Source organism: Rana temporaria, chromosome 8 (genome assembly GCF_905171775.1).
Source record: "Rana temporaria chromosome 8, aRanTem1.1, whole genome shotgun sequence".
In the NCBI taxonomy this organism is placed as follows: domain Eukaryota; kingdom Metazoa; phylum Chordata; class Amphibia; order Anura; family Ranidae; genus Rana; species Rana temporaria.
The window spans coordinates 144,422,028-144,710,385 of record NC_053496.1 but is presented as its reverse complement, the minus strand read 5'-3'; the positions used below and the strand labels follow the sequence as shown (position 1 = coordinate 144,710,385).

Here is a 288,358-nt window from a genome sequence, read left to right as displayed (position 1 = left end):
TACGTCCCGTGGGGGGGGGAGAAAAACGTGTAGTTATGTTCTTTTGGATGGTTAATCCGCCAAACATCCACTAGTTGACATTCCTGAAGCTTATGTTTAATTCTCTGCAGATGCACACTCTCTGTCTCCCTCCCACGGGACGTACTATCATCTGTTGGGTTCAAAACAAAATTTAAATCACCCATCAGGATTATAAAGCCCTCGGCAAAATTGTTCAGTTTTCCCAGGATTTTGTTTAAATATTGAGTTGGACGTACGTTTGGGGCATATATGTTAGCTAATGTGTACATAATATTATCGATCCTTATTTTAAGAAACAGGAATCTCCCTTCTGGATCCGACATCCTTGCCTCCAAGGTATACCCAAACCCTCTTATGAACCCAATCGCTACTCCCCTTGCACGTTTCGAGATGGAGTCAGCGTAGAACCAAATAGGGTATGCCGGGGAGTAGAGCTTGATGTTTGTATCCAAAGTCAAGTGGGATTCCTGGATAAAAACTACATCCGCTCTAAGTTGTTCGATCTCTGCTAAGACCTTTAATCTTTTTCCTACTGAGTTTAGTCCCTTTACATTATAGGATAAAAATTTTACCTCTGTCATTTCTAATAACTAAATCACCTCCTTTGACACAAAGGACTTTACAGGTAGATCCTGGGAGCCATGATCCCCTTCCCACCCCCCTTTCCATCCCTCCCCCCCTTCCCACGTCCCCCCCCCACCTAGGCCTATCCATCGCCTCTGAACCGTAGGGATCCTCGATCTCCCCTACCCGTCGGTTTCTCGTGGATGAGGTGGAGCCTCCAAAACGTCCCGCCCTCCCATTTCCCCCCCCCGAGATATTCTTCTGGGGGTTGATCTTACATGGGTAGGGTACGGACCTGGCCTCCTTACTCCCCTTCTCAATCCCCCCCCTCCCTCCCTCCCCCTTAACCCCCCTTCCCCCTTGATCATCCTAGCTCAACCTTCGTTACACCGCTTGAGGAGGCGGTCTGTATCAAATGAACTATTCATCCCAACCTGGGATCTCCAACACCGGCATGTCCAGTTTGCGACAGAACCCTACCAAGTCCTCAGGAAATATCAACTTTGCCGAAATCCCTTCTTTGCGGCCAATCAGACATGCCGGGAAACCCCATTGATACTTAATATTAAGCTGGCGCATCTGTTCCAGGAGAGGTTTGAGAGACCTTCTCCTGGCCAGAGTCTCCCAGGCCAAGTCCGTGAAAATCTGAATTTCAGTCCCGTCATAGCGTAAGGGGGTCTTTCTCCTGAGTTTTGTCCAGATCTTATCTTTGTCTTCGAAATGTCTGAACCTCACAATAATATCCCTGGGCCATCTACCTTCTCCCTCTCTCATCTTTCCTACACGATGTACACGTTCCATTTTGAGGGAGCCCTCCGTGCCATTATCGAGGAGGGGGAGGAATAGGTCGTTAAGAATTTTTCTCAGGTCTTCCCCTTTCTCCTCCTTAATAGATTGCACCCTTAAGTTTTGTCTTCTGTTACGGTTCTCTTGGTCCTCTAGTCGGTATTGTAACCACCTCTGGTTTTGTTTCATCGTCTGATGTTGAATTTTTAGGTCCATTAATTCTAAATCCTGTTTTTCCATTTTTTTTCCACTTCCTCCACCCGTTCCAACATATGAAATAAATCCTTTCTTAATGCGCTAATTTCTTCTCTTATCGCTGTTTCCACTCTTCTTAACATCCCATCCAGTTCCCCCCTTGTGGGGATATGAGTGTCCAGTCTGGGGTCGTCCATTTGACTAACCTCATGTTCACTTTCTATTGAAGTGTCCGTGATTGGGGTGGCTGCCACCCCTACACTCTTTTTAGTTGTACTAGTTTTTTCTGTTTTTTTTTACAGTCCTGGGCTCTTAGAGCTCCCCTCAGATGTCATGTAGTGCCTGATCGTACTGGTGGGGGGATTATCTTTGGGGATTTTAGGGGCGGCCCCCCTTGTAGATTTATTCATATTGTATTTCTTTGTCCCTCTGATACGTTTCCCCAGTTTGAACAGCAGGTGGTCGCCTCCCCACCCCCCTTTTTTTTTTTTTTAGGCAGTGGTTTTATATTTATTTGGGAAGGGAGGGTAATACCAAGCAGCTTTAACCTCACCTTCTGGAGATTTTACACTGATGCTCTAGAGGGCCACGGGGTCATCTCCCATTGCTCGAGCTATGGGCAAGGGAGATCTCCCACGCACATGCGTGCTTCAGTGGGGATGTTTTACCCCCCACTGAACCAATATCACAAACCAGACAATGCTCAAAACGTGGACACACAGTCAAAATGGTGGGGGTGGGAGACAAAAAGCTGGAAAGATTAAATAATTAAGTAGATAAATGGCTCCAGTATCTCCACCCGTGCTTCAGGTCCTACCCGTTGTATTTTGACGGTATTTGGCGCCAAGGGGGATATAATGTCTCTAGGCAGCCGGAACCCTTACAGCCGCGCCCCCTTACTGATATCCTCAGTATTTATGGAATATTTTTGATATACGAATTAACCGTCCGTGGATATTTACTTCTTATGATGCATTCAGAAACGGACTGTTTGATGGTTATAAGTTGTATCTTAATGGGTACTAGGCGGCTAAATCTCACAAAGTGCCCAGAACAGTATTGTAGAGGTTAGTTCAAACTAGTTCAAACTATTACCATAACCAATTGCTCTGGCTAAATTGCGTGAATTACATATGGGATGAGCCTTACATTGCAGTGGTATGCTTGATTACCACCTCATCCTGCTGTCAGGGCACAATCCCAAGTTGATCGCACAGATTTACCTCCCTAGTCCCATGTCATTTTAATAGGAGAGGGATAAGCAGAGGGTTGGTATTACCTGGAAGGTGATTTTTCTTCTTTTTTTCCTGTTACACAGCTGGATGTTAGAAGTAACAAATATCACGGCAGGCAGAGGGTGTAACGGTCGGCTGCTATGTGAATGGAGGCGCCCGTGCCTTCCTCTGCACTATACCGTGCCTACCTTCTCCTCGGGGGGGCTGTGGTTTAGGGGGAGGCTGGGTTCCTGGAGAGCAGCGTGGAGCAGCGTGTCGGGTGTCCGGCGTGCTCAGCCCCTAACAGCTCCGCAGACTCCCGCTCTGCATCGTATCTGCTGCCGCTGAGACGCCGTCGGATCTTCCTCCTTCCGTCTCCTGCTCACAGCTCAGGCCCGTAGCATGGGGAAGCCCTCCCTCAGACGTGCGTGCTTCACGTGCACCACGTCATCCCGATTTATTTGTGTGCATACATATTATATGAAGCAGGGTGAACTGAAAGTATGCTACACAGTTACTGGATATAACATGGAAGCCACACATATTATATGCAGCAGAGTGACATGCTGTGGAAGAGAAGCTCTATAATATTACATTACTGTGAACATGCTGCATGGTAACTGGGAAGGTGAATGCACACAGAATGAGAACTATTCAGCAGGAAATAGACAAATACAACTTAACTCATGCACCAAACTGTCACAATTCTAATATTATTTGATAGAAGACATACCTTTAATCAGGAGAATCCATCCAGGAGAATACAGAGTATCTCCACCATGCCATGCTTTCCTTTTCAGACTAGGCCTTACAGGAAGTGAGAGGTGAAAGTTCACTCCTCTGGTTCCCACCCAGCTCACTTCCTGTCTTCCTGTATTATGATAGAAATCACAGACCCACATCCCAATAAAAGGAATGAGAAAAAAGAAATGAGAAAAATATTTATACATGTAAGTAAGTGATGGGAGAGGCATTCTAGATATATATATATATATATATATATATATATATATATATATATATATATATATATACACACACTGTATCTTCATTCTGCTATATGTGTGTATATGTATATATATATAATATATATATATATATATATATATATATATATATATATATATATATATCAGATATACTCTATGTGTGTGTGTATGTATGTATGTATATATATATATATATATATATATATATATATATATATATATATATATATATATATATATATATATATATATATATATATATATATATATATATATATATATATATATATATATTATATACACACACATATATACTGGGGGTTATTTACAAAAGGCAAATCCACTTTGCACTACAAGTGCAAACTACAAGTGCAAATCTGAGGGGTAAATCTGAAATGAGGGGAAGCTCTGCTGATTTTATTATCCAATAATGTGCAAGCTACAATGCTGTTTTTTTATTTTCCTTGCATGTCCCCCTCGGATCTACAGCGACTGCACTTCCAAGTGCACTTTCAGCGCAATTTCAAATGCACTTTGCACTTGTAGTTTGCACTTGTAGTACAAAGTGAATTTGCCTTTTGTAAATAAACCCCAGTATATATGTGTGTGTATATAATATTTTGTAAATAACCCCCACTGTGTATATACACACACAAGAATGCAGCTCTCATCACTTACATATTTATTTTCCAGCCCAGCCTTGTATTGGCACATGACAACAGTGCAGCTTGGGCAGGGATATGACATTTAAAGCGAAGTTCCACCCAAAAGTGGAAGCTCCACTTATTGCCCCCCCCCCCATCACTTTGCCACATTTGCCACCTTTCGGGGGAGGGGAGCAGGTTCCTGTTTTTGACAGGTACCTGTCCCCACTTCCGAGAGATCTCGCTGCGGCAGATGCGTTTCCGATGCTTTTCTGCATGCGTGTTTTTGATACATTCCAGGGCATGTTTGGTGTGTTTTTAAAGCATTCCAGTGCATTTACCCCTCTTTTTTTCTTAACCTTAGATAAGGACATTTGTGTTCCAGTGCATTCAGGTGCATTCTAGTGCGTTTTTGATGTGCTTTACAGTGTTCCATTACAGTACAGTGCAGGAAAAATGCAGCATGCTCTACTTTTTTCTGGAACTGCAAGCACTGGTGTGAATTATGCCATTGAAAACCATATAACCTACTTTCCATGCAGACAAAAAAAAAACCGCACTGGACTGCATGTGGTGTGAATTGGCCCCTATAGGGAATGGCAGCAGCAGCAGCACCCCGAGAGCCAATGGAAGCATTGGCTGGGGTACCAACATCGCTGGATTCCAGGACAGGTAAGTGTCCTAATATTAAGTCAGCAGCTGCAGTATGTGTACAGTATGGGGGTTATTTACTAAAGGAAAATCCACTTTGCACTACAAGTGCACTTCCCTTGCAATTTCAAGTGCACTTTGCATTTGTAGTTTGCACTTGTAGTGCAAAGTGGATTTGCCTTTAGTAAATAACCCCCTTTGTGTAGCTGCTGAGTTTTAATTTTGTGCTGGGGAGAACTTTAATATCCCAATTCCTTTTATTTGGCTGCTGGAATTACCCTTCGGCAGGTACTAAGTCCAAACAATGGACTGGACTTAGTATAAAAAGAATATACAGTATATATACTATATATACTATATTGCCAAAAGTATTAGGACACCTGCCTGTACACGCACATGAACTTTAATGGCATCCCAGTTTATAACAGATTCAATTCCTCTGGGAAGGCTGTCCTATGGGAATGTTTGACCATTCTTCCAGAAGCACATTCATCCCAAAGGTGTTCTATCAGGTTGAGGTCAGGACTCTGTGCAGGCCAGTAAAGTTCCTCCACCCCAAACTCGCTCATCCATGTCTTTATGGACCTTGCTTTGTGCACTGGTCCAAATCATTTGGTGGAGGGGGGATTATGGTGTGGGGTTGTTTTTCAGGGGTTGGGCTTGGCTCCTTAGTTCCAGTGAAGGGAACACTTAAAGCGTCAGCATACCAAGACATTTTGGACAATTTCATGCCCCCAACTTTGTGCGAACAGTTTGAGGACAGCCCCTTCCTGTTCCAACATGACTGCACACCAGTGCACAAAGTAAGGTCCATTAAGACACTGATGAGGGAGTTTGGTAATAATAGTGTAACTTCTGATTCATGGATTAAACAGAACATTGATGATTTATATCCGGAGTTTCTCTCGGTACCCTGTAAGCAGACAAGATCCTTGGACTGTAGAGGTGGATGTCTGTGAAGGTTCTCATTCATTCAGGTCAATCAATAAATCAAACTAACTGGACTTGCTGTATTTTAAGACGTTTTGCTGGTCCGCCGACAAGCGTTCTCAATTCAGAATGACATTCTTTGGGAATAGAAATTGGATGCGAGAGGTTTATCTGCTTTGTATTAAATGGATTATGTGCTTAAAATCGTATAAAAAAATATATATATATTTTATTTGAATCTTTTGGTTTTTATTTTATTTTTTTATTTTAAAAGCAGTAAAACAAACCATTTTAAAACTGGAGTGGCTCTCTTATAAATGTATTCAGAATGTTATCTATGTCATAGTTACAAATATGTCAGAAAAATATATATTGAAATGTCTTTATTAGACATTAAGGGGCAGATCCACAAAGATCTGCCCCGGCGCATCGTATCTGAGATACGCTACGCCGCCGTACCTTACCTGGCTTTGGTTGGAATCATTAAAGATTTTGCGCCGTAAGTTACGGCGGCGTAGTGTAGATACGCCGGCGTACTCGCTTTGTGAATCTGCCCCTAAATATTTTCAGAAAAACATATTTTAAAAATATATTTTCTAATATATATCTTTGGAAAATACATTTAAATTATATTTTTGGAATGCATTTACAAGTATATTTAAAGATATATGTTCAAAGGCATTTTTTTTAAATGTTCAAAAATATCTGAAACATATATTTACAAACATATATTTTCACATATATGCCTTTGGAAAATATATTAAAATTATATTTTTGGAACACATTTACAAATATATGTAAAAATATATGTTGAAACTACTTTTTTTATGTGTTAAAAAAAATCTGAAGAATATATTTAAAAATATATTTTCCAATATATGTCTTTGGAAAATGCATTTAAATTATATTTTGGAATGCCTTTACAAGTATATTTAAAAATATATGTTTAAATGCATTTTTTTAGATGCTCAAAAATATCTGGCAAATATATTAAAAAAAATATATTTTCAAATATATGCCTTTGGAAAATATATTTTAATTTACATTTTTGGAATAGATGTAAAAATATATTTGCGTAGGCCAATATATTGTAAATATATTTAAAATATATAATTTTTTTAAATAAATATATTGTAAATATATTTTTCTTCCATATGGGTAGATGCACTGTCCAGGATGCTTCCAGCATAAACCCACAGGAAGGGTAAGTAGCTACTACCTTGCTTTAGCAAGAAGACAGAGCTGGGCATCCTTGGAGAGGTGAGTAAAGGGCCTTGTCCCCCTTCTCTCCCCCCCCCCCTCCTCCTCCTAGGCGCTCTGAGCTAGCTGCTGGGCAGGGGTTCTTCTGGACACCTGAGCTGGCAATTGATGCCCCTGCACCCGATTTATCGGTGGACGCTATGCGACAATCCTAGATGCCTTCGTAGCCTAGGTGGAAGCAGCGCAAGGGAGAATGGGGGCTAGAAAGCGCCCCCTCCCCCCGTCATCTGCTGGGGACAACTCAGATGCATTGCCAGGTCCAGCTAGCGCTCATGACCCTGGCCCTGAGGTATCTGAAGATGCGGACCAAGAACCCTCTTGAAGAGAGTTTCTTGAAAAGATGGACCTCGCCCCCGATAGTGGACCCTCCTGTGTCCAGATTAAACAAGCTCCACCATACCAGTGGAGGGGGCTCCCGCCTTTAAAGACCCTGCGGACGAGAAGGCTGAGGCGATCTCCCGCAACCTGTACACTGTAGTGTGTTTGACGGTATGACCAACCATAGTTGGGGCCCTGGTGTCTCAGACACTCACGGAAGGGGCAAAGATGCTGCTCAATGGGTTACAAGTGTCAGGCTTCCTCGAATGAGGTAGCCCTAGCTGACCTACTAGTACAAGGCCTAAAATTCATTTGTGAATCAGCCTTGGACACTATTCCTCTGCTGGCCAGAGCTTCAGGTCAGGCGGTGGCGTTACGCCGTCTACTTTGGTTAAGATTTGGTCCACCAACCAATCTTCCAAGAAAGCCCTGATGGACTTGCCCTTTAAGTGCGACAAACTTTTTGGAACTCCCCTGGATGACATATTAAAGATGCTTCAGGAGGTAAGGGCACACTGCTCCCACAGTCCAAAAAGGGGAAGGAGCCACGCCGTAGGCAAGGGCCCTTCTTTACCGCACACAAGCGTTTTTTCTGTCCGCCCAGTACGGCGGGTAAAAGACCACAGGCCGAAACCCAACAAACCTGCAGACAAAACTTTGTCCGCATGAAGGTTTGCTCCCACCCATCTCTCGGGTGGGGGGACGTCTTTGCGAATTCGCGACCTGGTGGACATCTCAGGTCCCCTGACCGGTGGGTTTGCAAAGTAGTGTCTTCAGGGTACAAGATAGAACTTCTAGCTTGCCCACCAAGCAGATTTTTTCCCTCCAACCGCCAGCTACAACCGACTCGTCTGGAAGCCCTATTCGGGGCAGTTCAAGACCTGCTCAAACGTGGGGTGGTTATTCAGGAGTAATACAATCCTGGATGTAGCCAGTGTGAGTCCAGGATTGGCATGTCTGCAGAGTTCTCACTACACACAACAAACTGCCTGCGGCTAATTTGCCAGTTTGTATATGGCCTTAGCATAGAGTGTTGCTGGGACCAAATGTGGTGTTTAGCTACCTCTCAATGCACAACATATCCTCACTCCTTCGCCCATGTGAATGAAAGAGCAAACCACTGAGAGATGATTGGTAATGTATGAACCTAGGCCTTGGTTCAACAAGGCAGACTGTTAATCAAGGAAAAGCTTTTATTCTACCTTCTGCACCAAGCAAACTATGAATAGCTAGATTTCTTGTGCGAGACTGTGGTCTTGTAGAACAGCCAGTGTGTGATAGGATTATCAGAGCAAGGACACCGTGACCTGGCAAGTCTGAATCTGTGCCTTGAACTCATTCTGAATACATAGTGTAAAGGCCACTCGAGCAGAGAGTCTATCATATCTGAAATGCCTGTCAGTGAAGTGCATGATAACCCCACTTACAAGATTCAAGATTGTTACTTCTAATGACAATTAATCTGAAGTAAAGATATGCATGACATAAGCAAAACAGAGATCATTATAAGACAGAACAACATTCGTGCAAGTGCAACACATAATGGTTCAACCTGCAGTTTCTTGCATGTGGAATTATTACTTCCTTGCTTCAGTGGTTCCGCTAGACCTCTGATTTTATTCACATGTGCTTTTTGGCTTCTGTGCTCACCTATGGGCATTGCCTGCTATTCTGTGGGTTTATATTCCTTTCCCTTTAATTCCCCCATCAATTCCTGGCCTGCCCCCCCAGTTTGCTTCCCTGCATAAGACATGCTCAGCGCAGCCCGTGTTACCTGAGCAACTTCCCAGTTTCTCTGAGCTCCTGGTTTGCCTTGCCTTACTTGTATTTTGAGTAGGACTTTCTGTGTACCAACCCTGGCTATGTCTACCATTTTTGTTTGCCTGCCGCCTGCCCTAACCTTGGCTTGTCTCCCTGATCCTCTTCTGTCTTCTGCCATCTGTACTCGGCATCAGTGTTGCCAACTGCCCGTGTTTTTACGGGCAAATGCCGTAAGGAGAAAAGCCTGGCAGTAAAAAGATATGCTCTCAGCCAGTGACGCTATTGACTCTACTGCGCATTCGGCTGGGGCCGGCCGAGAGTCTCCGATGATTTATCTGACTCTGAGTGCTGCTACTTGCACCCTCCAACTTTCCCAGTGTGCCTTATTTGACTTCAGCACAGCAGATACCGGGAGGGGGAAGAGTGGAGACAGCCTGTGGTGGTGGAAGGACTTCAGCCTAGCATAAGGTAATCTGGCTGGTCTGTGTAACATGTAATCCTGTCAGTGGATTGTATTAGTGGGCAGGAGGAAGTGGGAGAGGATGGGCTCTCTGTAGTAGACTCCTGTCAGTTTCTCATGCTGTTTTTTTTTGTGTGGGAACTGCTCTACAGTGCCTTGCAAAAGTATTCACCCCCTTGGCATTTTTCGTGTTTTGTTGCCTCACAACCTGGATTTAACATGGATTGTTTGCGGATTTGCATTATTTAATTTACAGAAAAAAGGCAAAAAAACTGCGCTGATTATAAAACTCAAATAAAGTAAAATAAAATGACATTCAAAATAAAAGGCAGCAACTAGCGTGCGATACACAGACAAAAATATAAAGGAAAAAAAGCTGCGCAGAACATGCCCACAACTTTAAAGATGTTTTTTATTTTTTTGTGAAGCAAACAACAAATAGGACAAAATAACCGAAAAAGGCAATGTGCATAACTATTCACCTTCCCCCCCCCCCCCCCCCATAGTCAATACTTTGTAGAGCGAACTTTTGCACAAATCACATCTCCAAGTCGCTTTGGATAAGTCTCTATGAGCTTCACACATCATACCACTTGAATTTTTGCCCATTCCTCCTTGCAAAATGGCTCCAGCTCCTTTAAGTTGGATGGTTTGCGCTTGTAAACAGCAATCTTTAAGTCTGACCACATATTTTCTATTGGATTGAGGTTTGGGCTTTGACTAGGCATTCCAACACATTTACATGTTTCCCCTTAAACCACTAAGGCAGGGCCAGCCCTATGATGGGACCGGGTGGTACCATAAGTACCAGGCGGCACTTTTAGGGAGGCGGCATACTGACGCCCGCCAGCCAGCCCGCTCCGCTGCCTGTGAGGAGCTGCTGCTGTTAATGGTGACACAGGAGTAACTAGTATCGGTATCGGGACCGATACCGAGTATTTGCGCTAGTACTTGTACTCGCGCAAATACTCCCGATGCCAGATAGAATCCTTATTTTTTTTTTTTCCTGAGTGCGGGTGGAGAGGGGGTGGAGTGCGGGTGGAGAGGGGGTGGAGTGCGGGTGGAGAGGGGGCGGAGAGCGGAGCAGAGCAGTCCTCGTATGGGGGAGAGGAGAGCTGCTGCCGCTGCCGCCTTAGACAAAGCAAAGTCAATCCCCCTCCTCCCCCCGCCGCTGCCGACATCTAGGTTCTTTTTGCTGGGGGAATTCAACAGCTGTCATTTGCATTTGAATAGCTGTGTGTTTCCCCGCCGCGCCGTCATGTATAGCCCCTCCCCCTTGCCCGGGCACTTTGATACGACGGGTGACCTGTCTATCAAAGTTTCTGGGCAAGGGGGAGGGGCTATACACGACGGCGCGGCGGGGAAACACACAGCTATTCAAATGCAAATGACAGCTGTTGTGTAACCCCAGCGCATAGTAACTAGATGTCGGCAGCGGCGGGGGGAGGGGGGGTTGACTTGGCTTTGTCTTAGGGGACACAAGGCTGCATTAGGGACATGGCTGAATTTAGGGACACAAGGCTGCATTAGGGACATGGCTGAATTTAGGGACACAAGGCTACATTAGGGACATGGCTGAATTTAGGGACACAAGGCTGCATTAGGGACATGGCTGAATTTAGGGACACAAGGCTGCATTAGGGACATGGCTGAATTTAGGGACATGTCTGAATTAAGGGACATGGCTGAATTTAGGGACATGATTGAATTAAGGGACATGGCTGAATTTAGGGACATGGCTGAATTTAGGGACATGGCTGAATTAAGGGACATGGCTGAATTTAGGGACATGGCTGAATTAAGGGACATGGCTGAATTAAGGGACATGGCTGAATTTAGGGACATGGCTGAATTAAGGGACATGGCTGAATTTAGGTACATGGCTGAATTAAGGGACATGGCTGAATTAAGGGACATGGCTGAATTTAGGGACATGGCTGAATTAAGGGACATGGCTGAATTTAGGTACATGGCTGAATTAAGGGACATGGCTGAATTAAGGGACATGGCTGAATTTAGGGACATGGCTGAATTAAGGGACATGGCTGAATTTAGGGACATGGCTGAATTTAGGGACATGGCTGAATTAAGGGACATGGCTGAGTTAAGGGACATGGCTGAATTAAGGGACATGGCAGAATTACGGGACATGGCTGAATTTAGGGACATGGCTGAATTTAGGTACATGGCTGAATTAAGGGACATGGCTGAATTAAGGGACATGGCTGAATTTAGGGACATGGCTGAATTAAGGGACAAGGCTGCATTTGGGGACACAAGGCTGCATTTGGGGACACGTGGCTGCATTTAAAAAAAAGTATCGGTATTCGGTATCGGCGAGTACACGAAAAAAAGTATCGGTACTTGTACCCGGTCCTAAAAAAGTGGTATCGGGACAACCCTATTTTGAACAATGGTGTTTGAACAATGGTGTACTAGGGATCAGGGCACTAGAGGGGGCATCTCTACAATGTATAGGTTGCTGCTGCACAGCCAGACTACACACCACTGAGAGGCGATCCACTGCAGGTTATAACCCCAAGGGTTTTTGTCGGCATAACGTCCAATCCTCGTGGACTCCATCGCTTTGTGGCACTCATCAGCCTTTAGGAGGCCTCCTGGTTATTTTTGCCAGGTGCCACTTTTGATTGATGCAATTCCTTCCAACCAGCTGTATTTCTAAATACCTGCCATCATCGAATTCTGGCTGACACGATTGGTGGATACGGAGAGGAACGTCGCACCTGGTCTGAGAGTAATCTTTACATGTGCATGTGCATTCATACACTGCATAGTCATTCCATTAGGGTATCATTGACCTACCTGAGTCTTCAACTCAATTGGGAATACTCCGTAGACAGCGTGCTGTGGCATATCTCTCTGGATCATTCTGTTACCGACACTTCCTGGGACAGGACCTGGGCTGGGTTATAGCCGCAAGCCTTAAATAGCTTGCTTCTGGTAAGCTTAAGGTATATGGTGGTGCACAAGTTTACCTTGGTGGATATCTTATCATTTTGAATACCATCCGGTGCTTTGGGGACAGTTAATTATTCATCTCCTTCATCATCCACGGACTTTATATATATTTTATCTGTTTACTATATTTATTTATTTAAGGACTTTTTTATTTATAATATGACTTATTTCCTGTATCAATTTACACTTCAGAATTTTTGGTGATTGGTCAATTGGTTTTGGTTTTGTTTCACTATCCAAATTGCCTATCAATATATTTCTAGATGTTGGTTCAATATAACACTAGTCACTTTTTCCCATTTATCTAGTGGGATCTTTCTAAGGCAGCTTTCAATTTTTGCATTTGTGTTTTGGTGTATTTCTCACTGTTTAGTTGCAGATTTTGCTTACCATTAGTGCGGTATCCTGTTTTGTCCATATAGGACGCTGCTTGTCTCACTTCAGAAACAGCTGTACATGCTGGCCTGGGAGAGGGACCTCAATTGTGATGAGGACCTGGAGACCTGGTCTGCAAGACCTTTCTCCTTCTTTTGTATCATTTCCTCCTTTCCCTCTCTTTTTACAACGCAGAGAAATTCTCTCCCAAGGGTCAGTTATGAGACTTTTGGCTTCATTATAGAGGGTAGTAGGTAGCGTTAAGTGTTACGTAAGAATAATGAGAGTTCACCTTCTTGGTTCTGTTCTTCGCTACACTTGTTAGACTCTTTAAAGTGTTAGTGATTTGTGTCACAGTGACCAGATATTCACCCCTTCGTTAGTTTAATTTTCACTGGTTTAGGCACTTGTGTAATTGGACCATTGCCCTGAAGCCCTCATTAATGATCACCAGGACCGGATCTATAATGTCAAACAATTTAACCTGAGGCTGGGTGTTGTTATCCCCCGTCACAGTTTGCTCCCATATGGGGTGACAGGGAGAGTGGGATGACAACCTTAGCTTAAAGGGTCACTAAAGGATTTTTTTTTTAGCTAAATAACTTCCTTTACCTTACTGCAGTCCTGGTTTCATGTCCTTATTGTTAGTTTTTGCTATGGTGTTGCTGTAATTCTTTCTCTGTTCTGAACACTTCCTGGTTGTCTGTTTCCTGATAACCACAGTACTGGGAGATTTCTCACTGTGGTCACTAATCAATGAGGTGTGATTACTGTGTGTCTAAAACCCCTCAGCACCAATCCAGTTTCGTTTTACAAAGCATCACTGCCCTCTATTGGCCCTCTGGCTCTGTACATCAGAGAACCAGGAAACAACAAAAAACTAAACTAAACTGCAGGTACATTATATGATTGGTTTTTATCTATTTTTAATCATTTTTAAAAGGAATCAGTTAACTATTATGTCTCTATACCCTGTAAACAGTCATTTCAGCTAAAAATTTTTTTTCCTTTAGTGACCTTTTAATGCCTAGCATTTCATAGTGCTAAATTGGTTCTTTTATGATCATTATATAGTTGTTACATGAGAATTTAGCTATGTAATTTTCTTGACATATATATATATGATAGACGTCCTTTTTTTTCTTTTTTTATTATCTCCTGCTTGTACTTCACGATAAAAGTCAATAAAAATATTGAAAACAAAAAAAAGAAAAAAAAGTGAGAGGTCTCCCCTAAAATCTATACCAGACACTTATCCCAGTATACCACTGGCCAGGAAAGAAAGGGGATAAGCACAAGGCCCCTCCTCCATTAACCATACAAGGCCAATTGCCATTAACATGGGGGGGTAGCTTGCCGGGGTAGCCCCTGGCAAAGGACTTTGTCCCCATGTTGAGGGACAAGGGCAGGATTGCAAAGTAAAGAGCTTGGTAGGCAGGTAGGTATTTCAGCGCGTGGGTTTCACTGAGAAGAGTTCACCTAAAGTAAAAATTCACGTGGAGGGAATAATCCTTTAAATATAGTTTTAATAACAGCAAATATATCTGTCTGGAGTACAGCTTTGCGCAATCAGAAAATGTTTTACTCCTCAAAGTTAATAAGCAATAAGCATATAGGTCACAGAGCCAAGGGTTGGCTGTGTAAAACAAAATATACAGGCTGCAGATACCAGTTATGCAGGTTCTTATAAATGTATAAATGACCTTCGGGCAAGCTATATTATCTGCCTGCTTTGCTGATCGAGGGCAAGCCGACACGGGAACAGGAACTAACCAACCACGGGCGGGATGAACAGTAGACAAAATTAAAAGTGTCTTACCGTTCTCAGAGGTGATCAGTCTCTGTGCCCTGTCCGCGTTGGTCTCCGTCTCGGTCCCCTCTCGATCGACTTGGCCCGAATCAGGAAGCCCAAAGCCCCACGTTGGACGCCAGTTGTTTTGGATCGGAGCCAAGTGTCCGGTCTTTGGTATCTGTTTCCTGGGCCAAATCTGATAAGAAACGTTTGCGCAAACTAAAAGTAAATTATCCACACACAGAGCTCTGCTGTGAAGACAGTTACTTCTCCTTTTTTATTTCAAGCTGTTCATTATATATGGTTCTGCAAGCGTATTCAAAACACATGATCAAACACATGATCATGATCATAAATATTCAACATTCTCATTAATATGTAATATTATTCTTGTGACGTTCTGATGTCTGGTATCTGTCTGGTTCTGTGGTTTCCAGGGACTTTTCACTGATCTAATTGTTTTTGCAGACTGACTTCCTGTTTCTTTGAAACCATGTGATGCATGTCTGAAATACAACATCATATTAGCAAGGGGTACAAGGGTAAATTATGAATTATGATTATGTGTGATAGCAATCAATAACCTATATGCATATGCGATATATAGGATACATATGTGATATAAAGCATGTGTTTGTGCATTGAAATAGGCATTTCATTATCTTACTTTGACTATTTTTATCACATCCACTACAGAACAAAGGGTATATAGCAGGTAGGTGGTGGTACATATAACATCTGGGAAAATGCTCCTTGATTTTAAATACTTTTAAAATGAGGTAGACTGTCCATATGTAATTCATTTTACACTGGTTACAAAGGCATTGTGCTGGGAAAGCTAAATTTTATAACATTTTTTTTGCTTAGGTGAGATTAAGGCAACATTATGCCTGATAATGGACCAGCTGTTCACCCTTTGAAAAAAAAATGTAAAGATATTGATGCCCTCCCTAGGTAATCCTTTTCAAATATATACTGCTCTTCTAGTAAGTAAGCATACAATATAGTTAAACAGTAATGGCTGATATTTTCCATGTTCAAACACATTAGCAGCACATACCCAGAATACTTTTATAGGCATTTCTGTAAATTGTCTGGGCCTATTGTGATCAGTAATGGACTGTCTATTTTATTGGAATCTTTATGTACTGGTAGTGTGGAGAAGTTGTCAGGAAGTCAGAACGTACTAGAAAATAGCACAGACAACCACACACGTCACTGCTTGGTGAACTTGACTATTATGTTATGGTCACATCACAATACCGAATTTGTCCAGCAGTTGGCACTACAGGTGAACTATGCAAAGGGTTTGCTCTTGGAAGAAAACAAATGAAGATTGTCAGTAAGTATTTATTTTCAGTTAAGTGTACATTTGTTTTTACATCTGATGTAGTTTTTCCATATTTCTCCTAATTTTCTGTGTCAGATTTCATATTACATTTTAAATGTGCTTGCTTTAGTGTATATCTGTATGCGATTGCAGTTCTAATCCACTTTTTTTGTGACTTATTTATACCTGTAGTTTTTCCTCTTTGTGGTTGCCATCCTTGCAGGTGTGTTGACTCGCACCCACCCGAATTTCTAATTGGGAGTAGCAGCTGCTGCATCCCAACTGACAAAAAAAACACCTTCCATCATATTTGATTGCTAAAAACATACATTTTTGTTAGTGTGTTTTGAGACTCATGTCCATTTTCCCCAGGCGCTTGATGAAGAAATGGCACACAAAATACATTAAAAAATGCACATGTTGCGTTGATATTTATCGCAATCCATTGAAAGTGACTGCTTTTTTTTTTTAGAAACTTGTACCAACGCACAGGTGAAAACAGGCCCTAACTGTCTACAGTACCTAAGATGGCATTTAGGATGGCATTTAAATCCATTGTGTAGACCAGCCTTTCTTAATCAGGGTTTGGAATCCTAGAGTTCCCCCAGAGGTTGCTAATGTTCCTTGAGCAATAAGAATTTTCTGCCTCTCAGATAAATAACCATGGATAGAATTGATCTTTTTTTTTTTTTTTTTTAGCTATCTGTAAGGGATGGATTGTTTCCACCGACTACAATGGGGGCATCCTACCCATTGACCATCATGCTAATGTATGGTGAGCTGTAGATATATTAATTATTAGCAGGGGTTCCCTGAGACCAGGAAGTTATTTCAAAGGGTTTCTCTGTGCTGCAAAAGTTGAGAAAAGCTGGTGTGGGTGGACAATATGAATATTTTCTCAGCTGCTCCTTAGAGCTCTTTCACACTGGTAGCAGTGAGGTGGTACAAATAGGAGGCTGTCACAGTTCTACCAATCCCTGGCAACTGACCCCAATTCTAACATTACAGCTTGCCAGGGCTGTACACATGCCATGGCTATAATGCTAAGCTTCACAGCCACAGCATTTTTATCTCAGGCAGCATAACCTGTCAAACCTGCGTATTAAAGTGGAGTTCAAGAGTTTTTTTTTAATCTCCCCCGTGATGGTCACCAATTTATGAATTAAAAATGGGCATATGCTACATCTGAGAACCTTTTCTTTGTTATTAAAAGTATTGGTACTCCTCCTGATCCAGCAAGTGTCAATCCTGAGTGTGGGCATCTTAAGCCCACTAGGAGTCTCTTCCGGAAAAGGGGGGTTTTGGCTACCCAGCAAGCACCCTTCCGATCTCGTGCATGTGCAGTATGACTTCATCACGGCCGTAGCAATGGAGCCTAGCATTGCGTTATTTCCGGTTTAGAAATAACACCATGCTAGCCACGGAGGATGCCCATTGACTCCTGGGATTAATTACACTGGTATCCCAGGAGCCAATACCTTTTTGTTTATTTTTTGCTAAAAAAGCTCCACTTTGAGGTATGTCATATGCTTTTTTGAATTTTGCATAAAAAAATAATAATATGACACTATCCAAAAAGGAATATCGGAGAGATCAGCAACACATACATGCACATTAGGGTGGAACGCCGCTTTAAGATCAATGGGGCCTCACTAACTTTATGAGCCAAATACTTGGCTTGCAGTTGTGACGTGATCCCTAATATAAAATTGCCATTTGCAATTTAGAAAGAAAAAAAGTACGGATGTCAGGAGGAGGCAGTAGTCACCAGTTGGACCATGCTTTGCTGGGGTTTTCACCTTCCTCTGGATCAACTGTGGGTAAAGGATTGTGTATATGAGATTGATGTTTTCTTTGTTTTCTATTGGTTGAACCAAATGGACTTGTGGTTTTTTTTTCAACCTGACTAACTATATGACTATGTACAGGAGCTGTTGCCACCAGACAAGCTAGAAGTTCCAACTACCTATCTATGCAGAGAGGCGGCAGGCGGAGGACAGTTGAGATCACTCTGCAGCCAGAACTAAAGGAGCAGGATCGGTAAATGTGGCCGCATGCACCTTCCGCCACCAGCTCCAGCCTGCTTCTATTTAGAAATTAATTCAACTGGCTCCAAACTCTAAAAAAGATTATCAGTGAAACGTGAACTAGTGTTCAGAAAGATAAAAACAGCGCTATGAGTTGGATATAAACCAGCTCAGAAATAGTGGTCCTAAAGGTCAATGATGATGTGGCAGGTGATTAACTGTGGTATATGTGCACCAAATACCTAAAAAAATCACCTTAATGTGGATTACTCCCCCAATTGGGGTGCAGGCTTACCACAACAAAATAAAGGTATCTTGTACTCAGATCATCAGACCATCAGGTATTATGCAGGGTTAACTTCTCAGGCGGTGGTACATAGAAGGCAAAAATACAAAACTTGCATAGTGTGATATTGCACAGTAAGACCCCGGCTAAGATAAGTGTGAAGCACCAATGGTTAATGCCCGTACAATAAGGTTAACGTAAATGAACATAAACAACAAAGGTTTCACCGCTGTCACCGCCGTCTTTCCGTCCATAGGGGCCGCGCGAGCGCTGCGGGAGTGTTTTTGAATCTTCCTCTCTGTGGTTGGTGACAGGTGGAGCGCGGTGGAACGCAGAGATGTCTTCCTGTGTAGCGCTGTCTGTAGCCACGCCCTGACGCGTTTCGTCACTTCCGACGTTAACTGAGGGCGTGGCTACACAGCGCCATTCACTATCTCTTTATACCCATACAACGCACGGCTATTGGGTCAGTCCTCTCCGCCCACCGGACCTGATTGGTGCTAATTATCCCGGACGTCTGGATGGACATCAGCCGGGTTGTAAATGAGTTTAAGAGGGAGATATGTGAAAAGGGAACAAACTGCACTTTAATACGGTCCGAAACGACCAGAATAAAAAACTACTATATATTGCTCGTCCTGTCTGGGGAAATGATTCATTAGGCAACGAGTCATACGAGACATATAGTAAATTATAAGAGCTATATACTTAAAGTATAAAGTATAGTTATGTGTTGATAAGGTATTATGCAAGGAGACTTTTTTATAATAATAAAAAGAATGAATGAAGACTGATGTTACTTATTATCTATAGAGCAATAGAACGGCTAAATGTTTTATCCAATCACATATGTTGTGGGTGTGTCTAACTGGTCTCATTTCATTCATAAGACAGTGTAAAGAAAAGAGCCAAATAATGATACAACGATCCCTCATATGGTGCTGATAATGACAAAATTGCATGCAGCCATTATGTGACATCGGGATTGGTCAACACAGAAAAAATAATAATAGTAGTAGCGGGGAAGATATTCATATCATGAGAGTTTTGTGTGACCCGGCCACAGAAACAAATGCTTGGTATAGCCGCGCAATCATCATAATAAAACGAAACAGGGATGCACAGTGATGTGCATCCTCCTCTCACACACCTTGTGTGTGAAAAGCAAATATGAATATTAAAAAAGTGTATATAGAGGCTGATATAGGTCTTTCTGAAACATTAATGATACTGTTGGTTATCATAATTGTATAACCAGATGTAGGACAGACAATGCGCAAGATATATATAAAAAGAACATAGAATCTGTCACCTATATAGTGTACATTAGGGGAAATAGTACTCTGCAGGGTAATGATTCTTAGAGGAAGATTTATATTAATATACACAAAAAATATATAAAATCTAAAAAAGGGGTTCATATCATATATAAAAAATATATATAATAAAATATTAAAATATATATAAAATATAAAAAAAAATATAAAAAATATATAAAAATATAATAATATATAAAAATATATAAATATATATATAAGAGAGACAAGGGGACAAGGAGACAGGTATGTTGTAATGTGCCACAAGGAATAAGAGACACGGTTCTGTATTAGCGGGCAAAGGCCATCGTACTGTCATATCTAGGAACTGGGGCAAGATGGTTCCCAGGTCAGTCGGTGGTGGTCATATAACCAAATGATGGGACACTGCAGACCTATTTCAGGTCAGCGGTAGGGGCTGGATAGGTCAGCTTTCGAACTTTTGAAGATATGAATATATGGATCATATAGTAGAAACCGAGGGAGCTGGGTCAGTAGTCACTAATAAAGCAGTTGATATCCAAGTCAACGTTTAACCCTTTTGGTGCCAATGTACCGGCCAAGAATATCCACTCGGTTTCACGTTTTGATAGTTCTCTTACATGGTTACATCCCCTCCATGTTGGTTCGACATGGTCAATGCCCGAAAATTTAAGACCAGCTGGGTTACAGTCATGGTGTAATTTGAAATGTAATGACACACTGTGGTCCTTGTAACCCAATTTGATATTAGCGACATGTTCAGCTATTCTGATTTTGAGTTTCCTCTTGGTTCTGCCGATATACATTAGGTGACAGGGGCACTCAAGCATGTATACCACATGTGTGGTGTTACATGTGATGAAAGATTTGACCTGGAACTGGGTGTCGTTTGCCGTAGAGGTGAAAGAGTCAATACAACTTCTTGGTCTATCCGCTTCTTTACATGGGAGGCATTTTTTGCAAGGAAAGAAGCCATCCTTGTCCCAAAAGGAAGGAGGCTTCTTTGGAGGGTCTAGAACCTTTTTTACCACTTTGTCCCCAAAACTTACAGCTTTCCTGTATATAAAACCAGGTTTCTTTGGGAGGACTGAATTGAGAGTTTTGTCTAGGAATAGGATATGCCAATGGTTTTTAAAAATCATTTCTACTTCTTTATATTGGCTATGGTATCCAGATATAAAGCTCCACTCGTGCATATTTTTCTTAGTCTGTGATTGTGTTGTCTCGAGGCAGTTGGCCCGTGGTAGTTGTGACAGTTCTTCAATGATTTTATCCAGATGGTTGTTTTTATATCCTTTTTCTATGAATTTGTCTTTGAGTAGAAGGTCCTGTGACTTAAAGTCAGTGTCATCAGTGCAATTGCGTTTAACACGCATCAGTTGACCCTTCGGGATATTTCTCAACCACATCGGATGATGACCACTTTGAATAGGTAAAAAACTGTTAGAGTCCTTAGTGCCCAATTTATTAGTGTTTCTAAAAATATTAAGGTCCAAGAAATGAATGCTTTGCTGATTATATTCACTGGTTAGATGAATATTGCATTTGTTTCTATTAAGATCCTCTAAAAACACTTCCAATGTTAAAAGGGAACCTGCCCAGATAAAAAATAAATCATCAATATAGCGACGGTAAAATAATAGTTCCTTCTGCTGATTATTAAAAATAGTTTTGTCCTCCCACTCTGCCATAAAAAGATTTGCAATGCTAGAGGCAAACTTAGCCCCCATTGCGACGCCGTTTTCCTGTGTGTAAAAACAGTCATTGTACCAGAAGTAATTATGACCTAGGCAGAAGTCTAAGCAATTGCGTAAAAATATTTTAAGGGAATGTGTGATATCTTCTCTTTTCGAGAGAGCCCAATTTAATGCCAGAAGGGCATCGTCATGCTGTATTATTGTATAAAGTGATGAAACATCTGCCGTCACTAAGTATACTTCATCCAGGCCAGACAAATCAATCTCCTGTAGTTGGATGAGGAGTTCCTTCGTATCCCTTAGGTAGGCTTTGGTGGTAGTAACGCTTTTTTGGAGGTAATGGTCCAAAAATTGTCCCAACCGTGATGTCACGGACCCAATTTCGTTGACTATTGGTCTAGCTGGTGGAAAGCGTACATTTTTATGGATTTTGGACAATGTATAAATTGTCGGAATTCGGCAACTGCTAGGCACTAAGTACTTCCTCTCCTTACTGGATATTGCATAGGACCAGTATCCTTCTTGTACCAGAGTTTGTAAGGTTATTTCAAACTGTGGTGTAGGGTCCTTTTTCAATTTCAGGTAAGTTGCTGTGTCTGAGAGCATGTCGATCAGTTGTGTGTGGTAGAATTCTTTACTTAGAATAACTACACCTCCTCCTTTGTCTGCTGGTCTGATCACGATTTCTTTCCTTTTTTCCAATAGCTCGATCCCATCCCTTATGTGTCTTGGATTGATGTCTTTTTTAGGTTTTACTAATTCTAAGTCACGTAGAAGAAGTCCCTTAAAGACGTCCAAGGGCTGGTTTGATCCTACAAGTGGGTTAAACAATGATTTATTCCACAGTCCGCTATCAGTCATTGGTATGGGGGCACGTCCCATAACATTTGGATATTTATTCAAAAAATATTTTTTCATACTCAATCTCCTAGTGTATTTGTGGATGTCGATGAAGACGTTAAATGTATTTATTGGGCGGTTAAGGCCGCATTTCAGACCCAGATTTAAGATGTTTGTCTCTTTGTCTGTTAAAATGGTGTCCGTTAAGTTAAAAATTCCTCCTACTCGTAATCTCTTAATCTTCTTTTCTTGTTGTTCCTTTGTGTGTCTCCCTGCTCTGCATCCTCTGGGTCTCTTCTCCAAGGACCTGGTTGAGGACCTCTTTCTCGATCTGAGAGCGGTTGATCTCTCCCCTGTGGGTCCCTGTATGATGGTCCCTGATTGGTTTCCCTGTATTGTGTGTATTGTTGGGGGTGCGTTGTGGGTCTCCCCCTGTGGCTTGATGCCCCTCTCCCCCTTTTCTGCCACCCCCGGCCTCTCCCTAAAAAAGGATGGGGTGATTGGTATCTTGGTTCATATTCCTCGTCCTGTAAGGGTTCATACATGTTATATACAGGGACATGGTGATATGTGTCCGTATGGGGTGGTCTCTGATTATGGTTAGAAGAACCTGCATTCCTACCCCTGCCTCTTGCTTGGTTAGAGACATTTCTTGTGGGTGTGGAGCGGTGAATAGGTTCTGTATTTCTGTTAGTACCTGGTTGTGTTAGAGTACTGGATGAAGGCTGTGTTCCCCCAGTGGCCTGTTCCTGCTGAGTTTCCATAGTATTGGTTTCATCTTCCCCTGTTTCTGTGATGTTGTTTTGTTGCCAAAGGTAAATGCAGTTGCTTCTAAAGTCACCTACATCTCGGTGAAACTTTTTTGTCTTAGTTTTTTGCGTTTCTTTGTCAACTTTTTCTAGACGCTTTTTTATCCGGTTATTGAAATCAATGACCTGTTGTGAGTCTTTGATTGGGTCTAGTAGTGACTCTAGCTCATTTATCTTTGCTTCTAATTTGATAATTTTCCTCTTTTTTCTCCTTAGAATAAGATCCTGTAATTTGTGACCAACCCCATTAAAAAAATCTAGCCACTCCACCATGGAGTCTCTGTCATCGAGTCCATCTTGAGGTGTGACTTCCCATCTGAGGCTTCTTATGATGATTTTTTCTTTAAGGTACTGCTCCAGTGTGCATATGTCCCACCATGTTCTAAATTGTTTCTCAAGTGTGTTGCCCAGGGTGGTTAATGTGGTGTTGTAATTAGTTTGTGCAGTCGTTTGTTCATTCACGGTAAAAATAGTGTTAATGTCCAAATTTCTGTCACTAAGGAAGCGTACTGCATCCATGGCAGCCACGGAAAAGTTATATAGACTATAAAATAGTTATATAGAAGATATGAAAGAAGGTGCAGTAGAAATGGCCTAATGTAGCACTTCTGGCGCCAAGTGACAGTTTAATCCCTCAACCAGGGCGTGGCTACAGACAGCGTTGTATGGGTATAAAGATAGCAATAGCCGTGCGTTGTATGGGTATAAAGAGATAGTGAATGGCGCTGTGTAGCCACGCCCTCAGTTAACGTCGGAAGTGACGAAACACGTCAGGGCGTGGCTACAGACAGCGCTACACAGGAAGACATCTCTGCGTTCCACCGCGCTCCACCTGTCACCAACCACAGAGAGGAAGATTCAAAAACACTCCCGCAGCGCTCGCGCGGCCCCTATGGACGGAAAGACGGCGGTGACAGCGGTGAAACCTTTGTTGTTTATGTTCATTTACGTTAACCTTATTGTACAGGCATTAACCATTGGTGCTTCACACTTATCTTAGCCGGGGTCTTACTGTGCAATATCACACTATGCAAGTTTTGTATTTTTGCCTTCTATGTACCACCGCCTGAGAAGTTAACCCTGCATAATACCTAATGGTCTGATGATCTGAGTACAAGATACCTTTATTTTGTTGTGGTAAGCCTGCACCCCAATTGGGGGAGTAATCCACATTAAGGTGATTTTTTAGGTATTTGGTGCACATATACCACAGTTAATCACCTGCCACATCATCATTGAGAAGAAAAAGAGCGGAGGGCGCACCGACCTCGTGTGATACTGATAAAATGTATTTATTCCAAAATTAAAATCAATGGTTATACTCACAAAATTGGAGTTAAAATCAGGCTTTAAAAATTAGTACAGCAGATGTCCAGCATCGTCAGTGGAACACGAATAATCGTTTGAACCAATCAGTCGATGTAATAGCTGACGCGTTTCGGGGGCGTACCCCTTTCCTCAGAGCTAACGTGGTCTGCAGTGCTCCCTCGCCGTGGTGATTGTGGGAATATATATATACACACACATGCACATACACACACGCCCACACATGTGGACAGACAGACCTGTGCTGATAGGTCAGTGTCAAGGTGTACACCTCCCGGGTAAGGGGGGCGTTTTTTCAGGGGCCCCTCCTCCAAATCCTCAAAGCACCTATCCCTTTCATGAGGGTGGTCTCAAACCAGCAATGCAGCCTAAATTGTTTGCTTCTTAAGCTGTCATTCCATATAGACTCTGTCTCCTATCACTGGCTTACAGTATATAGGAGACAGAGTCTATATGGAATGACAGCTTAAGAAGCAAACAATTTAGGCTGCACTTACCCGGGAGGTGTACACCTTGACACTGACCTATCAGCACAGGTCTGTCTGTCCACATGTGTGGGCGTGTGTGTATGTGCATGTGTGTGTATATATATTCCCACAATCACCACGGCGAGGGAGCACTGCAGACCACGTTAGCTCTGAGGAAAGGGGTACGCCCCCGAAACGCGTCAGCTATTACATCGACTGATTGGTTCAAACGATTATTCGTGTTCCACTGACGATGCTGGACATCTGCTGTACTCATTTTTAAAGCCTGATTTTAACTCCAATTTTGTGAGTATAACCATTGATTTTAATTTTGGAATAAATACATTTTATCAGTATCACACGAGGTCGGTGCGCCCTCCGCTCTTTTTCTTCTCTTTTATAGTTTCATGAATTCCCACGATTCTGAGGAGGGCTGCAAGACTCTAGATGATAACTTTTAATTGAACTGCACCACTTCATAGTACTTCCTAAAAATATCAGAGCGCAGGAGACTTGTTCTTGTACATCATCATTGACCTTTAGGACCACTATTTCTGAGCTGGTTTATATCCAACTCATAGCGCTGTTTTTATCTTTCTGAACACTAGTTCACGTTTCACTGATAATCTTTTTTATACTTTTAGATGGTTTTACCATTTAATTTAAACAGCTGCTTTTAAAGAGCAATACTATTATCCTTTTCATTGGTATTTTCTCTTCACTTTACTATAGTGTTCAACATTTCTTCACCACTTTGGTTGAGGGATTAAACTGTCACTTGGCGCCAGAAGTGCTACATTAGGCCATTTCTACTGCACCTTCTTTCATATCTTCTATATAACTATTTTATAGTCTATATAACTTTTCCGTGGCTGCCATGGATGCAGTACGCTTCCTTAGTGACAGAAATTTGGACATTTACCTTAACTGCATTTACCTTTGGCAACAAAACAACATCACAGAAACAGGGGACGATGAAACCAATACTATGGAAACTCAGCAGGAACAGGCCACTGGGGGAACACAGCCTTCATCCAGTACTCTAACACAACCAGGTACTAACAGAAATACAGAACCTATTCACCGCTCCACACCCACAAGAAATGTCTCTAACCAAGCAAGAGGCAGGGGTAGGAATGCAGGTTCTTCTAACCATAATCAGAGACCACCCCCCTACGGACACATATCACCATGTCCCTGTATATAACAGGTATGAACCCTTACAGGACGAGGAATATGAACCAAGATACCAATCACCCCGTCCTTTTTTAGGGAGAGGCCGGGGGTGGCAGAAAAGGGGGAGAGGGGCATCAAGCCACAGGGGGAGACCCACAACGCACCCCCAACAATACACACAATACAGGGAAACCAATCAGGGAAAATCATACAGGGACCCACAGGGGAGAGATCAACCGCACTCAGATCGAGAAAGAGGTCCTCAACCAGGTCCTTGGAGAAGAGACCCAGAGGATGCAGAGCAGGGAGACACACAAAGGAACAACAAGAAAAGAAGATTAAGAGATTACGAGTAGGAGGAATTTTTAACTTAACGGACACCATTTTAACAGACAAAGAGACTAACATCTTAAATCTGGGTCTGAAATGCGGCCTTAACCGCCCAATAAATACATTTAACGTCTTCATCGACATCCACAAATACACTAGGAGATTGAGTATGAAAAAATATTTTTTGAATAAATATCCAAATGTTATGGGACGTGCCCCCATACCAATGACTGATAGCGGACTGCGGAATAAATCATTGTTTAACCCACTTGTAGGATCAAACCAGCCCTTGGACGTCTTTAAGGGACTTCTTCTACGTGACTTAGAATTAGTAAAACCTAAAAAAGACATCAATCCAAGACACATAAGGGATGGGATCGAGCTATTGGAAAAAAGGAAAGAAATCGTGATCAGACCAGCAGACAAAGAAGGAGGTGTAGTTATTCTAAGTAAAGAATTCTACCACACACAACTGATCGACATGCTCTCAGACACAGCAACTTACCTGAAATTGAAAAAGGACCCTACACCACAGTTTGAAATAACCTTACAAAGTCTGGTACAAGAAGGATACCTGTCCTATGCAATATCCAGTAAGGAGAGGAAGTACTTAGTGCCTAGCAGTTGCCGAATTCCGACAATTTATACATTGCCCAAAATCCATAAAGATGTACTCTTTCCACCAGCTAGACCAATAGTCAACGGAATTGGGTCCGTGACATCACGGTTGGGACAATTTTTGGACCATTACCTCCAAAAAAGCGTTACTACCACCAAAGCCTACCTAAGGGATACGAAGGAACTCCTCATCCAACTACAGGAGATTGATTTGTCTGGCCTGGATGAAGTATACTTAGTGACGGCAAATGTTTCATCACTTTATACAATAATACAGCACGACGATGCCCTTCTGGCATTAAATTGGGCCCTCTCGAAAAGAGAAGATATCACATACCCTTAAAATATTTTTACGCAATTGCTTAGACTTCTGCCTAGGTCATAATTACTTCTGGTACAATGACTGTTTTTACACACAGAAAAACGGTGTCGCAATGGGGGCTAAGTTTGCCCCTAGCATTGCAAATCTTTTTATGGCAGAGTGGGAGGACAAAACAATTTTTAATAATCAGCAGAAGAAACTATTATTTTACCGTCGCTATATTGATGATTTATTTTTTATCTGGGCAGGTTCCCTTTTAACATTGGAAGTGTTTTTAGAGGATCTTAATAGAAACAAATGCAATATTCATCTAACCAGTGAATATAATCAGCAAAGCATTCATTTCTTGGACTTTAATATTTTTAGAAACACTAATAAATTGGGCACTAAGGTATATTTTAAACCAACTGACTCTAACAGTTTTTTACCTATTCAAAGTGGTCATCATCCGATGTGGTTGAGAAATATCCCGAAGGGTCAACTGATGCGTGTTAAACGCAAATGCACTGATGACACTGACTTTAAGTCACAGGCCCTTCTACTCAAAGACAAATTCATAGAAAAAGGATATAAAAACAACCATCTGGATAAAATCATTGAAGAACTGTCACAACTACCACGGGTCAACTGCCTCAAGACAACACAATCACAGACTAAGAAAAATATGCACGAGTGGAGCTTTATATCTGGATACCATAGCCAATATAAAGAAGTAGAAATGATTTTTAAAAACCATTGGCATATCCTATTCCTAGACAAAACTCTCAATTCAGTCCTCCCAAAGAAACCTGGTTTTATATACAGGAAAGCTGTAAGTTTTGGGGACAAAGTGATAAAAAAGGTTCTAGACCCTCCAAAGAAGCCTCCTTCCTTTTGGGACAAGGATGGCTTCTTTCCTTGCAAAAAATGCCTCCCATGTAAAGAAGCGGATAGACCAAGAAGTTGTATTGACTCTTTCACCTCTACGGCAAACGACACCCAGTTCCAGGTCAAATCTTTCATCACATGTAACACCACACATGTGGTATACATGCTTGAGTGCCCCTGTCACCTAATGTATATCGGCAGAACCAAGAGGAAACTCAAAATCAGAATAGCTGAACATGTCGCTAATATCAAATTGGGTTACAAGGACCACAGTGTGTCATTACATTTCAAATTACACCATGACTGTAACCCAGCTGGTCTTAAATTTTCGGGCATTGACCATGTCGAACCAACATGGAGGGGATGTAACCATGTAAGAGAACTATCAAAACGTGAAACCGAGTGGATATTTTTGGCCGGTACATTGGCACCAAAAGGGTTAAACGTTGACTTGGATATCAACTGCTTTATTAGTGACTACTGACCCAGCTCCCTCGGTTTCTACTATATGATCCATATATTCATATCTTCAAAAGTTCGAAAGCTGACCTATCCAGCCCCTACCGCTGACCTGAAATAGGTCTGCAGTGTCCCATCATTTGGTTATATGACCACCACCGACTGACCTGGGAACCATCTTGCCCCAGTTCCTAGATATGACAGTACGATGGCCTTTGCCCGCTAATACAGAACCGTGTCTCTTATTCCTTGTGGCACATTACAACATACCTGTCTCCTTGTCCCCTTGTCTCTCTTATATATATATTTATATATTTTTATATATTATTATATTTTTATATATTTTTTATATATTTTTTATATTTTATATATATTTTAATATTTTATTATATATATTTTTTATATATGATATTAACCCCTTTTTTAGATTTTATATATTTTTTGTGTATATTTATATAAATCTTCCTCTAAGAATCATTACCCTGCAGAGTAATATTTCCCCTAATGTACACTATATAGGTGACAGATTCTATGTTCTTTTTATATATATCTTGCGCATTGTCTGTCCTACATCTGGTTATACAATTATGATAACCACCGGTATCATTAATGTTTCAGAAGGTCCTATATCAGCCTCTATATACACTTTTTTAATATTCATATTTGCTTTTCACACACAAGGTGTGTGAGAGGAGGATGCACATCACTGTGCATCCCTGTTTCGTTTTATTATGATGATTGCGCGGCTATACCAAGCATTTGTTTCTGTGGCCGGGTCACACAAAACTCTCATGATATGAATATCTTCCCCGCTACTACTATTATTATTTTTTCTGTGTTGACCAATCCCGATGTCACATAATGGCTGCATGCAATTTTGTCATTATCAGCACCATATGAGGGATCGTTGTCTCATTATTTGGCTCTTTTCTTTACACTGTCTTATGAATGAAATGAGACCAGTTAGACACACCCACAACATATGTGATTGGATAAAACATTTAGCCGTTCTATTGCTCTATAGATAATAAGTAACATCAGTCTTCATTCATTCTTTTTATTATTATTAAAAAGTCTCCTTGCATAATACCTTATCAACACATAACTATACTTTATACTTTAAGTATATAGCTCTTATAATTTACTATATGTCTCGTATGACTCGTTGCCTAATGAATCATTTTCCCAGACAGGATGAGCAATATATAGTAGTTTTTTATTCTGGTCGTTTCGGACCGTATTAAAGTGCAGTTTGTTCCCTTTTCACATATCCCCCCCTAAACTCATTTACAACCCGGCTGATGTCCATCCAGACGTCCGGGATGAATAGCACCAATCAGGTCCGGTGGGCGGAGAGGACTGACCCAATAGCCGTGCGTTGTATGGGTATAAAGAGATAGTGAATGGCGCTGTGTAGCCACGCCCTCAGTTGAAGTCGGAAGTGACGAAACGCATCAGGGCGTGGCTACAGACAGCGCTACACAGGAAGACATCTCTGCGTTCCACCGCGCTCCACCTGTCACCAACCACAGAGAGGAAGATTCAAAAACACTCCCGCAGCGCTCGCGCGGCCCCTATGGACGGAAAGACGGCGGTGACAGCGGTGAAACCTTTGTTGTTTATGTTCATTTACGTTAACCTTATTGTACGGGCATTAACCATTGGTGCTTCACACTTATCTTAGCCGGGGTCTTACTGTGCAATATCACACTATGCAAGTTTTGTATTGTTGCCTTCTATGTACCACCGCCTGAGAAGTTAACCCTGCATAATACCTGATGGTCTGATGATCTGAGTACAAGATACCTTTATTTTGTTGTGGTAAGCCTGCACCCCAATTGGGGGAGTAATCCACATTAAGGTGATTTTTTAGGTATTTGGTGCACATATACCACAGTTAATCACCTGCCACATCATCATTGACCTTTAGGACCACTATTTCTGAGCTGGTTTATATCCAACTCATAGCGCTGTTTTTATCTTTCTGAACACTAGTTCACGTTTCACTGATAATCTTTTTTATACTTTTAGATGGTTTTACCATTTAATTTAAACAGCTGCTTTAAAGAGCAATACCATTATCCTTTTTATTGGTATTTTCTCTTCACTTTACTATAGTGTTCACCATTTCTTCACCACTTTGGTTGAGGGATTAAACTGTCACTTGGCGCCGGAAGTGCTACATTAGGCCATTTCTACTGCACCTTCTTTCATGGCTCCAAACTCTGCCTGGATAAGTGGCTGTCAAGGGGTTCTTTCGTATACTTGATGAGCCAGCACTAACCTGCCTGAAAAAAAAGACAGATTTTTACCAACATGAAATAAATAAAAAAATGGACATTTAATGACAGCTGTAAAAATCACTGTTTTTTCAAACTGTCAGTAAATTTACTGACAGTTGTCAACCCTGTATGACAGGCAGACATATTAGCATAAAGCAAGACATAGGTAGAATTTATAATCGGCAAATTTAGTGAATAATAGAATGTCTTGTCTTCTTATATCAGCTATTTGAAAAAAAGCCGTACAACAATATAAAAAAAAATCAGAATGTCAACTCCATTCATTTAAATCAAACCTATCCCTTGTGGCCTAAAATTCAATATTAAACCTTTATTGATGTCATTGTCACCATAGTGCCCCCCACATATTCTCTTTCCCCACATAGGGCATCTTTTACCTTCCCCCAAGTACTCCCAGAGCTGAAGTGGTTAATCTAAACATACAGCCTGGCTGGCCATGAAAGAACAGGCCCATACAAAAAATAAAAACAGTGAAAAAAAAAGCATAAGTCCTTTAATAAAAGAATAAAAAAAAACATAAAAAACAACATTATCTAGCAAATTGGCTGAGATACTTCTAGACAATTTGCTAGAAGCATCTCACCAAATCGAATGACAGGGCGAGTAGATGACAGCTGTTATAAACAAGGGGTTGGGGTCTCCTAGATGACATCATTGAGATATATATATATATATATATATATATATATATATATATATATATATATATATATTTAAGATTCTGATAAGCCCCCTGCCTGCAGACCCCTACAACCACCAGGCCAAGGTTTGTAGGTAAGAGACCCTTGTCCTCATCCACATGGGAATCCCCTCCATACCCATATCATGAGGAGGGCCTTAGCCGGGGGTGAAATCCTCTGGCAAAGCACCTTTAGCCCATATTACAAGGGTCCATCCCCCACAATCCTAGCCTTGTGGTTGTGAGGGTCTGCAGATGGGGGGGCTTATCGGGAACTTATCGGGAACTGTAAGCCCCCTTTAACAATAAAGGGGCACCCAGATACTGCCCCTCCATGTGAATGTTATTGCATAAAGGAAATGAGTGCAGATGGGGATCTCTGGAATGGTTTTGAGATATTTATGGAGTGAAAATGTACACAGAATTTTAAAGAAACATGATGAAACAATTGAGAATTTCAACCTAAAGCATATACTGTATGTTATTTTAGTTTTTTTAACTTTAGTAAAATGTTTCATTTTTAATATACAGTATAAAGAAAGCGAATGTACTTAAAAAAAAAAAAAAAAAACATATCCTGAATCCAAGATTTGAATCCATTTCAAAATCTGGCTTTGTGTATAGTTGATTAGGGGAAATCATAACCCTAACTAATAAATAAAAAAATGCATGGTTCCATGACCCAGTTTACCATAGCTTCTACCCAAAATGGTCATGGTAGGAAATGCCACATATAATTGGTATTAACCTGCATTTTAGGGGCTCTGATTGATAAGAACGGTGTATTCTTCTGTTTATGTAACAATTTCTTCATAAGAGATTGCAGCCCGTGTATTAAGTTGCAGGTCTCTCTTTCTTCCTTTCCCAGTGTGTTCGCTTGGTCAGTACAAATGTAGCTGTCTTACCAATGCAATTAGCAGCCCACAAATAAGGGCTTAATGACATCTCCTATTATTCCAGAAGTATGCCATACTTCCCTCCTCGATCTCATTGTACAATTATAGAATGGTTTAGCAACAAATTAACAGGCATTCAGGGTATGTTAATAAATAACTCTTACATTTCTTAAGTAAAGGTTTTATAGAATAACTCTGTTCCAAAATGAAAAAAAAAAATATCTTCTGAAAACACTAAATACAACCAGTTAACTTATTGATCTTTTTTCCTGCAACAGAAAAACTGAAAATGTATTACCAAATACTTACCGTAATTTTGCTTTCCTGATAGACTCCATGGCAGACTACGTGTGGGTTAACACCGCCTCCTCTCCACTGCTATAGGACCCTCTACCCATAAATTTGAGCTCACCTCCATGGACTGTGTTCCCTAACTAGCCGACTCTTAGTCCAATTCTCATATTCTCATTCATGGGTGGGAACTCCATCTGCCATGGAGTCTATCAGGAAAGGAAAATTACGGTAAGTATTTGGTAATACATTTTCTGTTTTCCTGACAGCATCCATGGCAGACTACGTGTGGGAAATAACTAGCCAATCCACACGGGAGGGTATGCTGAACAAAAAATATTTAATCTTTCCCGTCAACTGACAAGGAGCCACACGTCAAGCCGCTGCCCATGAGGCTGCCATGCCTCTGGTGGAATGAGCTGTCACCACCTCTGGAGGAGCCAAGCCCTTCGCCCTGTAAGTCTGTTGAATGGATTGAACGATCCAGGCCGCTATTGTTCTAGAAGAAGCACGTTTTCCCCTGTTGCTGCCAGAGAAGAGATGATTGGAGCGTCTGAACGATGAAGTGACTCGTAAGTATTCTTTCAGAGTTTTACCTACATCCAAGGGATGGACTTCTGTGGATTAAGAAGATTTGAATGTAGGAAGCACAATCTCCTGGTTTTCATGGAATACAGAAGTAACTTTCGGCTTAGAACCAAGCATGGGAATAAGGACCACCCGGTCTGGAAAGAAAGTCAGAAAGGGTTCCTGACATCCCAAAAAGCCTATCTCTGACACTCTTTTAGCCTAAGTGATGGCCACCAGAAAGGCCAGTTTTAATGACAAGCCCTAATTGAAAGATCTTTGTTGTTGAGAGCTGATAATGCATCAAGGACGAGTGGAAGATCCCATTCGGGGAATCTAGGTTTCCTCTGAGGCCTGAGTCTCGATGCCCCATGAAAGAACTGCCGTATCAGTGGGTGAGTTGCCCATGATGTTCCCGAGAATGCTGACAGAGCTGAGACTTGTACCCTAAGGGAACTAACAGACAAAGGAAGGTCCAGGCCAGACTGGAGAAAACTGAGGATGTCTTGGTCTCCAGGGTCTCTACATGATTTTCCTGCAGAAGTAGAGAAGTTAACAAACTTAGCCCATATTCTACTGTAGACTCTGTTTGTATTAGGCTTTCTGGAACTCATGAGGGTAGAAAAAACTCTCGAAGCACACCCGAGAGACTCTAGCCTCTCCCTCTTAAGACCCAGACCATTAGTCTCAGTATCGCTGGACAGGGTTGCAGGGTCACCCCCTGAGAAAGAAGGTCCGGCCTGAGAGGGAGAGGCAACGGGTCCCGGAAGCTCATCTGGTTCAGGGGGGGAAACCACGGTCTGCTCGGCCAGTAGGGTGCAATTGTCACCACCTCGACTGCCTCTGTCTGAAGCCTCTGTAGGAATTTGAGAATGATCTGAGGTGGAGGGAAGGCATACGCCTTGTTGAAATTCCACCAACTTGTTAATGCATCCACCCGAAAGCTTGACTGCAACGAACTCGAGTGTAGTACTTGTTGATTTTGTAGTTGCAGGGGGATGCAAACAGATCCACCTCAAGTTTGATTCCCAACGATAGGATCCACTTGAAGGTCTGTGGGTGCAGATTGTCTAGATTGCTGCAAGACAGGAAATCTGCTTGAATGTTCTGCTCCCCTGGAATGAAGACTGCCGTCAGATTGAGCAGGTTCCTCTGAGCCCAGGTCATGATGGGCTTGACCTCTTGGAGGAGGGCGGAGCTCCAAGTGCCCCCTAGTCTCTTCACATATGCCACAGCTGTGGTGTTGTCCATCTTGAGTAGGACTGATTTCCCTTTCAGGAAATAGGGAACACCATGCTGCACAAAGTTCCAGAATGTTTGAACCTGGAATGTGAAGACGGGCATCCCACTTGCCTTGTGCAAGTTCTGACCCACAGTGGGCCCCCCAGCCCGCATTGCTGTCATCGGATGTAATAGTCACCCAATGGATGGGGGCAAGAGAGTGGCATGTCAATAGGTTTTTGCGTTGAAGCCACCAAAAGAGACTGTTTCTCATTAACTGAGTGATCCGGATCAACTGACTGATGTCTTCTGACCTCCATTGCTGAAGGAAGCCCTCTTGAAAGGGGCGAAGCCTCCACATTGCCCATTTCACCATAGGGGATGTGTCCACCATTATGCCAATTATCTTTAGGCACTGCGAAGCACTCAGATGTGAGGAGTCTAAGGCTAAGGAGATTCTTTCCCGAATGACTGGGATTTTTTCTTCTGGAAGAGAGATGGTGTTCTCTATGGTGTTGAACTGGGCTCCTATGGAGATTAGGCACTGGGTCGGTTCTAGCTGACTTTTCTCCCGGTTTAGGAACCATCCGAACTCCATTAGTGTGGAAATTACTTGTTCCTTGTGAACTAGAAGTTGTTGTCTGTCTTGAGATAGTACTAACAGGTCGTCCAGGTAGTGGTACAGTCGTACCCCTTTTGTTCTGATAAGAGACACTACTGCCAACAGAACCTTTGAAAAAATTCTTGCAGAAGTCGTCAATCTGAACGGAAGACATATAAACTACAAGTGCTCTTGTCCACCTTGGAACCGAAGATATTTGTGGAATACTTCTGCCACTGGAACATGAAAGTACGCGTCCTTTAGATCTATTGAAATTAACCAGTCGCCTGGTTAAACTATTTTCTGCATGGTCGAAAGTAGACATGTGCACTGCCAAAAAATTCGTTTTTTTTCGTTGATGTTATTTTCGTTTTTTTTATTTTTTCGTAAATTTGTAAATTCGTAAATTCGGGAAATTCGAAAAACTAGTTTTTTCCGTTTTTGTTTCATTCGTTTTTTAAAAAAATCGGAAATTCGGAAATTTACGAATTTTCTAAATTTTGAATTTTCGAATTTCGATTTTTTAAATTTTCGACATTTCGATTTTTTGAAATTTCGAATTTTTCAGTTTTCGAATTTTTAATTTTCGAAATTTCGTATTTTCGAAGTTTCGTATTTCGAATTTTGGAAATGTTTTCATTTTCGAAATTTCGAGTTTTTTATTTTTCAATTTTCGAAATTTCGAAATACGAAAATTCGGAAATACGAAAATATTCGGAAATACGAAAATTCGGAAATACCAAATTTCGAAAAATTCGGAAATACCAAATTTCGAAAAATTCGAAAATACGAAAATTCAGAAATACGAAAATTCGAAGATTCGGAAATTGAAAAATTCGAAATTTGAAACATTTTTTTCAATTTTCGATTTTTTCAATTTTCGAATTTTGAATTTTCGAAATTTCGATTTTCGAATTTTTCAAATTTCGAACTTCGATTTTTTCAATTTTCAAATTTCGAACTTCGATTTTTTTAATTTTCAAATTTCGAATTTTTCAAATTTCGAATTTTTCAAATTTCGAATTTTTCAAATTTCGAATTTTTCAAATTTCGATTTTTTCAATTTTCAAATTTCGAACTTCGATTTTTTTAATTTTCAAATTTCAAATTTTTCAAATTTCGAATTTTTCAAATTTCAAATTTTTCAAATTTCGATTTTTTCAATTTTCAAATTTCGAACTTCGATTTTTTTAATTTTCAAATTTCGAATTTTTCAAATTTCGAATTTTTCAAATTTCGAATTTTTCAAATTTCGAATTTTTCAAATTTCGAAATTTCGAACTCTATTTTTTCAATTTTCAAATTTCGAATTTTTCTTATTTCGCATTTTCGTATTTCCGAATTTCGGAAATTCGAAATGACGAAAATTGAAAAAATTGAAGTTCGAAAATTGAAAAATGTTTCAAATTTCGAATTTTTCAATTTTCGAATTTCGAATTTTCGAAATTCGGAAATACGAAAATTCGGAAATACGAAAATTCGAAATTCGGAAATTGAAAAATTCGTAATTTGAAAAATTCGAAATTTGAAAAATTCCAAATCTGAAAAATTCCAAATTTGAAAAATTCCAAATCTGAAAAATTCCAAATTGAAAAATTCCCAATCGAAAATTGAAAAATTCGAAATTTGAAAAATTCGAAAATTCGAAACTTGAAAAATTCTAAAATAGTAAAATTCGAAAATTGAAAAATTCGAAAATTCGGAATTTCGAAAATTGAAAAATTCGAAAATTCGGAATTTCGAAAATTGAAAAATCCGAATTTGTTTCGTATTTCCGAATTTCTGAAAATCCGAATTTCCGAAATTCGTAAATACGAAAATTCGAAAATTCGAAACTTGAAAAATTCGAAAATATGAAACTTGAAAAATTCGAAAATGGAAAAATTCGAAAATTGAAAAATTCAAAAATATTCGGAATTTCGAAAATTGAAAAATCCAAAATGTTTTTGTATTTCCGAAAATCCGAATTTCCGAAATACGTAAATACGAAAATTCGGGGAAAAACGGAAATACGAATATTCGGGGAAAAACTGAATTTTCGAAAAAACGAAAATTCGTAAATTCGAATTTTCGGAAATACGAAAATTCGTAAATTCGTGAATTCCAATTTTCGGAAATACGAAAATTCGTAATTAACGAATTTCCGAATTTTCATAAAAAAACGAATTAGAAACAAAACGAATTGCACGTCTAGTCGAAAGTGATTCCATCTTGAATTTCTCGTGCCTTATGAATTTGTTGAGAAAAGTAAGGTCTATCACCGGGCGCCAGGAGCCATTATTTTTCTGTACTAGAAAGAGGGGGGAGTATACTCCCTGGAATTCCTTGTTCTTCGGCACTGGCACCACTGCCCCTTGATCTTTCAGCATTTACATATGACAGCAGGACTTGTCATTTTTCTTCTGATCGTGGTAGTGACATGGACATTGGTCTGTGGGGAGGAATCTTGTGTGGCCTGTGGAGACTGTTTTGATGGTCCAGTAATCTGAGATCGAGGCCACCCAGACGTGCCGGAAGAGACGTAAGCGACCCCCTACCCGACCCGTGGGCCCAATCTCAAAAGGATTTTGTTGGCTCGCACCCACTGGGTGTCTGTTTCTTGGAGGACTTTTGAAAGGATGACTGTCCTTTGTTCCAATTCCAACTTCTACTGAAATCCCGCCCAAGTTTATAGGAGCGCACTTCCCTCAAGCATTCTGTACTGCGTCTACGCTGAGGTCTTCTCTGGTTAAACAGGCACCTGTCCTTGGAAAGGAACTCCGACTTCCCGCCTGTGGCTTTTGAAATAGCGCTATCCAGTTTGTTACCAAACAAGGATGACCCCTCAAAGGGGATTTTACACCATGCCTGCTTAGAGGCTGAGTCAGTAAGGCAGGGGCGTAGCCATAGTGCCCGTAGCCATAGTGCCCGTTTGGCCGTGACTGAAGACAACATCGATCTAGCCAGCAGGCGAATGAGGTCAATCGATGCCTCCCCCAGAAAGGCAACTGCCAGTTTAAGTTCTTGCACTGCCGAATCTTGTGCTAGATCTTCTGAAACTCCTTTCAGAACGGAATCCACATTTTGAACCCAGGCCTCCATAGCTTTGGAAGTAACTTCAAGGGCCAGGGCTGGTTTGCAGGCCAGTCCGGCTAAGCTGTAGATCCTTTTGAGGTCTTGGTCAATTTTGTGTTCCAGGCCATCTTTAAAAGATACCGTATCCTCTAGTGCAAGGGTGACATGCTTTGCTAGGCGCATCACTGCTGCATCAACGAGGGGAGCATTTTCCAAATGCCTTACATCCAGCTTTAAAGGGATAGAGTATTGAGGTTTTGTTTAGCATAGAAACCTTCTTATCCCCTTTGCTCCATTCTTCCTCAAAAACGTCTTTCAGCTCAGAGGGAAGTGGAAAGTTGGAGCGTTCTTTCCCCAATTGTTTGAAGAATTTTCTTTGTTTTTCGGGGGGGGGGGGCAGTATCCTCCAATTTTAGGATCTCCTTGACCGCCTTGATTAGTGGAGAGACTAAGGCATAGTTGAAGCCCAACGTGAACTCATCTCCCTCCATCTCGCTATGCGAGGAATCATGGGAGGCATCATGAGGCTGGGCCTCGTCAGCCAGACAAGGTGGTGGACTGGCTTCTTGTGCGGAAGGTCTCTATTTCCTTCATAGGCTGTTGCACCACAGGTCTAACGAGACTCAAGGTTTTGTTTTTCCATCTCTTTCTCACCGACCGCTCGGGCATAACATGGGTCGCATAGCGATTTTCCCTCTGGGACTCTGGTCTTACATCCCCAGCATGCTCTATGGTCAGAGCGACTGTCGCAGTGGTGTTAGCGGTGACTAGAGGAGGAATGGGAACCTCTACTATACTTAGAGGGGGAATGTGAACGTCCCCTGTGACGATGGGTCCCAGGCGGAGTGTCGCGTCTGGACCTGGAGGATGAGTGATGATGATGATGCAGCCTGGCAAGGTCCCTATCTTGTGACTGATGAACAGATCTAGCCGGGCTGTAATGAGAACAGTACAGACAGAGGGAGGGGAAGGAAGGTGACCAATAAAACCGTTAGCAACCACCAATTGTAAACACATTATCACACCATCCCCCTACCCCCTCCGCACATACCTTGTGCAGAAGGGCTGGCCACACAGTGGTGAAGATGAGTTCATGACAAGGGAGAAAAAACTGTGACAGAATCCGAGGACACCACAGACACTAATGCCCCGTACACACCATCACTTTATGTGATGAAAAAAAACGACATTTTCTGTGAAGTAAAAAATGACGTTTTTGAAACTTCAATTTTCAAAGACGAAGTTGCCTACACACCATCGTTTTTCTCACAATGCTCTAGCAAAGCGAGGTTACGTTCCACCACGTTTTTCCATTGAAGCTTGCTTCATAAGTAGCTTCTGGGCATGCGCGGATGTAAAAACGTCTTTTTAAACGACGTTTTTTGCTACACACGGTCAATTTCTGTGAAGTAAAAAACTACGTTTTGAAAATCAACACATAAAATTGAAGCATGCTTCAATTTTTTTGGTCGTTTTTTAGAAGACATAAAACGACGTTTTCCCCCACACACAGTCAATTAAAGTGACGTTTTTAAAAACGTCATTTTTTTTCATCACATAAAGTGATGGTGTGTACGGGGCATTAGGCTAAGGATAAGTATTTACCCAAAAAAATAAAAGAATTAAAATACACAGTCCCTCTATTTTTTAACTTCCCCTTTAAGAAAACCAAGGTACACATTCCCCCAAATGACAGGGCTTACCTTGCCCAAGTAATGCAGAGGTTCCGGGATGCTGCCGTTATTGCCCACATGTTATCCCACCTGTATAGGATTTTTCAGCGGTTTAAATCCCCCGCCGGAATGACGTCATGGCCGGTCTCCGTCGCGCGCATGCGCTGAGAAGACCAGCCAAACTGCACCTGTGCGGACTCTGACCCATCCGCGGACGTATGAAGAACCAGGGACCAAGAAGAGAAGGGGCATCCTGGAACGCAGAAGCATTCCACACACACCAGGAACAAAACAAACAATATGGGGCATACGGAATATATATATATATATACAGACGGACACAGACAAAAACACTCTGCCATGGTAGAAAAGATGAGATCTTCAGACCTTACCAGCCAGTCCTACGTCCATTCCAGTACACTGGGCCACATCTAGGGTGACCACATTTCCAAACTACTATTCAGGGACACCCTGTCTTCCCAAAAATCAGCTTACGCTGTAACGAATCACAGCACAGTGATTGGACACAAGAGGCGGGGATTTATGATTTCTCCAATCACAATCAGGGGGTGGTATTGTGCTCCTCCAGGCATTCCCGGCCAGGACAAGTACTGTTAGTGAGTAAAGTGGTGATGTGGTGACCTTTTTTGGGGGCATCAGATTGGCCCTGGGGGGTGGCTGTGTCAGTTTTATTCTGGGACACTGTATTGTCATGAAATGAATGTGCCCGGGACAGACCTGCAAAATGCGGGACTGTTCCGGGCAATCCGGGACACGTGGTCACCCTAGCCCCATCCCTTCCACCATAGGGGTAACAACTGCCCGAAATCACTTGCCCGCTGTTAGCTGGGCCCTGGGCGCTGATAGAAATCACGGGGCCCCGTACAGCCTACCTGACGGGGCCCCCTTTAGCTCCACCCCTGGTCCCTCCTTCAGCTCCACCCCTGGCCCCTCTCCAGATGCCATATTGTGCTGCAGACAGTGCCACTCATGCCATGCCGCCCGCCAATGCCATATTATGCTGCAGACAGTGCGTCCCATGCCATCAATGGCATAATGCCATTGGTAGCATGGGTAGCACTGTCTGCAGGTAGCACATGCGTTGGGCCATGACGCATGTGCTACCTGCAGACACTGCCACCCATGCGGCCAATGCCATATTGTGCTGCAGACAGTGCCACCCATAACGCTAATGCCATAACGCAATATGGCATTGGCCGCATGGGTGGCACTGTCAGCAGGTAGCACATGCGTTATGGCATTAGCGTCATGGGTGGCACTGTCAGCAGATAGCACATGGCATTAGCATCATGGGTGGCACTTTCTGCAGGTAGCACATGGCATTAGCGTCATGGGTGGCACTATCTGCAGCACAATATGGCATTGGTCGCATGGGTGGCACTGTCTGCAGGTAACACATGCCATAACGCATGTGCTACTTGCAGACAATGCCACCCATGCCGCCAATACCATAATGTTTAGATGCTGCTGCAGACAGTAGATATTGAACCCCCCCCCAAGAAAGTACACACCTTATTCTGGCCCCAGGAGTCACTTCCTCCTTGATCCTGTACCTGTAGTGCTGTTGCTGGCTGCTGGACTCGCTGGAGTGTCAGTCTGACAGTGTCACAAAAAAAACAGTCAGATGCCAGGTCAGGTCACAGGCTTCTTTTTTTTTTTCTGCCACTTCTGTTCTGCCACTGCTTCTTCTCTCTGAGGACAGAGCGCCAAGAGCGGAGGGAGAAGAATCACTCTGCGGCGCCAGGGAAAGACACGCTGGCCGGGACTTGAGCCAGCAGAGGAGCGGGCGCGGGCACTAACTCCTGCAGTGCCACCTACACGAACGAAAAAATCAGAAATCAACTCGCGGGCGGGGGGAGCGGCTTGATGTGGGGGTAACGAGGGTGGACGGAAGACTAATGATGTTCGGTCAGGGCTGATTTTTTATACCTACATTAATTACTTCTCTGTGGAGGTTACCCGGGCCCCCCTGCCGGCCGGGCCCGGTACATCAGGGCCAGTTGTACTGGCCTATCAGCGGCCCTGGCAATCGGTACCGACTGGACAGAAATCCTGAATTGCACAGAATCACATGATGATGTTCCATGTGAGGAGGACAAAAAAGGAACAGGGAGGTGAGCTCAAATTTATGGGTAGGGAGTCCTATAGCAGTGGAGAGGAGGCGGGGTTAACCCACACGTAGTCTGCCATGGAGGTTGTCAGGAAAACTGTTATTTAGTAGCTCAATGCCCTACACACCCTAATATGTGTGTATGTCCCACTTTTATACTACATTATGCTTACCAACAAAGCATACCCAAACCAGTAGTGTAAAGTGCAATCATTTTCTAAAACAATAACAGAGATAGTTAGATGGATGTTTACATACAAATTGAGCATTAAAGCGGGGGTATGCCGTACATACCGTATTTTCACCGCCGCTTCCGGCGTTCCTAATTGATTGACATTCTTCCGACCGGCGCATACAGCTCGTCACGAGTTGCCGAAAGAACCCGAACGCCAGTCCCGCAGATTACATATCCGGAAGCGACGGTGAAAATACGGTATGTACGGCAATGAAATAAAAAAGAACAGCCGATTGTCATTCTGACAACTCGGCTGAATGTAATGTTAAAAAAACATTTTTGGATGAACCCCCGCTTTAACCACTTGCTTATTGGGCACATATACCCCCTTCCTGCCCAGGTGACACTTTTTGCGATCCGGCACTGCGTCGCTTTAACTGACAATTGCGCGGTCGTGCGACGTGGCTCCCAAACAAAATTGACGTCCTTTTTTTCCCACAAATAGATCTTTCTTTTGGTGGTATTTGATAACCTCTGCGGTTTTTATTTTTTGCGCTATAAACAAAAAATGAGCGATAATTTTGAAAAAAATAAAAACATTTTTTAACTTGTTGCTATAATCCTAAGCCCAATTTTTTTTTATTTTTATTTTTTTTCTCAGTCTAGGCCGATACGTATTCTACATATTTTTGGGGGGGGGAAAAATCGCAATAAGCGACTGGTTTGCGCAAAAGTTATAGCCCCTACAAAATAGGGGATAGAATTATTATTTTTTTATTTTTATTTTTTTACTAGTAATGGCAGCGATCTGCGATTTATTTTTTTGGGGACTGCGACATTATGGCGGACACATCGGACACTTTTGACACATTTTTAGCACCATTCACATTTATACTGCGATCAGTGCTATAAATATGCACTAATTACTGTATCAATGTGACTGGCATTGAAGGGGTTAACACTAGGGGGTGAGGGAGGGGTTAAATGTATTCCCTGGGTGTGTTCTAACTGTGGGGGAAGGGGACTGACTGGGGGAGGTGACCGATGCTGTGTCCCTATGTACAAGGGACACAGATCGGTCTCTTCTCTCCCAGACAGGACTTGGATCTGTGTGTTTACACACACAGATTCACGTCCTTGTCTCTGTAACCGCCGATCGCGGGTGCCTGGCGGACATCGCGGCCGCCAGGCACGCGAATCGCATCTCAGTGATGCGGCGGGCGTGCGCGCCCCCCAGTGGTGCAGAGGCCGTAAAAATACGGCGGGTCAGAGATTTAGAGCCACCCTGCGGCCGTACAAAGTCGTACGGCCGTCAGGAAGTGGTTAAAAATGTTACTGTGCAGGACCTGGATGGCAGGTACACTATATTACCAAAAGTATTGGGACAACTGCCTGTACCATGTATGTTTCCCCATTATTGGGCTGTGTTCTCTTTAGGGGAACTATAAGAAACATTTATTTTTATTTTTATTTTTTTTAGCACTCTGGGATTCTCACCTATGCAGGCTGAGAGGTTCCAGGTAGTCCAGTCGGAGAGGACGGATTTACAGTATAATCTGGATTGGTTAATTCTCATTTGAGGCCCAGAATTTGGAGGCTCAGAGAGACTTTGGGGGGAAAAGAGCCCCCAAACTCTGATTACAGTGACTCTGGTCCCTAAATAGGTTAATCAAAGAGAGCTCTGAAAAGAAGCAGGAAGAAGTCAGCACTTTGTGAGGTAAAGTAGTGTGGTTTACAGCTGTGAGCAAGTGTGAATGGTCTGGTAACTGACACAATGGGAGTTATTTACTATAGGCAAATCCACTTCACTGTAGATCCGAAGAGGACAGGCAAGGAAAATAAAGAAAACAGCATTTTAGCTTGCACATGATTGTATTATAAAATCGGCAGCGTTTCCCCTCATTTCAGATCTACCCCTCAGATTTACAGCGACTGCACTTCCAAGTGCAAATTCAGGGCAAAGTGGAGTTGCCTTTGGTAAATAACCCCCATTGCTTTGCTGAACCCTAAACCCAAGTGTGGGACTGGTATACTGGCAGTGAGCTGTTATGTTGCTTTGTTTGCACCAGGATTATGGAGTTTTTGCTTACACCTATGCATTTTTTTTACTGCGTTTTCCGTTTTGCAGAAGCACACTACATGGTTTCCAATGGATGCAGTTCACATCTGTGCATTTTATGGAAAGGGCCAGGGACTTTTTTCTGGCTTTTGGTTCCATAGACTTTAATGGATCAAAAATGTGTATTGAAAAAGGCAAAATGCACCTGGAATATGCAAACTGCAACCTGCATAGGTGTTAGAGTAATTAATTTGTTGCAGGTCAAGGGGTATTTTTTGCAATTTTTTTTTTTTATACTTACAGGATCTTGAAATAGATAAAACATGGGGAGTGTACATGCATTCTGTAGATGTACTTTATGGGGTAGATCCACGTACAACGGCGCATTAGTGCGCCGGGCGTAGCGTAACTAAGATACACTACGCCGCTGTAACTTACTTTTTTTGTTTTGAATCCTCAACGAATTCGCGCCGTAAGTTATGGCGGCATAGTGTATCTCTTGCGGCGTAAGGGCGTGGAATTCAAATGGATGTAATGGGGGCGTGTTTTATGTAAATACGTCGTGACCCGACGTAAACAACATTTTTTTTTAACTGCGCATGCGCCGTCCCTGGGGGTATCCGAGTGCGCATGCTCGAAATTTGACTGGAAGAAGCCAATGCTTAGGACAGTGACGTCATTCTACGCAAATTCCTATTCGCGAACGACTTAAGCAAATGACGTAAAAAATTCAAAATTGTACGCAGGAACGACGGCCATACTTAACATTGAGTACGCCACCATATAGCACCTTTAACTATACGCCGGAAAAAGCCAAACGAAAACGAGGTAAAAAAATGCGCCGGGCCGACGTACGTTCGTGGATCGCCGTAACTAGCTAATTTGCATACTCGACCCGGATTTCGACGGGAACGTCACCTAGCGCCCGCCAAAAAATTGCAGCTTAGATCCGACGGCGTACTAAGACGTATGCCTGTCGGATCGATCCCAGATGCCGTCGTATCTTGTTTTGTGGATACAAAACAAAGATACGACGCAGGAAATTGAAAATTACGACGGCGTATCAGTAGATACGCCGGCGTAATCCTTTTCTGGATCTGCCCCTATATGTTTTTTTGTTGCCTTGACATGCACCTTTACAGAACCAAATCCTAAATCAAATATAATAATAATGTTCTTTCAGTATGTACATCATGCTGTCTTGCTTTTTCATCATACCATTGTTTCAGCACCTTTCTAGTACCTTGTCTTACCATCCGACTAGAGAACGACATGTGACACCATAAGAGTTAAAGCTTAAACACATGGGGAGCACATACCTATCCCAAATTTCTGACATAAAAAGAAGGGACAGTTATTACCACAAACTATAGAGGTAAAAGAGACATGCTGGGATTTCTCTAATCATGCAATAAATGAAAAATGAATATGTAAATAATGATTATATTATAGTATATATGATAATGATTGTTTAAAAGCTGATTGGTTTAACATTTTTTCACCAGTACGTTTTCTTTATATTGACTTGTCAAAATGACAAATGCAATCGTTGGGTGAAAAGTGTACTATAACAATTTTGGTATTTATTTTGTGTTTTTTAAATTTTAGTCTGCTAAGTACAAAGTAATGATTTGGTTTCCAAGGAGGGACAGTTGGACTGTATGGGAAGTGTGGTTCACTGAGACACAGTAGGTCAGCCTTATCCCTAAGTTTCCGCATCAGCAGCATGTCGTGCTCCACATCTGATTTATTTTATTCATTGTTCACAATATAGCGTTACTCTAAGGCCGAGTACACACGATCGGTCAAAACCGATGAAAACGGACTGAAGGACAGTTTCATCGGTCCAAACCGATCGTGTGTGGGCCCCATCAGTCAGTTAAACTTCGGTCCAAAAAATTAGAACTTGCTTTGAAATTGAACCGATGGACGCCTAACCGATAGGTCAAAACCGATCGTTAGTATGCGAAAGCATCGGTTAAAAACCCGCGCATGCTCAGAATCAAGTCAATGCATGCTTGGAAGCATTGAACTTCGTTTTTTTCAGCACGTCGTTGTGTTTGTCGTGTTTTACGTCACCGCGTTCTGACACGATCGGTTATTTAACCTATGGTGTGTAGGCACATCAGTCAGCTTCATCGGTTAACCGATGACAACGCTCCTTCGGACCGTTCTCATCAGATGGACTGATCAAGTGTACGCGGGCTAACACGGTTCCCCAACAATAGCTGAGACACTGAAGGCTACAGCATATGGGTAGGTGCACTGTTGAATCAATTAATATGTTTGACACTGAATGCTCTTGCCAGTACATACAGTTTGAGCAACATGCAAGTCTTTGGGTTATGAATACAAACATAAGTTACCTTTTTGGAAAGTAAAATTCTATTTAACTAATATTGGTTTATTTTACCAAAACAAAAGTTGAAAGTCCATGTGTTCACCAGCAGGTGGTGCTATCAGACAATTTTATCACTGCATTCACTTATTTTTGTATACTATATATATATATATATATATATATATATATATATATATATATATATATATATATATATATAACTATATACACATATATATATATATATAACTATATATATATATATATATATATATATATATATATATATATATATTTATATATATATATATATATATATATATATATATATATATATGTAAGCCAACACGTCATGTTTTCCGTCACTTATATATATATATTTGAATTGAAAAAAATGAATTACCTCTAGGGATAAGCTAACTGATTTTAACAAATTGATATTGGACCCAAATATGCACTTGGCAGCTTACAGCAATTTTTGTTAACTTCTTGGTGACATTCATTAGGCTCCCCCATGCTGCTCTGTATGCCCTCAAATCCTCATTTGTGCCTTTCTGTATTTTCTTACAGCCAGTCAGAAGGTATTGTTGTGTCTGAAAGATTTTAGGATGACAGTGGTTGCTGTTTTTCAAATGAATGTCACTTTTTGTTCATCCTTTTTTTCCATCAGTTCTGTTGATCTTTTTCATCCTTTTGCTCCTTCCTGTTTACATGTACTTGCTACAACATTGGCTGCTCATGGTTGGTTTTGACCAACTTCGTGGTGGAAAAAGTGGCATGTCTTCTTGTCATCAAAACCAGGGACCTCACCTGGGTGAAATGATGATTGCCAGTTAATACTGAATTTCAGATATCAACTTTGGACTGAATTTCCCAGATTTGTAATATAAAAGTATTTTTGTGTGTGTGTGTGTGTGTGTGTGTGTCATTATGCACAATGAAAAATATTAATAAATTCCAAATTTTGAAGGTTCATGAATTTTTAACAAGTTTGGCCAAACAACAGCTTATCAAACTGTTCAGAGGTGTGTTAATCTCTAGTGAAAACGCAGGAGCAAAAAGGAGTGACAGTTGTCTACCAATAATATTCAAAAAGGTATGCAATCCTATGTGTAAATGAGGGTGAGAAACAAAGTGAATTACTAAAACTTTATACAATCCTTATACACATTATCCATACACATCATAAACCATAATTAAAATTTTATATCTAATCAAGAATATGAATAAAAATGAGAATATAATTATAGCCAACACCTGGTGTCCAAATATGAAGCCCAAATGGCAGTCCAAATTCAGTATAAAATTTGTGAGTTAAAGTTTGAACGTGCAGTGCTCCTGAAAAACCCAAAACACCATAAATGCCAGCTCTTTACCAGAAATGCCTGATCTCTATAATATTAACAGATCAAGTCTATTTTAACTAGTGGAAAAAAATCACTCCGGATCCAAACACCTCTCCTCTAATGGTATATTGACCAAACAAAATATACAGATGTCCTTGGAGTTAATGGAAAGGAACAAGCATAACACCATAGAGTAATATCACTTAAGGTTAGTTAAAAATCCTTGTTTAATAAATGTAAAAAGGTGCTCGAAAAACTTCTCAGAGTAAAAACGTGAGCGCCGTTGTACACGGGCAGGCGTGATAACATCACAGGCCACAAGCCCTGTCCTATGCATCTAATAGACAATAAGACATCTTCAGGGGACTGGTCCCTGTCCCCAAAAGGAAGGTTGGCTTTTTGGTGGAGACATTACTGTATGCAATCAATTCATTGATTATAAAAAAATACTGCAGTAGGAGCTTGGTAGAGTGCAATTGAGATTCTTTCATATTTTCTATGACAAGTGGAGAAAGACTATGATGACCAGAACCCGGGTTGTCCATGTACAGTATAAGAGAGGCCAGACTTCAGCAGAGCTATGGGTAATGGTATGTCTATGTGTTTTCTTTTTTTTGGCAGGGTCACAAAATGTTCTTTTCAACAAAGCTGCATTTTTAAAGAGGTTAAAAAACACTTATGAGATTTTAGCGTTTCGATTTAGATTTGCTTACTATTTTTCTTTGATTGGCCAAACTTGTTAAAAATTCATGTCATTTAACAATCCTTTTTGGGATGGGCGGATGTGAATGTGATTCCGAACGAGAATCCCATTCATGGTTAGAATTTGTTTGCTCAAATAAGCAACGAGAGCAATGTTCATCTTCTTCTTCAATTTTCCTTGTCGCTGCGGTCAAAAAAATTATCATCAATTTTACCAAACTAGCCATTAGCCATTAGGGAATCAAATGAGCCAAATTCTACCAGCGTATGGCTAAGTTAAATCTTACCTTGTCAGTTATAGTACCTTGCAATCACAGTGTATATATGTGACAGTTTCACTTAAAGCTGCACCTCGGAGACAAAAACTTTTATTTAAATATAATCATCATTGGCCACAAAGGATATAAATCCACGTTGTGTGCATAAAATGCCTTTGCAGACTAAGATATTACCTTGTATAAGTAGCAATGACATTACTGAGCTGTACATAGCCTGTGCGAAGAGCAGAGTTGTGGGAGAGGCCCAACAGGTCAACCCACTACAGGTTGTCTGAACGAAAGTATAGGAGGGGATGGAGACAAGTCACCCTGCACAAGAAGAGAGAGCAGAAGTAACTATTACAGGAAGCTCCTGTCTAGAGGCAACATGTTACACTGGATTATGGGATAGATCTGGGAAAATTAACATACAGCACACTAAGATTCCAATAAGAATACTTATGTCTCTTGTATTTAGACACTATTCACTTATCCTCAAGTTCAGCTTGAACAAGGATGTTTACTGATATCACCATCTTTTGATGATGCTCTTTATTATTAAGGTGGGCTTCCTTATTGTAATGATGAAAACAATCAGATCATATCAATTTAAATGTAAAAGCTGAGGTTACATAGTTACATAGTCGGGTTGAAATAAGACACAAGTCCATCTAGGTCAACCCAAAAAATAAAATAAAAAAATACAATCCCATATACACAATCCTTCACCCACAGTTGATGCAGAGGAAGGCAAAAAAAAAAAAAACCCAGCAAAACATGATCCAATTTGCTCCAATTTGCTACAGCAGGGGGAAAAATTCCTTCCTGATCCCCTGAGAGGCAATCAGATTTTTTCCCTGGATCAACCTTACCTATAAATGTTAGTACCCAGTTATATTATGAAAGAATTAGAAAGAATCTATGCCTTTTTTAAAGCAATCTACTGAGCTCTGGAGGGAGTCTATTCCAGATTTTCACAGCTCTTACTGCAAAGAAACCTTTCAGTTTTTTGGAGATGATGTAAAGAGTACCCCCTTGTCCTCTGTGATCACCTTAAAGTGAATAACTCAACACCAAGTTCACCATATGGACCACTTATGTGTTTGTACATATTGGTCATATCCCCCCTTAATCTACTCTTCTCAAGAGAGAATAAATTCAGTTCCTCTAATCTTCCCTCATAGCTGAGCTCTGCCAATGCCTCTTATCAGTTTGGTTGCCCTTCTCTGCACTTTCTCCAGTTCCCCCATATTCTTTTTGATAACTGGTGAAACTGAACTGCTTATTCGAGATGAGGTCTTACTAAGGATTTGTACAGGTGCAAAATGATATCGCTCTCTCTCTCTCTCTCTCTCTCTCTCTCTGGATTCCATACCTCTTTTAATACAAGAAAGGACTTTGCTCGCTTTGGAAACCGCAGCTTGGCATTGCATGCTATTATTGAGCTTATGATCTACCAAAACCCCAAGATCCTTCTCCACCATTGATTCCTGCAGTTGTACTCCCCCTAGTATAAAGCATGCATATTCTTAGCCCCCAAGTGCTTAACTTTACATTTATCAACATTAAACCTAATTTGCCACTTGTTTGCCCAATTAGACAGAGCATTGAGGTCGGCTTGTAAATTGGAGACATTCTGTAAGGACATTATTCCACTGCATAGCTTGGTGTCATCTGCAAAGACAGGAATGGTACTTTTAATCACAGACCCAATATCATTTATAAGGCTATTAAAAAGTAAGGGTCCCAACACTGAACCTTGGGGTACACCACTGATAACCTTAGACCATTCAGAGTAAGAATCATTAACCACTACTCTCTGAATTCTGTCTTTTAGCCAGTTTTCTATCCATTTACAAACTGATCTTTCCAAGCCTGTAGACTTTACCTTACAAATAAGCTGTGTGTGGGGAACTGTGTCAAACCCTTTTGCAAAATCCAAGTATACTACGTCCACCGCCACCCCTCTGTCCAAGGTTTTACTTACCTCCTAATAAAAAGAAATTGATTTGACTTCTGTCTATCATGAATACATGCTGTATGTTGCTTAAAATATTTTTTCCAGCAAGAACTCATCTATGTGGTCTTTTATTAAACTCTCCAGTATCTTCCTGACTATATAAGTTAAATTAACAGGTCTATAGTTACTTGGTAAAGACTTTAATTCCTTTTTAAATATGGGCACCACATTGGCCCTGCGCCAATACAATGGTACCATTCCAGTCATTAACGAGTCCCTAATTTTTTGTCCTGCTATCTGACGTTCATTTTTAATTTTTGTGTCTTTGATTTCATTTTTACATATTCTGTTATATTCTTTGTAACATTTACGTTTCAATAGTTTTTATAACATTTTTGCAATACAAGGTACAAAGATCTCATCTTTTCATTGCGCAGTATACAACATATTTAGGGTCATACATGGAATATTCTAAAAGACTTGAGGAATCCACCTCGTATAGCATACATGTACCATTATCACTTCCTAATGTGGACTGTAACGCAGCTGCTCAATTAAGTATGGTACATGTACCTGTCTCAACCAAGTATCTTAAACTGGACACAGTACCACTGGTGTCTATAGCCTAAGGCAGGTTCTCAATCAATGGCGCTGACGTATGTTCCACCCGCTGGGGAGAACCAGCTCCCCATCCAACTATCGGGGCAGTCTGGTTCCTCCTGTCACACAGGTGTTTTCCTCCATATCCCAAGCAGGCAATAACATAACATCATAACAAATGAAACAAAAATTGAAACCCAATAATTAGACATTTTTAAAAGATGAGGGGGGTGAATCAAAGTGGAGAAAAAGTGTAGAGGAAAGGGCAGAGGAGGGAGAGTTGGGGAACTATGGCACCGTGCCCAGAGACCCGTCTCTTGGAAAAAGGTCTAGTTTGTCAGTGTCCTGGGGTCGTTTGTCAGGTATCTAATCCATGGATCCCATACTTTGTGAAACAATTTCATCTTGTCTTGGGCTGTCAATCTTTCATTTAACATAAGCCACGACATTTTGTGTTTAAGCTGATTAAAAGGCAGGGCAGCGGACCTCTAATTCCTGGCTATAGTTATTTTCGCTGAAATGAATATAAATGTAAGAAACCGTCTTTGGGACTTGGAGGCCTCCGCTACCCCGTTATCCAAAAGTGCATGTTTTGCTGATTTTGCTAGGTTAATCTGGGTAAGGGTATATATAAAGTTGTAGACCCTGATCCAAAATCTTCTGACCTGGGGGCATGTCCACCATATGTGATAGGTGGATCCGACTTGGCCACATCCTCTGAAGCACCTAGAGGTGGCTCCGAGTACAAAGGTGGCCAGTCTGGACGGTACTATATACTATCTCAATAAGACCTTATAGTTAGCCTCTATAATAGAGGTATTGATAAGTGATCGAGATGCTGTCTATGATATCACGTGCCATTTTTCAAGGTCAAGGGTTTCCTATAAATCTCGTTTCCATTGAATCACGTAATTCAGTTTCGTTGAGACATGCATCAAAATAGTGTATATATAGCAGATATGTGACCTCTGATTTTGTCATATTGACTACATAAATGTTCCATGGGCTTCAATGTCACTAAACCACCCTTACGAGCTACAGTTTGTACATAATAGTGTTCACCGGGTGGCATTTGATATTTGTCTATTAGAGATCGTTTGGATAGCATACCTTTGTGGTCGAAAAGATCAGCTATTCGTATTAGGCCCTTATTGGTCCACCATTCGAACGCAAGGGGAGTGAGGCCCGGGGTGAACTCTCTATTTTTCAATAGCGATGCTAGTGGATTGTGGGGTGACTTGAATTTCGGAGTCCTTGAGAGTCTGTCCCATATTTCTAGCGAGAAGGAAAGAGTAGGACATAATATAATCAATCTCTCTTTCATTGGGAGCCACATAATGTGAGAAATTGGTTCAGGATGACAGGAATAGGATTCCATATTCATCCATATAGCTTGGGTTGTTGGGAGTGAAACCTAGAGAGTTGGGCCAACTGAGCCACGTAGAAGTATTTCTGTAAATTAGGCATGCCAAGTCCCCCTTTCTGTTTTGGAGTGTACATTGTACCTTTGTTCACCCTAGGGTTCTCCCCAGATAAACTGGAGGATTTTATTTTGAAATGTTTGGAGGTCATTTTGAGCCAATGTCACAGGTATGGTGTGAAATAAATATAGTATCCTCAGTAACACGTTCATTTTTATCGAGTGTAGTCTGCCGAACCACGATGGGGGGTGAATCTGTCATTTAGCTAGATCCTCAGTCAACCTCTTGAACAGGGCAGGGTAATTCCTTTTACATAGCGTTCGAATTGAGGAGGTTAAATGTATCCCAAGATATGGAAGGGCCTCCATTTCCCATAGAAATTGGTACTACTGTTCTAGCGTTTTCTGGGTGGCGCTCTGCAATGAGAGATTCAATGCCCTGGATTTGCTATGGTAATTTTTAGCCCAGAGATATCGGAGAATGGTTGTAAGATTGCATATAAATTGGGAAGGGAAGTGATCAGTGATGACAGAGTCAGCAGTAGGTCATCGACAAAAAGTAGGCATTTGTGTTCACAGTCTCCACATGCTATCCCCCAGATATCCTGGCTTGTGCGAATCTTGATAGCCAGGGGCTCTATTGCTAGAGCAAATAACAGCGGGGACAACGGACATCCCTGCCTAGTTCCCATCCTAATAGCAAGAGGTTGGGATGAATACCCTCTAAGCATTAATGAGGCAGACGGTGTGTCATACAGTGTCCAAAGGAGGGGCAAAAAGCACTCACCAAATCCAAAACAACGTAATACATCAAACAAATAGTCCCAGGAGAGGGAATGAAATGCTTTCTGGATGTCCAACGAAAGCAGCATTCCTCGTCTAGGCCCCTTGTTGTCCCAGTCGGACTGGACCGCAGAAATTAGGTCTATTATCTTGTGGGTTTGATCTGATGCCTGTCAGTTCGGGACAAAACCAGCCTGGTCTGAGTGAATATAGTGTTATAGTGTGGGAGGAAAGTGTTTAATCTAAGGGCCAGTACTTTAGTTAATATTTTTAAGTCCGTGTTAATCAAGGAAATCGGACAGTAATTTGCACAGTCCCCATGATCTTTCCCTTGCATGAATCTATGTTATTGTTGCCGGCCGATGCCGCCGACTATTCAGATGGCCGGATGGTGAGCGCCGGCCACCTAAATAACGGCAGCTGGTTGGCTGTGCGGAAGTGCCTATCAGAGCCAGCGGCTCTGATAGGCTTTCCGAGTACAGCCCTCGGCTCCAGGAAACTTATCTAAGGGACGTACGGGTGGTGCGTTCCTTGGATGAGACTGACAGGCGTCTCAGCCAATCAGGTTCACCGATTCTGGTTACCGGTAACCTGATTGGCTGAAGCGTCATCGAAGGCGGGAGAAGACATCGAGGGACGTGGAAGGAGGGTGGCTGACCCCCAGAAAGGTAAGTGCTGGGTGGGGGGGGGGGGTGAGGGGAATTATACAGGGCACAGTGGCGACAATGGGCACAGTGGCATCAATGGGCACAGTGGCGACAATGGGCACAGTGACATCAATGGGCACAGTGGAGACAATGGGCACAGTGGCGACAATTAAAGGGCACAGTGGTGACAATTGGCACAGTGGCGACAATTGACACAGTGGCGACAATTGGCACAGTGGCTGTGTTTGATGGCATGGCACAGTGGTGACAATTGATGGCACAGTGGCTGCGTTTGATGGCATGGCGCAGTGGTGACAATTGATGGCACAGTGGCTGCGTTTGATGGCATGGCACAGTGACTGCATTTGATGGCATGGCACAGTGGTGACAATTGATGGCACAGTGGCTGCGTTTGATGGCATGGCACAGTGGCTGCGTTTGATGGCATGGCACAGTGGTGACAACTGATGGCACAGTGGCTGCATTTGATGGGCACAGTGGCTGCATTTGATGGGCACAGTGAGGCTGCAATTGTTTTTTTTTTTCTTCGCATGTGGTTCTGACATAAAGGGCGAAATGGCTGTTTGCTTTTGTAAGCGGACCCCCTTTACGCCCATCACAATAGTTAAGGATCTACTCTTAAAGAGGCAGATATCTTATGGCGGTGGGATGTCTCCATGATCAGGTGGTCTCATTCATATAATACTATGCCCCGAACACAGAACAGACATAGTTTTTCAGTAAAATGCTCAGGATACTAATGCCCAAGGTGCAGGGACAGGTGATCATGGGAGGTGACAGCAACATCCCGTCAGGGGTGGCACAAAAAAAAAAAAAAAAAATTGCAGCCTCACTGTGCCCATCAAATGCAGCCACTGTGCCCATCAAATGCAGCCACTGTGCCATCAGTTGTCACCACTGTGCCATGCCATCAAACGCAGCCACTGTGCCATCAATTGTCACCACTGTGCCATGCCATCAAACGCAGCCACTGTGCCATCAGTTGTCACCACTGTGCCATGCCATAAAATGCAGTCACTGTGCCATGCCATCAAACACAGCCACTGTGCCATCAATTGTCTCCACTGTACCTTGCCATCAAACGCAGCCACTGTGCCATCAATTTTCACCACTGTGCCATGCCATCAAACGCAGCCACTGTGCCATCAGTTGTCACCACTGTGCCATGCCATAAAATGCAGTCACTGTGCCATGCCATCAAACACAGCCACTGTGCCATCAATTGTCTCCACTGTACCTTGCCATCAAACGCAGCCACTGTGCCATCAATTGTCACCACTGTGCCATGCCATCAAACCCAGCCACTGTGTCATCAATTGTCACCACTGTGCCATGCCATCAAACGCAGCCACTGTGCCATCAATTGTCACCACTGTGCCATGCCATCAAACACAGCCACTGTGCCATGCCATCAAACGCAGCCACTGTGCCATCAATTGTCACCACTGTGCCATGCCATCAAACACAGCCACTGTGCCATGCCATCAAACGCAGACACTGTGCCAATTGTCGCCACTGTGTCAATTGTCACCACTGTGCCAATTGTCACCACTGTGCCCTTTAATTGTCGCCACTGTGCCCATTGTCTCCACTGTGCCCATTGATGTCACTGTGCCCATTGATGCCACTGTGCCCATTGTCGCCACTGTACCCTGTATAATTCTCCTCACCCCCCCACCCAGCACTTACCTTTCTGGGGGTCAGCCACCCTCCTTCCACGTCCCTCGATGTCTTCTCCCGCCTTCGATGACGTTTCAGCCAATCAGGTTACCGGTAACCAGAACCGGTGAACCTGATTGGCTGAGACGCCTGTCAGTCTTATCCAAGGACCTGTACGTCCCTTAGATAAGTTTCCTGGAGCCGAGGGCTGTACTCGGAAAGCCTATCTAAGGGATGTACGGGTGGTGCGTTCCTTGGATAAGACTGACAGGCGTCTCAGCCAATCTGGTTACAGGTAACCTGATTGGCTGAAGCGTCATCGAAGGCGGGAGAAGACATCGAGGGACGTGGAAGGAGGGTGGCTGACCCCCAGAAAGGTAAGTGCTGGGTGGGGGGGTGAGGGGAATTATACAGGGCACAGTGGCGACAATGGGCACAGTGGAGACAATGGGCACAGTGGAGACAATGGGCACAGTGGCGACAATTAAAGGGCACAGTGGTGACAATTGGCACAGTGGTGACAATTGACACAGTGGCGACAATTGGCACAGTGGCTGCGTTTGATGGCATGGCACAGTGGATGTGTTTGATGGCATGGCACAGTGGTGACAATTGATGGCACAGTGGCTGCGTTTGATGGCATGGCACAGTGGTGACAATTGATGGCACAGTGGCTGCGTTTGATGGCATGGCACAGTGGTGACAATTGATGGCACAGTGGCTGCGTTTGATGGCATGGCACAGTGGAGACAATTGATGGCACAGTGGCTGTGTTTGATGTCATGGCACAGTGACTGCGTTTTATGGCATGGCACAGTGGTGACAACTGATGGCACAGTGGCTGCGTTTGATGGCATGGCATAGTGGTGACAATTGATGGCACAGTGGCTGCATTTGATGGCATGGCACAGTGACTGCATTTGATGGCATGGCACAGTGGTGACAATTGATGGCACAGTGGCTGCGTTTGATGGCATGGCACAGTGGCTGCATTTGATGGCATGGCACAGTGGTGACAACTGATGGCACAGTGGCTGCATTTGATGGACACAGTGGCTGCATTTGATGGGCACAGTGAGGCTGCAATTGTTTTTTTGTTTTTTGTTTGTGCCACCCCTGACGGGATGTTGCTGTCACCTCCCATGATCACCTGTCCCTGGACCTTGGGCATTAGTATCCTGAGCATTTTACTGAAAAACGATGTCTGTTCTGTGTTCGGGGCATAGTATTATATGAATGAGACCACCTGATCATGGAGACATCCCACCGCCATAAGATATCTGCCTCTTTAATAGTAGATCCTTAACTATTGTGATGGGCGTAAAGGGGGTCCGCTTACAAAAGCAAACAGCCATTTTGCCCTTTTTGTCAGAACCACATGCAAGGAAAAAATGTTGATATTTAACGTTAAGGTATTGGGGGGCCCAAGTTTTAGAGAAATGGGTTTCCTGCAGCAAAAGGACTTCGGATTTTTGTTTGTGATAAAATTGAAAGGCCTTTGTCGTTTTAATTGGGGAATTGAAACTGTGTACGTTATGGATAATTGCCGAGTAATCAGTGGAGTATGTCTTAGCCATCGTGGTAGGGCAGAGCACTCTTACCTTGTGTCACTGAAGAAGTGTATGAGACTGATAGGGTTGTAGGCCGTAGGACTAATTCCGCGTACACACGATCAGTCAAACCGATGAGAATGGTCTGATGGACCGTTTTCATCGGTTAACTGATGAAGCTGACTGATGGTCAGTCGTGCCTACACACCATCGGTTAGAAAAACGATCGTGTCAGAACGCGGTGACGTAAAACACAACGACGTGCTGAAAAAAACGAAGTTCAATGCTTCCAAGCATGCGTCGACTTGATTCTGAGCATGCCTGGATTTTTAACCGATGGACGTGCCTACAAACGATCGGTTTTGTTCTATCGGTTAGGTATCCATCGGTTAAATTTAAAACAAGATTGCTTTTTTTAACCTATGGATAAATAACCGATGGGGCCCACACACGATCGGTTTGGTCCGATGAAAACGATCCATCAGACCATTCTCATCGGTTTGACCGATCGTGTGTACGCGGCATAAGTGTTTACTCTTAATAAACCTGAGTACGTTTGCAACATTTTGGGGAGAAACCCCTACCGGACACAATGTCCAGAACTGTGTGGTCAAGGGTACCATCCTCCTCAGAGGAAAAGTAGTCTCGCAGATGGGTGGCATGTACTGACCCAAGGAACTAAAACCTTAAAGCAGGCAACCAGGGTTAAACTCAGACTAATATAGTCGTATATCATATAACACTGTGTAGGTGGACCGCATCAGCCCCTCTCTCTAAAGTGAAGCAACGCCAGGGCAGGCGGGTTCCCCATCGGTGACGCCTGCCCCGGGATCGCCAGCCCAGGGGTACTTAATTATCCCCCGTACTGAGGGGGCCAATGCAGCGCCATATTATTAAACAAACTATCAGCTAGAAACAAACTATAACAACTAATTAATGATCAGATAATTGTTCAGATAAACAGGGAACTGCACTATACTTGTGCAACCAGGATGACTGCGTGAAAACCACAGCCATAAATGGACATGAACCAGTGTGGCGGGACTTCAGCAATCCCCGTACGGGGAAGGTAGTGACTACCATATTCAGGTCATTCGAAAGGAAATTCTGGTCTGTGGGGGACGAGGAGCTTGACATGAGGGGGAGGGGGCTGGAGAGTCCCGTGTAATGATTCTCAGGTCCAGCAGCAGGTCTTCACCATCTTGAAATGTTGAAAAGGAGTGGGAGAAGGAGAAGGGAAATGCCCATCGATATTTTATCTGTTTGTTTACAAGTTTTTGTAGCAGTGGCCTCAGGTTTCTACATTTTTGCACTGTGGAAGGGGCTAAATCGGTAACATGTTGAATTGGTGCTCCAAATAATGATAAGTCATGTCTATTGCTGGCTGCAAACATCAACTTCTTCGGTAATAGCGGTAATAGTGCGTCTTGACTATGATATCATGCAGCAGGCCATCCGTCCTTGGGGCTGTTAGGGCCCGATGGATGCGGTCAATCTCCATTTGATGTGTGCTAATGTCGGGGATCAGTTCTTTCATTAGCTCTCTCATGGCACCTTCCAAATCAGTGTGTGTTTCAGGGAGGCCACGTATGCACAAGAGCGGTTCTCTAAATCTTCAATTTTAGTGTAGGCCTCCTCCAGCCTATGCTGGAGGTCAGTAATCATATTGGAATTTTGATTGACCTTTTTAACAGTATTGTCCACCTTACTTTCTATTAGCTCGAATCTCTCTTCTATGCTGTGAATGTCTTTCTTGAGATCAGTGGTAATCAAAGTGCAATCTTTGGAGAGTTCTTGCTGTAGCATGGTGGAAAAGCGAGCAAGCAATACCACATCTCCTGAATAGTGTGCTGGCTGAGGTACAGTAATATCAGGGCTGTCTTTGTAACATTTAAATGATAATAGCGTTCTTACATTTTTATATATATTTTTTTTTTAATCCACTTTATTTTTATTTATTTATTTCCATTTCTTATTCCATACATAAATATGCCTATTCGGCATCCATTGCATTTCAATTGACATACATTATACAACATTTTTACATTCCTATAATATTTCAATGTACGTCTCTATATTTTATTGATAATCTCTACACAGCTGCTCGTAAGTTTTCAGTACCTCTCCCTCGTACAACTGTGAAAAGAACCAGATTCCCCTCTTTTTCCAGGAAGTAAAACCTACTAAATCCTGCAGCTCCACGTATCTAGGATTATTCCATATTGGAGTGAATGGTAACACCCCCTCTGTCCCCAGAGTCTTCCGTAGTTCCCCCCATACCCTTCTGAGGAGGTTACCTGTGGGTGCTGCCTGTGGCATACTGGGCAAGCCCATTTAAAGATGGGAGGCTGCCTTTAATGAGGGAGCAGTGCCAGTTACCATATTTCTATTCAGATCCTCTCTTTCTTCCCTCTCCATCCTGCCAGCTGTTGTATCTGAGAGGCTAAAAAGTAAGTTTTAGGGTGAGGTACCACCAGTCCCCCCCCTGTCCTTTCCATATTGCAGAGTGATTAAACTAATCCTGGCTACCTTTTTATTCCATATCAACTCCTGCATCTGGGTATCAATTCTTTTAAACCATTTGTTCGGTATCCAAATCGGTGAGTTATGGAAGATATATAGGAGTTGTTGAGCCCATACCATTTTAATTAGATTGGCTCTCCCTACCACTGATAGGGGGAGTTTGCACCAACTGTCACATTTCTCTCTTTGCTTTGCCAGTAGGGGACCCAGGTTCAGCTGCAGATATTCAGCCGTATCCGGGGAAACCACCACACCCAGATAGCAAAACCTGCTTGATATAGTAATCTGCTCTGCTCCTACAGGTAACTGCTCCCTCAATGGATCTATAGGCATTAATATTGATTTGGACCAATTTATGTTAAACCCAGAGAAGCTTCCAAATTCTCCTATTATCCCCATTGCTGTTTGCAGCGACGCTGTCGTATCACCTAAATATATAAGTATATCATCTGCATTTAAGGAAATTTTTTCTTCCCTCTGGCCCCTGCAAAACCCGACCACCTCCGATGTATTTCTAAGCAGTATCGCCAACGGCTCGACTGCCAAGGCGAACAAGCATTAGGGTAAGGGGCATCCCTGCTGGGTGCCTCTATGTAGCTCAAATGGGAGGGAGAGGTTATTGTTAACACGGAGTCTAGCTCTAGGTTTAGAGTAAAACACCTTTACCCATGTTATAAACATGTCTCCCAGTCCAAACCTAGTTAATATTTCCAGGAGGTAGGGCCACTCCACACTATCGAGCGCTTTGGTAGCATCCAGTGACAGAATAGCCCTACCCCCTGGATTATCCACAGGCACCTGCAAGTTCATATATAGTCTTCTTATATTATCAGACGTTGAACGGTTAGGTATAAAGCCAGACTGGTCTCGATGCAACAGCCTGTCTATAACCTGCGATAATCTTTTGGCCAACATTTTTGCTAAAAGTTTGACATCTGTATTTAGTAAAGAAATTGGGCGGTATGAGTCTCGGGACAACTTATCTTTGCCTGGTTTAGGAAGTAGTATTATTATAGCCTCCTGCATACTGTCAGGTAGAGTTCCCTTTTCCACTGCTTCAGATAGTGCTTCCAGCATCGGCTGCAATTTAACCTCTCCATATTGAGAGTATACCTCCACTGGTAGTCCATCTGGAGAGTCCGCCATGCGAGGCCGAGTGACACGAATAACATCTCTCGTCACCATGTCTCTTCCTCCACACATCACATCATCTCCCTCCACACATCAGAGTTCCACTTCTGAAAGCAACAGAGCAAACGTAGTCTTTCCAACCATCTGTCCTATCCCCTTAGGTATCAAAGACATTCTATCTAATCCCCGATCCAAAATATTATTGAAATCCCCCAATGCTAGCACAGGGGTATCTGGGTATAGAGCCATGAATTGTGCCAGCCTTCAAGGGGGGGGGGGAATATAGGGCCAGATTCACGTAGATGAGCGGCTGCGTAACGTATCGTAGATACGTTACACCGCCGCAATTTTTAATCGCAAGTGCCTGATTCACCAAGCACTTGCGATGAAAACCTACGCCGGCGGCCTCCGGCGCAAGGCGGGCCAATTCAAATGGGCGTGTGCCATTTAAATTAGGCGCGCTCCCACGCCGGACCTACCGCGCATGCTCCGTTTCCGAACTCCCGCCGTGCTTTGCGCGAAGTGACGTAATTTTTTCGAACGGCGACGCGTGTAGCGTAATTCCGTATTCCCGGACGGCTTACGCAAACGACGTTATTTTTAAAATTTCGACGCAGGAACGACGTCCATAATTTATACAGCAATACGATTGCTGTGTAAAGTTAAGGCACCAAAAAAAACGACTAACTTTGCGGCGGGAAACTAGACTAGCGGCGACGTAGCAAATGCGAAAAACCATCGGGAATCGCCGTAACTCCTAATTTGCATACCCGACGCTGGTTTACGGCGCGAACTCCCCCCAGCGGCGGCCGCGGTATTGCATCTTAAGATCCGACAGTGTAAAACAATTACACCTTTCGGATCTTATGGCTATCTATGCGTAACTGATTCTATGAATCAGTCGCATAGATAGAACAACAGATACGACGGCGTATCAGGAGATACACCGTCGTATCTGCTCTGTGAATCTGGCCCATAGATTGCAGAAATAATGTTAACTTGTTAAGTTTGCATAACAGGAAAACGTATCTGCCCTCTTCGTCCACTTGTTGTTGAATACATTCAAACAAAACATTTGCAGACACCATTACACTGACCCCCCTAAAATAGGAAGAGTATGTGGAATGGTACTGCCTCAAATATTTGCGTGAGCTCAACCGGTGGATAGAGTCAGACTGCAGATGTGTTTCCTGTAAGCATATTATCTGAGGCTGCAGCCTATCAAAGTATCTAAACATTGCATTTCTTTTATCTCTATTCCCTAAACCCCCTGATATTCCATGTCATAAGTAATACTCCCTTCTTTGTTACCTTATTCATTGAGACTTACAAAAACAAATTATACTTAAAATTACTAAAACAACAAAGGAAGAAAAGCTTACAAAATTTCCCTCTGCCATGGTGTGTAAAAACAATAAATCTGACAGTAGTCGTGTTTCTCTATTAATACTCCTATACCATCTAGTGCATGCATAACTCATATCTCGCCACCTTACTGCTTGTGATTGTATTTGTAGATTAGTGTTTAGTGTTTTCTTTCCCCCCCCTTCCTACCCCGACCCCCCACCCTCCCTCCCTCCCCTGGCCCATCTAGGCCTACCCCCAGGGTTGTATCTATGGCCTCACTACAGCTCACACTCCTCCACTCTTCTCTCACATACCTCCCTACATCCCCCTCACCCATACCCATTCTCTCCTTCCTTCTACCATACATCTATACTCCTTTTATACCTTTCCACCCCCCCCCCCCCCATTATAATTGACTTTAGTGCTTCCGTGCCTTTTCCATGCTTTTTTTTTTTTTTTGTGTGTTTGTTCAGTGCATACCCAAAATGTAACTCTCATTATTTCCTTCTTCCCCTAAACTCCCACCCCACTTTATATTAGCAGCAGTTTTATTGGACCCTCCATACTCTCGCCCTACTGCTATATTATACAAATCTATACATTCTGTGCATTTTGTGCTTTTTTTTTTTTTTTTCCCTTGCAGCTAAACTAAAAAAGAAAACCGTACTCTTATGCTACTAGTAAATTGTGCACATTTTGTGCATTTCGTGCCAAAAAAAATTTAAAAAAATTCAAAAGCAACAAACTAAAAAAAAAAAAAAATTAGAAAGTTATCAAAGCCAGTCCTGTTCTACTCTTGGCTTATGTTCCAAAGAAAGAAGATGGTTTTAAATGTCTTTCTTGTTTTCTCTGAGCCACCTTTCCACGCTGTTTGGATTATCAAAAAATGTAGTACCATCTTTCGCCATTACTCGCAGGCGTGCAGGGTAAAGTAATGCATAGTCTAATTTATGTTGTTGAAGCATTCGTTTGACAGGAATAAATTCTCCTCTTCGTCTCTGCAAGTCTGGGGAAAAATCCTGGTAGAATGAAGATTCTCGTCCCATTAAAAAAGATATCCCCCTTTTCTCTGGCCTTCTGAAGCAAAGTCACTTTATCAATGTAATTAAACATTTTAATAAGTAGTGGCCTGGGATATTTATATTATTTGTATTTATATTTATTTGTCCCCCATTGAAAGGAGCTCACCCTTAATGCCTTTAAGCTCTGCATCCAGGCCAGTTATTGAGTCTCTACAGGCATTAATAGCATGCAACAAATCCCTCAACGTAGGCTCCTTCTCCCTTTCTATGGGTGCTCCCTCCTATGTTGGTCTGGGCTGTCTTAGCAGGGGGTACAGGGGGTAATACAGCAAATACAGCAGTAACAGTATTCATTTTTCCTCCCCCTGTCCCTTTGGTACTCACAGTTTTCGTGTTGAGCTTCACAGCAGCGGATGGGCTGGCCGATACCTGTCCACTGCCCTGACTTTCCCGATCCACTGCCGATCTTGCTTGAGCTGAATGCTGAGGGTGAGTCCCCTTTGTTGGTGTTAGGGAGGTTTTTTAAAGTCATTTTTTTATTATTTATAGCCATTTTAACTTTGGTCATGAGCCACATAGGTTTTCTTTTTAGCCTTTTAAACTTATTGCCCATGGGAATATTCTTTGCAGAATTCCCATTTCTGTTTTTGTGTCTGTTGATGTCAATATTTCCTCCCAGTCTAAATCCTGGAGAGGAGCCCTCATCCTTGGAAAATTTGCTCTCTTAAAGTGAAATGTTTTTATCTTACACTTATGTGCTTGTTGCTTACAGCTAACATTAACCACTTGCCGACCTCTGCACGCCGATATATGTCAGCACAATGGCAGCGGTGGGCAAATGGGAGTACAGGTACATCCCATTTAATTTGCTGTGTAGCACGCGCGCCGCATGCTCCGTGAGCGTTCCCACGGGCCCCGCAAACTCGATGTTGCCTATGTAAACAATGCAAAAAGTGCTCTGGTCAGGATGGGGGTAAATTCTTCCGGGGCTGAAGTGGTTAAATTAAATCATGTTATGGTCACTGCTACCTAGATGTTGTTTATTATGAATATTGGTAATAAGCTCTGCATGGTTTAAGATTACCAGGTCCAGCAGAGCATCATTCCTAGTCAGGGCCTCAAAAAAGTGGACCATAAAATTGTCTTGTAATAGGTTTATAAATTTTTGCCCTTTAACTGTCCCAGCAATTCCATTACTCCAGTCAATTTCTGGGTAGTTAAACTCCCCCATTATTATCACTGTCCCAGCCCTTGCAGCCCTTTTCATCTGTGCAAGGAGCTCCACCTCATCACTAACACTGGGAGGGTCTATAACAAACTCCAATGACAACCTTCGTAGTACACACACCCATGTACTACAGTTCCACCCATAATACTTCATACTCTTCACACTCTCCATCAACTAGGTCCTCTTTTTAACACTCACGTTGAGATCACTTCTCACAGAGCCAGACACCACCACCCCTCCGTTTTACCCTGTCTTTCTGAAAGAGAGTATAGCCAGGAATATTAATAGCCCAGTCATGAGAAGAATTAAGCCAATATTCAGCAATACCAAATAGATCATAATTCACATCGTGCAGAGCTTCCTTAACCCTTGGGAGCCATTGCATCCTTAAAGGGGTTGTAAAGGAAAAAAATGTTTTTCATAATAAGCATCCTTTACCTGCAGACATTGCTCTGTTCACTTCCTCATTGTTCGTTTTTGCTCAGAAGTTGCTCTATTTCTTCTCTGTTCTGTTCACTTCCTGCTTGTCTGATTTTACTGACCACTATGAAGGGAGGCTTTACTGTGGTGGTCAGTAGCATGCTCACCCCCTCCTGGGAACTACATCTGTGCGGCAGGAAGCTCTCTACGTGTTAGAGACTTCAAGGAGGTGTGAATTACTGGGCGTGCCACAATTCATACTGGGAAATGTAGTTCTTACATGAAATGTGGCCGCAGGGAAATCACATTATACAGTGCAGTCCTAGAACAAGAAACAGTGCTGTGTGCGGTTGCCATGGGTAAAGATTAATGGCACCCCCACGCGTTTCCTAAGCATCAGTGCATTTTTATCTTCCAGTGAGGGAAGGCATGCGATTATACACCTTCCCTTACCCACTCAGATGTGAACCTAGCATTAATGTTGTGACCAAAGCTACACTGTAAGCGAGATGGCAAAGTCCATTGTGCTGAATGGTATTTTGTTACTATAGTCAAGTACTGGAATATATTAACTGTATATATATATATATATATATATATATATATATATATATATATATATATATATATATATATACATACACACACTGTAGCACAAAGTTTTCTTTACAAAATTAATTCTGCATGCAAAATATGTAATTGGCAAAAGTACAAAACCAAAAAACAAAACCCACAGTGACAAATGTATTTGATGCTAAACCTTGGCCATAAACAGGAACATGCAATACAGCTTTCTGCACTAGGCCTCAGCCCTGATGGAAGACGCTCTTTCATGGCTGAAAGTCATCTCTGAAATTGGTTTTCTGAGGCGTATAAAGCCTCTGCAATGACAGACACAGAAGCCAGGACTCCGCTGACAAATAGTTTGTGGCAGGCGGGTGGCCTGCGGTTACAGGGGTTGGTGAAAAGTCAACCAATGTTTGTGTTATGCCTTCATGACAAGAAAACAGGCCACGTCGCCCTCCCTTCACATGACGCTTTCAATAAAATGTCACACTGACGATGGCCATTTATTTGCTGCCGCTCTTTGGATTCCTTCAACCATCTATAAGTGTTTTCACGTTCACTTAGTAATGACTTTAATTCTCGAGAAACATATTTAAAAATTAGATAAATTGTTTAATTATAGCTCTGTTGTACATTAGATAAGATGCTATAACTAAAAAGCAATACGATCCTTTAAATGAAGATCTGTTAAAATTGGTTTAATCTTTAATACCTTTTTCCATAAAACTATTTAGCCAGTCTCAGAGACGGGCACATCTTTAGTTCGGCGTAGCGCATCTCATATGCGCTACGCCGACGTAACATTGAGAGACAAGTACTGTATTCACAAAGCACTTGCTCCCATATGTACGCCGGCGTAACGTAAATGGGCCGGCGTAAGCTCGCCTAATTCAAAGTAGCAAGGCAGTGGGCGTGTTGTGTTCAAATGAATCGTGACCCCATGTGAATGCATGGCCGAATGAACAGCGCATGCGCGCATGCTCAGAATCACGGCGCAAATACTCCCTACGATTCGACGGCCTCAATGCGTACGACGTGAACCTAACTTACACCCAGCCCCATTCACGTACGACTTACGTAAACGACGTAAAATCCGACGGAACTTCCGAAGTCCATACCCTTAACGACTTAGACCAGCTTTTTGGTGGTTTAACTTTACGCCGGAAAAACGCATTACGTAAACGACGTAGCTTACTGCGACGGGCGCAAGTATGTTCGTGAATCGGCGTATCTTGCTCATTTGCATATTCAACGCGTAAATCAACGGAAGCGCCCCTTGCGGCCAGCGTAAATATGCACCCAAGATACGACGGCGTAGGAGACTTACGTCGGTCGTATCTTGGCAAAATTCAGGCATATCTCATTTTAAGAATAGGCGCATAGATACGACGGCGCACATTCGGACTTACGACGGCGTATCTACTGATACGTCGGCGTAATTCTCTCTGAATCTGGCTAATTGTGTTTAACATTCTTACACAATTGTGTATATATGCCAGCCTCTTAAACTACATTATGCCACTGGACAGGACACTTGGGTTATGGTAACTACTGCTGTATGTTTACCTTTGCACCAATGCTTCTTAAACACTTGCCGACCGGGCAATAGCTGAATGATGACTACAGCGCGGTCGGATAACTCTGGAAGGGCGTACTATAATGTCCTCCCAGAATCGCACTCCCGTGCGCCCCCGGGAATGTCCCAGACTATCGGGTCTCCCAAACCCGGCATGTCACAGATTGGGGTAAAGGGCCAATGACAGCGGCCCTTTACAACGTGATCACAACATCCAATGACACCATGATCACTTAAACAAACTGGAGCATGTACGATCCGGTTCCTCCATTCTCCCCACGGCACTCAGTACAGCGTGTGAAGTACCCACAGCGCTGAGCTATGCCTATACATGTCTCATCCATCCATCCATGCTCCATTCATGTCTCACCCATCCGTCCATCCATGCTCCATCCATGCCTCACCTATGCTCCATCCATGACTCATTCATGAATCATCCATGCCACATCAGTGATCTTCCATGCCACCTCCATGCCACATGAGTAATCATCCGTGCCACATGAGTGATTACCTGTGCCCCATCCATGCCACATCAGTACTAATTCATGCCGCATCAGTTCTCATCCGTGCCACATCAGTGTTCATGCCACATCAGTTCCCATCTGTGCCACATCCACGCCACATCAATTCTCATCCATGCCACAACCATGCCACATCAGTGCTCATCCGTGCCACAACCGTGCTCATCCATGCCACATCAGTACTCATCCGTGCCACATCAGTACTCATCCGTGCCACATCAGTACTCATCCATGCCACGTCAGTACTCGTTCATGCCACATCAGTTCTCATCCGTGTCACATCAGTGCTCATCCGTGCCACATCAGTACTCATCTGTGCCACATCCATACTACATCAGTTCTCACCCATTCCACATCAGTGCTCATCCATGCCACATCAGTGCTCATCTGTGCCACATCCATGCCACATCAGTTCTCATCCGTGCCACATCAGTGCTCATCTGTGCCACATCCATGCCACTACAGTGCCTATCAGTGCCTCACAAATGTGTAATAGGTAGTCAAATTAGATTTGAAATGTATGTCCCTAGAACACCTGATGGTGCTCCCTGCATGTTGTGGCCAGGCTGTGTAAAAGTCAAAAGCACTTTTGAGGTATCACAGCGAATTTCAGAGTGAGAGCAATAGTTCTAGCACCAGACTTCCTGTGTAACTTTAAACTTGTAACCAATAAAGGCTTATGATATGTTTGTATCTATTTACCTGGCGCAACATTATATTTTACCTAAAATTTGGGTGTTCTATTGTCTCTGTGTACATTGAAATTCATAAAAAATGTCTTTATGCGTTAGTGTGTAAAATTGCATTAGAAAAACTGCTGCGCAGATACCGTGTGACATAAAAATTAGCAAAACCCACCATTTTATTATCTAGGGCCTCTGCTGCAAAAATATATAGGCCCGGATTCAGAAAGACTTACGACGGGCGTATCAGTAGATACGCCGTCGTAAGTCCGAATCCGCGCCGTCGCAACTTTAAGCGTATGCTCAAACTGAGATATGGATGCCTATTCACGAACGTACGCCCGGCCGTCGCAGTACAGATACGCCGTTTACGTAAGGCTTTTTACGGCGTAAAGTTACCCCTGCTATATGAGGCACAGCCAATGTTTAGTATGGACGTCGGGCCAGCGTCAAATTTTCGTCGATTACGTTGTTTGCATAAGTCGTGCGCGAATAGGGCTGTACTTAATTTACATTCACGCCGAAAGCATTGACTTTTTGTGGGTTAATTTGGAGCATGCGCACTGGGATACGTTCAAGGACGGCGCATGTGCCGTTCGGAAAAAGCGTAATTTACGCGGAGTCACGATGATTTTACATAAAACACGCCCACATCTTACACATTTGAATTAGGCGTGCTTACGCCAGCCAATTTACGCTACGCCGCCGCAACTTACGGAGCAAGTGCTTTGTGAATACTGCACTTGCCTGTCAAAGTTGCGGAGGCGTAAATAGGATACACTACGCCCGCACACAAATACGCGCTCCCTACCTGAATCTAGCCCATAATGTTTGGGAGTTCTAAGTTATTTTCAATCAAAAATACAGATTTTTAGTCGTAAACAATAAGTGTCGGAATAAGGTCTGGTCTTAAAGTGGATAATTGCTGAAGGTGGTCCTTGGATGTTGCGCTTCTCTATGTGGCCAAGCTGTGAAAAACATCTCACACATAATTTCAAATTTCATACTCAGTAATGTGTTGCATGACTGAGTAATTCTCATTCAAAATGTAAGAGCATGATTTAATTTGCTCCTGCAGGGGAGAAAATTCCTTCCTGATCCCCTGAGAGGCAATCGTATATTCCCTGGATCAACTTTACCTATAACTGTTAGTATCCGGTTATATTATGAACACTAAGAAAATATTCAATCCAGGCCTTTTTTAATAAATTATGCTTGCATACATTTTGGTATGATTTAGCACTATATTTAAATACCTATGAGAGCTGTATTTATTGGCGTATAACACTCCCTTTTTCACCCTGCAAATCGGTTGCAAATAGTGTGTGCGTGTTATACGCCGATACTGCAATTTGGGCTGCCTCGGAGAGAACGGGGAGGGGGGCGGGACAAGCGCCGTCCGATTACATACAGCGAGAATTTCCTGTTTACTCAGCGGCCTCTGTAATAGGTGTTCCCGTCTCCTGGGCCAGCATTTGACCAAGATTTGAGCAAGTTTTCACATAACTTTGACCCAGCATCCACGCTTTTTTTTCAGTTGAATCCAGTTAGAAAAATTTGAGAATCTTAAGTGAAAATATTAATTCATAAAGCCATATGTGTACAGGGCTTAAATCTGTAATATTTCATAGATTCTGTTCCACCCAGTAATTCAGTCTTTTATAAATATTAATGTCAAGATCTTCAGAGATAAGTCTATAGCATTCATTAGGATTATAGCATCAGCTCATGAATTAAAAATATGTAAGAAGACTCTCTGTAACTGAGTTGACGCATGTCCTCCCTTAGAGATTAATAGTACATGCTGTCTTAGGAAGTGTCAAACGCGTCACTGCACAGGCACAGATGCTAGATAGACAGTAAAGGAAAGATTGTGCAAGTGATCATCAACCAATACAAGAAGGAAGCAGGCAGACCAGTTTTATTGACACTTTTTATTGACTGTCAGATAGGAGAGCATTACTACATGACTTTATAAAGCTTGTATACACATGTACCTGGATCTGAGTCGCATAATATAAATAACTGACTTACTGAAACTAAACACTACATGTTAACGCAGCCTTCCCGATAACACTTATGTAGACATTTCCTGTAACCTGTTATATTAATAAGACACAAGTAGGCGTGTTTAAATGGAGTCAATTATCTATTTAATTTTAGTTTTTTTTTGGAATGTAAATATCTTGATTTAATAATGAAAATGTGTTAATGTTTCGAAAGCCTAGTTTTGAATCCTAGATGTTAATTAGAGCATTAGAGAAGCCATATACATTATGTGCACCATATACACATGCCGTGCTTCCAGTTTACTAGCACAGCTCCTTCCATTTCAATACAAGTATATTGACACCTATATTTCATTGGAAGTGGGTGTGACACAAAACTTATTTAGATCAGGCTAAATACAGTCTGCAAAACACAACACTTTTTGTTCTTTAATCAGAGGTTTTTAAACATAATGTGTTAAGCAAGGGTGCTGGTTGTACTGCTTGACAGCCAATAGAGGGAGCAAGTGCAAATAACACAGAAAATATGGCACACCAAGGATTTAAAATGGGAAAAATTATACAAAGAAAACATTAATTTAAATGTTAAAAAATAATTATTAAGACACTAAAGCCATGTACATATGACCAGGATTCCAGGTGGTATAAAGTCCACCGGGAATCCCAACGGAAAACCGAGAACCTGCTTGGTAAGTTTCCTCGTGTACACATGGTCGGGTTTCCCATCAGGAAAACTGCGGGGAGAGCTTTGGCCAGGAATCCTGGCCGTGTGTATTTTTCCCCATAGGAAAACTGCTGGGTTTATAACCGCCGGGAATCCCGGTTCTCTATTTTCCCACCGGGATTCCCGGGAGTTTTCCTGTCAGGAAAACTGTGAGGAAGCATACATACGGCCGGTTTTCCTGGCCAAAAGCTCTCCTGGCTGGAAAACCGGTTGTGTGTATGAGGCTTAAGAGGCAATTATTTAAGCAGTGAGCGTGACATTCGTCAAATTTTTACTGCAGGTGAATCTTCCTGGTGCACATGTTTTAAATTAGAGGGAATAGTTAGCCCCTGTTTGGTAAATCTCACATTCAGTGCTTATAGATACGCCCCTTAATGTAGAACTTTTTTTCCTTTAAGTTTTTATAGGGAAAAGTTAAATCTCTGTTAGGATTTTATTGTCTGTGGTCTCCTTTTACAGTAGATTTCTTCTCATGTCCTGTCCTGGTGACCACAGGGACAAAGAACAAGGCACTACAGTTTTTTAAACACTAGTTGGTTGTTAGTCATTGTTGTGTTCTTTTTGCTGTCTGTGGTCTCCTTGAAACATTGTTTCAAGTTCTGTCTTGGTGACCATTGTATTTTGGAAAATGACCAAGACCCTGCACTTTCATTAAAAACAAATTGGTTGTTGGTCCTTCTTGGGTTCTTTGTGCTGCTTGTGTCTTTGTAAAGGATATTTCATGTAATTTCATTTTATTTCATTTATGGTTTCAAAGACAGGACATGAAGGGAAATTTCCCCAATGGAGACAGCAACGAGAACCTGAAGGAGGTATTAACTCTTCTTCTCTGTATACTTTAAATCACAGATTAGTTTACTGTGCTGGATGTCTGACATGGTAATGAGTAAAACATGTAATGGTAAGTGGAATACAGCCATAAATGCTATAAAAAAGTTCTGCCATACAATGAAATGTAACAAAACCACAAATAAGGTGCAAAAGAGCAGTGATCTGCAGCAACCCACTGTAATTGGATTAGTGCAGTCAGGTCAATAAATGATCAGTTCTAAATTGTCTGCTTTTGGTTTTATCCATTGTACTTTGCCTTATTATATAAAGGTAAACGGGATGCTGGAATCTGACTTGTAGCCATGTGTAGTAATATTTTTTGGATAATACATCTTATGGGAGACTTATGAAATCCAAGTACTAAACTGTGGTATTTTCAATAGTCACCAGTAAATTCTACCTACCCTCTAAATGCCATGAATTATGGAAGAATAGAAGGTAGACTCTGATTGGCTGCCATGGGCAACACCTATACAGGTTTTGTGTACAGTCAGTCCAGTGCTGCACAATAAAATGTAAGAAACTTCTTGAAGGGCGGTGTATGATACAATAAAAATTAAAAACAAAACCTATAAACTAATGTTAAAAAGGCAAATGATATAGGATTTTGCCAGCTGAGTGACTCAGATAGTTTAGAAATTTTATTGTAAACCTATGTAGTAGACAACTGAAGACCTTGGTGATTTTTTACTGATTGTCTAAAGTGGCTGTAATGATAGGGCGCCCATTATTACCATATCTAAAACAAAAACTGCCTGTGTTTACTATAGCAACCAACCATTTTCACAAAGTCCTTCTCCCAAGATCACAATAGAAAGTTGGTTGCCTTCAATGACACAGAAAGCACTTATTTCTGACATTCCATAACCAGGTGGATATTCACACTAGCAAAGGTTTCTATACACATCTATGTCCATGTAGCTAAAACAGTGACTGGGGTATCTTTACTAGGTCCAGATTTGAGAACACCATGGCACTGCATCCAAGATACAATAAACCAGGGATATGCAATTAGCGGACCTCCAGCTGTTGCAGAACTACAATTCCCATGAGGCATAGCAAGACTCTGACAGCCACAAGCATGGCACCCAGAGGCAGAGGCATGATAGGACTTGTAGTTTTGCAACAGCTGGAGGTCTGCTAATTGCATATCCCTGCAATAAACCATTAATACTCCATGTATGTGTTGTAGGGAGGCTGGGGGTCACATGGAGGTGGTTGAAAACCAACAAAGCCTCTCCTAAAGAGGCTTATGTACATTTTTTCCCCCTAGGGAGTATGTGCTGAACTCTAACTACTTGTATTAAGTTCACCGGGGAAAGTTCAAGAGATGAGCAAGGCTACTCTGACCGACATTACTGTGGGTACTCATGGGAACCACATGAGGATTTTAGACCTGCAATGCTAAAATGGTATTACTCAGTATGGATTTTTCTTTAAGGACATTTAATACCAGTGGACAATTCCTAGTTATAAAAATTGTATAAAGCTTAAAGATCAGACTATCAGAAAAAGTATTATCAAAAAATATAAAGGTTATTACAAAATCATTTTGTTTCTAAATATCAGAAAAACGAAATTAATCGTAAAATATTTACGTTACTGACTACCCATTTTTCACTCCAGTTATCAGTAATTGAATGTACTAAATAGATTCACCGCCGTGTGGCATTAAAATCGCCACCAGAAGACAAGATGGCTATACTGCTGCGCTAGATGCATCAGAATTAAAAAGTTTCTCAAAACAAACAGGGCTTATCAAAAAACATTTCCACGCAGTAAGAAAACTGTGTGCAATGGAAGGCAGCTATAAAAGGTACATTGATCCTTCACTTTCCATTGACTCTCATTTCAACATACAACCTCCTTCTAACCAGCTACTGGTGGCAGTGTCCTTGCATTGTCATTGGATGGTGATCACTCTACCTGACCAATCAATGATAAAGCACTTCACATTTTTCAGTTTACTGTTTATGGACTGTGTTGCCGGTACACAGGGAAAATTTGGCTGGGTACAATGGGTAAGCATGCACTGTCAATAAACAAGCTGTACATGCTGGGTCAAGCTCATGCATAAATATATTTTATTGTTTCAATTTATTGTTCATATTTGTTCCTGTCTGAATGATAATAATGTTATGTAAGCATGTAAAAATATGAATAAAAAATATGTTTAACTAGCTAAACTACTACATACTAGCAGATTTTGCTAGCTAAACTACTACATACTACATTTATATAAAAAAATCGGTACATTAGATGATTTGACGAATGTTGTTAGAAAGTATTTTAAAATTAAATTTTGCATTTGATATTTAACTTTGAAATTACCGTAATGTGATTTCCTGAATGAAAAACACATTCACTGTTAGAATTTTTTTGTCACTGCAGTCGAAAAGGAACACTCGTTTGATCCCACAAATGATTTAAAAACCGAAGAATATTTCTGCAATGAAAGTTTTGAATTAAATCAACGGCTGTAAAGCCCCATACACACTATCAATTTTCCTGCAGGATTTTCTCTTCAGGTTTACCAAAACCATCTAATATGAGGTCAAACCTTAATGCCCTGTACACACGATCGGTTCATCTGATGAAAACGGTCTGATGGATTTTTTCATCAGATATCCGATGAAGCTGACTTTCATCAGTCTTGCCTACACACCATCAGTTAAAAAAACGATCGTGTCAGAACACGGTGACGTAAAACACAACAATGTGCTGAGAAAAATGAAGTTCAATGCTTCCGAGCATGCGTCGACTTGATTCTGAGTATGCGTTGATTTTTAACCGATAGATTTCCCCACAACGATCGTTTTTTTCTATCGTTTTTTTAACCATCAGATAATTTTAAAACAGGTTCTAAGTTTTTTCACCGATGGGAAAAAAACTGATGGGGCCCACACACGATTGGTTAGTCTGATGAAAACGACCGTTTTCATCAGACGAACCGATCGTGTGTACGCGGCATTAGAGTTTCAATTTTATCAAATCAGGCAGGCCCTTGCACTACATAATTTTGGTAAACCTGAAGTGAAAAACCTGCAGGAAAATTGATAGTGTGTATGGGGCTTAAGTGTGTAAATAGCCATTGCTATTTCCTGCTAGACAGCAAAGGTACAATGTAATAAACCTGCTGTAAAAATGGGAGCAGCTAGATTAAACCCTTGGTCCCCAATGAAAGGCTCCTGGGCCAAATGCATCCCTTTGCCCCTAAAAAGATACTAGTCTGTATTTTGATGCTTACTTCAAGCCAGTAGAGTTAATATATTCTTTATACTGGCTTCTGGTAGTTAAATTGGTTGGTGTATTTCTTTCAAATTATCATATTTTTTCTGTGCTGTCCATCTCCTTTGGTTTCATTTATTTATTTGTTATACTTGAAAACGAAAAACCATTGATGAAATCATATTTTAATGCCACCACTTAACCACTTGCCGACCGCCCACCGCCGTTATACGTCGACAAGTTGGCTCGGCTGGGCACGTAGTATGACGTCCTCTCTCCCAGCCGCTCCCGGTCCAGGGGAAATGCTAATCTTCGGTTCATACAATGTATGAACCGAGGATCAGTGTTTCCCCTAGTGAGGCCACCCCCCCCCCACAGTAAGAACACACCCAGGCATACTTAACCCCTTCCCTGCCCCCTAGTGTTAACCCCTTCACTGCCAGCGGCATTTTTATAGTAATCCAATGCATTTTTATAGCACTGATCGCTATAAAAATGCCAATGGTCCCAAAAATGTGTCAAAAGTGTCCGAAGTGTCCGCCATAATGTCGCAGTACCAAAAAAAAAATCGCTGATCGCCGCCATTACTAGTAAAAAAAATATAATAAAAATTACATAAAAATACCCCCTATTTTGTAAACGCTATAACTTTTGCGCAAACCAATCAATAAACGCTTATTGCGATTTTTTTTTACGAAAAATATGTAGAAGAAAACGTATCGGCCTAAACTGAGGAAAAAAAATGTTTTTTTATATATTTTTGGGGGATATTTATTATAGCAAAATGTAAAAAATATTAATTTTTTTCAAAATTGTCGCTCTATTTTTGTTTATAGCGCAAAAACTAAAAACCGCAGAGGTGATCAAATACCACCAAAATAAAGCTCTATTTGTGGGGAAAAAAGGACGCCAATTTTGTTTGGGAGCCACGTCGCACGACCGCGCAATTGTCTGTTAAAGCGACACAGTCCCGAATCGCAAAAAGTACTCTGGTCTTTGGGCAGCAATATGGTCCGGGGGGTAAGTGGTTAAATACATGTCACTGTACAGTTTTGGTCATCAACATGATTGTGGCAAACAGGTCATATACTGGAATATACCCAATGGATGTTATAGCAATCGTAAGCAGTCATAAGCAGATGGCTCCAGAATTTATTGAATTTGCCAATTTAGTAATCTAAAGTCTGTTGTAGTGTCATTATCCAAAGCTATTTTGTTACTGTGCTTTGGCAGTCTAGAGCCTCTTCCCTGTGGCGGGAGGTGCCACAGGTATTCACTGGGCTGGGACCCTCATTGGCCAGGAACACACACAAGGAGCCGACCGCTGCCATTGCCAGACTGCGAATCTCGGGAAGACACAATACACGTGCCACTATTTAACCGAGCAAGGCAGAAAGCCCCTTTTCTCTTTTTATGTAGGGAGCTGTAAGAAGCATAGATGTGGAAGAATTGCTTTGTAAAGAGGCAGTAATAGCAGTGATCTTAAGCAGTCTCACATAATGTGTCTCCAGTCTTTGACTGTTGCCTGTAGCAGGCCCTTTGGGGGTAATCCACAAAAGTGATACGCCGGCGTATCTACTGATATGCCGTTGTATCCCTGTTTCTATCTATGGAACTGATCCACAGAATCAGTTTACCATAGATAGGCAGAAGAGCCAACATGTGTAATTGAATTACACTGTCGGATCTTAAGGATGCAATTCTAGGCCGGCCGCTAGGTGGCGAGGCCATTGCGGCCGGCCTAGAATATGCAAATGAACACTTACGGCGATCCACGAACGTTCCGACGGGCCCGTCGCTCTAAATCTACATCGTTTACGTCGAGTTACGCCGCGTAAAACTAGGGCTGAGCCCTAGTTCTCTTAAGCCATGTTAAGTATGGCCGTCGTTCCCGTGTCGAAATTTAAATTCTACGTCGTTTACGTAAGACGTTCGTGAATGGCGCTGGACGCCATTTACGTTAACGTCTAAGCAAATGACATCGGAGCGACGTCAGTTAGCGCAATGCACGTCGGGTAAGTTACCCGACGGAGCATGCGCAGTACGTCCGGCGCGGGAGCGCGCCTAATTTAAATGGGACTCGCCCCATTAGATTCGGCACGCCTTGCCCCGGACACATTTAAGTTACACCGCCGCAAATTTCAAGGTAAGTGCTTTGTGGATCGGGCACTTAGGGAGAAATTTTGCGGTGGTGTAACTTAAATCGGAAGATTTAAGTTGCGCCCGATATTTGTGGATTTGGCCCTTTGTTTCTGGCTTTTTCCTTTTTCATTCTACAGTCTGTGACAGCTTTTTCATTACATCTGGTGATTTCAGGGCACTTAAGGTCCATTTCATCAAGGAAGTTGGCCACCAGCAGTCTACACGAGGTAATGACACATAGGCCAGCCCATAATGTAAAGGAAAGAGAGAAAAGATCTAGTTTTAAGTTTTAGACAAAAAAAGAGGGGGAGGGAGAAAAAGTGATACTGTCTTAGTTTAGCATGTGTGACAAACCATGTAAAAAAAGTAAAAACAAAAAACAAAAAGAAGTAATACACTCACTTAAAAACAAATAGGCATGGCATGTCTAAATTGTAATCTGCAAATTCTCTTGGGTGTCTACTATGAACATGGATATGGTAAAAAGAACACAAAGAGAGAGCGCAATGCACGAGAGCATTTATTAAAATCATGATATTGAGAAATGAACAGCAATACACTTACATGTAGTGAATAGAAAGCAGCATTAATAGAAGGTACCAGCAGATGAAGAACGTCTTAGTCCTAACAGGTGGCAGCATACAGGCTTGATAATATGGATGAGAGCTTCTCTGGTGGATGGACAGCACAGGAAGCAGTACTACTGTAGGTGGCCAGGAACCAGCTGGAGGTATACAGGAGGCAGGCCGCTATGAACCACAAGGAGGCAACTCTAAGCATTTCGTGAAAGAGTCCCACCTGTCAAGCCATTCTCCAAACTCCATGTATTGGGCTGGTTCGACAAAGGGGACCCCACCCTGAAACACACTGCCATGCCTCTTTACATGTACATGTAACATCATCATGGCCAGATGGATGGCCGAGTCACTTACTTGTGGTCCACAGCGGTTGCCTTCTGTGTACCTCCAGCTGGCTTCTTCTAATTTCTAGCCACCTAGTACTGCTTCCTGTGCTATACATCCCCCAGAGGAGCGTTCATCTGCATTTACAATCTTATATGCTGCTACCTATTAGGACTAAGAAGTGTTCCACCTTCTGGTAGCTTCTATTAATCCTGCTTTCTTTTCACTAAATGTGAGTGTATGACTGGTTTTTTTTAATGATTATTTTTTTAATAAATGCTGCAATGAGAGAGGTCTGCTCTCTTTGTTTTCTTTTTCTCCAATCCATGTTCATCCGAGTCGCCCAAGAGACTGCAATCGCTGAATACCTAGCACATCTAAGACTTGCTGTACTTACCTGTTTTTATGTAAGTGCATTACTCCATTTTATACCCGGTTTGTCACGCATGCTACACTCAGATAGTGGCACTTTTTCTTCCACCCCCTCTTTTAAATGATTACAATCGAATGATAAATTACAAATGATAAATATAAATACTTTCTTCCAGTATATTACCTATACACTACTAACATCACATTCTTTGTCAGATATCATCAGATGTCTATTATCTTATCAGTGTTTGCCTACAGGGGTGAAGGTACACAATCTGAACATACTGAACTAAAACAAGTACAACAGAAAACGCTTTAGTTCCTCTTTCTGTGCTCAGCTGCCTTTTTTTATAGACTGTATATAAAATAGTACAATGACCTAACAAGAGATAAGTAGACAAGTGTTTTACTGACCATCTCCTTCTGCATGTCTACAGCCTCCGACAGCCTTGTGAAAATTAGATTAACTGAACATTATATGCAGCTGCTTAGCGATGTTACCACAGTACCACTGGACGAAAGCCAAACTCCATGTTTATTCTCCCTTTAAATAATTTGTTTGGGCCTAGCTGTCCCAAACAAACTATTTCCTTTTTTAATGGATGCACTCACTGTCAGTGCTATATAAACGGAATGTAGCATAAGCAACATACGGTATACACTGCTGTTTTTAGCAGTGGTATGAAGACTTGCGATCTGCTGCCAGAACAAAATTGTGTTGGACAATCCAGAGTACAAGGCTTCCTATAATTGGCAGAGGTGAAGAGTCAGGCAGAAGATGTCTCAATCTCCATGTCAGCCATTTAGAGAACAACTTCTATTCATTGACAAAATACAAGGCTACCTGTGTATGGCTGAGCAGTGCTCAGCCCAACAAATTTTTGTTACAGAAACGGGACAGGAAATCCTCATACAACAGCTGGAACACAGCAATGTATACTGTATATAGCTGTTTCTACATACAGTTTATACAGTGCTAACAATGGCAGTATCTATTATTAAAGAAATTAGTTCATTTTGCCAGCTTAGCCAAAAGATAAAAAAAAATAACTTAAAGTGAAAAAAAAAACATGGAGTTGGGCTTTAAGCAGTCTACATAGGGCAGTCGATGGAACTTGGTAATAGAGCTGCTATAGACCTAGCACATAATGCCTTTCATCCTGACACCTACCTTAACCCAATGTACTGCTGCACTCTCCTAATTTCTTTGACACCTAAAGTCTTATGTAAGACTTTCTTTAAAAACTGGGGCTTGTAGTTTGCACTATGTAAAAATGTTAATGTATCCAATTCTTATCATAATATATGCTTAGATATAGTCTTGGCTTGTTAGTACGTTCCCTGTTCACAATTCCTCAGGACATACTACAAATACTTTTATAGGCATATCAGTAGTTAATTAAAATGAAATAAAATTTCTGTCACAGTACTCCATAATAGAAGGCAAATAAAAAAATGTAAATGACGTCTAATAACAGGAATAGCTACTAAAACGAAAACAGTTTTACACAAGAGAAGGGGATAGGAAGCATTTACTATATTTAAGCTTTAAATCCGGTTTGCAGAATGCATGAGAATTTTATCATAGTTGCATAGTTACATAGTATGTGAGGTTCAAAAAAGACACAAGTCCATCAAGTCCAACCTATCTGTGTGATTATATGTCAGTATTACATTGTATATCCCTGTAAGTTGTTGTCGTTCAGGTGCTTATCTAATAGTTTTTGAAACTATTGTTGCTCCCTGCTGAAACCACTAACTGTGGTTGAATATTTGCCTATAAAGCACGCTCTTCTCCTGTAAAGACATTCAGTTCCTGCTTACTAATATGTATAGTACATTTATCCACAGACACATATTGGGGTACCAAATTCTGCTTAGAAGTCTGCCAACTAAATGTGATCAAATTTTATTGTTTGCTGCAGCCAATCAAGTTCTGTTAAATAAACAACCTTCCTCCACTAACTCCCTCTGGAGTCTAACTCACCATGTCTGCTTCTTCCTACTTTCCCGAATGCTGCTGTGGCTCTTTACGAAATTCTGGTACTTCTGGGTATGGGGAAAACATACTGTACCATGCTCTCTCACAACGCAGTGCTCTATGTCTAAAGCTGACCAAAAACCATGGAATCCAACTTGAATGGATACAAATGGAACAACATTTTAAGGTAGGGCTTCTCATTCAGGTATGGTAGATTTAGCGAAAATTTAGATTGTGCAATCAGATTAAATAGTGCATAAGCCAGCTACCTAAACCAAGTGGTACAAAGAGGAAGCAGGAAGGACACTAAATGCAACATTTGAAACTGAAGAATGCCTGCGTAGCAATGCAAACATTTTTTGCTTTCCAACATGTTATATGAGTTAAATATTTCAATTATTACTCAAAATATGTGTTTAAAAAATGTCCTATAAATGGGGGGGGGGCACCTAAATGTGATTTTTGTAAGCTGATAAGAGCAACAACGGTATATCAGTTTACAAAATTTACAATACTGAAAAGTAAATCCTGATGGGTTAACATGCTTTCCTAAATTAAAAAGTATGATAAACCGGTATTAAACCCAAAAACCAAAATGTATTACATTGTAGCTTACCAACAACTGTATTTGTTTGTTGTTTTTATGTCTTTATTTTCACCTGACGGTCTGGCCAGTAAGTCCATTATTTTATCAACTCCCTTTAACAGACCAAACTGTTCATGAGATGTACTGTAGCATGTAGAGGGTTGAGACAAACAATTTAACACTGACAGGGGTGCCTAGAATGGCCATCTTTTTTATTTATTTATGCAAAACTTTTATCCCCCAAAAAAAAAAAAAAACTGTTGCTGTAACTGCTTAAAAAGTGTTATATTGAGTTCAGCTTTAGTTTGTTAGTAAAGTCCATCTAAATCTAGTGCAGCCACCACATTTAAGGATTTGTAAACTGCAATATGTTCCATTTTAGTTTTTGAGTATAATACTGCTTTAAATACTCAGTGAAGTGCTGTGGATTTTGTTGGTGTTTAATCTTTTATCGTTTAAAAGCAGTGGCCACCATTTGTGACTTCCATCTACTGGCAGGTTGAAGCACAACATATAAATTATTTGAACTGCCCAGCAGCACTATGTGTTCTTTTGTTATGCTCTGTACAGAACCTTAAATGTCTTGCGTAAAAATGTAGTAATAAAAAAGAAAAGAAATTACGAAAATTTGTTTTTCTGTCTGTGCAATCACAGTTGAGCCAGTGAAGACTTAATACATACTTCGAGAGTAGACTCATGACCCAAATTATAAAATCTTAGGAACTTTAAAACCACTGTTATGGTGTGTAAATGTACCTACATTATTCTGATTTGCTTTAAGACAGCCCACTCATTTTAAATGTGCTGTATATCAGAAGGCTAAAATGTGACAGCAATCTTTAAAAGTATAAGACATGTGTCCAATGTAAATGCCTCTGATCTCACATACAGATTGTGTGTGTGTGTGTGTGTGTGTGTGTGTGTGTGTGTGTGTGTGTGTGTGTGTGTGTGTGTGTGTATATATATATATATATATATATATATATATATATATATATATATATATATATATAAAAATGTGCATTTGTTTAATAATATAGAAGAACAATGTACAGTATCTAGACATGAGGAATATGAGTTTAGCAGTTCTTAATCAATGCAGTAAGACAAAATGCTTTGGGCTTGGGCTACCAAACCTTCATCGCTTGGCACAAAGATTTTTGCATGGTGTCTGATGACCTCATCTTGTCTAAACACTGTTGAAGCAGTGTTTCAAATTTAGGTAAAAAACACATGTAAAGTGCCCCTATCATTTTGTAATTAGCAATACTGCACAGGAGATCCCAGTTACTGTTAATTTTTCATTAATGAGCCAATTGCACTTCCAAGTTAAAGGCACCTATTTAAGCTCTACCTCTATTCTGTTGATGTATTTCTAGGGAGTGATAAGAAAGTTTTTTTTTTTTTACAATTCTTCATGTTCTAAAAAGCAGAAGAAAACAAATGTTGATGAGACCAGGTGATATGAAACTTTTACTTGTTTTCTAGATGTAGTTTTATAGAGCATCAGTTCCGGACAAACTTAATTCACAATAACCTACACTTTTTATATAAGATGGGTTTATGTAGGTCACACATCAAATATCTTAAAGCTTTGAGACATAAGTAGAAGTGTAAATCACAGTCTACCTTACCATTTATGGCATTCTGTTATTACAGATGACAGGTGGTTCTTGATGGGGTTCATAAAAACAATTAGGGTTTAAGGGAAGTAAACATTTCAAAACCTATCAGTTTCTGAAAAACACCAAGCCCTTAAAGCCCAAATCTTGCCCTTGTCGTCTTACTAATTGGTGTTTCAAAAAGCTATTTTTAAACACAATGAAAGCACCAATTTTTGTCAAAGAACTGAGCTTGAGTCAAAGTTTACAATCTGCTAATCAAGTTCCTGAAAGCATTTTAACTGGCAAACATCAATTCCAAAGACCTGAACCCTGCATTCTGCATATTATTTAGCAGAGGGCACTCATAAATGCAAAAAGTACTTAAAATCATATATATTAATACTTGTGTCTCTGGGCTGCTGTTAAAATTAAAGGTTTTACCTAGTTCACAGTTCTTCAGTGGGTCAAAATGATATATGGAGGACATGAAAATTGACTGGACTAGCACCTTCAAACTGGGCTCAAGTGTGATTGCACATACATGATCTACAATAAGCACCTCTGCAAGCACCAAATCTCCAGGCTTTTGAAGCAGAAAACAGACTCCATATCCAATAGAATTTACATGATACTGTGTAAGAATGATAATGCTGAATATGGAATGTACTGAGGTCAGGCTGTCACCTGAGCACAAATGGGGCAGATTTTGCTGGCCAGCAACAAACTCCATTTGCCTTTCCTTGAGAAAATAAACATAATGGACAGAAATAAATAGACTGAGTATATATACCCCCTTTGGCTGCCAAGTCACACCAACTACACTTATATAGTTTGCAACATCTCCACTGGCAGCTAAAAGAGTGAACGTCTACTGCATGCTAAGAGAACACAGAAGCAGTTCTGGGCTGTTAAGAAGACATGTACTTCTTGGCAAACTTAAAAGCACCCAAGGATGAAATAAAGACTTATGCAATAGAGTTGCTAATACTACAACTCTCCTTTTCTGGAAAATATAAGAGGGTAGGAAGGGCAGTGAAATCATCAACTTTCTGAATAGTATCCTTTACCTATTCTCCTTTATGCTTGAAAAAGGTTCATACAGTACTCATTGCTCTCATAAGGAAAGGCAGTCTTTGCATATTTTGATGGGAAGTGAAGACTTAGTTGTTTATGGAAAGGAAATTGCAATTCATATATTTACAGATTTCCTGACAACAAAGATATCTGGGCACCTATCTGTCCAATGTTCCACTCTCAAACTAGGGATAAAAAAAATAAAGTAGGTCCTTGCTTTGCTGCTAGAGTCTACTCTTAGGAAAGCTTTTCATGAGTTAAAATATTGTTAGTGGGAATTACTTCTACAGGCATGAGAGTGTTAGTGAGGTCATGATGTTTAATGTTCAGGCCTGGTTTGATGTGATCATTCCACTTTATCCCACTGTGGTTAAATGGGTGTAAGTACAGGGCTCTGCACAGGCCAGATAAGTTATTTTGCTCCATTTTAAAAAAAAATACGGGCAGCTCTAGTGAAGCAGAAATTCGATGAACTCACATGCTGAAAAGGGGACATATTAAGTCCTTAATTATAAACCTGTTTCTGGTGCATTAACCAGCATTCAAACAATCTTTTAAGAGTCTGTTTACAGATAAGAGCACAAGATAGGTAATACAAATTGATCAAACATTGATAATTTCATTACCTTTATATATACAGAATTTATCAAAAAGGTGGGCTTTAATAAAATTATCAACTGATTGAATTTTACAGAAAACAGACTGAAAATTGTGTTTAACATAAGCCCAGATCTGCTTCTTTACTACTCCCATGCAGTTGTTTTTAAAGGATCGAATACAGTCCAGCATACAGAAGGTTGTGACATGAACTCAAAGCATGGGCTCAGGAGGTGGGCGTGCCGGTGGTGGTCCTGGAGGCATTCGCGATGGCGGAGGACCTGGAGGGGGCTGTCTTTGTGGAGGAGGCTGCTTTGGTGCTTCACTGGGTGGATGACTTGGAGGCTGACTTGGAGGCTGACTTGGAGGCTGACTTGGAGGCTGACTTGGAGGCTGACTTGGAGAATGGTTTAGTGTTGCAGCTTTGGGAGGTGGTTTATAGATAGTCTGGGTTCCATCCGCTTTAACCCTGGTGAAATTAATGCAACGCCCCTGAAACAAGTAGAAGACATCAATGACAAATCCAGATATATAAAAAAAAACACAAAAGGCAAATCTAAGGACAGTTCCACACAAAGTACATTATTTATTTTTGCGTAGAGTAGGGCAGCTGTGAAAAAGAGTTGTGTTTGATACCAAGGCAAATTTCTTGGGGCAGGGTATGTAATGTTGAATTTTCTAGTCGATTCGTCATAGTATTTAGCCAACAATGCTGCAAGCCCTGAAACTTAAAACTCAGTCTGTCTCAGCTGACACAATGGAAGAAAACTTTTGTGTTGGTACAATATTGTTGCTAGAGCTGTATGGTTTTCCGAGTGGTATGGTTTTCCCAAAATCTATGTTTGCACAACCTTCCTAGTCTGGGCAATACTTAGATCATCCTGGTCTCATGGGCTCTGTTCTGGTCTATGCAATCAGTCACCTAATATTATGGAGGTCATGTATATACAGTGCCTTTAAAAAAAATTCATACCCCTTCAAATTTTCCTGATTTTTTCATGTTGCAACCAACAACTTAAATGTACTTTATTGGGATTTTATGTGATAGACCAACACAAAGTGGCCCATAATTGTGGTTTGTATTTGTATTCAGCCCCCTTTATTCTGATACACCTAACTAAAATATAGAAGCAACCAAGAGGCCCATGGTAACACTGGAGAAGCTCAGATGGGAGATTCTGTACACAGGACACTTTAACTATTAGTTGTGCACTCCACAAATCTGGCCTTTGTGGAATAGTGGCAAGAAGAAAGCCATAAGAACTCCTGTTTGCAGTTTGCAAAGAAGCCATGTGGGGGACACAGCAAACTTGTGGAAGAAGGTGCTCTGGTCAGATGAGACCAAATATTTTAATTTTCCTCTGCAGATTGCACCTAAAGCTACGTGGTGTGTGTACTGCCTGTGTCCTCTGCAGTGTGCACCTAAAGCTACGTGGTGTGTGTACTGTCTGTGTCTGTGCTATTTTTCTCAATGATTTTCATCCATATTGCAGGGACCAGACATTACATTTAAATAACTTTTTTCTTATAGTAATCTCATTTTGTGCAGGGACAGTTCTAAACACATGTCACTTCACAGGCATACTATAGACACCCAGCAGGTACAATATTTAAAGGAATTTTTCATTTTTTTTTATTTAAGCATCATTAAAATCACTGCTCCAGAAAAAACGACCGTTTTTAAAACTTTTTTTCTCAAACACATTTTACGACAATAACTTGCATATTTTCTTAGGAATTGTTACTGCTCTATCTTCTCCCTCCCCCCCCGCACTGAGATTCAGCATACCAACCTATTCTAAATCTTATTGTTTTGATATTTATAGACTCCCACTACATACCTTCTCCTGAAGAGTGGCAGTAGCCACGAAATGCGTTGAGCCAATAAGATGCCTTCTTACATACATACCGCTACTGCATTACCTACTACTTCATACACCGATTGGACTACACCAACCAATCACAGTTATAACCATCATGGAGATATATTCTAAGGATACTGATTTTGTATAATAGTATATTTACATAATGTATTTAATGCGCCCATTGGGAGCCACTTAGATGCCCCTTTTGTATATATACAGGAATATCATTACTACCTATCAGTCCCCATACCTAGTAGAGTGTGCCAGCATATACAAGTTCTATCTTTCTATTATGGAGACACGCTTCAATTGAATTGGTTTGTCCTCTTTTGTTCTACTGTTTTTATATATGAACCCAATATGTTATTACTCTTTATTACCATTTATTGTTATACAATCATGTACCATTCAATTTTTGACTACTATACCATGTATGCTATGTCACTATTGTTTTTGTTACATTTTTTTTTTCTTTGCGATTAAAACATTGCCTGCCAATTGCTGCTATGCAATGCTCTCATGCTAACATTTTTGGGTTCATTGTATTAGATATCTGCCCTATTCAATTAAGTTGTGGCTCTCCTGGGATGCATGCTTCATCCAAAGTCCCACCCTTGTCTTTTTCTGTTCAAATTATCGGGGATGGAGGTACTCGGCTGATACCCGGTGCCTCATTTAAAGTCCCAACCTCTTTAGTTTAGTTTTTTAACATTGCATATTAGGCATTAAAATGAGCACTTTTGAATTTGAACGTTTGAGTTCCATAGACGTCAATGGGGTTCCAACTGTTCGCACGAACGGTCGGTCCATTCGAAGGTTCTGGTGTGAACCGAACGGGGGGGTGTTTGGCTCATCCCTACTAAGCATACAGTCAGAGCTACAATGGAATGGTTTTGATCAAAACATATTCATGTGTTCAAATGGCCCAGTCGAAATCCAATTCAGAATCTGTCGCAAGATTTGAAAATTGCTGTTCACAGACACACTCAATCCAATCTGACAGAGCTTGAGCCATTTTGCAAAAAAAAGAATGGGCAAAAATGTCACTCTCTAGATGTGCAAAGCTGGTAGAGACATCCCCAAAAAGACTTATAGCTGTAATTGCAGCTAAAGGTGTTTCTAAAAAAGTATTGAAAATCCAAGCCACACTTTTCAGATATTTATTTGTAAAAAGAAAAATGAAAACCATTTATCATTTTCCTTCCACTTCACAAGTATTTGCCACTTATTTGCCACTTTGTGTAAAATCCCAATAAAATACATTTACTTTGGTTGTAACATGACAAAATGTGGAAAATGTCAAGGGGTATCGATAATTTTTCAAGGCACTGTACTGTATTTAAAACATTCCTGCTGTTTCCTCATAGGGCTCCCTGTTAACTCCATTCTGTTTTACCAATGTTTGTCTATATACCTAGTAAATGCTTTGAATATCCTTAATGAAAGAAGCCATTCACAATTGATTTTGATAACTGAGGCTGGCAACATAAGAGCCAAGATTTTAAAGCTTGCTACAATCACATGAATTAAATGATCCTATAAACACCATAATAGGTAAAAAACATAACTAAACCCAATAGAAAAAACTGATCAAGTTATGGGCTGCTTAAGTTTACTCCCACTAGTCTAAAAAACAAGATATTGTTTAAAGTACAAACAATCAGAATCAACTATTCACCCTAAAATTGTTTGCACAACAAACAATAATGGCAAAAGAAAATAATATTTTCTAGTAATCCTTTGTTTATGAGCATTCTGATATTCACTGAACTTTTGTCCAATTTGGTGGAATTTTCGGTTTTTTTTTTTTATATATTTTCAGTAAAAATTTTTAAATGTGATCATATTAGGTCTTATAGAGGGTTAAAGTCTGGCATATAATCTTCTATAGCATTTCTGCTGATAAAAATGTGCCAGGGTCCAGATACTCTGAGCTGGGTGTAAGAGACAATTTGCCTGCTCATGTCAGGGCCTATTAGCTGCACTTCATGTCCCTTGAAGCCCTTTAATATATTCTGGTGCTGGTCTGGGTAGCATTAAGCATAAGGATTGTCTGTAACCACCAGATATGAGATTTAACCATTGTAATTTCTCGACTTTCAAATGAATACAACATACAAGCACATCTGGTCAGTACATCAATGTCTAACTATCGCAGAATTTTCTATTCAAACTAGCAAATGCACAAATACCAGTGTTGAGATGCAGGTACCAAAAATGGCTTTGTTATATTATGTATCTTTAAAAATGTACATAAAATTCTGTTGATCTTCCAGAAAAGGCTATCTTATACACAGATCCAGCAGTTGCTTCTACAACTACACAAATTAGTCCTATGCAGACAGACAGTCCTATGGCATCCCTCTTACCTTATCTCCTGACTGAGGTCTCATTAAGGATACTTGGTCATAGCCTCTTCTTAGCAGTGCCCAAATAGCATCCAGTTTGCCCTGTAATTAAACATAACATTTTATGGAAATTTATACAAAAGTAACATACTGCATGGACATAAATCGCCTTTTTTGCAGATATAAAAAAAATCCAGTAATTATTTAAAATTATCACCAAATGCCTGAATAGTTACAACTACGCAATAGTTTTTTCTCTCATGCACAGTGAAAGGAATGTTCCTTTTTCATTGATGTACTATCATATTAAAACATTTTAAGCTAGTATGCTTGTACATTTTTATAACTGTACTGTAGTTATTTTTTTATCAATAGCAACTGACATATTGTGACACGATGTTTATTAGGTCCATTATTAAAGACATTCAACATCCAGTTGGCTGGAATTGAGAGAAATAGAATTGGTGGTACAAGAAGAGCAATTGACCAGACGTGATGCCTAACCTCTCCGCAAAGGTTCTTATTTATCCAGGTCATGGTAGAGTGAGGCCCCGTACACACGGCCGAGGAACTCGACGTGCCAAGCACGTCGAGTTCCTCGTCGAGTTCTGGGATGAAGCCGCCGAGGAGCTCGGCGGGCCGCCTTCTCCCATAGAACAACGAGAAAATAGAGAACATGTTCTCTATTTTCTCGTCGAGCTCCTCGGCGGCTCCATCGAGCCAAAACTGTACAGACGACAGAGTTTCTCGGCAGAATCCGGGTTTTGACCGAGTTTCTCGGTGAATTCTGCCGAGAAACTCTGTCGTGTGTACGGGGCCTTAGAATTACTTAGTCACGTTCAAATGGACTTGTTCTGTTACAGAACAAGTCCAGCTGAATGTAACTACCTACTATTAGCTATACCTTGATGCCCAACCTGTTATGACTATGACTGTGGCAAATGGGACAAAAATAGTCAGCTTTATTGACTCCTAAAGAGAAACCATTATGAGATTAGGTGTATAATGGTCTAGTCCAGGGGTCTCCAAACTATGGCCCTCCGGTTGTTCGGGAACTACAATTCCCATCATGCCTAGTCATGTCTGTGAATGTCAGAGTTTTACAAAGCCTCGTGGGACGTGTAGCTCAGCAGCAGCTGGAGGGCCGTAGTTTGGAGATCCCTGGTCTAGTCTATCAGATGGATTCTTTGACTCCTTCAGTGCTGTAGATTGGCTGACTTTGTGTGATAGAACTTTGACTTTTCAGCAGATAGTCGAAATGTACATATTGAGTGTCCCCGAATTCGGGGGCCCTCACCCAAAAAATTTTTTTTAACATTAGATTGGGCCTAATTACGGGAAGCAGAATCGGATGTTTTGTTTAAAATCAATGCAGTACTTACCGTTTTACAGATAGATGTTCTCCGCCGCTTCCGGGTATGGTCTTCGGGACTGGGCATTCCTATTTGATTGACAGCCTTCCGACGGTCGCATACAGCGCGTCACGAGTTGCCGAACGTCGGTGCGGCTCTATACAACCCCTGCGCACCGACGTTCGGCTACTTTCTGAAACTGGTGATGCGCTGTATGCGACGGTCAGAAGGCTGTCAATCAAATAGAAAGGCCCAGTCCCGCAGCCCATACCCGTAAGCGGCGGAGAACATCTATCTGTGAAAACGGTAAGTACTGCATTGATTTTAAACAAAACACCCAATTCTGCTTCCCGTAATTAGGCCCAATCTAGTGTTAAAAATTATTTTTTGGGGTGAACCTCCACTTTAAGGCTCTTTACAAAAAGAATGCAGATATGTGCAGACCAATGGAACAGCATACAGTATCTACTAATTATTTCTGAAAATTTCCAAGAATTATGCAACACGGTATTTTCCTCTCCAATCCTTTAGTGGGACAGATTTATTATATAACAAATAACCTGTGTACTGCAGAAAGAGATAGCATTAGAGATTAGGTTTCCTCTGTTCTGCCTTCTGTAAACAGGCTTCCTTTACTGATGTAATGACTTCTTATACAGTATAGAAAAAGATTGATTACTGTTGCCCTTGGATGGTAATCAACATCCTTAATAGATTAATATGCCACGTTCTAGTATTATGTAAATAGAAAACAATTCAGGAGGAATTGAAGGAAAAATTGACTTTGTAGGCACATTCATATAAAAGTACAAAATGTAATGTTTCACAAAGAAATAACATTTAAATACATAAGAAATAGAAAGAGAAAAATGTTAATAAAAACAATACAATACAATGTTGAGAACAGCCAGTGACCCTCTAACAGGAGTTACTCAAAAATAATGTAAGTAATTGGCTATAGAGATGTCTATATATTAACTGCCTATATTGAGTATAATTATCTCCTCAATAGGAGGTCCACCGGATCCACATTGAAAGTCTTGTGCTCTACATGTTTCGCGATATGTAATCGCTTCATCAGGAGCCTCTAAATTGTATAGCTGCCTTTGGCAGCTCTATAAACTCGTTTAAAGCAGCATCACAAAAATTTGGTGAGCGTTTCACATTATAATGTTTATGGTTTGACTCTGTAAAACCAAACCAATGTTATTATATCCGACAATTTAACTGAAACTGTTTTTCTCTTTATACAATTTAGAGGCTCCTGATAAAGCGATTACATATCGCGAAACATGTAGAGCACAATACTTTCATTGTGGATCCGGTGGACCTCCTATCGAGGAGATAATTATACTCAATATAAGCAGTTACTATATAGACATCTCTATAGCCAATTTCTTACATTATTATTGAGTAACTCCTGTTACAGGGTCACTGGCTTTTACCAACATTGTATTGTATTGTTTTTATTAACATTTTTCTCTTTCTATTTCTTATGTATTTAAATGTTATTTCTTTGTGAAACATTACATTTTGTACATTTATATAAAGGTGCCTACAAAGTCCATGTTTCTTTCGATTCCTCCTGAATTGTTTTCTATTTTCTTATACAGTATATCTTCCTGCATAAATCATAGTGTAAAATAAATCTGGCAGGAATATTAACCCTCTTTGTCATAGTTGGGACACTTGGGAAAATGCTGTGAACTCATGTACTGAGATATCACTGCTCCAAGTGATACAAGTAGCAGGTTGGTGGTTCAAAATCCCTAGAATGTATTCATTAATGTTTTCTGTCAGAATAAGTTAATCTATTAAAAGTCAGAGAATATACAAAGATTTTTTTTACCTTGATTGGACTGTACCATTTTCTCTCTTGTGGGCCACGGCGTGCTGAGGGTCTCTTTGCCTTTGGTTCCCAGGGTTCATATTCTTGTTCTGGAAGTTTAATAACTGCATTTTTGGGTTTCTCCAGCTTGGCACCCTCTTCAGTGGAACCTTTGCCACCCCATCTTACCTATCGAAATAATTTTCCAAAAAATTCAGTTATTCTTCTTCATAGATATCGGGTAAAACTGGAAATATACTCAATGGCCATATTATTAAGACCTACTCATTAAAGCTGAAGTCCAGACACCACCAACCCAACACACAGAAATCCTGAGGTACTACCAATGAGGTACTTCCATTTTTTAATAATGCCAGCTAAGTGTATGCTAAAGCTCTGTGAGTGGTGATATAGGAGGTATCGGTGACAGTGGAGGGTGTACTACCATCACTGTAGTGCCTCTGTTCCCTGTGATTGTCATTCATTAATATTAATATCAATACATCCAGTTCAGTTCTAATACAAACAGTAAATCTTGTGACTGTAACCTAATTCACAAAGCATGCAAACATGGTCAGTAGGTACATTTGGTGTTTAAATTTTAAAAAGTGGAAAAGGTTTTGTTTTTACTGTAAGCAACTTTGATTGTGGAATGATTGTGATGGATACATTACTTCAGAAAATTTTGACTTTCTAGAATTTTAACACACTAGTTTGTAGAGCTGGGGCCCTCAAACTTTGTAAACAAAGTGCCATTTCACTGACCATAACAATAATTGGGCACTGGACTGTGGTCAGTAGGAGAAAAATAATGCCTCAACATCAGAGGTCGGTGGCTTATGTTGGTGGACGTGAAGAGTACAAAGACAAGTGTGTCTTGCCTACAGTCAAGCATGGTGGTGGGAGTGTCATGATCTGGGGCTGCATGAGTGCTGCCGGTACTGGGCAGCTACAGTTCATTGAGGGAACCATGAATGCCAACATGTACTGTGGCATACTGAAGCAGAGCATGATCCCCTCCCTTCGCAGAGTGGGCTGCAGGGCAGTATTCCAACATAACGACCCCAAACACACCTCCAAGACACTGCATTGCTAAAGAAGCTGAGGGTAAAGGTGGTGGCCTGGCCAAGCATGTCTCCAGACCTAAACCTCGTTGAGCATCTGTGGGGCATCCTCAAATGGAAGGTGGAGAAGCGTAAGGTCTCTAACATCTACCAGCTCCGTGATGTCGCCATGGAGGAGTGGAAAAGGACTCCAGTGGCAACCTGTGAAGCTATTGTGAACTCTATGACCAAGAGGGTTAAGGCAATGCTGGAAAATAATGGTGGCCACACAAAATAATGACACTTTGGGCCCAATTTGAACTTTTCACTTAGGGGTGTACTCACTTTTGTTGCCAGGGGTGTACTCACTTTTGTTGCCAGCGGTTTAGATCTTAATGGCTGTGTGTTGAGTTATTTTAAAGTGGAGTTCCACCCATAAATATAACATTACACCAGTAGTTTTAAAAAAATGTCATTAGTCCTTTAAGAAAAACATTTTTTTTTTAGATGCCTTCAAAGTGTTGTTGCTAGGCAGAATAGTTAATCTTCCCTCTTCCTGCACCTAGGTGCTTAAGCTTCCTAACCTACACCGACTCCTGGGAATGTAGTGGGTGTAACTTTCCAGGAGTCTGTGCACTCCCCAGTATCATGTAACTTGGACAGTACAGGTGCTGAAACCTGATCTGAAACCTATTACACTGCTTGTGAAGCACTGAGCATGTGCGAGATCTGCAAGGCTGAAATCCAGGAAGTCATACAGTCTGGCTTCATGATTCCGACACTTAAGATGGCCCCAGTCAATTTCTATTTTATAAAGTGTCTAAATGCTGTAACAACCTAACAAAACGGACCTTAGTTTACAGACTAACTTTACTAGAATACATTAAGCTTGTGTATTACAGGGGTATTTATATTTAAAAAGTGAAATTGTGGCCGGAACTCCGCTTTAAGTGAACAGCAAATTTACACTGTTATACAAGCTGTACACTCACTACTTTACATTGTAGCAAAGTGTAATTTCTTTAGTGTTGTCACATGAAAAGATATACTAAAATATTTACTTTTGTGAGATACAGGCATACCCCACTTTTAAGTACACAATGGGACCAGAGCATGTATGTAAAACGAAAAATGTACTTAAAGTGAAACAATTCCTTTTATTTACTTCTAGGGTATAGTGGAGGGTCAGGGGCTGTAGTGGGGGGTGTCAAGAGCTGTAGTTGAGGTCTCAGGGGCTGTAGTGGAGACGTCAGGGGCACACTGGAACATGGCGGGGTATGCTCTCTGAGCTTCAGCTGCTTCTACTGCGGCTGCAAAATGTCTGTACAGTACTTGTAAGGTACTTTACATACACTCGCGGGTATGTCCTTACTCGCGAGTGTATGTAAAGTGAGTGTACTTAAAGCGGGGTATGACTGTACTGTATGACCATATACTGTATATATGAATTTATCCATATATTTACCCATTTGTTGTTTTGTTTTTCATTGGTCAGTCAGTACCCTTTCCTGTATTCGTATATATGCAATATATGGCTGGCCCAGTTTTAAACAAGATATTGTTTTTTTTATCTTTTTATTCTTACTTTTAGTTTTGGTATGAAATAATCCTGGTGCCCCTACATATTTTTTTGCAGCATTTTCTGTTTGTAGTCCTACTGGTTTTATAGAGAAAATTGAACTTGCTGTGCATGGGCAGGCTTGAGAAAGAGGAAGGGGATCCTCGAAATACATAGCCACGCCCCCTTGGCACCTCTCTGTGTCTGATGTCACTCCTGTGTTTCCCACACTGTCGGCAAATTCCTCAGAATCCTGGATAGACCCAGGCGGCGTATGTAAACACATATTCTGGATTGGATGTCCACTTCCTGTTGCAGATACAGAGCCAGGGCCAGATCCACATACATGTAGAACGGCGCAGCGTATCAGAGATACACTACGCCGCCGTACCTTACCTGGCGTTGTTTCGAATCCTCAGCGAGTTTGCGCCGTAAGTTACGGCGGCGTAGTGTATTTCTGGCGGCGGATTTCAAATTGGGCGGGTTGGGGGCGGGTTTCATTTAAAAGAAGTGCGTCTCTGCGCTGAATGAAATGTGCATGCGTCGTCATGAAATTTCCCACCGTGCATTGCGCTAAATGACGTCGCTAGGACGTCCTTTTTTTTAACTTAGGCGTGAGTTACGTCCATCCCTATTTACGGACGACTTACGCAAAAAAAAAAAAATCAAATTTCGACGCGGGAACGACGGCCATACTTAACATGGCAAGTCTATGTATACGCCGCAAAATACCATCTTTAACTATACGCCGGAAAAAGCCAACTACAGACGACGTTAGAAAATGCGACGGCCGCACGTACATTTGTGGATCGGCGTAAATCGCTAATTTGCATACCCGACGCGGAAAACGCCACCCAGCAGACGCCAAAGTATTGCATCTTAGATCCGAAGGTGTATGAAGACGTACACCTGTCGGATCTAACCCAGAAGCCGTCGTATCTTGTTTTGAGGATTCAAAACAACGATACGACGCGGGAAATTTGAAAGTACACCGGCGTATCAGTAGATACGCCGGCGTACTTTGTCTGTGAATCTAGCCCCTAGTGTCCAAACTGGGCTGAGACTTTGTGACAAGTGCTTTTTGTTCTTCTATATGCAAGTTGCTATTTATCATTCTTAACAAAAAACATATTTTACATTACATCTAGATTGTTTTTTCCTTATTTCCTTCTTCAAAAAGAGATGTAAAAAATATATATATATTGAAGCTGGCAGTTGCATTACTTGCTGTATTATAGTTACAAAAGGCAGGCATTTGTCTGTGAATAACTGACAAATGAACAAGAAACGAATCCCTTGCAGCTTTATATAGGGTTCATCTGTCCCTGAATCATACTGAAATTTTTGAAGATTCACAAGCGTTACCACACCTCTTTTTTAGTGCATCTGAAGCAGAGACTACAAAATATTATTGGTGGTGGGTTTGGGAGATCTGTTAACTTGTGTATTATCAGCCTCCCAAGCTGCTGAAACTTAAAATAAAAGCATCAGGGCCCACATACACCAGTGTGCTGCTGTAAAATGCACATTACTACAATTCAGAATGAGCCCACCAGTGCAATGCATGGCAAAGCAATATCATGTATTGTGGTGTGTTTTCAAAAATGCTGCATGCTAAATTTTTAGTCTGCAGTGGTGTGTTAGCCAGTCTATTTGTTTGAATTGACTGCCCAGCATAAAATCTATTAATAAGCATGCACCCCAGCAAACTGGGCTGGTGTGAACAAATTCAGAATATGCTATGCTTTAACCAACTTTGCTATCAGATAACTATGGGAAAGTTATACGATCTGCTTGTAATCCAAATACTTATGTCCATTACAAGCTTTGAACAATACAGTATAGGGTTGGTTCATGAGTAACAAATCAGCTTCAGCAGCTGCTGAAACATTCTAAGTGGCATTTTTGCCTAGAGGAAAATCAAGTTCTTATACCAGCTGTCACAGAAACAATACATCATCTGTCCTGCTGTCTCATAGAGCTAAAGATTTGCCAATAAAAGGGTCTGAGCAGTTGAGCTCGGTAGATATTCAGCCAGAAATTTGAATTTGAGTAGCAAATGTGCTGGCTCAAAAACAGCACAGAGAGCCAATGTAGGATCAGGAAGGAATATACATTTAACCCATTGAAGCAAATTGTACCATGCTTTAAAGTTTTTTTTTTTTTACCTTCCTCTGGATCAACTGTAGCTATAGGATTGTGTAAAGGAGGTTTTCTACTCATTTTTTCTCATTTTTTTTTTTACTTTCAATACATTTTTATTGAAGAGTTTCATCATAACAGATAGATATAAATAATCTACTTTTAGCCACTTGGACTGTAGCCATCAATGTCACAAGTACATTTATATATTTAACAAGAGACAACGCAAATGTACTGAATAACAAACTAGTAAAATAAAGCAGATCCAAATTACCTGTATTTTTTTCTAACCATTGAACTAAATCAAGGGTCTCCAAACTGTGAACGGACGTTCACTGATCTCCCTCCCTGCTGATGGGATCACAGAGCCTGGGAAACATGGCGGAGTAATACACAGGGGGGGAAATGGCAGGGTGTGTGGAAGCAATCCAGCAGCTGCACAGCCTTTGGATTACTTCCATCTAAAAAGCTGACAGTTGGCTTGTCAGATTTACATACACTCCCGTTGATTGTGAGTAAAACCCCCGAAGCCACCAAATATCGAATGCAGTAAATGAAACTGAAGATGAACTCAAACTATTGACAAAAAGGGGCGAGGGGAGCTGGGCACTGCCGGTGGTGGACATATAACAAAGCAAAATCTTTTTGTAAACGGGGAGAGTACTTTTAATAGGACTTCCAGAACAACATCAAAAAAACACCAGTCCTTCAAATGTCATGATTGGGAGATGCAGTTAAGCTGTATATGGTGTTATAGAACAGTACAATTCTCAAGCACATTGTCAAAGACACTGTATTCAGGCATCACAAATTACAGAGTTTATAAGGTAATACAAAGACACAGGTCAGTGCAGTTTAACTTATGTGTGTATATATGATTTTTTTTGTCCCTAACAATTCCCATAACCCTGTATCTGTTCCTAGTTCCTAAATGTCTTTGGAAGTTGTTGACACGCTCAGCCAGTACCACTTGCTTGCGGAGGGAGTTCCATATTTTATCTGCTCTAATATAGTTACTGAAGTCATTTTTGATACATTTTCACATTGCAATCATATTTCCTCTTCTTTATAGTGTCTCTTCTCCAGAATAAATAACTGTAATCTATGTGATCAATCCTCATAGCTGAGGTCCCCCATTTCCCTAAAAATAATTCAGTAACACCTTTCCTGCAGATCGGTGACCAAAACTGTCTTGTCAGGGCAGAATTATTTATTTCCTGGATTTATGCCCTTTTCAACGCATGACAGTTTGTGATGTACAAGCAAAACCAGATCTCCCAGGAATGATCTTTCATGAATCCATGCTGGTTGTCACTTATGATACCATTATCACAGACAAATTTCTGTCCCTTACCATTTGCTCAAATATCTTACATGCTATTGATGTTAGGCTGACTGGTTTGTAGTACCTTGGTATACATCTTGATCCTTTTCTGTAAACTGGCACCATTATTTTACACAGAATGCCATCATTGCTCTTCTGTGGCAGTGAAAAACCCTGTGATAGACAATATAGGAATATGGGGAATATGTTTCACTTCTACCTAATAAAAAGGGGAAAAATCCCAGAGTGATCCCAAAATGGCTCACTTTGAGGATGCAGTGCAAGGGAACTCTTTACGGATAGTGACTGGAACCCACCCCCCCCCCCCCATACTGGAAATATAACTGTGGGAAAATCTAAGACAATAGGCCTTGTTAACTCCACAGTTGGTCTTTGGCAGTGAATATTTTTCGCTGGAACAGTCAAGGGTTCCCTGTATAACACATCACCAAATACTTATGCTGGTGAAACTGACATAGATGTTGGGAAAATACTAAAGCTGACACATATCACATCAACCAATTGTGATTTGATATAAATTAATTACAAATGCCTAGCACGCTGGTATATATCCCCGGACATAGCACACCACTATCAAAGGGAAACCTCTAAATTTTGTTGGAGGGGCTGTTCGGAACCGGGAACTATATCGCACTTATGGTGGACTTGCCCAAAAATTAAAACATAGTGGAACAAAGTGATATTAGTAACAGAGGAAATTACTGGAATTAAAATACCAGAAGAGGCGTGGGTATGCCTGTTTCACAGGACTAAAATGCCTATCAAACAGTACATGAGAACCTTACTTCCCCATTTCCTAAACGCAGCGAAAAGTTTTATTCCCAGACAGTGAAAGGATCCTAAGAGCCCTACGGTGGGGAACTGGCTATGTAAAATAAATGATATTTATTATGCAGAACAGCTAAGGTTTATGGGGGAGGAAGGAGAAGGGGGATTCAAACTGAAATGGCAAGACTGGTTAAAATATGAGCAGACACAGAGATTTGCAGAAAGGATGGTATAGAGCAGGAAGGGCAATAGGCAATGGGAGACATGACACGAGATGGTTGGTCGGAGAGAAGAGGGTGGGTAGGATGGGGGGGGGGGTTGGGGTTTTCTTAAAACTGAAAAATAAAGTATTCTTGTATATTTTTTTGGGGCCGGTACAAGCTACTTGATTGTGATTGAAATATTGTAAGTACTTTATACCTAATAAAGAAAAAGAAAAAAAAAAGGAGAGAGCTATGGGACTTAGCTCTTTGAAAAGAGATAACAAATTACAAAAGAATAATGTACAAAGAAGCAATAAATTTGTCTAAAAAAATATATGTTTAAAAAATCATATTAGGCCATTAGTTAAAACTCACAATCAATACATGTTTATGTCACACAATATTAGTGCATCAGTTTATCAAGTGCAAATTGTCTGTGAAAATGACATTATTTTGAATTTTAGGTCACAGAAATGTAATATATTACCCGCTTTGTTTGGTAATAATATAAATGCACCAGCTGAGTTTGTTTTAACAATTAGATGAGGATACTGCAGAAAATACAGCTGGGTAAATTGGGTAGCAATGTTGTGTGAGGATAACAGGCTGATGTAGGATAACATAACTGGTGTATAGCTATCTTTGGGGAGTAGCTTAGGAATTGACAATTGAAGAGCTAGCTATCAATCAACTGTAGCAGACAGGTATTATATAAATCTGTGCATACAGGAAAAGAACCCAATCAGATGTACCCCAGCACTGAAATTCAAGCATAGTTTGTTAAAATAGATGTTTATAGCGATTTTGAAGCGCTTTGGAAGTGCCTCCCATTCATTTAAATGGACAGGGGCGTTTTTGAAGCACTTTTTAACGTGTCCCAAAGATGCCGCTTGCAGGACTTTTTGCACCGTCCCGCTAGCACACTGCCCCAGTGTTGAAGCACCCATTGAAATGAACGGGAAGCAGTTTTCACTTTTCAGGTGCTATTTTTAGCACAAAAGTGCCTGAAAAGCACCTCAGGGTGAAATAGGTCTACAGGATAGGAGGGTTTAATTCAGCTTTAAGGTTGTTAGCAGATCAGCCTCTACAAACTCAGCAGTGTCTAAAAAAAATTACTAGAAATGGAGAGCAACTAAGCATGTGCAGAGCAGGGCAAAGCAGTGTATTACTGGATTTTAAACAGTATACACTTATTTTTAATGTTTTATATATGTAGCTGGCTTCTACATTATAGCTGGCGCTGCTTTCAATTTAGAGCGAAGTCTGAGAGTTAGTTGACTCAGACTGTATGATTTTTCACAAAATTTGGACTTCTGTTCCAGCCATGGCTGTACTGTGAGTGACCACTATTGTTGTCTAGGGTGTCGTTCTCACTCCAGGCCAAGGGTGGCAGCAGTCAGGTCAAGGTGTTTTGAGTGTTCCCCTCCAGCAGCCAATCAGAGGGAGTTGATCATGCCGTTGTGCATGCTGGGGAGGAGTACTTAACGGACAAACGTCATTAGGTCGAGGTCGCCGATCCTGGGTCTGTCGCCCCACCACCCGCTGTGTGGCCCTCCTGGCCGGGGGTGTGTGTTCAAGTGTTCCTGGCTCCGGGACCATGTTGGTCCGGGGTTGTGATCTACTGAGTAGGCCTGGTAGTCAGACTGGGTCTACTTTTGCAGAGTGGTCCTGTGCTGTCCTTCCTGAGGGAGGAAGCTACTCGATGAAGAACCTGTCTTGGAGAGCACCGAGCAAGAGGCCGGTATCTCAGGAGAGGCCTTGAACTTCATCGAAGGATGCACTACTACTGAAAGGCTGATGGTCGCCTGTCAGTTCTGAGTTCACAATAATTTACTCAAGAGAGATCCGGGTGCCTAATCCTGTGCTGAGAGGATTCTGGACCGAATATATCTCCACCTTTGGGAAGGTCTGTGGCAGAGACTTTACCAAGTTTCTGTGTGTCATCCTGGCTGCTAGGTTAGTGAGAGAGGCCTATCCAGGTGCACAATACCCACTCTGGCTCGAGTGGCGACGAACGCTACGTTGCTGGAAGCAGGAGTGTTTCCGAACAAAGTTATACACCTGAACCTGTTACCTACCTCTTCAACTTCTACCTTCCACCTCTTCAACTACTACTTTTATTCCTTGTACCACGTTGGGTAAATAAAGCAAAGAAAAAGAAGCCTAAAGTGTGGACATTGAAGTTTTTCTCAACTCTCATCTGATACCCTAGACGGCGAAGGATTAGAGGTAACATGCCGCCCAAAACAAACCAGCAGCTCCTTCGGGGGTAGTGCTACATATAGCTAAACCCAGGGCTTTTTTTCTCAAACACTAGGTGCTGGAACTTAACCATGACCCCCCCCCCCCAAAACCCCTCCACCTACACACACCCTCCAAATCACATCAAATAGTGGGTGTGGTCAGTCAAATTTCACAAACAGTAGGAGGGTCTTAAAGGGGCATTAAATACCAGGATTGCATTACATACAGAGTGCAGAGTTTAGGGGAGCTACACACAGAGAGCAGAGCTGTCACTTGTAAACACATAAACCGGACTTCTGTGTTTACAAGTGATTGTGGTGAGCAGCCCCCCCCCCCCAAGGGAATGAGCCAGAGGTGGTGGTACTGAGTTCCATTACGTTCCCCCTGAAAAAAAGCCCTGTCTATACCTGCTAAAGGGGCCAGCATGAAGTGATCTAGCAGGACTTAATTTTCTGCCTAAAGTTCCACTTTAGGCTTTGCCTATGACAGCTAAGCAGATTGTCTCTCTGGCTTCTAGAAACCCTGCCTATTTACTGTCTACCAAGTGGCTAGCACATAACAAAGCTCATATTATTAGAAATTCTAAGCTAACTGACCTAAGGTCAGGGGCCAGGAAGTGCATTACTGGTAGTTGGTTGCTATGGTGGTAAACAGCAGCAATGGTTCGCTGAGTTTGTGAGCTGCAGATGTTTTCTCTGAGAACCCAAAGCTCATCCCTAGTCACTACTGTGCTCCTAGAAGCATGACGCATAGCAGGAGATGCATACATCTTACACAACCAGGTTTTTGTAGGGTAACCTTTCAATTTTTTTCCTTTAATCCAGGGTTAGGCAACCCTTTGAGCCTAGTGTGCTGAACAATTTATGTAAGAAATTTGAGAGTCACGAAAGTCACAAAAATAATTTTTAAATGGTGGTGCACTACAATAATAGTAATAAATGAGCAATAAGGCTATTCTGTTTGCAGTACTGTATAGTCAACAGTTTGCAAAGATCAATGGTTTTACAATCACAGTGACTGTAGTAATAATCCCCAACAAACTAACCCAATGACGGTGAGCCAGAGCGAAATAGTTGCTCTACATTCTGTAGAGAGTTTATCAAAGCAGAACAGAATTCAAATACAATGCACTTCTATTTAGTAGTTCACCTTTGACCACAGCCTTACTGTGGCATTCTGGAAAGGCCAAGGGGCCACAAGGATCTTGCATCTTTAATTTGTCTGACTTTAAAATATTCATGTTTCTAACCACAACTGCTACATGTTGTAGTTGGTACAATAATAGGAGCACATTCTCCATATTTACCATGAAAATGTAACTTATTCTTAATACTCCACAACTTACCTCCATCCTCTTAATGCCCCCTACTCCTCTTCCTCCATAATAGGAGGCATCCACTGTTGGCCACTTCTTCTTAGGCAATCCGTCCTCATCATCAGATTCCTGTAGTAAAATAGTAATTAATTAACAAATGGAATGGGATATTTTCACTTGCATAATCTATAAAAGGAAAACCAATGTTTTAGGTAGATGTCAGCAGGTTCAATTGGCCACTAGATTATATTAATGTATTGCTTGGGAACAAAAGGATATAGCAACTTTACAAGAAGACTTTGATAAAATAGAGGGGTGGGCAACTACATGGCAAATGAGGTTTAATGTAGGAAAATGTAAAGTAATGCACTGGGGCTACAAATATGAATACAAGTTACACGCTATGGGGAGAACCTCTGGGGGATCAAGGAGGGAAAAGGTACTACTGGGAGTCTTAGTAGATGACAGACTCAACAATAGCTCTGATTCCTCCTGTATTGAATTGTATTGTAACTATTCTGTCTGCCCTCATGTTGTAAACCGCTGCGCAAACTGTTGGTGCTATATAAATCCTGTATTATAATAATAATAATAATAATAGCATGAAATGCCAAGTTTAAGCAAGCAAAGCCAACAGACTATTAGCATACATGTATAAAAACAAATGCAAAAGGCAGCGCTACATAAAAATAGATATCAATCTACAAGTGCAAAAATAGCAGTAATCTTCAAAGAAAAACAGATGATTAGTCCGCAATCAATATTTAGTGAGAGAGTCCCATCTGGTTATAAATCCCATTTAGTCCATTCTCCACGGCAATCTACCACCAACACCAAAAAATACGGGAGGATGAACTACCCCTGTTGAAAATACTCTTACCAGACTGAACTGGGAAATAAGCCTCAATCAATAATCACAGGTGTCACTTAATGGATGGATATCTCCTCAGTCTCACTCTGCAGCTCAGGAATTTTATCAATCTAAAAAGAATGCGCACATTTCCAGATCATTTGAAAATCTACCAGCATCTACATGAATAGGAAACCTTCTCAGATCGCAGACTAGTGCAGAACAGAAAAATATGTTTTGTTTCGGATAACAAATTCCCATGTTGAAAAAAAACTGCCCTTTTTCATATTGCCCCCATCCCTCTGCGCTCGCGCACAGAAGCAAATCCAAACGTAAGTCTCACACGCATATGTAAACGGTATGGTATTCGCACCACACATGTGAAGTATTACCACAAATGTACGAGCAAGAGCAAAAATTCTAGCGCTAGACCTCCTCTGTAACTCTAAACAGGTAACCTGTAAAGGAGTTTAAAGTGTCGCATATGGAGGTTTCTAAGTACCGTAATTTGTCGCCATTCCATAAGTGTGCACAATATTGAAGTGTGACATGTTGGGTACAGTATCTATTTACTCTGCGTAACATCATCTTTCACATTTTACAAATATAAATCTCTGTTAAAAAAATAATATATAATGTTTGGGGGTTATCAGTAATTTTCTAGCAAAAAACAAACTAATTTAAACTTGTAAACAAAAAGTGCCAGAAAAAGCCTGGTCCTTGGCATTACATGCTATTGCTGAGTCTGTCATAAACTAGAACCCACAGATCGTTTACCATCGATTCCCTAAAAGTTTCTACCCTTAGTGAGTAACTTGCATTCCTATTTTAATTCCAAAGTGCAATACTTAAAATTTTTCTACATAAAACCTTACCTGATGGGTGGCACTGGTGGGCACAGATAGGCGGCACTGGTGGGCGCAGATAGGCAGTACTGATGGGCATTGATGGGCAGCAGTGATGGGCATTGATGGGCAGCACTGATAGCCAGCACTGACTGGCATCACTAATGTCCACTGATTACTGGCACTTGTGGGCACTGATTGCTGGCAGTGGTGGGCACTTAATTGTAATCAGGGCACTGATGATCAGTGCTCTGACAATACCTAGATGTCCTCTGCCAGGAGATGCCAGAGATTGGCTCTCCTCACACTGTCAGCGTGAGGCGAGGAGCACCAATTACCGTCATCTCCATGTTTACATGTGACCGACTGTGATTGGACACAGACGATCACATGGTTAAAGAGCCGGGGCCGTGCTGTGCCCTAGCAACATGGCACGACCACGATCGCCACGCTGCACGCCCCCGCGGGCGCATGAGAGCAGTCTTTCTGGGAAGCTGTCATATGACATTCACCCAGAATGAGAGCCACACCACCCCACCGTCATTTGACGGTGGGCAGGCAGCAAGTGGTTAAAGAGGAGCTCCAGTCTGTAAAAAAAAATATTAAAAAGGACACTTGCCTGTCCAGCGATCCCGCAATGTCGGCAACCCGAGACAATTCATCAATCGGCAGTGCAGGCACTGGCATTTCCTACTGCTCATGAGCGAGTTGAGCTGTGCTTTCTGAATGGTCCTGCCATCTTCTGGGACCTGTATGTGTCCCAGAAGGCAGCAGGAGGGACGAGGAGGGGTCCGAAATGTCGTAGAACACCGACTGACAATTTTACCTGGAAGTGGGAATGGGTACCTGTCAAAGCCAGGTACCCGCCCCCCCCCCAAAAAAAAAGTGCCAAATGTGGCATAGGATGGGGGGAGGGTACAAAGAAGCAGAGTTTCCTCTTATGGGTGGAGCTCTGCTTTAACTTGATATTTTATCGTATTGTATTGTATCTGGGTATACCACATCCAAAGGCCTTCCTCTATCCAAATTAAAGCTTACCCCCTCATAGTGTTAATTGGTTGGTCTGGCAAAAAAACATCATTCATAAATCCATGTTGGTTACTACTAATGAGACCATTTTCATCAGCAAATTCTTGGCTATGGTCCCTTATCATTCTCTTCAATAGTTTACATACTATTGATTCTAGGCTGACTAGTCTGTGGTTTCCAGGTATATATCTCAGCCCTTTTTTGAATATTGGTACTATGGGCCAGATTCACGTAGGTGAGCGGCGGCGTAACGTATCGTACACCGCCGCAAGTTTTCATCGCAAGTGCCTGATTCACCAAGCACTTGCGATGCAAGCACTTACGCAAACGACGTTCATTTTTAAATTTCGACGCGGGAACGACGGCCATACTTTAGACAGCAATACGTTTGCTGACTAAAGTTAGGGCACCAAAAAAAAATACTAACTTTGCGACGGGAAACTAGACTAGCGGCGACGTAGCGAACGCGAAAATCCGTCGGGAATCGCCGTAACTCCTAATAATGCATACCCGACGCTGGTTTACGACGCGAAATCCCCCCAGCGGCGGCCGCGCTATTGCATCCTAAGATCCGACAGTGTAAAACAATTACACCTGTCGGATCTTAGGGATATCTATGCGTAACTGATTCTATGAATCAGTCGCATAGATACTCTGAGAGATACGACGGAGTATCTGAGATACTCCATCGTATCTCAGCTGTGAATCTGGCCCTATGTTTGCTTCTTATAATGCAAAGGTACATTTATTTATTTTTTACTATTATGGTTAATACCTGCCTGGGTGATAGGGCAGGCGGATGTAGTCCTGCTTGACCTTTCCTCTGGGCCTACAATCTTGATCTGAAGTATGGCCCACATGTTACCGGTCCTCTCTTAGAACATATTGCACTGGACTCTTCATGGTCGACCGCTTAGATATAGTTTCTCGTGCCTACTTATGGACTTTCCATGGGTTCATATGGAACCCCTCACCATCTTCCATCTCTTATTGTCACCAATTTCCCTTATTGTATATTGACTATGATGACAGCTCTATTTTGTACCTAATTTTGCTACTTCAACAAGGTTCTTTTCTTGTTATTTAAAATTCTAATAAGAAAAGATTGAAATAGAAAATGCAAAGGTCATATCAAAACTGCTTTTCGGTAAATACTACAATTAAAACCAAAGGGCCAGATCCACAAAAGGGATACGCAGGCGTATCTGCTGATACTCCTGCGTATCCCTGTTTCTATCTATGCGACTGATCCACAGAATCAGTTACGCATATATATTCCTAAGATCCGGCAGGTGTAATAGTTTTACACTGTCGGATCTTAGGATGCAGTACCTCGGCCGCCGCTGGGGGCATTTCTCGTCGAAATGCCGCTTCGGGTATGCAAATTAGCACTTACGGAGATCCACGAAGCGGTTTCCCTTCGTGAAGTCTCCGTAAGTTGTTAGTTTGCAAAATTAGGGCTGCTTTTACAAAGTGTAAAGTTAGTACACCTTGTAAAAGTATACCCTTCTTTCCCGCGACGCTGTCAAATTTTTTTTTTTATTTTTTTTTTCCCGCCGCATCTCTTTTTTTTCCCGACGCAACTTTTTGTTTACCCGGCGCGATTCACAAAACTCGGCGCAACGTAATTTCGCGCAAAGCACGTCATGAAAATTGCGTCGGGAGCATGCGCAGTACGTCCGGCGCGGGAGAGCGCCTAATTTAAATGGGACTCGCCCCATTAGATTGGGCACGCCTTGCGCCGGACAGATTTAAGTTACACAGCTGAAAATTTCTAGGTAAGTGCTTTGTGGATCGGGCACTTAGGTAGAAATTTTGCGGCGGTGTAACTTAAATAGGAAGATTTAAGTTAAGCCCACTGGCTGTGGATCTGGCCCATTGTGTGTGCTTATTGAAACATGTAGATTGTGAGAAATGTAACTAATATGTTGGGAATCCTTTACAGAGCTCCATAATTAAAGGGTTTGTAAAGGAGAAAAAATGTTTCCTTTAAAATAACAAACATGTCATACTTACCTCCACTGTGCAGTTCGTTTTGCACAGAGTCGCCCTGATCCACGTCTTCTGGGGTCCCTCGGCCATAGCCGCTCGCTGTATCACTCGGCCCCACCCCTCGGCGCGCCGCGTCACTGGGTGTGATTGACAGCAGTGCCAGCCAATGGCTGCGCTGCTCTCAATCCACCGGCTTTAGCCAACCAGCGGCCAGGCTAAGTGGCGAAGAGGATATTGGGAGCGCGCAGGCACTTTCGACGGGTCAGGTAAGTAAAACGGGGGCTCGGGGGGGGGGGGGGCAGCAACACCAGATGTTTTTTAACCTTAATGCATAGATTGCATTAAGGTGAATTTTTTTTTTCATTTACAACTCCTTTAACACTATACTGTACAACATTAGGAATGGAGTCCTCTGCAGTTAATAAAAGCCAGTGGAAAAATCAAACTATTAGTCTCCACCCAAAGCTAATTTATCAGTTGTAGGTAGACATAGATTTTAATAAACAAAGTCATTTTATATTTTCAAGTATATTCCAAGTGTAATTTCTATTGCACAGACAAGACAAGGGGTGAATTAAACTTGTAACTAAATGTGATCTAGTATGGAAAAAGTGTGGCAATATCAATTAATGCATGAAAAGACAGTAGGACAAAGTTTCAATAATTGCCGTGCAAGTCTCAGTTCAACATTCTGTAACATTCAATAATACAAGGCTTCTTCAGAGCAGAAAACATGGCTCATTAATCACTCTCCTTCGCTTCCCACAGTCCTTTCTGTTTGCTTCATCTGGCGTCTATGCTTAGGCTCCAGGCCTGCAGCTGGGAAATTATGATAAAGATTCCCTTCATTATGAAAAGGCAGCATGACCTCCATTTATAGGACATCCAGAATATTCTAGGCATCTTATGAAAAGGCTACATTGGGGAAGTTTATACCTTCTGCCAGAGGAGGAAGAGTACAAGATGACAGAAAAAGGTCAAATTAAAGTGCCTCTCTTGGCAGCCATTTTGCCATGAAACTGAAATTGATCTTCCTACAACTTTATCTTGTATCAGTTACAGGACCTCGCCTAGATTTCAGAAAATATAATATGGACTGTCACCAGGGGCTGCTTGCAATAGAAACAGTTTTAGGTAAAAAAAAAAAAAAAAGAAGCTTTGTATGACTTAAAACTGTGCAGAACTTAAAGAAAAACTATCATAAAAAAATATATAGTCTGAAAACTGTGTGTATTATTAATACATTAAAGAAACAGTTACTAAACTAGGTTTACAGGATAAGTACAGCCAAAGCTTGTTTGGCTGTACTTCTGCGGATCGCAGGAATTTTTGTTTTGCCCTCCTGTCATCAGTTTTAAACAGACAGCGGGCTGAAGTCCGCTGTCGGCTGACGTCATAGAAGCTAGTCCAGGCTTGGGCAAGATTGCGACAATTAAGGCAGGATCCGCCCACAGGCCTGGACCAGCACGTGGCTCAGCATCTTAGCGAGACAATGGGAGCCTGAGCTGTCTGCTCCCACCCCCTCTACAGCTCAGAGCTCGAGTGAGCGTGGGGGGACAGAGCAGAAATTTGCTGACTGATAGTCAGCAGCTCTCTGCTCAGGGAACTGTGAGAACTGAGCAATCAGCATTGTTCAATCGCTTGGTTCTCAGTTTTAGAGGCGCCGGGGGACAGATGCAGCATCGGACCAATTCTGCATCCACCTAGGTAAGTATGGTTGTTAAAAAATCTCTTTTAAAGGAAAGTTCAGGTTTTCTATAAAACATCTCATCTCACACTCTAGCCTCCTAAATACGCAAAGCTGAGCCACTCTCATCCCAGGGGCTTGTTTAGCTCCTCCAACACAGTGACCTTTGGGTTGTATTCAAAGACTAATAGGGACTTTGCTCCTGCAGTATGGGTATGTTCTGTTTAAGTATAGGCAGCCCAGATATTTAGTGGCCGGGCTGTAGACAATGCCGAAAACTGCAGCAGTTGATGGAGGTAAATAAGCACCTGATGAATACATGGTTTAAATTAGGGTATTTTAGGGATCTAGAGAGTGGGGTGCTTTTATGGAAACCCTGCCTTTTAAGCCATGTGAATACTGTCTATATAAACCCGCAGTCAGTGCAAGTAGAAGTTGTATTTTTGGAAAAAATAAAAGGCCCTTTATGAAAAAATACATTACCGTTTTAGGCCCTGGAACTGGCTATTTATACCCACTGCCAATGTATTAAAAATGACACTGTATTTTAAATATTGTCCGTGGAGTCCCAGGTGATCACTATTCTTAAGTTTGGTATACTAAAAGCTGTACATATTAGATCAAAAAAGAAGGGGAAGGGAAAACACAAAAGGCACTCATTTGCCAACATCCGTAATAGTGAAATAGGGAAAAAGTTACTGCTGGGGGGGGGGGGGGGGGGCAGTGACAAGGCGGACTTTAAAAGGCAAGACGGGAACAAAGGATTTAGAAAAAATATATATTTTAATTACAAAAAGTAGAATAAGATACATAAAAACCATCTAAAGTATACATTTAATTGCAAAATATCCTCTCGTCTACGCGTTTCGCCTTTCGGCTTCCTCAGGACGAGGTAGGAGAATTTTCGCAGTAGGATATACAGTATTTCATTTATCAGAATGGTCGTCAGCCATCCGATGCACCAAGAACGCTAGAGATTGCAGGTGTACCATCAATAATTTATACGTCGCTTTAAAAAGCTTGTATAACCAGGCGTTGAGTATAAACTGTTTTACCTCACATCTATTTAATGTGTGTTTTTATGAGGTGATCATTTTGGAGTCATAACTAATAATTTTTTTTTAAACATTCGGTTTTTGTATGTAAATGTTGTTATATATATATATATATATATATATATATACACACATATATATATATATATATATATATATATATATATATATATATATATATATATATATATATATATACACACACCATTATTATTATTAATTCTGTTTTGCATTCCACTATAATTAATAAATTCCTTGGTAATTTTGGTTTTGCCAAGGCATAAACTATGTTTTGGAGTTGCATTTAGTCCTTTGTCCACTAGACGGCACTGTAGATATGATTCAGCACTTTAAGGGATGCCCCCTATCTATTCTATCTATTCTACTAAGGCGTAATCCATTTATCTAAGGTCCAAGGCTAGGATGTAATAGCGATGTGTTGCACTTCCTAATTGTCCAGCACTACACATTTTAAATGTATGATTGGGTGGAGATGGATGTTTTTTCTTTGGTATATATAATGGAGGCACGTACCCTGACTTCCTGCCTCTGAGGATGTAACGTGATGACAAAACACGTCAAGTGGAATACCTGGTGCGTCACTTCTGGTCCTAGTGGAACGTACGCATATTGCTATGCAGCTTCCCAGTTTGACCTGGCAGATCGTGCAAAAGCTTCTCCCACCACCATGTTTCACGGGACTGATGGTGCGTTCAGTGCAGTGTTAGTTTTCTGCCACACATAGTGTTTTGCTTATAGGCCAAAAAGTTAAATTTTGGGCTCATCTGACCACAGCACCTTCTTCCACATGTTTGGTGTGTCTCCCTTGTGGCTTCCTGCAAACACGACTTCTTATGGCTTTCTTTCAAACCATGGCGTTCTTCTTGCCACTCTTCCATAAAGGCCAGATTCTCCCACCTGAGCTGTGGATCTCTGCAGCTTCTCTAGAATTACCACGGGCCTCTTGACTGCTTATCTGATTAATGCTCTCCTTGCCCGGCCTGTCAGTTTAGGTGGACGGCTATGTCTTGGTAAGTTTGCAGTTGTGCCATACCCTTTCCATCTTCTGATGATGGATTGAACAGTGCTCCATGAGATGTTCAAAGCTTGGGATATTGTTTTTAAAACCTAACCCTGCTTTAAACTTCTCCACTGTCTGATGTGTTCCTTGGCCTTAACGATGCTGTATGTTCAATAAGGTTCTCTAACAAAACCTCTGAAGGCTTTACAGAGCATCTGTATTTATACTGAGATGAAATTACACACAGATGGACTCTATTTACTAATTAGTTGACTTCTAAAGGCAATCGATTCCACTCAATTTTAGTTAGGTGTATCAGAGTAAAAGGGACTGAATACAAGTGCATGCCACACTTTTCAGATATTTAGTTGTAAAAAAAAAAAAATTTAAACCATTTATCATTTTCCTTCCACTTCACAATTATGTGCCACTTTGTGTTGGTCTATATAAAATCCCAATAAAATAAACTTACGTTTTTGGTTGTAACATGAAAAAATTTGGAAAATGTCAACGGGTATAAATACTTTTTCAAGGCACTGTATCACATACAGACAACATATTATTATGGATTGAGCACTTTATTATAAACAATTTATATCATATCATTTGTTTCTTATTGCAATCACTACCGAACACTTGAATAGTGTTTATTTGTTGTTTAACCATATTGATCATGCCTGGGAACTAAAGGGTTACACATTAGATGGTTTGAGGCAGGATACGCATACGTAAGCATATGCAGAGCTATACAGTTCTGGTGCAAGGAACGGCTCAGATAACATATAGAGTCGTGAATGGGGATTTTGTTGCATGGGAGACGACTAGTGGGAAAAACTGAAGAAAGGTTAACTTCTTAAATTCCAAGGGGACTTTTTGGAGTTGCCGAAGTTACAGTATAAATCCAACAAATATGCTGGAAATTATAGACAAAAACATGCCATATTTAGAAACTTCTGCATATACAGATATGTGTTTATAGTAGCTAACATGTCACATAATGTAATGCTACTGCTTCAGCAACAGGTTTGCATCAATTTAATTTTTCAGATTTTAATAAAAACAAATCAATACATTTTAACAGATTTTTACACCCTAGATTTGTTTTGTACATGCTATTGAAGGGTGAAATGAAAATAAAATGTTCAATTACAAAACCAGATGATATACCCCACATTAAATGAGTATACAGTACATTTTTCAACCTCACAAAGTGATAAAAAAAAAATCCTATGTATGCTCATAGGTTTGATCAGAGCATCAATATAAGAATATAATATGCAAATTTAGGAGATTTGCTTATTGGTTGCTCTCCTATCAGGGCTGGGATCATGTTGGCACCTTGCTCAGTCCCTCAGTTGTCACCATCTTACTTGTCTGCTCTTTATCTAAAGTTTATGGCGGAGCTTAAGATTGGTACACACTATATGAAAATTGGACGAGCAATCCAGTTTTCCTCGATGTTTCAAAGCAAGTCAGAACCGAGGAAGGAAATAATGTACAAAAATTCTCGTACAATAAAAAAAGGCTTTTTGTTGCTTATTGTTTTGTTTCGGATTTTTCTTGTACGAAAGCCATAGGAAAACAATACATATTAAACTAAAATGGTTCGTTCTGTTAACGTACGAGAAACATTTTGGAGTGTGTCTTGCAAAGCCTTAAAGTGGAATTGTAGGCAAAACTTTTATTTATTTTTTGGATAGAGCGAGGGAGGGTTCCCCTGTCAGTGTGTTATTTGTTTGTTTTTTGCCATCTGTGTCCTATGGCGGAGATTTCCCTTCACTTCCTGTACTATAGCCAAACAGGAAGTGAAGGGAAATCCCTGCAAAATAAAGGAATTGCTTGGGGACCCCCAGGTCACCAGAACTAGTGTCCGCACTGGAAGATTTCTCCTCTATTACATTTCTGGTGACAACTCAAAATTTGGGAATTTCTTTTACTTTCAATGATAATGCTAAACGGGACAAATAAAGAGGGTGAATCTACTTGACTGGGAAAAAAATAAAAATAAAATATGACAGGTGTTCTAATCCCTATGCACTCTATCCAAAACTAGAAAAATGTTGCCTTTAGTTATACAGAAATTGTGTGAAATGTGAATATGAAGTTTGAAACATCTGATATCTGAGGGTCTGGATCTGCTAAGCTTTGCACGCAGGAGTTCATCTTGGCTACTGGACATTCCAGTCTGCTATTCACTAATTCCACTGTTGTGGTGCTTGCACAGTTTGAGTGATTGTTATTCATGGTGTGAGTGTGGCAATAAAATCTATCTATGATCACAATTCCTACACACTCTATGGACGGAGAGACCTCTACCTCCCAAATTCACAGACTACGAGCTCTGGTGTGGGCAGGCCATGGGACAAAGGGGAGGGATATCTGTCATCTACTCTTCCCTCACTCGCCCGACTGAGAAGTCTTCCTACATGATGGCATGGGAGGCCGACCTCCAACTTGAATGGGACCTGGAGACCTGGCAAGCGGCTTGCTTTGATTCATTTCAGGGTATCTTAAATACTTCCTTGATGGAAGCAAACTTAAAAGTTCTCATGAGGTGGTACATGACTCCTGCCAGACTTGCGGCCATCTACCCATCATCAAATCCCAGTTGTTTTAGAGGATGCCAACTCCTGGGTTCGATGGTGCATGTCTGGTGGGAATGTCCCAGAATTAGACCAGTCTGGAAGAAGATTTTTAACCTCATCTACACAGTCACTGAATGCTCGGTCCCCAGGTCAGCATCTGTTGCTCTCCTAAATGCTTGGATTCCGGGTATATCCAAGCCCAATCAGAAGCTGATCCGATTTATGCTCCTCGGGGCTAAAATTACCATCGCTAGGGCTTGGAAACAACCCAGGGTTTCCATTAAAGAGGTAAACTGCAAGATTTTGTGATGCAGGAAAAGCTGGCCAGCATCCTATCTAACACAAAACAAAAATTTGAAGCTGTATGGGAACCATGGGCGTCCCACTGTGGTTTATCTCTAACTACTGGGGTACACCCTGGGCAACCTGCATCCTCCAGCTCTAGTTAGGCACATGCTCCCTTCCTTTCTTTTTCCCTTCCCCCCACTTCTCTTTCTCTTTCCTACCTCTCATCCTTTTAAGATAGTTGTTTGACTTAAGGGTAATGTTTTATATTCGGTTTTTTATAAAAAACATTTGGCAACACTATAGGCCTAATTGAATTCGTAAGTACGAGCTAGAAGTGCACTGAAGTCAAATTCGAACCCACAAATTTTCTTACGTATGCTTTTATTGGAGGGGGTGGATTGGGGGGGGCCTGGCCGGGGCACAGAATGATCCCATTAGGGGTGCCCGGGACAGGTAGGACTCCCCAGAGCGAGTGACCACTATATTCATTTTTTTTTTCCTCCCCCTCTTAGCAAGCTTGTATATTTTCTTTAATCAGCCTACAATTGGGCAATATGAAGTCGTTAGAGGCCTTGTTGCTGAAATTTTGCCTTATTTGTTGAATGTTTTGATGTTGTAGACACAGCCTTTGATCATACTGTAATTGTATTCTATATTTGGAAAAATAAAAATCTATTGAAAGTAAAATCTATCTAAAGTTGATAGGTAGTAAGGTTACATTAAATAAGGACGTATTATCTTTGATATATTATCCACTAGCCACTAGGACAAGTTGTTAGGCCCCGTACACACGGGAGGATTTATCCGCGGATACGGTCCAGCGGACCGTTTCCGCGGATAAATCCTCTCGAGGATTTCAGCAGATTTTAATGCGATGGAGTGTACTCACCATCGCATTGAAATCCGCGCCGAAATCCTCTGGCGATGACGTGTCGCGCCGTCGCCGCGATTATGACGCGGCGACGTGCGCGACGCTGTCATATAAGGAATTCCACGCATGCGTCGAATCATTACGACGCATGCGGGGGATCCCTTCGGACGGATGGATCCGGTGAGTCTATACAGACCAGCGGATCCATCCGTTGGGATGGATTCCAGCAGATGGATTTGTTTGGCATGTCAGCAAATATTCAATCTGCTGGAATCCATCCCAGGGGAGAAATATCCGCGGAAACAGATCCGCTGGAGTGTACACACCATAGGATCTATCCGCTGAAACCCATTTGCTGGGATTTTTCAGCGGATGGATTCTATCGTGTGTACGGGGCCTAAGGAATACATATTTGGCTATGTTAACTACTTAAACTCTTAGTACACAGAACATGGCTAAAATATTCCTGTTTATTGTTGTTTAAGAAAGATGATACTGTTAGTCAATCTTATGTTATAATAACCACCTGATTACTGTAACGAATGTATGCTTCATGTACAATTTATTCTTGCATTTAATAAAGATATTCTTGACAAGGAAAGTAAAATCTATCTATGGCCACACACAGATCAGTTAGCTGAGACCCTACTGCAATGGGCAGCCAGATATGTAGTAGGTTTGGTGACACAAATGTGTCTGGATCTGACAGGTATGTTAGTCTAGCTATACGAAAACTATCTGAATTGTGGGGGGAGGGGAATTTGAGGGCTAGATGTTTATACTAAAAGGGTAGGGGCATTTGAACTTGTGGGAGGTTATGTATTGGTTATTCCTTACTTCTGAACTGTGTGTTACATACTACTGACCCCTGCATTCTGCATTACTCTTGACCTCTAAACTCTGTGTTACTATTGTGCCCAATACTCTGCGCTACATACTACTGAACTCTTTGTTACTTATTACTGACCCCTCCATTCTGAGGCTTTTACTTCTGGACTCTTAAATATGTACTACTAACTATTGCATCTTGCATTACTTATTCCTGGACCCTACACTGTGCGTTACATATAACTGACTTCTGCATGACATACTCTTGACCTCTGCAGTACATACTTACAGATCTTTGAACTCTGTTACATATGCCTGACCACTGCATTCCAACTCTACGTTACCAAATTCTAACACACTGCATTACTACTGATCCCTACATTCTGCATTACATGCTACTGACCTCTGCATTACATATAACTGACCTTTGATCTCTGCATTATTACCCCTAAACTCTGTTGTGGGCCAGATTCAGAAAGAGATACGATGGAGATACGATACGGATTTTCGAGCATGCGCACTGGGATGTTTTCACGAACGGTGCATGCGTATGCACCGTTCGTGAAAACATCCCAGTGCGCATGCTCGAAAATCCGCCGCAAAACGTCATTGCAAAACGTCATTGCTTTCGACGTGAATGTAAATTACGTCCAGCCCTATTCGCGAACAACTTACGCAAACAACGTAAAATTTTCAAAACTCGGCGCAGGAACGACGGCCATACTTAACATTAGCTACGCCTCATATAGCAGGGGTAACTATAAGCCGAACGCAAACGACGTAAAAAAAAATGCCGGGCGGTCGTTCGTTTCTGAATCGGCGTAAATACTAATTTGCATATTCCTCGCGTAAAAATACGGAAGCGCCACCTAGCGGCCAGCCTGAAATTGCAGCCTAAGATACGACGGTGTAAGACACCTTCCCCTGTCGGATCTTAGGGATATCTATGCGTAACTGATTCTCTGAATCAGGCGCATAGATACGACCGAGCGCACTCAGAGATACGACGGCGTATCAGGAGATACGCCTTCGTATCGCTTTCTGAATCTGGCCCTATGAGTTTAAGAAAGTCTGTAACACACACTGTGACCACAGACAGGTATGATCAGAGATGTATACAGCAGTAATGTTCTTCAAGAGATAGGGATTATTTTAGTTTGCATTACAAGCTTTAGAGACAGTTTAACACTTTTTTCAAAATATGGTTTAATAATAAAAAGGTCAAATTGGTGAAAATAAAATATTTACAGAAAAAGGGTATTACAAAAAAATAAAGAGACAATAATGCAACAGAGAAATAAAAAGAAGTTGAAAATGAAAAATACTTAAAGTGAAGTTCCACCCAAAAGTGTAACTTCTGCTTTAAGGTCTTCTCCCCAGCTCCTGTTTGTGTAACTGAGCTTTCGGGGGGGGAGGAGGGGGTGGAAAGCAGGTACCCGATTTTGACAGGTACCTGCTCCCACTTTCGTTCCAGTCGCCTTAGGTAGCAGATCGGAAGCAGAAGTTCTCCCTCTCAAAGTCTTCTGGGAAACATTATTAGATTGTAAGCTCTTCTGAGCAGGCCCCTCTTAATCCTCTTGTTTGTTATTGCATTGTAACTGTATTGTCTCCCTTTTATATTGTAAAGCGCTGCCTAAACTGTTGGCGCTATATAAATCCTGTATAATAATAATAATAATGACGGGTCCTAGAAGACTTTGTGACCAGTCACCGAGTGTAGTGGCGCTTGCGCAAGCGCAGTGGACACATGGCTGTGAAGCTGCAAGCTGTCGCAGCCGGGTTCCCATAGTAAAGATGCTGGCACTGCCGAGGGAGGACACGGGAAGAACACAGTGCGGGTGAGTGCACCACTAGATCGTGGGACAGGTGAGTTGCTGTTTATTAAAAGTCAGCAGCTACACTTTTTGTAGCTGAGGACTTTTAATAAAAAAACATATGACTGGAACTCCGCTTTAACAATGTCCTGTTTTCAGTGTCCAATGGATAAGCAAAGATGATACAGGTGCTCTCTCAAGTACGCTAAGGTTCCTTGGTTTGATGTTAAACAAGAGCTGTCAAACTGTTCTGGCATTCTCCTTTTCTCTGGTATCAAAGGGGTGTTTACAGAGGCCATCTGACCAAATAAGCATATGAGGAGTGGTTTCTGGGATGTCACTATGTTTATGACCATGTCTGAAATACAGTTTTTTATAGGTATCCAGATCTTTAAGTGCCTACCGGGTACAGTCTGCTAACATGCAGATTATTGTCTAGGCTGAATTTAGTTTCAAAATGAATACAAACTTGAAAGGTTTTGGATGCCCAGTACGCCTAGGAGATGAATTTGGCTGGTTCTGCTCCTAGTACTATTAGGTAAACAATGTTTGGGCTCAAAATGCTACAAACTAACTGAGGGAGGTAAATATGTTCATATTTTGGCTGTGTTATTATTTTTTCATGAGTTATGAAATATGCTGAAGTGTCATGCCATGTACACATAATCGGTTCATCCGATGAAAACGGACCGTTGGGTTTTTTCATCAGATATCCGATGAAGCTGACTTTAATCAGTCTTGCCTACACACCATCAGTTAAAAATCTGTTCGTGTCAGATCACGGTGACATAAAACACTACGACGTGCTGAGAAAAATGAAGTTCAATGCTTCCGCATTGATGCGTCGACTTGATTCTGAGCATGCGTGGATTTTTAACTGATGGACTTGCCCACAGACGATCGTTTTTTTTCTATTGTTTTAATTTTAAAACAGGTTCTAAGTTTTTTCACCGATGGGAAAAAAAACTATGGGGCCCACACACGATCGGTTCGGACCGTTTTCATCAGACGAACCGATCGTGTGTACATGGAATCAGAGTCTAGGCTGCTAACCAGGGATGTGTATTGCTACAGAATATATGATAGGGGCAGAGCTGCAAGTGTCTGGAAAAACTCCAGCCACTCAAGCTTGCGAGGATGACTATTTTATTGGGGTTTCCAGACAGGAATGTGTGCGTCCATCCGATCAATGGCCTGATAAAGTCCTGGCATCAGTTAACAGTTTGTGTATTGGATAACTGAAAGAAAAAGGGGTGGGGCAAGGTCACTGTGTTTTTGCCCTTCACATGACAACATGGCTGAGATGAGCTAGGACGTGAACAAAATGGATTTTCACAGGCTCAATGTGCACAATCGTTACAATATATTTAATTGTAAAACACCAAAACGCCAAATTATTCTCAGGCTTCTTGGTCTTTCCAGTGGTGATAACACTGCACAACAGTTTACAGGTTTGCATCCCTCCTGCAGTAACTGAGCCTATCCTAAAATTATACTAAAAGTCCCACTCTGCAAAAAAAGAAAATGCTCCTCCACACTAAAAGGGTTAAATGCTTGTTACATCCATGGGTAGAGGAATAAGGTGTAAAACGTATCTTTAGTCTTATTCTGACAGGCTCCCTCTAAATGAGCAAGCAGTCCCCTGGTACCCCTATTCTTGGGTGCTCCAGCCAGTATCCATATTCATCAAGTAAAATGTAGGACCAATAGTAAAGATGGCAAGGGCCCACCCACAACCGTGGTAATTAGAGAGAAGAGGAGTGCTGTAACGAGGAATATGGCACATAAAATCTTATTCCTCTACTAACAAGCATTCATCCCTTGCAGTGCCGGGGATGGAGGGCCCACAGTAAGGGTAGCTGTTTAACAATCCCAGAGTTCAGATTCTGGGCTTAGGCCCTCTTGAAAATGTAAAAATGTAATCTGCAGCCAAGAAGCTCATGCTAAAATGACACCTAAAGCCCAAATCTGTGCTGGGGTCCCCTCTTGCCCTGCTTGCCTTCCTCCAGTGATGGGTGTATCATTGTATCACATAATGATGTGGCGTTGCATTTTCTTGTGAATCCAGAATGAGTTCCAGAGCCTTGATACTCTGGGCTTACAAAGGGGTGTGGTAAACATTGGACATTATTGAATCTAAAAAAGGACTAGAATTAGTTTTGTAAGCAGGTTGGTCTGTGGGGATCAACACCATAGATTGGGTGAGTAATTTTAAGATCTACTGGGGAATCTCATTTATTATCTTTTTTGTCCAATCTGGAATTAAACTTTAGAGGTCCTAGTATATAAAAAAAAATGCATGCCTTTCCAGACATCATGACATAACTGTCCCCAATACCCTACAGCACAAAGCCTACAAGTCAGCAAATAAATATGTGTGAAAGAGCTCCCTCTGATTAGAAATAACTTTCTTGCACTGCAGCACACTTAAGCCTCGTACACACGATAGGTTAACCAGAGGACAATGGTCTGAAGGACCGTTGTCCTAGGTTAACCTATGAAGCTGACTGATGGTCCGTCGTGCGTACACACCATCAGTTAAAAAAACGATCGTGTCAGAATGCGGTGACGTAAAACACAACAACGTGCTGAAAAAAACAATGTTCAATGCTTCCAAGCATGCGTCGACTTGATTCTGAGCATGGGCAGGTTTTTAACCGATGCTTTTGCATACTAACGATCGGTTTTGACCTATCGGTTACCAATCCATAGGTTACATTTTATAGCAAGTTCTCATTTTTTTAACCTAAGGTTAAATAACCTATGGGGCCTACACACGATCGGTTTGGACTGATGAAAACGGTCCTTCAGACCGTTGTCCTCTGGTTAACCTATCGTGTGTACGAGGCCTAAGAAGGTCCCTTAGATCAGCAAACCACTAACAATCAGCATTTTCCTGCATGAGAGAATGCAGCGCTCCTGTCATTAAAACTGTACATCTTCATATGGTAGTGTGCGCATTCATTCATGTTGGTTAGCAAACATATTTTTTTTCCTAAAGTCATTCAACAAGGAGATCATGGGCGTCCGCTCCATAGGGCAAGGGGGGTCGTTTGCCCCCCCCTGGAATCGCCAGGGAGAGCCAGGAGCAGGGCCGAACTGGCCCTGGGGCCGATTTAAGCGGTGACTGCAGCGCTTCCCTCCCCTCTAGTTGTCCCTTATTTAGAGTGCCTGTCCCTCTTCTGGAATCAAATACATTTGTCCCTCATTCCAAAAGGTTCCTCTTTTAGACCTGAAATAAATATACTGTCAATATAGTGTAGTGTTTCAGTCAAGGGAAAGGGGTGCTGTGTAATGTTAAAGGGTTCCAGTGATGCAGGGTGCTGTGTAATGTAAAGGGGGCCAGTGATGCAGGGTGTTGTGTAATGTAAAGGGGTCCAGAGCTGTGGGGTGCTGTGTAATGTAAAGGGGTCCAGAGGTGCAGTTGTGGAGAGGAGGTACAAAGTAGTGACAAAGAGATATTGAAAGATGCAGGGGGCATAGTGGGGTGTTTTTACATTTTAATGTGGGGGGCGCATTTAACCCCCGCTAGCGGTTGAAGAAAGGGTAAAATGCGACTGTGTATCGCCGCTGCCGAAGCGCCCCCCTCTGAAAAAATTTCAGCGGATGCCCATGAAGGAGATTACTCCTAATTTGTCCATTATCACCAAACATCTTAAGAATCAGAGACAACATTTTTAATTACTTATATTGAGGAATCTGAGAGTTAGATAGTAATAAGAAAGATTTTGTTTAGGCCTCTTTAATTTTCTAGAGGAAAATAAAAAGTTCTGCATACTTACTGGTTCTGGAGGAGGAGGGGGTGGGGGCTCTTTAATAACCTGCCAAAAAAGTAGAAGAAATGAAAACCGTAAAGCAGCAAAAAATATTTTGGCTTTAGTTCTAGTTGAAAGTTGACTTCATATGTTCTAATTAATACCAAAAACATGACAATGTAGAGCTTTTCTGCTAAAAACTCACCTTATGTTTATAAGCCAGTGAAAGACGGGAATCTGATCTGCATCCAAAGCTATATAAACTTCTCAAATATACATTTTATGTACAGCCTGTATCTGTCAAGTTTGCACTAAAGTATGGGCAAACATTTTATACAAATTGGCTAAAAAGTGTCACATTTTTCAGCTTCAGCATCCTTGTGTGGTATCTCCTGCTACTCTCCACATCATTTCTGGCATTTCCTAGTCATATACCTGTAGCACTACCCCCGAAGGAGCTGCTGGTTTAGATTTGGGCTTGCCGTTACCTTACTGTTCCTTGAACTCATCTCAGGAGTTCTCCTTGAAGAGGAGGTTAAAGAAAGAAATGTCTGCGCCAAACACCCAGTCTCTTTTTCTCCCTCCTGTAGAGAGGGTTTTTATTAAAGTAAACTTCAGAAAAGAGGGATGAAGGTTTAGGGGAGATTCGGGCATCTTACTTGCGAATCATGAATATTCTCCTAGGTCCAGAGGAACAACTGTCTCCACGCTGGACTCAGCAACCACCGGATAGGCCCACTCTCACTGGCCTAGCAGCTGGTGCGAAGCTTGATCAAGTCTCTGCCACAGACTTGGTGAAAGTAGAATTGGTTCAATAGTCTCTGCCACAGACTTGGTGAAAGGAGAATTGGTTCAATAGTCTCTGCCACAGACTTGGTGAAAGGAGAATTGGTTCAACTTTAAATGGGTTGTAAAGGTTCGTTTTTTATTCTCTAAATAGGTTCCTTTAAGCTAGTGCATTGTTGGTTCACTTACCTTTTCCTTCCATTTCCCTTCTAAGGGGCAGATCCACGAAGAAGTTACGACGGTGTATCTATTGATACGCCGCGTAACTTCTATTTTGCTCCGGCGTATCTTTGTTTTGTATCCACAAAACAAGATACGCCTTATGCTGGGCTAGATCCAACTGGCGTACGTCTTAGTAAGCCGTCGGATCTAAGGTGCATATTTACGCTGGCCGCTAGGTGGCACTGCCGTCGAATTCCGCGTCGAGTATGCAAATTAGCTAGATACGCGAATCCACAAACGTACTTCCGTCCGGCGCATTTTTTTACATTGTTTCCGTAAGGCTTTTTTCGGCAGTTAAAGTTACCCCTGCTATATGAGGCGTACTCAATGTTAAGTATGGACGTCCTTCTCCGCGTCGAATTTTGAAAATTTTACGTCGTTTGCGTAAGTCGTTCGTGAATAGGGCTTTGCGTAGAATGATGTTCACGTCGTAAGCATTGGCTTGTTGCGGGTTAATTTCGAGCATGCGCACTGGGATACCCCCACGGACGGCGCATGCGCCGTTCAAAAAAACTTTATTTACGTTGAGTCACGAAGTATTAACATAAAACACGCCACCATCACATCCATTTGAATTGCGTGCCCTTACGCCAACGAAGTTACACTACGCCGCCGTAACTTACTGCGCAAATTCTTTCAGGATAAGGAAAATACGCTGTAAGTTACGGCGGCGTAGTGTATCAGAGATATGCTACGTCGGACGGAACAATGCGCCACGCTACGTGGATCTGGTCCTAAATGTTTTTTTTCTTTGTCTGAATTTCTCACTTCCTGTTCCACCTCAGTAAGGTGTTCAGTAAGCTGTTCTGACTGACTTTCTACCGCTCGGATGACGGTGGAAAGCTTACCGAGGAGAAATGGGAAGTGATAAATTAAGACAAAATAAAAAACATTTAGGGCCAGATTCACGTAGAGCGGGCGCAATTTTACGTAACCGGTTAATGTTACAACGCCGCAATTTTTCTGATTTAGTGCCCGATCCACAAAGCACTTACCTGGAAATTTGCGGCGGTGTATCGTAAACAGGTCCGGCGCAAGGCGGCCCAATTCAAATGGGGCGGGTACCATTTAAATTCGGCGCGCTCCCACGCCGGACGTACTGCGCATGCTCCCGTCGCAAATTTCCCTACGTGCTTTGCACGAAATTACGAAGCGCCGACGTCTTGTGAATCGCGACGTGAAAAAAGAGTTACGCCGGGAAAATTTAAAAATGTAAAAATAATTCAAAAGCGACGCGGGAAAGACAGGCATACTTTAACATGGTGGAGTACTTTTACACTATGTTAAAGGTGCACTATCTTTGCGACGGAAATCTAACACTCGCGGCAACGTAACGACGGGAAAAAGCTTAGTGGATCGCCGTAAGGTACTGCATCCTAAGATCCGACAGTGTAAGTCCATTACACCTGTCGGATCTTCTGCCTATCTATGCGTAACTGATTCTATGAATCAGTCGCATAGTTAGAAACAGAGATACGCCGTCGTATCTCTTTTGTGAATCTGGCCCTTAGAAGGGAAATCGAAGGAAAAGGTAAGTGAACCAACAATGCTCTAGCTTGAAGGAACTTATTTAGAAAATAAAAAACGAACCATTACAACCCCTTTAACTATTTTGCTATATTTTTATGGCAGCCTGAGAAGGATCCGGAGTACTGAATCCAGGGTGCAAAGCAGAGGGGGACTAATCATTGTGTGTGGCCAGATTGTGAGCTGCAAAATCATTGGGACCAGTGAACTGCTGCTGTGGGGATTTACTATCTGCTGCTGCTGGAGAGACTGAGTCTTTTAAGAACTGACCGTACAGCCATCTAGTAGCCTTATTGCTGTTTGTAGACTTGACTGGGACTATTCTCATGTGCACCAATGGTACAACTGGGCCCCAATGCTAGCTGCCTGAAGAGTTATGACTAAAAACTGTCCCTTTAGAACTGCTACACAGAGATCTTTGCCTATTAATTATACTAAGAGGTACATCTCAGAGGACATTGCACCATATCCTAGCCTATCTCATAGAGTGCACTCTAGACTAGCTAGGGTATTATTATTCACATTACAGGTAATGTTCGCATGCACTGTTTGCTGATTTATGAGTTAATCCCATTCTAATGGTACAGAACTCTATTCTAAGTTTCCTTGACATAGTGATCATACTGTCTAGTGGACTGTGTCTGAACCTACCTTCTGTGTGTTTATGCTCAAACCACCATGTATTCAAACCCATACCAACACATAGAGTTAATTTACCACTAAACGGTCTTGTGTCTATTTCCTGATACTAATTCACAGCTGAGTTAAAGGTATCTATACTTGTTCTTATAAGTACTTGCAGTAACTTTAATTAAACCTGGTGTGTCAGAGGTGTAGTTGAGGCATAGAACAGAGAACCCAAGTTTTCAGGTGGCTCCTGCATGGGTAGTGCTACAAATGTAATGTATTGTTATACCTAATGTAGTTTTCTGTTGCCTGCTGAATACGTTGTAAGATTATTCAGAAACTCAAGCAGGGGTTGAGTAACTCTATACCATTTTGGTCTGTAACTCATATTTGGAGGCTGGGGGAAGCTCTTTCTGAAAATCTGCCAAATACTTGCAGTAACCCAGTGGGAAAGCACACTCCACCCAAAACAGAATAGTCTATTAAGGTTCAGGTTACTACTACTATATTATAATATTGTATATCAATATAATAAATAAAATGTTATAGGTATGTCAATATGTAAGGAACACTCACCACAGTGCAACAAAGAGGCCAAAACCACCAGAGCAGAGCCAGGAGGAGTAGAATAAATAGGATCAGCAAGACGATGAATAGAATTATTCCCGTGTTCTGTGCAATTTATTAAAAGAAAACAATGCATTACAAGTTGAAATGTTGCTTAAAGTTTATTAGATGACACGGAGCAGTTTTTAAGTAAAAGCTGCACACTGTTGATTGCACCTAGACTTTAACCCCTTCCCAACCAGTGTTTTTGGTACAGTGTCAGTGTACAGTATTATCACTGTATTAGTCACTAGTGATGTGAGTATGTTAGTGACCCTCCTAGATAGTGTCTGTTAGCATCATATTTCCCACCGCCCTATCAGTCACACTATAGGTCGCTGATCACCACCATTACAGTATAGGGCCTATACAGTAGCAGCGTAAATTCCAGCATATATACCATTGTAGATGCTATAACTTTCGCACAAACCAATTAATATACACTTATTAGGATTTTTTTGTTTTTATCAGACACATATAGTAGGTCGGACTTGATAGATTTGTGTCTTTTTTCAACCTCACCTACTATATAACAGAATACATTTTGGCCTGAATAAGTTAGGATTTTTTTTTTCATTTTCATTGGATATGTTTTATAACAGAAAGTAGAAAAATATATATATATATATTTTTCAAAATTCTTGGTCGTTTTAATTTACATAATAAAAAAACCCAGTGGTGTTCAAATACCACCAAAAGAAAGCTCTATTTGTGTTTAAAAATTATCTAAATTTCATTTGAGTACAGTGTTGTATGTTCGCACAATTGCCATTCAAAGTGGTGCATTAGAATGTAAGCTCCATGAGCAGGGTCCTCCTGTCCCTTCTGTGCTGAACTGTATTTGTGGTGTCCCCCCTCTACATTGTAAAGCACTGCGCATTTACGAATTTTCGTATTTACGAATTTCGAAAATTCGAAAATTTAAAAATTCGAAATTTGAAACATTTTTAATTTTTCGAATTCTTCAATTTTCGAAATTTGGTATTTCCGAATTTTCGTATTTGCAAATATTTTCGTATTTCCGAAAATTGAAAAGTTCGAAAATCGAAATTTCGAAAATTGAAAAATTCGAAAATCGAAAAATTTGAATTTTAGAATTCTTCAATTTTCGAATTTTTCACTTTTTGAATTTTTCAAATTTGGAATTTTTCAAATTTGGAATTTTTCAATTTTCGAATTTTCGTATTTCCGAATTTCGAAAATTGAAAAATTCGAAATTAGAAAAAATCGAAAATTGAAAAAAATGTATTTCCGAATATTTTCGTATTTTCGTATTTCCGAATTTCAAATTTTCGAAAATTGAAAAATTCCAAAATTCGAAAACTGAAAAAGTCGAAAATTAGAAAATTGAAAAATTCGAAATTGAAAAATTTCAAAAAATTCCAAATTTCGAAAATTGAAAAATTCGAAATGTCAAAAATTCGAAATTTTGAAAATTGAAAAATTCGAAAATTCAAAATTTAGAAAATTCGTAAATTTCCGAATTTCCGTAAATTCTTTTTTTTTTCGTTTCATTCGTTTTTTTTTTTTCGTTTCATTCGTTTTTTCCGTTTTTTGCTTTTTCGGAAATCCGAAAATTTTCCGAATTTACGAAAAAAGCAAAAAAACGAATGAAACAAAAATGGAAAGAACGATTTTTTCGAATTTCCCGAATTTACGAAAAAATAAAAAAAACAAAAATAACATAAACGAAAAAAAAAATTTTTTGGCAGTGCACATGTCTAGCGCAAACTGTTGGCACTATATAAATTGTGTATAATAATAATAATAATAATAGCAAAAAATGCCCTGGCCTTCAAGTGGGTAAAATCTGAAGGTCAAGTGGTTATTGAACCTCTTTGACACCAATGTCATAGATGTGCCCAGTACTTTTTTTTATATACAATTGTTGAAAGGATAACTCCTCTTTGATGGAAAGAAAATATAGCAAAAAAATAACAAGGCATATACAATTTCTACACAAGCCATGTTGATGGAATGGAAAGATGTAATAAGCATTGCTATTTGTAGGTGGCAATGGATGAGTGAAGGAAAGTTTATACACAATACAGGAGATTCTTACTTCTGCAGATACTTACACAGTGGGTGCTGGTGATGCTCACAGAGCTGGAGATGAATGTGAGACCCATGTTCATGCTGACCTGCAGGTATACCACCCTGACAAGACAACAATTACTAGCATTAAAACTTAGAATCGGTTTATACATTTGGTAAAGCAGGAGTAGAAAGCAAGACCTTATGAAAAGTTTACATTAGGATAGGTTGAGTGGATAAAAATGCAAGACCGACCGGCCTTGAGACGGTATGTGGCCCAATGTGATGACATTCTCTCCCGAATCTGTCCTTCTACTCTTCCCCCCTCTTTTCTTCTTCCTTTCCTTTTTTTTCTCTCCATAACTTTGGAGTCCGCTAATGACCCCGATTGACATGCTATTCAGCTTTTAGGCTTCTTGATCACTCTAGCCACAACACACAGGCAGTCCTTATAGACGAGGGCAAGTTTGCACACAGCCACATTGGCACTATCAGAATCGATAGGCAAGCTGATATTGCAGACTACAGTAAGCAAAGGTATTGAGCACTAGCGATGAGCTTCATATTCTAGTCAAACTCATGTTCGACTCGAACATCGTATGTTCGATCGTTCGTCGAATTACGAAAGTGGCTTGTAACGGCCAATAATTCACTGCCGATACGACGCAGCGAATTTGAAAGTATGCTGGAGTATCAGCAGATACTCCGGCGTACTTTTTCTGTGAATCTGGCCCTATGTTTCTATGTATTCTGAGATTCAATCTAAACTCATTCATTCACATGCACTGCTCCAACACTCTGGGACCCAAAAAACGAACCTCCCAGCCTGAGGAGGAAACATTCAACAAATCTTCACACTTCCGCTACTGAACAGTCTGCAGTCTGGATCTGTCTTGAGACAGATCTAGACACTGGGATAAAAAAATGATTAAGAAGCTAGCCAATGTGCAACCCAGAGGCATATATACCTTACAGGTAAAGACTGACCTCCCAGAGCAGGCTCCCCATTTTCCATTAACCACTTGGGATCCGCCTGCCGTCAATTGACGGCTACAGTGCGGATCCCAATTTCCAAACTGCCGTCAATTGACGGCCGCCCCTTAGGGCGGTCCCCGCGCGCGCTCCAGAGCGCGCTGCGGGGAAAATCTATGTTGGCCGTGTCCCTCGGACACAGCCAATTACAGATCGCCGCGAACGGCCAATCAGAGTGGCCGTTCGCGAGGCGATCTGTGCGGCCAATGAGAGAGGATCTCATATGTAAACATATGAGATCATCTCTCATTGCCGTTTTACACAGAGACAGCGGTGCTGTCTCTGGAGAGGAGACGGATCTGTGTCTCTTGTACATAGAGACACAGATCGGTCACCCCCCCAGTCACCCCCCCTCCCCCACAGTTAGAACACTAAGCAGGGATACATTTAACCCCTTCCTCACCCCCTAGTGTTAACCCCTTCAATGCCAGTCACATTTATACTGTAATTAGTGCATATTTATAGCACTGATTGCAGTATAAATGTGAATGGCGCCAAAAATGTGTCCGATGTGTCCGCCATAACGTCGCAGTCCCATTAAAAATCGCAGATCGCCGCCATTTCTATTAAAAAAAAATAATAAAAAAAAAATAATTCTGTCCCCTATTTTGTAAGCGCTATAACTTTTGCGCAAACCAGTCGCTTATTGCGATTTTTTTTTTTTTTTTACCAAAAATATGTAGAAGAATACGTATCGGCCTAAACTGAGAAAAAAAAATGTTTTTTTTTTTTTAAATTGGGATATTTATTATAGCAAGAAGTAAAAAATATTGTATTTTTTTTCAAAATTGTCTCACTTTTTTGTTTATAGCGCAAAAAATAAAAACCGCACAGGCGATCAAATACCACCAAAAGAAAGCTCTACTTGTGGGGAAAAAAGGACGTCAATTTTGTTTGGGAGCCACGTCGCACGACCGCGCAATTGTTAGTTATAGCGATGCAGTGCCGAAAGCTGAAATTTCACCTGGGCAGGAGGGGGGTATATGTGCCCAGTAAGCAAGTGGTTAAATTCCCTTTGTCCAGACCCCCCTTTAATTTTAGACAACCACTGTAGTATTTTGTATATGGTTCATCTTACAATGTTTAACTGATACTTATGTGACCTTATACTTTTGAAAGATATCATTAAAGTATTATGGAAGAGAAAAAAAAGCTAGTAGACTTTTTCGAGCCTATGGGATTCGTTAGACTTTTCAGTAGTACGTTCACATCTATTATGTGCGCTAACTCTCTGATGATCAGAATTCTTTGATTGGTGCATACAAAAAATAGAAAAATTCATGGGGCCAGATTCATGTACAAATCCGGCGGCGTAACGTATCCCATTTACGTTACACCGCTGCAAGTTTTCAGCGCAAGTGCTTGATTCACAAAGCAATTGCCTGTAAACTTGCGGCGGCGTAAAGCCGTGCGGCGCAAGCCCGCCTTATTCAAATGGGGCGTGTATCATTTAAATTAGGCACGTTCCCGCCCCGAACGTACTGCCAATGCTTTCCGTTTTGAAATTTCCCGCCGTGCTTTGCGCGAAATGACGTCGCACCGACGTAATTTTTTGAACGGCGACGTGCGTTACGACCTTTCCTATTCCCGGACGACTTACGCAAAAAAAAAAAATTCAAATTCTACCCGGGAACGACGGCCATACTTTAACATGGCTAGTCTAAATATAAGCCATTGAAATAGCACTCGCAACTTTACGACGGTAAAAGCCGACTAGCGACGACGTAAGAGAATGCGATGACTGTGCGTACCTTCGTGGATCGCCGTAAACAGCTAATTAGCAGACCTGACGCGGAAAAAGGACGCAAACTCCACTCAGCGGGCGCCGAAGTATTGCATCCTAAGATCCGAAGGCGTACGAAGCCGTATGCCTGTCGGATCTTAGCCAAATGCTGTCGTATCTTTGTTTGAGAATTCGTTTGAAAAAAGTACGCCGGAGTATCAACAGATACTCCGGCGTACTTTTTCTGTGAATCTGGCCCCATGTGTGCAAGTCACGTTCAAATTTAATACTACAGGCCTGACAAATGGAAAAATGTGTGTGTGTGTGTGTGTGTGTGTGTATATATATATATACACATGTGTGTGTATATATATATACACAGAGAGAGAGACATTATGACAGGCGAGATGATTGATGAATGCTATGTATCACCTCGCATGCATTCAATTGCAGGAAACTAAGGTGGAATTCAGACCAGGTTTTCCGGGCCACCTTGACAGTGTTGGTTCCGGACCAGATTTTGCAGTCCACTAGTGACCACCAGCAGGTGGTATAAATAGGGCAAGACTGGAGCAAGGGGTTGCTCTTGGCCTGGGACTTAGGAAGCCAACCCTGAGAGAGCGATTAATGTGGAGATTGTTTTTTGAGAGAAAGAAAAAGGTTTGCATTATGTTTGTTATGTTATATTATGTTATATGTGTGTGTATATACACATGTGTGTGTGTATATATATATACACAGAGAGAGAGACATTATGACAGGCGAGGTGATTGATGAATGCTATGTATCACCTCGCATGCGACTGGGAGAAGCCCTTTATATATACAGTGAAACCTCGGATTACGAGCATAATCTGTTCCAGGAGAATACTCGTAATCCAAAGTACTTGCATATCATGTGGCCAGAGGTGTGGGGGGGGGGGCACCGGAGAGCCTTGGAAACACACTGAAAGGCCCGAGGACAGCTCGGCTGACCTCGGGAATGGAGTATTTCAGAGTCTTTCCGATCGGCCCCGATCAGAGATGTTCGGCTCCGGTGCCCCCCACCCCCACCTCAGGCCAAACACGGTACTGCACACCGCTTTGACTTGAATCCTGCTAGTTTTGCGAGTGACAACACTCGCAATCGAGGTTTGGATTTTTAAAAATACAGTGCTCGTATTGCGAAACATCGTTAACCTCGTTACTTGCAATCCGAGATTCCTCTGTATACTGTATATGGGTTTTTGCAAAAAGTTTCCACACTTTTTTAAACTCTTTTATTAAGAATTTCAAAAACAAATTACACTAATCATACTTACCTGCAAGGTCAGCTGGCTTGCCAGACTACTCCTGCCCTCACCGCTTCCAATGAAAATATAAAAGTGCAGTAACTTTTTGAAGACCCCTTGTATATACACACAAGGGGGTGCTCTGTTCTGTTTCTGCAGAAGATAACTCCAAAGGAAATCCACAAGTGTATGATGCAAATTTTAAGTGAGAAGTGAAAAACTGCTGTGCCACTTTCAGTGTCTTTGAGACCGATTAAACAATCAGAGGCTCAGGCTGTAAATAAAGAAGAGCCGTTCTGTACAGCAGAACAGGCAGCCAATACTAACCCCAACGCAAGGTAGGGGGGATTATAGAAGAAACACCTATGGATAGGAAGAGGGGAGGGGTGTCCCTTCTTTTCTCATATTTTTGAATCCCTCACCTGGAGCCTTTCGGGGGGGGGGGGGGGGTACAGGGGCTCAGGCTGTGTAAGATGTACTAGCAGATTTAGGTAGACTAAATTCATTGACGCCAAACTCCAGCTCACACTTTATACTCAGTTACAGCAAACATTCTTTTTACTTTTGGGATAAAGGTTTTACATATTTAAATGAAAACTGTTAATTGTAAGCACCTCTGCCAGTGTTAAATGGTGTGATTCAACCCTCTAATTTACAAGACAGCTCATTTTTTTGAAAAATAGAAAAGAGACTTACTAGCAGGATCGCCAGGTAAAAAAAATAATAATAATAAAAAAAAAATAATGCATTGGATAAAGTTTAATAAACAGACTGGGGTAAAGACATTTCCAGTGCTGGTGGGGCGAGAGGGAGAAGGGGGGGGGCAGGAATAGAGAGGGGGTAGGGAGAAGGGACACCCCTCCCCAATTGTCTCTTCTTCAATTCCTACTACCTTACATCAGGGTTATTCTTGGCTGCCTGCTCTGCTGTATATTAGGCCGCGTACACACGGTCGAACATGTCCGCTGAAACTGGTCCGCGGACCAGTTTCCGCGGACATGTCCGACCGTGTTTACGGCCTAGCGGACAGGTCTCCAGCGGACAAAAGTTTCTTAGCAAGCTAAGAAACTTGTCCGCTGGAAACATGTCCGATGGTTAGTACACCTAATCGGACATGTCCGCTGGTTATGACGTGTAACCAGCGTCCCGAAATCCCGTGAATGCGTCAAATTGATTAGACGCATGCGTGGAAGCATTGCACTTCCGTGTTTGAGAACGTCGGTGTCTTCTACGTCACCGCGTTCTCTGTCCGTGGGGATTTTGGTCTGATAGTGTGTACAAACATCAGAACAAAAGCTCCCAGGAGACATGTCCGATGAAAACCGTCCGCGGACCGTTTTCATCGGACATGTCTCCTCGTGTGTAGGGGGCCTAAGGGCTCCCCATTATTATTTATAGTCTGAAGCCGCGTACGCACGATGTCCTAGAAAAAACAACGTTTTTTTTTACTTGATTCTTGTCAAGCCTGCCTTGCATACACACGATCGTGAAAAATAAATGCTTGAGCAAAGCGCTGTGACGTACAACACATAAGACGGCACTATAAAGGGGAAGTTCCATTCAGATGGCGCCACCCTTTGGGCTGCTTTTGCTGATTTAGTGTTAGTAAAAGTTTGGTGAGAGACGATTCGCGCTTTTCAGTCTTTGTGCTTTTCAGTCTGTTACAGCGTGACGAATGTGCTATCTCCATTACAAACGCTAGTTTTACCAGAACGAGTGCTCCCGTCTCATAACTTGCTTCTGAGCATGTGCATTTTTTTCCCGTTGTTAAAGCCTACACACGACCATTTTTCATGATGTGAAAAACGACAACGTGAAAAACGACGAGAAAAATTAGAGCATGTTCTAAATTTTTTATGTCCATTTTTCATGTCAAGAAAAATGCTCTGGAGCCTACACACTATCGTTTTTAATGACCATTTAAAAAAATGCAATTTCTCATGATTGGTTGAATCTGAGAAGATATCTCTTTGACTACCTCAGATTCAACCAATAATAAAAGAAAAGGCTGCCGACAGCCAATCTGAGGATCAGACTGTGAGTCGAGGACCCCTTGTGTTGCCACGGTTTAATACTGTACTTGTGGAAGAGACTCAGGGAGTGCTAAAAGTCCACAGGTTCGGGTGCAAATTACCTTCTTTGCCCTGGGCGCTGACAACCCACGCTATGCCACTGGTTGTCAGTGCTGCTTACTTTCTTACTTCAGTCTTCAGCCTCAAGTTTTCCTCTGAGCTAATGTGAAAGTCGTCAACCCATGCAGCTGGCCCTTGGTTTAGAAACAGAACTTTAAATATAATTTGAAATAATTGGAAGGAGGTTTATGGAACCTCAGCTTATTCACTCATTCTATGCAGATCCGTAGCCATTGCAATACCTTATGTTAACCCCATATCATTTCTGCTTACAGATATTAATTAATACATACTGTCCCACTTCCTCGATTACTGGGGCAGGACAGAGTAGATATGTATCCTGTATGTCTGTTGGTTTTTCATCTGAAAGAAAGCAAAGAAGAAAACAACTATTTTTACTTTTGCACAATTACCAGAACAGAGATGTTGCTATATAAAAATGATTTACAAACTGTGTAATGCATTTCTTGTTTTATAGCTGTGTTCTGTCTATCCTGTTTTTTCTTTTTTTTTTTTTTTTTTTCGGCAGATTCTAGTGAATTTTGTCATTTGGACATGATACTAGTGAATATATTCATTTGGACATGATACTAGTGTAGCGCCCCCTTGCTTTCAGCATGGGCACTACGCTAAAGTTAGTGGGAATGGGAGAGTTACTTTGCGCCCATTCGTGGTTTGTCTAAATTTGGGACTTCTGTCATTCCAGGAATGTCCACTGGGTCAGTCTGTGGTCAAGGGGTGCAATACCACCCCTTGCTGGCAGTTGGCGCCAGAGGGGTTCTGGCAGAGCAACTTTTCCCCAGCAGCCAATCAGAGGAGTTTTCCCTCGCGGGGCATGCTGGGGGAGAGTATATCTGTGACAGGGGTCATGTGTTAAAAAGTTCTTTGCGGGGTCCCCGTTCCAGGGGCGGTATCCACCTTCAGGGTACGCGCATTCCATGGACCCCGCCAGCGCGGCCCACCTGGCCAAAGCTGAAAACTGCATCGAACCTCTTCCTGAGAAAAAGGGGGACCCCAGTGTTTCGCTGGGTTCCATGACCTGTTGAGAGAATCCCAGTCTGGGATCGGGCGTCCGGACCACTGACAGGTATGCTTGCTGTCATCCAGGGGCCTATATAGGAAAAGTTAACTGGGAGGATTCACTCTCTTTATTCACATAAGTCCTTTATTGAAATTGGCCTGTGGCAGAGGCCCTAGAGCCGGGTCTGTGAGAGAGGCCTGTTCCTCCCAGCTAGTTCAGAGTGACACTTCGGCTGCCAGGCCTATTATATATATATAAATAAGAGAGAGAGAGTATATTTTATATAGCATACTTCATCACATTCTCAAAAGGTAATGATTTTCAAAACTTTCCAGTTGTATATAACTAACAAATTATTGGTTGTTTTATATTCAAAAACTGTAACTGTACAGCCTAATTCTGGATACAGATGTGAAAATTTCATAGCAATTTCAACCCCTTTCAATGAGATTTTGAAAGTTAATGAAAGAATATCACTGGTCCCGCTCCCAATTTGAAGGCTGTGTATGAAAACACAAAGACCATCTACCGTGATTGATTCATGGCTGAGATGACTTGTCTTCAATGAGAACGTCCTTCGGTCATGCTGTTCCTCCGATGCCTCCTCTGCTTTTAAAGTGGTTGTAAACCCTTTAAGGCCCCATACACACCATAGAATCTATCCGCAGATAAATCCCATCAAATGGGTTTCTGCGGATAGATCCTATGGTGTGTACACTTCGTCGGATATTTATCCGCAGATAAATCTCCCCTGGGATGGATTTCCAGCAGATGGATATTTGCTGACATGCTCAACAAATCCATCTGCTGGAATCCATTCCAACGGATGGATCCGCTCGTCTGTACAGACTTACCGGATCCATCCGTCCAAAGGGATTCCCCGCACGCGTCGTAATGATTTGACGCATGCGTGGAATTCCTTATATGACAGCGTCGCGCCCGTCGCCGCGTCATAATAGCGGCGACGGCGCGACACGTCATCGGCAGAGGATTTCAGCGGGGATTTCAATGCGATGGTGTGTACACGCCATCGCATAGAAATCTTCTGAAATCCTCGAGAGGATTTATCCGCGGATACGGTCCGCTGGACCGTATCTGCGGATAAATCCTCTCGTGTGTATGGGGCCTCAGGCTTACCTGTAGGTGCTTGAAATATCTCCTAAACCTACACAGTTTAGGAGATATTTACGAAAATCACGGGCGCCAATGTCTACGGCGCACTTTAGCAACAGCGAACGTGCCATTCCTAATGGAGGCCGTGCCGTGACTGGCGGCTCCCACACGCATGCACGGGAGTGAAGTCTTTGCGGATCCGGCCAATTACAGCGCCAGAGCCGCGATACCTGGAAGTAACAGCCGGGAGTGATGTCGGCTGCCCGAGCGGTGAACGAGGGCGGTTGCGGGGGCTTCGATCTGAGGTGAGTATTACATAATGAGTTAGTATGCATAGCATAAAAAACGCACCACCTGCAAGACAAAGGCATAATACTAGCTAATTATGCCTTTGTCTTGCAGGTGGTGCTTTTTTTTTTTCTAGTGGGTTTACTTCCTCTTTAAGAATAGCGTAATTTTGGTTCTTTAGCAATCAACGGTGTATGTTACTAATGTTTTTATGTACCGGTACTTTTCTATTTTGTGTTGTACGATCTTATATCTGTACGGTTTATAACCTTAATAAAAATGATTGAAAAACAAAGAATATAAATCTATATAGTAGGAACGGTGGTAGGTTACCTGGATCTGTTTGGATATTTGTGTGATTTGAAGTTGAAGAGGGTTGAATTACTACAAAGTGTCATGTACAAAGTCAAAATTACACAAATAGCAATCTGCATCTTGCTGCATGAATGAAAGGCTCCATTAATGATTGTGGATGAATGGAGCTTTCATTCAAACACTGTACAGCCGAGCACAGAAACAGACAATGGTGTGTACAAAGATGCATTCCTGTGCCTTTCCCAGCCACCAATGTTTATGTCTTTGCTCACCTCCGCTGCGTCAGAATGACAACGCCATTTACCCATAGAGATGAATGAAGCCTGCCATTCCTGCAGGAAATCCTGTATAGTTTAGGAAATGCAGAGCAGACAGCTGCTTCTAGAAGAGCAAACTCGCTACTTGTTTGAAACCTTCATTTTTACAGCATGCATGCATCAAGAAAATTGAATAATGCTAAAGATGTTTCAAATAACAAAAGTTGGTGTTCATACTTATAGTTATGCTGTCATTGAGTTTAAAGCTGCAGAGCACTTGGTCAATATTTCGGGCATGGTAGAAACCGTTTCCTTTTACCACCACCTGGAAGGACTCTGCAATAAGAGAACAAGAAAAATGTGTAAATAGGCAAACTAATCAGCATGTTAAACTATTTCAGATATTAAAGTGGAACTTCACTTTCTTAATCAACATTGACTAGTTTAAACTGTATGCTGCTAGAATTATCAATTAGATGAGAAAGTACACTATATAATATTTACTTGTTTTAAACTTTCTTTTAAAATGTCTTCAGTTACTGGTTTCCAGGCCTTGGCAAATTATGTCATAAAACCCAAGAGTCTTCAGGAGGGGCTTTCTCACCTAAGCACACACACTCCTGCCTGCATGCCTGAGATAAGGGATGATGGATTTCAGGTAGTAAATGCTACATTAATCATCTGCCCTTACTCAAGATGGCCAGAATCATAAATATGCTGGGGAGTGTTTTTTTAAGTATGGGCAGTTTTTTTTTTTTTTTTTTTTTTGTGGTGCCCAGATGCAGTTTAGTTACGGTTTATATTTTTAACCCAAAGACTACACAAAAGACAAGGGGACACAGTTGTGTATAGAAGAAGTTATTTACAGTAAGAGTAGATGTAAATCCTAACTGGATGACATTTCAATTGTTTAACCACTTCCTGCCGGCCGTACCGGGGGGGTGCGTGCCCGCCGCATCACTGAGATGCCGATGCGTGTGCCTGGCGGCCGTGATGTCCTCCAGGCACCCACGATCGGCGGTTACTTAGACAAGGACGTGGATCTGTGTGTATAAACACACAGATCCACGTCCTGTCAGGGAGAGAGGAGACCGATCTGTGTCCCTTGTACACAGGGACACAGATCGGTCACCTCCCCCAGTCAGTCCCCTTCCCCCACAGTTAGAAACACTATGCAGGGTACACATTTAACCCCTTCCTCACCCCCTAGTGTTAACCCCTTCCCTGCCAGTCACATTTACACAGTAATTAGTGCATATTTATAGCACTGATCGCAGTATAAATGTGAATAGTGCCAAAAATGTGTCAAAAGTGTCCGATATGTCCACCATAATGTCACAGTCCCAATAAAAGTCGCAGATCGCCGCCATTACTAGTAAAAAAAAAAAAAAAAAAAATTAATAATAATTCTGTCCCCTATTTTGTAGGCGCTATAACTTTTGCGCAAACCAGTCGCTTATTGCAATTTTTTTTTCTTTTACCAAAAATACGTAGAATATGTATCGGCCTAGACTGAGAATTTTTTTTTTAATTGGGCTATTTATTATAGCAACAAGTAAAAGATATAGGATTTTTTTTCAAAATTGTCGCTTTTTTTTTTTTTATTGCGCAAAAAATAAAAACCACAGAGGTGATCAAATACCATCAAAAGAAAGCTCTACTTGTGGGGAAAAAAGGACGTCAATTTTGTTTGGGAGCCACGTCGCACGACTGCGCAATTGTCAGTTAAAGTGATGCAGTGCCGGAAGTTGAAATTTCATCTGGGCAGGAGGGGGGTATATGTGCCCAGTAAGCAAGTGGTTAAAAACTGTGTATCATAAACAATTACCATTCTTTAACATAAAATATGTTTTTTTATCCCATTATTACATCTCAGTGCTGTTGATTCCTTCTAGCTTCTTTCATCTGCTTGCTGTTTATATACACTAACGCCAGAATTGTCTTTCCAACATTGCTCTGGATTAGCTTTCTGATGACAGTAATGAACTATGCTTGCACAATGTGTGTCACCATGGCCACCTACATTATCCACATAGGGTGTATGTGACATAGTGACAAAACAGGTGGACATTTGTGAGACTGTTGTAACTCCAAAGCTCTAGCTGAGCTTGGCTAGAGAAGGAAAAGCTACACTGAGCATGTGCACAGTTTGAACAGCCAGGATCGACCACTACTGAGCTCAGCTGGAGAAGGAGAGAGCACATTGCACACAAGCTCAGCTTTGAACAGCCACTAGGGGGCGCACAATTATAATGTTGAGCCAATCCTACAAACGGCAGGGCATAGGGCAGAGATATGCAATTAGCGGACCTCCAGCTGTTGCAGAACTACAAGTCCTATGAGGCATAGCAAGACTCTGACAGCCACAAGCATGACACCCAGAGGCAGAGGCATGATGGGACTTGCAGTTTTGCAACAGCTGGAGGTTATCTAATTGCATATCCCTGGCATAGGGGGATCAATGGGCTAGTAGTTTTTGGTGTTTTTTGTGGAGAGGCCCCCCTGTAACCCAGCTAGGGGTGGATTGCATTTTTTTTAATTAGCAGTAAAGATTAGTTTTGGGAAATCAACAGCACCCCTTTTCTTTTCAAGGTTATTTCTATCCTGTAAATAAGGGATTTGGGAATTACCACCATCTGGACTTAAGAATTCCTAGACATCAGGAATGTGCTTTCTGTTATGACTAGGTGTAGTATAGCCAATACATTCAGACTCATACTATTTTGACCAAATCTCATACAACAGGTATAACAAAGTAGAACTAAAGGCTTTAGATAGAGTAAGAGAGTGTTTCAACCCCTGTTTTTATTTTATTTCTTTACCATCAACCACTGAGAAGATTTCCCTTCACTTTCCTGCCCCATAGCCAAAACAGGAGGAGAGAGGAACTTCCTAAAAAATACAGTTTAAAGCAGAGGTCTCAAACCGGCGGCCATCCAGCTGTTGCGAAACTACAATTCAGATTTCGGATTCTGCACGCTCGTTTTAGTTTGTTAAAATAACGAAAATACCCGAAATTCGGACGAAAATGCATTCGGATGAAAACGAATGTAGATGTCTAGTAAAGGCTAGGGTCAAATACACCTGATCTTCTCTCTATCAAGGATACTAGTGCTACGAGGCACAACTAATTTATTTAAAATGGACAACACTGGTACAGCCATGTCCACCCTCTCAGGCCGCGTACACACAATCGGTCAAAACCGATGAAAACGGACTGAAGGACCTTTTCATCTGTCCAAACTGATCGTGTGTGGGCCCCATCGGTCAGTTAACCTTCGGTCAAAAAATGTAGAACTTGCTTTAAAATTGAACCGATGGACGCCTAACCGATGGGTCAAAACCGATGGTTAGTATGCAAAAGCATCGGTTAAAAATCCATGCATGCTCAGAATCAAGTCGACGCATGCTTGGAAGCATTGAACTTCGTTTTTTTCAGCACATCGTTGTGTTTTACGTCACCGCTTTCTGACACGATCGGTTTTTAACCGATGGTGTGTAGGCACATCAGACCATCAGTCAGCTTCATCGGTTAACCGATGACAACGGTCCTTAGGACCGTTCTCATCGGATGGACTGATCGTGTGTACGCGGCCTCAGTGTTTCACAAATATAAGTAAGGAAAAGTGCCTGGGATGATTAGATATAAAGGATGAAATTGCAGTTGCGATACAGTGCTTAAACGTGGCCTAAGGAGATTTCTCTTCCCACTGACCACCAATGTAAATGCCATTTTTCCCATTGACCCCCAATGAATCGATTTTAGCAGGGGTTCCTTGAGAACTGAAAACTATGTCAAGGTTCCTCAGGGGGAGAAAGGCTAATATCATAGGTGTACAAACAGGGTGCACACCCTAATCACCCTGTGTGGTGCAGATTCCCCTTTTAAGAACACTGATATTTCACCAAAGCCCCCTAACGGAGGTTCCAAAAAAAAAGTTTGTAAAAATAGTTGTAAAAAATACTAAAAAGTAAAACAATAAAAAAAAATAGGACACTGCCCTACTGACACCAATCTCTACCCTACTGACAACGTCAATATATATACATATGCACACACACGCATATGTGTTTGAGCTTTGGGGTGCACACCCTAATGCAACAGGCTGTCTACACCTATGGATGATATAGGTGTCCGTTTATGAAACTGTGATCAGTGGTGATCCCAAGGATTATAAACTGTTTATGAAACAGAGATGATCGGGGGAGAACATGTTCTTCACCGACGATTGCCGCACATTGAGAATCCCTCATTGTCTGACACAGAAACGGACAGTTTATGAAGGTGGGATCTCAATCTGTGACAGAATTCACACTCTATCTATCTATCTATCTATCTATTTCTATCTATCCATCTATATATATATATATATATATATATATTTATGGTCGTTACCCTCTAACCGAGAGAGATGTGGATCACATAAACACGCGACAAGACTTACAACATAAATAGACCTGAAGTGTGCCTTGGTGGTCTGGTCAGTATGCCAAGAAAAGGGGGCATACCCAAGGTAAGTAATGGGTAGTTAATTGAAGAAGAAAATGCTGAGAAGTGCCCTGAAAAAGGGAAGGGCGGGAGGGTGTCGAATGCGATTGAATGCGCAGACTCACGGATATGAGGTGAGCTGGGAAGAGTCGGCCCAGTGACGTGTAGTACTGCACACTGAACCGACAAAGAGCATGTGTGAGTGGGCTGCTTAAATACCCTCCGGGCTCCTCCCATAAACTCAGGCCACCATACTGGCCTTCTTATTTATGGTCGTTACCCTCTAACCGAGAGAGATGTGGATCACATAAACACGCGACAAGACTTACAACATAAATAGACCTGAAGTGTGCCTTGGTGGTCTGGTCAGTATGCCAAGAAAAGGGGGCAAAAGACTCAGATAGGGAAATAGTTTATATTGATTTCTTGTAATTATTGAGCTAGCTTGGTAAAGGCTTGTGCCATTCCTTCATGAGGATTTGGGATGTATGTGGCAAAACAAGGAGACTTCCATCAGCCTGGTATCTTGATTACGTAGTCTGGTACTCCCTGTTGGGAGGCAACTGAGGCTGCTCCAATTCGGAAAGAATGTCCTGAGAACTGACTGGGGTTTGAAGCACAAGTTACTTAGGAGGATTCTGACATGCTTGACACACTGGCTGACACTCAGGGAGCTGGTTTAGAAAGGGTAGCAACGAGCTACCCTCAGATTGGCTGGGTAGATGGAGCAGTAGTGGGTTGAGCACCGTCACTGGGCGTCAGGCTGAAACAGGTTGATGTCAACCCCAGGGGCCTGTTTGTTGCGTTTGCAGACTGTGAGAGTGTAGTGGTTCGAAAGCAAGTCGGGTGGCGTCGGAGCAGTGTGTGACTGCCGGAGCCGCTGACTAAATTCACTAGGTTGTAGGGAACCGTAGAAGGCCTGGTAGATGGCTGTTGGGTGACTAGACTGGGCAAAGCCCTAAACCGGGAACGAGTAAGGATTTTAGACATGTCCCTAAAGAGGGGACTCTTGAAAGCTAGGCGCTTGCCACTGACTACAGTGCTTCTGTATGCCCTGTAGGAGGGATTTGACTGCATGGGCTCGAGAATACTGACGGTTTACTGGGGTCCTGCAGGGACAGGAAATGCTGGATGTCATCTAGATATGGCGAGATAGTATTGAGAAATGGTCAGCTGCATGTGGCAATACGATATGAAGGCTAGGATGTGTCCAACGTTGCCTATTGCTGCTCCGGGGCAAGGGGCCAAAAATTTGCGATTAGTGTTCCAAGCAGTGCGATAGGCCTTCAGTGTGTTGCGTGCCAAGGAGTGGTTAATAAGTTGGATTGCGTTGGCGAGATGCGACTTCAGTCCATCGTCAGCAATGTCCATGGTGGGACAGGGATAGTTGTTGGGTCGGCTCCAGGCTCTTGCTGGAAAAAACATCCATTCCAAGGTTGGAATAGGAAAGCGCATCAGCTGCTTTTTGCATTTGCCTGGAAAAGGTCTACATAAGATATTAACTGGTGACGGAGTGACAGCTGCGCGAGCCTGCGCAGGAAGTGATGGGGAGTGACTTAGATCTATCTTAATTGATGATGTCGGCTGTGGCCTGATTGTCTGTGGTGAAGAACAGTGTCTGTCCTGTTCAAGTGTGGACCCAGACCTGGGCAGCTGCCACGATGGGGTGCAGCACGAGGCGTGATGAAGACTGGGTGAAGCAAAAATTTAAGATAATTTCTGGGGGCCAAGTTTTGGAGAACCAGTGGCGGCCTAAAAATGGCTGCAAAAGCCTTTGGTGGCTCGGCTGACACTGCCGGGATGAAGATTGAAATGATGTTCTATCAGGTGGGGAAGTTGTCCCACATAGCTAAGTCTGCTACTGATGCTTGGTCTAGTTTGAGAACTTGGACTGGATCTTGCATTGGTGTGAGAAAATCAAGACAATACACAGGTGCTCAACAAGACGATATACATGCACTCGCAGGCCAACGTGCACTCGCAGGCCAACGTGCACTCGCTGGTGCTGGATGAAAACCTGAACTAACCGCAGGGAAAAAACTGAGAAAAGATGAGTGGCCCGCGTGCCACTGAAGATGAATGGCCAACTGGGTGCCACTGTGTGTTTGTGTGGCTGATTGTTTGTCACTGAGGTGTGTTTGCAAGTTTAGTTTGTATTCGGGTTTGCACGTAGGTGCGTGCCGCTACGTGTTTTATACTACTGCAGACAATATTGTGCGGTTGCAAGGGTGTCAGTGAGTGTCAGGTTGCTGGGACGATATTGTGTGGTGGCAGGGGCCTTGAGTATGAAGGTTTGATGGTATTGGTGGTTGCAAGGGTCTCAGTCTGGTTTGCTGAGACAATATTGTGTGGTTGCAAAGGTCTCGATGATTATGAGGTTTGTTTTGAGATGGCATGGTGTGGTTGCACAGGTCTCAACAAGTGAGGGGTTGCTGAGACGATCTTGCGTTTTGCAATGGTCTCAAATGAGTGTCGGCCGCTGAGACAACTTTGTATGGCTGCAAGGGTCTAAATGGGTGTCAGGTTGCGGAGACGATATTGCATTTGCAATGGTCTCAAATGAGTGTCAGGTTGCTAAGATGACTTTGTATGGCTGCAAAGGTCTGAACGGGTGTCAGGTTGCTGAGATGAGATTGTGTGGTTGCAAAGGTCTAGAAGGGTGTGAGGTAGCTGAGATGATATTACATTTAGCAAGGGTCTCAAATGAGTGTCAAGTTGCTGAGACAATATTCCCCTTTATTTTTTTATTTTTTTTTATGAAAACGACTGTGAATGAAACGCTGGTAAACATGAGTTACCGCATCTGGCAGTGTTTACAAGCTGTTACAGGCATTGGCGTTTCGAATGCGTTTCGAATGCCTCTGAACATCCGTCTGAACCCATTTTTTTTTTTTTTACCAACAGCAGTGTACATGAGGCCAAAGATGATTTGTCTGGCTGCAAGGGTCTCAATGAATGCCAGGTTGCTGGGGCGAGACTGTATGGTCACAAAGGTCTTTGACGAGTGGGAGGTTGCTCAAGACAGTATTGCGTGGTTGCAAGGGTCTCGATGAGTGTGGCGCTGCTGAGACGGTATTGTGTTTGCAAGGGACTCAACAATGGTGTGAGGCTGCTGAGATGGTATTGCGTGGTTGCAAGAGTCTTGATGAGTGTGGGGCTGCTGAGACGGTATTGTGTTTGCAAGGGTCTGAACTATGGTGTGAGGCTGCTGAGACGGTATTCCGTGGTTGCAAGGGCCTTGATGAGTGTGGGGCTGCTGAGACGGTATTGCGTTTGCAAGGGTCTGAACTATGGTGTGAGGCTGCTGAGACGGTATTCCGTGGTTGCAAGGGCCTTGATGAGTGTGGGGCTGCTGAGACGGTATTGCGTTTGCAAGGGTCTGAACTATGGTGTAAGGCTGCTGAGACGGTATTGTGTGGTTGCAAGGGTCTTGATGAGTGTAGGGCTGCTGAGACGGTATTGCGTTTGCATGGGTCTCAACAATGGTGTGAGGCTACTGAGATGGTATTGTGTGGTTGCAAGAGTCTTGATGAGTGTAGGGCTGCTGAGACGGTATTGCGTTTGCAAGGATCTCAACAATGGTGTGAGGCTGCTGAGACGATTTTGCATGGCTGCAATGATCTCAACAGGTGTCAGGTTGCTGTGCTGAGATTGTGTGGTGACAATTAATTTTTTTCTGCTTCTTTTTTTTTTTTTTTTTTTGCATATTTTTTTTTTTTTTTTCGTTTTGTAAGGGTCATGTGTTGCAAGGGTCTTAACAAGGGTGTCAGGCTGCTGAGACAATTTTGTGTGCTTGCAAGAGTCTCCATGAGTGTGGGGCTGCTGACACGGTATTGCGTTTGCAAGGGTCTCAACAAGGGTGTCAGGCTGCTGAGACAATTTTGTGTGCTTGCAAGAGTCTCCATGAGTGTGGGGCTGCTGACACGGTATTGCGTTTGCAAGGGTCTCAACAAGGGTGTCAGGCTGCGGAGACAAATTTTGCGTGCTTGCAAGAGTCTCCATGAGTGTGGGGCTGCTGAGACGGTATTGCGTTTGCAAGGGTGTCAGGCTGCTGAGACAATTTTCTGTGCTTGCAAGAGTCTCCATGAGTGTGGGGCTGCTGAGACGGTATTGCGTTTGCAAGGGTCTCAACAAGGATGTCAGGCTGCGAAGACGAATTTTGCGTCATTGCAACGGTCTCAACAGGTGTCAGGTTGCGGGGCTGAGATTGTGTGGTGGCAATTTTTTTTTTTTTTTCTGCACTTTTATATTTCTTTTTGCGTTTTTTTTTTTTGTTTTTTTTTTTTTGCGTTTTTTTTTTTTTTTTTTTTCCGTTTTGTAAGGGTCATGTGTTGCAAGGGTCTTAACAAGGGTGTCGGCTGCTGAGACGATTTAGTGTGGTTGCAAGAGTCTCGATGAGTGTGGGGCTGCTAAGACGGTATTGCGTTTGCAAGGGTCTTAACAAGGGTGTCAGGCTGTGGAGACAAATTTTGCGTCATTGCAACGGTCTCAACAGGTGTCAGGTTGCGGGGCTGAGATTGTGTGGTGGCAATTTTTTCTTTTTTTTTTTTTTTTTTTTTTTTTTTTTTTTTGGTTTTTTTTTTTTTTTTTTTTTTTGCGTTTTTTTTTTTTTTTTCTTCGTTTTGTAAGGGTCATGTGTTGCAAGGGTCTTAACAAGGGTGTCGGCTGCTGAGACGATTTAGTGTGGTTGCAAGAGTCTCGATGAGTGTGGGGCTGCTAAGACGGTATTGCGTTTGCAAGGGTCTTAACAAGGGTGTCAGGCTGTGGAGACGAATTTTGCATCGTTGCAACGGTCTCAACAGGTGTCAGGTTGCTGGGCTGAGGTTACGTGGTGGCAATAGTTTTTTTTTTTTTTTTTATTATTTATTTATTTTTTGCGTTTTATATTTTTTTTCCTTTTTTGCGTTTTTTTTTTTTTTTTCTTCGCATTTTGTAATGGTCATGTGTTGCAAGGGTCTCAGCAAGGGTATCAGACTGCTGAGATGATTTGCATGGTTGCAAGGTCTCAATCAATAAGAATTGGGTTACTGAGAAAGGATAAAAACACCTGGTTTGTTTGTACCTTAAGCAAGCAGTATAAGGTAGAAGGACAACGCCTGTTTTGACATAAAGAATGTGTAAATCTTACTTGCGACAGTGGGCCATGCGAGTGAGTTTGCGGCGGACTGTGGCTGGAGTGAAACATGTCGGGAATGTGTAGCGTGATGCCGTGCATGGGGCAAAACAACAAGATTTGGTGTAGAAAATAGAACACGAGAAGTGCGTATCAATGCTTTGTAAGCTCCACTGCGGGAACAAGCAATTCCTAAGTTCCGCTGCGGGAACTAAAACACACGACATGGGGAAACAATGAATGACAACGGTAGAAAGTATGCAATGTATCTGATACAAAATGGTTGTAAAATGCATGAAATGAATCCGATACGAATTGATAGTAAGGAGTATTGAACGAATCTGATACGAATTGGTTGTAGAGTGTATGCTACCCCTTGCTTTGAAACCGAACACCTACCAACCACCCATCCCCCCAGGCTAATCAAGTGCAGACAAGGCACCATGTGAGTCCAATTAGCACCTCAATCTGCCAAAGAACCCATACAAACACATGTCAATCTCCAAATGGATTTACAAATGAATCGTATGTTTGGCAGAAGGAAGTTACAAATGTACTACGCCTGAGCTAAATGATGTTGGAACATGAGCAAAAGTAACTCAGAAGCAGATTTTTTCCCAAAAGGGATGCAGGATAGGAAGCATAACGAATTGTAAGATTGCACAAGATACGAAAAGGTTTGAATCCTACCTGCGAAGTAAGCGGGAACCGCCGGCAAAGACCATGAAGGGAGAAGCCGCAAAGCGCTTGCGATGTCGAATGCGATTGAATGCGCAGACTCACGGATATGAGGTGAGCTGGGAAGAGTCGGCCCAGTGACGTGTAGTACTGCACACTGAACCGACAAAGAGCATGTGTGAGTGGGCTGCTTAAATACCCTCCGGGCTCCTCCCATAAACTCAGGCCACCATACTGGCCTTCTTATATATGATATATATATATATAGATGTATATATTATGTAGGGGGACTATTTATTTTAGTAACAGGTGGTGGGCCATCTGTCAGTGTACTGAGCAGTGATAATTTATCACTGCTTAATAAACGGACAACTCTGTGTTTTGATGAATTTCTGGTACTGTAATCTCGTTAAGTCTCACGAGATTCCAGTATCAGGGGGCGTTCTCCACTTTTTGATGCGTTTGTAGATCGCTTCACTTTATAAAAGGAGACGCTTCATAAACGTGCACCATAGAGTCTTACAGAAATACAAGTTAAAGCGGGAGTTCACCCGAAAAACAATTTTGAACATTAGATTGAGGCTCGTTTTGTAAAGGGGAATCAGGTGTTTTTTTTTAAATCGAAGCAGTATGTACCATGTTAGAGATAGATCTTCTCTGCCGCTTCCGGGTATGGTCTTCGGGACTGGGCGTTCCTATTTGATTGACAGGCTTCCAACAGGCTTCCGACGGTTGCATACATCGCGTCACGAGTAGCCGAAAGAAGCCGAACGTCGGTGCGGCTCTATACGGCGCCTGCGCACCGACGTTCGGCTACTTTCGGAAAATCGTCGGAAGCCTGTCAATCAAATAGGAACGCCCAGTCCCGCAGCCCATACCCGGAAGCGGCGGAGAAGATCTATCTCTAAAACGGTAAGTACTGCTTTGATTTAAAAAAAAACACCCAATTCCCCTTCACAAAACGAGCCTCAATCTAATGTTAAAAATTGAGTTTTTGGGTGAACCGCCACTTTAAAATAACACAGCTCTTGCTCCTCTTCCTTTGTGAGTGGGTTGTGCTCTTCTCCACTTCAACCACTAGTTAGTGCTGTGCATACAAAAATATGACCAACCTCACCAACAAAGGAAGACATTGCATTAAAGGTGCTGAAGAGTATATCCCTCCTTTTCAGTGCCTGGCTGGTTTACACTTCAATGTACCGTAATTATTGTGGTTGTTCAGTTTGCAAGAGAAACGTATTTATATTTTTAGGATTTGGGCAGACTCAGCAATTCGTTTTTTAACATTCCAACCTTAATAGTTTATATTTGTAGTTGGCCCCAGGACTCTTCTGTACTGGTGAAAAATATTAAAAAGTGGTTTTCATATTTTGGGGACAACTGTTACTGTTTTCTCCTAGAGAAGGCCAAATGCAGGGTGAAGGAGGAAGTCTATGTGCTGTTCTACAGCTCTCCTCCATTACAAGTCAAGAGTGAACATCAAGCTACAGAATTCCAACCTTGAGATCTTCCTTTGTCTCATTCTATAAAGACAGAAGGTAATACATAGACTATTTACAAACACCACATACACGCTGCAGGAATCTAACATTCACCACAACTTCCTCTACCTCGCATAAAGACGCAGAGCTGGCATAACACTAAAACAGTGCAGTCAGCATCGAAGAAAAACAAATCTCATCCAAAAACAGGATGCTGCTCATACCTTTCCTATGATGAGATGACCACAGTATGCCCATAATAACTGTATACTGCTAAAACAAAAAAACTGAACTGGTGACCCTGAGCTATACACCCAGATTCAATAAAATCTTGCAAATTTCACAGTGATGAATGTGTTGGAAAGTTGTGAGACATGGTACTAACAATGAAAGTCACTACTGGATCCCAAGTGTTAAAGCGGTAGTTCACCCGCAAAAACATTTTTAAGATTAGATTCATGCTCATTTTGTCTAGGGGAATCGGCTATTTTTTTTAAAAAACGAAGCAGTACTTACCGTTTTAGAGAGCGATCTTCTGCGCCGCGTCCGGGTATGGTTTTCGGGTCTGGGCATTCCTTCTTGATTGACAGTCTTCCGACAGGCTTCCGACGGTCGCATCTATCGCGTCACGAGTAGCCGAAAGAAGCCGAACGTCGGTGCGGCTCTATACGGCGCCTGCGCACCGACGTTCGGCTACTTTCGGAAAATCATGACGCGATAGATGCGACCGTCGGAAGCCTGTCGGAAGCCTGTCAATCAAGAAGGAATGCCCAGACCCGAAGACCATACCCGGAAGCGGCGGAGAAGATCGCTCTCTAAAACGGTAAGTACTGCTTTGTTTTTAAAAAAACTAGCCGATTCCCCTAGACAAAATGAGCATGAATCTAATCTTAACATTTTTTTTGCGGGTGAACCTCCACTTTAATAGGTTAATAAAAAAAAAAATGTAAATTGGAGACATCCTGTAAGGACGTTATTCCACTGCATAGCTTGGTGCCATCTGCAAAGACAGAAATGTTACTTTTGCTCCCAGACCCAATATCGTTTATAAAGATATTAAAAAGTAAGGGCCCCAACACTGAACCTTGGGGTACACCACTGATAACCTTAGACCAGGGGTGTCAAACTCAATTTCATCGTGGGCCGCATCAGCATTATAATTGCCATCAAAAGGGCCGGTTGTATCTGTAAGATTAGATGTCCAGTGCATCCCCCTCCCCCTTACATTAGATGTCAAGAGCCACCCCACCATCAGAAGTTGAGTCCCCCACTTTCTCTTACATCACAGTGCACCCCCCTTTCCTTATGCTGCTGCTGGGAAGAAGCTGGATGCATTGCTTGAACGCAAAAAGTAAGGGTCTGGAGGAGGGCTGGAGCTCTCCTGCAGCTGCAGGAGAGGTGCAAGGCCACTTGATATGGCCTGGAGGGCCGGATTTGTTTTGCGGGCCTTGTGTTTGACACCTGTGCCTTAGACCATTCAGAGTAAGAATCATTAACCACGACTCTCTGAATTCTGTCTTTCAGCCAGTTTTCAATCCATTTACATACTGATATTTCCAATACTGTAGACTTTTTACCTTACACATGAGCCGTGTGTGGGGAACTGTATCGAACGCTTTTGCAAAATCCAAATATACTACGTTCAGGTTTTACTTACCTCTTCATAAAAATAAATCAGGTTTGTCTGACAACTTCTGTCTTTCATGAATCAATGCTGTCTGTTGCTTAAAATATTTTTTTCCAGCAAGAACTCCTCTATGTGGTCTTTTATTAATCTCTCCAGTATCTTCTAACTATAGAAGTTAAACTAACAGTTCTATAGTTACTTGGTTAAGACTATGAGCTAGATTCAGGTAGCTCGGCGCATCTATTGGCCGGCGTAGCGTATCTCATATGCGCTACGCCGACGTAAAACAGGGAGCCCAGAACAGTATTCTCAAAGATCTCGCGCCATACGTTGCGCCGGCGTAGTGTAAATGGGCCGGCGTAAGCCCGCCTTATTCAAAGTAGGCAGGTAGTGGGCGTGCCTCATTTAAATTAGCCGTGACCCCATGTAAATGAAGGGCCGATCGACCGGCGCATGCGTGCGCATGCTCAGAATCACGTCGCATATACTCCCTAAGATACGACGGCTCAATGCGAACGACGTGAACGTAACCTACGCACAGCCCCATTCACGTACGACTTACAGTACGTAAACTACGTAAAATTTGACGGCCGTTCCGACGTCCATACTTTAACATTGGCTGCGCCTCATATAGCAGAGGTAACTTTACGCCGGACGTAAGCCTTACGTAAACGGCGTATCTAGCTCATTTACATATTCTACGCGTAAATCTACGGAAGCGCCCCTAGCGGCCAGCGTAAATATGCACCCTAGATACGACGGCGTACTAAGACTTACGTCGGTCGGAGGAAGCAGAAATTCAGGCGTATCTTGTTCCCTGAATACCGCGCATAGATACGACGGTGCATCTTTTAACTTACGCGGCGTATCAATAGATACGCCGGCGTAAACTGTTTGTGAATCTAGCTCTTTGTTCCCTTTTTAAATATAGGCACAACATTAGCCCTGTGCCAATCCAGTGGTACTATTTCTGTCATTAATGAGTCCCTAAAACTTAGATACAATGGCTTTGAAATTACAAAGCTCAATTCTTTTAAGATCTGTGCGTGTATGCCATCTGGTCCAGGTGCTTTATCCAGATTTATTCTGTCTAAATATTTTTGGACCGTTTCACATTTGAGCCATTGTGGATTTGGGGCTGTGTCACTACAAACCCCATTATGGACATGAGCTCCCCCATGCTCCTTTGTATACACAGCATTTAATAAATTAGCCTTCCCTTTGTCCCCAGTCACCCACTCTAGATTATTTTGTAAAGGGCCTACATGCTCAGCTTGACCTTTTTACTATTAATATATTTGAAGATTTTTTGGGGGTTTGTCCTACTATCTTTTGCAATCTGTCGTTTGTTTTGAATTTTTGCATTCTTGATTTCCTTTTTACATATTCTGTTATATTCTTTGTAACATTTAAATGACACTAGTGTTCCTTCATTTTTATATTTTTTAAAAGCTATTTTCTTATAGTTTATAGCTTTTTTAACTTTGGCCATGAGCCACATTGTTTTTTTAATGTTAGCCTTTTAAACTTAATGCCCATGGGAATATAATGAGAGAGTGGGTAACCGCTCAAAGAGAACCAGGTAATCTGATTCCTGTGGTCCGAGCCAAGGGTGCAGGCAGTGCAATCAAAATGCAGGTTAGAATGAAGGAAAAAAGCTGGGACAGCCGCACTCCAAAAAAACTCCTCCTTTAATTAAAAATCACAAAATACATGCCACAGCAAAAAACAGCACAACAAAAGAAAAGCTGACGTTTCGCACTATGCCTTAGTGCTTCTTCATAGCTATGAAGAAGCACTAAGGCATAGTGCGAAACGTCAGCTTTTCTTTTGTTGTGCTGTTTTTTGCTGTGGCATGTATTTTGTGATTTTTAATTAAAGGAGGAGTTTTTTTGGAGTGCGGCTGTCCCAGCTTTTTTCCTTCATTCTAACACCCATGGGAATATACTTTGCAGTAAGTTCACAAACAGTCTTTTTGAAGAATTCCCATTTCTGTTCTATGCCCATTTATGCCAATAGTCTCTCCCAGTCTAATGCCGCGTACACACGGTCGTTTTTTGTGATGAAATAAAACAACGTTTTTATACATGAAACAAAATGACGTTTTTCAAACTTCATTTTAAAAAACGACGTTGCCTACACACCATCGTTTTTTTTAAATGCTCTAGCAGAGCGCGGTTACGTTCAGCACGTACGACGGCACTCTGTTCCATTCAAGCTTGCGTCATAACTTGCTTCTGAGCATGCGCGGGTTTAAAGACGTTGTTTTACCCACACACTATCATTTTAAATGACACAAAAAACGACGTTTTGAAAAACGACATAAAAAATTGAAGCATGCTCGAATTTTTTTTTTTGTCGTTTTTCAGAAGACATAAAACGACGTTTTCCCCACACACAGTCATTTTAAATGATGTTTTTAAAAATGTTGTTTTTTTTTCATCACAAAAAAACGACCGCGGCATAAGTCATGGAGAGCAACACTCATCCTTGGAAAATTTGCTCTCTTGAAATTTATGCCGCGTACACACGACCATTTTTTGGGTTGTAAAAAACAAAGTTTTTTTAAAAATTTAATTTAAAATGATCGTGTGTGGGCTTCAGAGCATTTTTGGGGTTCTGAAAAACGGGCAATTTTTTTTTCGAACATGCTCTATTTTTTTACTATGTTTTAAACTATGTCGTTTTTCGGGTTGTAAAAAATGATCGTGTGTGGGCTTTAACGACGTGAAAAACCCGCGCATGCTCAGAAGCAGGTTATGAGACGGCAGCGCTCGTTCTGGTAAAACTACCGTTCGTAATGGAGTAAGCACATTCATCACGCTGTAACAGAAAAGTGCGAATCGTCTTTTATTAACACAAAATCAGCTAAAGAAGCCTAAAGGGTGGGTACATGGGATTTTTTTATTTTATTTTTGAATACATTTGAAAAGATTTCAAACAAACTCATTATAGGGTATTGTTTGTAGAATTTTGAGGTAAATAAAGAATTTAATTCCTTGTGGAATAAGGCTGTAACAACAATGTGGAAAATGTAAACACTGTGAATACTTTCCGGATGCACTGTGTGTATGTATCTGTGAGTGTACGTGTTAATGTATATGTGTGTATATGTGTGTGTATGTGTGTGTGTATATATATATATATATATATATATATATATATATATATATATATATATATATATATATTATTACTGTATATTGCAATCTGTACAGTAAAGACTCTTTACTAAATATTTTTAAATTGCAGTAATCCTTCTGAAAGAAACCTTTTCCAGTGGTTTCAGTTTTACAGCTGGAGTTTACATGTGTACATCCAGTCACTAAAATCTCATACGTTTTAACCTGTTAATGAATTTAACAAGGCTTCCTATGAAAACTACAAGTGATTATTTCAACCCACATAGTCCCATTGTTGTCCCCATTAGGAACAGTGATGAGCCAAATATATCTGTGTTTGGTTCAGGTGTTGATCCTGCCCAGAAATCTAGTAAGCCTGATAACTTTCAGGGCTCTCTGTGTGAATAGATATGGGTTAGCATTGTTACCAGTTCTCTCCTTGTACAACAGAACACCTCCTCTTATGTTTTGGCCTAGAGGAGAGGAAGCATTCTGCAAGTTCTAGGGTAACAGTGCTGCTCCTCCATAGATACAGTACAGTGAGTGAGCATGGTTACTGAAGGACAGACGTGAATTACCGGCAGGATAACCAGTTGAAAATAAAGGGGGAAAAAAGCCATAGAAGGAAAAAAATTAAATGCAAGTACCAGATCTAAGGACTGGTAAACTGCAAACTATTCAATTTTTGTCCTTGAGTTTAGATATGCTTTACACTCGCTACCTCTGAGACCGTGAACTTTCTGTGACCGGAGGTACAGCAGCCAGAGCCACGTCCCTGAATATATGACGTTCCAAGAGAGTTACAGAACTAGAGAGCTCTGTCCATTAAGTAACCTTTTCACTGAAATACTTGGAAACAAAAGTTTACATACAAATGAATTACTTAGGCAGGCCCATGAGTAATATCAGTCCCCCAGAGAAAAGCCCTGTACGCAGTTCTTATATTTTCGTGTTCCCTTTTCTAGGGTTATCACATTTTTTTTCTGCATAAAAAGGAATTCAAAATCAAAAAGCAAAAATAGTAAAATTTTCACGCCTTTTTTTAAAATGCGGACAGTGTCCCCATGATATATAAAAACATTGGGCCAGATTCACGTAGAACTGCGGCGGCGTAACGTATCGTAGATATGTTACACCGCCGCAAGTTTTCATCGCAAGTGCCTGATTCACAAAGCACTTGCAATGAAAACGTACGCTGGCGGCCTCCGGCGTAAGCCCGCGTAATTTAAAGGGGCGTGTGCCATTTAAATTAGGCGTGCTCCCGCGCCGGACCTACTGCGCATGCTCCGTTTTGAAATTCCCGCCGTGCTTTGCGCGAACTGACGTCATTTTCTCGAACGGCGACGTGCGTAGCGCAATTCCGTATTCCCGGACATCTTACGCAAACGACGTGAATTTTTAAATTTCGACGCGGGAACGACGGCCATACTTTATACAGCACATACGTGTGCTGTGTAAAGTTAAGGCACCCAAAACGACGACTAACTTTGCGACAGGAAACTAGACTAGCAGCGACGTAGCGAACGCGAAAAACCGTTGTGGATCACCGTAACTCCTAATTTGCATACCCGACGCTGGTTTACGACGCAAACTCCCCCCAGCGGCGGCTGCGGTATTGCATCTTAAGATGCAATATGAAAACAATTACACCTGTCGGATCTTAGGGCTATCTATGCGTAACTGATTCTATGAATCAGTCGCATAGATACTCTAAGAGATACGACGGAGTATCTGAGATACGACGGAGTATCTGAGATACGACGGAGTATCTGAGATACGACGGAGTATCTGAGATACGACGTCGTATCTCGGCTGTGAATCTGGCCCCTAATTCTGAAGAGTGAAACCACATATTCTAATTTTGTAACCTTTTTTCTGTGTGGTTTCTACCATGCTTCCAGATTAAATTTTGCCTTAAAATGGATCTAAACCCCATTCATGAAATTTGAGCTGGGCACATATATCTGCAGTGTTTTCTTATCTCTCTTCAAAGCCCTAAGGCCCCGTACACACGACCGGATCTATCCGCTGGGATTGATCCGCGGATCAGTTCCAGCGGACAAATCCGGTCGTCTGTACGGCCTAGCGGATATTTATCCGCAGAGATTTCTCGGCCCGATCGATTTCAAGCGGATATAAATTTCTTAGCATGCTAAGAAATGTATCCGCTTGAATCAGGTCCAGCGGATTGATCCGGTGGTCTGTACAGACTCACCGGATCAATCCGTCCGCTCCCCTCCCTCGCATGCGTCGTAATGATTCGACGCATGAGTGGAAGTACTTACCTTCCAGCATCGCGCACGTCGCCACGTCATCATCGCGGCGACGGCGCGACACGTCACCGCGGATGAATTCCGCGCGGATTTTGATCCGATGGTGAGTACAAGCCATCGGATCCAAATCCGGAGGAGGAATCTCCGCTGGAAACGGTCCGGCGGACCGTTTCCAGCGGAGATCCCCTCGTGTGTACGGGGCCTAAGCCCCGTGGCTTTCTCCTGCTCCGTTATTCTGTTATCAGTATGATAACTTCTGACAAGTTCTCTGTCAACTGTGATAAAACCAGGCTGAATTTTGTGTCAGGGTGGTGCTATGACTAGATTAGCAGAGAGCTGGTCTATTCACAGCACAGCTCTGCAAGTCTCTGCCTACTGTATGTGAAGGGAGGGTGTTTGCCTTTCCTCCAATCAGCTGTCTCACAGTGTATGGCAAGAACCCACACCCACAGTTAATTCAGGAAGAGAAAATTCTAACAGGACGTGCACTTTCTAAACAGTATATAAATCTGAAGACCTGCAGATATACATGTAAAACTTATGTAGGAGGATTTGTTTAATCTATGGGGCTGTTCACTTCACTGGGTATATGTAAGGGTACATGCACTTTAAAGTGTAAGTCCAGGCAAAAACTAACGCTAAACCTGCTCACTTCCACATTCTAAACCTAATCTATTTAACCCTGTAAAGCAAAAATCACTGTACTTGTATATCCTGTAGCGGACCTGGTCCGGTTTCCAGGAGCGGAAGCTGTGTCTAGGAGAGGACCGACAACGACTGAAATGGCTGGGAAGTCACATCACCCATAGAGTTACTATGGGACTTCCGTTGTTGGCGGCCTCTCCTGCACCTGTCTCCACACTGAAGCCGCTGCTGAAAGCTGATGCTGGGGCATTACTGGATCGGCTGCAAAATCAGTAAGTATATAGATTTTTGCTTTACAGGGTTAGATACAGTTAGATTTGGTTAAGAATGTGGCATGGTTTAGGGTTAGTTAGGTTTTGCCTGAACTTCCACTTTAAATTCCAACCTGCAGCCAATTTTAGTACCCAGTGTACTTCCACAGAGTAACTGATGGACTGACTGCCCCACAGTCTGTCGGTCAGCCACTCTGTACAGCAGGGCAGTCACTTAGTGACCTGGAGCTTTTAGGCATTGGCCTGTAGCAGTAAGTTCTGCCAGTCCAACCCTGTGCAGGAAAGACTCATGCTGTTGTTCTTCCTCCCCCTGCCTCTCATCTCCTTCAAACTCACAGAAAACATGCTTTCTCCTGTCCACAGACAATTACAGGAGGTAGGGGATAATACTTATGTAAGAGGGTAGTGGGGACCCTAAGATAACGGGACACTGTACACTGATATAAAGGAGGACTCTGGACTCTGGTGTAAAGAGCTACTCTGATGTAAAGGGGGACTCTGGTCACCAGAGGTCCCTTATATCAGAGTCTACATATGAAGTAGAGAAAAATATACAAGTGCATGGGGGGTCGCTCCTTTGGACTTTTTAGGCAAAAAGGTAGAAGATATGTAAAAAACGCTAAGTGCTAACTTTATTAGTTGTACATCTATTCATTCATTCCCCATTCAAAAATTACGAGTCCTTTTCTTGTTCTGTTGTATACACTTGCAAGTGGTTGCTGTCATACAGCTGATTAGGCGGAGCAAGCCATCACGCTCCGATGGGCGTGGCTGCGCCACACGCCTCCGGGTCTGGGAGACTCTCTGAGCTCCGCAGTCAGATGTTTCCTATACAGCTGATTAGGCGGAGCAAGCCTATGCTGCCCAGACTTATCCTGATTGGTTTACTCCATACCAGGTATACTATTTAAGGAGCAGACACTCAGCTGGTGTTTGTCAGTCTATGGCAGTGATGGCAAACCTTGGCACCCCAGAGGTTTTGAAACTACATTTCCCATGTTTCCCATCTACACTGCAGAGTGCATGAGCATCATGGGAAATTTAGTTCCAAAACATTCTGGGGTGCCAAGGTTGGCGAACACTGGTCTATGGACTGCCGCCCTGAGGTCTGCATCTTTGAACCAAAACAGACAAAGGTAATACATTGAACTTAGAGAGGCAAACCGGGGATATATATTCCTCTGGTTCTTTTCCACTATTTTCACATTATTCATGTTATATGTAGGACTTATCTAATTGTCCTCTTTTTGTGGTCCTTTTAAACAGTACATGTTGGCTTCTAATCTCAATCAGGCGTCTTTTGTGGATGCGCTGCAACGATTGGTTTTGAGTCCACATAGTTCTCCCTTACAGTCCCAAAGGGCTTGATATCCTGTGACTGCTGCGATGACAAATGACAGCAATCATTATACAACAGAAAAAGGAAAGGACTTGTAATTTGTGAATTGGGAATGAATGAATAGATGTGCAGCAGAAGTTACGGGGCTGAACTACAGAAATTTAAAGAGGATATGCCAGCTTAAAGGGGAGTTCCACCTAAAAATGGAACTTCCTCTTAACCCACTCCTCGCCCCCTTACATGCCACATTTGGCATGTAATTTTTTTGGGGGTGAGTGGGGGCTTCAGGAGAAGGGGACTTCCTGTCCCACTTCCTCCTTCCGCCGAGGGGCTGGAAAGGCGATTAGCTTAATCGCCTTTTCACAGCCCCTCCCTGTAGGCGAGCGCCTGTCCAATCGGACGGCGCCGCGCCGCTCGTGCATGCGCAGTGCCGCTTGCGCATGCGCAGTGGGTGCCCAGCCGTGAAGCCGAAAGCTGTCACTGCTGGGTGCCCACACTAGAAATGAAGACGCCGGCCGGCGAGGGGGGGCGAGGAGCGGAGCCCCGGCCGGCTCGTCGCTGAAGCCGTGGAGCAGGTAAGTGTCAGTTTATTAAAAGCCAGCAGCTACACTTTTTGTAGCTGCTGACTTTTAATAAACTTAAAAAATGGGTGGAAAACCCCTTTAAGAAGAAATTTTCCATTACTTTTTAAAGAGATTTTCTCTCACTCTCTTTTTCCCTGGTCACCGACTCTTTGGCACAGGAAGTTAATGAAAAGCTTTCTAATTGGACACAGGAAAAACAACAGTTGCTTCAACCTTTACTTATCTTATGCATATAGAAAAAAAAAATATTTTGCCTTTTAGATACACTTTAGGTCAGCCTTTCTAATATAGGGTCCTGTGGAACCCTAAGGTTCCTCTAAAGGTTTTCAGGGGTTCCTTGAGCAATGACCAATTTCCACCTTTCAGATATGTAACAACTAACATCAATGTTCTTTTTAGCTATTTGTATGGAGGGCATTCCTCCCACTGACCTGAGGCATTTTTCTCACTGACCATCACACTAATTTAACATTAGGTTTTGATATAGTAATTATTGGTAGGGGTTCCCTAAAACATGAAAGATGTTTTAAGGGTTCCTCCATGTTAAAAATGTTAAGAAAGGCTGCCCTGGGTATTACGCCGCGTACACACGACCGTTTTTCGGGGTTCTAAAAAATGACGTTTTAAGGGTCTAGAAAAAACAAGGGGCCAAATTCTCAAAAAAGCTGCCTAACTTAACTTTCAGCAGTTAAGTTACACAGGCGTTAAATTTCTACCTAAGTGCCCGATCTTCAAAGCACTTACCTAGAAATTACACGCCGTGTAAATTAAGTGCCTCCGTCGCAAGGCGGTCCTCCTCTCCGGGGGGCGATTACAATTTAAATGAGGCGCGCTCCCGCGCCGGCCGTACTGCGCATGCGTGTGACGTAATTTTCCCGACGTGCAGCGCACGAACGTAATTTACGCCGGGCTTTGTGGATTGCGACGGGACAATAAAGTTGCGACGGGTAAAAAAAAAAAAAAAAAGAAAAAAATTGACAGCGTCGCTCGGCATGCATTCCTGAGAGGGAGAACTCCATGCCAATTTTCAAATAAAAAAACGGCATGGGTTCCCCCCCCCCAGGAGCATACCAGGCCCTTAGGTCTGGTATGGGTTGTAAGGAGACCCCCCTACGCCGAAAAATCGACGTAGGGGGTCCCCCTACAATCCATACCAGACCCGTATCCAAAGCACGCTACCCGGCCGGCCAGGAATGGGAGTGAGGACGAGCGAGCGCCCCCCCCCCCCCTCCTGAGCCGTACCAGGCCGCATGCCCTCAACATGGGGGGGTTGGGTGCTCTGGGGCAGGGGGGCGCACTGCGGGCCCCCCACCCCAGAGCACCCTGTCCCCATGTTGATGAGGACAGGACCTCTTCCCGACAACCCTTGCCGTTGGTTGTCGGGGTCTGCGGGTGGGGGCTTATCGGAATCTGGGAGTCCCCTCAAATAAGGGGGCCGCCAGATACCGGCCCCCCACCCTAAGTGAATGGATATGGGGTACATCGTACCCCTACCCATTCACCTGGAGGCAAAGTGATAGTTATTAAACACACAACACAAGGGTTTTTAAAATCATTTATTAGTCTGCTCCGGAGGCCCCCCTGTCTTCTTTAGCTCTAATACCAGGGGGGGCTTCTTCTTCCGCTCTCCGGGGGGGTCTTCTCCGCTCTCCCGGGGGGGTCTTCTTCTTCCGCTCTCCGGGGGGGGGTCTTCTCCGCTCTCCGGGGGTCTTCTTCTATCTTCGCCGCTCTCCGCTGTTGACTCGGCGCACCCCGGTTCTTTTCCAGCTGTCCGGTGCCTTCTTCTTCAGCGCTGGCTGCCTGCTATCTTCGTGTGTTGGCTCAATTACTAGCAGGCAGCCAGCGCGGTCTTCTGTGACGTCATCTTCTTCTCTTCTCTTCTTCTCCCTTCTTCCGATGTTGACTCGATGCCTCTTCTCACTGCAATGATGGAAGCGCGCCTTGCATCCCATTTATATAGGCCTCACCGTCCCATCATGCTCCGGTAGGTACCCACGTGGGTAGGCACCCACCACGTGGGTACCTACCGGAGCATGATGGGACGGTGAGGCCTATACAGGGAGTGCAGAATTATTAGGCAAGTTGTATTTTTGAGGATTAATTTTATTATTGAACAACAACCATGTTCTCAATGAACCCAAAAAACTCATTAATATCAAAGCTGAATATTTTTGGAAGTAGTTTTTAGTTTGTTTTTCGTTTTAGCTATTTTAGGGGGATATCTGTGTGTGCAGGTGACTATTACTGTGCATAATTATTAGGCAACTTAACAAAAAACAAATATATACCCATTTCAATTATTTATTTTTACCAGTGAAACCAATATAACATCTCAACATTCACAAATATACATTTCTGACATTCAAAAACAAAACAAAAACAAATCAGTGACCAATATAGCCACCTTTCTTTGCATGGACACTCAAAAGCCTGCCATCCATGGATTCTGTCAGTGTTTTGATCTGTTCACCATCAACATTGCGTGCAGCAGCAACCACAGCCTCCCAGACACTGTTCAGAGAGGTGTACTGTTTTCCCCCCTTGTAAATCTCACATTTGATGATGGACCACAGGTTCTCAATGGGGTTCAGATCAGGTGAACAAGGAGGCCATGTCATTAGTTTTTCTTCTTTTATACCCTTTCTTGCCAGCCACGCTGTGGAGTACTTGGACGCGTGTGATGGAGCATTGTCCTGCATGAAAATCATGTTTTTCTTGAAGGATGCAGACTTCTTCCTGTACCACTGCTTGAAGAAGGTGTCTTCCAGAAACTGGCAGTAGTACTGGGAGTTGAGCTTGACTCCATCCTCAACCCGAAAAGGCCCCACAAGCTCATCTTTGATGATACCAGCCCAAACCAGTACTCCACCTCCACCTTGCTGGCGTCTGAGTCGGACTGGAGCTCTCTGCCCTTTACCAATCCAGCCACGGGCCCATCCATCTGGCCCATCAAGACTCACTCTCATTTCATCAGTCCATAAAACCTTAGAAAAATCAGTCTTGAGATATTTCTTAGCCCAGTCTTGACGTTTCAGCTTGTGTGTCTTGTTCAGTGGTGGTCGTCTTTCAGCCTTTCTTACCTTGGCCATGTCTCTGAGTATTGCACACCTTGTGCTTTTGGGCACTCCAGTGATGTTGCAGCTCTGAAATATGGCCAAACTGGTGGCAAGTGGCATCTTGGCAGCTGCAGGCTTGACTTTTCTCAGTTCATGGGCAGTTATTTTGCGCCTTGGTTTTTCCACAAGCTTCTTGCGACCCTGTTGACTATTTTGAATGAAACGCTTGATTGTTCGATGATCACGCTTCAGAAGCTTTGCAATTTTAAGAGTGCTGCATCCCTCTGCAAGATATCTCACTATTTTTGACTTTTCTGAGCCTGTCAAGTCCTTCTTTTGACCCATTTTGCCAAAGGAAAGGAAGTTGCCTAATAATTATGCACACCTGATATAGGGTGTTGATGTCATTAGACCACACCCCTTCTCATTACAGAGATGCACATCACCTAATATGCTTAATTGGTAGTAGGCTTTCGAGCCTATACAGCTTGGAGTAAGACAACATGCATAAAGAGGATGATGTGGTCAAAATACTCCTTTGCCTAATAATTCTGCACTCCCTGTATAAATGGGATGCAAGGCGCGCTTCCATCATTGCAGTGAGAAGAGGCGTCGAGTCAACATCGGAAGAAGGGAGAAGAAGAGAAGAGAAGAAGATGACGTCACAGAAGACCGCGCTGGCTGCCTGCTAGTAATTGAGCTAACACACGAAGATAGCAGGCAGCCAGCGCTGAAGAAGAAGGCCCCGGACAGCTGGAGAAGAACCGGGGTGCGCCGAGTCAACAGCGGAGAGCGGCGAAGATAGAAGAAGACCCCCGGAGAGCTGAGAAGACCCCCCCGGAGAGCAGAAGAAGAAGACCCCACCGGGAGAGCGGAGAAGACACCCCCGGAGAGCGGAAGAAGAAGCCCCCCCCTGGTATTAGAGCTAAAGAAGACAGGGGGGGCCTCCGGAGCAGACTAATAAATGATTTTAAAAACCCTTGTGTTGTGTGTTTAATAACTATCACTTTGCCTCCAGGTGAATGGGTAGGGGTACGATGTACCCCATATCCATTCACTTAGGGTGGGGGGCCGGTATCTGGGGGCCCCCTTATTTGAGGGGACTCCCAGATTCCGATAAGCCCCCGCCCGCAGACCCCGACAACCAACGGCCAGGGTTGTCGGGAAGAGGTCTGGTATGGATTGTAGGGGGACCCCCTACGTCGATTTTTCGGCGTAGGGGGGGTCTCCTTACAACCCATACCAGACCTAAGGGCCTGGTATGCTCCTGGGGGGGAACCCATGCCAGTTTTGATTTTACAAATTGCCGTGGAGTTCTCCCTCAGGAATGCATACCAAATGCTGTCGCTTGAATGTGCTTTTACATGGTGTTACTAACTTTCCACATTGTAAAACCAGCCCTAGTTTTGCGCAAGCAAATTGGAACTTACGCAGAAATCACAATGCTGAAAAGCTTTGTGGATCTGCTTAAGTCCTCATTTGCATACGCAAAGCGGCATTTCAATGAGAAATGCCCCCAGCGGCGGATGCGGTACTGCATCCTAAGATCTGACAGTGTAAGTGTCTTACAGATGTCAGATCTTCTGCCTAACTTTGGAAAAAGCCTTTTGAGGATCGTTTCCAAAGTTAGGCACAGAGATACGCAGGCTGAACAGCAGTTCCGCCTGCGTATCTCTTTTGAGAATTTGGCCCAAGGTTTTTTTCAACAATCGATCGTGAAAAAAAAATGCTCTAGCAAAGCGCGGTGACGTACAACACGTACGACGGCACTATAACGGGGAAGTTCCATTCGGATGACGCCACCCTTTGGGCTGCTTTAGCTGATTTTGTGTTAGTAAAATAAGATTTGCGCTTTTCAGTCTGTTACAGCGTGATGAATGTGCTTACTCCATTATGAACGGTAGTTTTACCAGAACGAGCGCTCCCATCTCATAACTTGCTTCTGAGCATGCACGTTTTTTTCACGTCGTTAAACCCCACACACGACCATTTTTTACAACCTTAAAAACGACAACGTTAAAAACGTTGTTCGAAATTTTTAATGCCCATTTTTTAGATCGTGAAAAATGCTCTGGAGCCCACACATAATCGTTTTTAATGACATTAAAAAAAAAATATTTTTTAGAACCCGAAAAACGGTCGTGTGTGCATTAGACTTTCCTCTATAAAGAGTATTTTTTCTGAATGATAATTTGGTTCATTATCTTCTTTTCAAAGACAGCAAAAATGTTCTGTCACTCTTGACTTACTTTGATGTCCCCCTCCACCAAACGGCTAATCAAATTCCTCGTCCTTTTCTTCCCCACTTATCATCACTTGGTCCCTCTTTAGTTTTGACAAGACTGGACGAGGGCTGGAAAAGGTCAGTGTTTGGATTAAATCTGGGTACTGCTGGCAGCAAGGTATAGAGGATAAGTCAGAAGACAGCAATGCTGCAGGCTCCTTTTCTCTGTACTATAATTAATCACCACTTCTCACGCAGCAGGGTGAACTGCCTATGTGTCTTTACACTTCTAAGGTGCCTGTTTACATTCTACAACCAGACGAGTGACAGGGTAATGTGGCTGTCACACATGCTAGCTATGGGCTGCAGTACCAGTGAAGCAGAAATAGACTGCTGAATTATAATCAAATGCATTTTTTTACTGACAGCCAGCAAAAATGTCCCCTTAATATTTCCACTGATGCTAATGAAAAGGCCATCAATACAATATAACAATATTTGAGTGGTGTCTGGCCACTTGTGTAGATATTTTGCAGGGTATGTTAACCATTTCAGCCCTGGAAGGATTTACCCCCTTAATGACCAGGTCATGTTTTGCGATACAGCACTGTGTCGCTTTAACTGACAATTGCGCGGTCATTCGACCCTGTACCCAAACAAAATTGATGTCCCTTTTTTTGTTTTTATTGTTTGTGCTATAAACAAAAAAAGACATTTTTTATATATTTTTTTACTTTTTGCTATAATAAATATACAAAAAAAAAGTCCGAATCAGTTTTAGTCCAATTCTTCTAGATATTTTTGGTAAGAAAAATCACAATAAGCATATGTATGCCTGGCCCCGACCCCTAGAGCTGACATCCTTCTGTGTAGAGTGGGTTACAAGGCATGGTGGGTGTAGTGCAAAGTAGATTCATGGGCGCCAGACACTTCTTAAATGCAAAGAGATTTATTGTCTCTTAACTGTGGGAGAGAGGGTTTAGGGCCAGGACACCCCTCAGTAGTTGCAATGCTAATTGGCAGACCCTGAGACTTCTATAGGTAGACAGCCATGCAGGGAAAGGCACCCAGCTGGGCACCACATCTGCATTTGTAGACACGCTGTCTCCTTTGGCAACAATCTTGAACAGTTCCTAACAAAGGTCACAATTATGTGTAACATAGTTAGTCAGGTTGAAAAAATACGTAAGTCCAACTAGTTAACCCATAGAAAAAAATAATAATAAATAGAATAAATAAATAAATAAATCTCCATATACAAATGCCTATACCCACAGTTGATCCAGAGAATCGGAAACCCTGCAACTCGTGCGCGCCTACGCAAAACGGGGGGCGGGTCCTTAACCATCGGGGGGACAGACGTCAGTCATCTGGGCGACCTCCCAGATGACAATCCCCCTAGGCATAGAAACGCCTACTTCCACGGGGAGAAGTAGATTGAAAAGATGGATTACAAGGTACGTAAAGCATAAAAAAAAACTGCGGACTGTACTTGTTACGAATATAAGGAAGTTGGTCAGATATACATGTTATTAGGGTGAACCTCCGCTTTAAATAACTGTTTTCGAGCATAAAATGTTCTATTGTCTTTTGGACACAGAGAATGTGTTTTCTTGGCAATATTGTCTTACATAAATTATTTTATCTTCTATTCAAATTATAGATGTAACTAAATGAACAAGCTTTTTTTCTAGTTTGACCAGTGTTAACTAGTGTTAAGCCAATGAAGCTGACTCATCAGTCTTGCCTACACACCATTGGTTAAAAAATCCGATCGTGTCCAACGGGGTGACGTAAAACACTACGACGTGCTGAAAAAAATGAAGTTCAATGCTTCCGAGCATGCGTTGACTTGATTCTGAGCATGCGTGGATTTTTGACCGATGGAATTCCCCACAGACGATCGTTTTTTTCTATCGGTTTTTTAACCAAAGAAAAAAATAGGTTCTATTTTTTTTCACCGATGGGTAAAAAAACGACAGTTTTTTCCGATGAAAATGGTCCATCGGTCCGTTTTCATCAGACGAACCGATCGTGTGTACAGGGTTTTACTGTACATAAAAAGTGTACCAATTATTTTATTATTGTTTATAATTACCGTATTTATCGGCGTATAACACGCACTTTTTTCCTCTGAAAACAGAGGGTAAACAGTGCCTGCGTGTTATACGCCGATATCATGTTTCACCAATAGGGGGGCAGGGATCGGGCAGTCCACCCCAGGAGCCACCCATTGGGGGGTGTCAGGCCGCCTCCCCTGGCCCTGGAACAATGCTCCCTGCATAGTCTGAAGTTGAGAAAAAAAGTCACTTGCCAGCCCCTTCTACACCACTCCTCCTGTGTCAGTGTCAGTGTACTGGATGGGAGGGATGTATAATGGATGGGGAGGCTGTGTACTGGATGGGGGGATGTATAATGGACAGGGGCTGTATACTGGGGAGGGGGGCTGTATAATGGATGGGGGATGTATAATAGATAGGGGGATGTGTACTGGATGGGGGATGTATAATGGATGGGGGGGGCTGTGAAAACATTGTTTTCTTTAAACTCCCCTCTTAAAATTAGGGTGCGTGTTATATGCCTGTGCGTGTTATACGCCGTTAAATACGGTACTCTAAATGCATATAGAAGTTATTTGTAATTGAAATAAATGTTTTTCTTTTTCAAGTTTATGTGTCCCCCCCCCACCCCAAACACTATACTAAAAAAAGGATCAAAACCCCAAAAATGTATAAATGTTAATAGTAAAGAAAAAATAGCTAAAGAGAGAAGGGGAGGAAGAAGTTAATTAGAGCGAATTAGAATGAACTGAAAGGGGTTAAATATGAACACAGTTTTATGTGATTGTTTTTAGTTTTTTTTTTCTACTTTTAAGGTTGCTTTTACTGACATCATATACACCCAATGATCTGCTATGAATGAGCCACAGTAATTAAAATATGGCAGTAATAATATTGCTACATGTGAATTCTTATTGACACCGCATAGACTGTTCTGTCAGGCCCCGTACACACGACCGAGTTTCTCGGCAGAATTCAGCCAGAAACTCGATCGGAGCTGGATTCTGCCGAGAAACACGGTCGTGTGTACACTTTTCACCGAGGAAGCCGACGAGGAACTCGTCGGGCCAAATAGAGAACATGTTCTCTATTTCCTCGTTGTTCAATGAGGAAAGTTGGCCCACCAAGATCCTCGGCGGCTTCAACACTGAACTCGACGAGGAACTCGATGTGTTTGGCACGTCGAGTTCCTCGGACGCGTGTACGGGGCCTCAGAGTCAATTTACAGAGGAGAAGAAAGAGCTGCTCCTGTGCAGAACAAGCCACAGAGCTGCAAAGAAGGGGGTAGGGAAAAGTGTACCACACATGCCCATTGTAATGTTTAATTACATTTTTCTGGCCATGCCTGGTACAGAACCAGTTCATTTTTGCAACAGGGTTGCTGTAGTTTATTTTTTGATTTCCTTTGTGATCCTTGTGTGGAAACATGATTATATATTGTAAAATAACCATTTTATATAGTGCTCTACCCCCAGATTTTCATAAAGCTTTGCATTTACTAGGATCCACTAGGATCCACAAGTAGCCAATGAAACCAAGTGCTCTTTTAAACGAGTAACTGGGAGGTAAGTGAGTTAATATCTCCTATGCTGAGCAATGGCTGTTGTACATTACATTGCAATTACTGATTCTATTAAGACTGTGTGGGCTGTGAGAAGTAGTGACCCTTGCCAAAAAGGGAATTTCCAGTTACAGTTAAAGTCAAAATATTCTTTCATATAAACAGTCAGCTGTTTTCCATATGGGACTATCATAACGCAATTTCCCGTATGTAACCAAAAAAAGAAAACCAACATACAAGACTCATTTTCTAGTAGGAAACATGTTTATACAGAGTAGGAGGAGAAACTACATTGTTGTACAGAATAATGCCACGTTCAGCTTTGAGCCATCCACATGTATGGTAGCAAGGGACTGCTAAAACTCCTAATGTAATGTTTCTCAATACTAACCCTCAAGTACCCCCCAACAGGTCATGTTTGCAGGATTTTCTAAGGCTCTCATGAGGTCCTTTACTAGCAATTCTCATCAAAGCTAATGCTAAATGAAATCTTAAATGTCTTAAAGTGTGCCTACTCTCTTCTTGTGCATGACTATATCTGGCCTCGTACACACGATAGGATAGCCAGAGGACAACGGTCTGAAGGAGCGTTGTCTTAGGTTAACCGATGAAGCTGACTGATGGTCCGTCACACCTACACAATATAGGTTAAATAACCGATCGTGTCAGAATGCGGTGACGTAAAACACAACAACGTGCTGAAAAAAAACGAAGTTCAATGCTTCCAAGCATGCGTCGACTTGATTAAAGTGATTGTAAACCTTTGTTTATTTTTAAATAACAAACATATCATACTTACCTCCACTGTGCAGTTAGTTTTGCACAGTGTGGCCCCGATCATCGTCTTTTAGGATCCCCCGACAGCTCTTGCGGCTCCTCCCTGCATCAGGTAACCCCTTAGGAGAAGCACTCTCCCTGGGAGTTACCTTGCGGCCGCTTCCCGAGTCCAGCATTCGCATGCCTAGACACAGAATGCCAGGCTCAGCAGTGCCCCCCCAGCGCCTGTGTCATTGGATTTGATTGACAACAGCGGGAGCCAATGGCTGCACTGCTATCAATCTATCCAATCAAGAGCCGAGAAATTCGGGCAGAGAGGAAGAGCGCATCTCCGCTAAGGGAACAAAATGCTCAGGTGAGTAAAACAGGGGGGCTGGGGGGCCGGTCACTGTCAGAAGTTTTTTCACCTTAATGCATAGGATGCATTAAGGTGAAAAAACACGAGGGTTTACATCCCCTTTAACTATATTAGCTAAAAGTCATAAATTGGAACTTCCATGTTGCTATCTCTCTTCACTCTCCATGGCCAAACAGAGAAGTGGGGGAGCAAAACGATGCAGAGTATGGAAAGCTGGGGAACAAATAGCTCATTTAGGTTCTTAAAGTGTGTGAAATAACAAGGCTGTTAAAAAATTGTATTTCCAAATACTGTATACACATACAAGTAGTCACCACACAGTGCCTCAAGTACCTCTGTATATCTTTAAATACTATGGGCCAGATTCATAAAGACTTACGACGGGCGTATCAGTAGATACGCCGTCGTAAATCTGAATCCGCGCCGTCGCAACTTTAAGCGTATGCTCAAACTGAGATACGCTTAAATGTTGCTAAGATACGACCGGCTTAAGTCTCCTACGCCGTCGTATCTTAACTGCATATTTACGCTGGCCGCTAGGGGCGTGTACGCTGATTTACGCCTAGAATATGTAAATCAGCTAGATACGCCTATTCACGAACGTGCGCCCGGCCATCGCAGTAAAGATACGCCATTTACGTAAGGGGTTTTCAGACGTAAAGATAAACCACCAAAAAGATGGCGCAGCCAATGTTAAGTATGGACGTCGGAACCGCGTCAAATTTTTCAAATTTTACGTCGTTTGCATAACTCGTTCGTGAATGGGGCTGGCCTGTAATTTACGTTCACGTCGAAAGCTTTGACGATTTGCCGAAGTCATTTGGAGCATGCGCACTGGGATACGTCCACGGACGGTGCATGCGCCATTCGTTAGAAACGTCAAATACGTGGGGTCACTAGTATTTTGCATAGAACACGCCCCCAACCAGCCTATTTTGAATTAGGCGGTCTTACCGCGGCCCAGTTACACTGCGCCGCCATAAGTTACAGCACAAGTTCTTTGTGAATACAGGACCTGCTGCTCTAACTTACGGCGGCGTAGTGTATCTGAGATACGCTATGCCGCCGAAATCTACCTGAATCTACCCCAATATATTAGGGAGAACCTCAGTTACCCTGTACTTAGGACTACATTCACAATAGCTAGTAGTGGTGTCTCTGGCACGTGACTATTGGTGGAGCCGGAAGAGGCAGGGTTTTGTGATGACCTGGACAGAAATCGCAGGCCTATATGCAGCTTGGTTTTCAAAAACTCAGTATTTTTCTAATGCAGTGTACAGTAGTGCATTACCTGTGTTGTGGTTTGTTGGGTTAGTGTCTGTGAAGGTTCTCATTTATCCAGGTCATGGTAGAGCTTGTGTTAATTAGACATATTTGGCTAGTCCTGTCCTGTAATGTTGAAGAGGTTTCATAGCTTTTCCAAGCCACTTCTTTAGTTCGAATGAGAGTCAGAAAATACCCAAGCATGTTTGGTTAGTGTGATGGGGTGCCATTCAAACTGACTGACACGGCTAACATAACATATGTTGCATTATTGTGCACTGCAACATACATTGATGGCAAAGTGTGAATGGGTCCAAAGGCCTTGTTTACTTGTCCATCCCAAGTTTTACTGTGTAAGTATAATATTTGTTTTAAAATGGAAATGGTTCACTGTAACTTAATAAAAATAATACTAATAGCTAGTGTCCCTACTGGGAGATTTTTCATGCCGGGATGACAAGCCTTCTTTAACACATATGTAAGTCATTGACATATACTGTAATCAATTGCATGTATAATGTGGGCTCTCCTACACTATTTGATATATATTATGTCCCAGTAGATAGTACACACCCATGAAATTGCATTAGGTCATCTTCAAAACACATCTGCTGATTGAACCACCTGTCTCTATAGTGTGTACGTGTAATAGTTCTTTGGTAGATAACATGATGTTCAGGGACATCCATTTAAAAAGGTTCCTTTGCCAAAAAAAATATGGCTAGGACTGGATAAGGCTAGATTATTTGAGTAGTAATAATTTGTAGGACAAAAAATCAGTTGTAACAGATGTGTGCATATATACAGTATATATATATATATATATATATATATATATATATATATATATATCATAGGGGTGTGCCTGGGTACACCCTAATCACTGCTTGAGGTGCAGAGTCCCCCTGCTGATATTGCACCAATGCCCCCGAATGGGGCTCCTAAATAGTTTTTTTTTTTTTAATAAAAAGATTAAAATAATAAAAATAAAAAGCTACTGACACTGTCCACGTCCCTGACACCAACCTCTGCTCTACTGACACCATCCATGTTTTAATACATTTGGGGTGCACACCCTAATGCAATAGGCTGTGCACACCTATGACCTGGGTACCTGGGTGTGTGCCCAGGTGCCCAAATAAAGAGGGTCTGGTGAGAGCAGAAGGAGTGGAAGGTGGAGTTGGAGCAGTGGCTGCTAGTGAGTGTCTCTGTGTGAAGATAGATTCTGTGTGCATTAAGAAGTTCAAAGCTGTGTGTGTTGAAGGGCTTCAAGCTGTGTGCGTCCAAGGAGCCAGAAGCTGTGTGCATTGAGGGACTTGAAGCTGTGTGCATTTAAGGAGCCCAGAGACTGTATGCATCCAAGATTGTGGGCCTGGAAGAGCTGGTGGTTTTAGGGACAGTACCTATAGCAGCAGTGCTGTTGAAGAGTAGCCAGGTGGGCTTGCATTTTCAGTTATGTTTGAAGTCTAAAACCCTGCATGTGTTTCCTGAGTGGACCTTTGTTTTGTTTGTTTACATTTAACCACTTAATCACCAGGCCTATTTTGGCACTTCTCTCCTTTATGTAAAAATCTAAAAAAATTTGCTAGAAAATTAATCAGAACCCCCAAACATTATATATATTTTTTTAGCAGACATCCTAGGGAATAAAATGGCAGTCATTGCAATACTTTTTGTCACACCGTATTTGCGCAGCGGTCTTACAAGCGCACTTTTTTTGTGAAAAATTCATTTTTTTGAATTAAAAAATAAGACAACAATAATTTTTGCCCAATTTTTTTATATATTGTGAAAGATAATGTTACGCCGAGTAAAATGATACCCAACATGACACGCTTAAAAATTGCGCCCGCTCGTGGCATGGCGTCAAACTTTTACCCTTAAAAATCTCGATAGGCGACGTTTAAAAAATTCTACAGGTTGCATTTTTTGAGCTACAGAGTAGGCCTAGGGCTATAATTATTGCTCTCGCTCTAACAATCGCGGCGATACCTCACTTGTGTGGTTTGAACACCGTTTTCATATGCGGGCGCTACTCGCGTATGCGTTCGCTTCTGTGCGCGAGCTCGTCGGGACGGGGCGTTTAAAAAAAAAAAAAATTTGTTTTCTTATTTATTTTTATTTATTTGTATAATTTTTTACACTGAAATAAGAAAAAAAATATATCACTTTTATTCCTATTACAAGGAATGTAAACATCCCTTGTAATAGAAAAAAGCATGACAGGTCCTCTTAAATATGAGATCTGGGGTCAAAAAGACCTCAGATCTCATATTTAGGCTTAAATGCAAAAAAAGAAAAAAAAAATTAAACTGTCATTTTTTCAAATGACAGAAAAAAAAAATGTCTCTTTAAGACGCTGGGCGGGACTGACGTTTTGACGTCACTTCCGCCCAGCAGAGATATGGGGATGGGTGGGGGCGATTTTTCCCTCAGTCGCATCCCCACACAGGTGCCGAACTGTCCCGATCGCCTCCACCGCTACCAACGGCTCCGGTAAGCGGCGGAGGGCGCGGGAGAGCGGCGGGAGGGGGGGGGCCCTCTCCCGCCACCGATAACGGCGATCTCGCGGCGAATCCACCGCGGAGACCGCTGTTATCGTTTACAGGACCGTCGGCACTAAAGATGGATACCTCAGTTGTGGCAGCAGCTGCTGCCGTTACCGAGATATCCATCTTTAAAGTGCCGCCGTTAAAATACGTAAGGCGGACGGCAAGTGGTTAATAAACGTGGGCTACCAGGCCCTTAACTATAAATGCCTGTCTGATGTGGACTCACTACACAAAAATGCATCTACCACAGAGCTGAACAATCCCCCATGTCAATGTCACTATATATATATATATATATATATATATATATATTTCAGGAGTTGACAAACCAAATAAACCCCCACTCTGGCATGAATTTGACTTTAAAGGAGTTGTAAAGGAAAACATTTTTTTTGCTCAAATGACTGTTAACAGGGTATAGAGACATAGGGCCAGATTCTCGTACAGCGGCGAATCTATAGGCGAGTGTAACGTATCCGATTTACGTTACGCCTCCGCAACTTAGACGGGCAAGTGCAGTATTCTCAAAGCACTTGCTCCGTAATTTTCCCGCAGCGTAGCGTAAATCGGCCGGCGCAAGCCCGCCTAATTCAAATGTGGAACAGGGGAGCGTGTTTTATGTAAAATAACCATGACCCGACGTGATTGACGTTTTTCACGAACGGCGCATGCGCCGTCCGTGGACATATCCCAGTGTGCATTGCTCCAAATACGCTGCAAGGACGTATTGGTTTTGATGTGAACGTAAATTATGTCCAGCCCCATTCACAGACGACTTACGCAAATGACGTAAAATATTCAAAATTCAACGCGGGAACGACGTCCATACTTAACATTGGTACGCCGCATGTACGCCACCAGATAGCAGGGGTAACTTTACGCTGGGAAAAGCCTAACGTAAACGGCGTATCTGTACTGCGTCGGCCGGGCGTACGTTTGTGAATTTGCGTATCTAGCTGATTTACATATTTCTAGGCGTAAATCAGCGTACACGCCCCTAGCGGCCAGCGTAAATATGCAGTTACGATCGGACGGCATAAGAGACTTAAGCCGGTCGGATCTAATAGAAATCTATGCGTAACTGATTCTAAGAATCAGGCGCAGAGATACGACGGCGTATCTGGACATACGCCGTCGTATATCCTTTGTGAATCTGGGCCATAATAGTTAACCGATTCCTTTTCAAAACGATTTAAAAATAGATCAAAATCAATCATTTAATGTACCTGTAGTTTCAGTTTCGTTTTTGCATGTTATCCTGCCTCTGTGCTGTATAGAGCCATAGAGAAGTGATGGTTTGGAAAACGAAACTAGAAGCTCCCAGTACTGTGGTCCAAAGGAAACAGACAACCAGGAAGTGTCCAGAACAGAGCAGAATTACAGCAACATCAGAGCAAAAATGAACAATGAGGACATGAAACCAGGACTGCAGTAAGGTAAAGGAAGCCATTTAGCTAAAAAAAATTCCTTTAGTGACCCTATAAATCAGACTCTTGCAGTGAACTTTTTCCCAACTGGGCACAGGGTTGCTTTCTTTTATACACTGTATTTGTGCACACTTCAGTTTTCCAGTTATGTACCAGTAAATCAAATCACTTTTATTTTATTTTAGTTGCAAGTGAATGGGTCTTCAATGTAAACATAACTGCTCCTTGCAAGCTATGCTAAGTAGAGTAAAGAGTTTATTATGTTGAGAAATTAGTGAGAATACTTTTCTGACATTAAGGGATGCTCCTTCACATTGGCATAGAGCCCTGTACAGTGCAGAGAGCCATTTGTTTATATTTTTAGAGTGGAGTGGAGCTGGGTGCAAGCAACCCAAATAAGTCAATGGGGGTGCAGCGGCTGCACGGACTCATACAAGGCTGTACATATGTTCCTGCCTGTCTGTCAAACTTGGCTGTGTGGGTGAGTGTGTACAGCCTCTATGTCTTCATTTACTTATATAGGCTGCTTACATGCAGCCATATGCTACTCCAATAAAGATAAGCACACGGACTTTCATGTCTGTACGGGGCTCTGGAAAGCATTGTTTTTCTCTTCCATTGAGGGAAATAGAAATTCAGAAATAGTAACGACATTCAAAAGTAGTCCAACTGAGAAGTAGATAACAGCCACTGCCAGAATTTTTGGGGAACCGTTTGTACCTTATGCCCTGTACATGCGATCGTATTTTCCATCAAAAAAAGTTGGATGTGAGCTTTTGATCTAAAATTCCAACCGTGTGTATGCTCCATTTAACATTTTCTGTCAGCATTTCCGCCAGCAAAAGATTGAGCGCAGGTTCTCTATTTTTCCGAAGGAAAAAGTTGTTGTCGGAAAATCTGCTCGTCTGTATGCAATTCCAACGCACATAAAAAAAGCATGCTCAGAATCAAGCAAAGGAGCCGAACTGCCTATTGAACTTCATTGACCTCGGCTCATTGTACGTCACCGCGTTCTTGATGGTCGGAATTTCAGACAAGATTTGTGTGACCGTGTGTATGCAACACAAGTTTGAGCCAACATTCAGTCAGAAAAAATCCACGGTTTTCATATCGGAATTTCTGATCGTGTGTGCAAAATCCAAATCTGAGCCAAAAAAGGCAAAGCCCTAGCAAGACAGGGCAAGTGCCATGACCAAGGTGTGAAATAGGATCAACGTAGTACTCCAGACCAGTAGAGAGCAATAGGTGCCATTGGGGAGTGCTACCTGAAGAACACTGAGCCCGAGCCAGTGACAGGCTGTGTGAACCACCCATCAATCTACCAAATACAGGTGGACCACCACATTTACCTGAAAGGGATAAAAATACACTGATTGCTGTGATGACCAATGTGTCACTGTCAGGGTGTTACATGGGATCAAAACAAAAGCTACTGGACAGACAAATCTGCATACATTCAAATGAAGACATCATGGAAAAATGTTGTCAGTGTTATCAACAATAGGAGCTTAAAGAATAGTGTCTCCAAAACTATCACCGTGCTATCAAGCCTGAAAGAGTGTTATTTGTGGCAGAATGTAAAAACAACTGGTCAGTATTTCATGCCAGTATCAGCAGCAAAGTAACCGAGGAACTAGCAACACTTGTTGCTGTTAATAATATTGCCCAATGGTATAGAAAGGAGGGGACCTGAGGGAATGGACACAAGCGGAGGAGTACTTTGGGTGTAAGCCATGCCTATATAAATCGTTGTGCACTGTGCAACTGGCATTACAGCGGGATGGAGCATTGAGTCAACATCTCAAGAAGAGAAGAGGGAAGAAGGCGACGAGGAAGACCGGGCCCCCGCTAGTAAAAGAGCTGCAAGAAGATAGCGGTGGTGCCTGGCAGAAGGAAGAAAGCACTGGAGAGCGATGGAGAACCGGAGAGCGTGGAGAAGGCCAGGAGAGCAGGAGAAAAGGCCGGAGAGTCGGAAGAGACCCCCGGACCTGCCTAATAACTTACTTTAAAAACCTGTGAAGTGTTTTTTTTATTAAACTTTTTTCCACCAGGTGAATGGGTAGGGGTACGATGTACCCCATACTCATTCACATTGGGTGGGGGGCCAGGATCTGGGGGCCCCCTTATTAAAGGGGGTTCCTGGATTCCGATAAGCCCCCCACCCACAGACCCCGACAACCAGGGTTGTCGGGAAGAGGCCCTGTCCTCCTCAACATGGAGACAGGGTGCTTTGGGGTGGGGGGGCCGCAGGGCACCCCCTGCCCCAAAGCACCCCCCCATGTTGAGGGTATGCGGCCTGGTACGGTTCAGGAGGGGGGGCTCGCTCATCCCCACCCCCTTTCCTGACCGGCCGGGTAAGGGTCTGGTATGAATCTGGGGGGGGGACCCCCACGCCGTTTTTTCGAGGTTCCCGTTAAAATCCATACCAGACCTAAGTGCTTGGTATGCTCATGGAGGGGAACCCATGCCGTTTTTTATTTGAAATTTGGCGTGGAGGTCCCCTTCATGATAACAGCAGCGAGACTTCCCTCCCCTCTCCAAGGTCATCAAATCCGCAGCTAAAAACGCAGTGGATCCGCTGAACAGCTGATTGAGAAATTGGCAAAGAGAACGGAGCTCAAAAACGCAACACACAAGTGTGAATCCGGCCTAAGAGCTGAAAAAAAGCGCAAAAAGTCTTTCTCATGAACTAGTTATGGCAAACTGTGTTTTTTATTTTATTTTTTTAAGATGGATGCATTCTAAAATGCACAGAATATAATCTGGCTATTAACATCTACAAGTAATAACACCAGAGATGGTTGATAAAGGGAATATCCAACTACCTTAGGGGATCAGATAGGATTTTTTCCCCATTGGAGAAAATTGGATTTTGCTTTAAGGGATTTTTTTTTGTCTTCCTCCATATCAATTGTGGGTAAAGGGTTCTGTATAACCAACCCCCTTTTCAATTTAATAATTTATTACTTTAACTTTTTTGGTTGGTTAAAATAGATGTACGTGTGTCTTTTTTTTTCCAACCTGACTATCTATGTAACTGTGAGGTAGAAGAAATTAAAATGATAGTAAACAAGTTTATTACTATGTACACAATTTACTCTGAAAACTTACTCAAACTAGAACTACACTTTTATAAAAACATAATTTCGAAATGGACAAACTTAAAAATGTACAAAACGCAAACTGACAGATCCTCTTTAGAGACCAGAGATGTCTAGCAATGTCCTGCCATCTCTCACCTTAAAGGGTTGTCATTCCTGTGGTAAGTTGTGACTCACCTCCTGCACAGACGCTGGACGGCTCAGCAGCTAAGATCTCAATGCAGGACTTCTTTAGGATCTGAAAGAAGATGCAGTTCTTAGTTGGCATGCAGCATCAAGTAGAGAGAATGGTGTGCCAGGCAGCTACTGTTATTACAAGGCAAATGTCCTAATCTTTCTCTGACTGCTCAAGAAACAAAGTTAACCCCTAAATGGCAAAAGGACGGGGATATATATATATATATATATATATATATATATATATATATATATATATATATATATATATATATATATAGTACAGACCAAAAGTTTGGACACACCTTCTCATTCAAAGAGTTTTCTTTATTTTCATGACTATGAAAATTGTAGATTCACACTGAAGGCATTAAAACTATGAATTAACACATGTGGAATTATACATAACAAAAAAGTGTGAATATTTCATATTCTAGGTTCTTCAAAGTAGCCACCTTTTGCAGCAGACACATCTCTAGAACTGTTAAGAGGAGACTGTGTGAATCAGGCCTTCATGGTAGAATATCTGCTAGGTAAACCACTGCTAAAGAAAGGCAACAAGCAGAAGAGACTTGTTTGGGCTAAAGAACACAAGGAATGGACATTAGACCAGTGGAAATCTGTGCTTTGGTCTGATGAGTCCAAACTTGAGATCTTTGGTTCCAACCCCCGTGTCTTTGTGCGACGCAGAAAAGGTGAACGGATGGACTCTACATGCCTGGTTCCCACCGTGAAGCATGGAGGAGGAGGAGGTGTGATGGTGTGGGGGTGCTTTGCTGGTGACACTGTTGGGGATTTATTCAAAATTGAAGGCATACTGAACCAGCATGGCTACCACAGCATCTTGCAGCGGCATGCTATTCCATCCGGTTTGCGTTTAGTTGGACCATCATTTATTTTTCAACAGGACAATGACCCCAAACACACCTCCAGGCTGTGTAAGGGCTATTTGACCAAGTAGGAGAGTGATGGGGTGCTGCGCCAGGTGACTACCTCTTGAAGCTCATCAAGAGAATGCCAAGAGTGTGCCAAGCAGTAATCAAAGCAAAAGGTGGCTACTTTGAAGAACCTGGAATATGAAATATATTTTCAGTTGTTTCACACTTTTTTGTCATGTATAATTTCACATGTGTTAATTCATAGTTTTGATGCCTTCAGTGTGAATCTACAATTTTCATAGAAAATAAAATAAAGAAAATAAAGAAAACTCTTTGAATGAGAAGGTGTGTCCAAACTTTTGGTCTGTACTGAATATATATAATACATAGCAGGAAAATCTGTGCCTCATCTGTGCATCCTGACTCCCTTCATCCCCTCCTTGTGCCCCCCAACTCCATACTCCACCCACCTTGTGCAATCCCAGTCCATCCCCCACCTTATTGTGCAACCCAACTTCATATACCCCTCTTTCCCACAAAGCTCACTAGTAGCTGAAGTAGTTCCAGGTCACAACATGTGAGTTTGCAGTGGTCCTGGGGTTTTAAGGAGGACATGAGAGAAAGAAGAGTGATCAGAGCCATCCTCAACTGCATTGGCCATTGCACTACCACACAGTCAATCAGAGCGCACCATTAGCCACTCTGACCTAGAACCACCCAGCCCTAACCCGCAGCCTATGCGGGAGAGAGAGAGGAGGGAGCGCACTGCTGACAGGACAAGAATGGGAGCATACACAGACTGATAACCCACCTCTTCTCACCCCAGAACTAGTTTTGATTTTGCACCCCCTAAGACTTCTGCACCGAGGACAGCCAACCCTGTGGCCCCATCCACGCTGTACCTTTGGGTTTTTTGTTGCAATTTATCAAACAGAAATAACAAAATCCTTTCAATGGTATATTTAACAGACCAAAAGAGAACAAATAATTAAGGTTCATTATTGAGTTTTACATACACTTTGGGAGGAACGAACACTAGGCTTTATTTTTACCAGTTGCATAGGCTGCTTTGGTGGTAGTTTGTAGTGTCTACCAATTGTACAAGCAAGCACACTACACTATACGCCATATGAATCTTTACTCACTGAATCAATAACGCCTTGCAAAGCTTGAAATCCACCCACCACTGGGAACACGTGATCGATGCTGTCTGCAATTGTTGCAAGCTGGAAAAAAAGAGAGCAAGTCAGTATATACTGCCAAATATTTATTTTAAAATTAGAAGTATTGTTTATTAATGTTTACAGCATTACAAATTTGGTACATACAACCAAAGGAGAACAAGGAAGAGAAAACAAAACAAAACAAGTGTTACAGTGTTGCTAGTCATCTAATGTACAAAAGAGGAGTAGCGTTATTATGCAGAAAGGTTATATACAAAAAAAACATTTAGAAGGCAGTAGAACTCCCACTCTAGCCTTAATACTGTAAAATACTGTAAAAGATTATAGTGAGTTAACCACCCTGTAAGGCCCCGTACACACGACCGGATCGATCCGCTGGGATTGATCCGCGGATCAGTTCCAGCAGATAGATCCGGTCGTGTGTACGTCCGAGCGGACATTTTCAGGCGGATAAAAATCCAGCCGACGGAATCCCAGCGGATAAAAATTTCTTAGCATGCTAAGAAATCTATCCGCTGGAATCCAGTCCAGCGGACTGATCCGGTCGTCTGTACAGACTCACCGGATCAGTCCGTCCGCTCCCATTTCTCACATGCGTCGAAGTATTTACCTTCCAGGGTCGCGCACGTCGCCGCGTCATCGTCGCGGCGACTGCGCGGCCACGTCACCGCGTGTGTACAGCCATCGGATCCAAATCCGCCAGAGGATTTATCCGCTGCAAACGGTCCGGCGGACCGTTTCCAGCAGATATCCTCTCGTCTGTACGAGGCCTAATACAATTCAGATAAATCAAAGTATTAAAGACAATAGGCATAATAAATTGAGAAGGTAGCTACAGTATAACAATCTGGGCATTACCAAATCAAGCAGGGCAAGACACGGAGTGGCCAGCCATGCCTCTCAAAGGGCCAGATCCACATAGATGTAGAACGGCGCAGCGTATCAGAGATACACTACGCCGCCGTACCTTACCTGGCGCATTTTCGAATCTTCAGCGAGTTCGCGCCGTAAGTTACGGCGGCGTAGTGTATTTTTTTGGCGGATTTGAAATTGGGCGGGTTGGGGGCGGGTTTCATTTAAATGAAGCGCGTCCCCACGCCGAATGAACTGCGCATGCGTCGTCCCGAAATTTCCCGCCGTGATTGTGCTAAATGACGTTGCAACAATGTCATTTTTTTAACTTAGACGTGACTTACGTCCATCCCTATTCACGGACGACTTACGCCAAAAAAAAAATTCATATTTTGACGCGGGAACGACGGCCATACTTTAACATGGCAAGTCTATCTATACGCCGCAAAATAGCAGCTTTAACTATACGCCGGAAAAAGCCGACTAGAGACGACGTAAGAGAATGCGACGGCCGCGCGTACGTTCGTGGATCGTCGGAAAAAGCTCATTTGCATACCCGACGCAAACTCCACCCAGCGGGCGCCAAAGTATTGCATCTGCGATCCGAAGGCATACGAAGCCATACGCCTGTCGGATCGAACCCAGATGCCGTCGTATCTTGGTTTGAGGATTCAAACTGAAGATACGACGTGGGAAATTTTAAAGTACGCCGGCGTATCAGTAGATACGCCGGCGTACTTGCTCTGTGGATCTGCCCCAAAGTTTATCAAATTTGCCTGGACACCCACGATCTGGATAAATGAAGCGATCATATTGCAAAATGGTTCCCATATTCCATCTCCAATCCTCTGTAGCCAGGGGCCTTAAGTGCTTGCCTCAGAGAGGGCTTCTAGCAGGAAAGTGTCTTAAATGACACTGTCCTAAATTCCCAAAAGGTTCTGTTTAGGGTTGAGTTAAGAGCATTGGTTTGTGCAGCCTATTGCATTAGGGTGTGCACCCCAAAGCTCAAACACATATGCCTTTCTCTGCATCCTCAGCTGCATGGGAAAGTGAATGAATGAGAAGTGCTTTGTGCTGAGCTGCTTCCTGGTCATTCACAAATTGAAGCATAGTAAACACGTACTTGGTAAGTAAAACACTTTACTTTGCTTCAGCTATGAATGAACACAGTGAGTGTGTTCACTATGTTCATTTGAAAAAGGAAGGGGCTGGTAAATGACGTATTGCATTGACTAGCACTTTTCCCTGCTTCCCATCCTGAAACATCATCTAAACAGCGAGGGGGAGGGGAGGGAAGTCAGCAGCACTTTGGGGGTGGGGGGGGGGGGGGTGCAACACAGAGGGAAGCCAGGGCAGAAGGGGAAATGGGCACAGCATAGAAGTACTATAAAAAATAAAATAGAAAAAGTGCAGCGCAAAACTCAAATATATAAATGATACTGGTATACTCAAACACCAATACCATAAGTGTGAATATAAATATGCAGAAAAAAAAAAAAAAAAAAAAAAAAAAAAAAAAAAAAAAAAAAAAAAAAAAATATATATATATATATATATATATATATATAAAAAATTAAATACAATTCAAACAAACAGTCCAAAAGTCCATAAGTGTCAGAAGATGAGTGAATTAAACGAAAATAAATCTCCACCACGTGACAATCCACCAAAATTTTGAAGTGATCCCTCCACCGTTGTAGATGGCTACTCTCACCTTCATATATGGACCACTGAGTTAACAGATGGTCAATAAAGCAAATCAAATAGGCAGGTCATGAACAGGAACCAGGCTGATGTATTAGATCCTCATAAGACAACCAAACCGCAAAGGACAGGTGCATGTAAAGAGATAATCACATACTAAGTGCTCACTGTTGCAATGTGTGGATTTATTCTTTAAAAGAAGCAAAAGTCAGGCTACTCACATTTGGCCAGACAAAAAACGGCATGAAGTAACAATCTTTAGGAATGAACAGCAGATGAGCGACGTGATGTTTCAGGCTCCTAAACCACCGGACGCGTTACGTTATATCAACTTCCTCAGCGGGGCGGGGCCTGTTGCGTCGCTTTCCTGTCTTTAAATAGCTGCTCATTGTCATAGGGACAAGCATCAGAATGGTGTGTGGGGCCTGACGACGAATCCTGAACAGCTGATTGTTCAGGAAATGATGCAAACAACGTCAGACCATCCAGCATACTGTTCAAATGTGTGCAACTTTATTGTTCACACACACATGGTATAGAACTAGAATATCGCCATCTTGTGGACAATTTAGAAAATTGCATCCGAATGTTAATTTTAAAATAATAATAAAATTAATCAAATCGCTCAAAGCTGTCCATGTACAAACATTGCTGTAAAATCTATATTTTTCTATAGTAACATAATAAATCTTTACATGATACTGCATAATAATCTAAAAACTTTTCAATTAAAAACATATAAACCATTTTATTATTACATTATCAATATAAAATCCCCAGTTAAAATTAATATTAATATTTAAAAACAAAGTTGCTATTTATTTGATATGAAACAATTCAAATCGAAGTCCACATTTAACCCTTCAGGGGTGAGAACCTTTGCCTCAAATATCCAAAAGGATTCTCTCTGGCTGATGTGGCGTGTGTAATTACCTCCCCTCCAGTGTCTATTTACCTTCTCCAGACCCCAAAATTTTAGACATTTGGGATTCTTGTTATGGTATTGCTTAAAATGTCTTGAGACACTGTGATAACGAAAGCCATTTTTTATATTGTTCACATGCTCGCCTACTCTCACCGCCAATGACCTTGAGGTGCGGCCTATGTATTGTAGGCCGCAGTCGCATTCTAACATATAAACGACACCCTCAGTGTTGCATGTGATCAAATTTTTTATAGTATAGGACTTCTTAGTGGAAAAAGAAGTAAATTCTTTGCGTTTTTTTATATTGAATTTACATTGTTTGCATGATTGGCATCTTCCACAGGCATAAAAGCCTGATAAAAAATTAAAAATCCTATTCTCTTTAAAAGGGGGAGGAGGATCTATGACTCCAGGGGCGACAACGTCTCTTAAAGAGGGGGCTTTTCGATAAATAAAACGTGGGTGGGCTGGTAGGACAGTCCCCAAAACCTTGTCCTTCTTAAGGACTTCCCAGTGTTTATTTACAATCTTTTCAAACTGCCGATACTGGATGTTATAATCCAGGACAATTTTGAATTCAAAATTTCCCTCTTTCGTCACCTGTTTGTTGGAGTCCTGTACTAAATCAGCCCTGTTGAGGGAACCCACTCGTGATAGTTCATTTGTAATGACATCTTTGTTATAACCCTTTTGTTGAAACCTGTTGACCAAGACTTTGGATTGTGTAAAAAAGTCAGTGTCAGAGGTGCAGTTCCTTCTGAGGCGTATGAACTGGCCTCTGGGAATGTTGCAAAGCCAGTTTTTATGGTGACAGCTGTCTAAAGGGATATACCCGTTTCTGTCAGAGGGTTTAAAATGATTACGAGTGTTAAAAAACTTTTCTCCTTTAAAAATTTCCAAGTCCAGGAACACAATCTTTTCACTGCTGATATTCCATGTGAGTGAAATATTTTGAGTATTGCTGTTTAGTTTTGACATAAACGTCTCCAAACTGGACAGATCTCCCTCCCATATCATGACTAAATCATCGATATAGCGTTTGTAGCATTTGAGTTGCATGGGGGGGTCTTTGAAAATAATTTCATCCTCCCAAGAGGTAATTACCAATACCCCATGACCTCATATGGGGGTACTACATATGGTAATCCTCAACATAACAGTTACAGAGGCAAACCTAATTATCCATCTACATCGAGAGGAGGGTACTCCCAAGATGGTGGATGGGGAGAGGACTATCGTTACCATGATAACCCCATACCTGTTAATAATCGGTTTGCCCCATTGTCCAACAGAGAAGAAGTGGAGGGGGGTTTTTTAGGGAACCCGCCCCAGTGGTGGGGCCCCTCATTAACCACCCCGACTGGAAACAGGGGGGGAAAAAGAAGGGAAAGAGAGGGAAACGGGCAGGAAGAAGAACGATCAAAAAAACAAAAATCCCACTAGGCACTGGTATATTCAATATCAGTGGGATTACGTTGACGGATGAAGAATTGCAGGTTTTAGACAAAGGCCTGAAATTCGCCCCTGTTAGGAATTTTAACAAATTTCAGACGTATGTAAATGTATCGAAATTTGTGAGAACTCTTAATATTAAGAAATATTTTTTATCCAAACCGGCAGAAAGATCTTCTTTAATTCCAGTAAGCACTTATTCCACTTTGAGGAATAAAAGTGTCTTTAACCCTTCTAATCATGACTCCAAGCATATTGACGTGTTCAAAAACATGGTCCTAAGTGATTTGGACCAGATGAAGGTAAGAAAAATTAAACAACCCTCCTTCATCAAAAAAGGTATAGCGTCGTTGGAGTCTAAGAAAGAAGTGGTCATCCGTCCATCGGATAAAGGAGGAGGTTTGGTTATAATGTCCAAGCAATTCTATAAAGACGAGATGCAACGTCTATTAGGAGATGCTGACACTTACAAACTTCTAAAAAGTGACCCTATATTTCAGTATAAACAGGATCTCACACTCTTAGTCAAAAAGGGAATAAAAAGAAAAGTCCTTTCTAAAAAAGAGGCTGAATACCTCGACCCCAGTGCTTGTCGCACACCTATTATTTACTTTTTACCCAAAGTGCACAAAAACGCTACCCAACCGCCAGGGCGGCCGATAGTCAATGGTATTGACTCAGTTTCTTCAAGGCTGGGTCAATACATTGACTATTTTTTGAAACCAATCGTCTCTGGAACTAAGTCTTTTCTCAGGGATACTAAACAATGTATCCAAACTTTGGAGAAAATAACATGTACCCCTGAAAGTCTGCTTATTACAGCGGACGTAAGTTCGCTATATACTATTATTGACCACACTGATGCTGTTGCAGCAGTTAAGTGGGGCTTGGCACAGTCTGATCTGTCTTCTAAACATAGAAAGTTCCTCCTGCAGTGCCTTGAATTTTGCTTAACAAAGAATTATTTTTGGTACGACAGAAGTTTCTATTTACAAGCGAAAGGCGTCGCTATGGGCGCGAAGTTCGCCCCTAGCGTCGCCAATCTCTTCATGGCACTATGGGAGGATGAAATTATTTTCAAAGACCCCCCCATGCAACTCAAATGCTACAAACGCTATATCGATGATTTAGTCATGATATGGGAGGGAGATCTGTCCAGTTTGGAGACGTTTATGTCAAAACTAAACAGCAATACTCAAAATATTTCACTCACATGGAATATCAGCAGTGAAAAGATTGTGTTCCTGGACTTGGAAATTTTTAAAGGAGAAAAGTTTTTTAACACTCGTAATCATTTTAAACCCTCTGACAGAAACGGGTATATCCCTTTAGACAGCTGTCACCATAAAAACTGGCTTTGCAACATTCCCAGAGGCCAGTTCATACGCCTCAGAAGGAACTGCACCTCTGACACTGACTTTTTTACACAATCCAAAGTCTTGGTCAACAGGTTTCAACAAAAGGGTTATAACAAAGATGTCATTACAAATGAACTATCACGAGTGGGTTCCCTCAACAGGGCTGATTTAGTACAGGACTCCAACAAACAGGTGACGAAAGAGGGAAATTTTGAATTCAAAATTGTCCTGGATTATAACATCCAGTATCGGCAGTTTGAAAAGATTGTAAATAAACACTGGGAAGTCCTTAAGAAGGACAAGGTTTTGGGGACTGTCCTACCAGCCCACCCACGTTTTATTTATCGAAAAGCCCCCTCTTTAAGAGACGTTGTCGCCCCTGGAGTCATAGATCCTCCTCCCCCTTTTAAAGAGAATAGGATTTTTAATTTTTTATCAGGCTTTTATGCCTGTGGAAGATGCCAATCATGCAAACAATGTAAATTCAATATAAAAAAACGCAAAGAATTTACTTCTTTTTCCACTAAGAAGTCCTATACTATAAAAAATTTGATCACATGCAACACTGAGGGTGTCGTTTATATGTTAGAATGCGACTGCGGCCTACAATACATAGGCCGCACCTCAAGGTCATTGGCGGTGAGAGTAGGCGAGCATGTGAACAATATAAAAAATGGCTTTCGTTATCACAGTGTCTCAAGACATTTTAAGCAATACCATAACAAGAATCCCAAATGTCTAAAATTTTGGGGTCTGGAGAAGGTAAATAGACACTGGAGGGGAGGTAATTACACACGCCACATCAGCCAGAGAGAATCCTTTTGGATATTTGAGGCAAAGGTTCTCACCCCTGAAGGGTTAAATGTGGACTTCGATTTGAATTGTTTCATATCAAATAAATAGCAACTTTGTTTTTAAATATTAATATTAATTTTAACTGGGGATTTTATATTGATAATGTAATAATAAAATGGTTTATATGTTTTTAATTGAAAAGTTTTTAGATTATTATGCAGTATCATGTAAAGATTTATTATGTTACTATAGAAAAATATAGATTTTACAGCAATGTTTGTACATGGACAGCTTTGAGCGATTTGATTAATTTTATTATTATTTTAAAATTAACATTCGGATGCAATTTTCTAAATTGTCCACAAGATGGCGATATTCTAGTTCTATACCATGTGTGTGTGAACAATAAAGTTGCACACATTTGAACAGTATGCTGGATGGTCTGACGTTGTTTGCATCATTTCCTGAACAATCAGCTGTTCAGGATTCGTCGTCAGGCCCCACACACCATTCTGATGCTTGTCCCTATGACAATGAGCAGCTATTTAAAGACAGGAAAGCGACGCAACAGGCCCCGCCCCGCTGAGGAAGTTGATATAACGTAACGCGTCCGGTGGTTTAGGAGCCTGAAACATCACGTCGCTCATCTGCTGTTCATTCCTAAAGATTGTTACTTCATGCCGTTTTTTGTCTGGCCAAATGTGAGTAGCCTGACTTTTGCTTCTTTTAAAGAATAAATCCACACATTGCAACAGTGAGCACTTAGTATGTGATTATCTCTTTACATGCACCTGTCCTTTGCGGTTTGGTTGTCTTATGAGGATCTAATACATCAGCCTGGTTCCTGTTCATGACCTGCCTATTTGATTTGCTTTATTGACCATCTGTTAACTCAGTGGTCCATATATGAAGGTGAGAGTAGCCATCTACAACGGTGGAGGGATCACTTCAAAATTTTGGTGGATTGTCACGTGGTGGAGATTTATTTTCGTTTAATTCACTCATCTTCTGACACTTATGGACTTTTGGACTGTTTGTTTGAATTGTATTTAATTTTTTATATATATATATATATATATATATATATTTTTTTTTTTTTTTTTTTTTTTTTTTTTTTTTTTTTTTTTCTGCATATTTATATTCACACTTATGGTATTGGTGTTTGAGTATACCAGTATCATTTATATATTTGAGTTTTGCGCTGCACTTTTTCTATTTTATTTTTTACTTGCTTAGGATTTTTGCGAATTTCCCTTAGTGTTCAGCTGGCATTACCAGTGATCTGAACCCTGGGGGTCTGTATCACATAAATACACTTTTAATATCATAATTTTTTGATCTATATATTTGCGCTGATTGCACCTTGTTTTTTATATAGAAGTACTATAGCCTATTAATATTTTCTTGATATGCATGTGAATGTGTTCAGCTTCATGTAAATAATCTTACAAAGGTGTGTTGTTGTTTAAAAACACACTACTATGTTTAATTTGCATTAAGGCTGGGTTCAGCATGTCTGGAGTCTGGTGTATTTCTGTTCACCGGTTCAGGGGCACATTTTTCCATGAATCCACACTTGAACCAGACCCAAAAACACACAGGACCTTTTTCAAAACCGCACCATGGCCGCCCTGGACATGTGTGAACCGGATGGACTGAGCAAGAGGGTTCACCCTTGAAATGCATCCGCTTACCTTGGGCTATTCTCATCCCACTCAAGTTTACTGGCCAGCAGACCCTATTGGACGAGGCTACTGATGGACTTTGCAAGTTTCTTGCTCGATTTTATCAATCGTTTGTGAGTATAATATTTTATTCAATAAAAATAATCTTTTGTTGCAAAGGTAATGTGCAAGGCTGGTGCGCCCACTGTCCTTGTTTTTTTAGAATTTCTGTTGGGTTCTCCCTGACCTATTGAGAGGGGCAGCACAGCCGATACAGTGGTGAGTTTGCCCACGGCAACCTCTCGAGTGCATGAGCATTTGTTTTCTCTTTGTACTGAATGGACTGTTGTCTTCATTCAACCTTACCTACTATATACTGTAGCTATGAAAGCCAGTCACATTCACATGTTATGTGAGTTGGATGCAGTTGAAAATGCATCCAATTTGCATATATGTGAACCCAACCTAAATGTATACATGGAGCAGCCGCATTTACTGACGCATTTTCCTCCAGAGTTGGCTAGGGGTTCCTTGAGCTGTGGCTGACTGAACTCCCATTTGACTGTACCTGCATAGTTCCAGGGCAAACACCACTTGGCACAGTCAGCGGCATGATACCAACAACCTTTTTAGCTACCTGTAGGGGGGGGGGGCATTGTTTCCACTAACGACCAATGTAAGGGGTATTTTTTCAACTGATAAATTGGCTTTAGCAGAGATTCCATGAAACATTACAATTATTTCAAGGCCTCCTCTTGGGTAAAAAGGCTTGTCTAAAGAAACACCAAGTTTAAGGTTGAAATAAGTTTACCAAAAATGATTATTGGTGTCAAAGGGCCAGATTCAGAGACAAATACGTTGCGCAGCGGCGGCGTAACGTATCCCATTTATGTTACACCGCCGCAAGTTTACAGCGTAAGTGCCTGATTCACAAAGCACTTACCTGTAAACATGCGGCGGTGTAACGTAAATCCGCTCGGCGCAAGCCCGCCTAATCCAAATGGGGCGGGCACCATTTAAATTAGGCGCGTTCCCGCTCCGAACGTACTGCGCATGCTCCGTCCGTCAAATTACCCGACGTGCATTGCGCTAAATGACGTCACAAGGACGCCATTGGTTTCAACGTTAACGTAAATGGCGTCCAGCGCCATTCACGGATGACTTACGCAAATGACGTGATTTTTCAAATTTCGACGCGGGAACGACGGCCATACTTAACATTGGCTAGTCCACCTAGAGGGCAGCCTTAGTTTTACGCGGCGTATCTCGACGGAAACAACGTAAAGTTAGAGCGACGGGTAAAACGTACGTTCGTGAATCGCCGTAACTAGTCATTTGCATATTCTACGCCGACCGCAATGGAATCGCCACCTAGCGGCCGGCCTAGAATTGCATCCTAAGATCCGACAGTGTAAGTCAATTACACCTGTCGGATCTTAGGGCTAACTATGCGTAACTGATTCTATGAATCAGCCGCATAGATACGACAATCGTATCTCAGAGATACGACGGCGTATCAGGAGATACGCCGTCGTATCTCTTCTGTGAATCTGGCCCAAAGATCTTAAAAAAAATCACAATACCCTTTGCCTATTTAGAGTAAAGTAAGTGGGTCACTTAATTTCTCACCTCCAAAGTGATATATATTTCCCCTTGTCACATCTGCACCACTCCACCGCTGGCAGCAGAGAAAAATGCCAAACTGACTTGGAGCTTAGAAAGGGCTATACATTCCTTCCTACACCAGCACTTTCTTGTGTGTTCTGTAGAACAGCAAACAGCTCATGGCAGGAATGCTTGGCCATAAAGCCATAAAACAGCCAGAGTACTTGCCTTGAAAATTTTAACAGGGATACTAAGATATAAAGGTGGTACCTGGTGGCACTGCTAAGGGTGCCCAAGCAACTGAAGAGTAAGCTATAAGGCAGAAAAATATTTTAAATCAGCCTTTGGACCATTTTTCCTAGAAGCCTTTTGAAAACCCAAGCCACCAAAATAACACTGAAATTCATATTAGAGTTAGCCATCCAAATCTGTGAAATTCGGCCTAAATTTAACATAATCTAAAATTATTATTATATGAATTACATTTAGGTTATGGTAACATAATTATTTAGGTTTGGGCAAGATAAACTTACTATTTAGAATTTAGCTTTTCATTACATATAGTAATATTATGCCTTGGGCTCCCCTGTCTTTTATATCTGTTTTTGACAGTCCAGATCCTGTCTGTGTCCATGCAAATCTGCCTCAGAGCCCTGGGCTGCCTCTGTCCCTCTGCTTCATATCATGGATTTTGACTTCAGGAGGCATTTCACTTAACATAGAGTGAAAGCACATCCGAAAGGACAGAAATGAAGGAGCAGAAAGGGAGTCTCCTGCAGCGCACACAATAATAAGGAGCGGGTGGACAAAGTAAGACTTTGAAAAAGGAAAATAAGAAACACTAACACCTTGTCATTTCTAAGCTATCTGTTATTAAAGTCAAATACGTTGCTGTGCCACTGGTCAACAAAAGACACCCAAAACTATTTAAAGAGGGTTATTTCTTACAGGACTTCCGCATTCTTACCTCCTTGCGGTTCCATATTTTTAGGAAATGTTCTGTTAAAGGGGTTGTAAGGGTAAATTTTGTTTTTCCTAAACAGCTTCCGTTACCTTAGTGCAGTCCTCCTTCACTTACCTCATCCTCATGTTCTTCTGTCTGTAACTCCACACAGTAATGTAAGGTTTTCTCCCTGGTGTGGAGTGTCGTGCTCGCCCCCTCCCTTGGACTACAGGAGAGTCAGGACACCCACTAACACACAGGTCCTCTCTCTATCTGCAACGCAGAGAGCGTCCTGACTCTCCTGCAGTTCAAGGGAGGGGGAAGGCTTGACACTCCACACCAGGGAGAAAGCCTCGCATTACTGTGGAGTTACAGACAGAAGAACAGGAAGTGAGCATTTCTCAGAAGAAATAAGGACATTTAAAAGCAAAATCGAAGGATGAGGTAAGTGAAAGAGGACTGCACTAAGGTAAAGGAAGCTTTAATGTTGTTTGAAAAATATAGACCACTTAAAATTAAGCTGGATACACACTATACAACTTTCCTTTTAGATGTTTTCCTTTAGATTTACCAAAACAATATAATATATATGAGGTCAAACCTAAACACTTTGGGGCAGATCCACAAAGCGAGTATGCGGCGTACTTTCAAATTACCCGCGTCGTATCTTTGTTTTGAATCCTCAAAACAAGATACGACGGCATCTGGGTTAGATCCGACAGGCGTACGTCCTCGTACGCCTTCGGATCTAAGATGCAATTCTTCGGCGTCCGCTGGGTGGCGTTCACATAGTTTTCCGCGTCGAGTATGCAAATTAGCTATTTCCGACGATCCACGAACGTACGAGCGGCCGTCGCATTTTTTACGGCGTCTCTAGTCGGCTTTTTTCGGCGTATAGTTAAAGCTGGTATTTCGTTGCGTATAGTTAAACCTGCTATGTTAAGTATGCCCGTCGTTCCCGCGTTTAATTTGAATTATTTTTTTTCATTTGCGTAAGTCGTCCGTGAATCGGGATGGACGTAATTGACGTCCACGTCACAAAAAATGACGTCCTTGCGACGTCATTTAGCGCAATGCACGGCGGGAAATTTAGAAACGGAGCATGCGCAGTTCATTCGGCGCGGGGACGCGCTTCATTTAAATAAAACACGCCCCCTACTCGCCGATTTGAATTACGCGCCGTTACGCCGCCAGAGATAGACTACGCCGCCATAACTTACGGCGCAAAATCTTTATGGATTCGAACCAAAGCCGGGTAAGTTACGGCGGCGTAGCGTATCTCTGATACGCTGCGCGGGTGCAGATCTCTGTGGATCTGCCCCTTTCAATTTGTATGCAATCAAGCAGGCCCTTGTACTACATAGTTGAAGGTAAATTTAAGGGAAACTGAACAAAAGTTATATAGTGTGTATCCAGTTTTACTCCTCTAAGAGGTTCTCTTGATAGACCATCTACTTCCCCATGCAGTGTGGAGGTGCAGCTATGTTTTCCCATAGCTGGTAGCCTGAGTATTTCACAGGGTTCCATCTGGTGACCAGGACAATAGAAGAATGTGAAGAAAATATCTACAGTATGGCCACTATCAGGTGAACCTGACTACAGCAAATTTTATCTGGCCTAAAAAGTTGTAGTTTTCAGATTAATTCCTATGCCTTTGTGGTGAGGTTGGGATGGGGTGTTTTGGTATAGTTTAACCACTTCAATACAGGGCTTTTATACCACCTCAATACCAGGCCTATTCTGGCACTTCTCTCCTACATGTACAAATCATCATTCTTTTGCTAGAAAATTACTCAGAACCCCCAAACATTATATATGTTCTTTTAGCAGACACCCTAGGGAATAAAATGACGGTCGGTGCAACTTTTTATCTTGCATGGTATTTGCGCAATAATTTTTCAAACACTTTTTTTTGTAAAAAAATGGTTTCATAAATTATAATAATTTTTTTGTAAAATATGAAAGATGAAGTTACGCCGAGTAAATAGATACCTAACATGTCACACTTTAAAATTGCAAACACTCATGGAATGGCACTAAACTTCAGTACTTAAAAATCTCCATAGGCGATGCTTTGAATTTTTTTACAGGTTACCAGTTTAGAGTTACAGAGGAGGTCTAGTGCTAGAATTGTTGCTTGCACTCTAACGCACGCGGTGATACCTCACATATGTGGTTTGAACGGCGTTTACATATGTGGGCGGGAATTATGTGTGCGTTCGCTTCTGAGCGCGAGCTACCGGGGACAGGGGCGCTTTACTTTTTTTTTCACTACGTTTTTAACGTTGTCGTTTTTAAGGTTGTAAAAAATGGTCGTGTGTGGGCTTTAACGACGTGAAAAAACGCTCAGAAGCAAGTTATGAGACAGGAGCGCTCGTTCTGGTAAAACTACCATTCGTAATGGAGTAAGCACATTCATCACACTGTAACAGACAGAAAAGCGTGAATCGTCTTTTACTAACACGAAATCAGCTAAAGCAGCCCAAAGGGTGGTGCCATCCGAATGGAACTTCCCCTTTATAGTGCAGTCGTACGTGTTGTACGTCACCGCACTTTGCTAGAGCATTTTTTTTCCATGATCGTGTGTAGGCAAGGCCGTTTTAACGATCGTGTGTACGCGGCATTAGGCTATGATTCTGTTAAACAAGTACTTTTCCATTACAAAAAACCTACTACCAAATGCTCCTAATTATTTCTCAACATTACCAGAAATAGTGTCAACAAATATAACTGTATTCAATTACCATACCAGAAAAAACACTGAAACCTTTATAATACGTTACAACTATGTTTTAATTAGTAACATCTAAAACTCCTTAAAAAGAGACATACAATAGTAATATCTCATATTTATATTGTGTGTAAAAATTATATGCATACCAATGTACAGTTGCATGCAAATTATCTAACATGTACCCTACACTAAAGCCAGCACCCTAACTATTTGTCATTTGCGGTCTACATGCACTTGCTCTTGTGTGGACTGCAAAACATTGTTCTGGATTCCAGTACCAGAAAAAAAGCAAAATGTTTATATTGCGTTAAAACTACTAAAACTGAGAACTTATCAGTATATCTATATTACTCCTAAAGCAAGTTACTTATCCTCAACATTAACCAGTTAACAACCGCCCTATAGACGAAATACGTCTACAAGGCGGTTGCTTAACTCTGGGAGGACGTCCATGGACATCCTCCCAGAATCGCGCTCCCGCGCGCCCTCTGGGGCGCGCACATGGGAATGTTCGGACCCGGCGGATCACGGATCACGGTAAATCGCCGCTGATAGCGGCGGTTTACCACGTGATCGCTCTGTCCAATGACGGAGCGATCACTTGTAAACAAACCGGCGTCATGTGATGACGCCGGTTCCTCCCTCCTCTCTCTGTACCGAATGGTACAGTGTGTGAGAGGAGAGGGGAGAGAGCGGACGCAGCAGCAGCTGCTGTGGCTGGATCTGTGACAAATGCAGTCACAGATCCAGCCATCCATCCCTCCCTGTGCAATACTCTGCAATAACACCAATACTCTGCAATACCCCCCATACTCTGCAATACCCCCCATACTCTGCAATACCCCCCATACTCTGCAATGCCCCAAAATACTCTGCAATACCCCAAAATACTCTGCAATACCCCAAAATAATCTGCAATACCCCACAATACTCTGCAATACCCCACAATACCCTGCAACGTCGCCTATTGGGATTCTTAGGCAGCGAAGTTTGGCGCCATTCCACGAGCGTGTGCAATTTTGAAGGGTGACATGTTGGGTATCTATTTACTCTGCGTAACTTCATCTTTCACATTTATGCAAACGAATGAAGAAAAAATACTATATTTGCTAAATTTTATAACAGAAACAAAGAAATTTTTTTTTTTTTTACAGAATTTTCAGTCTTTTTTCTCTTATAGCGCAAAAAATAAAAAACCCAACGGTGATTAAATACCACCAAAAGAAAGCCCTTGTTGCGTGAAAAAAAGGACGAAAATTTCATTTGGTTACAGTGTTGTATGACTAAGTAATTGTCATTCAAATTGTGAGAGCACCGAAAGCTGAAAATTGGACTGGTTATTAAGTGGGTTTACGTGCCCAGTGGTCAAGTGGTTAAACACCAATACTCTGTACCTTGAAACTTGAAATCTAAACCTCCTCTGTTTGTTAAAGCACTGTGCATGATAACCTACTGTTAATTTTTCATAAAATGCTTTTTTTCTCAATGCTGCTGCTTTAAGGCAGAAAGTGAAAGTACCCCCCGACAAGAGTTTTAACTGTTTTCTACTCTAACCAAAATGCTAAAAAGTTTTGTTTTTTTATATACTCAGTATTAATCTAAAGCTGGCTATACATTAGTAGATTTTCATATGAACATTTGTATGAAAATTTGCAGTACATTCAATTACTTTATTGTTGTTAGAAATGATTTGCTTTCTTTTAATATACAATTTTGAAAGAAATGGACTTTCCTGGATGAAAACCACATACACAGTAAGAAATTATTTGCATCCTGTTCCTTCAAATTTTCTCCTCACTGCAATCAAAAACAAACGTTGCATTGACCCCATTAGAAATGATCAAATCAATCGTTCTGAAAACAAGAAAATTCTAACTAAATTCTATTAGTGTAAGGCCAGCTTAAGAATCAACCCCATCAACCAAAGTCAACAATAGAGGAATCACTAATGTTTAATTTCAAAAGATTGGTATTTACTCCTTAGTGCACCTTTGCTATCATGCCAAGGAAAGCTTTCAGCTATAAGATGTGAATTTTGTAGATGCAGAATCATTGTTTTGGGATCAGTTTAAAAAGTACATTTCTCTTTGAAATTTTGTGACTTGTAAGTTCTAAAACTCTAAAAAAAATATACCCTTAAGAATCAAAATTAATTCAGTCCATGGCTGGAACTATTTATCTAATTAGAACAAAAATATAAATGTTTCATGCCACTTTAAGTACCCACTTGAGTTTCATTAAAGTCTTTCACTCCGACACAATAAACAATAGCACCCAAGCCACGTGCTCTTTCAGCCTAAAAAAATAAAAAACATATATATGATTATTAACACATAATGAAGTATAATGTGAACCATAATACTAATAGAACACTAATAATAATAATAGAATAAACTAATAAATTAATAAATAGAATCATAATAGAACACACCCTAAAGCAGCAGAAAATGAAAGGCCTGACTTCACAGGAATATATTTTTATTTTATACATATCATACGCAAACCTAACTGCAAATTCCATTGAAGTCTATAGAGGGCTATAGTATAATCCTGCTATTATAACAAGTTTTGAGGCTAAAAGGCAAACTATTACCAAAAAGGGACATTGGAGGCTGGGCACTGGCAATGGGAGACATTTAACAAAGTAAACATTGTTTTAAAAGTACCAACAATTGGAAACATTGGGTTCCAGAAGGTGGAGTTGGTTGACAGACAACTCATGTTGGTGCTGCATTTCTGCCAGGTGAACACTGGCCAGGTATGACTGTCTAAAGTGGCACAAACCCATCTGGCTTGATGAAGAACCTCCTGGAAGCCAGGCTACTTCATGATTAACCTCCCTGGCGGTATGATTCTTTCAGAAAAAACATGCTGAAAGCGGTACCATTATTTGCAAGGAAATTTGGCGTTTTATATTGTAGGTCTGTAATTTTTAGGAATAACTCACTTAAATCTGACCAAACAAGATTCTAATAGGCATCCCGGGTATGACATTTTTTTAAAAACAAAATTATAAATTATAATATAATAAATAATTATAAATAATTATAACAAATTATAATATAATTATAATAAAAATAATTCAATAATGTAATCAAATCAAAATCACTGAAATTTGCTCAGTTGCAGAATTGTCGTTGTCATTATTTTTTTTTTTTTATGACGAATTTCCCCACAAATCGCTAACGCACAATTCTGCAAGTGATTATAATTTATTATCGCTGTTTTTTTAGCTGATCTAAAACTATTTTTGACATAAAGGGACACTTTTGGTTGCTATGGACAATCTACAGTTTGCAGGGAGAAAAAAAATGTTTTTATTATATAAAAGTACATGCAGGACACTGGGCAGACCACTAGGGACAAGGGGTGTGTGTTTTTTTTTACATACAGTACTGTAATCTATAAGATTACAGTATACTGTATGTAATGTGTTTGTTTACGTTTTTGAATTTGGCGCCGTTCTCCGTCCCCGTGCGTCGTAACGTCGCAGGGAACGGAGATCGGCGGCACAGGAGGACGCTGTGTGAATCGAGCGAGGTCCCGCTCGCTCACACAGCGCGGTGGCATCGCTGGATCCAGGGACAAGGTAAGTAAACACTCCCTGTACATCCAGCGAGGCAAGCCCGAGTCTTACTCGGGGTTACCGATTTTAGCCCAAAAATCTCACCCCGAGTCAGACTCGGGAATACCGCTCAGAAGGTTAACCACTGCACCAGCACATTTAGGATAATGTGCCAGGCACGGAACATGTGTGATTTTTATTCCCAGGTGAATTGAGGGCAGAAAGTTAGTGCCATCATCACACACAACCTTGCCTGACTGTAAAAGATGGGGTCAGCCTCCGTCTCGGCCTGGGCAGCTGTCAACAACTCTGCCTCAGTGTGGCTCCTGTTCCCCAGGCATGCAATCTGCAACATGGCATGGCAGCATGTAGCCTGGGACAAAATATATGCTCTTGGACGCATGGGTGAAAAAGTTTAAAAGTCTAAAAATAAAACCCATGTGGCTCACAGCCAAAGTTAATAAAGCTATAAAGAATAATAAAAGAGCTTTTAAATATAAAAAAAAATAAGGAACACTATAATTGTTTAAATGTTACAAAGAATGTAACAGAATATGTAAAAAGGAGGTCACAAAAATTAAAACAAACGACGGATCGCAAAAGATAGTAGGACACACCCCTCAGAAAATTCTAATATATTAATAGTAAAAAGGTCAGGTCTGAGCATGTAGGCCCTTTACAAAATAATCTAGGGTGGGTGACTGGGGACAAAAAGAAGGCAAATGTATTAAATACCTTCTTCAGCTCTGTGTATATAAAGGAGCATGGGGGAGCTCATGTCCATAATAGGGATGGTATTCACACAGCCTCAAATGATCCACAATGGCTCAACATTGATATGATCCAGAAATATTTATTATAGCAACAAGTAAAAGATATTTAGCTAGATTCACGTAGGGCGGCGTATGTTTGAGCTGGCGTAGCGTATTGTATTTACACTACGCCGCCGTAAGTTAGAGAGGCAAGTACAGTATTTACAAAGCACTTGCATCCTAAGTTACGGCGGCGTAGCGTAAATGTGCTGGCCTAAGCGCGCCTAATTCAAATTGTGAAGAGGTGGGCGTGTTTTATGCAAATGAATCATGACCTGACGTGATTAACCTTTTTTTACGAACGGCGCATGCGCCGTCCGTGGACATATCCCAGTGCGCATGCTCCAAATTACGCCGCAAAGACTTATTGGTTTCGACGTGAACGTAAATTACGCCCAGCCCCATTCACGGACGACTTACGCAAACTACGTAAAAATTTCACAATTCGACGCGGGACTGACGTCCATACTTAACAATGGCTAGGCCAGCTTTTAGTTGGACTAACTTTACGCCTGAAAACGCCTTACGTAAACGGCGTATCTTTACTGCGACGGGCAAGCATACGTTCGTGAATAGGCGTATCTTGCTGATTTACGCATTCTAGGCGTAAATCAGCGTTCACGCCCCTAGCGGCCAGCCTAAATAAAAAGCTAAGATACGACGGCGCAGGCCATCGTATCTTAGCTAGATTTAAGTGTATCTTATTTTGAGAATACACTTAAAGATACAACGGCTTAGATTCAGAGTTACAACGGCGTATCTACTGATACGCCGGCTTAACTCTTTCTGATTGTGTTTTTTCAAAATTGTCGCTTATAGTTTTATTGTTGTTTATAGCGCAAAAAATAAAAACTGCAAATTTTGTTTGGGTAACACGTCGCACGACCGCGACCAGTTAAAAGGGCGCATTGCCGAATCGCAAAAAGTGTTCTGTTCGGGAAGGAGTTAAAATCTTCTGGGGCTGAAGCGGTTAAAGTAATTTGCAACCTGATAACTTTACGGTAAAAGTATTGTTTTACAGGCAAAACTTCTACAATGTTCTAAATGAATCGGAAATTGCAAGGGGCAAATACAACTTTTAGCAGAAGTATAGAAGGTAGGTAGGTCTGTGTCACTGTATTTGGTGTTCTTTGTTCTCAGTTGGATAATGGTATTGCATTTCCACATGCCAATCATGTTCATGTATTTACAATTACTGGTTAATCCTGACAACTTTATGAATTACTCCAGAGGCTATCTGCAACTTTTTAATAACACGTTGGTTAATTTCACCTACAGCTGGTAGCAATTAAGAACAACAGCTGGCCACATGATTGCTAGGAGCTCTTAAAATAAAATAAAAATGAAGAAGCTTTCACTCACCTCTTTTTCTGCATAGTAGAACTGATTTTGCTGAAGTTCTCCATCAGTTAGGGCTATTATGACACTGGCTGCCCGAGCACCTGAGATACAAAACGTTTGGCTAAAGGTAAAATGAACTTTCTGTCATTAAAGATTGATACCATCATTTTGAGTTGGCAACAGTGGTTTAAATCACTCAATGGCTTTTTCCTGTATATCCCAGTTACAAGATTTCCCTTAAAGTGGATGTAAACTCACTCTCATCCTTTCTAAACTACTGCCATAGTGCTGATCTATAAGGAAATAGATGCCTCCTGCATGTATCCTTACCTGTCAAATATCTCCCCTCTGTCTGTTATGAGACCTGGAAAACTGAAAATTCTGTGGGTGGGTCTGTTGTCTGGAGCTCAGTGGGTGGAGTTGTGATGTCAGTAGACTCTCCGCCCACCTCTACACTCCCCTTATCAACATGCATTTTTCCCTTTGTATTTCTTACACTGAATTCTGCTATGATCACTAACATCCAGTCAAAATCCAGAAAAGTAACTACATGACTTCAGAAAAGAAGTGGGGGTGGGAATTAAAAAATAATGCCTGTTTGAAGCTAGTGCATGAGATATGTAAATAACCTGTCACTCACAGCAAGGGGGTGGAACAGACCAAGGTTTTCTTCTGTAAGTCTGTTTTATTTCACTGAACAATAAAAGAGGATTGCTCAGCGCTGGATTAACTCTGTGTGGCAAGACTGGGCACAGATGATAGGAAATCTTATACTGTACATTGTGACATCAAAATAATTAAAAAACAAATTTGGGTTTACATCCACTTTAAGAAAATGCACTCCTCTGCTAATCATCTCTGATTACACTCACTTCACATTTAAAACCAAACTCCTTAGCATAGTTAGTGATTGGAAAGCTGTGAACCATTTTCATACAATTCAGCTGAGTACAAACAGAAAGGTAGAGATGATCAGCAGCAAAGTTTTTGTCAACATACTGGAGTGGGTCACGTTGCGGGGTCTGCCCTCCCCTTTACCTAACACCTACAGTAAAGAGAGCACTTAACACTCACTATGCCCCAGCACTTACACCTAACCCTTAACACTAAAATTGTATGTTAACTGTTTATGCTATAAAAGTGTATCAGCATTCGTCACTGCTCCTCTAAACAGTATTAATAATTTCATGTCTTTTAAATGTAGACTCTAACGAACAGGGCCCTCTGATTCTTCCTGTATTGAATTGTATTGTAACTGTACTGTCTGCCCGCACATTGTAAATCACTGCGCAAACTGTTGGCGCTTTAACAATCCTGTATAATAACAATAATAATATAATAATACATTTGCTGGCTCTTTCTAGTGGTGGTCTTGTGACTGCTCTAAGCTCTCTTCCTCACCAAAGTGCGAAAGGTAGGCGCAGAGAATCCTGATGATCTGCTACTTCTGCCGACAAAACCAGTGAAGCCACTCCTTGCCTATCAGGCCATTCAAGACTGGAAGGGGGAGTGCCAACCTTTGACATCACAGGCTGACCATGGGGCCACAGATGTGCTGTGCATCAACACAGTGTTCTGTAGGTCCAAGAGCAAGGATGCAGATGTAATGGAGAATGCAAAAGTGACTGAGAACATCCAAGGCTCCATGTTGGCCAGAAACATAGCTAGGAACAATGCAGGGAACATCCTACTGCTAGAATCTCCAAGAGATAACAGACACTGGTAGGTTTCTTAGACCACCAGCTTTTACCTATAACGCAAATAATATTTTAAGGAGGACTAGGCCTTTAATACAAGTGTGTTTTATAATTTATTCTTAGTAACCAAACAAATGCTACTGAAGTAGTATAAACTTACCATCACTGTTCTCATGATTGATCTGTTCATTGGCCTGTAACAAACAGAAATAATAAATGCCTCAGCAGTAAAAAGATTTATTATAATAAAAAATCATAGAAAGTGGAAATGTCATTAGTAACCAGGAATGGGAAATATTTTGGAAAAGAGCTGCTAAACTTGGTGGAGTAAGCAGCAAGGAGGTTATAGTAGTGTTGATAATTTAGTGGGAAGGGTTTTTTAACGTCTGTTTCAGATATACAGGCAATAAAATACAAGCCGCCACAATCCAGTGGCATCACAAGGAACATAGGGCCAGATCCTCAAAAGGGATACGCCGGCGTATCTACTGATACGCCGTCGTATCCCTGTTTCTATCTTTGGAACTGATCCACAGAATCAGTTTCCAAGAGATAGACAGAAGATCCGACATGTGTAAGAGACTTACACTGCCGGATCTTAGGATGCAGTACCGCATCCGCTGCTGGGGGCATTTTGCGTCGAAATGCCGCTTCGGGTATGCAAATTAGCACTTACGGAGATCCACAAAGCTTTTCTGCTTCGTTTTTTCTCCGTAAGTATTAAGTTGCATGTGTAAAATTAGGGCTGCTTTTACAAAGTGTAAACTGTTTACACCTTGTAAAAGCAGACCCTTCTGTCCAGCGACGCGTTTTTTTTTCTGTTTTAAAAAAAAAAATTTCGCCGTATCTTTTTTTTTCCCGACGCAACTTTATTGACCCGGCACGATCCACAAAGCTCGGCGTAACGTAATTTCGAGGCTATGCACGTCGGGAAAATTACGTTACGAGCATGCGCAGTACGGCCGGCGCGGGAGCGCGCCTAATTTAAATGGGAATCGCCCCCATTTGAAGAGGAACGCCTTGCGCCGGCGGAATTTAAGTTACACAGCCGAAAATTTCTAGGTAAGTGCTTTGTGGATCGGGCACTTAGGTAGAAATTTTAAGGCAGTGTAACTTAAATGGGAATTTTTACGTTATGCCGGCTCTTTGTGGATCTGGCCCATAGTTTATTAGAATGGACAACCACAAAGAGAGTCCCTGTTCAGAACTGAGTAAGCCCTGTTGGGTGAAACGCTTTAGAGGGGAGGTTCCATGAGCGGGGACAGTCTTTGTTGTTGTCAATTCTAATGACCTGGGATTCTTATGATGTCACCAGAGTACAGCAGTTTTTTTTTTTTTTCTGCCTGTTGGAGCATAATCAGCTGTGTTGCTCTGTACACTCCCATCCACCTCTTGAGGCAGTATGTGAGAGGATTCGGTCTGAAAATCCAAACTAATTAAGGTCAAATCTGTCATTGAAGGCTTATGGTGTCGAATGTTCTAAGAAGATTCGGCGGAGCAGCTAAACTGTACAATGCCGAGATTGTACATTTCCGGTCGAATGCTCCGCCTACAAGCTATAGAAGAATTCTAATGTTGCATTGACTAGTTATAATTGTATTTATAAATTATTATTACTAGTCAACCAACATTCGAATTCTTCTGGCATCGTACAATTTAGCTGCTTGTCGAATCTTCTTAGAACTTTCAACAGACACCCTAAGCCTTCCATGACAGTTTCGACGTTTGTATGTTTTTCGCTGCTTCGTCGAATCTTTGTCGTTCATGTCGAATGGTCTACCCCAACACTGTCTCTATAATGTCAAATCTTTCCTCTCTATGTAGAATAATCTTGGACTAATAGAGTTAAAGGGGTTGTAAAGGTACATTTTTTTTCCGTAAATAGCTTCCTTTACCTTAGTTGCGTCCTCCTTCACTTACCTCATCCTTCGATTTTGCTTTTAAATGTCCTTATTTCTTCTGAGAAATCCTCACTTCCCGTTCTTCTGTCTGTAACTACACACAGTAATGCAAAGCTTCCTCCCTGGTGTGGAGAAAGCCTCTTGAGGGGCGAGGGGGCGAGCAGGAGTGTCAGGACGCCCACTAACACACAGTTCCTTTATCTATCTGCAAAGTAGAAAGTGTCCTGACACTCCTGCTCGCCCCCTCCGCCCTCAAGAGGCTTTCTCCACACCAGGGAGAAAGCCTCACATTACTGTGTGTAGTTACAGACAGAAGAACAGGAAGTGAGGATTTCTCAGAAGAAATAAGGACATTTAAAAGCAAAATCGAAGGATGAGGTAAGTGAAGGAGGACTGCACTAAGGTAAACAAAGCTATTTAGGGAAAACATTTTTTAAGGAGAAACGCTGTGAGGGGCTTACGATGGTGAGGGAGGGAGGGGGGGGGACTTGCGATCGTGAGGGGGGCTGATGATGATGTAATGATGATGATGGTGGGGGGGCTGATGATAATGAAATGATGATGTAATGATGATGGTGGGGGGGGGCTGATGATGATGAAATGATGATGTAATGATGATGATGGTGTGGGGCTTGCAATGAGGGGCTGATGATGTAATGATGAAGGCAGGGGGGGGGGGCTTGCAATGAGGGGCTTGCAATGGTGAGGGGAGGTTGCAATGAGGGGCTGATGATGGTGAGGGGGGCTTGCACAGGTGAAGGGGGGTTGCAATGAGGGGCTGATGATAATGATGATGTAATGATGATTGGGGGGGCTTGCAATGATCTTGATCGGCTTGCAATTAATGATTGTGAGGTGAGGGCTTGTAATGAGGGGCTTACAATGATGATGGCGAGGGGGGGTTTGCAATGAGGGAATGATGATAATGATGATGGTGAGGTGGGGGGCTTGCAATGATCATGATCGGTTTGCAATTAATGATTGTGGGGGGGGGCTTGCAATAAGGGGCTTATAATGATGAAGGGGGAGGGTTACAATGACTGTGAGGGGCTTGCAATGGTGAGGGGGGGGCTTAAAAAGATGGCTTGAATTTGAAATGGTGGTGAGGGGGGGGCTTGCAATGATGGTCTGAATGACAGTGAGGGTGGGCTTGCAATGATGGCTTGAAATGACGGTGAGGGTGGGCTTGCAATGATGGCTTGAAATGACGGTGAGGGTGGGCTTGCAATGATGGCTTGAAATGATGGTGAGGGGCGCTTGCAATGATGGCTTGAAATGACGGTGAGGGTGGGCTCAAAATAACATATGTGCAGTGTGCATAGGAAATTGTTCATAGTTTTTTTTTATAGTCCGGTCCTCTAACGGTCTGAGGGACAGTGAACCGGCCTCCTGTTTAAAAAGTTTGAGGACCCCTGCCATAATCAAACAAACTAACAAAATCTCTAAAATATAAGAAAAATAGGCCTCTTTGTGGGGCAGTCGAGCTGTCCTAGAACAACATGTTACAGTCACTTCTCGGGTATAACAACTATTTCTTCTTCCAAACAATTTGGCAAAACCTAAAGCCTCTGCAGGTAAAATACCACTGGAATCTATAGTAAATGCAAAATATAGAACTTCAGGCTTGTACATTTGCAAAAGTCATGTTAAACATCAGTTTCAGAACACAAGAATTGCAACATTCGTATTTACCGAAAATACAGCATTGTATATAGTGCCTGTGGCTCTATACTGTAAATCTCATTCTCAGACCTAAACCTTATGCTGCGTACACACGACCGTTTTTCAGAATGTAAGAAATTACATTTTTAATGGTCTAGAAAAAGCAACGTTTTTTTCAACCGGATCGTTAAACCGGCCTTGCCTACACACGATCGTGAAAAAAAAAATGCTCTAGCAAAGCGCGTGACGTACAACACGTACGACGGCACTATAAAGGGGAAGTTCCATTCGGATGGCGCCACCCTTGGGGCTGCTTTTGCTGAATTTGTGTTAGTAAAAGACGATTTGCGCTTTTCAGTCTGTTACAGCGTGATGAATGTGCTTACTCCATTACGAACGCTAGTTTTACCAGAATGAGCGCTCCTGTCTCATAACTTGCTTCTGAGCATGTGCGTTTTTTTCACGTCGTTAAAGCCCACACGCGACCATTTTTTACGATGTTAAAAACGACGTGAAAAATTAGAGCATGTTCTAAATTTTTAATGGCTATTTTTTACATCGTGAAAAATGCTCTGGAGCCCACACACGATCGTTTTTAATGACATTAAAAAACAACGTCATTTTTTACAACCCGAAAAACGGTCGTGTGTACGCGACATTAGAAACAAAAAATGCTGCAGTATGCTAGCTATGTGCAACATTGTAGCTATGGTTTACACTTTACACATTTTACACATAGTTATCACAATGCCCTATTAGCAACCACATGTGTGATGCTTATGCTTATACTTACCCTTTTAAACCCTTCATGCATAAATGTATCACCTCCAGGCACCTCAGATCGAAGAATCTTCAAGCCTTCGCGGATCATTTCCCTGCAAAGACAGTTGAATGAAACATTATATGATTGATATTTATTTATTACTTCTTTATTATTTCTTTATTATAGGTACTTACATAAAGAAGAGGAGCAGTGTACACAGTGAGGGGACAGTGTGTAAAGAAAGGTTCGTCATTTGCCGCTCTAAATGTAATTTTCCGGCTCCTTTGTTTTTCGTGCTTTAGCAGTGGAAAAGGAGCTGTCATTCGGCCCAGCCACTAAAGTAAACACAAGGGCGGGGTCAAAAGTGACCATTACCTGTAGACCCTGCCCCTTTCTCTACTTCAGTGGCAGGGCTGAATGACAGCTCCTTCACTGGTGTTAAAGTAAGCAAAAGAAAGGAGTCGGCAATAACAGTAAGAGCGGCAGGTGAGGAAGCCTGCCCCCTCACTATATAACACTGCTCTTCTCCTGCCCCTCTCTCTCCTTGTACACACTGTGCCTTTTGTTTACATTCTGTTGTCAGCAGGAATCCCCACTGAAAGCAGAGATGAGTTGTAAGGACTGGTTGTAAGGACGCCAGCGGGTGCTGATTCCTAACAACCAATACAAAAATGGACTATAAGTCCATTTACCTCTGTTTAAGTCTGCTTCCTTTTTGACAAAAAATAGAGCTATGATCCATTTAACAAAAAACAGATCTTAACGGATGTGGATGTAAGGATGAGAGTACCAAACTAGTTGACCCTAACATAGGGCCAGATCCACAAAAGGGATACGCCGGTGTATCTACTGATACGCCGTCGTATCCCTGTTTCTATCTATGTGACTGATTCACAGAATAAGTTACGCATAGATATTCCTAAGATCCGGCAGGTGTAATAGTTTTACACTGTCGGATCTTAGGATGCAGTACCTCGGCCGCCGCTGGGGGCATTTCTCGTCGAAGTTCCGCGTCGGGTATGCAAATTAGCACTTACGGAGATCCACGAAGCGGTTTCCCTTCGTGAAGTCTCCGTAAGTTGTTAGTTTGCAAACGCAAAATTAGGGCTACTTTTACAAAGTGTAAAGTTAGTATACCATGTAAAAGTAGACCCTTCTTTCCCGCGACGCTGTCCAATTTAAAAAAAAAATATAATAATTCCCGCCGCATCTCTTTTTTTTCCCGACGCAACTTTTTTTACCCCGCGCGATTCACAAAACTCGGCGTAACGTAACTTCGCGCAAAGCACGTTGGGAAAATCGTGTCGGGAGGATGAGCAGCACGTCCGGCGCGGGAGCGCGCCTAATTTAAATGGAACTCGCCCCATTAGATTGGGCAGGCCTTGCGCCGGACGGATTTAAGTTACACCGCTGAAAATTTCTAGGTAAGTGCTTTGTGGATCGGGCACTTAGATAGAGATTTTGCGGCGGTGTAACTTAAATAGGAAAAGTTAAGTTACGGCCGCTCGTTGTGGATCTGGCCCATAGTTTTTATTTGTAGAAATAAAAGAGAATCAAGAGTTGGCAACTAATGTGTTTTGAAATTAAAGTGGATGTAAACCCGAAGAAAATAAATAATAATTTGATGTCACAATGTAGGGCATAAGATTTCCTATCATTTGTGCCCAGTCTTGCCACACAGAGTTAATCCAGCTCTGAGCAATCCTCTTTTATTGTTCAGTGAAATAAAACAGACTTACAGAGAAAAACCTTAGTCCGTTCTGTCCCCTTGCTGTGAGTGACAGGTTAATTACATATCTCATGCACTAGCCTGAGACAGAGGCACATTCTGTGTAAAAAGTTCACAATTCACATCCCTCTCCCCTCCAGCTCTCCCAGGGATTGGCTGCATTTACTGTGTTTTGACTGGATGTTTCTCATCATGGGGTGTGATCCACAGTTCAGTGTGACGGTGAAAAGCATGTATATTGCAGTGAAAACACAGAACAGAAAGCAGAATATACACAGACAAGTGGTCTGATTTAGGTTAGATGTATCTAGTGAGAGCTTGGCAGAGGAGAAGCTCGAGTGATCTGATTGTTATATTGCAGTGTGTGTGTCTGAGGTCACCTGATCACAGTTGCAACATCAGGTTATTTACACATCTCATGCACTAGCCTGGAGACAGGCATTATTTTTTAATTCCCACCCCCACTCCTTTTCTGAAGTCATGTGTTTACTTTTCTGGATTTTGACTGGATGTTACTGATCATAGCAGAATTTAGTGTAAGGAATACACAAAAGAAAATGCATGTTGACAAGGGGAGTGTAGACCCACAACAGACCCACCCACAGAATCTGCAGTTTTTCGTGTCTCATAACAGACAGAGGGGAGACATTTGACGGGTAAAGATACATGCAGGAGACATGTATATCCTTATAGGTCAGCACTATGGCAGTAGTTTAGAAAGGATGAGAGTGGGTTTACATCCACTTTAATTTAAGAGTCCTCCATTATCAGGGCTAAAATACAAAAAAAGCAGGCTGTACAGTATTGTATTTTACCCTGATCACCATAGACACCATAATAGTGTTGATTGTGAATTCTTGATAGAGTGTTTATTTGCCACAATAAAATAATCTATTTTGACCTATTCCCATGGCTTGGTGGTCTAACTAACTATCCCAAGGACCCTCTCCTTTACTGAGCTGCCAGACTACAGAAACTGCTCTAGATAATTGGCACCTTACATTTGGAGTCCAACACACCACCGCTCAAATTGTATGTAGCTTTAGGCACACATGGCTATGGGCCAGATTCTCAGAGACTTACGTTGGTGTATCAGTAGATACGCCGTCATAAGTCCGAATCTGCGCCGTCGTAAATTTAAGCGTATTCTGGAAACCAGATACGCTTAAATTAGGCTAAGATACGAGCGGCGTAAGTCTCCTACGCCGTCGTATGTTATGGTGCATATTTACGCTGGCCACTAGGAGGCACTTCCGTTGAGTTCGGCGTAGAATATGCAAAGGACTAGATACGCGATTCATGAACGTACGTGCGCCCGTCGCAATTAGTTATGCCAGTTACGTTAGAGATACGCCGGCATAAAGATAAAGCTGGTCTCTAGGTGGCGCATCCCATGCAAAGTATGGACGTCGGAACAAGCGTATCTTTTTACGTCGTTTGCGTAAGTCATACGCGAATAGAGCTGTGCGTAAATTACGTTCACGCCACAGGCATTGAGCCAACGTATCTTTGGGCGTAAATACGACGTGATACTGAGCATGCGCGCGCATGCGCCGTTCGTTCGGCCATGCATCTACATGGGGTCAAGCCTCATTTAAATACAACACGCCCCCTACAGCCTACTTTGAATTACGTGCGCTTACGCTGGCCCATTTACGATACGCCGCCGTAACTTAGGAGGCAAGTGCTTTGTGAATACAGCACTTGCCTCTCTAAGTTGCGGCGGCATAGCGGAAATACGGTACGCTACGTCCGCGCAACGTAGATCGGCCGTACGTGAATCTAGGCCTATGTGTTTAGTGCAGGAGAACTATCTTGCTGGCCCTGAACATTATAGATACGTTGAAGTAAACTACCAAACACAAATATGTGATCTGTCATTACTGACCTCGCTTTCTGTATCCCAGACTATCATGCTGATCCTTTGAATTCAATACTTGTTTATGTTACTGACCTAGAAACCATTGAAATTATAAGTCCTGGACTCTGGACTCCCCTTTAGGCCCCACGTCCAATCACTGTCCAAATCTTGCCGCCTCAACCTCTGCAACATCTCCAAAATACTTCCCTTTCTAAGCAATGACACAACAAAGCTCTTAATTTACTCCCTGGTCATCTATTGCCTTGACAACTGCAACTCCATTCTCATTGATTTACCTCTACATAGGCTATCCCCTATTCAACCCATCATGAATGCTGCTGCGAGACTCGTCTACCTTACCATTTGCTCTGTGTCTGCTACTCCTCTCTGTCATTTCCTCCACTGACTTCCGCTCACGCAACAAATTAAATTCCAAATACTAACAACAACCTACAAAGCCATACACAATTTAGCCCCCAGCTACATCACTAGCCTAATCTCAAAATACCAACCTAATCTTTCTCTTTGTTCCTCTCAAGACCTCGCTCCCTCGTCATCTCCTCCCATGCCTTCAGGACTTTTTCAGAGCCTCTCCAATCCTATGGAACTCCCTACCTCAATCTGTCCGACTATCTCCTACTATGTCTCCTTTTAGACAATACCTGAAAACCTTTCTCTTCAGAGAAGACTATTCTACCCCCGCCTAACAACTGTACTTTTATTTTCTCAATCAGTTTATCCCCCACAATTATTACCTTTTGAATCAGTTGACACTCCCTTTTAGATTGTAAGCTCTAACGAGCAGGACCCTCTGTTTTCTCCTGTATTTAATTGTATTGTAACTGTACTGTCTATCCTCATGTTTAAAAAGCGCTGCACAGACTGTTGGCGCTATTAAAGTCCTGTATAATAATAAAAATATTTTCTTGAATTTTGTTACCTTTTTTCTGTTAATTTCATAATAGTTGTTGCTCGAGAGGAGAAGACAATGAATGACATCCTCAGCATGGGACTTTCCCGAAGCACAAAATAAAAAAAGAAATTAGTACAAAAACATTTTTTTCTTAGTTCTTTTACTTATATCAAGGATCCTCAAACTACAGCCCTCCAGCCGTTGCGGAACTACACATCCCATGAGGCATTGTAAAACTCTGACATTCACAGACTTGACTAGGCATGATGGGAATTGTAGTTCCTGAACAACTGGAGGGCCATAGTTTGAAGACCCCTGGCTTATAACATCACAACTATCAACATAAATTAGTTATCAGCATTATTTTACAGTATATCAAAGGCTCTGTAATACTGATCCAGTAAATGCACATTCAGGCGTATTTATCAAGGAAAAGTGGAATATGAAAGCTTGCTGCACAGTCTATACTGCATGTGATTAATTTTCAGTCTAATCGTACCATAATTAGATACTGATTTCTTATCAGCAGGGAGTACTTATCATCTGCTGGTAAAGCCATTTCCCTTGGCAGGCATGCAATTCACATTCAGAGCAGATAACAGACTTTCACATAGTGGATTGTGTTCAGGGCAAATTTGTGAATGTTTTCTCATATCTAATTTTATATATAAATTAGCCATGCAAAAAAATAAAAATAAACTACTCATAAAAAAAAAAAAAAAAAAAAACTAATATCAATGTTGTGAAATGCTACTACAGACATTAAACCAAAAATGCATGTATTGTTTAATATATACCTTGTAAATTTTTCCGTAAGACTTTCCACAAAGGAGAAAATCTCATGCCAGTGGTTTTTGACGCTGCCAGATCTGCAAAAAGAAAAAAAATATATGCATGATTAATGTATTATGTCATTTATGGCACTTGCTGAGAGAAGCATATAACTTTAATTTTTGCCCTACTCTGTCCATTTTAAAAAGGTGCAGAGAAGAATAAGGTATTTTCAAGCACTGTTGTTTCAATGTGAAAATCCTTTCTTCATGCTGTGCGGCGCCTCCTAAAACTATTAACATTCCCCTGACCATGGGATTGTTTTACTAAAGGAGCCTAGTGAAGTTGTATTCACCTTAATCATCTAATTAAGATACAATGTATAAGGGAAGTTTCTGTACAACTCTGGCATTTATTGTGCGGCCTTCAGGTCCAATTATTTTGTGTTTTTCCAATTAAATCCTTATATTTAATGTTGTGTATTAAGCATGTGTGAAAAGGAAAAGGATGTCCATAACCCAATCATTATCGTATACCACCAAACTTCAATCACAAAATGGGGATTTTTAAGGACACACAAACCTTACTCTGAAACCATAATAATAAGACATAATAAAACATTACAGTTTATCCTTTTATTCAAAGTATTAAAAACAGCATTGACTATAAAAGACATGTGATACATTTGCCATTAAAGCCCATAGATCCTATGGTCACTGATTTATCGTTTACATATCTCTATTACATTTAATACAATTTGTTCAGATATGAGAGAACTGTACAGTAGATGGTGACATCTTTTTATGGGGCTTCATAATTATGGAGAGCAACCATGTAACCCTATTGCTTCCATACTCATACAGATGTTCCTGTTAAGCCACATACTAACATGACAATATTGTTGGAGCTTCTCTCCAGTTGGCTATGTTGAAATACAGTCGGGTCCATAAATATTAAGATATCAACACAATTCTAATCTTTTTTGCGCTATACACCACCACAATGGATTTAAAATTAAACAAACAAGATGTGCTTTAACTTGAGACTTTCAGCTTTAATTTGAGGGTATTTACAAATCAGGTGAACAGTGTAGGAATTACAACAGTTTGTATATGTGCCTCCCATTTTTTAAGGGACCAAAAGTAATGGGACAGTTGGCTGCTTAGCTGTTCCATGGCCAGGTGTGTGTTATTCCCTCATTATCCCATTTACAAGGAGCAGATAAAAGGTCCAGAGTTCATTTCAAGTGTGCTATTTGCATTTGGAATCTCTCAATATGAGATCTAAAGAGCTGTCACTATCAGTGAAGCAAGCCATCATTAGGCTGAACAAAAAAAAAACATCAGAGTGATAGCAAAAACATTAGGTGTGGCCAAATCAACTGTTTAGAACATCCTTAACCACTTCCAGACCGCCGCATGTATATGTACGTCGGCAGAATGGCACGTACAGGCACATTGGCGTACCTGTACGTCCCTGCCTAGACGTGGGTCGGGTGTCCGTTCGGGCCCCCCCCCCCCCGCTACATGCGGTGGTCGGATTCCCGCGGGGAGCGATCCTGGACGATTATGTTCCTTGGGGTACAGAAAATGCAAAAAATGCAGATTAACCTTAAGAAATTGCACGTTGAAGCCTAAGCATTCAAACAGAAAAGTAGAAATTTTAACAGAATGACTCAATAGAATGAGGGGAAACTGTACCCACTGGGGTATTTATGTCTTAACGTCAGATTACCTGCATTGAATCAGGCTCTCAGAGCAAAAACTAGGTTGTTTGGGCATGCCATTGTTAAGGGTATGACCAAAGAGATGCCTTCCCTCAAATGGTCAGTGAATAAGGTATTATTTAAATGTATCCACTACATCATGGGCATGTAGTCAAAGTGCCCTAGACATAAATAGACATTAATGCCATGCATGACGCCAACTGGGGTGCCTCTAAGAGGCCATAATACATGAAGTGGAGGTTGTTAGACAGTTGCTCAACAACTTGCAAAAGTTGTATGTTGGAAGAGTGCCTCTTAACAGATATCATCCACTGAGACATGCTTTCACCAAAAAAAAAGTCACTGCCAACAGAGGACAGAGTCTTTAGCACAAGCAGAAAAAGACCCTTTATCTGGTACAGAAAGTTGATCCTCTAAAAGTGTACTGTGTCAATAGGATTAGAAACAACAACAGAAATAGGAGTTTCAGGATCCAAAATACAGAGACATCAGAGAATTGGTCCCTACAACAGAAAGGCAGTATGAATGAGGTAACACACTGCACAGTGTCTTTTTAACAGACATCCACTGAAAGTTGGTAAGTAATCAACTGAAAGTGAGGTCATGCACAATCTTCAGTCTATCTTCTATTGGCCAGCTCATGTGTCCAGGCTCATAGCTCAACTGCACCCTAAAACACCCTCCTCCTGATTCTGGAATTAGTCCTCTAGAAGTCTGAATTTTGCTTCCCGAAATATCTGAACTTCAGTTCATCTGTGTGCTGCCTTAACACTAACCCAGTCTAATGACAATGAATTGTATATGACACTACCTCAGCTGTAGATTGAAAATATAACATTTAAGACATACCACCTCACATTCCTCTCTCGTTTCAACTGTCAGGATAGCCACAGATGGTTAAATACTTCCTTGAGAAATATGGGGAGATATCTGTGTGTCCTCTGGAGCACTGGAACCTGTCACAGGTTTTATGTTATTCACACAATAAATAGAAGCAACTGATAAAAAGCTCACATCATTTTACCTCTTTCTTTTTATAAAAGGAAAGTATCATCCTCACCAAGTGGAGTTTTTAAAAAAATGTCAGAAGCACCCTTTGGCAGTACAAAATGGCCTGACCAAAAGCAAGCCATGGCAATAACTCAATTAAAAAAAAATGACTTCATCCTGCAACTTTAAAAAAAAGGTACCAGTAAGTCCAAGTTGACTATCGTAGCGCTACCAAGAAGTTTCTGCATGGTCCAGCAAACCTCTTTGATAGCCCTATATTGCTAATCTTGCCAAGAATGGTAGTGGGTAAAAAACCGTGGGAACCAATCTCTCCGGCCATGAGGACCCTCCACTGGCTAGCCGTAAAGGACCGGGTGACATTCAAGACCCTCTGCCTCACCCACAAATGCACGCAAGGAAACGCGTCACAGTACCTATGTGGGAAAATAAAACATTACACCACAAATCAGGTCCTCCGATCAACTAACCAGAACCTCCTCCACATCCCCAACTCTCGCTATAAAACGAAAGGAGAACGAAGATTCGCTGTTCAAGGACCTTGGTTATGGAACGCTCTACCCTCAGACATTCGGATGGAGGAAAATCATCGGGCCTTCAGGAAAAAACTTAAGACTCATCTATTCTGAAGCATGGCTGGATAACCACATTGGTTACAGCGCCTTGAGGCGATTTAGTTCGCATTTGTAGCGCTATATAAGTTACTCACTCACTCATTCATAATTTAACACATCAAGTAACCAAAGGGATGTAAGGTGTTAACATAGCATTGGTACAAGACAGCCAAACAAGGGGCTGTCTGAATTCGGCTAGCTGCAAAACCCACATACGTTACAGGTTAAAGTGATAGATTGGCAACATCCATCTGCCTCTGAAATTTCAGCTCACATGCAAAGAATAATGAGAATCTAGGATGAAGTAGGTTTAAAGATTGGTACAAGATCATATAGTGATGTAAAGTAACATCAGTTCACTTGTATTCATGCCTCTTCTATCAAGATTGAGGGCCATTAATAAAAAAGCAAGGTCAACGCTACTAAAGTAGATTTTATGTGAAGTTCAGGAAAATTAAGTAAAATATATACTTAGGATTTTCTATTAGCATACAGTGTGGTAAAATAAATATATTTTAGATGCTGCTCCAGGCGGGATCAGGCTCTACACTCCACAATCACATCTAAGGTGCTGGCTCATGAGAGAAAAGGGATGGGGAGAGAGATGCCAAACCGCCAATGGTGTAGCAAGTTTTATTAGGAGAAAAGCTAAAATACAAAGCTTATGCACTCACAGCCATTCCTGGTGTTAAGCATTGAAACAAGCTCCATGTAAAAGTCATCAGTTCCAAATCCAGTCTACACCAGAGCCACTGACAGGAGCGCTGTGAAGCCGGTGCAGGATTCCAAGCAAGCCGTTGGGGGGAGGGGGAGACTTCATCTGTCAAGGAGCTGTAAGGAAGCTGTCTTTCATCCAGGGTGCTGTGAACAATCAGAACGCATTTCGAAGGCCAAACCTCGCCTCCTTCATCAGCCTCGGCTCATCTCCACCGAACCAATCAACTGTATCAGCAATAGAAATGCCAACACCAAAATACAAAATGATCTTCCTTTATAAAAATAGCCAGTAAGAGCCAGTTCTATTCTGACATATTTTGTCCCAGGCACAGCACTTTTTCAAAGAATCTTTGAGAAAGTGATGTGCCCAGTGCCAAACATGTCAAAAGAGAACTTGTGTCTGCTGCTGGCTATTTTGTATCTTAGTATGTGGCTTAGTATGTGGCATTACTTTTGCTGATACAAATAATGAAGCGTAATAAACAAGGTTCATAATAAAAGAAAACTAAAATACTATTATAGTACCTTAACATATTCCCTTATAACATAAACCTGAACTTTACTCATTCAAGATGAAGCAACAGGTTTACCTAATGGCAGTCAGTGTTGAAGGGGGAAACCTTCCCACAGCGCTAATGTGTTCTGCTGGCTGGGAACCTTCCCTGTAGTCGGAACACGATTAGTGTTTCCGGCTGCAGCCACCAACCAACAGGCTGGCTGTATACAAGTCGATCAATAGATCAACTTGTGTATAACCATGGTGCCCATACATGGATCAAAGTTTGGCCAGCCCCTACTGAACTGGACACATTTTGGTTCATGTATGGCTTAGGTCCTTTGATCTGCATACACTGCTAGTTGAAGCAAAACTGCACATACATAGGTAGATTCAGTAAAAGTTAGGCCAACTTATCAGTAGATAAGCCGACCTTACTCAGAATCTACGCCGACTTATGTTTAAGCGTATGCTCAAACAGAGATACGCTTAAACATATCCATTGCGGTCGACGTAGAATATGTAAATGAGTTGATACACCGATTCACGAATGTACGCCCGGCCGCCGCAGTAGTTTTACGCCGTTTCCGTAAGGCATTAGCAGGCCTAAAGTTATTCCATCTATTAGATGGAATAACAATGTTAAAGTATGGCCGCTGTTCCCGCCGTGAGATTCGAATTTTTACGTCGTTTGCGTAAGTCATCCGCGAATCGGGATTTACGTAATTTACGTCCACGTCGAAATCAATAGGCCCGTGCGCCGTACTTAGCCGCAATGCACCCTGGGAAATGTAGGCGCCCGGCGCATGCGCATTAAAAAAAAAACGTAAAAAACGTGAGGTCAAGCCTCATTACCATAAAACACGCCCCCTCCAACACATTTGAATTTGGCGCCCTTACGCCCGCCCACTTTAGGCTACGCCGCCGTATATTAGCAGGCAAGTACATTGAGAATCATGTACTTGCCTAGCTAACTTACGGCGGCATAGCCTAAACAGGCTAAGCTACGCCACTGCAAGTTTAAGCCTTTCTCTGTGAATCTACCTAATAAACATTAACTAATATGAAAAAAGTAGTTCCTATTAACCTTATTAACCCATAGTTAACCCCGTTATTTTTTTAATAACTCCTTCCTTTCACTTATTCTGTAACTACTGTTCCTAATATTATTAGTCGTTTATATGTACTGTAAACTTTATTCACCTAAATCCATTTAGTTTGTTTTGTTGCACTACATAAAGGGAATGTTCTCACATGCGTCAGCAATTGCCACCTTTCTGAAAAGCTTTTAACAGGAAACGAGGAGGCAATATGCCACCTTCTCACTGTTTTAACCCTAAAAAGGCTGAACCACCACGCATTGCACACGGTGGTAGTTGCAGCACGGCCCCATTTAATTCATTTTTCTGAATGTGTGTTGATGAATTATAAGTTAATTTGATGATCGAGGAATACCTTCTGGTTATCATAATGTTCCAGTGACTTTGTCGCTAAAACAGATGTTGAAAATCCAGCGTTCCACACAAAAAGGAACATTTTAGTTACCTCTTAGGCCCCGTACACACGACCGAGTTTCTAAGCAGAATTCAGCCAGAAACTCGATCGGAGCCGTATTCTGCCGAGAAACCCGGCCGTGTGTACACTTTCGGACGAGGAAACCGACGAGGATCTCGTCGGGCCAAATAGAGAACATGTTCTCTATTTCCTCGTTAGTCAACGGGGAAACTTGGCTTGCCGAGATCTTCGGCGGCTTCACAAGGAACTCGACGAGCAAAACGATGTTTTTTGCTCGTCGAGTTTCTCGGACGTGTGTACGGGGCCAAATTCTGCCTGTGCCATCAAACTCGAGTGGTGTTAACAGAAAATGGTGGCTGCAGAATCTTTAAAAATGAACACTTCTGGAAGTGTTGATTTCCTGGTCCCCTACTGAGCTCTGTGGTTCCTCTAGCAAGCCCCCCACTTCACTTCAGGCCATGGTAGTAATGTAGGAACCAGCAGATTAAACAAATCAGTAGACCACCAAGAATTCGACACTTCCTGAAGATTCACTAGACCACCAAGAATTTGTCATTAATGCGATTGGCCCTGTGTTGGTTCCTTCCCTTGTTATTTTGCTAATGTACCTTTTTAATCTAGAAAGAGCTCCTTAATCAATAGTGGCAATGGCAGAGGAGCAATAAACATAATGAAAGGGGAGCAGATGGCTTGTATTGGTTCTGTAGGGCAAGTGCTACGATTTTGTCAACGTTGACTGTTTAGCTTAGTGCGCACAGGTATAAAAAGGAAAATGCTAATGGATCCTTGGCTCCCAAACTAAAGAGAATCTACTTGGGAGTTGTTGTCATCATAATGCAGGTGTCATGGCCTCTTAGTTGAATTTGCATAGGAATACTGTATATGAAAAATGCACCTTAGCAAGGGGACTCCGAAAGCTTGTAGATCTCTCTGTGTCAGAGCAGGACCAATGACAGGAAGTGTCTTCTAATAGTATAACAGACCTGTCAAAGGATCAGACTTTCCCCTTTTTATCCCCCAAACAGTGTTGTGTGAAGTTTACTTCAACAGTTCTTCCTCTAGTACAGTATTTTTCAACCTTTCAACTTAGGGGACTCTTTGTCATCCCTGCTCTAGGGTGTCTGCTTTCAGAAAATATTTAATGTTTGGGGTTTTTACGTAATCTGCAAGCCTAAAATAATTTTTTTAACTTGTATACAAAAAACTCAGAAATGGGTCTAGCAGGATTAAACAATATACATTTATGAACTTATCAGTGAAAACATATCCCATGATTCGCATTATAATGATTTTAAATGGGGGAACTTAACTGTATTTGAGTAACACAAACTAAAAACACTATTTAATTTATTTTTAATATTCACAGCAAACTTAGCCATCCAAATATGTCTCTATGCTTTATTTTATATTGAGAAATCACTTTAAAAAACACCACTCTAACATTTCTAGTTCTGACCATCTTGAGAAAGAGAAGATGATTCATGTGGTGTTTACTTCCTGGAACCCATCTGCCCTTAGCTCAGGCATGTAGGCAGGAGGGTGTGCTTAGCCGACAAAGCCTCTTCTCTCCAACTTCAGGTGAGAGAAAAAAAAGACAAAAAATGAAGGTGACAAGATTTTTAAAATGAAATCTGGGGACATTTTTTTTTATTTATTGGCAAATGGTAAATTTTTTTAGAAGCATATTTTTCCCAAAATTATATGTGCAGTGTATGTTGTATGTGCTTATGGAATGATTGTATGATATACAGTGGGGATCGAAAGTTTGGGCACCCCAGGTAAAAATGTGTATTAATGTGCATAACGAAGCCAAGGAAAGATGGAAAAATCTCCAAAAGACATCAAATTACAGATTAGACATTCTTATAATATGTCAAACAAAGTTAGATTTTATTTCCATCATTTACACTTTCAAAATGACAGAAAACAAAAAAATGGCGTCTGCAAAAGTTTGGGCACCCTGCAGAATTTATAGCATGCACCTTTGCAATAAGAGACCTGCCAGTGTCATGGATTGTTCTAAATCATCGTCTGGGAAGACCAGGTGATGTCAATCTCAAAGGTTTTAAATGCTCAGACTCATCTGACCTTGCCCCAACAATCAGCACCATGGGTTCTTCTAAGCAGTTGTCTAGAAAACTGAAACTGAAAATAATTGACGCTCACAAAGCTGGAGAAGGCTATAAGAAGATAGCAAAGCGTTTTCAGATGTCAATATCCTCTGTTCGGAATGTAATTAAGAAATAGCAGGAACAGTGGAAGTTAAAGCAAGATCTGGAAGACCAAGAAAAATATCAGACAGAACAGGTCGCAGGATTGTGAGAAAAGCAATTCAAAACCCACGTTTGACTGCACGATACCTCCAGAAAGATCTGGCAGACACTGGAGTTGTGGTACACTATTCCACTATAAAGAGATACTTGTACAAATATGGTCTTCATGGAAGAGTCATCAGAAGAAAACCTCTTCTACGTCCACACCACAAAAATCAGCGTTTGAACTTTGCAAATTAACATATAGACAAGCCTGATGCATTTTGGAAACAAGTTCTGTGGACCGATGAGGTTAAAATATAACTTTTTGGCCGGAATGAGCAAAGGTACGTTAGGAGAAGAAAGGGCACAGAATTTAATGAAAAGAACCTCTGTCCAACTGTTAAGCATGGGGGTGGATCAATCATGCTTTGGGTTGTATTGCAGCCAGTGGCACAAGTAACATTTCACGAGTAGAAGAAAAAAAGGGTTCAATAAAATTTCATCAAATTTTGGACGGTACCTTGATGCCATCTGTGAAAAAGCTGAAGTTAAAGAGAGGATGGCTTCTACAAATGGATAATGATCCTAAACACACCTCAAAATCCACGGGGGATTACATCAAGAGGCGCAAACTGAAGGTTTTGCCATGGCCTTCACAATCTCCTGACCTCAACATAATTGAAAATCTATGGATAGACCTTAAAAGAGCAGTGCGTGACAGACAGCCCAGAGATCTCAAAGAACCGGAAGACTTCTGTAAGGAAAAATGGGCAAAGATACCTGAAACAAGAATTGAAAGACTCTTGGCTGGCTACAAAGAGCGTTTACAAGCTGTGATACTTGCCAAAGGGGGTAGTACAAGATATTAACTCTACAGGGTGCCCAAACTTTTGCAGACACCATTTTTTTGTTTTCTGTAATTTTGAAAGTGTAAATGATGGAAATAAAATCTAACTTTTTTTGACATTAAAAGAATGTCTAATCTGTAATTTGATGCCTTTTGGAGATTTTTCCATCTTTCCTTGGCTTCGTTATGCACATTAATACAAATTTTTACCTGGGGTGCCCAAACTTTCGATCCCCACTGTACACATTTCTCACATTTCATCCATGAGATAAAAAAAAAGGTAATTATTAGAATTTGTTGGGATATGGCTACCAAATGTTAAGAAGATAAGACTTGGAGGGAGGGATGGGGTAGCAAAATTAAATTCCAATACGGGCAGGGGTGACTCTAGACAATGTTTTTTTGGGGGGTGCTATGGTGGTGCTTGAGGTAAAAGTGAGCGTGCTAATACGGAATGCTACCGCACATCTGTGGGAGTGTCCAGGCCAGCAAGTAGAGGTTTCTTCATGGTGTACGATGGTTATCAGTATGTCCTAGCCTCTGTATACCAATAAAAAGTCAAAAGATGCAGCACAACCCTACACTTCCCTTATACAATACTACAAATAGACTTATAAGTGCAATGGTAAAATATAGCAATGAATACCCAGTGCAAATCAACCAATGTATTGCAATGCAGTAGTGATGGTGTCACCCCCAAAAATATTTTGAGAAATTGCAGAGCTTCCATGTGCAAATAATGATGAAACCCCCTACATCTATAATGTATCTTCCTTTCTATTTACTAAGGCTTTTAGCATAAGTATTAAACATAATTGACTGGAAGAGTTTAATTCCACTTTAAAAGCAATACTCTTTAAAAACCACTTACCTACCCCAGTACGTCATATGACGTCCTTGACTTTCGGGGGGATATCTGAATGATGCCTCCAGCTACAGGCATCATTCAGATATCATTATTTTCTGCCTGCGATTCTGTGCACAGCAAGATCATAGCGGCAAGTCCACCGCTTGACCGTTCTTACAGGCTACGGGAGGGGACGTTCCCCTCTCCCGCCACCATCCGTTGCTTCTCCGGGCTCTTCCGTGCCATCGGGGACCCGGAGAAAGAATTGGCCGGCTCCGGATGATGATTATAGATATTTCCCGTGACCAGATGGTGACCAGTCATCTCTATGACTGTCGGAGGCCAGGGACCCGGATGTAAACAAAGCTGCGATCGCGGCTAGTAAGCATGAGATTGTGATTTTTTTTTCTATCTCATGCTTTACAGCCTGGAGGAGAGATGTGCGGTCTTATTGACCCCGCATGTCTCCATAAAGAGGACCTGTCACGATAGATTCCTATTACAAGGGATGTTTACATTGCTTGTAATAGAAATAAAGGTGGACAACCTGACTGCAAACTTCCAAAGAAAGACTTTGTTTCCCACTGTTCTGAGACATACAGTCTTTGATCAAAACACATGTGAGGTATCGCCATGTGCGTTAGAGAGCGAGCAACAATTCTAGCACTAGACCTTCTCTGTAACTCTAAACTGGTAACCTGTAAAAAAAAGTCCCCTATGGAGATTTTTAAGTACCGAAGTTTGGCGCTACTCCATGAGTATGCGCAATTTTAAAGCGTGACATGTTGGGTATCTATTTACTCAGCGTAAAATCATCCTTCACATTATAAAAAAAATTGGGCTAACTTTACTGTTTTGTTATTTTTTTAATTCATGAAACTGTTTTATTTCCCAAAAAAAGGCGTTTGAAAATGTATTGCGCAAATACCATGCAAGATAAAAAGTTGCAATGACTGCTAAAAAAACCATATATAATGTTTGGGGGTTCTGAGTAATTTTCTAGTAAAACAAAATATGATTTTTACATGTAGGAGAGGAGTGCCAGAATAGGCCCGGTATGGAAGTGGTTAAAGTGGATGTACAGTAAACCCACTCTCATCCTTTCTAAACTACTGCCATAGTGCTGATCTATACGGATATACATGCCTCCTGCATGTATCCTTACCTGTCAAATGTTTCCCCTCTGTCTGTTATAAGAACTAAAAACTGCAGATTCTGTGGGTGGATCTGTTGTCTGGAACTCTGTGGGTGGAGTCGTAATGTCAGTAGACTCCCCGCCCGCAACTACACTCCCCTTGTCAATGATCACTAACATCCCGTCAAAATCCAGAAAAGTAACCACATAACTTTAGAAAAGGAGTGGGGGTGGGAATTAAAAAATAATGCCTGTCTCCAGGCTAGTGCATGAGATATGCAAATAACCTGTCACTCACAGCAAGGGGGCGGAACGGACTAAGGTTTTTCTCTGTAATTCCATTTTTATTTCACTGAACAATAAAAGAGGATTGCTCAGAGCTGGATTAACTATGTGTGGCAAGACTGGGCACAGATGATAGGAAATATTATACTGTACATCTATATATATAAAACTCAACGTGTGTGTGTGTGTGTATGTATGTATGTATGTATGTATGTATGTATGTTCCAGCATCACGTCCAAACGGCTAAAGATATTAACATGAAACTTGGCACACATGTTACTTATATGTCAGCAACAAACATAGGATAGGTGGTTTAACCCTTACTCACCCCCATTTGCCATGGCCGGGGTTTTTCTTTAAAGTCCCATTCAACTCTATGGGAAATACATGTTACTTCATGTTCCAGCATCACGTCCAAACGGCTAAAGATATTAACATGAAACTTGGCACACATGTTACTTATATGTCAGCAACAAACATAGGATAGGTGGTTTAACCCTTACCCACCCCCATTTGCCATGGTCGGGGTTTTTCTTTAAAGTCCCATTCAACTCTATGGGAAATACATGTTACTTCATGTTCCAGCATCACGTCCAAACGGCTAAAGATATTAACATGAAACTTGGCACACATGTTACTTATATGTCAGCAACAAACATAGGATAGGTGGTTTAACCCTTACCCACCCCCATTTGCCATGGTCGGGGTTTTCCTTTAAAGTCCCATTCAACTCTATGGGAAATACATGTTACTTCATAACTTCCAAACGGCTGTAGATATTTCGATAACACTTGGTCACATGTTACTTGTATGTCCACTTAAACTATAGGATAGTTAATTTATCCCTTAATTACCCCCATTTGTGAGGGTCTGGGTTTTTGTTTAAAGTCCCATGCAAATCAATGGGAAATGTATGTTCCCACATAACTTCTGTACGCCTGGAGATATTTCAATAATACCTGGTACACATATTACTTATATGCCAAATAAAAATATATGACAGTTAAATTAACCCTTACCTACACCCTTATATAAAAGATGGGTATATTTATATTACTATGATTTTCCTCCCCAAAAGGTTAAGATAGGAAGACCGGGCAACGCCGGGTATTCAGCTAGTTGTGACATAAAAAAAAAATTGGAGTTGACATCCACTTTAATCTTTAATCAGTTTCTCACTTTACCTATACGTTAATTCTGTTATTCTCTCCTTTTCATTAAACAAATGACAAAACTACTATCTAAGTCTACACAATATAACCACCTTAGACCACTGCTCAAGGCACACTGGCAGCTGGCTGAGTGACGACCAGTGGTGCGCCACTAGGGGACGCAAGCCTTTCTTTTTCGCATCCCCTGAAATTTCATCTTGCACCCCCTGAGGGTGCGGAAACTCCTGCTTTACAAGCAGATGAAGCTGGTAACTGAGCTTCAAAGGCCTCAATGGCAAAGTCTGAAGAGAGGCTAGAGAGACTTCTAGTAGACTATTCTTTCACTATAAACAAAGTTGCCATCTAACAACCGTTTAAGTCCTTGTTTTTTCAATAAATAGCAGTTTGGCTTTTGTACTAATAACAGGTCCTTTTTATCTGCTAAACAACTCTGTAGCTTTACCCACTGATTACCATTTAGACAAAAGTTGCAGAGATTAACACTTTTTTTCACTACGTTAACAAAATGTTGAGGTTTCCGAAAACCCCAAATTATGTACAAAAGTGCTTATCAAAAGGATCTAGCAGCCAGAGAAAAACAAACTCTGCAAGGATCATTTACAGGCACATTTGGCAGAGGGCAAATAGATAAGGACTTGTTGATTCGTAAAAAATACCAAGCCCTTATTAATCCCGAAGCACGTTCGCAGTGAATATGTGAGAGGCAATGGGAAGTCCCAATTGCTGGCTAAGGGTCCTATGTACATAGGGCCAGATTCACAAAAGAGATACGACGGCGTATCTCCTGATACGCCGTCGTATCTCTGTTTCTATCTATGCGACTGATTCATAGAATCAGTTACGCATAGATAGCCAGAAGATCCGACAGGTGTAATTGTTTTACACTGTCGGATCTTAGGATGCAGTACCGCGGCCTCCGCTGGGGGGAGTTTGCATCATAAACCAGCGTCGGGTATGCAAATTAGGAGTTACGGCAATCCACAAAGATTTTTCCCGTCGTTACGGCGTCGCAAGTGTTAGATTTCCGTCGCAAAGATAGGGCACCTTTAACATGGTGTAAAAGTACTCCACCATGTTAAAGTATGCCTGTCTTTCCCGCGTCGCTTTTGAATTTTTTTTGAATTTTTTATTTTTCCCGGCGTGATTCACAAAACGTCGGCGCGTCGTAATTTCGCGCAAAGCACGGCGGGAAATTTGCGACGGGAGCATGCGCAGTACGTCCGGCGCGGGAGCGCGCCTAATTTAAATGGTACCCGCCCCATTTGAATTGGGCCGCCTTGCGCCGGACCTGTTTACGATACACCGCCGCAAATTTCCAGGTAAGTGCTTTGTGGATCGGGCACTAAATCGGAAAACTTGCGGCGGTGTAACGTAAACCGGTTACGTTACGCTGCGCCCGCTCTACGTGAATCTGGCCCATACAGTGCCTTGAAAAAGTATTCATACCCCTTGAAATTTTCCACATTTTGTCATGTTACAACCAAAAACGTAAATGTATTTTATTGGGATTTTATGTGATAGACCAACACAAATAGGTACATAATTGTAAAGTGGAAAGAAAATGATAAATGTTTTTCAACATTTTTTACAAATAAATATGTGAAAAGTGTGACGTGCATTTGTATTCAGCCCCTTTTACTCTGATACCCCTAAATAAAATCTAGTGGAGCCAATTGCCTTCGAAAGTCACCTAATTAGTAAATAGTCCGCCTGTGTGTAATTTAATTTCAGTATTAATACACCTGTTCTGTGAAGCCCTCAGAGGTTTGTTAGAGAACCTTTTCACACCGAGAAAAACGACGAGAAAAAAATAGAGCAGGTTCTAAATTTTTAATGCCCATTTTTCTCGGAGCCTACACACAATCATTTTTAATGACCAATTTAAAAAATGGCATTTTTCTCGTCATGAAAAACGGTTGTGTGTACGAGGCATTAGAGTCTGCAAAAGACTTGAGACTGGAGCAGAGGTTCACCTTACAGCAGGACAACAACCATAAACATACAGCCAGAGATACAATGGAATGGTTTAGATCTAAAACATATTCATGTGTTAGAATGGCCCAGTCAAAGTCCAGACCTAAATCCAATTAAGAATCTGTGGCAAGACTTGAAAATTGCTGTTCACAGACGCTCTCCATCCAATCTCACAGAGCTTGAGCTATTTCGCAAAGAAGAATGTGCAAAAATCTCACTCTCTAGATGTGTAAAGCTGGTAGAGACATCCCCCAAAAAATTGCAGCTGTAATTGCAGCTAAAGGTGGTTCTACAAAGTATTGGCTCCAAACTTCTACAAAGTATTGAATACAAATGCACGCCACACTTTTCACATATTTATTTTAAAAAGATTTTGAAAACCATTTATCATTTTCCTTCCACTTCATATTGATGTGCCAATTTGTGTTGGTCAATCTGCAGCATGTGGGACACACCAAGGTGAAAATGGGTTTGAATAAATTGTAGCAGATATTGGGCATGGCCTACAAAAGCATGGTTAAAGTCCTCTCGCAGCACACACTGCAGACATATGTATCAATCCTTGTACCCACATAATACTCCTTAGTTGCTGGGAGTTTCAAAGACACACACATAGACCTAAAAGGATCATCTTAAAAAAATAAAACTGAATATGGACAAAGAGCTAACACTTTGTCTGAGCCTACCTTAAAGAAGAACTTCATTAGGAGTATGTAATGCATGGTTGTAAGTAGTTTAGGGGATATTTACTATAACTTAAGTATGCAGCTCTGCATAGAAACCAATCGGCTTCCAGTTTTTTTTTTTGTCAAAACTTATTTGAACAAGCTGAAGTTAAAAGCTGATTGGCTACCATGCACAGCTGCATCAGATTCTGAGTGCTCCAGTTTAAGTAAATCTCTCCCTATGTTATGTACAACACATTGTATGGAGTAAAGAGGGCAGCAGTATATGTCATATTACCTTGTAAATTGCTGGTCAGAAGAAGGAAAAGATGGCAGGTGTCTGGTCAACAGGTAGAAAAAATGTCTGGAATTAGTCACTTGGTTAGTGAAAAAAAAAAAATTGGCTGGCATTGATGGTCAGAGGGAAGAAAAGTACCCAATATTGATGGTCAGTGGGTGGAAAGAACAGCTGGTAATGGTGGTGAGAGGGTAAAATTGCCATACAATGGTGGTAATGGGAGGAAAAAAAGCCCAGAGTCATTGGCCAGTTGGGGAAAGAATAACCACAGTGCCTGCTGGGGGATACCCGCATCCAACACTTCTAGATGTGCCACAAACGAAAGAGTCTGATGGAGCCTGCAACACTGGTACAGATCAATAGTAGTAGACAGGCCGCTGAAGATATGAATATAACAGCTCTTCTGTTGCAACTTATGGGGTAGCTTTAATAACTGAAATTATGACCAAAGCCTCAAATGAAGCCTTGTCATTTGAACCTGATGGTGTATGGGTAGTCACTTTGCATTGTAAATGGAAACTGACTATTTTGTGCATAATGTAATGATACAATGGTGGGGGCTTATCTTTGCTGATTAGAAACATTGTCCTGCAATTTGTGTTAAAAATCATTTTATCTACTAAATTTTCTCACTTAACCACTAAAATTTGCCCGAGAGTCCCAATGGTCAGTCCGCCCCTGCTCTTGAGAAGAGGAGAATAAGGGGGGACATGATCCACATGTACAAATATATAAGAGGGTGTCCGCTCCATAGGGCAAGGGGGGGCAATTGACCCCTCCTGGAAAACCGAGAAGGTGTTGAAGAGTCTCGCGGTCATGGGCTGTCTGAAGGGGGGTATGTGCTGAAGGGGGAGTCCATCTGTACAGAATGGGGCTATATTTATATGGGCATGGAGTGAAGCTGAATTATCTCAAGAGCTATTTCACACTGCCAGCTGGCCGTATTAAATGCGACTGTGTATCGCCGATCCCGAAGCGCCCCCCCCTCCCTGAAAAAGTTTCAGCGGACGCCCATGGTCCATATAGTGAACTTGGTGTTGAGTTATTCACTTTACGGTCAACACAGAGGACACAGGGGCACTTTTTACGTCTAGAGGAAAAAAGATTTCATCTCCAAATACAGAAAGGTTTCTTCACAGTAAGAGCTGTGAAAATGTGGAATAGACTCCCTCCAGAGGTGGTTCTGGCCAGCTCAGTAGATTGCTTTAAGAAAGGTCTGGATACTTTCCTAAATGTACAGAATATAACTGGGTACTAAGATTTGTAGGTAAAGTTGATCCAGGGTAAATCCGATTGCCTTTCGGGGGATCAAGAAGGATTTTTTTCCCCTGTTGTAGCAAATTGGATCATGCTCTGCTGCGGTTTTTTGCCTTCCTCTGGATCAACTGTGGGTAAAGAAATGGGTATATGGGATTGTACGATATTTTTTTTATTTTATTTTTTTATGTGTCTTTTTTCAACCTGACTAACTATGTAAGAGTAACACATTTGTATCATACATGGGAACATTATTTGCTAAACTGGCATGTCCAACATTTACGTTTGCAGCTCTAGATCGATTCGCACCACTTTCCTGAACGTCCAGGTAGTGGAGCGCACGCAGTAAGGCTATAAAAATATGCGCACTGAGGACATAGTATGTTGGGGCAGTGCAGCCTTCCGCCACTGACTATCACCAAACTAGGAGTAAGGATCAGGGAAGTGCTGGGTGCTGTGTGTTTGTATGGATGCACACAGCATATATCTCCTGTCCTGGCTGGAAGCGCACACACAAAGGTGTCTCCATGTAAGTCAGGTAAAGCAAATAAGAAGGTGGGGGCAGTGACTTTGGGACCAACCTTACAGGGAGGTATGGCATGATATAAAAGAAGACATAGGGTCAGGGCCGGATTTGCTCTCCCTGCCGCCCCAAGGCCAGGTTCCACAATGCACCCCCTCCCCGTCAACCGACCCCCCCCCCCCAAATCAACGGAGAATGTGCGGCGCGGTTAGTTCAAATATGTTTTGTTTGTTTTTTTACTTATCACTTTTTTATTTTTATTTTTATTTATTTGTAGCTTGTTGCTTACTTTTTTTAATTTTTGTATCATTTTCTTATTATTTTTCTTATTCTTTACTTTTTTTATTTTATTAATTTAATTATTATTTCTTATTATTTATTTATTTTTTATCAATTTTTTTTCACTTAACTTTTTTGCTATCACACAGGAGAAAACAATTTCCTGTGTGATAGCAATTGGAGGTGACATGTTCTCTTTATTGACCCTGTCACCTCCAAAACAGGAGTCCTAGCACTGTGCTAGAACTCCTGTCACAGCTGAGATGGGAAGAGCACAGCTCTCCCCTCTCACTGTGTACATCGGCAGCAGGGACAGGAGACAGACTCGGTGGCTGGGGGGAGGATGGAGTCCCGAAGACAGAGCCAGCAGAGAGAGGTGTGTGGGGTGGGGGGGGGTGAGAGGGGAGGACGGACGGGAGCACACAATCACTTGGTAACGAGTGAGCGGATTCCCCCATAACTTACTGCCCTTAACTGTATGTTTCGGGCGTCGGGGGACTCCATGCCACTGCCGCCCCTTGGAGTCCTGCCGCCCCAAGGCCTGGCCTCAGTGGCCTTGTGGGAAATCCGGGCCTGCATAGGGTGTTATTTACGAAAGGCAAATCCACTTTGCACTACAAGCGCACTGAAAGTGGATTTGGAAGTGCAGTCGCTGTAGATCCGAGGGGGACATGCAAGGAAAATTAAAAACAGCATTTTAGCTTGCACATGATTGGATAATAAAATCAGCAGAGCTTCCCCTCATTTCAGCTCTACCCCTCTACCCCTTTACAGCGACTGCACTTCCAAGTGCACTTTCAGTGCAATTTCAAGTGCACTTTGCACTTGTAGTTTTCACTTGTAGTGCAAAGTGGATTTGCTTTAGTAAATAACCCCCTAAGTTTCTTCTGTAAGTGTGGACCTCTTATGCTGAAATATTAAAAACAGGGTTTAATATCAATTTAATTTGAATAGCACCAACTTATTCTTCAGTGCTTTACAAAAAAAATCTTCAATCACCCACATTAGCCCCTCTCCCGGATAACCTTATAATCCAATTTTCCTACCAAAGTCATGCATTCATTTTGTGGACAAAGAAAAGTAGCCTGTCAATATATTTTTTGAAGTTGGGGGGAAACTTGTGTCTCCTAAAGAAAACTCACACAACCGCAGAAGAACATGAAGATTGCAAATAGATTCTGTCCTTGGTGGGATTGTAATGTAGAACCCCCCGCTCTGACGGTCAGGAATAGTAATAAGCTTTCATTTGGCTCGGACACAAATCGGATGAAAAAGACGGGTAATTAATTGCAAACTTCTCTCAAACTGCAGTACAGAGGAAGCAGATGTATGATAGGATCTAGAAAATGACTGGGGAGTTTGGGAATGGCATACTGTTCAACTAGTACACTGTATCTCTGTGTTCAGCTCCTGTCCTGAAAACGCAGCAGCAGACAGTTCAGCTTTCTGCGGTAAGAGCGGACAGACCTGCATAAAATCTATTCCATGTTTATGACTGGATGTGATGATTACCTTCTGCGGCCAGCAGTAAAATCTTAAAGGAAAACTTTGCAATAGCAGATGATAAAAGCTTCATGTGTATGTCATCTGTGATTTGAGATAATTTGCATCTTTTTTTGTTTGTTTCAAGTAGTCATTGCTAAAATAAAAATTGCCCAAAAAAATAATAAAAAAAGCAAAATTGTAAGAAACAAAAAAACAAAAATAAAATGTCAGCGTTATCAGTGTAGTAATCTATCAAGTTTGAGAGCTGCAGTTAACAAACTTCATTATCAGTAAACTCCTTGTTGAAGGATATAAAGGACACCAGCTTCTATGTCTACAGCCGTCTTTTGAATTTGTGATCACCGTATTACCTAATGTATTAAAATTAGGGCTGAGGAAATTAACTATTAATTCATCGATTAATCTTAAATTTTTTTGATCGATCAAATTTTTTTTGATTGATACTCACCTCTCCGCCGGCTTCCGGGCCTTCAGGGAGTTCCCGTCGGAGACAGAACACTAAAGCTAGCCATAGATGGATCAAAATTCAACCAGTTCAGCAGGGACCACATGAACTTCAAACCATCTATGGCTGTTCCTGCTTGACAGAAGTGAGAAACAGTAAGTGAGAGCAGATCCCTGTAAATTAAGGGAGTTCCTTGAGGAACCCCAGGTCACCATTGGAAGATCTAAAGAAATCTATACATGGATTAAGATTCCGCCAGTGCCTGCTGAACTGGCCAAATTTTGAACCATTTATTGCCATTGGCTCTTTCACGCGATCCGTGTCCGTGTGCGGGCTCCGCTTTTCTCAGCAGGGATCGCTTTGTCGATGGCTTTTAGCCAATGGAAAGCTACTAGGCAAGAAAGTGCATGTAAAATGGCAAAACAAGCATTTTTTCAGGCACTCCCTTTCAAATATATATAGGCCAAAATTTAAGACCCGCCCCTGAAAGAAGCTCATGTACTCTTTCAAGTGACAAGCTTCAAGTGACAATCTTCCCCCAATCTCGATAAGCGTAGAATCAGATGTAAAAGAAGGTGTTAAACACGATCATGTGTATGCTAAGAAACCCGCGCATGCTCAGAATAAAATATAAGACGGGAGCGCACCTTCGGTAAAAGTAGCGTTTGTAATAGAGATAGCACATTTGTCACACTGTAACAGTCTGAAAAGTGCAAATCGTCTTCTACCAAACTTTTACTTAACACGCAGCAACATGAGATTAGCAAAAGCAGCCCCAAGGGCTGTGCCAGTGGAATCGAACTTCCCCTGCCATTGTATGTGTTGTACGTCACCGCGTTTGAGAACGAGGAGATTTGGTCTTGACAGTGTGTACGCAAAGAAAGCTTGTCAAGTTTCTCGACGAGCCTAACAAGGAACTCGTCGAGGAAAACGATGTGTCTTTTCCGACGAGTTGCTCGGTCATGTGTTAGAGGCCTAAGGGTAGGAGTCATTCAAGCCCGTTCAATTGTTAATTTACAAGCTTCAAAGAGGTGGGCAGCCAATTGGTGTTCCCATCGGAAGGGAGAGTCGATTGGTTTATGAAATAGAGCCTTATATGTTTTTTTTAAGATTGGAGTGCAGTGTACATGGTAGTGCATAAACCCTGATCCACTCACCCTTGGACACATCCACCTGCGCCATCGTGCTTGTTTGGGCACAACTATGAAAGCATAATGGAGAATATTGTGGAATGATGGGTGCCGAACGGGACAATTTCATTTTTTTTCTTGGGCCAACTAGGAGTTTAGCTTTGCAGTTCCTCAACTGTGCACATTTTTTTATAGACAGGGGTCTCTCCTCACAGTACTCTTAGGCCCCGTACACACGTCCGAGGAACTCGACGGGCAAAACACATCGTTTTGCTCGTCGAGTTCCTTGTGAAGCCGCCGAGGATCTCGGCGAGCCAAGTTTCCCCATTGACTAACGAGGAAATAGAGAACATGTTCTCTATTTGGCCCGACGAGTTCCTCATCGGCTTCCTCGGCCAAAAGTGTACACACGACCGGGTTTCTCGGCAGAATACGGCTCCGATCGAGTTTCTGGCTGAATTCTGCCGAGAAACTCGGTCGTGTATATGGGGGCTAATAATTAGTATTCTTAATGGATCTCAAGCAAAAAAAAAAAACACACAAAACAAATCCACCTCCAGTATTTGATGAACAAAGACACGTCTTTGAGTCATCCCCCTTGAGTTTATTGCATTGCCACTTAAAGTGGACGTGGAAAAAAAAAAAGATTTGCTATGGTATATGGGGCATCTAGAAATGTTAATTATGCCTAAACAGTACAAATAAATATCTAAGTTTTGTCAGGTATTCCTCCTTAAAGACAGCAGTGCATCTCCTGGTATGTGAGTGTGCCTTAAGGCCCATACACACGGTTGGACTTTTTGCCAACAAACTTCAAAATGAGCAAGTTTTCAAAATAGTCCGACCGTGTGTGCGCTCCATCGGACAAACTTATTCGGGTTTCATCGGACAAAAAGTTTGGTCTGCAAACGGACAAACTTTACGTCAACAAGAGTTCTGATGGTGCCTAGTCCGACCGTGTGTACAGCAAGCAATCGGACTTTTGTACAAAGTACAAACGCGCATGCTCAGAAGCAAAGGCTAGCCGGAAGCGTTCTGTCTGGTAGAACTAGCGTTCGTATTTTAAAGAGCACATTCGTGACGCGGCAAGTTCTGAAATCAAGAAAAGCAGCGCACATTCTCTTCTTCTTCTTTATAATGTGATAATACTAAAAGCTGCTTTGCTGGTGATACTGACGGAGTCAAAACAAATGTCTTTACTTTGGATTAGTGTATTTTGGTTATATGAATCAAACATATTTCTATATTTTTTTGTGGGTCAAGTTAGCACAACCCCATTGCGCAACATGTCTGCTTGACGAACGGACGTTCAGAAACAAACAAAATTGCACGAAACTGAAAATTACGAATGCACACAGACGAAACCTCTACTAACTCTCGATTAGCAGAAGGAGCCCAAAGGGTGACGCCAGAGAATTGAACTTCCTCTTTAAAACTCTCGTCAGTACGTTGAAACGTCATTACGTTCGTGTTTGTTGCCGAAAAAGTCAGAGCGTGTGTATGCTATGGGTGTGACAACTCCCATCGGGTATTTTCAAATTTGCCGCGTCGTAGCGTTGTTTTGAATCCTTAAAACAAGTTACGACGGCTTTAGGCTTCGATCCGACAGGCGTACGGCTTCATACACCTTCGGATCGTAGGTGTAATTCTCCAGCGGCCGCTGGGTGGAGTTTGCGTCGTTTTCCTGCGTCGGGTATGCAAATTAGATGTTTACGGCGATCCACGAAGGTACGCGTGTTCGTCGCATTCGCTTACGTCGTCGCTCATCGGCTTTTCCCATACGAGTCCTCTTTAGGTGTTGTAAAATTACACCATCCATGTTAAAGTATGGCCGTCGTTCCCGCGTCAAATTATTTTTTTATTTTTTTGCGTAAGACGTCCGGGAATACGAAACGACGTAACGCACGTCACCATTCAAAAAATACGTCGGGGCGCCGTAATTTTGCGCAAAGCACGGCGCCTAATTTGAATGGTACACGCCCCATTTGAATTAGGCAAGCTTGCGCCGGACGGCTTTACGCTACGCCGCCGCAAGTTTACACGCAAGTGCTTTGTGAATCAAGCACTTACGATGAAAACTTGCGGCGGTGTAACGTAAACGGGATACGTTATGCCGCCGGAAAAGTACCTGAATCTGGCCCTATATGTTCCAATGACAGTGCAATTTACATACTACACAAAACATTATCATAAAAATGGAATGCTACTATAAACACTCAAAATTTTCCTTTTAAAGCAAAGCTCTGGGCAGATGTAAAACAACATTCAATGCAATGTGAAAATGACAATGGTCCCAAAAATGTGTCAAAATTGTCCGCCATAATGTCACAGTCACGAAAAAAAAACGCTGATTGCCGCCATTAGTAGTAAAAAAAAGAAAAAATAATAAAAATGCAATAAAACTATCCCCTATTTATAAACGCTATAAATTTTGCGCAAACTAAATCGATAAACGCTTATTGCGTTTTTGTTTTACCAAAAATAGGTAGAAGAATACGTATCGGCCTAAACTGAGGAAAACATTTTTTTTTATATATTTTTGGGGGACATTTATTATAGCAAAAAGTACAAAATATAGATTTTTTTTCAAAATTGTCGCGTTATTTTTGTTTATAGCGCAAAAAATAAAAAACGCAGAGGTGATCAAATACCACCGAAAGAAAGCTCTATTTGTGATAAAAAAAGGATGCCAATTTTGTTTGGGAGCCACGTCGCACGACCGCGCAATTGTCAGTTAAAGCAACGCAGTGACAAATCGCAAAGACTGGCCAGGTCCTTTAGCTGCCTAAGGCCTCATACACACGACCGGATCTATCCGCTGGGATTGATCCGCGGATCAGTTCCAGCAGACAAATCCGGTCGTGTGTAGGCCCGAGCGGACATTTTTCGGCGGAGATTTCTCCAGCCGACGGATTTCCAGCGGATAAAAATGTCTTAGCATGCTAAGAAATTTATCCGCTGGTATCCAGTCCAGCGGACTGATCCGGTCGTCTGTACAGACTCACCGGATCAGTCCGTCCGCTCCCCTCCATCGCATGCGTCGTAATGATTCATTACCTTCCAGCGTCGCGCACGTCGCCGCGGCGCGACGGCTCGACACGTCACCGCGGATGTATTCCGCGCGGATTTCGATCTGATGGTGAGTACAGCCATCAGATACAAATCCGCCAGAGGATTTATCCGCTGGGAACGGTCCGGCGGACCGTTTACAGCAGATATCCTCTGGTGTGTATGGGGCCTAAAGGTCCGGGTCTTAAGTGGTTAAATGAATCTAGTGTAAGCTTTCAAATAATCTTGATATTGGCCTTCTGCAAATTTGGACTGGAATGAGAGTGATGGTACTGTCAACCAATCAGGCTTTGTTGCACTACACATGTGTTGATATGAAATTCTCTGGCCACCAGAAGGAATAGTGTGAAATACTTATTGATTTTCTGTGACCCCTGTATTGTTCAATTAGCAGGCTGAGAGTGTATGATCAATCTGTGGATGGATCCCAATAGTTAGTAAGGCTAGGTTCACATCTGCGCAGATTGGGAACGTGTGCATAATCGCACTCATTCCCGACCCGCAGGGAAAATGCGCTGCTCTTTAGCAGATTTGAGGGAGGGGGGCACCCCCATGCACTGGAAAACGCAGCGTGATTTTGAGTGGGTAAAAGCGCATGGTGCCTCAGCACAATGGAGTTCCATGCAACTTAGATTGAGAAAAAAGTTTGGTGACTTTGGGCCAAATCCTCAGCCAGGCGGCGTAACTTAACTTTCAGCAGTTAAGTTACACTGACTTAAAGTTTTTACCTAAGTGCCTGATCCTCAAAGCACTTACGTAAAAATTTCAAGCAGTGTAAGTTAAGTGCCGCCGTCGTAAGGCGTTCCTCCTCTCCGGGGGGCGTTTACAATTTAAATGAGGCGCGCTCCCGCGCCGGCCGTACTGCGCATGCGCGTGACGTCATTTTCCCGACGTGCATCGCGCGAACGTAATTGACGCCGGGCGGCTTTGTGGATTGCGACGGGACACTAAAGTTACGACGGGTGAAAAAAAGACGCGCCGGGAAAACAAATAATTGTAAAAAAAAATGACAGCGTCGCTCGGCATGCATTCCTGAGGGAGAACTCCATGCCAATTTTCAATGAAAAAAACGGCATGGGTTCCCCCTCAGGAGCATACCAGGCCCTTAGGTCTGGTATGGGTTGTAAGGAGACCCCCCTCCGCCGCAAAATTGACGTAGGGGGTCCCCCTACAATCCATACCAGACCCGTATCCAAAGCACGCTACCCGGCCAGCCAGGAAGGGAGTGGGGACGAGCGAGCGCCCCCCCCCCCCTCCTGAGCCGTGCCAGGCCGCATGCCCTCAACATGGGGGGGTTGGGTGCTCTGGGGCAGGGGGGCGCACTGCGGGCCCCCCCACCTCAGAGCACCCTGTCCCCATGTTGATGAGGACAGGACCTCTTCCCGACAACCCTTGCCATTGGTTGTCGGGGTCTGCGGGCGGAGGCTTATCGGAATCTGGGAGTCCCCTTTAATAAGGGGGCCCCCAGATACCGGCCCCCCACCCTAAGTGAATGGATATGGGGTACATCGTACCCCTATCCATTCACCTGTAGGCAAAAAGTAAAAGTTAATAAACACACAACACAAGGATTTTTAAAATATTTTATTATTCTGCTCCGGACGCCCCCCCTGTCTTCGTTATTAGCTCAATTACCAGGGGGGGCTTCTTCTTCCCATCATGCTCCGGTAGGTACCCACGTGGTGGGTGCACGTGGGTAGGCACCCACCACGTGGGTACCTACCGGAGCATGATGGGACGGTGATGCCTATATAAATGTGATGCAAGGCGCGCTTCCATCATTACAGCGACAACAGGCGACGAGGCAACATAGGAAGAACAGAAGACCAGAAGACCCTGACGTCACAGAAGACCGCGCCGGCTGCCTGTTTGAAATCGAGCTAACACACAAACATAGCAGGCAGCCAGCGCTGAAGAAGAAGGCACCGGACAGCTGCAGAAGAACCGGGGTTCGCCGAGTCAAGAGCGGAAGAGGGGAGAAGATGGAAGAAGCCCCCCGGAGTCCGGAGAAGCCCCCCCCGGAGAGCGGAACACCCCCGGAGAGCGGAGAAGACCCCCGGAGAGTGGAAGAAGAAGCCCCCCCTGGTAATTGAGCTAATAACGAAGACAGGGGGGGCGTCCGGAGCAGAATAATAAAATATTTTAAAAATCCTTGTGTTGTGTGTTTATTAACTTTTACTTTTTGCCTACAGGTGAATGGATAGGGGTACGATGTACCCCATATCCATTCACTTAGGGTGGGGGGCCGGTATCTGGGGGCCCCCTTATTAAAGGGGACTCCCAGATTCCGATAAGCCTCCGCCCGCAGACCCCGACAACCAATGGCAAGGGTTGTCGGGAAGAGGTCCTGTCCTCATCAACATGGGGACAGGGTGCTCTGAGGTGGGGGGGCCCGCAGTGCGCCCCCCTGCCCCAGAGCACCCAACCCCCCCATGTTGAGGGCATGCGGCCTGGCACGGCTCAGGAGGGGGGGGGGGGCGCTCGCTCGTCCCCACTCCCTTCCTGGCTGGCCGGGTAGCGTGCTTTGGATACGGGTCTGGTATGGATTGTAGGGGGACCCCCTACGTCAATTTTGCGGCGGAGGGGGGTCTCCTTACAACCCATACCAGACCTAAGGGCCTGGTATGCTCCTGAGGGGGAACCCATGCCGTTTTTTTCATTGAAAATTGGCATGGAGTTCTCCCTCGGGAATGCATACCAAATGCCGTCGCTTGAATGGGCCTTTACAAGGTGTGACTAACTTTACACTTTGTAAAAGCAGCCCTAGTTTTACACCAGGCAAACTAACACTTACGGCGTAAAAACTAGGTACAAAAGCTTTGAGGATCGCCCTAAGTGCTAATTTGCATACTAACAGAGGCATTTCGACTCGAAATGCCCCCAGTGGCGGATGCGGTACTGCATCCTAAGATCCGGCAGTGTAAGTCCCTTACAGATGTCGGATCTTCTGCCTAACTTAGGAAAACTGCTTCTGAGGATCAGTTCCAAAGTTAGAACCAGAGATACGACGGCTTACGCCGGAGTATCTCTTTTGTGGATATGGCCCTTTGTCTCTGCATTTCCTGAAGGTACAACGGCCTATTCAAATGAATGGGTTGCTGTGCCCACGCAAACTTGTGCTGCAAAAGTGTGACCCTACCCTTACAGAATATTCATCTATTTAGCTGCTGGCTGGTAGAATGAGATTTCTGGCACATGTTACAATGTAACCAAGTTTTCTGCCAGGAACACACCGACAACTATTTTTCATTGCTGAATATTAAAACTAAACTTGCAGAATGCCTAAAACTCTGTAATGTTTACATTTTTAATCATGTTAACTTTTCATGTTTTTGAGGAACCATTTACATGAGTTATAGTGAGTTAATGCACGTATAATAACACGTGTTATGTCATGCATTAACTTGTGTTAAGGCAGCCTATTAAAAATAATGCGTTGCCAGCACACCAAAATGTCCTGACAATTGAACGCATCCCAAAATTTGTAGTGGAAAGAATTACGGTTGCCATGCATTGCAGATCCCTGCAGGGCTGGGTTTATACTAGTGACAGAGCTGGACACTTTTCTGAAATGCGATTTGCAGTGGATCGCTTTTCAGAAGTGTTTGACAGGCACTGAGGAGGTAATATGCATCTCATGAATGTGTGTTGGCAAAGGCTGGGTCTACACTTGCAGCCTCTGAAAAGCGGTCCACATTGGTGTTTGACAAGCAGCGAGGAGGCGCCATCTCCCCACTGCCTGTTCTATCACTCAAAATGCTGACCCACTGTGCCGCAACTGCGTGCATTGCATGTTTTGCATGAATGGGTTGTTTTGGGCGGCAGTACCCACCAAATGTGACATAGGGGATCATTTTTGCCGTGGCTGTGAAGTACACCTCCATCTGGTTGCCTTTGCAGCTTAAAGTGGAGGTCCGCCTAAAAAAAAAAATGTTAAAAGCCAGCAGCTACAAATACTGCAGCTGCTGACTTTTAATACAGGTCGGCAGCCGAAGCTGATCAGTCACTCGGCTCTCAGGTGCCCCGCCGCCATCCTCGGTGAGGGAATCAGGAAGTGAAGCCTTGTGGCTTCACTTCCTGGTTCCGTTCTGCGCATCATACCTCCCAACTTTTGAACTTCAGAATGAGGGACACTTATGGGAGGAAGCATCCGACGGCGTGCTACGTGCACTGCGGCACAAAGAGAGTATCACTGATGCATACAAAAAACCCCAGCACAGTCATTTAAAAAAATAAGAATAAAAAGCTTCCATTTCAACTGATTTGGCATAAACTATGGAAATGTGCATTACACAAAGTGTGGAAGGATTCAGGAGTGTGTTATGTACAGAGTGCAGGGCTCAGGAGTGTGTTATGTACAGAGTGCAGGGCTCAGGAGTGTGTTATGTACAGAGTGCAGGGCTCAGGAGTGTGATATGTACAGAGTGCAGGGCTCAGGAATGTGTTATGTACAGAGTGCAGGGCTCAGGAGTGTGTTATGTATAGAGTGCAGGGTTCAGGAGTGTGTTACGTACAGATTGCAAGGGTTAAAGAGCGCTGGGTACAGAGTGTAGTCATCCATCCACATCTCACGATTTCCCTTCTCCTCAAATATAACCTCTGAACTCCCTTCACACACATCTCTCACACACACCTGTGTGTTTCCCAGAAGACAGCGGGGGAGGACAGTGTAGGCTCAGGAAGTTGTGGAGGTCACCACGGTGATCTATGCCAGGAAGTGGGAGCAAATACCTGTATTACACAGGTATCTGCTCCCTCCTCCCCCCTGAAAGGTGCCAAATGTGACACCGGAGGGGGGGATTCCAAAAAGTGGAAATTCCATTTTTGTGTGGAACTTCACTTTAAGGGAGGGTGGTTGGGGATTTTGTGGGGGGGGGGGGGGTAAAAATGTAATTCAACTGCATGTTTTATTCTCCCCTAACCGCAATAACAAGCCTTTAGCCTAGGTTCAAACCAATGCAGTGCGGGAAACCTGGCAATCTGTGTGTGTTTCCCGCACAGCATTTAAATTGCACTGCCCTTGCAATCTGCAGCAGGTGTAAGTGTAACCTTAATGAATCCCCAATCACAGGTTGCAAACGCCCACACCAGATCACATGGTAAAAAAGTACCATGCGATCCAGTTGCAGTGCAGTTCCAAAATTGGTGCATGCACTGCTTTGGTACGATGCAATGAGATTTGAGCCCAATCAAAACGAATGGGCTGATATCGCACCGGACTGAATCGCATGTGAATTACAAAGGAGTGTGATGAGGTTCCTGTGCGATTCACATATGTGAATAGTGGTTTATAGTTTATAAACACATGGGGGCAGATCCACAAAGAGAGTATGCCGCCGTATCTACTGATACGCCGGCGTACTTTCAAATTTCCCGCGTCGTATCTTTGTTTTGAATCCTCAAAACAAGATACAACGGCATCTGGGTTAGATCCGACAGGTGTACGTCTTCGTACACCTTCGGATCTAAGATGCAATTCTTCGGCGTCCGCTGGGTGGCGTTCCCGTCGTATTCCGCGTCGAGTATGCAAATTAGCTATTTCCGACGATCCAGGAATGTACGAGCGGCCGTCGCATTCTTTTACATCGTCTCTAGTCGGCTTTTTTCAGCGTATAGTTAAAGCTGCTGTTTGGTGGCATACTCAATGTTAAGTATGGCCGTCGTTCCCGCGTATCATTTTAAAAAAAAAATTTGTTTGCGTAAGTCATCCGTGAATCGGGCTGGACGTAATTTACGTCCACGTCAAAACAATGACGTCCTTGCAACGTCATTTAGCGTAATGCACGGCTGGAAATTTAGGGATGGCGCATGCGCAGTTCGTTCGGCGCGGGGACGTGCTTCATTTAAATGAAACATGCCCTCCTACTCGCCGATTTGAATTAGGCGCCGTTACGCTGCGAGAGATACACTACGCCGCCGTAACTTACGGCGCAAATTCTTTCAGGATTCAAACCAACAAAAGTAAGTTGATGGTTTCGAATCTCAGCCGGTGCAGCAGGGACCAAAGATTCGAACCATGTATGGGCAGGTTGATTGTACCTATGTTGATCAATCAACTTGGATTGAACCAGCTTGTCAGATTTGTAATGCGATTATTGCCAGCGGGTATAGTCACTGTATGTTCTCCTGGCTGGGATGACTCCCCCATGCCCTTGAACACAATAGCTCTGCGGGTGGGATTTCCCTATAAACACAGACTGTGTTGATGAGGGAATTAAGCAATTTTCTTTCCTGCAACCCATGGTTCTAGGAAAGAAAATCGCTCCATCTATGGTCAGCTTTAGTGTGTTGGGGACGGGTACCATTCAAAATGAAATGGCACTGCGATGCAACAATGTATGTAATGTACACTGCACCTCATTCCTGCAACACAATAGTCTTAATGGTCCCTTAATGTTTTTTTTTTATGTAACCGTAATGGCTGTAATTGAATTCAGAAAAGTTAATACAATTATACCCTTAATGCCGAAAACATATTAGACTGATAGCTCTCTCCAAAGCCTAATTGGCTTATAGTGCTAGTGAAGGATGTTCAGCAGGATGGTGGCAACAGGGCCACCCACAAAACAAATTTCAGCCAGTTCATCAGGAATCGGGCAAAATGTGCTCAGTGTATGGCCAGCTTAGGTGCAGGCATTCATGGAGTTATTAAAATGGTAATATAAATGCAATTTTTAACCGCTTCAGCCCCGGAAGATTTTACCCCCTTCCTGACCAGAACACTTTTTACAATTTGGCACTGTGTCGCTTTAACTGAGAATTGCGCGGTCGTGCGTTGCTGTACCCAATCAACATTTGCGTCCTTTTTTTCTTTTGGTGGTATTTGATCACCTCTGCTGTTTTTTGTTTTTTGCGCTATAAACAAAAATACAGTGACAATTTTGAAAACAAAACATTATCTTTTACTTTTTGCTATAAATATTCCAACTTCAAAAAATGTTTTTACACACGCAGATCCCGCTGTGGCACTCGCATCGGCTCCGGGGGCGTCAGCCTAGTGGCCGCAGGGTGAAGCGACATAACATAACATTGTTTCGCCCAGCTGAGCCATGCTGCCGCAGGAAATCTGCGGCGGCTGGTCGGCAAGTGGTTAAGATACATAAAGGGATTGTAAAGGCAGAAGGCTTTTTGATCTTAATGCATTAAGATCAAAAAACCTTCTGGGTTCAGCACCCCACAATACTTACCTGAGCCCATCTCTATCCAGCGATGTTGCAGGAGTGTCTTAGTTGCCGCTGCTGATAATTAAAGTACGCCAATTGGGAGAGAGAGGGGGTGGGGCCAGGTCACGGCTCCATGTCTGATTGGACACAGGAAGCTGTTACTCACTCGGGTGCCACCAAAGCAAGCTGTTACTGTGAGGGCACTCAACAAGGAGCACAGAAGAGGGACCCGAGAAGAGGAGGATCCGGGCCACTCTGTGCAAATCCAACTGCACAAAGCAGGTAATTATAATATGTTTGTTATTTTAAAAAACAAAAATTTACTTTACAATCACTTTTTTTTGCTAGAAAATGACTTAGAACCCCCAAACATTATATATATTTTTTTCTAACACCCTTTATAATAAAATGGCGGTTGTTGCAATACTTTCTGTCACACCGTATTTGCGCAACGGTCTTACATGCGCACTTTTTGGGGAAAGAATAATTTTTTTTGAATTAACATATAAGACAACAGTAAAGTTGGCACAATTTTTTTATACTGTGAAAGATAATACCCAACATGTCACGCTTCAAAATTATGCCCGTTCGTGGAATGGCGACAAACTTTTACCCTTAAAATCTCCATAGGCGACGTTTATAAAATTCTACAAGTTGCATGTTTTGAGTTAGAGCAAGAGCAATAATTCTTGACCTCCTCTGTAATGATCATGGTGATACCTTACACCGTTTTCATATGCAGGCACTACTCACGTATGCGTTCGCTTCTGCACATGAGCTCGTTGCGACGTCGCGCGTTAATGTTTTTTTTTTCTTATTTATTTTTACATTGTTCTTTGAAAAAAAAAAAGTGTCACTTTTATTCCTATTACAAGTAATGCAAACATCCTTTGTAATAGAAAAAAGCATGACAGGACCTCTTAAATATGAGATCTGCTGTCAAAAATACATTTTGATGTTGTTTCCACCCTGCAATGGTATGGAGCCAGGTGGGGGCCATCTTCCCTTCACTCAGCTCCATGCCAAGCTGCCGAACGAAGGGCCCTCTCCAGCCACCGATAAAAGTGATGTTGCGGCGAATCCGCTGCTGAGAATACTTTTAACTGAAATCGGACCGCTCGCTGACGAAGTAGATACCGGGCGGTACATAAGTGGATAAAGACTATGTAAACCCATATACCTAAAGTGCGCCTTCTGTACCATGTACTTGTATGAAAATGTACCCTGTTCTCTTTGTATTGCTTCCTTTGTGTAAAATACCTGGTGTTTCTGCCAGTCCCTCAGCTTTTCTATAAAAAATTGACCACAAAAGGCATGAGAGCAGTGTGGTCAGTTTTCCGGTTGTGCTAAGATCTCAGCCTGTTTTCCTCCAATGATCAGACTTGTCCTGACATCCCCACACACACCCACACACACAGCCACTGGGAAAATCAGTGTACTGCTGTTTCTCCTTCCCCAGCTCTCCTGATTCTCTTTTTCTCCTTCCTCTGAGCTCCTTAAAGCGGGGGTTCACCCTAAAATAAATTTTTTGCCTAACCTATCTCTAGGCTTGTAGCGTTGTCAATTTTTTTTTTTTTTGTGTGTACACTTACCTGTCTTAAGCCGCACTTCCGGGTCTTCTTCCTTGCGGGGAGTGGGCGTGTCGCTCCTTTTCCCCGACAGGGAGCTCTGCATAGATGATTGACGTGCGCGTCATCGCCTTCCGAAAATATCCGACGGGGTCTCGGCTCTTTACGGCGCTATACGGCGCCTGCCGCGTAGAGCTGACTGCGCAGGCACCGTAAAGTGCCGAGTCCCACTCGGATATTTTCGGAAGCCGATGACGCGCACGTCACTCATCTATGTAGAGCTTCGGAACGCCTTCCCCCCCCCCGGGGGAGCGAGAACCCCGAAGCCGGGTGAAAACGTCAAAAAAAGGTAAGTAAAGACCGGAAAAAAAAAATCCAGCATACTGTTGATGTCAGCAGTATGCTGGATAGAACTGTTTTTTTTTTTTAGGGTGAACCCCCGCTCTAAGGCTGCATTCACACCTAAGCGACAGCCGCGTACGCGTGTAGCGGCAGATTTGCCGCGATTACAAATGTTTCTTTTTTTTTTTTTTTTTTTCTAAAGTATTCCCATTGCTGTCTATGGGAAAACGCGCCTGTCGCGTGAAAAAAAGGGTCCGGGACTTTTTTTCAGGCGACAGGCGTTGCGCGTCTATGAGATGTGAACCATCTCCATAGACGGCAATGGGAATTCTCCCCTCTAGCGACAGAAGCGTCCCGCGTCGGGCGTTTTGTCGCTTAGGTGTGAATGCAGCCTAAGCAGCTGAGAATAGATGCGATCACTTATTTAAAATGTATAATGTTTTTGTATGTAAACACAAGTTTTGCATTTAATTTCTATTTTTAACTGAAGATGTTTTACAAGGTGAGGGTTCATATACTCTCTTCCAAAATGTGTAATAATTGAATGATTCCTTCAGAAATATGTTATGGGTTTTATATATCTTAACTAGCAGATCAGCTTTAAATTCTCCTTGCCTATACTTTATTTAAAGACGATTCCTTATGCAAAGATCCCGACATACAATTGGGAAACTAGTGCATAAAGGACAAAGAACATATGAAAAAAATGTAAGTGTGGTTCTTGATATTTTGGAAAACCGGGATGCATTGCCATGGGAATGGCTCATGCCGAGTACAATAAGCATGAGAAAGTCATGACTCATTAACATATGTGGGAAATGGTGTGATTGGGAGAGTTCTGATCTTTAAGTACATCCCGGGGCTTTAGTGTTTACACCCTAAAAATAAGGTCCCCTAGTATGTGTATGTTTAGAGTGGGACACGTTGTTTTCTACATGTAGCACAGACGCCAGCTGTGGGCTTTGTCAGCCATGCCTCTACTACTCTTTATTTTTATTAGGCAAAAAGTAGCCTGAGCTGTGAGCAATATTCACTCTGTGCAGATATAATATGGATATAATCAAGAACATCCTCACAGGAACTCAGTCTGTTAGTAACAGTAACCAGGGTATGACTATATCATATATACGTGAAAACACGTCAAATAGAGCTTGCATCATTTCCTGGCTGGAGGATGTCCAGCTTCATCTTGCCCCTTTATCCGCCTACTGGCTGCTGTCAATCTCAAGAAGAGGGAGGACCTGATAGGGAACTAGTGTCTCAGCTTCTTAATCAGGCTCCGTCAGCATCACTTAAAGCGGTTGTAGACCCGCAATCATTTTTTATTTATTTTTTACACCTGAAAGGCAAAAGTCATAATGAGCTAGTATGCACCGCAAACTAGCTCATTATGAAATACTTACCTGGTCCACGCCGAGCGAGATGTCATCTTGCCTCGGCGTGTCTTCCGGGTATCGCCGCTCCAGCGATGTGATTGGCTGGAGCGACGATGTTGTCACTCCAGCGCATGCACGCGGGAGACTTCATTCCGGCAAGGTCTGGCGGCTGCCGAAGATCCCCGCTGTGCATGCGCTGCTGCAATCAGCGGTGCATTGCGAGGGGATTATCTCCTAAACCGTACAGGTTTAGGAGATATTCTTTATACCTACAGGTAAGCCTTATTATAGGCTTACCTGTAGGTAAAAGTGGTAGTGAAGAGTTTACTACCACGTTAAAGTGGAACTAAGGTTCCTCTATGATATACTGCGAGCAGGCAGGCATTTTATTGCAGAAGAGACATGTCTCTTCTACAATAAAATATAGCTACTTGCCTGCTCACAGTGATTCCCAGACTGTAAACTGAGCTATGCATGTACAGCTCAGCCTACAGCGACCGGGTCTAAGCTATGTGCTGGGACGATGTTCATGATAGCCTTTCCCTCCTCATTGGCTGAGACAACAGTGGGAGACCATTGGCTCCCACTTCTGTCAATCACAGCCAGTGAGCCAATGAGTAGAGGGTGTGGGCGGGGCCAAACCGTGGCTCTATATGTCTTATGGCAGCAGCTTGGGAGCGAACATGCAGTGAGGCAAGTGGCTTTATCTGAGGGCACTGCTCGAGGGGGAGGAGCCAGAAGCAACAGTGGGGGACCCCGAAAACAGAATAAGGTTGGGGCTGCAAAACCACTGCATGGAGCACATAAGTATAACATGTTTGTTATTTAAAAAAAAAAATGATATCAGAAAGGACATTTAAAAATCTCATTAGCATGTTGATGAAGTGAAAAAGAAGGAGCAAGGGAAAGCAAATTGTGAGCAGATTAAACTTCAGCTATAAACATGATTTATAATCAAGTCATCTTTATGAGAAGATCTGTGCTTGTGATTTTTTTGTATGATGCTTCTAAACTTCCAGTGAAAACATGATTCCTTTACCCAACAGGAAATATTACCCGTTTCTGCTTCTAAAAAGCCGTATTTACTGTACATTTGCCCCGCATCCTAAGAAAACGACAGAATCTTTTTTGATCCTTTCACTAATTTAACAGTGTTTGAGAATACAGCAAGCCTACATATAGACTACAGGAAGGATGTACTAAATTTAACATTAGGATGTAAACAAGCCATACAATTAACAATATAGACACAGGGGAATTCAACAAAGTCTTAGCGGCGTTATCTTGCAGGACAAAAATGTTAAATTTTATGCTTTGAATTTCTTGAACAGAGAAGAGTATTTCTCCTACAGCACTTACACCTTAGGACTCCTCGCGAGGAAGGGAAACTTTGCGTTCAGACGTGAGCCTACAGTTTCAATTCTGACCCTGGAGGTTGGAAATAAATAGAACATTTTTCTGATACCTCAGAATGTATATTATGGGGTAGATTCACGTAGATCCGCGTATCTTTGCGGCGGCGTAACATATCCGATTTACGTTACGCCTCCACAACTTAGACGGGCAAGTGCTGTATTCTCAAAGCACTTGCTCCTTAAGGTGCGGTAAATCGGCCGGTGTAAGCCTACCTAATTCAAATGTGGGACAGGGGGGCGTGTTTTATGTTAATATTCTGTGACCCGACATGATTGACGTTTTTCACGAACGGCACATGCGCCGTCCGTGGAAATCTCCCAGTGTGCATTGCTCCTAATACGCCCCAAGGACGTATTGGTTTTGACATGAACGTAAATTACGTCCAGCCCCATTCACGGACGAGTTACGCAAACAACGTAAAATTTTCAAATTTTGACGCGGGAACGACGGCCATACTTAACATTGGCTACGCCACCTAGGGGGCAGCTTTATCTTTACTCGGCGTATCTCTTACGGAAACGGCATATCTTAACTGCAATGGGCAAGCGTACGTTCGTGAATCGGCGTATCTACCGAGTTCCAGGTGCGGCATCCACCTTCAGGGTGCGCGCACCCATGGACCCTGCCACCATGGCCTACCTGGCCGGAGTTGGACACCATACGGAGCTTCATCCTGATGATGAGAAGGGCCCCAGCGACTTGCTGGGACCCAACCTTTGCTAAGAGGATCCTAAGCTGAGAGCTGTGCGGTGGGGAATCGGCTCAGGGAGAACCAAGAGAGAGGTTATCCAGGAGGCCTGAACGAACCATCGGGGATCTGGTCACCACGATAGTGACAGGTATATTGCAGCTGTCAACCAGTGACCTTAACTGAATTTACTGGGAGGATTCGCTCAATCCAATTATTGCACCTTAAATCGCTAGGCCTGTGGCAGAGGTCCAGAGTCAGGCCTGTGGCAGAGGTCTGTTCCTCCCAGCAAATTAACAAGTGACACTTCGGCTGCCAGGCTTGTGACAGAAGTCTGTGCGAGGGCACTTTACCCACTCTGGCTAGAGTGGCGACGAACTGATCTTATTGTTACTAAGAGCAGGACTGCTCTTCTTCATATCCAAGGCCTGATACTAAAGTTGTTCTAATGCTTCATTAACCTTTCCTGTCTTGTCTTATGTTGATGTTGGCCATGTTGGGCCTTGGAATAAAGCATTGAAGAAAACCCAATTGATGACTGGACCTTCGCTCATTGCCTCAACTCATTAGTATCACCCCTAGACACCCTGCAAGGTAACTCAATACGCCGATCCCACAAACAACCAGCGGCTCCCGCGGGGGTAGCGCTACACAACACTTTTGTGTTTACCCCTATTTATAATGAGCTGAACTCAAAGATCTATGACTTCTATGTACACAAAATGCCTATTTCTCTCAAATATTGTTCACAAAGCTGTCTAAATCAGTGTTAGTGAGCTTTTCTCCTTTGCCGAGATAAACCATCCACATCACAGCATGATTATTGCACAGGTGTGCCTTAGGCTAGATAATGAAACCAGAGATAATAAATACCAACTCTACGTTGGCGTAAAGCAGTGTTCTCAAATAGTGGCCGTAAAGGGGGGCTCATTTGACCTCGGCAAATACTGCATACTGCAGAGAGAGGGAGCAGCGCGGCGCGATCACTTGAGATTGTCCCAGCGCAGCCCCAGTAGCAGCCTGACGCGGAGGACCACGTGACCCTTTCGAGGAGAACAGACATGATTGGATAGACATAATGCTCTATCCTGATATGCCAAACCCGCCCGTGTGATTCTTTGTAGACATGAAGTGTAGCAGACCCTCAAGTGACATCATGGAAATTTTTTTAACAGGGATGAGAAGACAGGCGGAGAGAGAAGGAGAGAAGGAGATAACAGAAAGTCTCCCGAAGGCTAAGACGAGGAAATATGACGAGGCGTATGTAGCGCTTGGCTTCACTGTGACTGCGGTGGGAGACGAGGAAAGACTGGTGTGCTTACTATTTATTCTCTTATACGTTAATAAGGATAGTTAATAAGGTGTTATGCAGAGGTGTACTTATAACAATTTTATAGACAAATTATACTATTTACAGTCGCGCGGGGGGGGGGGCGAAATGTTTTCTTCTTCCTAGGGGGGGGATGACAGAAAATACTCTCTGTACACCGTGTAGCAGGTGGCATATTAACAGTTGTTCATGCAGAACTAAAGAGAGGAGACTCCTAATGCTCCCGTGTTGGCATAGGCATCATCTTTTGTATGCCGGTTTTATCCATCTTCATTGGCTGGCATGTGATGATATCACTTCTGTGCATGTGCAGGAGCTAGTTATCCTGGCTGGCACATAGCTTAGGCCCAACCGCTGTAGGCTGAGCTGTGCATGCACAGCTCAATTTACAGTACCGAGATCACAGTAAGCAGGCAGGTAGCTATGATTTATAAAATGCCTGCCTGCTTACAGTATATCATAGTGGAACCTTAGTTCTGATTTAAGTGACGCGAACAGTGGGAGCCTGAGTAAGAAACTGAGACACTAGTTCCCTACCAGGTCCTCTCTCTCCTTAACAGGCGGATTTTATAGCCATTAGCGCAGGCTGTCTGTTGATTATAAAGGTGGATCATGAGGGTTGAAGTTATGCATCCCCCTTTTCCACCCTTCGCCATAACAGCTATGTTTCTTCATATGTATATTTTCTAAAGAAAAATGGGCTAGTAGGTAAGAAAGTAAGGGTACCACATCCAAAGTATTTCAGTTGCAAACAAAGGGCCAGATTCACAGAGATCGGCGTATCTCTGTGCGGGCGTAGCTCATCTCATATGCGCTACGCCGACGTAACCTAGAGAGGCAAGTACAGTATTCACAAAGCACTTGCTCCCTAAGTTACGGCGGCGTAACGTAAATGGGCCGGCGTAAGCCCTCGTAATTCAAAGTAGGCTGGTAGTGGGTGTGTTGTATTATAATGAATCGTGACCCCATGTAAATAAAGCGACGTACGAACGGCGCATTCGCGCGCATGCTCAGAATCACGTAGAATTTACGCCCTAAGATATGACGGCTCAATGGCAACGACGTGAACGTAGCCTACACCCAGCCCCATTCACGTACGTCTTACGTAAACGACGTAAAAACATACGCTTGTTCCGACGTCCATACTTTGTATTACCTGCGCCTCATATAGCAGGGGTAACTTTACGCCGGACGTAAGCCTTACGTAAACGGCGTAGCGGGCGCAAGTACGTTTGTGAATCGGCGTATCTATGTCATTTGCATATTCGATGCGTAAATTTACGGAAGCGCCCCTAGCGGCCAGCGTAATTATGCACCCAAGATACGACGGCATAGGAGACTTACGTCGGTCGTATCTTGGCAAAATTCAGGCGTATCTTGTTCCCTGAATAGGGGGCATAGATACGACGGCGCATCACAGAACTTACGCCGCGTATCAATAGATATGTCGGCATAAGTTGTCTGTGAATCTGGCCCAAAGTATGTATCTAGCAGACATTTAATTTATAAATGTAGCGCCCTGCTCCCAATAACTGAGGCGCTAGTATAAATTTAGGGGGTGTCTGAGCCATAGTTGGGCTCAAACTTTACTAATTCCATTGAAATTAGCCTCTGCTCTGGCTATGGTTGTGCTTGATAGAAGTTTTCCCCTGTTGCCTGTAGGTGGCATTACCACCTCAGGCCCATGTTGAAACTCAAGCGAACCATGGTGTGTTAAGTGACCCATCTCGGCAGCAGCCCAGGGGGAGTGGTGCCTCACTTTTTGCATGCTGGAAAGGTGTACTTAAGGGGCAGTCAAAGTTTTTCGGGGTTCTTCGCCTCCTTGCCCTCCTGGCGCGAGGCACGTGTGTGTGATTGCAGCACTGGGACCACCATGGTCCGAGGTTGCATCTCTATCAAATAGGCCCAGCTATGCTGGCTGGGGCCTATGATTTTAAAGGGGATCCCAAGCTGTCCATTCAAGTGGGGGAAGCTGCTTAACGAAGAAAACCGGGGGAGGAGCTGCCCTTGAGGAGACCAAGCAAGGCAAGCTGATGTCTCGCGATAGGCCTGGTGACTTTGTTATAAAAGGGATCCACTACTCAATTTGTCTTACAGTCCACCGGATTGGCTTAAAGACTCCTTTTCTGTAAGGCAGGAAGTTCGGGACTGAAATCCTGTGGCAGAGGATTCCTGACTATCCATTCTATGTTCTCAGACGGTCTGTGGCAGAGACTGTTCTCATACTGTCCGTGCATCATTCCGGCTGCTAGGCCATGTGAGAGGGGTCTATCCGGGGTGATCAATACCCACTCAGGAGTGAGTGGTGAATACTGGAACTTTAGACACTTTTTGTGCATTCTGTACCACGTACCTGAACTTTCCCCTCCTCTCTATATTCTCTACTTTCTTCACAAATTTTATGCAGCGAAAATAAAGCCTACAGTTGAAGGTTTTACATCTTGTGTGGACATTGCAATTTCTACAGACTTTCTTCCCTGGACAACGAACTTAGCACTAACCCAAATCTAAACCAGCAGCTCCTACGGGGGTAGTGCTACATAAAAATATACAAATTTGTATTGATATGATTTATTTTTTACAAATTTTAAAAGCACAACCACAGCTTACAAAACATTATCCATCTTACAATACTGTATATCTTAATATAATAATCCCCTGTACGTGTATCACCCCACCATCACACATTAGCTGTCACAATTACTCATTACTTTACTCTTCATATATATTCGTTAATATATGGGAAAGACACAGGGATTGCTCAACGTGTTTTTTCAGAAAAATTCTACTTCATCAGGAGAATAGTATGGGCCTGTTAAGAATCGTCCCTGTTTAGAACCATTAGGGGTGAGTACAGGAGCACACAAAACAAAAAGGGTCCACCCAGCAAAAAGAGCCACCAAAACAGAACCATTCAGGAGATCAGCCAGCACATTAACTCATAGGCCCCGTACACACGAGAGGATCCATCCGTTGAAAAATCTCAGCGGATCGGTTTCAGCGGATAGATCCCCTGGTGTGTACATTCCAGCGGATTTTTATCCGCGGATATTTCCGATTTCCAGCAGATAAAAATTTGTTAGCATGCTAACAAATCTATCCGCTGGAATCGGCTCCAGCGGATCGATCCGGTGGTCTGCACAGATCTGTCCGAACCCGTCCCTCGCATGCGTCGTAATGATTCGACGCATGCGTGGATTTCCTTATATGACAGCGTCGCGCACGTCGCCGCGTCATCATCGCGGCGACGGCGCGACACGTAATTCCGCGCAGATTTGGATCCGATGGTGAGTACATGCCAACGGATCCAAATCCGCCAGAGGACCGTATCCGCGGATCAATCCTATCGTGTGTACCAGGCCATAGCCATTGGCATCAACATTGCAGACAGGCCCTTTATTTACCAGTTCAATATCCTAAATGCAAAAAAGCATACTTTGTTTGCATATATACATTTTCTTGTGTTCATGCTTTTTATTCTTTCATTTTTGTAGTGATTCATTAAAAACATTTTTTTTTTTTATTCAAAATTTGCCTTGCCAGAAGAATAATAGATGGAGGCTGAATAAACTCCTTCTACTTTGTTGGTAGTAGGAAGCGTGATTTGTGAGACCAGTAGAACAGGATGTGTTTCCTGTGAGAAAGGTGCAATACCCTCATGGAAGTTTTGGGAAGCCATGTGCAGTCATTTTGTAGTGCTATCATCCTGCTAAGGGAGCCTGCAAGCCAGGCACAAGCATAGCCAAAATAAATATCACAAATAAATTGCTAACCACAGTTTGCAACGTCTGCCCAAAAAGTAGAAAGTTATAATGAATGGTAGCATGAACACAAAATCAGCAATATAGCATTCATTCTTGCATCTCCTGCAATTAGCAATCATAGGGCATGAAAACTCTTTATTGAGATAAAAACGGGATAAAACATTCATCCAAACATTTGTAAGTACAATCTTTTCTCTGCTATCTTTACTATACGGGTACGCACTATCCAGCGTGAAATTTACCAAATGTGTGTTTAATGTGTATGAGCTTCATGTTAAAAGAGAAAACCCTGGGTAAAGTATGAAGTTAATACTTGGTATCCTAAAGTGTATGTCCAGCTATTTTTTTTATGTAGCTCCCTCCTAGATAGGTTGCTAAGTTGTCCGGCAAATGTAGTTCTTTTTTGCTTTTCTGTAATCTCTGGTGCAGCTAATGATTTCTTTGGGCTGTTTTAGATCTCACAGGTTGCAGATTTGGCTGCTTCTTCCTGCCTTCTAGAAGCTTCCAGAACATAGGGCTGGGAGAGTCAAATGGGCAGCTTGAATATTTTTAGTGCTCCAGCCAATTCGTGGGGGGGTGTTCAGTAGGTGGCTGGGAGCAATATACATTATCTGGGGTCTGGAGCAGCCATGCCTTGTTCTGCTAGAGATGTTCCTCAGCCCCAGGGGCTGCAACCCCTTTGAGGCAGTTATACTCAAGTTTGCTGATGTTTATCGAGGTCCCAGCTTTAGCAAGGCGGGGGGGGGGGCTATTTCCAAGTATCTTGGGAGCCAGCTAAGGGACTTCACCTATGGATCTGGTCCAGAGAGAGCCCACTGAGGAAGTGACTGGTGGAAGCAGAAAGGTGTATAGCTGTCCTGTGGCATTATGAGTATTACCTCTCCCTCACTAAAGAGGTAAAGATGTCTGGTAGGAGCTGGAAGTGAGTAGCTATCCTATAGGCCAGGGGTCGTCAACCCCCGGTCCGTGGCCCACAACCGGGCCACGGCACTTCTGCAGCCGGGCCGCGGGTGCGAGCAGGCGGCATGAGAGGGCCCCACATGCGGCCCGCTGCACTCTGCTATTCGGACCGCGATGTAGGAGACATAAGTGCAAGCCCCCCCCACCTTCATCATTACATCATCAGCCCCTCATTGCAAGCCCCCCCCCCACCATCATCATTACATCATCATTTCATCATCATCAGCCCCCCCACCATAATCATCATTACATCATCATTTCATCATCATCAGCCCCCCTCACCATCGCAAGCCCCCCCTCCCTCCCTCCCTCACCTCACCATCGTAAGCCCCTCACAGCCTTACTCCCAACTGTGCCAAACTGCTGTCACGATCCTGCTGTGTCACAAAGCTCACAGTGTTGGTAACAGTTCTGGCACGCTATGATAAATGTCCCGCCCTCCTCCTTCTAGACCAGCTTGTGTGATAGACAGAACACTGGCTCTATCACATGAGCTAGTCTAGGAGGAGGAGGGCGGGACATTTATCATAGCGCGCCAGAACTGTTAACACTGTGATCTCCGTGACACAGCGGAATCGCTGTGTTACAACCTGCCGTGTAACCGGCTTTGCTTGTCAGGGTGGGGTGGGCCGGTTAAGAGTACTCCGCGGGCCGCATGTGGCCCGCGGGCCGTAGTTTGAGGACCCCTGATCTAAGAGGACGACCAGCATCTGGTGTGCAAGGCAGTATTTTCTCAAAAGTTGTGTTGGCCCATATATGGGCATTGTAATAAGGTGAGAATCCATTTCACCTGGTGGCGGAGCACTATTGCATGTCTTGCTGGAGGGGATCTAGGAACTCCTTATGCGCTGTTTCTTATGTGAAGAAGTTTACTGGATTACAGTAAAACCTTGGCATAATTCGTTCCAGAAACATGCTTGTAATCCAAAGCACTTGTATATCAAAGCATTTTATTTACGGAGTATAAAAGAGAAGCGAGGCACCTCTAAGTGTAGCAATAAGTTGCTAAATGTTGTACCTTCATTAAATGTAACCCTATTGCTACACTTAGAGGTGCCTCTCTTCTCTTTTATACCCAGTTGTGACATGACGCCACCCTTAAATCAACACATTGCTTGTATATCAAGGCAAATTTTATTAAAACATTTTGATTGTCTTGCAAAACGCTCTCAAACCAAGTTACTCTCAAACCAAGGTTTTACTGTATTTCTTTTGGACATTTGGGATTTTTTTCTTTTTGCTCTTGATTTGGACTTGATAAGACTCATGCACTAAAATGTTTATTTATCTGATACAGTAGATGTTATGGGCCTAATCCTCAAAAACCTGGCGCAACGTAACTTTTTCCATTTAAGTTACACCGCCGCAAAATCTCTAACTAAGTGCCCGATCCACAAAGCACTTACCTAGAAATTATGAGCGGTGTAACTTAAATCTGGCCGGCGCAAGGCGTTCCTCTTCTCCAGGGGGCGATTACCATTTAAATGAGGCGCGCTCCCGCGCCGGCCATACTGTGCATGCTCGTGACGTCATTTTCCCGACGTGCATAGCGCGAAATTACGTTACGTCGGGCTTTGTGGATTGCGACGGGACAATAAAGTTGCGTCGGGTAAAAAAAAAGATACGGCGCCAAATTTTTTTTTTTTAAATTTTAAAAAAATCACGTTGCGAACAAGAAAGGTCTGTTTTTACAAGGTGTAATCAGTTTACACCTTGTAAAAGCAGCCCTAATTTTGCGTTTGCAAAATAAAACTTAATTACACATGTCGGATCTTCGTCCTAACTATGGGAAACTGATTCTGTGGATCAGTTCCATAGTTAGGACCAGGGATACGACGGAGTAACAGCAGTTACTCCGTCGTATCTCTTTTGAGGATTTGGCCCTATGTGTGCATTATTGGATGAGGATTGCCAAAAGTCACATTATCTGGGCAGCACAATCACTTGAATATATATCTGTACTTGTGGTAGAGTAGTTAAGGGGTATTTTGTGGGTCCAAGGATTGCAGCATGTGTGTGCAGGGTATACTGTGAGTAGGCTTAAACTATATTAAATCATGTTTCTTTAGGCCACGTCCAATATCCTGTGCAGTGCAGCCATATTCCATTTTTTTCAGTGGCGCGCTGCTCCGGGTTACACGTTTTCCCCTTTCCAGGTTGTCCCTCTTTCTCATCTCCTGATGTTGGGAGGTATGAGGTCTATCACATTTACCGTAGGCCCCAAATTTTGGTTCAGTAGCTTTGAATATTTGTATACACTTCATCTACTTCTTATATTTTCTAAAAATAAGTCTAAATTGGAAGTAATCCAAGGTACAAGCCTGCCTCTGTTCTGCATTATATCGTTTTACTGGAGAAATCCTACACAAAGACTTCTTATTGCACACAAATTTTTTGTCAGCAGGAACTTCAAATGCCCTTGAGAGTTTCTGTCCATATGTGTGTGTGTATGCGAGTGTGTGTCAGAGAAGACTGGTGTTTTTGAAGTCGGGTATAAATACACATACACACCGCAGCACAGTCGCTGACGCAGCACTAGGTCACTAGTAGAGGAATCTAACAAAGAAAGTTTTATGTAGGCTGTCCGAGGACAAGAGCGGCTCAGCATGGACTCTACGGCATGTCTTTTCACACACCATACTATACAGGATCATTACAGAGATACCCCATCTTGTCATTACGGAGAAATCCTTAAATGCCCTCACTGGCCTCTACGTATTATCAAGCTATACAACTTTATTAAAATGATATTTCAGAATTATTTCTTTAGCTCTTTATATAATTTTACTGATTAAATACACTGTTATCTGACTATGGTGGTATTTGAATAAGGCTACATTTGACCTTTGGTCCCCTCTTCATATATAATATCCATGGCTTGCACTGTCCATAAGAAGCAGATTAGTTTTCTGTTGCAGTTATTACTTTATATACAGAGGTCCTTTGTGTTTAGAGATAACCCATGAGAACCAGTAACTAAAAAAGTAGGCTGGCTGAAATAAAGTTATCACCAGAACAAATCTGGACACCTAAAGGAAATGTAGTGAAGAACCTACAGTGCAGAGTACATAGGGTTCTGAGGCAAGTCATTAGGTATATAGGGCCAGATCCACAAAGAGCCGGCGTAACGTAAAATTTTCCACTTAAGTTACACTGCCTTAAAATTTCTACCTAAGTGCCCGATCCACAAAGCACTTACCTAGAAATTTTCGGCTGTGTAACTTAAATTCCGCCGGCGCAAGGCGTTCCTCTTCAAATGGGGGCGATTCCCATTTAAATTAGGCGCGCTCCCGCGCCGGCCGTACTGCGCATGCTCGTGACGTCATTTTCTCGACGTGCATAGCGCGAAATTACGTTAAGCCGAGCTTTGTGGATCGCGTCGGGTCAATAAAGTTGCGTCGGGAAAAAAAAAAGATACGGCGAAAAAAAAAATTTAAAACAAAAAAAAAAACGCGTCGCTGGACAGAAGGGTCTACTTTTACAAGGTGTAAACAGTTTACACTTTGTAAAAGCAGCCCTAATTTTACACATGCAACTTAATACTTACGGAGAAAAAACGAAGCGTAAAAGCTTCGTGGATCTCCGTAAGTGCTAATTTGCATACCCGAAGCGGCATTTCAACGCGAAATGCCCCCAGCGGCGGATGCGGTACTGCATCCTAAGATCCGGCAGTGTAAGTCTCTTATGCCCCGTACACACCATCACTTTATGTGATGAAAAAAAACGAAATTTTCTGTGAAGTAAAAAATTACGTTTTTGAAACTTCAGTTTTCAAAGACGAAGTTGCCTACACACCATTGTTTTTCTCACAATGTTCTAGCAAAGCGAGGTTACGTTCTCACCACTTTTTCCTTTGAAGCTTGCTTCATAAGTAGCTTCTGGGCATGCGCGGGTGAAAAAACGTCGTTTTAAACGACGTTTTTTGCTACACACGGTCAATTTCTGTGAAGTAAAAAATGACGTTTTGAAAAACGACACATAAAATTGAAGCATGCTTCAATTTTTTTTGGTCGTTTTTTACAAGACATAAAATGACGTTTTCCCCCACACACGGTCAATTAAAGTGACGTTTTTAAAAACGTTGTTTTTTTTCATCACAAAGGGATGGTGTGTACGCGGCATTACACATGCCGGATCTTCTGTCTATCTCTTGGAAACTGATTCTGTGGATCAGTTCCAAAGATAGAAACAGGGATATGACGGCGTATCAGTAGATACGCCGGCGTATCCCTTTTGAGGATCTGGCCCATAGTATATTTGGTAATGTTATCTATCAGTGGTAACATGGAGAGCCTGAGATCACCAGTGAGTGGCTCATAAAAATAATAGTCTTTATTGAACATTCAAAACAAGAAAAAAACAGCTTTCCTCAGCAAAAATAAACAACATAATGGCTCACCACCAAGATACCAGTCCCACACTTGGGTTTACCTCAGTTTCAGAGTACAGGAAAAGCCATAGAGGCTCAGCAAAACAGTCTTGATTGCCAGATAGTCCACACCTTTCCACAGCTGAGATCCACTCCACACTATCTCATAGACATGTCCTGACTCCTTCCTGCTGCTTTTCAAGCCTTCCATGCAGGTGGATTAACCCTTTCGGAAAAAAAGCCTCTGTAATCAGGGTTTGGGGGCTCTTTCCCACCCAAAGTCTCACCGAACCTCGGAATTTCAGGTCCCAATTGAGGATTTACTAATCCTGATAGTCAGGGGCGGACTGACAACTCATGGGGCCCCCGGGCAATAGAAGATTATGGGGCCCCTGGGCTTACAGATGGCCACCACGCCAGGAGGCAGTGCAGAGGCGGGGCAGCTAAAATCTCGGGATTTTCACATCAAAAGCATGTCGGTTTCGGACATATCAGGGACAGATGTAAAAAAAACATCGATTTTCACATACTGTCCCTGGTTTTACTGGGCCTGGCAACCCTGATGGGGCCCCCTAGTGGCATGGGGCCCTTGGGCAGTGCCCGAGTGACTCAATGGTCAGTCCGCTCCTGCCGATAGTACTAAAATTAGACCACAACCCAAACAGTGGGGAAATATAACTCTTGCCCAGGTCCATCCCTGGTGTCCTGTACAGGAAGTATAAATAATGTCTATATAGCAATATTTAAAAGATGTCTTGTTACCAGTGTTTAAAATAAGCCATGTTCTATGACCCTAAATGGACACGCACACTTTTTCTTATCAGTTATGTTCTTGTGGTGCTATCATAGCATTTGGCCAATACTTATAAAGCATTGTGGTTGCTGTTGTACTAATACACATTAGAGAAAGAGGATCAAGAGGAGAACCCCTGATAAAAAATGACTATATTTACAGATCACAGTACATTAATGTGATGGTTACTGGGTAGGACACACCTTACATTTGTGGTCATTGGGAAGAATTCCCCCCTCCCTCTTACAGATAGCTAAAAAAAATCATTGATGCCAAGGGTTATCTGAGAGGCAGATGTTGCTCATTGGTCAAGGAACTCCTAGCATTGTCTGGAGGAACCCTAGTTCAGAAAGGCTGCTATATTCTATTGGCCAGATTCAAGTAGAGCGCCGCATCTTTAAGGCGGCGTAGCGTATCGTATTTACGCTACGTCGCCTTAAGTCAGAGAGGCAAGTACTGTATTCACAAAGTACTTGCCTCCTAACTTACGGCGGCGTAGCGTAAATGTGGCCGGCGTAAGCGCGCCTAATTCAAATGAGGATGGGGGGGGCGTGTTTTATGTAAATTACTCGTGACCCGACGTGATTGACGTTTTTTTACGAACGGCGCATGCGCCGTCCGTGTACATATCCCAGTGTGCATTGCTTCAAAGTACGCCGCAAGGACGTATTAGTTTTGACGTGAACGTAAATTACGTCCAGCCCTATTCACGGACGACTTACGCAAACGACGTAAAATGTTCTAATTTTGACGCGGGAACGACGGCCATACTTAACATTGACTAGGCCAGCTATTTGATGGAATAACTTTATGCCGGAAAACGCCTTACGTAAACGGCGTGCCTGCGACGGGCGCATATACGTTCGTGAATCGGCGTATCTAGGGATTTACATATTCTACGCCGAACTCAACGGAAGCACCACCTAGCGGCCAGCCTAAATATTGCACCCTAAGATACGACGGCGCAGGCTGTCATATCTTAGCTAGGTTTAAGTGTATCTCAGTTTGAGAATACACTTAAACTTACGACGGCGCAGATTCAGAGTTACGTGGGCGTATCTACTGATACGCCAGGGTAAATCTTTCTGAATCCAGCTATATGTCTTGTCCTATTTCTATTTCTTATGCAATTGACTTCTATTGAGCAGGCATAAACACATGTGGATCGAAATTCAGCCGATCCGGCTAAATACTTTAGGATCATCTGCCCAATAGGAAAGGTTTTGTAGACTGAAGAGTTTCTGTAGTCTGTATAATCTGCTGCATACACATTTGTTATTACTTGGAACTTGTCTGTGCAGTGTAGCTCCTCTATTTCATACCTAATTATATACTTTCTATCACACATTGATGTGTTTGATGTTTTCTCACCACTGCATTTCGCACACACAACAAGCCACTGTGTCTTGCTCTGCAATTTGGAGGTTCTTTGTCAAAGAACTTAAAGGCAAAAAGAGCCAGAATTATTAGATGAGAGAGGGATGCTTGTAAAGGATCTGACATTCTAATGGATTTTTTAAAACCTATTAGTGCATACACATGAAAACCAGTAAGCCAGTGCCGACCAGTAAGGATGAGAAGAGCTTTATCTTGTATCCTGTGCTAATGTGGAATAACGGAGAGTCAACCCAGAGTGTCATCTTCCCCTTTTCTATACTTAGAAGAAAGAAAGTCAATTAGCATTAGCAACATATTGTTTAGGACAGGGGTGTCCAAACTGTGGCCCTTTGCCTGCCTTTATTTGGCCCATGGGGCACTATTCCTCCCACTGATACGAGTCACTATTCTGCCCTCTGGCACCAGAAATGTGGTGTAATTCATGCCGCTGGCACCAACAATGGGCCACTATTCCTCTGCCTAATATCAAAGATGGGGTGCAAATTTTTCTATTGAGGCTGGCTCCTCCTCCAGCGGCCAGCCGCGGTTCTTGCTGCAGAGAGAGCAGCAGCGCCAGCGTAACAGGCAGAGAGACAGCACCGTCACAGCAGTGAGTCACTCACCTACCGCGGCACAGACCAAGACCTCCTCCTCCTCCCCTCCAGGCCTCGGTTGCTCAGCTGGACTCGATCCGCCGTCCGTCCTGAGTCCCGACCTCCCGCGAGTCCCGACTTCCGCTGCGCCGCGCCGGCCATCCTTGGAGCAGGGGCAGAAAAGGTAGGTGCAGGGGAGGGGGGGGCGGGGTTGACCATGCAATGGGGGGAGATATTATACAGTCCAGATTACAATTTGCAGGGGCAGCAGAGGTGACAGTGAGAAAGGGGGGGGGGGGTTGCATGGTGCACCCCCCTTTCTCTGTCACCTCTGCTGCCCCTGCAAATTGTAATCTGGACTGTATAATCTCTCTCTACCCAGCCCTCTGTCACCCAGTCACTCTGTCACCCAGTCACTCTGTCACCCAGTCCCTCTGTCACCCAGTCCCTCTGTCACCCAGTCCCTCTGTCACCCAGTCACCCAGTCACTCTGTCACCCAGTCCCTCTGTCACCCAGTCCCTCTGTCACCCAGTCCCTCTGTCACTCAGCCCTCTGTCACCCAGCCCTCTGTCACTCTGTCCCCTGTCACCCAGCCCTCTGTCACCCAGCCCTCTGTCACCCAGCCCTCTGTCACCCAGCCCCCTTTCACCCAGCCCCCTTTCACCCAGCCCCCTTTCACCCAGCCCCCTTTCACCCAGCCCCCTTTCACCCAGCCCCCTGTCACCCAGCCCCCTGTCACCCAGTCCCCTGTCACCCAGTCCCCCAGCCCTCTGTCACCCAGTCCCCTGTCACCCAGCCCTCTGTCACGGGCCCGCTGATTTCAGGATACACCCCTGCCCCCAAAACTGGCAAAAAAATATGTAAAAAAACGTATTTTTTTTGGGGGGGGGGGTGTCCCTGAATGGCAGTTTGGAAATGTGGTCACCCTAGGCTGGCCCCCTAAAGTCTGAAGGACAGTAAACTGGCCCTTTGTTTAGAAAGTGTGAAGATCCCTGGTTTAGGGAATTGTCAAATGTATCACTGTACAGGGAATTGCAACCTGACGATCTGCATGAATAGATATCTGCTAACTCACTGAAATAGCACTGACTAAGAAATTGTGAATCCTGGCAAACAGAATTTCTTGTGTGAAAAAAGAACTGTTAAAGCTGAACCCTAAACAAAAAAGACACAATGAATGTGGTTCTGTATTAATACATTAACTAGTTCCCTACCGAGCCATAGTAATATGACGTCGGCAGGAACTGTCTCTCCCTCAGAGTGGACATCATATGACATCCTTTGCATCGCGGCCGCTAGGGGGCACGCGCACGCGACCCGTGCCGCGCGGCATCGCTCCCGACACGGTGCACGTGCCCCGGCGGCCGTGATGTCTGCTGGGCACCTGCGATTGCCGGCAATCACGGCAGGACCGTGGATCTGTGTGTGTAAACACACAGATCCACCTCCTGTCAGAGGTGAGGAGACCGATGTGTGTTCCCAGTACAGAGAAACACAGATCGGTCTCCTCCCCTTGTGAGTCCCCTTCCCCCTACAGTTAGAATCACTCCCAGGGAACATATTAACCCCTTCAGCGGCCCCTAGTGTTAACCCCTTCCCTGAATATAATAATCCAATGAACTGAACCATATGGTATTGATATAGAAAATAGATATGGTGAACAAGGGAATCCATAAAGACAGAGATCAGACTTCCTGCCTGTTCCTTCACTGCACACTGTCAGGGCGGAAGATCAGAGTTAAAGGGGAGTTCCAGCCATTTGTATGTTTATTAAAAGTCAGCAGCAACAAAAAGTGTAGCTGCTGGCTTTTAATAAACAGGCACTTACCTGCTCCAGCGCTCCAGCGACGCGCCGGCCGGGGCTCCGCTCCTCTCCCCCCCTCCCCGGCCGGCGTCTTCATTTTCAGTGTGGGCACCCGGCCGTGACAGCTTTCGGCTTCACGGCCGGGCACCCACTGCGCATGCGCGAGCGGCGCGGCACTGTGCATGCGCGAGCGGCGCGGCCCGGCGCCGCGCCGTGTAATTGGCCAGGAGATCGCCTAGGACCTGTGACGTGTCCTAGGCGATCGCCTACAGCAGCCACTTCCTGAAGGCGATTAAGCTTAGTCGCCTACAGGAAGGAGGAAGTGGGACAGGAAGTCCCACTCGTGCTGAAGCCCCCACCCCCCCCAAAAAAAATTACATGCCAAATGTGGCATGTAAGGGGGAGAGGAGTGGGTTAAGAGGAAGTTTCAAATTTGGGTGGAACTCCTCTTTAACCACTTATACAGAAATCAGACGAAGCCGTCGGACTTTGATAAAAAGATGCTAGTGTGGACTGGACGTTACAAAAGAAGGGAGGCTATTCCAGAATATGTATCGGTGGAAGCCATAGCAAATGCCAGGGGTAAATTGCGAACAAGGATCGGCATGACGATGATTGTGGGAACAGTTATGGGATGTGTTTTGATGGTGTGGTCTGGTAAAAAAGCATCACCTCTGGGATTGGAATCCATTGAACCATCCTTTTTCCAAGTTTTTTCACTGTTTGTTCATCAGCAGGTTGCAGCTTTCTTACTTTCACAGATACACTTGGTCTTTATTCACTATGGGCCAAATTCTCAAAAAGTCTGCGTAACTTAAATTTCAGCAGTTAAGTTACACTGACTTAAAATTTCTACCTAAGTGCCTGATCGTCAAAGCACTTAGGTAGAAATTACACGCTGTGTAACTTAAGTGCCGCCGTCGTAAGGCGGTCCTCCTCTCCTGGGGGCGTTTAAAATTTAAATGAGGCGCGCTCCCGCGCCGGCCGTACTGCGCATGCGTGTGACGTCATTTTCCCGACGTGCAGCGCGCGAACGTAATTAACGCCGCTCGGCTTTGAGAATTTCGACGGGACACTAAAGTTGCGACGGGTGAAAAAAAAGACGCGCCGGGAAAACAAATAATTTTAAAAAAAAATGTCAGCGTCGCTCAGCATGCATTCCTGAGAGGGAGAACTCCATGCCAATTTTCAAAGAAAAAATCGGCATGGGTTCCCCCCCCAGGAGCATACCAGGCCCTTAGGTCTGGTATGGGTTGTAAGGAGACCCCCCCACGCCGAAAAATTGACGTAGGGGGTCCCCCTACAATCCATACCAGACCCGTATCCAAAGCACGCTACCCGGCCGGTCAGGAATGGGAGTGGGGACGAGCGAGCGTCCCCCCCCCTCCTGAGCCGTGCCAGGCCGCATGCCCTCAACATGGGGGGGTTGGGTGCTCTGGGGCAGGGGGGCGCACTGCGGGCCCCCCCACCCCAGAGCACCCTGTCCCCATGTTGATGAGGACAGGACCTCTTCCCGACAACCCTTGCCATTGGTTGTCGGGGTCTGCGGGCGGGGACTTATCGGAATCTGGGAGTCCCCTTTAATAAGGGGGCCCCCAGATACCGGCCCCCCACCCTAAGTGAATGGATATGGGGTACATCGTACCCCTATCCATTCACCTGGAGGCAAAAAGTAAAATTTAGTAAACACACAACACAAGGCTTTTTAAAATAATTTATTATTCTGCTCCGGATGCCCCCCCTGTCTTCGTTATTAGCTCAATTAGCAGGGGGGGCTTCTTCTTCCGCTCTCCGGTGGTCTTCCGCTCTCCGGGGGTCTTCTCCGCTCTCCGGGGGGGGGCTTCTCCGGACTCCGGGGGGCTTCTTCCATCTTCTCCCCTCTTCCGCTGTTGACTCGGCGAACCCCGGTTCTTCTGCAGCTCTCCGGTGCCTTCTTCTTCAGCGCTGGCTGCCTGCTATGTTTGTGTGTTAGCTCGATTTCAAACAGGAAGCCGGCGCGGTCTTCTGTGGCGTCAGGGTCTTCTGGTCTTCTCCCCTCTTCCGATGTTGCCTCGTCGCCTGTTGTCGCTGTAATGATGGAAGCGCGCCTTGCATCACATTTATATAGGCATCACCGTCCCATCATGCTCCGGTAGGTACCCACGAGGTGGGTGCACGTGGGTAGGCACCCACCACGTGGGTACCTGCCGGAGCATGATGGGACGGTGATGCCTATATAAATGTGATGCAAGGCGCGCTTCCATCATTACAGCGACAACAGGCGACGAGGCAACATCGGAAGAGGGGAGAAGACCAGAAGACCCTGACGCCACAGAAGACCGCGCCGGCTGCCTGTTTGAAATCGAGCTAACACACAAACATAGCAGGCAGCCAGCGCTGAAGAAGAAGGCACCGGAGAGCTGCAGAAGAACCGGGGTTCGCCGAGTCAACAGCGGAAGAGGGGAGAAGATGGAAGAAGCCCCCCGGAGTCCGGAGAAGGCCCCCCCGGAGAGCGGAGAAGACCCCCGGAGAGCGGAAGACCCCCGGAGAGCGGAAGACCCCCGGAGAGCGGAAGAAGAAGCCCCCCCTGCTAATTGAGCTAATAACGAAGACAGGGGGGGCATCCGGAGCAGAATAATAAATTATTTTAAAAAGCCTTGTGTTGTGTGTTTACTAAATTTTACTTTTTGCCTCCAGGTGAATGGATAGGGGTACGATGTACCCCATATCCATTCACTTAGGGTGGGGGGCCGGTATCTGGGGGCCCCCTTATTAAAGGGGACTCCCAGATTCCGATAAGTCCCCGCCCGCAGACCCCGACAACCAATGGCAAGGGTTGTCGGGAAGAGGTCCTGTCCTCATCAACATGGGGACAGGGTGCTCTGGGGTGGGGGGGCCCGCAGTGCGCCCCCCTGCCCCAGAGCACCCAACCCCCCCATGTTGAGGGCATGCGGCCTGGCACGGCTCAGGAGGGGGGGGGACGCTCGCTCGTCCCCACTCCCATTCCTGACCGGCCGGGTAGCGTGCTTTGGATATGGGTCTGGTATGGATTGTAGGGGGACCCCCTACGTCAATTTTTCGGCGTGGGGGGGTCTCCTTACAACCCATACCAGACCTAAGGGCCTGGTATGCTCCTGGGGGGGAACCCATGCCGGTTTTGAATTTAAAAATTGCCGTGGAGTTCTCCCTCAGGAATGCATACCAAATGCCGTCGCTGGAATGGGCCTTTACAAGGTTTGGCTAACTTTCCACATTATAAAACCAGCCCTAGTTTTGCGCCGGCAAATTCGGAACTTAGGCAGAAATCAAAGTGCTGAAATGCTTTGAAAATCTGCTTAAGTCCTCATTTGCATACGCAAAGCTGCATTTCAATGAGAAATGCCCCCAGTGGCGGATGCGGTACTGCATCCTAAAATCTGACCGTGTAAGTGTCTTACACGTCAGATTTTCTGCCTAACTTTGGAAAAAGCCTTTTGAGAATCGTTTCCAAAGTTAGGCACAGAGATAAGCAGGCTGAACAGCAGTTAAGTCTGCGTATCTCTTTTGAGAATCAGGCCCTATATATCTATATATATATCTAATAACTATATATCTAATAATTTTAGTTTAACTTTTTGCGCAGTTTCTTTTCTTCTTTTTTCTAAAATTGCCTCTAATAGGCTACGACTTGTCAGGCAATTTTATCTCTCAAATCGCATGACAAATTGCCCCAATGTGAACCTAGGCTCACTGTCCAGACACAGGCTGCAGACAGATCCATTAAAGCCTGGGCTCAGGGGAATTGACTTGAATAATGCTCCATCATTTAACCCAGAAGATTGAGGACATCTAGTGATAGAATAAAGTACTGTGGGGGGCAGCTTTGGATTGAAGGTGAGTTTTGTACCAAAAGCTATTCTTTTTTTTTTATGTTGCATCGTTTAATTTTTATTTTACTGCATTTTTGCTTTAACCATTATTCTGAGAAATCTGTGCCATTGACAGGATGTAATCTTCCACTATTATTTGATAATGAAACAATCAAAGTGAGTTATTAACTGCTCTCCGAGTGTGTTTAACCACTTCCCATCCGCCCAACGACTTTTTACGGCCGCAATGTGGATCCAAATTGCCGGGAGGCCGTCTATATACGGCCTCCAGCCACTGGGGGGTGCGCGCGCACGCCCACCGCGTCATTTAGGTGCCAATGCGCGTGCCTGGCGGCCGCGATGTCTGCCAGGCACCCACGATCGGCAGTCACAGAGACAGGGACATGGATCTCTGTGTGTAAACACAGAGCTCCACGTCCTGTCATGGTGAGGAGACCGATGGTGTGTCCCTTGTATATAGGGATAACCATCGGTCACCTCCCCCAGTCAGTCCTCTCCCCCCACAGTAAGAATCACCTAGCAGGGCACACATTAACCCCTTTCTTGCCCCCTGGTGTTAACCTCTTCCCTGCCAGTCACATTTATACAGTAATCAGTGCATATTTATAGCACTGTTCACTGTATAAATGTGAATGGTCCCAAAAATGTGTCAAAAGTGTCCGATGTGTCCGCCGTAATATCGCAGTCTTGACAAAAATCACAGATCGCCGCCATTACTAGTAAAAAAAAAAAAATAATCATAATTCTATCCCCTATTTTGTAGGCACTATAACTTTTGCGCAAACCAATCACTATACGCTTATTGCGATTTTTTTTTTTTTACCAAAAATATGTAGAAGAATACGTATCGAACTAAACTGAGAAAAACTTTTTTTTTTTATTGGATATTTATTATAGCAAAAAGTAAAACATTTTATTTTTTTCATAATTGTCGCTCTATTTTTGTTTATATCGCAAAAAATAAAAACTGCAGAGGTGATTAAATACCACCAAAATAAAGCTCTATTTGTGGGGAAAAAAGGACGTCAATTTTGTTTGGGAGCCACGTCGCACGACCGCGCAATTGGTTAATAACTCACTTTGATTGTTTGTTTTTTTTAGACTTTATTTTAGTCTTATAAGGTGCAGCTCTCAATTCATACATGGTTTAATATGATCTTTTTTTATCACATATTATAACTTTCTACCCATCTTATACACATAATATATTTTTTTATTTTTATTTGGGTTTGCAAGGGTGTAGGGATTCTACATTTAATTATTTGATAATGTCTGGGGATTGGCTGCATCAAACAGCTCAAAACTGATATTTTAGCTGTCTGGCCCTTTAAATTGCACTGTTCACAAAGGCTACCCTAAAGCAATATTATACATTGCAGACTACAGCGCTGTACATCCCAAGAGTCTCTAGAGATTCTTTACTGATTTCTTGTTGGCCATTTCCTCTTCCACAGTATTGACTAGTAACACAGATGTTAATGTGTCCAGCTCGAGTCTTTCCCTGCTGTCATCTTATAATGGGATGGATTCTGTCTATTCCCCTATTCATTCCTGCTTGCCCACTTAACCCCATCATTGCTAAATATCCCAGGATTTTGTGTCTCTTTTTGTGCTGTTAAGCTTATTTAAATTGATACTATAGTGTATTTTCTGTACTTCAATTATCATTGCTCACCTCCTATGAGGATCACCCTTTAGCACAGTGTGTAGGCCAAGGACATACCCACTTACACAGGTAAATTGGTATTAGTACAGCACAGTGCCTTAGTGGTTAGCTCCTGTGCTTTGCAGCTAGGGCTGGGCCAAGACATTGTGTTACCTGGATCCAAGATGGAAACACTGCCCCCGCCTTCGCAAAAAAAAAAAAAAAAAATCCAATTTAGCAAAGGGACAGGCCCAATTTAGCAAAGAGACAGGCCCAATTTAGCAAAGAGACAGGCCCCCTCCTGCAAAGAGACAGGCGCAGGCCCCCTCCGGCAAAGAGACAGGCCCCCTCCGGCAAAGAGACAGGCCCCCTCCTGCAAAGAGACAGGCCCCCTCCGGCAAAGAGATAGGCCCTCTCCTGCAAAGAGACAGGCCCCCTCCGGCAAAGAGACAGGCCCCCTCCTGCAAGAGACAGGCCCCCTCCTGCAAGAGACAGGCCCCCTCCTGCAAAGAGACAGGCCCCCTCCTGCAAAGAGACAGGCCCCCTCCTGCAAAGAGACAGGCCCCCTCCTGCAAAGAGACAGGCCCCCTCCTGCAAGAGACAGGCCCCCTCCTGCAAAGAGACAGGCCCCCTCCTGCAAAGTATACAAGGAGAAAAATGCGCAATTCTGAGTACAACAATTCCTTAAAGGGTCACTAAAGGAATTTTTTTTTTAGCTGAAATGATTGTTTACAGGGCATAGAGACATAATAGTTAACTGATTCCTTTTAAAAATGATTAAAAAATAGATAAAAAACAATCATATAATGTGCCTGCAGTGTAGTTTCGTTTTTGTTGTTGTTTCCTGGTTCTCTGATGTACAGAGAGCCACTAGAGGGCAGTCAGCCAATAGAGAGCAGTGATACTTTGTCTAAAACTCCTCAGCACCAATCCAGTTTCGTTTTACACACAATAATCACATTAGTGACCACCGTGAGAAATCTCCCAGCACTGTGGTTATCAGGAAACAGGCAACCAGGAAGTGTCCAGAACAGAGAGGATTTACAGCAACATTAAAAGCAAAAACGAACAATGAGGACATGAAACCAGGACTGCAGTAAGGTAAAGGAAGCTATTTAGCTAAAAAAAAAAATTCCTTTAGTGACCCTTTAATATTATGCAACCATGGAAATAAATAAATATATATGAAAAATATATATAAATAAGTAAAATAAAAGTGTGCATGAGATTTGCACAGTAAAAAAGAGTCTATTGCTCCAGGTGGAGGGGGAGGGGGGGGGGGTGGTAATGGGGATGAAGTCCAGGGACGGACGGATGAGAGTTTTTGTAGGGGTCACAACTATAACCTCAGGGCTGCCATCATTGTAGAACAGAAACCGTGTTCCGAGACTGTAACAAAAAAGCAAAGGAAGAGGCGCCTCTGAGTGTAGATGTTTTAGCGTAATTTAATGTATAAAAGAGTACATATAACTCACATTTTAGAGGTTAAAATAGGCATTGTACAGGTTTCTTTGCCGGTGATCATCAGTTCCGTCACTTGTAGTTCTCCTACTGCTGGGCACTTGTGCTGAGCAAAGCTGTCTCTCACTGCCGTACGGTGTTGAGGCCGGCTGCGATGGGGAGGAAAACTTGTGAGCTGGATTGTTTGCGACGCGTTTCCTAAGCGTTCGAACTGCGATGGTGCGGCAGTTGCGCTCCTTTATCAAGCTGTTTGTATGGGAGAAAAGAGCTAAATTTATAGGGGAAGGGGGCGGTGGCAGGGGCGTGTGGGGACGCTGAAGGGGGCGGGGCTGGGCGGTGAAGGTCTAGACATTAAACGAGATGCTGGTAAGAGGCAATGGTATGAAACTGTGAGGGGCGGGGGAGTGCGGCGGGGTGCGTCCTATTAGGGACAGGGACACAGCGAGAGAAACGAGGGGCGTATAAACGTTAGGCCTGTAAGAAAGAGGGACACGCGGGACGTGCAGGGGGCGTGTACCGGGGCCGAATGTTGTCGCCATGTAAGCCTATCGGGGAAAGCGCCAGTATAGGACGTGCATCCTATCAGGGACAGCGAGACAGACGAGGGGCGTGTAGATCGCGAGGCCTATTAGAAAGAAGGACACGCGAGACGAGCAGGGGGCGTGAACCATGGCCGAACTGACGGCAGTGTCAGCCTATAGGGGAGAGCACCATCGCAGTTCGAACGCTTAGGAAACGCGTCGCAAACAATCCAGTGACGTCACCAGTACCATCATACTGCAATAACACCTCCACTTTGTTTGACTGGCTCACAAGTTTTCCTCCCCACCGCCGCCGGCCTCAACACCGTACGGCAGTAAGAGACAGCTTTGCTCAGCACAAGTGCCCAGCAGTAGGAGAACTACAAGTGACGGAACTGATGATCACCCGCAAAGAAACTTGTACAATGCCTATTTTAAACCTCTAAAATGTGAGTTATATGTACTCTTTTATACATTAAATTACGCTAAAACATCTACACTCAGAGGCGCCTCTTCCTTCCCCTCCTGCAAAGTAACATGCCCAAAAAAATCAGCTCAGCTGACAGGTATATGAATTGTGCAGCACCACAAAAGCTCCCTCCTTCCTCTTCACCGCCATCGACCAACTACGCTCCGATCCTGGCGACAGCAGCACTGCAGTTACGGGAGGTGCTTCTGCTATTGTAGCCTGTGGTGTTCGGGGACCGGGAGACCTGCTCTACCCCCAGCCCCGCTCTGCTCCCATCCTCAGCAGTACAACTTGGGGAGCAGGGCTTAGGGTAACCACATTTCCAAACTGCCATTCAGGGACACACTCCCTCTCTCTCACCCTCCCCAAAAGAAGATGGGGGGGCGGGGGGGGGAATTTAGTCTCGGGGTTGATGGGGAATTTGGCGGCAGGTTATTTGTCAGGTGAATGTGCCACTTGCCACCAGATGCAGTGCCACTTGCCAGCCATAGCCTGCCACCAGATGCAGCGCTGCTGTCATTCCCTCTGCATGAGCCACGTGCGTAGAAGGAAAGGAGTGGCGTCACTATCTGGAAAGTGAAGATCACACCAGTCCCTGCTGCTTGTCGCTGGGTGCCAGAGAAGGAGGAGGTGCCGAGGTGGGTGGAGACAGCAGTGCTGCACTAGGTGCAGGCCTCGCTCCCGGTCTCTCTGTCCGAGAGTAAATTGTCACTGGTTGCAAGATGCCAGGCAGCGCTGGCCCTAGCAACCAGTTTTGGAAATGTAGTTATTAGTTAGTAGGGGGTGGCTGTGTCCTCTATTTCATTCCGGGACATTATATTTCATCCCAGGACAGACATGTCAATTGCGGGACAGTCCCAGGCAATCCGGGACACGTGGGAACCCTAGCGGGACTGGGCAGCGGAGCAGAGCATGATGCAAGGATGACACTGCACACTAGAGGGAGGGAGCCTCGGGTCCTCGGTCAGTGTGCTCCTGTTTTCTCTCCCTCTTAAAGTTTCGCCTGGGTCCCATGAATCCATGGTAGGGCGACCCTGCTTGCAGCATTCAGGACGTTGTGGTTTGCATGTTCTCCCTATGCTTGTATGGTTTTCTCCTATGCCATAAAGATGTGCTAATTGATTACTCACTAAATTGCCCTGGTGTGTGTGAGATGGGGCCCGTGGACTACACTTCTGGAGGGCAGGGACTGATGTGAATGTAAAGCATTGCGTATATTGACAGTGCTATATAAATGCCTGTAGTACTATATTGATGCACAGAAAATATTGCTTAAACCCACAAATGTTCTGACCCCCCACTTTTTTCAACAGATGCAATAACCGTGGAACAAAAGAGTGGCCAGAAACACTATTTTACATTATTTTATCATTTTTTTTAATAAGAAGACAAACCTATAAAATCTAATACATCTCTATCCAATCACACAGGCCTGGAACACAGTGAAGACACTCATCATCAAGTGATGAAAATATGGCACAAACGTGACATTACCAAGAACTGGATGTCCCACCAAAATTGATGAAAAGACGAGAAGAAAACTGGTCAGGGAGGCTGCAAGGAGGCCTACAGCAACATTAAATGAGCTGCAGGAATATCTGGCAAGTACTGGCTGTGTGGTACATGTGACAACAATCTCCCGTATTCTTCATATGTCTGGGCTATGGGGTAGAGTAGCAAGATGGAAGCCTTTTCTTACAAAAAAAAACATCCAAGCCCGGCTAAATTTAGCAAAAACACATATGAAGTCTCCCAAAAGCATGTGGGAAAATGTGTTGAAACCAAGATTGAACTTTTTGGCCATACTTCCAAAAGATATGTTTGGCGCAAAAACAACACTGCACGTCACCAAAAGAACACCATACCCACCATGAAGCATGGTGGTGGCAGCATCATGCTTTGGGGCTGTTTTTTCCAGCTGGAATAGGGGCCTTAGTCAAGATAGAGGAAATTATGAACAGTTTCAAATACCAATCAATATTGGCACAAAACCTTCCGGCTTCTGCTAGAAAGCTGAAAATGAAGAGGAACTTCATCTTTCAGCATGACAACGACCCAAAGCATACATCCACATCAACAAAGGAATGGCTCCACCAGAAGAAGATTCGAGTTTTGGAATGGCCCAGCTAGAGCCCAGACCTGAATCCAATTGAAAATCTGTTGGGTGATCTTAAGAGGGCTGTGCACAGGAGATGCCCTCGCAATCTGACAGATTTGGAGTGTTTTTGCAAAGAAGAGTGAGAAAATATTGCCAAGTCAAGATGTGCCATGCTGATAGACTCATACCCAAAAAGACTGAGTGCTGTAAAAAAATTTAAAGGTGCTTCAACAAAGTATTACTATAAGGGTGTGCACACTTATACAACCATATTATTTTATTTTTTATTTTTATTTCCCTCCACCTAAAATATTTCAGTTTGTTGTTCAACTGAGTTGTACAATTTATAGGTCACATTAAAGGTGGAAAAAGTTCTGAAATTATTTATCTTTCCCTCGTGTTTTTACATCACAGAAACCTAAAATTTTAACGGGGGTGTATAGATTTTTACCACTGTATATATATTACATTTTTTTTTATTTTTATTTTTTACTAGTAATGGCGGCAATCAGCGACTTATATCAGGTCTGCAATATTGCGGCGGACAAATCAGACACCTAACTGACACTTTTGACACTTTTTGGCGACCAGTGACACTAATGCACACGGTCGTTTTTTGTCTTGTAAAAAAAACGTTTTTTCTCATGAAAAAAAAACGCAGTTTTTCAAACTTCATTTTTAAAAACGACGTTGCCTACACACCATCGTTTTTTCAAAATGCTCTAGCAAAGCGCGGTTACAGTCAGCACGTACGGCGGCACTCTGTTCCATTCAAGCTCGCGTCATAACTTGCTTCTGAGCATGCGCGGGTTTAAAAACGTTGTTTTAAACGTCGTTTTAGCCCACACACGATCATTTTTTATGACACAAAAAAATAACGTTTTGAAAATGCGACATAAAAAATTGAAGCATGTTCGAATTTTTGTTTTGTCGTTTTTCAGAAGACATAAAACAATTTTTTCCCCACACACGGTCATTTTAAATGACGTTTTTAAAAATGTCGTTTTTTTTTCATCACAAAAAACGACCGTGTGTACGCGGCATAATACAGTGATCAGTGCTAAAAAAATATGCACTGCTACTGAACTAATGACACTGACAGGGAAGGGGTTAACATCAGGGGTGATCAAAGGGTTAAATGTGTTCCCTAGGAGTGATTGCTAACTCTGGGGGGGTGCTTTGACTGGGGGAATGTAAATATCCGTGTCGCTGCTTAGCAGGAACACAGGATCAGCACATTCCCCTCTCACAGAACAGTGATCTGCTTTGTTTACATAGGCAAAACGGCGGTCTGCCTTTCTCCTGAACAACTGGCGGGTCCCGGCGGACATTGCATCAGCCGGTCCCGCTGATTGGCTCCTGCTGAGTCCAATCACAATGGGAGTGGGTCACCGGCAGCACACGTGCGCCCCAGACCCAGAACTGTCAGATCGCGTACTGGTGCAGAGTGGCCACCCTGCCACAGTAAATCTATGGTGGGAGGTCGCTAAGCAGTTAAATAATACATTTGGATTGAGGGCTACATATTGGACTTAAAAGAGCTTTTTGCAGTATGGGTGTCTATGCCCTATGCATTCAATCCCAGCATTTTAGTGCACCCAGGGGGCACAGCATCTAGCCCCACTACCTGCCACCCGGCAAAGTCTATGGCAGGCTGAAATACACTGTGGCTGGACAGGGCTGAACACTTTGCGTGATTCTCACATTCAGGGCCCTACGTGTTCAGGAACGGCCCTACGTGTTCAGGAACGAATGTCTGGAATGCAGAATACCCACTAAAATATGTTGCGGCTGGATGGGCCTGAAAACTGTACCAGGTGGTAGTGCCAACTTTTCAGTAATTTCTTCTTACACAGATAGAATGGGAATTGAGCAGGGGTGAAGTTCCTTTTTAACAGAAGCCACCTGATCTGACTACAGTGAACTGAAGTCCTTAGCTGATTTCCAGGAATAGTCTTAAAGCAGTATTAAACCCAAAACCAAACATTTACCATTTACCACTGGCAGGGGTGCTTAACCGCCTGCCGCCCACACACCGTCAAATGACGGAGGGACGGTGTGGCTCTCGTTCTTGGTGGACATCATATGACAGCGCTCTCATCTACTCACACTAACAGAGTGTGTGGCAAGGAAAGCCGATCAGCGGCATCTCCTCGCAGGGAACACACCAACATGTAATCAGGGCACTGATCACCAGTCCACTGATTGCAGTAAAGCCCCATCAGTGATGCCAGTAACTGCCTATCAGTGCCTGCCCATCAGTGCCACCTATGCGTGCCCATCAGTGTGCCTATTTGTGCCCACCAGTGCGGCATATTGGTGCCTCCTTATCAGTGCCCCCTAAACAGGTGCCCATAAGTGCTGCCTCATAAGTGTCCATCAGTGCAGCCTCTCAGTACCACCTATAAGCGCCCATCCGTGAAGGAGAAAAATTACTTATTTGCTGACAGAATATTTTTTTTTTTTTGCGTTTTTTTTTTTGTAAAAAAAAAAAAAACACATCAGTGATTAAATACCACCAAACCACTCTAAAATCATCAATATATACCCGTTCCCAAGAAACTAACTTTAAACTCTTGACGAGATGTTAAGAATCAATTCGACGCATGCGCGGGATTTCGGGACGCTGGTTACACGTCATAACCAGCGGACATGTCCGATTAGGTGTACTAACCAGCGGACATGTACGACGGACATGTTTCCAGCGGACACGTTTCTTAGCTTGCTAAGAAACTTTTGTCCACTGGAAACCTGTCCGCTAGGCCGTACACACGGTCGGACATGTCCGCGAAAACTGGTCCGCGGACCAGTTACAGCGGACATGTTCGACCGTGTGTACGCGGCCTCAGTGTATTTAAATCTGCTAGTACATCTAACACTCCCCTCCCCCTAGGCTGACAATGCTGCTGTTCAAAGGTGCCCACTGTGCTCCTTCATCCAGAGTGAAGGCGCCCTAATACAGGAGATGTGTTACTGGGCAGATCATCAGGTGAAAACAGTCAAGGAAAAGAAAACTGATGCAGCCACCACATCCCTAAAGTGGAATTTCCGCTCATTGGATTCCTCCCCCCTCCAGTGCCACAATTGGCACCTTTCGGGGGGAGGGGGGACAGGATACCCATCTTTGACAGGTATCCTTTTCCACTTCCGGGAGTCCGGCCGCGACGCGGCAGTGACGTCACCGCGGGGCTCTCTCCTCCCCCTCCCCTGGCTGCCGGGCTAATAGGAGAGAGGAGCGGGGCCTTACGCATGCGCAGTAGGGTTCCCGGCATGAAGCCGAAAGGCTTGGAGGTGTATGGCATTTCTCAGAGTGGGTTTTCCTGATGGTGAAAATAGTGGACAATGTCTGTGCAAAGTGCATTAACACAGCCAATTGTCTCCATTGAGTGAGTGTGGGTGACAGTGTGACAACCGGTGGCAGCTGGTGGGTTCTTCTTTTGAGGGGAGGGCAGCAAACAAAACGCACACCCTCCCCCTGGCAGCGTGGCATGGCACTGAATCAGCACCGTGTGGTGGGGCTGTGATGCCCTCTCCTCCTTTCCTGGAGTGCAGGCAGCAGAGGCGGTGGCTCCGGTGTCCGCTATATCAGCTTCCAGCTTCCTCCGCAGTATCTCCTTTTCCACCAAAGCGCTAGGCATTCAAAAGAATCGCCTGATGCTTTGGCCAATCAGTAAACAGGTCTCACAGACCTGCCTCCTGATTGGCAGGGAGGAACTTTAGTGTCATAATAACGGAAATTAATTCGCTATGGTCACACAACTGGGTGGCCTTGGAGTGCAATGCTCTGCACTCCGATGCCACCCTAGGCATGGAGGAATAATACTTGCCCTATTCCTCCTCCAACAAGGTCCCCCGAAGCCGCTTCTCTTTGTTGTTCCAGTCACACTCTGATGTCATCACATACAACTCAGAGCCAATAGTCAGGGATGTATCTTGGCCTAGGCCTAAGCCGCCCCCCCGCATGAAAAAAAAAAGACCCTCGATCCGTCCTTTTATTTAATCGGCTCCCGCGGCCGCCGGGGAGGGTACAGAGGTACGGGGAGGGTACAGAGGTGTGGGGAGGGTACAGAGGTGCGGGGAGGGGACAGAGGTGCGGGGAGGGGACAGAGGTATGGGGAGGAGGTACAGAGGTATGGGGAGGGGGTACAGAGGTGCGGGGAGGGGACAGAGGTGCGGGGAGGGGACAGAGGTGCGGGGAGGGGACAGAGGTATGGGGAGGGGGTACAGAGGTATGGGGAGGGGGTACAGAGGTGCGGGGAGGGGACAGAGGTGCGGGGAGGGGACAGAGGTGCGGGGAGGGGACAGAGGTATGGGGAGGGGGTACAGAGGTATGGGGAGGGGGTACAGAGGTGCGGGGAGGGGACAGAGGTGCGGGGAGGGGACAGAGGTATGGGGAGGGGGTACAGAGGTATGGGGAGGGGGTACAGAGGTGCGGGGAGGGTAGATAGGTGCGGGGAGGGGACAGAGTCAGGCCTAGGGCAGCACAAAACCCAAATACACCTCTGCCAATAGTCATGCATTATATGTGGAGATAGCAAGACCTGCCTACAACCCAGAGCACACAAGGAAGAGGGGAATGTAGGAAGCCTGCCAGACCTATCCCCAGATGTAATGAGTGGGTAACCCTTGAGAGCCTCACTGCAACAAGTTTCTAGAATCGAGGAGTTCAACAATGAAATCCAAGAAGCATGGCACCCCCATTGTAATGGTCATAGAAGATGTGCCGAGAGCTCACCAGATGTCGCCTCCAAAATATCTCTAAAATACGCCTATTTCTAACCATTGACGCCACTAAGCAACTTATTCACTCCCTCGTTATCTCTCGCCTTGACTATTGTAATTCCCTTTTCATTGGCCTACCTCTCCGCAGGCTATCCCCTCTTCAGTCTATCATAATTGTCGAAGAGCACCTTCAGATTCAAAACAATAACATATAAAGCTATTCACAATTCTGCCCCGAGCTACATCACCAATCTTATCTCTAAATATCGCCCAAACCGTCCTCCCAAGACCTTCTGCTCCCATGCTCATCTCCACGACGTCTCTAGAGCATCTCCCATCCTCTGGAACTCACTACCCCAATGTGTCCGGCTATCTTCTAATCTGTCCACTTTTAGGCGAACCCTGAAAACTGATCTATTCAGGGTGGCCTATACTGCCTCCAGCTTACAACAAAATCTTCTACTCCCCTCATCAGTTCATCCCTCACAGTTCCTACCTTTTTGTCTCACCAGCCCCTCCCTCTTAGATTGTAAGCTTGCAGGAACAGGGCTCCTCTAAACCTCTTGTTTTGAAATTTACTGTAGCGCTGAGCAAACTGTTGACGCTCTATAAATTCTGTATAATAATAATAATTGGGAACCCTGGGAGATATGAGAAACCACATAGGGTCACCATACACAATATAATCTGACCATACAATCTTTGTAGGATCTTTTAAATATTACCAAAACAATGTACTTTAAAATGAGTACCTTTCTAACCTAACCAATCAATCTATAGCCAATCAAGAAAGCCCTTGCTCTACATAGCTGATGGTAAGCCTAAGGTCCCATACACACGGTCGGACCGAACCGATGAGAATGAACCGAAGTTCAGTTTCATCGGTCCAAACCGACCGTGTGTATAGGCCATCGGTCTGGTTTACTTCGGTCCAAAATTTTAAAACATGCTTCAAAACCGAACCGATGGACCACTGCCCGATCGGACCAAACCGATGGTTAGTACAGAAAAGCATCGGTTCAAAACCCGCGCATGCTCAGAATCAAGTTGACGCATGCTTGGAAGCATTGAACTTCGTTTTATTCAGCACGTCGTGTGTTTGACGTCACCGAGTTCTGACCCGTTCGGATTTTGAACTGATGGTGTGTACACACATCAGACCATCAGGCCACTTCAGCGGTGAACCGTTAAAAACGGTCCGTCGGACCATTCTCATCGGTTTTGTCCGACCGTGTGTACGGGGCCTTAAGGTTACCACACACATTACAATCTGATTGTGCAATCTCCTTTAGATCCACCAAGTATGTAGTGAAGGGTCCTGCCTGATTGAAAACGAATTGATTGGTTAGTTCAGGTAGGTCCTCATTTTACAAAGTTTTGGTAAATCTAACAGTTAATCAGGTTGAGAAAAGACCTCTCAACAGTAGAAAGTCGATTGTACTCTACAGTCAGGTTGTAACATATATGGTGAACCTAAGGCTAAACTCACATCTGGGCGTTTTGAATCGTAGGTAGAATCTCTGCGATTCTGCACACCAAAAAAAGAGATACGCTACGCCGCTGTATCTTACCTGGCGTATATTCAAATCCACAAAGATTTTGCGCCGTAAGTTACGGCGGCGTAGTGTATTTCTGGCGGCGGAATTCAAATCGGCGGGTAGGGGCGGGTTCATTTAAATGAAGCGCATCCCCGCGCCGAATGAACTGCGCATGCGTCGTCCAGAAATTTCCCGCCGTGCTTTGCTCGAAATGACATCGCAACAACGTCATTTTTTGAACTTCGACGCAAAAAAATAAAAATTCAAATTTTGACGCGGGAACGACGGCCATACTTTAACATGGCAAGTCTATCTATACGCCGCAAAATACCAGCTTTAACTATACGCCGGGAAAAGCCGACTACAGACGACGTTAGAAAATGCGACGGCCGCGCGTACGCTCGTGGATCGTCGTAAATCCCTAATTTGCATACCCGACTACTTTCGGGCAACAAGCTTCACGCAATGCCGTTTAGCGCTATTGCAGCGTGATTTATCGTCAATCTCGGCAGAACCGCACCACGTTTTTAGGTGCCATTAAGATGAATGGCATCTGAAATTTGCGTTGTGTGATTCATTTTATCATAGCGCTTTTTTTCAATTGTGGGCAGAATCGCGGCGATGCTGCACACAATTCAAAAGGCCCAATTGTGAATGCAGGCTAAGGGAGATTGTACAATCCAAATAATATTGTGTGTGGTGAGCTTAATAAGTCTCAGGATCTCCTAGAAACTGAAATATTAGGTTTGGGTGGACTAACTCTACCTCTGTTGCTCCTCCATGCAATAGGACCAGCTACAGCTTAAAGTATTTGTAAAGCCAGATTTTTGGTGGAGAAGGGTTAGTACCCGTTACGTGTCCCATCGGGGAGATTTCCTTTAACATCCTACCCCAAGAGATCTCTTCAAAGGGCCAGATTCACAGAAGAGATACGATGGAGTATCTCAGATACACCATCGTATCTCGGATTTTTTCTGGTCCTATCTATGCGCCTGATTCATAGAATCAGATACGCATAGATAGGGCTGAGATCCGACAGTGTCACACTGTGTTACACTGTCGGATCTGTTTTTTGATTTAAAAATGGCGCCGGGGGCGTTCCCGCTGATTTACACTGAATAATATGTAAATCAGCGAGATATGCAAAATTCACGAACGTACGCGGACCCGACGCTGTGTTCTTACGTCGTTTCCGTAGCGCGGTACCCGTCGTATACTTACCCCTGCTAAAAGCAGGGGTAAGTATTGTTAAGTATGGCCGTCGTTCCCGCGTCGATTTTGAAATTTCCTACGTCGTTTGCGTACGCCGATTCACGAACACGCGCGTCGCAAGTCCCGCTCACGTCGCAACCACTGACGTCCTATTGACGTCAGTGGGAGCAATGCATGCCGGGAAATTCCCCGGACGACGCATGCGTATTTAAATCGGCGCGGGAGCGCGCCTGATTTAAATATGACACTCCCCTAGCCGCGGAATTTGAATTCCGCTGGGGGAGTTAGGATCCGCCGTCGCAAGTTTGGAGGTAAGTGTGTTGTGAATTTGACACTTTCCTCACAAACTTGCGAGGGCGGATCTTAAAACACATAGGTTACACGGATCTAAAGATCCGCTAACCTTTGTGAATCTGGCCCAAAGTGTCTACATTTTGGCTATCCCATCACTTTCAGGACCGAGAAACAATGGTCACCAGGAGAATATCCCCAGCTGGGACACGGGCAGCAATAAAAACCTGACAAAGGTTCTAACCCTACAAAAGTCTATCCAGAACTCAAATAAGATGTTTTGGATTTCCATATTCTTTCACTTTTCCTGTAAAGAATCCTTTCCCGTACTGATGGATTCCAAATGATAACTTTGTAGGATTTTTAATATTTTTTTATTGCATGTATCCCATTGGGAGATTTCCCCTAACTTCATATTCCAAGTAAGATGAGATCTCTGCAAAGTGTCCCCATTTGGAAAAAAAAAATTCACCTCCAGCTCTGGTGACAAATCATACATTTTGGCTATCCCATCACTTTCAGGACCGAGAAACAATGGTCAACAGGAGAATATCCCCAGCTGGGACACGGGCAGCAATAAAAACCTGACAAAGGTTCTAACCCTACAACAGTCTATCCAGAGCTAAAATAAGAAGTTTTGGCTTTATTTATTTTTTACTTTTCCTGTAAAGAATCCTTTCCCGTACTGATGGATCCCAAATGAGATTTTCGTGGACTAAAATATATATTTTTTTATTGCATGTATCCCATTGGGAAATGTCCCCTAACTTCCTATTCCAAGTAAGAGGAGATCTCTGCAACGTGTCCCCATTAGGAAGATTTCTTTTCACCTCCAGCTCTGGTGACAAATCATACATTTTGGAAATCCCATCACTTTCAGTATTGGAGACAATGGTCACCAGAAGAATATCCCCAGCTGGGACAAAGACAGCCATAAAAACCTGACAAAGGTTCTAACCCTACAACAGTCTATCCAAAGCTAAAATAAAAAGTTTTGGCTTATTTTTTTTAACTCTTCATGTAAAGAATCCTTCCTGTAATGAAATCTTTTTGGGGATTAAATATTTCAGTTTTTTTTTGTCACCGGTGTAGATTCAGGTAGGGGCGCGCAATGATACGGCGGCGCGGCGTATCGTATTTACGCTACGCCGCGGTAACTTACAGGAGCAAGTGCAGTATTCACAAAGCACTTGCTCCGTAAGTTGCAGCGGCGTAGCGTAAATGGGGCCGGCGTAAGCGCGTGTAATTCAAATGTGGAAGGGGGGGCGCGTGTTTTATGTAAATGTATGATGACCTGACGTGATTGACGTTTTTTACGGACGGCGCATGCGCCATCCGTGTACATATCCCAGTGTGCATTGCTTCCAAGTACGGCGCAACGACGTATTGGTTTCCACGTGAACGTAAATTACGTCCAGCCCTATTCGCGAACGACTTACGCAAACAACGTAAAAAATTCAAATTTCGAAGCGGGAACGACATCCATACTTTACATTGGCTGCGCCTACTAATAGCAGGAACAACCTTACACCGAAAAAGCCTAACGTAAACGACGTAAATACATTGCGACGGGCGTACGTACGTGAATGTGCGTATCTAGGTAATTAGCATATTCTACGCCGACAACAACGGAAGCGCCCCTAGCGGCCAGCGTCAGAATGCACCCTAAGATACGACGGCGTAAGAGACTTATGCCAGTTGTATCTTAGGCTAATGTCGGCGTATCTAGCTTTCAGAATACAGAAAGTAGATACACCGGCGCAGATTTGAATTTACGCCGGCGTAAAATTCTCTCTGAATCTACCCCACTGTCTGTGTCCCATTGGGGAGATTTCCCTTAACTTCCTACCCCAATAAGAGGGAACTTTTTTCTCCTTTTTTAAATCTTTTTGTAAAGAATCCTTTCCCGTACTGACAGATCCCAAATGATATCTTCTTAGGATTAAATATTTCTGTTAGTTTTGATTTATTGTCTTTGTTCCGTTGGGGAGATTTCCCCTAACTTCCTACCCTCAGTAAGGGAGACCTCTGCTCTACTTTTTTTTCTTTTTTTTTTTAACTCTTCCTGTAAAGAATCCTTTCCCGTACTCACAGATCCCAAATGATATGTTTTTAAAATTAAATATTTCTGTTAGTTTTTTTTATTGTCTTTGTCCCATAGGGGAGATTTCCCTTAACTTCTTACGCCAAGTAAGAGGAGATCTCTTCTTTCATTTTTTTTTTAACTCTTCCTGTAAAGAATCCTTTCCTGTACTGACAAATCCCAAATGAAATCTTCTCGTCCTTAGGATTCAAATCTTTTTAACAGATCTCTAGCTATACAAATACAAATGATTGGAAAACCATGAAATCATCTCCTTTCAGGGAAGCAGATCTATTCAGCTTCACTGTAAATGACAGCAATGCCTTTGCACAATATGTGACCGATGAGTCCCATCCCTGTCAATACGCCGGCTCAGCCCCAACGTCTTCCCGATGTCTGGAAGTTATCTGGCAGCCAATTTTTTGGGGTTTTATGGTATTGGAATACCCGGCGGCCGGACGGCAGTTGGTTACTGTACATTGCAGATGATCATCACTAAGCCTGTGGAGTCCTGCAAACTCTCTTTGTTGTTAGTGGCATGCAGCACTCCTTGTAAAATGTGGCACTTACTTGTCCAGGACGAAGTACAGATCGAACGCCCCATCACAAGACCTCTGCTCCTCAGTGTACTGAGCCTGGCACAGGAGGGGTAGCAGGGGCACCACAAGAGCTAGCAGCCAGATGCCTGTCTTCATGGCCCAGAGCTTGTCCGAGTCTTCCAGGACTGATGGAAGGAGGAGGGGAGGACAGGGGGGCAGCTGCAGCCAGGGTGGGATAGAGAGAGGGATGGAGGAGGAAGAGGATATGGGGAGGAGGAGAGGAATGTCTATGTAGCTCAAACCTCAGGGGGAGGAGAGGACGTTAACTCATTCACTGCACACTGCCGGGACTTCAAGAAGTTTGGGGAATTCGGGATTTCTGCTGAACTGGGGAAAAAAAAAAACATTAAAAAAACATAAAGAATAAAAATGGCTTTTATTCCCGAAAAGGGTCAAAAGGCTCACGACACATCTGGTTTATATTTAGAAAAAAAATTAAATACATTTTAAACTTTTTTTTTTCATGTGTTGCATCATAGGGCTCATTCACACTGTGTGCAGTGACCTGCATGCGTTTTATCGCAATCGGAAAAGTGCAAGTCGACACTAAGCTAGGGTGACCAATAGGGGGCAGGGGCAATTTCAAAGACAATTAGCTGGATTCAGGATGGCGGGCGCATAGTTGCGGCGGCGTAGCGTATGGCATTTACACTCCGCCGCCGTAAGTTAGCGAGGCAAGTACATGATTCACAAAGTACTTGCCTGCTAAGTTACGGCGGCGTAGCGTAAACGCGCATAATCGCGCGTAAGCGCGCATAATTCAAATTCGGCTGAGGGGGCGTGTTTTATGCTAATGGAGGGTGACCTGACGTGATTGACGTATTTTACGAACGGCGCATGTGCCGTCCGTGTACATATCCCAGTGTGCATTGCGGCAAAGTACGCCGCACGGTCCTATTGGTTTCAACGTGGACGTAAATTACGTCCAGCCGTATTCACGGACGACTTACGCAAACGACGTAAAATTTTTACATTTTGACGCGGGAACGACGGCCATACTTAACATTACTATTCCAGCTATTTGATGGAATAACTTTAGGCCTGAAAGTGCGTTACGTAAACGGCGTATCTTTACTGCATCGGGCAAGCGTACGTTCGTGAATCGGCGTATCTACTCATTTACATGTTCTAGGCCGACCGCAATGGAAGCGCCACCTAGCGGTCAACCATAAAAAGTACACTTTAGGATACAACGGTGTAAGACACTTACGCCGCTCGTATCTGAGCCTAATTTAAGCGTATCTGGTTACCAGAATACGCTTAAATTAGCGCCGGCGCACATTCAGACTTAGGCTGGCGTATCTACTGATACGCCAGCCTAAGTCTTTCTGAATCCACCTAAATCAGTGGAGAATTAAAATAAAAAAAATTAGAATTACACACCCCCGCTCCGCCGTGCCTACTAGCATAGGGGGGTTGTATTTTCCCCATTATCTGTGCCCCTTTCTGATGATCATGTGCTGGTCGGAGCGGAGGGAATATTTCTTCAGTTTCGGGTGCATGCCCATTCCGCTCGCATGTTCTTCTGCCTTGGCTCAAATCCTGGCCAGCCACCTGCCTATCTCCTTACCTTCTCTAGCGGAGTGATCTTCCTCCGCTCCCCACCCAGTAGTATCCGGGGCCCGAAGAGTAAGACTTGAGAGGCTGTGAGGCTGAGAGGCAGAGAGTCGCTGATTGTCGCCATTACTAGTAAAGAAAAAATATGTCCCCGGATTTCATTTTAAAAATCTGGTCACCTTACACTAAGCACCTAGAAAACAACTATTTTCTATGTCCCCCATTAACTGCATTTTTCTGCAGGTCACTGGATGGCATCGCAGAATATCGCATCTTGGAGCCCGTTCACACCTGTACATTAGGCCCCATTCACATATCGTGTAGCGGTAATGAGCGTTCCCCTTTACGCGTTCCGACTCACTTCAATGTGTGAAGCCGCCCAAATTAAGCTCCTGCTTCTTTTTTGGCGACAAGCTGAGTGAGATTTTTAAACACGCATTTTGCTGTGCGATAATTGCAGCAGAAGCACACCTTGTTTGGGGTGCCATTAAGAATAATGGCACCGGATGCATGTTGCATGTTTTGCCGTAATTTGGAATCTTGAGCAGATTCAAATCTCATAATGTGGACAGGGCCCTAGAAAACAATGTATGCTATGCTATGTCGCCTTTTTAACGCACTTTAAACGCATTGCTCTAAAATTGATGGAACCCATAGTGTGTGTATTATAGGCATTTTGCTTATGTTTTCCTCCCCTTAGGCACCCCGGGAAAAGTTTACATATTACTTTAAAAATGTACCTGTGTTGCGTTTTTAATGCGCTACCATTGACTATAATGGCAGGTGCGTCTTTCACAAAAAAAAAAGTTCACATCGTTACAGTTCTGTGCTGGTGCGTTTGCATGGGCACAGTAGCCTATTTTTTTGACCTGCAGGAAACCTGGGTAAATAGTCTGCAGCTTTTTTTTTAAAACGCATCTTCACTGAACATGCCCCCTTGAATATGCACCGCGCTTTCCGATGCATGGAGGTGCCGTTAAGAATGAAGGGCCAGATTCACGTACGATTTACGGCGACATATCTTCTGATACGCCGCATAAGTTCTGGGATGCGCCGTCGTATCTATGCGCCTTATTCTTGAAACAAGATACGCCTGAATTTTAGCTTGATCCGACCGACGTAAGTCTCCTACGCCGTCGTATTTTGGGTGCATATTTATGCTGGCCGCTAGGGGCGCTTCCATTGATTTACGCGTCGAATATGTAAATGACCTAGATACGCCGATTCACGAACGTACTTGTGCCCGTCGCAGTAAGCAACGCCGTTTACGTAAGGCGTACGTCCGGCGTAAAGTTATCCCACCTAAAGCAGGGATAAGTCATGTTAGGGTATGGACGTCGGAACAGCCGTCGTATTTTACGTCGTTTACGTAAGTCGTACGTGAATGGGGCTGTGCGTAGGTTACGTTCACGTCGTACGCATTGAGCCATCGTATCTTAGGGAGTATATGCAATGTGATTCTGAGCATGCACGCGCCGTTCGTTCGGCCATTAATTTTCATGGGGTCACGGTTAATTTTAATACAACACGCCCACTACCTTCCTAATTTGAATTGGGCGGGCTTACGCCGGCCCATTTATGCTACGCCGCCGTAACTTAGGGAGAAAGTGCTTTTTGAATCCTGGTCTTGCCTCTCTATGTTACGTCGGCGTAGCGCATATGAGATGCACTACGCCCGCTCAATGATACGCCGCTGTACGTGAATCTGGCCTGAAAAGTCTGTGCGGCTGCGTTTTAGGGTCAGGAACTTTTTTTTTTTAAAGTGTCAGTTTCATGTATTCGAAAACGCACAGCGTTGCACCATAATTGATTCCACTCCAAATTTTGTGACTCGTTCAATTGTCAGGACATTTTGGTGTGTTGGTTACATTCTTGCATGTGTGTTAACTCATTAACATTTTTAAAAAACATTAAGCCCTGGTTCACACTGGGTACGATTTGGAACGATTTGAGATGCGATTTGACATGTCAAATCGCATCTCAAATCGGCGGCAATTGTCGGCAATGGCACTGTCCTAATCAGTGCGACGCCGCATCTGCGATTTAAAAAAGTAGTTCCTGTACTACTTTTTGCGATTTCCGGCCGCGATTTACATTAAATTGCGGCCGAAATCCCGGCAAAATCGTGGCAAAATCGCAGCCGCGAAATCGCGGTAAAATCACGCATTTTACTGCGATTTTGAATTCGCAGCAGTGTGAACCTAGGCTCAAAGTTGACATTGTAATAAAAAATGTAAACCTTACAGAGTGTTGGTCCTCATTCACATTGGAGCGATTTGTCAAGTCACAGTCTATTGCCGGCAATGGCACAGTTCAAATCGTTACTTTGCGGCGCCGCACCGATTTGCAAAAGTAGTTCCTGCACTACTTTTGCCGATTTCGGGTGTGACTTTGCTAGACCTCTGTGCATAAGGCCCCTTTCACATTGAGGAGTTTTTCAGGCGGTACAGCGCTAAAAATAGCGCTGCTATCCCGCCTGAAAAACTCCTTCACTGCAGACTCAATGTGAAAACCCGAGGGCTTTCACACTGAGGCGATGCGCTGGCGGGAGACAAAAAAATCTCCTGTCAGCAGCATCTTTGGAGCGGTGAGAGGAGCGGCGTGTATACCGCTCCTTCACCGCTCCTTCCCATTGAAAACAATGGGAAACCGCGGCAATGCCGCCCACAATGCGCCTCTATAGAGGCGCATTACGGGCGGTATTAACCCTTTATCGGCCGCTAGCGGGGGTTAATACCACACCGCTAGCGGCCGATTCCCGCGGCAATCTCGGCAGTATAGCGCCGCTATTTTTAGCGGCGATATACCGCCACCGCGGTTACAGGTCCAATGTGAAAGGGGCCTAAAGCCGCACAGATGTCTTTTAAGACGCATCCGAAGTTACACTGACATGCAGCTTTGAAACTGTGTGATTTCAGATGAAGTCATACGATTTCAATGCTGTGTTCAATGTGAATGAGGGCTTATGCCACGTACACACGACCGTTTTTAATGTCATGGAAAAAAACAATGTTTTTCTCGACGTGATTCTTGTCAAGCCTGCCTTGCATACACACAATCGTGAAAAAAATGCTCGAGCGAAGCGCAGTGACGTACAACAAAAACTACGGCGCTATAAAGGGGAAGTTCCATTCGAATGGCGCCACCCTTTGGGCTGATTATGCAAATTTCCCTTCTCATAACTTGCTTCTGAGCATACACATTTTTTTCCTCGTCGTTAAAGCCTACACACGACCATTTTTCACGATGAGAAAAACGACGACGAGAAAAAATAGAGCAGGTTCTAAATTTTTAATGCCCATTTTTCTCGTCAAGAAAAATGCTCTGGAGCCTACATACGACCGTTTTTTACAGCCAATTAAAAAAATTGCATTTTTCTCGTCATGAAAAACGGTCGTGTGTACGCGGCATTAGAGATCTATTGATTTCTCCCTTTGGCCTTGTTACACTTTTCGATCGTTTTCAGGACCAATTTAAAAAAATGGCATTTTTCTTGTCATGAAAAACGATTGTGTGTACGCGCAGGGCCGCCATCAGGGGGGTACAGGCAGTACACCTGTAAGGGGCCTGGAGGTCCCCAGGGGCCAGGATGGCAACCCCCCTTTTTTTTTAGGGGTACGGAGGTCCCCAGGGGCCCGGAGGCCTACAGGGCCCCAGGTGGCAACTCCCCTTTTTTTTATTTATTTTTTATAAAAAAAAAAAAAATAATTGATATTTTTATTTTTTATTAAAGGGCCAATTTTTTTTTAGAGGTCTGGAGGTCCCCAGGGGCCCGGATGGCAACCCCCCTTTTTTTTAGTTATTTTTTATAAAAAAATAAAAATTCTAATATATTTTTATTTAATTTTGTATTAAAGGGACAATTTTTTTTTTTTAGGGGTACGGGGGGCCCGGAGATCCCCAGGGCCCCCGGATGACAACCCCCCATTTTTTTTATAAAAAAAATAATTTTTTTTATATATTTTTTTTATTTATTATATATATATTATTAGAGGGGCCCAGAGGTCCCCGGATGGCAACCCCCCTTTTTTTATAAAAAAAAATAATTTTTATTTATATTATTTATTTATATGCCCATATGTGGCAAACCCCCCCTTTTTTAAAAAAAAAATGTTTTTCTTTTTTTTTCTTTATAAATATATATTTTTTTTTAATAAAGGGCCCAGAGGTCCCCAGGGACCTGGATGGCAACCCCCCCCCCTTTTTTTTTTTTATAAATGTTTATTTTATTTTCTTTATATATATTTTATTTTTATTTTTTTATTAAAGGGCCCAGAGGTTTCTTTTTTTTTATTATCATTATAATTAAAGGGCCCAAAGGTCCCGGATGGCAACCCCCCTTTTTTGTAATTTATTTTTATAAAAAAAAAACAATAATTTGTGTGTATGTGTATATATTAAAGGGCCCAGAGGTCCCCAGGGCCCCGGATGGCTAACCCACTTCTTTTCTTATATATATTGTTCTCTACTCTTTTTTTGTAAAGCCCCCCCCCTCCCGCTTCTCAAGTCGCGGCAGCCACCCCCCCCCCCGCTTATCAATTTCAGGCGGCAGCACCCCCCCCCCCCCCCCGGTTCTCTGCTCCAGGGGGCCCAATAACTGCTGTGTAAGGGGCCTAATAATTGCTGATGGCTGCCCTGTGTACGCGGCATAAGGCTTTGTTTCCACTTTTGGACACATAAAGCTGCATGTCAGGTCACAACCCATTGATTTTAATGGCACCCGTTCCTATCAATGTGACTTTGAAAATCAATGACATTGAAAAGGTTCCTGCACTACTCTTGATCTACCTGACCTTGGCTTGGTATCAAGAGTTCCCCAAATGTTCCACTTCTTAAGTGATTGAACAGTACTGACTGGCATATTCAAGGCTTTGGATATCTTTTTATCCTTTTCCAATCTTTGTAAAGTTGCATTACCTTGTCATGCAGGTCTTTTGACTGTTCTTTTCTACCTCCTCCATTGCTCAGTGTCTAGCCTGCTTAGTGCATCCATGTGAGAGCTAACAAACCCATTGACTATTTCTACACAGGCACTAATTGTGATTTAAAAAGTCACAAATGTGGGAAATGTACCTTTTAATTGCCATTTTAACCTGTGTGCCACCTTCTGTGTCTGTGCCAAGGCCAAACATTCCAGGGTATGTAAACGTTTTATCAGGGCCATTTGGGTGATTTCTGTTATCATTATGATTTAAAAAGGATCCAAAAAACAATGAACCATGAACAGCCTGCAAATGTAAAGCATAATGGGCTAGTATGCATCGCATATTATCCCATTATGTGACACTTACCTGCAAAACAATCCAGCGATGTTCCCACTGCAGGAAGCGTCTATCTTC

At 42.8% G+C, this 288,358-nt stretch overlaps 1 protein-coding gene across 3 annotated transcripts; it reads right to left on the bottom strand.

The window, feature by feature from the left end:
• Positions 1 to 82,966: 82,966 nt before the first annotated feature.
• ANTXRL (ANTXR like) lies at positions 82,967 to 281,668 on the bottom strand. 3 transcript variants are annotated; one of them, XM_040320827.1, is made up of 19 exons: positions 256,470 to 256,633; positions 209,694 to 209,765; positions 208,924 to 208,995; positions 204,424 to 204,505; positions 200,228 to 200,261; positions 198,392 to 198,471; positions 194,880 to 194,948; positions 178,582 to 178,662; positions 176,559 to 176,619; positions 136,617 to 136,715; positions 133,679 to 133,748; positions 127,273 to 127,351; positions 125,165 to 125,260; positions 121,454 to 121,492; positions 102,837 to 102,935; positions 92,210 to 92,377; positions 89,030 to 89,110; positions 85,165 to 85,287; positions 82,967 to 85,128 (listed from the first exon to the last, which is right to left on the bottom strand). In XM_040320827.1, the coding sequence occupies exons 1-19, from the start codon at positions 256,616 to 256,618 to the stop codon at positions 85,009 to 85,011; spliced, it is 1,674 nt and encodes a 557-aa protein (XP_040176761.1). In that variant the 5' UTR covers positions 256,619 to 256,633; the 3' UTR covers positions 82,967 to 85,008. The 3 variants fall into 3 exon arrangements, with proteins under 3 accessions (XP_040176761.1, XP_040176760.1, XP_040176759.1); XM_040320826.1 differs by lacking the exon at positions 256,470 to 256,633 and adding an exon at positions 281,434 to 281,668 and having other exon boundaries at positions 82,967 to 85,287; XM_040320825.1 differs by having other exon boundaries at positions 82,967 to 85,287.
• Positions 281,669 to 288,358: the final 6,690 nt, after the last annotated feature.

Bases quoted from the DNA above. Each gene is read 5' to 3' on its own strand.
- ANTXRL (XM_040320825.1), bottom strand. From the start codon at position 256,618: ATGGAAGGCTTGAAAAGCAGCAGGAAGGAGTCAGGACATGTCTATGAG. The intron at 194,949-198,391 runs GTGAGTGAAAGC...TTATTTTTTTAG, and splicing joins TCTACTATGCAGAAAAAGAG to GCTGAAAGAGCACGTGGCTT. The intron at 178,663-194,879 runs GTGGGTACTTAA...CTTTTTTTCCAG, and splicing joins AAGACTTTAATGAAACTCAA to CTTGCAACAATTGCAGACAG.